The sequence below is a fragment of the Neofelis nebulosa genome, chromosome 3 (genome assembly GCF_028018385.1).
Source record: "Neofelis nebulosa isolate mNeoNeb1 chromosome 3, mNeoNeb1.pri, whole genome shotgun sequence".
NCBI lineage: Eukaryota > Metazoa > Chordata > Mammalia > Carnivora > Felidae > Neofelis > Neofelis nebulosa.
The window spans coordinates 108,088,322-108,376,679 of NC_080784.1; the positions used below are offsets into that span (position 1 = coordinate 108,088,322).

At 35.3% G+C, this 288,358-nt stretch overlaps 2 long non-coding RNA genes across 7 annotated transcripts in view; both read left to right on the forward strand.

The window, feature by feature from the left end:
- The first annotated feature begins 57,594 nt into the window (after nt 1–57,594).
- LOC131507161 (uncharacterized) lies at nt 57,595–180,265 on the forward strand. 2 transcript variants are annotated; one of them, XR_009259370.1, is made up of 5 exons: nt 57,595–57,824; nt 76,486–76,578; nt 156,358–156,577; nt 170,002–170,064; nt 171,342–180,265. It is a non-coding gene; the product is annotated as an uncharacterized LOC131507161 (long non-coding RNA). The 2 variants fall into 2 exon arrangements; XR_009259371.1 differs by having other exon boundaries at nt 171,530–180,265.
- Nucleotides 180,266–202,373: 22,108 nt separating this feature from the next.
- Nucleotides 202,374–288,358, forward strand: part of LOC131507162 (uncharacterized) — a 114,661-nt gene continuing 28,676 nt past the window's right edge. Inside the window, exons 1-6 of one of the 5 annotated variants that reach the window (XR_009259375.1) lie at nt 202,374–202,908; nt 206,018–206,120; nt 227,094–227,126; nt 227,597–227,667; nt 235,010–235,128; nt 242,418–242,784. This is a non-coding gene — a long non-coding RNA (uncharacterized LOC131507162). Of the gene's footprint in view, nt 202,909–206,017; nt 206,121–227,093; nt 227,127–227,596; nt 227,668–235,009; nt 235,129–242,417; nt 242,785–288,358 lie in introns of those variants that run through there. The other 4 variants (XR_009259376.1, XR_009259373.1, XR_009259374.1 and 1 more) reach the window with 4 other exon arrangements.

Below are 288,358 nucleotides of genomic sequence, written 5' to 3' on the forward strand. Positions count from 1 at the left end.
AAAATAACTTAGGAGATTCTAGGGAAAGTCTATAAATTCTGAAAATGCAATAGGTGAAGAAAACTTAGAATAACATAATTTAGATCTTGTAATCTGAACATACTTTTCACCATCAGTGGATGAAAATGGAGGCATACCAGTCAAGGTAGTTGGTCAGGATAATAGTGAAAATATCTATACTGCATATTTTGTACAAGGAAATATAAACACTTCACATAAAGTTTTAATTATGTCTTAGTGTTTATGTGAAATAATGTGAAGGAAAAAAACGACATATTTTTGATAGAAAGCAAAACAGTACATAATGAAATGGAAAAACCCATCCAAGAGAACCCAATTACTTAGTGATTCCTAAATTTCAAACCATTTTTCCATTATCATAAAGTATTCCCCATAACAAATAATGCATTAATAAGCTTTTCATCTTTTATGATTCTTAAAACTAAAATATGGCAAACCATATATGTGAAATAGATTTAAAATCCTTAGGTGTTATAGACATGTAAAGAATTATCATATTATTATTTATACTTAAGTTGTAAATAGTGTGCCCATTTCAAGCCTACTGATGCTAAGATTGTTTTCTTATTGATGTTTAATCTTTATTTCTTAAGACTGCAAAATATATACAAAAAGATGGCACTGTTTCCCTGATTTACTTCCACTCCAAACCCAAGCAAACTAGAGACTATTTATTGAAATGAAAGGTGTAAGCTGGTTCTTCTCTTACTACTAACCGATACTATTTCAGCAAGATAGCATACAAGGAACAATAAACTGTAAGGGTCTGTGTTTAGTACTAACTTGTGTTCCTAGGAAAGAAAATAACTCATATTTAACCCAAGTGTAATCTGACTACATTGAACAGAATATAATGGGAGTGACTTTTCACTCTGAGTCACTTTTTTTGCAGGAAATACTCATCATCCCACTATAGCACAGTTATTGACTAGTTTCAGACAATCCATGGTTTCTAAGAACCCTTCTTGGTATTGGCTTGCAGATGCAAAATTTAAATCCAAAATATTTTATTTTATTTTATTTTATTTTATTTTATTTTATTTTACTATTTTATTTTATTTTACTATTTTATTTTATTTTATTTTATTTTATTTTATTTTATTTTGAGAGAGACACAGAGAAAGCACCAGTGAGGGAGAGGGCAGAGGGAGAGAGAGGACTTAAGCAGGCTCCATGCTCAGCATGGAACCGCCCCCACCTTTCCACACTCCACACCCACAGCCCCCCATTTCTGGTTGCAGGGCTTGAGCCATGACCATGGGATCATGACAAGAGCTGAAATAAAGAGTCGTCAGACACAACTGATTGAGCCACCCGGGTGCCCCTAAATCAACCTGAAATTTTATTACCATGTAACAAATTGCTAGATTCTGTAAAAAATAAGATTTAAATTTCATTCAAAGAGAGGCTCAGTTGAATTGGCTTGTTCTAGTCAAATGTCTATTTTTATTGAACACCTAAAAATCCACGTATACTCTCTGCCATGAAAATTGCATTTTCAGTAGCAATGATATCACCTTAGTAGTTCCAAATTGCTTCAATGAAAAGTCTATTAACTTCTAGAGTCTTGTTTTGTTTTGCTTTGTCACCCTTACTAGTAACAGACTGTTTCTATCAAAAGAGAAAATTACTAACTGCTATGCATAACCCTAAACTTTGCATTTGGGTCAGAAGAAATTTAAAAGATATGCAATAGAAAATAAAAGTTAAAATTCACCCCCAATGACCGTGGCTGACACAAGTACAACTGACTGCCAGTTTAAATGATATTAGCACCTTTCTTATTGTGAGATTTAATTCTCTTTTATATGCTAGAAATGTCTTGTCCCATTTCTTATAAACTGGTCAGAACTTGGCACTGAACATGGTGAGAAACAGGCTGAAGTCGACTACAGTGAAGAAAAAGTGAGCCAACTCTCTACAGTATATCAATACCAAGAGACCTTATTCTCTGCCATCAATAGGTCAAAAAGTAAGTAGATAGTGTCATGTCTATGTAGTCATGAGAATCACACTTTCATTTCCTGAGGCAAAGGATAAAGTATTTGTTGAAATTTATGCAGTTAAGAAATACCGGACTGCAAAATATAGCAGGAGCTTTTATATTATTATGCCCATCAATTTTATGTAAATGTGACTTTAGATTAATATGAGCATTTACAAAACCTAATATGTTCCATCTTCAATAGTCCATTCCTTACCAAGTCACTTCCTTATTCTCCACCAAAGATAAATTCCACGACAGAAGGAAATTGTGTTGATTTGTTTTCACTGATGAATTCACAGTAACTAGAAGAATGGCTGACTATATGTAGTAGGCAGTAGGTAGATAACGATCAAATGAATGAGTGAATGAATGCATGAACAACATGGTGTCAGTCAAAATGCCAGTTATGAAGAAAGCCCTAGTTAAACAACAGTGAAATACTCAGAAAACTAAGCATCTTTATTTAAAAACATCATAAATTGGGGCACCTGGGTGGCTCAGTTGGTTAAGAGTCTGATTCTTGATTTCAGCTCAGGCCATGAGATCATAGTTTGTGAGATCGAGCCCCATATTGGCCTCTGTGCTGACAGCATAGAGCCTGCTTGGGATTCTCTCTCTCTCTCTCTCTCTCTCTCTCTCTCTCTCGTTCTCTCTCTCTTATTCGTCTATTTATCCACAGGAACCCATATACATAGTACACTATAGCTTCTTAAAAGCAATTGTTGAAATACATAATAAATTTATAGATTCATATAATATTTTAAAGTATTTATGCTATTACAGAAAGCTTGCTAAATGCTTTTGACATACAAATGAAAAGACACACTCCTATGCTCAAAGAATTTAGAATCTAGTTAGAAGATTCATATGTAAATAACTATTATAATACCATATTATATTTGCAGAAATACAGAAAGATATTTAGTTTGTAGAATCATCTTTTGAATCTGTCTTGGGAAAAAAAAAAGATTTATACTGATAATAGCATTAAAATTTAATCTTGAAGAAGATGCCTTGCTGGTTCAGTTGGTAGAGCATACAATTCTTGATCTTGGGGTTGTGAGTTCAAGCCCCACATTGGGCCTAGAACTTACTTTAAAAATACATACAGGGGTGCCTGAGTGGCTCAGTCAGTTGAGCATTCTGCTTCAGCTCAGGTCATGATCTCATGGTCTGTGGGTTTGAGCCCCGTGTCAGGCTCTGTGCTGACAGCTCAGAGCCTGGAGCCTGGTTTAGATTCTGTGTCTCCCTCTCTCTGCCCCTCCCCTGGTCATGCTCTATCTCTGTCTCTCAAAAAATGGATAAACATTGAAAAAAATCCATACATACATGCATACACAGATATATACATAAATTTAAAAAAATTGAGACTTGAAGAATAAAGGAGTTTACCTATCAACCAAGAAAAAAATTCCATGTAGAACATTTAATACCCAAAAGATGAAGGTAAACTAGAGTAGCTTTTAGTTAGTCAAACACTAAGTGAATTAGGTTGACCTTCCATAACTTTACTAAAAGGTGATTGGCAAAATCTAGGAAAACTACTATCTGCTATGCACAAGTTCTGGCATTAGGGCCAGGACAAATTGAAAAGAGGAATTCTCTTTGAAGGAAGATCAATGGGAGCCTCAAAAATGTCACTAACATTTTTCATAAACTATGTCCAAAATACAGTGAAAAAATTATATGAAAGATCAGGAAAAAAAGAACAAATGGCTGAAATAAGAGAAAGAAATAGCAGAAAACAGACTGTGAAAGTCCGTGTAACTGAGGTATTTAATATAGACTGTACAATAAGCATAATTTATAGGCTCAAGAATTATAACAAATTTAAGCAGAGAATTATAAATTGTAAAATATTAAACTAAAATTCTAGAGATGAGATACAAAATAATTAAAATTAGCTGCTCAGTGAATGAGTGTAAGAGCTAATTAAATAGAAAAAATATTAATTCATTAGAAGAAAAGTTAAAAAAAAAATTACCAGGTAAAATCTTAAATAGAAATACAAAGGATATGGGGCACCTGTGTGGCCTCAGTTGGTTGAGCTTCTGATTCTTGATTTCAACTAAGGTCATGATCCCAAGGTTGTGGGATCTAACCCTGTGTCAGGCTCCAGGCTGAGTGTGGAGCTTGCTTAAGATTCTCTCTCTCCCTCCCTCTGCCCCTCTCCCCCACTTGCGCTCTCTCTCTCTCTCTCTAAAATATATATACTCTAAATATACATATTTATACACACATGCACACACACACACACACACACACACACACAGGGTAACTTCAAAATCATAGAGAAACTGCTAAAACTAAAATATAGGAGAAATTCCTAAAACAAGTCATAGAAAAAAGCACATTAAATACATAGGAACAACAGTAAAATTGACAGATAATCCATCAACATAAACAATTAAAGACAGAAAACAATGAAAACTATTTTGAAAGTGAAGATTTCTTTCTCTGAAAGAACTCAAAGGAGAAAATCTTCTTACATGCAAATATTTTGTAGACAAAATACAAAAGTAAGAAAACATAGCAGAAAAAGAAATAATAAAATAAGCATCATAAAAAGTACTCTTCAAAAGACCCATCAACAAAAAATAAACAAATGATATATAAAAATAAATACACAAAGATCAGCACAGACTAAGTGCATAAATTCACGATAGATTTACCTGACCGAAAATTTGCTTTCAAATTATATCAGAACTGTTATAACTTAATAATAATAAAAAAAATAATCCAATAAAATATAGTCAAATAATTTGAACAGAAACTTCAAAAAAGACAAGGTTCACAACTATATAAAGAAGACAATGTACAAATAAAAGGATTTTCATCAATATTAACCATCAGGAAAATGATCATTATAACTACAATAGAAACCACTATACAAACTTAAAAAGATTTAAATTTAATAGTCTAAGCTCTTATTTTATGGATATGCTTGCTTCATACAGAAATGTAGCTACATGTTAACTAGTATGCTTCTGTAACTGTCATAGAAAATCTGAATTATGCTGTTTCTATTTACTGCAAATTTTAAAAGTTTCACATACTAAAAGCATTACATTATTATTTAAATGAACATACCTTACAGTTTTTCATTAACTTAATGGTTAAAAAACAAAATGGATATCATATGTTTTAATACAGTTTTTTAAAAATGTTTTCATATATTTTTAAGACAGAGAGAGACAGAGCATGAATGGGGATGGGGCAGAGAGAGAGGGAGACACAGAATCTGAAGCAGGCTCCAGGCTCTGAGCTGTTAGCACAGAGCCTGATGTGGGGCTCGAACTCACCAACTGTGAGATCATGAGCTGAGCTGAAGTTGGACGCTTAACCAACTGAGCCACCCAGGCGCCCCTGTTTTAATACAGTTTTATGTTTTTAATTATTAGTCAGTTGCTTAATAAAAATGCTATACACATACCCCCACCCAAAAAATGTAAATCCTCTATTTCTCCATAAAAGGAAAAGCCAAGAAAAATCTTGGCACAATTCCCAGAACAATTTTTTTTGTGTGTGCTTCAATTCTTATTTCAATGTAAGGGGTTAGATATTTGAGATATGTGGTTTTATACTGATATCCTTACACTCCAAATTATTTCATACTGAGCATATATCAGAGATCATCATTTACAACATAATGAGTTTCAACAATGCCACTTATGATATAAATTACTAAGCACCAGTCTCTTAAGCTTTTAGGCTCCATTAATTTGCTGTGAAATAATTAGTTTTCCTGTAAGTACTGATTAGCTTGGTTATAACTAAGAAATTTGACATATATACTTAGGAATGCTAAAGTGTAAGTGTAGTATTAATTATTTATCAGGTAGTCATACATTATGAACATATATCAACTAACAAATTTAGACTTGATATTTGAATTTTACACTAAAAAGTATCGACTCAGAAAAATTAATGGCACATTGCAGAGTAATCATGATTCAAGTGCTTGATACATTTGATATCTAAGATGAATTTCGGTTAGCTTTTTAAATGTTTATTTACTTTAAGAGGTTGGGGGAGGGATAAAGAGAGTGGAGGGGAGAGAGAATCCTAATCAGCCTCCCTGCACTGTCAGTGCAGAACCTGACACAGGGATCAAACCCATCAAGCGTGAGATCGTGACCTAAGCCGAAACCAAGAGTTGGCTGCTTAACTGACTGAGCCACCCAGGTGCTCCTACGTTAGTTTTATGTCCCCTTCCTACCAGTTTTCTCAATTTTCTGAAAAATGAAAATATTCAAAAATACATTTTATTTTTTTTAATTTTTTTAATGTTTATTTATTTTTGACAGAGAGAGACAGAGCATGAGCGGGGGAGGGGCAGAGAGAGAGGGAGACACAGAATCAGAAGCAGGCTCCAGGTTCCAAACTGTCAGCACAGAGCCCAACGAGGGGCTGGATCTCACGGACCGCGAGATCATGACCTGAGGTGAAGTTGGACGCTCAACCGACTGAGCCACCCAGGCGCCCCTCAAAAATACATTTTAAAGCAATAACCTCAAATTTTTTTCTATGACACTTTAGAAAATTTTAAAAGTTGCCTAGAAATCCGAATTCTTCATTATTCTCCAAAGCCTATTTCCAGTTATATCTCTATTCCTGTGATATTTTAATAACCTGCATTTCCCCTTGCCAGCAGAGGCATTTTGGAATTATGGTCTCCTAAAATAAAATGAGAAAGCACTCATTCTGTCCTTTTTTCATTCCCAAGTTTAGACCTTACTGAAATAGTGAATTTTCTCTATGTCAACCATACCTTCTTGTAGAAGAGAATTTCTTGGAATCAAAAGAATAAGAGGATCAGAAACAATTATAATTCAGGTTCTCTCTATATTTTATCTAGAGAAGTCCAGGCAATGATTCCTTCAGAGCAATAACTCTCTTCCCTTCCATCCCTGGGCTCCTGTGGAAGAGGAGCAAGGCCAGATCCTCACAGAACACTAGGCAAAATATATGCCCAAGTTGCCCCATTCTTGCTCTGTCAACAAAAAAGTTAAGAAGAAATGAGAGAAAAAAATGCAGTAGTGAATTGAGACTTAAAAAAAAAAAAGTGCTATCAGAAGTTTGAGGAAAACTTAGACAATAGCTTTACGGAACTCACGGGCCAAAGAATTTTTTAAAAATGTCTCTGTAGGGGTGCCTGGGTGGCTCAGTCAGTTAAGCATCTGACTCTCGGTTTCAGCTCAGGTCACCATCTCATGGTTTTGTGGGTTCAAGCACCACATTGGGCTCTGCACTGGCAGCATGGAGCCTGCTTGAGATTCTTTGTCTCTCTCCCTCTCTCTGCTACTCCCTCACTCACACTGTCTCTGTCTCTCTCAAAAATAAATAAATAAACTTAAAAAAAGACATATGTTAAAAAAAAATGTCTCTATAAAGAGAAGACTTAGCGAGTAGTATGCATGGAAGAAGAGAAAAAAATAGGATTGATATTTAGGGTTAATCATTGATAACCCCTGTGTGGGAGAGTGAAAGAGAAAGGGAGGTTTCACTGAGGGGAAAGTTAAAGAGTGGAGAATTGAACACATATTTTACTCTTCTTCCCAGGACCTGAAATCTTTCTCACCTAGGTAGCTAGGTAGCTGGTAGTAGGTATCTATTTTACCTACTTGCCCATCTATCTACACATCTATGTATCGATGCATGTATGTATGTATATATGTATGTATCTATCATTTATTATATATCTGCTTATCTATGTATCTATCTTTCTCTCCATCTATCTAATCTATCTGCCTCCCTATAGAGAGACAGGCAGAGAGAGAATACTAGAGAAGAGATGACAGCAGGGGAGAGGTGAGGTTTCAACATATTTTGGGGATGTGTGAAGCAGGTGGATAAGTAGTAAATGACCTGTAACACAGAGAAAGCTGAAAACCCGGTGTCTGCAGGGGAGGATGACAAGATGAAACAAGTTGTCTGTGCAGCAGAAAGAACTGATGAAAAAATTCCTAAAAGCAGGGCGAGGGGTGGACCTAGTTAACAGTCTGCATGAATAAAGAGTTAAAATGCCCAGATTTCTCCTCATCATACCCTTCAGACAGGTGAATATCTCTCCATAATTAGGCAAAGATGAATGATTTATTTATCTTCTGGGAAAACTGAGTGAGAGCAAACCAAGGTTCAGGAGTGACAAGGATACCCAAGGATGAGGGTGAAAAATGATCCTGACAACAAAGGAATTAAATGGGATTCTAAAAATTAACCCTGCAATTTCAGTCCCACTTCTCTAACCAGCTACAGTTGTGAGGACACTCAGATTATAGCCCTAAACAAGGGATTAGAAAATTTACCTCTGAAGAAACCAACCAGCCTGAAGGTCAAAACAAAACAAAACAAAAGCTACAGACATGGACAGTTTGCAGCCCAAATAAAAATGACAAAACAAAACAAAACAAAACAAAAGCTACAGACATGGACAGTTTGCAGCCCAAATAAAAATGACAAAACAAAACAAAACAAAACAAAACAAAAGCTACAGACATGGACAGTTTGCAGCCCAAATAAAATAAAATAAAATAAAATAAAATAAAATAAAATGACTAGAGAGTAAACCCATCTCCCAGTAAGACCCCTTCATACACAAGCACACACAGCATTTCAATAGGCTGTTTTATTGTGCTTTAACTGCCTTGTTGAGACATAATTTACATACCATAAAACTCACCCATTACAGTGTCCAATTCAATGATTTTTATGTATGTGAATCCTTGATGTATTCACAGAGTTGTGAAACAATCACCACAACCAGCTTTTAGAATATTTTCTTTACCCCAGAGGAAGCACTATCCTCATTAGCCTTCCATCTCCACTTTCTTCAATTCCTGCAACCCTACACAACTATTAATCTACTTTTGTCTCCACAGAGTTGCCTATTCTGGACATGTCACATAAATGGAAGCATACATTATGTGACTTTTTGTGGTTAGCGTCTTTGACTAGGTATAAAGTTTCCAAGGTTCACAAATAACCTTTTAAAATATACATAATAATTTTATTAAAATATGATTCATGTGTCTTACAATTCACCCATTTAAAGTATACAACTCAATGTTTTTTAGTATATTCACAGAATTTTATATCCATCATCATCATCATCATCATCATCATCATCATCATCAATTTTAGAACACTTCATTACTCTAAAAAATTATTTCTATTAGCAGTCACACTGTATTTCTGTCTAACACCTTCAGGCCTAGGAAATCACTAAACTAATTTATGTCTTTATAAAGTTACCTATTCTCAACATTTTATATTGAATCATACAATATATGGTCTTTTGTGACTATCTTCTTTTACTTAGCATAATGTTTTCAAAGTTTGTTCCTGTTGTATGTACCAACACCTGAGTTCTTTTTTTGCTCGTTTTCATCACTAAGCTTTTTAGTACATTACTCTTAGTTATCAATAACAGACAATGTTCAATAAATATTTGATGAAATCTCATAATATGATAATGTTGAAGAAAACTACCAGAAATTAGGGGAAAAAGGAAAAGAGAGAAAATAGAAAAGAAGAATAAAGTATTATATAAAACGTTCAAGGAACAGGAATGAAAGATTGAACCAACAAAAAATAGGAGGCAGTTATTGAATAGATGTTTAAAATAAATCACATCAAGATAATGTTAAAATATTACAATTGCTCCTCATCACAATTGGAAAAATGATCTTTCAAAGGATGATCATCCAGTAATTTAGAATACAGGGATATGAGGGAAAGAAATCCTACGGAGAAAAAAAGTTAAAACCAGTTATATACAATACAATAGACAAAATCATTAGACTGTTCAGTAGGAATCTGAAGACAGTGGTGCATGCCTTCAGAAGGCTGAGAAAAATGGATTTACTATCCAAACTATCCAAAACTTTATATCCAAATACTAATTAGGGTTTAGGCTGCTATAAAGCTATTTTCAGACTTTTAAGTACTTAAACTTATTTCTCATGTATCCCTTCCCCGGAAACTTGTGCTATGAGTAGCTTCCCCAAAAGAGTGGGTCAGGAAAGAGTATGGTACAGGTCCAGGAATTTGTGATTGGACACAAGAGAGAAGTCAAGGACAGGAGAGGGATTGTAGTGAAAGGACACCCTAGGACTATGGCTGTAGCTAGCAAGAGATCACACAGAACAGATAGGTAAGGAAAGAGATTAGAAAGATTCCTTGATGGGTTTTACTGTAAGGAGAAGAGTTTCAGAGTTCCTTTGGATACACTGTTAGAATGAAGGAAATAGAACCATGTTGGTGGGTGAGGGATAGGGAATCTAAGACAATTTTCATCCTGCATAATGTAAAATAAATCAATGATTTTGAAAAGTGAGAAAATAAATGTTTGTTAGTTTATCAGTATCAGTTTATTTAGCAATAAATGCTGTAATAAGGAGATAATTTACAAGAGATTGCCTTTGGGATTCAGAACTCAGTAGAGGATGGGATAAAGTGTATTCTGCAATTTTCTTTTCCTTCCTCCCTTCCTCTCTCCCTTCCTCCCTTCCTTCCTTCCTTCCTTCCTTCCTTCCTTCCTTCCTTCCTTCATCCTTGTCCACATCTTTGTTTTACTCTTTCTCTTCCTCCTTCTCCTCATCTGTTTCTTCCCTTTTTTTGTTTTGATTGTTATGTACTTTTAATTATTTGAATGAAAAACATATTATTTTGATAAAAAACACTTTGCAATTATTTCATTTTTTAAAATTTTATTCTTAAGTAATCTCTACACCTAACATGGGGTTCAAACTTACAACTCCAACCCCGAGAATAAAAGTTGCATGTTCTTCTGACTAACCAGCCAGGCACCCCTATAATTCTTTTAAAGTGGTGGGTAGAAAGAAAGTGATTTATATACAAATTTCTGTTATTATAAGTTAACTTAATAACTTTAACAGGTAAGAAAGAGCACAATAGCTTGCAGTAGGTAGCAATGTTTTTTGTTTTTATTTTTTGCTAATTGTTTATTTTAAAAATATAGACTTTTTATTTGCTTGGTTTTGTTTGCTTGCACCAGGATGAATGAAATGAGGTTATGTATGCAGTTTGAAAGTTAAATTCCAGTGGGTAAGAATAAATTGACCAAAGAAATGAAAAGAGATATAACTGATCGAGAATTGTCTGGGAAAGATGGGAGAGAATGGGCCCAAAATCTTGGGTAGGGCAGCTAGGTCTCATCACAGTAACTACTCTTTACTAAATGCTCATTTTTTGAGCAGGGAAAGGGGCAAAGATAGAGAGGGGATCCCAAGCAGACTCCAGGACGCTCCACGAGGCCCCGTGCTTCGTGCAGAGCCTGACGCGGCACTAGATCGCATGACCCCGGGATCATGACCTGAGCTGAAGTCGAGTCAGATGCTCAGCTGAATGAGCTACCCAGCACCCCTTGTATCAGTCCTGGATTACCTCATTTCAATGTCACCATAATCATATGATGTAGGCATTATTATTCCTATTTTATAATCAATAATCCTGGATTTTATTTATTTATTTATTTATTTATTTATTTATTTATTATTTTTTAATGTTTATTTATTTTTTAGACAGAGAGAGACAGAGCATGAATGGGGGAGGGTCAGAGAGAGGGAGACACAGAATCTGAAGCAGGCTCCAGGCTCTGAGCTGTCAGCACAGAGCCTGGAGCAGGGCTCAAACTCACAGACTGTGAGATCATGACCTGAGCCGAAGTCGGAAGCTCACCCGACTGAGCCACCCAGATGCCCCAATAATCCTGAATTTTAAATATGTTACTAGTTTGCTCAAGACAACACAGTTAGTAAATGGAAGAGCAAGGATTTGAACTGATGTCCTACTCTTAAGCTTATGAACCTGCACCCCAGAGCCCCAGTTTCTTTTTTTTTTTTTTAATTTTTTTTTGTCAACATTTTTTATTTATTTTTGGGACAGAGAGAGACAGAGCATGAACGGGGGAGGGGCAGAGAGAGAGGGAGACACAGAATCGGAAACAGGCTCCAGGCTCCAAGCCATCAGCCCAGAGCCTGACGCGGGGCTCGAACTCACGGACCGCGAGATCGTGACCTGGCTGAAGTCGGACGCTTAACCGACTGCGCCACCCAGGTGCCCCGAGCCCCAGTTTCTTTATGTGTAAAATATGGCAATAGTGCCTTCTTCATCTGATTAACAACTGAAATAAGGCAGATAAAGAGCATAATATCGTAACTGACGAAGAATACAGATGTCATTAAGTGCCATCATCATTACTATAACAGCTACTAAGAGGCGAATAAGAAAGATAAGATTAATGAATAAAAGGAAATAATATTTGAACCTTATTTTGTGAGGCTAAATTCTCTTCGCATGTTTGCTTTTTGATGGCTAAGCACAATTGCTAATGTAATGACTTACTCTAATATCGTGCCAGACATAAATGACCAGAAAACCTATTATTTAAAAAAAAGAAACAGGAAGAAAGAAGATAAGACACCTTTTTCAGATAAAAAAAAAAAAGTTTTATAGATTGAAGTGATAAAAAAAACATTTTCACACATTCACCAAAGAGCTCTAAGAGTTTTATGTAAATCCAATTACAGCCATAAAAATAGACTTCTAAAAATTAGCGTAACTTCCAACTTAAAATACTCTATTGGAATGAATACTTTAAATGATTATGTATATATATGCATACACCCACACATATATACTTGTGTGTATATACAAGTATATATGTGTATATAAGAATCACTGGTAAATAAGAACTCACAATATCACTGCTGCATATTAATATAGTTTTGCCTAACTGTAATTTAAAAAAGGCCACACAGCATATTACGCTGCCATGACCTCTACAAAAACAAGACTACACTTGTTGAAATTGTTCTTGATTATTGGGTTCTTTATTATTGTGCAGTATTTTCCACTTCTGTTTGTCAGTTATCAAAGACTCAAGAACACTTTTTTTTTTTTTTTTGGTAAGTTTATTTATCTATTTTGAGAGAGACAGAGACAGCGCCAGTAAGGGAGGGGCAGAGAGGGAGACAGAGAATCCCAAGCAGGTTCTTCATTGTCATTGCAGAGCCCAACATGGGGCTCAAACCCACAAAACCATGAGATCATGACCTGAGCTGAACCCAAGAATCAGACATTTAACTGACTGAGCCACCCAGGTGCCCCAAGACTCAAGAACACTTTAGTGTTCAGAGGATTCATTCCTATTTCCTCTGAATTTCAAATGGGAGAAATCAAGCATTACAGTTAAATACATCCTCCCAAACAGGAAGAAAAGTTGGAACAGAAACAAAGAAAAATTAAGCTCAACTGCTATATGACAGCATAGCTGTACACCTGTGATTGCAATCAGATGATATGTAATAAGCATGTGTTTCCCCCATGTGGCAGTCATGTGACCACATTCCTCCTTTTGTATCTCTGAAGTCATACCTCGGTGCTCTTTCTAATTCTACTAGGTGTGCTTCACTGCCATTCACATCTTAATTTCTTTCTCAGCTGTCAATGTGTCAATGTAATGAAGAATGAGTCTACGCAGCCATTACAGAACAATGTGATAAGAAGAATTACTGATAAGTGACTTGATATCTGTAACCAGCAGCTTCAACTTTAGCTTATTTAGTATGTAGATTGAATTCACCTTCTATTGATGAATTAGCAACATTTATAAATGCATGGGTAGACACAAGATGCTAAATTAAAATGACTAGGCTGCAAAAAATAAAGCTGGCAAAGCCAAAACTAAATGGATTTTTCTGTAATTGAAAAAAACACAACAAACTGAATTAGTCACATTAATGTAATTCAATCTTAATTATTGCCCTAAGAGTCCATTTAAATATTTATGAACAATTCTTTCCAAATGCCTTGTCAGCTCTATTCAATTAAAGAACATGCTGTCAGTTGTACTTTTCCAAAATGACTTTGATTTCTTCATTACACTGTGACCCTTACACTTAAAATTTTGTACCTGGGAGCCATAAGCATCTAAAGCAGTGTTCATTTAGGAGCCCAGATCCTGGCAGTTTCTGAGACAGTGGCTCTTAGTTTGGAGTAAGTACCTTGCAAAGGAAACTAGGAACATATATATAAACTATTTGGCTTGACAGTGTTTGTGCCTAGGTATTAAGAGTTGCTTTTCTCTCTGCTCAGCTGAAGGTCATTTGTCTGTCTCACAACAGAAAGTCAATAAATTCATGGAGAAGTTAGAACCAGCACATCATTGTGCTTCCTATGGAAGGGATGCTGAGCTAATACATTTGCCCTTTAAAATGTAATATTACTTCTATGCTGTCACACTTTTGGAAGAAAATGGGGGAGATGCTGGCTCTCAGGTTTTGGATTTAACCCATTCACTTATCAAGATATATAATATATACTTAATTATTTTTCCCTTCCTGAAATAACCTATATCATATGCAACTCCTTGAAACATATCAGCCATCCTTGTCCTAAAGATCATATTTCATTTTTGTTAATATTATCTGCAATCAACACTTCCCAGTGTGTCTGTACATTTTCATTTACTATCTTTATCTTAAAAGTTCACTTCCAAAATTCACAATAAAAGAGTTCCATTCATTATACAAAGCAGGAAAACAATCTTTGGTAGAGTAACAACTCAGTGTGCATTTTGTTCACTAATCATTAACCAGTGCCTTGGATTTACAGATACAAAAAAAGGTAAATGCTCCATTAAAAAGAAATTTTGGAAATATCTGCCTGTCATAAGGAAATGATGAGAGCTTTAAAAAAAAACAGTTTTTAATGAGTTATAGATTATCAGGAAATTCTAATCCTGCTCTTATCCAATGTGTTTTAGCAAGTGAGGGAGCAAGTTTTTATTTGTAGTCTAAATGAGTAATTACAAGTTTAGGTCTGAATCTGTTCCTTAGTATGTAAAATAATAGGATGCAAATGAAGGAACCATGTTCACTGCTTTTCTCCTACCCTGACTTATTTTTTCAGAGTAATTCTCCTTTATTCAACATTAGAATTAGCTAAAAATAAAAATTATTCGACGAGGAAATCAAAACATTTTTTAAATCCTACCCTGAAAAAAGGAATTCCTCCTTTGCCTACTGTTTGACTCTAAAGCAAGAGTGGAAAATCCATTTGGTCAAGTACATTTTCCTATTTTCATGCCAGGTGAGTAGTTAGAAAATCATCGTCAAACTCTTCAGTGGACTCATTCTGACATGATTCTGACACATGTCTACCAGTGATTCAGGCTTGGTCCATAAAAACCTCCATGTATAAATAGATTTATGTCAGCTTGGTTATGCCAAGAACACAAGAGTTCCAAGCAAAGCAACAGTGATACTTTTCCTCTTCTGTATATGTTGAATATTTGGAATGTAGGTAGGGGAAATATGTCTTGCTTAGCTTTCTTTAATTCATTAAAATTTTATTTCAGTTACGTAAATTATAAGTAATCCAATTATTGCAATACAGTTAAATAAGTACTTAAAGAGATATAAATACAGAACATATAGAGAAGTATGTTTTATTTATCATACACACAATGCACCACAAGAAAGCATCCAGATTATAATTGTCTGATTTCAGTCCAGGGTTGTCAAACTGTCTTTTGGAATGAAGCAATCTTAACATGTCTTCGGATTCATAAAACTTCTCATTTTGTGAAAATCTTTATCCACCTTTTTGCCCAAAAGTTATTGCCTATACACAAATGTAGCCAAACTCTATTATACCATACAATGAGATGTTAAAAATGTCGTGACATTGTTCCACATTTACTTTCATAGATTTCCTATATCAACATTTTTAAAGCTCAACTTATTTTCTATACATTCAACATTTGTTACCAACAATAAATATTATCTAACAAAGCTAATTTGGCTTGGAAATTTTTTTGGAATGACATGAGGCAGATTTGAATCAGCCTCAAATCTCAGATACATTAATTCATATGGCTGTGATTTGTGGAGATTTGTTTTATCAGTAATAAACAGAAGTGACCTAGAAAACAAAATTCATAAATATATATATTTATATATTATATTCTTAAATAGTCAATTTTCTGCCCATAAACAGTATATTTTAAACAGGTGTATAAAAGTACAGACAAAAGAAAAGGCAGTACTGATATGTGAAGTGGAATTTGAATTAAGACTTTTTAATAGTTGAACAAATTAAGTTATCACAATAGTCAATTATGAAAGAATTAAATATTTTTAAAGTGGAAAATAGTATTAATTATAAAATCTCTAGTATATACCCCTTACATGGATGTGATTGCTGTTTTAATTATATATTCTAATTTTTACCTGTATTATGTACTTCAGTTTACAAAGAAAGTTTACACACCTTAGTTAAACCAACTATTTCACACTAATTCAGGCTTTATCATGTAGACAGGGAAACTGGTTGAAATGTTAAATCCAAGACAACAAACTCAAGAATCCGTAATGTCTACATTCAGATTAATATTAGAATAAATGATAATAAAGTTTTTATTCTTACTCTTAGAAATTGATAAAAGTTTAAACATGCTAACCTGTAGAACAGATTTCCAGTGGGAACTAGAAATACAGGTTTGGAGCACAGAGCAGTGATCAGGACTGATCACATAGATTTTGTACTTATTTGAAACTTATTTTGATGTAATCATGACTCATATCAGTAAATTCCAGAAAAGATAGATATTAGTCATTTCTGCATATAACATACAGAAACAGGGTTTATGTTTAAGATTTACTTTTGGATGCTCAGATTAAACAGCTTAGAAGAAAATTTCTAAAGGCATTAGTCATATCTCCTTCCCTTAATACATATGTGAAGGAGATTTAAAACAAACTGAAAGAAAGGCTAAAGCAAGAATGCAAGAAAAAGTAAGGAAGCATGTGAATACTGTACACCTTTAAAGCATTAACAGAAACATGTAGGTTTTTTATAATTTGAATTGATATGAATTGATAGAAGAAACACCCATTTTTAATGGTGTTTTCAACCTTCAATTTCTTTTTTTTTTTTAATTTTTTTTTTTTCAACGTTTTTTATTTATTTTTGGGACAGAGAGAGACAGAGCATGAACGGGGGAGGGGCAGAGAGAGAGGGAGACACAGAATCGGAAACAGGCTCCAGGCTCCGAGCCATCAGCCCAGAGCCTGACGCGGGGCTCGAACTCACAGACCGCGAGATCGTGACCTGGCTGAAGTCGGACGCTTAACCGACTGCGCCACCCAGGCGCCCTCAACCTTCAATTTCTTTAATGTTATTTTTAGTCTGTTGGTATGTCAAAAAAGACATTGTACTTTTAAATTTTAAAAGTTCAGTTCATATTATTTATACGGTTGAACTTTTTCACATTACATATTCCTAGTACATTGAATGAGAATAAGATATTGAAAATCTACCATAGCCACGGCTCCAAAATTGAATTTCAGATATAAATTAAGTATATAACTAGCTGTTATCCCAAATGACCATGTACCTTGAAAACTCTCTGATAATTTTGCTCTTTAAATAACATAATTATATAATGAAATATATGTTTAAAATGCTTCCTTGTTGGTGGACAGTCGCTATCTGTCTCCAACCTCTAGGTATTCCTTTGAACCAGGGATACAATCTTGCAACTGGGATGATCTTGCTCATGTCCTGATTGCCAGGATCTGAAACAGCATATGGCACATGATTGCAGTTATTAATACTTTTTTTATTAAATCAAGTGGAATTAAGGGATGCAGTGAGAGGTTAGAGAAAGGGTCTTCTGAGACAATTTCTATATTAAGAACTTAAGTGGCCTAGTTTTGTGACCATTTTTTCCCCAGAAGAATAGAATTCCAAATAACTTGTGTAGACACTGCCTCTTCAAAGAGATGATATAACCTTCCATTCTTTTTTTTTAATTTTTTAATGTTTTATTTATTTTTTAAGACAGAGAGAGAGCATGAGTGGGGATGGGGCAGAGAGACAGGGAGACACAGAATCTGAAACAGGCTCCAGGCTCTGAGCTGTCAGCACAGAGCCTGACCCAGGGCTCAAACTCACGAACTATGAGATCATGACCTGAGCCGAAGTCGGACGCTTAACCAACTGAGCCACCCAGGCACCCCTTAACCTTCCACTCTTTAATTGTGGGCTGCACATGCTGACTTCTTTTCCAAGAGTACAATAACAAAACATTAAACACAGTGACTTTGCAGTAGAGAAGCTGAGTACCTCAGCCAATTGATTGACCAAAAGTATCCATAGTGATATATCATGAAGTATATTAATTGTTGCATGTATGTAAAGACAATTTTAAAATCATTTAAATAAAAATGTTTGCTGGAGAAATATAACTATGACAGAAATTTTCAACTCCTCTGTTTCTAATATTGCCTCAAAGTCAAGTAATACTAGAAATTTGTAAATTTTTCTATCTATGTTTTTTATAACACAGGTTTTTTTCCTCCTTTATGAAAAGTAGGACAGGTTTGTCCATTTTAGATGTTTTTACATATTGCCATTCTCAATAATTTTTATGGAAGATAAAAAAAGGTAGCTCTGCTATCTATCCAAAGATCAGCATTTTAATTATAGAATTGCATGAGTTTCTTTGCTCCTTAATCTCTCAGCAGCCTTTGATAATGATGATACCGCATTGTAGTGTAATGAGAACCAGCAAGAACTTTTCATTGCAGTCGTACTCACAGACATCTAAAACCTTTTTTTTTTTTTTTTGCCAACAATGAAATATAGCAGGCTTCAGTTGAAGAGAACACATTAAGCGAACTTCTGTAGTATCTTTAAGAGCATCTATTTTAAGAAAATCTATAGTAAGAGTCTCTTTAGATATAAAGCTTGTATATCTTCTGCTGTTTTCAAAAATTATTGTGCCATTTCTTAAAATATTTAAAGAAGCTAAATGAGTGAAATCTATAAAAATCAGTTCAATAGTGTAACACATTCTTCCCAGCTTAACAATCTTAGAAATTAACTTGTGATAAATGGAGCTTTATTTACAAGTCATCTTTTCAAATATAAGCAACTGTTTCTAGCCCCATCTGGCCAAGAGGTTAACTGGTAAGACAAACCCTTTTCACATAAAACTACTCAATCAGTCGTATCTTTACTGTAAAAGACATACATAGTTTATCTGCCCTAGGGATAATAGACCCATCACCGATGTGACCAGTGAGCTGAGGTTATCAAAAGAAGAGAGGTATTCCTGTCCTACTTCTTGGCCCAGTTTCTCTTTAAAAGGAGCTACAAAAATTTTGGTTTTATCATCAACTTCACAAAGCACTTTCAGTATTTATTCTATAAAGTATTATAAATATACTATTGATAACACAATAGAGCAAAAGGCATTATCTCCATTCACATAGCACAATTTCTATGAATAAATAACAAATACGATAAGGTTGAAATTGGTAATAATTGGGTCACTAAATATATGTAGCACCAGGTTTTTCTCTGCCCAGGACAAAAAGCAAAATTAGACATGTCATTAAACCATGATAGTAAATTAAAGGATAACAATCACTCTCACCAAGTACAATTTATATCTTATAGCTTTTAAAGATTTGAATACCTTGACAGAAAATAGTAAACAAATTTATAAATCTGTTCTTGATATCAAATCTGCAAAGCTTTTCCAAGAACATTTATAAACGTTTTACATAAACCAATACTACAGCTGTGTAAACATAGATAAAGGTGAACTAAATTTATTTTTCTATGGAGAATTATACACTGAAAAAAAACATCCCTTGCAAATTGAAAAGAACATAACTAGAACCTTGAAATTAAAAAGAAAATTCTCCTTTTTTCCCCCCACAAAATAAGATTTCTAAAAGCAGCATGCCCTACTAAATGTCAAGATAGTGTCACTGTGCCAATATATGGAATTACTTAGATCTGCTTTTCTAAAAAGATGAAATTTTATTAGGCAAATCACAAAGGTCTATTTTTCACTCCCCTTCCAAGTCGTAAAGAAAGCAAAATGAATGTATTGGAGACAGTATATTTTACTTACAGTCTGTTGTGTTATTTATATCAGTAGCATATGAAATTATTCTCTGATAACATCAGAAGTTTGCTAAAAGGATAGATTGACTTAACATGTTTTTTAATATCTGATATTAAATTTAATGTCCTAAATCAGATTCCTCTCTTAATTTTGGATGTGTAAGTTTCCCTTCATAAGCTCTTTTTATCCACCATCATTAGTAAAAATAAAACACATCCAAGTCTCCAATAAATCCTCTGCTGTTCCAACTACAGATTTTAAAATTGTTCTTTCTGAGCCTGATACGCATAGTAAAAGATAAATCCACTTCCATAAGAACTATTGCACTTTGAAGAATCTATATATTTACTCAGAGTTGAGTACTATTGAGATTCTTTAATTAAATTATGCCGTTTGAGAGAGTAAGTTGAGGACAGTAATAGAACTTAAAGAGAAATAAGGAAACCAAGGTATAGCATAGCTGTGCTTGTATAAATACTGCCTATTTTAGTATTGCCAGCCAGTGTTCTAGAGAATCACCAAACACAAAATCTGTATTAAATGCCAATAATGTTCCCACCTGTTTGGAAGACTTTGTGAGATAATATAAAGATCTAAAATTGTAGAACCATAAAGGGAAAAGAAGTGAGTAAAAATGAGCTCGTGATAAAGAACTTAAAAGAATAATTTTTAAAAAGCCTTTATTAGGTAATAACATTTCAAATTCAAAGGTCTAGGGGTTTTTCTTCACTTTTTGGTATTTAGTTCTAATCTCTGTTAAGTTCCAAATAATTTATTAATTTTATTACAAAATAACTTCAAACTAACAGGGAATTTACAAGAATCATACAGAGAAACTCCATAACATTTCTTATATTCTTGGTTTATAATAATTTGTCTTCTTTGCTGTATCATTTTCTCTCTTATTGTGGATTTCAACACACAGCACACTCTTTCTTATCTTCATAGTTATTTTCACTGTATCTTTTTTTTTAAATTTTTTTTAACGTTTATTTATTTTTGAGACAGAGAGAGACAGAGCATGAACGGGGGGAGGAGCAGAGAGAGAGGGAGACACAGAATCGGAAGCAGGCTCCAGGCTCTGGGCCATCAGCCCAGAGCCCGACGCGGGGCTCGAACTCACGGACCGTCAGATCGTGACCTGAGCTGAAGTCGGACACTCAACCGACTGAGCCACACAGGCGCCCCTCACTGTATCTTTTTTGTTTGAAAAGACCTCTCTTCTATTCTTCACTTGGATAACTACTACTTATGCTTCAACACTCACCTCATTTATTCAGCAAAATCTACTTACTCATTAACATCTGCTTAAGTATTATTAGCTCTGATCATTAAATGGTAGAAAAGTAGACCTTAAAATAAGTTTTCAAGAGACTTACAATTTTCTGCAAAATATAGTCAGTCAAGTTATAATTATTACTTTATTACATTGAGAAGAGTAGTTTGAAAAGGGAAGCATCAGGTCCTCAGTACATCATACGTGACCACCTCTAATTCAGATCTTGGTGTTAGGAAGCTTAATCCATAGGAATTCTATATGAACTAAGATTTGATAAGAGGAATTAACTAGAAAAATTGAGGTAAGAAGAAGAACATTCAAGGAGAGTGGACAGTATATATAAGTAATGTGATATGAGGAAAGAAGTATATTATATAAGAACACAAAATAGTTTCATCTCTCTGGAACATAGACTGTGGAAGGGAAAAATGAAAAAAAGATGATTGGGAAGCTAATGCCACAATTTCTATTTTTAGGAATTTGGATGTTATCCTTCATCTAATGGGGAGCTACTGATGGGTTTTATCAAAGTCCATTTTTAAAAAAACAACCTGCTGCCATTAGAAAAAGTCAGAAATAATATACCTTACCTATGTTATCCTCAAATGGTAATATTTTTGAAAATTGTTTAATATCTCATTGAGATATAGTTATTTATAGTAATTGCTTACTAAGTATTGACTGCTTTCATTAAATTGATGAAGTGCATTATTTATTAAATATATGAATTTGTCCAACCAATAGACTATTCTTTGTTGCTAAGTAATCCTTTTCTAATAAAATTAGAGTATTGGAGAAGCAGAAACATTGTTTAATATGGTAATGATTTTGATTTATTTGTCAATTATTAAATAAAAATTTTTAGATGAATTTGTATCAGCATTCATTTTTCTTTTGTTTTGTATCTTTGAAAATAGTTCCAAACATGGGCACCTGGGTGGCACATTTAGTTGGGAATCCGACTCATAATTTCAGTTTGGGTCATGATTACAGAATCATGGGATAGAGCCCCACAACAGGCTCTGTGCTGAGCATGTAGTCTGCTTGGGATTCTCTCTCCCCCACCCCTCCCTACCTCTCTTTCTTATAAAAAGGGATAATAGTTACAGACATACGTTGATACGCAGAGTTCAAAAGAAACCTGTACTGGTTTTCTTTGCTTCCATAATAAATTAACACAAAAAGAGCAGCTTAAAATAAGACACATTTATATCCTGGGTATAAAATCAATGAGCAGAAATTTGTTGCATTTCCATACACCAAAAACGAAGCAGCAGAAAAAGAAATCAAGGAATCAATCCCATTTACAATTGCACCCAAAACCATAAGAGACCTAGGAATAAACCTAACTAAAGAAGGAAAAGATTTGTACTCCGAAAACTATAGAACACTTATGAAAGAAAATGAAGAAGACACAAAGAAATGGAAAAACATTCCATGCTCATGGATTGGAAGAAAAAATATTATTGAAATGTCTACACTACCCAAAGAAATCTACACATTTAATGAAATCGCTATCAAAATACCACCAGTATTTTTCACAGAGCTAGATCAAGCAATCCTAAAATTTGTACGGAACCACAAAAGACCCTGAATAGCCAAAGCAATCCTGAAAGAGAAAAATGAAACTGGAGGCATCACAATTCTGGAATTAAAACTATATTACAAAGCTGCAGCCATTAAGATAGTATGATACTGGCACAAAAATAGACACATAGATCAATGGAACAGAATAGAAAACTCAGAAATGTGCCCACAACCGTATGGTCAATTCACCTTTGACAAAGCAGGAAAGAATATCCAATCAAAAAAGGCAGTCTTTTCAATAAATGATGTTGGGGAAACTGGACAGTGACATGCAGAAGAATGAAAATGGACCACTTTCTTCCACCTTACACAACAATAAATTCAAAATAGATGAAAGACCAAAATGTGTGTAGGAAACCATCAAAATCCTAGAGGAGAACATAGACAGCAACCTCTTCACCCTCAGCTGGAGCAACTTCTTACTAGACACATCACAGAAGGCAAAGGAAACAAAAACAAAAATGAACTATTGGGACTTCATCAAAATAAAAAGCTTCTACACAAAAGAAACAATCAGAAAAACTAAAAGACAGCCTACAGAATGGGTGAAGATATTTGCAAATGACATATCTGATGAAGGGTTAGCATCCAAATCTATAAAGAAGGAATCAAACTCAACACCCAAAAAACAACCCAATTAAGAAATGGGTAGAAGAGGGGCGCCTGGGTGGCTTGGTCGGTTAAGCGTCCGACTTCGGCTCAGGTCATGATCTCACGGTCCGTGAGTTTGAGCCCCGCGTCGGGCTCTGTGCTGACAGCTCAGAGCCTGGAGCCTGCTTCCGATTCTGTGTCTCCCTCTCTCTCTGACCCTCCCCCATTCATGCTCTGTCTCTCTCTGTCTCAAAAATAAATAAATGTTAAAAAAAAAAAAAATTAAAAAAAAAAAAAAAAGAAATGGGTAGAAGACACGAGTAGACACTTTTCCAAAGACATCCAGATGGCTAACAAATACATGAAAAGATGTTCAACATCACTCATCCTCAGGGAAATACAAATCAAAACCACAGTGAGATACCACCTCACACATGTCAGAATGGCTAAAATTAACACAAGAAAAAACAGGTGTTGGTGAAGGATACAGAGGAAGGGGAACCCTCTTGCACTTTTGGTGAGAATGAACACTGGTGTAGCCACTCTAAAGAACAGTATGGAGGTTCCTCAAGACACTAAAAGTAAGAACTAACCTATATTCCAGCAATTTTACCATTAAGTATTTACCCAAAGGATAAAAAAAAAACAGATTTGAAGGGATACATGCACCCCAACATTTATAACAGTATTATCAACAGTACCCAAACTATGGAGAGAGACCAACACTGACTGATGAATGGATAAAGAAGATGTGTTATAGATATACAATTAAATATTGCTCAGACATCAAGAAGAATGGAATCTTGCGATTTGCAATGACATGGATGGTGCTAGAATGTATTATGCTAAGCAAAATAAGTCAGTCAGAGAAAGACAGATACTATATGATTTTACTCATATGTGGAACTTGAGATGAACAACTGGGAAAGAGGGGAAAAAAGAGAACAGATAGAAACAAACCACAAGAGACTCTTAATGATAGAAAACAAATTGATGGGTTGAAAGAGAGTGGTGAGTGGGAGATAAGCTAGATAGATGATGGGGATTAAGGAGAGCACTTGTGATTAGCACTGGGTGTTGTATGTACGTGATGAATCACTGAATTCTACTCCTGAAACCTATATTGCACTGTATGGTAACTAACTAAAATTTGAAATTGAAAATAAACAAAAAAAATGTATTAGTTCACCATTCTATTAAATCAGAAGTCCAGGCAAACTAGATTCTTTACTTTGAGTACCACAACGCCAAAATCAAGTATTAGCAAGGTGGGGTTCTTATTTGGGGGAACAGGGGCAGAATCCTCATCTGAGCTTATTGAGATTGTTGGAATAATGCAGTTCCTTATAGTTGTAGAATGAAGGTCTCTTTTCCTTTCTGGCTGTCAGTCAAGGGTTACCCCGAGTTTTCTGAAGCTGTTTCCAGGTCCTTTCTATGTGGTTCCCTCCATGTTCAAAGGTAGGGCAGTGTACCAATCCTGATCACGTTTGGAAAACCTCTGTTTTCCTTCTTGTTGTTAATCAGAGAAAATGTTGTTTTAAAATGGCTTATAATTAGATTGCACCTAGTAAGTCACTGTTCATTTAACTTAAAGTCTACCCCCAAAAAGTATCTTTCCATGAAACAAAACATAATCACCTAATGATATTTTATAATCATAGTCCGGGGTTTAGGGCAGGATATCTCGAAGGGCCATTTTATAAATCTGACTAGCACAGAAAGCAAAAATTAAAATTAAACCAGCTGACTTCACATATTCAGTGATATCAGACAGCTTATGAGAAAGCATAAATGATGACACAAATTTATCCCTGAATTTTCATATGAGTCAAAGACCTCAGACAGGAACTGAAGTAAAAATAGTTCAGATTCTACTTTAAATAAAATCATTAATATTCTTTAATACAAGCCTCTTACTTGATTGAGCTTTCTCTTAAAATTAACATTTCCATTTACTGACTCAAGTAGGTGGATTGATGAAGGAAAGAATGCCGTAATTAATATGATAGCTTCATCAGAATATTTCCTGAAAATATAACTGCATTTGTGCAATAACCACCAGGAACTCAGAGAAATGCTCCTGTAGAAGCTTTAATCATATCCAAACCAGTGGTCTATTGACAAAGCTTTTGTTATTTTTTGCATATTGTAAGGACTTACAAAAGTTAAAATGCATTTATTTCAATACCTGGCATGTAAATGTGCTCAATGCAAAAGGGATACACAGGGGAAGGGACCAAGGACAGGGGGCCTGGGTGGCTCATTAGGGTAAGCATCAGGCTTGATTTCAGCTCAGGTCATGATCTCACAGTTCATGAGATGAAGCCACGCACGGGGCTCTGTGCTGACAGTATGGAGCCTGCTTGAGATTCTCTCTCTCCTTCCCTCTATACCCCTTCCCCACTTGTGTTCTCTCTCTCTCTCTCTCCCTCTCTCAAAATAAATAAACTTAAACAAATAGAAAGGGAAAGAAAAGAGAAGGGAAGAGTGAGAAAAGACAAAAATGGCAGGAAAGAAAAAGAAAAGGAAACAAGAGGGAAATAAAGAGGAAAGAACTATGGAAGGAAAGACGGAAGAAACAAAGGATGAAGAAATAGAGTAAGAAAGAAACATTTTTTAAGTCTTTAGAGGTTAAATAAATGCTGTTAAATGCCTTTTTCACTCCCATGGTGGGGTAACCTGAAGCCTGCTGGAGATAAACACACATGCACAGCTTAATGCCCCTCTATTTTCATGTCTTCTGACTCCTGAGTCTCCAATGTCCTCCATTCTTACATTTGCCAACTTCCATAACTACTTCTAGCTTTTGCTTTCCTTCAGCCACCTGCTTATCTCCTCTAACAACTGACTGGGCTTATAGTTGAAGTCACAAAACTATTTAGACCCCTGGGTGGGATTTTTCTTAAATTCACAAACTTTTTCCTATAAATTAACCTACTTATATCATAAGTATTTAAATGTAGGCCCGGAAATTTATGTGTTTCTCAAGCTAACCAGATTCATTTGTGCTTTAATTTTTTTTTAACTTCATGTCCTGTAAATTTCTTATAGACAGCACATCATTAGGCCTTGCTCTTGTTTTTTTTTTTTTTTTTTAATCTGAAGTTCTCTACCTTTAATTGGGGTGTTTAACACCATTTACTTTTTTTTAAAGTTTATTCATCTTTGAGAGAGAGAGAGAAAGAGAGAGCATAGGCAGGAGAAGGGCAGAGAGAGAGGGAGACACAGAATCAGAAGGAGGCTCCAGGCTCTGAGCTTTCAGCACAGAGTCTGACTCAGGGCTCAAACCCACAAACCGTGAGATCATGACCCGAGCCGAAGTCGGACACTTAACCGACTGAGCCACCCAGGTGCCCCTAACACCATTTACTTTCAATATGATATTGATTTGGTAGTGTTAAAGCTTATCATTTAGGCATTGTTTTCTATTTGTTTTATCTCTTCTTTATTTTTTGCCTTCCTTTGGACTGAGTTTTTTTCATTATTTCATTTTCTTTACCGTGTTGGTTTATGGCTAATTTTTTTGGACTTGTTTTAGGGATTACTTTAGAAAATTTATAGTATGCATTTTTAACCTATCATTGTCCTAGTTTAATTGATATACAACTTTGTGTATATTATGAGATCCTTTCAATATTATACATTTATTTCTCCCTCTCTATCTCTTGTCTGTTTCTTATGAATTTTACATATACATTAGTATAGACTGCATAATGTATCATTATTCTGTTTGAACAGTCAATTATCTTTTAAAGATATTTAAATAATAAGCAAAACACATTATGCATACCCATATAATTACCATCTCTGGTGCCCTTTATTTCCGTGTTACAATCTATATTTGTATCTAGTGTCATAATTCTTTTCTGTGACAGTTTTTCTTTATTTCTTATACTGTAGACTTAATATTGATGAATTATTTCAACTTTTGCATGCCTAAAAAGTCTTTATTAGGCATTCATTATTTTTATTTTACTGGGCATAGAAACACAGGTTGATATTTTTCTTACTCTTTTTCTATTTTAAGGATATGTTTGCACTATCTCTTCTGAAATTGTTTTCGATAAGGAACATGTTGTCATTCTAATCTTTGTTCCTCTGTGCACTGTCTTTTCTTTCTATTTTTAATATTTTCTGTTTATCACCTTTTTTGAGCTACTTAAATTATGATATTGTAAAGTGTCTTGGTATAATTTTCCTCACCTGTATATTACTTGAACATCTTGGATCTATGAGCTTATACTTTTTGACACATTTTTAAAATACTCCACCATTATTTCTTTAAATATCTACTTTTGTATTTTTTGAAGAATACAGTTACATACATGCACATTAGAGTATTGCAGTTTACCCATAGCCCACTCACATGATATTTATTATTATAATATTTTTTTCTTTCTGTGATTTGTTTTGGATAGTTTATATTGATTTGTCTTCATGGTCACTGCAATTTATTTGTCATTTATCCCAACAAGCACATTTTACATCTCACATATTGTAGGTTTCATCTTGACAAGTTTGATACTGGTCTCTTACATATCTTGCATATTTCTACCTACTTTTTTTGAGCATGTACTATAGAATCATAATTACATTTGAGATTCTTGTATGTTAATTCTAGCGTGTGTATCAGTCCTGGGTTTGTTTACATTGGTTGCTTTTTATTGCTTTTCCTTTTTACTATAGGCTTATTTTCCAGCCTCTGCTGCCTGCTAATCTTTGACTGGATTCCAGACATCATAAATTTTGCCTCATTTGGTACCAAACGTTGTCTGGCATGCAGTTATATTACCTGGAAATAATCTGATACTTTTGGTCTTGTTTTTAATACATATGAGTTAGAACCAATATGGTTAAAGATTTGTGATCCTATGTGCAGATGATTGTTACATTTTTTTGTTTGTTTGTTTTACTAAGATTGGTATAATGGGAGAGTATGGATATATGAATGCACACTTATTTTATAACATACTCTAGGAAGTTATTCTAGCTTTTTTTTTCCCCCATGTAATCTTTCCATTTGATTCATTAACCTCCCTGAATTAACTTATTTGAAAAGAACCATGTGGAATTCTGAACTGGTAACATGAAAAGATCTGCGTTCTCATTCACCAGCAAAACAACAATTGGTGAAAATTATAAACAACATCAAAAACTACAAAAGCATTTAAAGTCCCTGGAAATTCTCCTTAGAGCATATAGGAAATAAAGACACATTTGCTCAGGGAAATATACTAAATTCTGGAATGAACAGCAAGAGTCTGTGGTGCTTCAGTCAATGCTTACTCCCTGAGCTCTCAGCAGTGTGAAAGCTCTACTCTTCTCAGGACTAAACAGGAAAATGCTGTTCCCATGTCCCAGCTATCAGTCAAGGGTGATGCTATGTTCCTCTTCCAGAGGGAAAGTCCAGCAGAATTTCTCATGCTCCCCACCCCCCCCCCCCCCATTCCAGTTCTGTGGTACAGAGGTTAAATTCCAGATGAGTGCTATTAAGGAAGAGCTCCCTTCCTCCACTCAGGCCCATTCACCACGTGAAGACCTACCTCTGGCATGGCAGGCTGAGAATACTAAAGTCCTGATTGCTCTTGCTGCAGTGTGCTTTCAGAGCAGAAGTTCTATGCTAAGAGAGTTGAGCTAAGAAGACCAGAGCCAGCTGCCCCCACTCAGCTTGCTATTTATAAAGCAGGGATTCTACTTTAAGAAATATAGGCTACAGTCCCCAACCCCAGCTCAAGAGGGGTAGCTAAGATATTTTGCCAAGGGAGGATGCACGAAATAAGAATGAAGGGCTTTGTGCTCTCCTCACAGTAACTGACTATGAAACAGAAGCTGAGGAGGTTCCAGTCTGATGGTACTCTCAAAACTAATAGAGATTTTTGTGGCAAACATTTAAGAGGATGGTAGGTCCATAAGAGCAGCAAACTAAATTATAGGCTCACTAGTGTATCAGAGTGAACAGGAAAATGTACAATTAAAAAGAACCTTCCTGGTGTCAAAACATACATCAAAGGCTAGCTTCATAAATTATCTCTGAAAAGAAGCCTAAATTTAATTGAATCATTCCATGAAGGAATTTATGCCCCAGGACATTGTCCCACATAAAGCAAGAAGCCACATGTGGTAAAGTCTAACAGCTGGGTGTAACCAACCCAGGCTGAAAGTTTAACAGAAATATTAGGGGGAGAGCCCAAACAGAACCACTGTCATCTCAAGGTGACTTGTGTGCAAACCTTGTCTGCCCCCTCTGAAGAATGACATCATAGGCTTCACACTGTGTGGAAAATATACTTAAAAAATAGTCCAACTAAGTCACTACACAAATGGGCAAACAACCCAGAATAATCCCCCAAGTGGGTGACAGTATCCAGAGTTGCTACAATGTATTGATTCAGATTTCCAATGCAAAATGTTATTAGACATTCAAAGAAAGAGGAAAGTGTGACAGACAGAAAAAAAAAGGCAGATGACAGAAACTGCTTATAAGAGGGCCCAAAGGTCAGACTTATTAGACAAAGTCTTTAAAGGAGCCATTATAAATATATTACGTGGTTAAAGAAAAGTATGCTATAAAAAGTAAAGGAAGGGGGCGCCTGGGTGGCTCAGTAGGTTGAGTGTCCGACTTTGGCTCAGGTCATGATCTCGCAGTCCGTGAGTACAAGACCTGCATTGGGCTCTGTGCTGACAGCTCAGAGCCTGGAGCCTGCTTCAGATTCTGTGTCTTCCGATCTCTCTCACCCTCCCCTGTTCACGCTTTGTCTCTCTCTGTCTCAAAAATAAATAAAACGTTAGAAAAATAAAAAAAATAAAAAGTAAAGGAAGGTACAATGATGATGTCTCATCAACTAGAGAATATCAATAAGGAGGTACAAATTATATAAAAAAGCCAACTGAAAAATCAGTAGTTGGAATGTAAAATAACTGAAATGAAAAGGTCACTAGAGGTACTCTACTGTAGATTTAAATTGGCAGAAGAAATAGTGAACTTGAAGATAGGTCAAAACAGTTTATGCAGTCAGAATAGAGTGGGGGGTGGTAGGGAATGTAAAGAAAAATAGATAAAACCTCGGAGAAGTGTGGGACAACAATATATGTTTCAACATACACATGATACTACCCTGAGAGGAGAGAGAAAGGAAAAGAAAAAAGAAAAAAAATATATATATATATCTTTTAATAATTAATGGCTGAAAACTTCACCAATCTGATGAAAAACATGAGCTGCACATCAAGAACTTCAATAAATTCCAGGTAGGAGAAACACCAAGAGATCTGCACCTGGACACATCATAGTAAAAATGTTGAAAGATAAATGTAAAGGGAAGATTTTTGAATGCAGCAAGGCAAACCGATTATGTATGAGAAAACCCCAATAATATTTCTGGCAGACTTCTCATCAGAAACAATAAAGACCAGAAAATGAGGAGTTACATATTCAAAGTGCTGAAAGAAATCTTATCTACGACAGAGAAAGAATAACATTTTATCATTTTGGTTATTAAAACAAGAATGTTAGTTTAGAATTCAAAGGCATATGAAAGTTTCAGTGTTTGCAGAAATGTATTTTCTATATTTTAGCTTCCCTTTAATTAGCATGGAAACCATATTGCCATCTAAAGTATAAAGGTAAATAAATGGCTTGATTAATAAAACATGGTCTGTGAACACATTTAATTGGTAATGCCTAAGCTTATGGGGGAGTAAAGAGGTTTGTAATGAGACATAATGTGGTTGTGAGAAAAGACATCACAGACAGTTTCTTGACAGAAAGACTTAAGATTTAATCACGCAAAGCTGCTTTTGCAGCCACTGCCAAAGCATGTTAGCTTCACCATCAGGGAGCGGGATGCCTGTCAAGTCTGCAGAAAAGCAAAGGGAATCGCTGCCATCACGCTGCCTACAGACAACAGATGATCCTGGTCCGCCATTTATTTTACTTCTGCACATTCTGATCTCGTGTTGTGGTATCTATAGAACATATTGAGCCTGTACATCACTACAAAAGGACTTTTAGTGGGAAAAGAATGCTGCTAAGTTAGGAAAACAGAAAATGCTTATTCAGAGTTGATTTAAGCTATTAGAATATTGCTTCTGATATTCATAAAGCAGATATCAATTTTGATCATAATATCAAAAGGTGTTAAACTTTAAAGGAACATAAAGAAAATATTTTGATTTGAAAATGGGTAGCTGGTAAAAAAGGTTTCCATAGTCTATATCCAATCCTACCTAGTTTCCTAACTTCTAATTATTTATCATCATGGTTATTCAATAATTATTTAATTTATTTATTAACTTAATCTATGAACGATTGTGTGTTCTAATGCCTATCCATGCTGCAAGAACGCAATGCTAGAGACAGAATTGATAAACTATGAGGACAAAAGAGGGAGATTTTTCTCAATATTGGAGAAAATGGCTTAAGATTTGCTAAGGGATTCATCTTGATTCATTTTGGTACCTACAGGAGTGGAACTATGTGAAGTTTTGGGTATTAGAGTAATTGCTATAGTTATCTATTATCCATTATTAATTTATAAACTAGTAATTATAACAATAGTTACTTAATATTAGCAGTTACAATGTGTTCATTACAATAGACAATTGATACATTATTTCATTTAATTCTCATAGTGATCGTAAGAAGGAGATATCACTATTCCATTTTTTATGTTAAGGAACTCTGACTCAGAGGAAAATAACTTACTCAGCATCACATAGCTAGTAAGTGACTGAGCCAGTATTTATACACATATCTCTCCATTCTTTAAGTTTATGATTTTTTCTTTATACATCTCACATTTTTCTAGCCTTTTGGCAGAAACCATCTCTTTGACTGCTCTCTTTCCACTTTCCCACCATGTTTTAGAAAAAAAAAAATGAGTAAGTTCATGTTACCCATACAATAAATACATTAGGGCTTAATTCATTGCTTTAGGTCTCTGAAGTGGGTTGATTGGGGACAAAACATTGAAGATCTGTTTCATTAATGAATGAAGCACTATAAGGTCATTCTTATAGTTTACTTAGCATCCCAGAGTATAGAAATACTGCTGGCTGACTTTCTGTGGTAAGTACTGAACCTGAGCAGTATATTAAACCCCCTACTTGTGGTTTTTTGTTTTTGTTTTTGGAGTTGGAGTTGGAGTTGGAGTTGGAGTTGGAGTTGAGGAAGACGCTTTTGGATTCCTAGACAATAGCTCCCAAGGATCTAGGGGTTGCCAGATCATCTTTGAGACAACTCTGACTGGTTCCACTAGGAATAACTTGCTTTGTAGAAATAGTGATTGCCAGGGGATTTCCCCCAAACAAAGTCAGACCTGGAGTCAGCTCCAGCCCGGGGCATCCATGACCTCTTGAAGGCAGTCAATTGTCACAGATTATTTACAAAAATGAGTCTCCTAGGACTCTCTCTTTATCCCATTTTTTTAAGTCATTTCCTCCTTCTTACTAACTTATTTGTCTTGTGTATTTCATTGTTCTTTCTCTTCTTCCTTCTGTTGGTATCCTTAAGTCCTTCATTCTCTTTCCCATTCAACATTATCTAGAAATAAAGTAGAGAATGATCAGGAAAAGAGGAACTTTCCATGAAATTCATTATGAGGTGAAAATTTTAAAATATTAATCTCTCTGATTTCACCAGGGAAAATAAAGAGGAAAAAAAAACATAATATATGATGTAAAATATTAATGTTTTAAACTTTCAGTTAAGGTTGAATCATTATATTGATTGATAATTCTGTTCAAGGAAACCACAGATCAAAATCAAATAGGATCTCTGCTTAAATATTTACCTTAAGTGCAAATGAGTGTTTGATAAGACAGTGGCTTATCACTGAAATAACTGCCAGCAGGGAGAAAAAAAATAAATCACTGTATTACTGACCCCCATAGACCAGAATCAAATTTATTATATTTCTCTAATTTATCAAAAGTCTACCACAAACAAATTTTTTACTACCCACTGTTTCAGTGACCTCTATATATCTAATCATTTTGCAGCCTCTGCAATTTGATAACTAGCAAGTAAACCAGTTCTTAGCTGAAAAAAAAAATGGTCACTTAAGATATTTTAAAATATTAAGATGTATTTTAAGGTATTAAGGTATTTTAGGTGAATCCATTCAAATACTCATTTTGGAAATATGTTACAACATCCAGTGTTAAAAGTTACTGGACTTTGGCAAAGAATATGTATTTGATTCAGTGGTGTTTCTAGTGTTTTTGTTGTTTTGTTTTGTTTTCTTTTGTTGTGTTTTTGCCTGGAGAATTTGGATTTGGTTCCAGGCTCCAGTCCTTATGACCTATATGATTCAGGCCACATCTCTTAACTTCTCTGAGCCCTAGTAACTTCATCTGTAAAATGTAGAAAGCAACCATTAATGAAAACACTAATTACTGTTTAAATGAGATACTTGCATATGCAGGGCTTTCACATAGTATGTGTTTCACACATATTGATCTTCTTGCTGCTTTCAATCAACATCTTCCCAGCAATAATTAATTACACAATACAGTATACAAGCACCATAATTTTTACAAACTCTTTATTAAAATATTTGTGTAAAAATCAAAAAAATATTGTCATGTAACAGAAGCATACAGGCATATATTTCTTATTTCACATATATGAAATCTAAAAATTATCTAATGTGAATTAGTGAGGGAAATTTCATAGTACTATTATGTTAAACCTTACTTGAGGGGTACCTGAGTAGCTCAGGTTGAGTAGCTCAGGTAGTAGTTTGAGGATCCACCTCCGGCTCAGGTCACAATCTCACAGTTTGTGAGTTTGAGCCCCATGTCAGGCTCTGTGCTGACAACTCAGAGCCTGGAGCCTGCTTCAGATTCTGTGTCTCCCTCTCTCTCTGCTCTTCCCCTGACATGCTCTGTCTCTCCTTCAAAAATAAGTAAACATTAAAAAAATTAAAAACAAAACTTACTTGAATAATTACACACACACACACACACACACACACACACACACACACACTCACTCACACAAGATACCAATTTACCTAGCGGAAGACACAAAAAGTTAAAGAAGAATGTAAGACCATAAGTGTGGTAGCAGAATAGTAGCTCCCAAATTATATACATACTAATTCCTAGAATCTGAGAATATGTTTCCATATATGGCAAAAGGACTTTCACATTTGGTTAAATCAAGGACCTTGAGATGGAGAGATTATCCTTCACTATATGGGTGGGACCAATCTAATCACATGAGGAGTCCTTTTTAAATTGTAATATCATTTGGGACAAATTTTACCTTCCAGGTAGTATAAATAATATTATCTTACAATTTACAATGTAGATAGATGTCCCTGCTTTGGGGGAGCTGTACAATACATTGAACATCTTATTCACTAATTCTGCAAGTAAAAATTTAAAAAAGTACTTCATAATGAGTGACAGAGACAGTCAAACATGATGGGTCAGGGATAACACTTTTCATTCTTTCTTCAGAGGATCCAGGGACTCAGTGTTTGGGGTGAGTGCCGCGTGGTTATTGCAAATACAGTTGACACTGGAGGATTCAAAATGCTTGAAATACACTGTTTAGTGCTTAAACACTAAATGTCTTTAGTGTTTAAAAAAGAAAATGTCTTTTTTATCCAAGGATTCCTTAAGGAATTATATCTCTAGTGAGGAGAAAAGGAGCTAGAAGGAATAAAAACAATGGCCAGACCTGGGATTTAATAAAGCACTGTCTTTTATTAAGAAGTAAAAGAAGTATGGGGCTTCTGGGTGGCTCAGTCAGTTAAGTATCCAACTGGGTTTCAGCTCAGGTCATGATCTCATGGTTCCTGAGTCTAAGCCCTGACTAGGGCTCTGTGATGACAGCACAGAGCCTACCTGGGGTTCTCTCTTTCCTCTTCTCTCTCTCTCTCTCTCTCTCTCTCTCTCTCTCTCTGTCTCTCAAAATAAATAAACTTTAAAATAAAAAGAAGTAAAGAAAGTAAAGAAATGCTGAAATGTATAGTTGACTGTTTATTTGTTAACCTTAACTTAGAAGTTACATGCACTGAGGTAATTTGTAGAGAGACTTTTCTGTGAGGATGGCCTTTCTTACTATGTTTCTCAAGCAGTAGATTCCAGATGGTTTTTTGTGCACTTAAAAAATAAGAACCTGGCAGTTATATGAGAGCACCTTATTCTCACATGGCCTCCCAGGTTTCATTTGATGGATTTTCTTCATCCAAAGGGTCTTTTCATGGGACATTGACACTGAGCATTCAAGGTGTAACTAAGTAAAATGAAAAAGATGCCCAAGAAAGTAAGAAGAGAGATGGAAACCTACACTGGGGAATGTTTATGAACAGCCATGTGTACTTTTTACATTTTTTTATGATACATAATATCATCAATCTTTTATGCTTCACAAAAGTCTTACCAATCTTATACTCTTCAATTTTCAGTGATTTCCAGTGATAAAGTATATAGTATGCATAAAGATAATTTTATTATGTGTGTCCTAAATATCAGTTAACTTCATCTTTCACCTCATGCATCTCGTCTTAAATGCTGAAGAAATTTAAAGTCATCTGTAGTTCACTAACAATTCTTTTATCATTTGCATGTACTGTTGCCTCTGCCTAGGAATTCCCCTTCTCCTCACCGTCTGGAAATCATTTAATCTTCCTTTATAACAGGTTTCACTTCCTGTGGGAGATCCTCCCTGGCTACTCTAAGCTGAATAAAGCTTCCATTTCTCTATATGACTTTTTAACTCTGTAAATACAGCCATTAAACTTTTTGCAATATTGTATCATATTATGGTTGTCAATATGTTTCTTGGCTTCCTACTAAAAACCACTGTAGGTATAAATACTATAACTTTATGTGGTACTTATTAAATGCTTGTTGCTAGAAGCCAAGTAAATATATAATTGAAGAATGAATGAAAAAAAGTGTTTACTAATGGGAGGGGGGGAGATAAGTAGTGAGTCTTGACCAAACTAAAAGTCAAAGCAGAATCATTGATTTTTAGTCAGAATTAGATAATAGTAAACTCATTGTCCTTAGGATTCAGGCTATGGAGGCAGATAGGAGTCACTAATAATAACACAAATAACTTGCTCATGTCCCCAGTTATCTGAGGAAATTCTCCAGTTTTTTCATGGTATCATGTATTTCTCAGTAATTCCTAGGGATGGCCTACATGAGCTCTCAAAACTTATTTAAGCCATAATACCCTGAAATGTCTGCTGACCTTCCTGTCTTGCCCCAGCTTCCTCTTGGCAATATGTCCTGCTCATCAGTGTGCAAAACAATGCCTCACTGCCACCATTCCTGATGGCACCTACCATGTGAAGTCACCAGAGATGCTCGCTCCAAAGGTCCACAATCCTCAAACTTCAAAAATGCAGTAGTAAAAATGAGAATGAACTCAGTTTCAATTTGTATGCATTTTTTCAGTTTAAGCATCCTGGACAGTACTATTGTTCATATCCCTCCGCGTACCTCAAAGAGTTCTCCAGGAAACAGTGCTTTTGGGCTCTGCTCTTCTCCACATGGGCTCACAGAATCAGAAAAAAAGTAGTTCAGAAAGATGAAGGAAGTTCAGACTCTGTTGGTCTCTTTTCTTGCTCCATAAAGACCTTGTGTACTGTATTAGTTTCCTAGGACTACTGTAATAAAGTGTCACGGAGTGGGTGACTTAAAGCAGCAGCTTTTATTGTCTCATGTCTCCACCCAGAGGCCAGAAGTCCGAAATCAAGATGACAGCAGGAACTTGCTCCCTATGAAGACACTAAAGAAAGAGGTATTCCAGGCCTCTTTCTAACTTCTGATAGCCTCACACATTCCTTGATTTGTAGATGCTTCATTCCAATTCTCCTTCACAAGGTATTCTTTACGTGTGTTTTCACAATATGTTCCCTCTGTGTTTGTGCACCGAATTCCCTTTTATTAAGGACACCAGTCATAGTGGATTAAGGCCCATTCTAATGACCTCATCTTAACCTACTTAAATCTGTGAAAACCCTGTTTTCAAATAAGGTCACATTCTAAGGTGTTGGGGGTTAGATCTTCAACATACTTTTCTTGGGGGACTCAGTTTGACTCACAATGTTTTCCAAACATTCTCACCTTCCCCTGAAATCACAAAGACCTTCTCAACTGTAGATCACAGGGGGCCTACAACCAGAGTCCCCAGATAGATATAAAGGAATCTGAATCTTCCTTGGCCTCAGCCAAGTATTAGGTTGTTGGAAAATTTTGGAAATATTAAAGAGAAAAAAAGTAATCTCACTCTTTCAAACATTCTATGTGTGAGGGAAAATTAACTACTGTTATATATCACCAATATCTACATTTGATATGCACTGGAAAATCTACATAACATGGGAAAGCAGAAATCACTTAGAATGAGAATGTGAGCAGCAGGGGCCATTCAAAATGGGGGAATACTTTCCAAAGACTAAAGTTTACCATGTGTAATGAAATGCTTAGGATTCCTCCAGAGATATGTGAAAGGTATTTCACATTATTTTATTTCTGGAAGAATATTTTTATTTTTCTCAACATTTTACTATATCTAAAAACTTTGCATTAATTTTCCATTGGAAATTATACCATTTTACACTCCTTGATTTATTCTAATAATTTTATGGTTAAATATCATCAATTTAATATCTTATTCATCCGGAATTGATTTGGTAGGATTTTCGCGTGGTATAGCTACTCAATTTCCTGACAAAAAAATATCAAGTAATTCACATTTTGCCACTCATTTAAAATGCCATCCAGAAGTAGAATGAATTCTTATATATCTGGGTATCTATTTCTGAATGCTATTATATCCCTTTAACCTGTTTGCCGAGTTGCTCCACAACACTCACCCTTTTCTTATCACCGAGGATCTTCGTGCACATTTTTCTATATGAATTTTTGAATCATTTAGAGCACACACACACTTGTGTGTAATTCTATTGATATTTTTAATGAGACCTCATTAAATGTATGGTATAAAATAAATGGGATTGGCAACTTTATAATTTCATATACTCCAAAACAGGTTTCCCCCCTCTTCAAAGTAACAATAATCTTCATATATATATATATATATATATATATATATATATATGTCATTTATATATTTTTCTAACTATTTTAACTCTTTTGTTTCCTATGTAGGTAGATCATTCGTTTCAATTTCCTCACTGGTTGTTTATATGCTTTCCTTGTTTTGTGTTCCTTTTTTCACCCTATAATTCACTCCTAAAGTAAACACAAGGAAGGCATCCATGAAAAGAGGATCCAGGACCCATGCAGGACCAGGCACGGGATCATACCCGGGGCTGGCCTGACATGAGAAGTTGGAACCAAAGCAGGGCGAGTGTTCTTTGGGGCTGGATGTAGAGAGGACTTGAAAAGGCAACAATCCAAGTACAAGCTGCCTCTGGAATACATGATGATCCTGAAAGCCAGGAGGTGCTCAAAGCATGAGGAGCACTTATCAGTCAGCTTCGGCCAACTTGAATGGGTTCTGTGGGCAAACTGGGGCTTATCTGAGTCTGTTTGGAAATACCATGTATTTAATAACATGGTTTAATCTTAACTGAAGAGAACTCGACCTACACGGAAACTGAAGACAGCACTTGTCATGTGAGGGTATTTATTTTGGCAAAAATTCTTTAAATTGGTTAACATAAACTTTTATTTTGGGTCATTTCTCTAGGTATGGAAATTATTTTATTGTATTGATAACCAGAAATCTTTCATAAAGATGTATCAAAAGTTTGTGAAGAAAGCATAAAGGCAGAAAAAATGTGCATTCTGCAAGATACAGTGGCATCAATGGCAGTTCCAGTTACTGTCAGAGTTGGCCTCCTGAGCGGGGAGCATAGAGGACATGTCTTAAAATCTCTTTGTACCGGGGGGCGCCTGGTGTCTCAGTCAGTTAAGTGTCTGGCTTCGGCTCAGGTCATGATCTCATGGTCCGTGAGTTTGAGCCCTGCGTTGGGCTCGGTACTCACAGCTTGGAGCCTGGAGCCTGGAGCCTGCTTCAGATTCTGTGTCTCCTTCTCTCTCTGCCCCTCCCCTGCTCACTCTCTGTCTTCTCAAAAATAAATAAACATTTAAAAAATATCTCTTTGCACCTCAAACACCCTCATGTAGAGTGAATGTTTTGGATGCCTTAATGGGGGTTATGTAAGAGAAAAATCCTCCACTCAGGTCTTATTCTAAATGAATAGCATTTATCAAAAGTTACCAATGCAAAATCATGCAGTATTTTTCTTCCAAACCACTTTCTTTGTGTCCTGCACATTCCAGTTCTTTGCCCATAGCCATTGTTCACCAGATGTTTACAGATTAACCATGGACCCAGTTAAAAAAAAAAAAATTAATGTTTATTTATTTTTGAGAGAGAGAAAGTGACAGAGTGTGAGCAGGGGAGGGGCAGAGAGAGAGGGAGATACATAATTAGAAGCAGGCTCCAGGCTCTGAGTTGTCAGCACAGAGCCCGATGAAGGGCTCGAACTCACGAGCAGATCATGACCTGAGCCAAAGTCAGATGCTTAACCGACTGAGCCACCCAGGTGCCCTGACTCAAAATTTTTAACAGTACACAAAATACATTTCTTGTAGTTGAAGAAAAGAATAAAGAAAGGAGAAACTCTCAGGGCATAGTCAGGCAAAATATTTTTACCAGCAAATGGTTCGGGGGATCATAAAGTAAATGAAGAGACTTAGCTAATAAGATCAGTGGCTACAAGAAAACTAGAATCCCAATATCAGTCATGTAACCACCATTGCTAAAGCAACATGAAACATTTTGCTCTTTAAAAAAGTTAGTATCAAGTACATTTTAAGAAAAACATTCCCATATTTATTTTTATCTAATCTAATAGTCCTGAACTAACCTTATATATAGAGATTATGTTTTATCACCAACATCTTTGTGTTGCATGCATCAACACACCAATATACCCTATTCTTCCTATATCAAGGTTTCCACCATTTGCAAAACTGGATTAGTAGCTTTTTTTTTTGTAACAATGGTATGTACTTCGTGCTATTTTTATACTGTTTGTCTGAAGTCAATTATGAAACAGGCAAAAGAGTATAAATTTGCAAGTGGAGGTTGAGATCAGTATAATATATACTAGGACTGTTTAGATTATTTTAGAGTAAGCAAATATTTGAATGGGACTTCTAAGTGCAATGAGAGAACATCACTTAGACCTCTGTCTTTCCTTTCCTTTTCATAACCATAGGAAAAAGGTCAGCATCTAGTCTTATATTTCATAATTTTTGCAGCCCTGGAAAAGCTCACTGTTTCTGTTCAAACACAGGCCAAAGGGTGGGTAGATGTGATGCCTGTGCAAACATCCTGTAACTTTCACAAAACAGTGCAAGAACAATAGTAATTTGATATGAAAACTTATGCTCAAACTTAACTGATTTAGTAAGTTTTACATGGCCCTGAGTTCAAAGAAAATAGAACAAGAAAAAAGGAATACACTATAGATTTTAATTGTTTCTCTGTCAACCACACCATACAAAAGAACTATAAAAGTTTATTACCTGTTAAGTTTTTCCCTTTCATTGTAGTGTATAACCCAGCTCTGTATGACATCACGTTCCAAGTCATTGGCTCCAAAGTGTTTGAAGTTGAAGGAAGTGTAGCGAGGGGCACAACATTTTGCATATGGCGCAACCTGTGTGTTTCAACAGCTTTGACTTTGCCAAGAGCCATCCTCAAGTGGCTGGCAATGCTTAAATGCACACAGACTGAGAACATCTGTAACTTCCATCCTAACACTTCCTATGATAGAATCAAACAAAGTTGTATCTGTAAAAACAGAATCTAAAGAAAAGAAAGCTGGCATTTAAAAGTCAGGACATGGGTAAATCCGAAGTTTAATTAAAATATCACTCACTAGGATAAGCTGTTCTGTTTTCTTTTTCCATTGGTGATGACAGATGCACATGGATTCCTGGATGCATGGAGTACATATTTGAGAACAATTTTGTTAAACTTAAGGACTCATCCAGCCATTGACAAAAATTTAAACAGTGTGTTATGGAATAAAGCATAATGTTATGTATTGTAGGCTATCTGCTGGTGCGGTGCTCCGTGGAATGGAAGAAAAATGCCCTAGGTGGCTCCAAGGTTAAACATTGAAATAAAATACAATCAAAGCCTGGCTGAGGTAAAACTGCGGTCGTAATGGTAGTAATAGTCATAATAATAATAACTATGTTTACAACCATTCATTAACTATCATAACCCTAATATTATAATGTGTCATTTAATTTATCTCATTTAATTATTAAATGAGTATGTATGTCCACCTTCCTCAGCTTGGGGTATATATAATCAATGTCATTCCAAAGTGGTACCCCAGATGGTCGGTGTGCCCAGATAAGCATCAAGAATTTCTCATGGCTCAGTCCTCCAGTATGGCACGGACTATATCCTCGTATTTAAGCAGGCATGCAGGTAGGTGCCCTTCATTCTCCTAGCTTCCAGGGATGCAGGAAGTTGCAAAATGTCTGAGGATTTCTCACCCAGGCTCTGGAAAACACAGAAAGGGGTTGCAACACCATCACCTCCCCTAAAGAAGGAAATTATCAGGCTTATGAATATTGTGACAGAAACTTGAACTGCCCCAAAGAGGCAGTCATATCAAGTCAAGGTCAGACTTCAAGGATGAAGCCCTAGGTCTGGCCAAGAGCTACAGGCCCTGCTACATGCCATGACAATCCCTCAGAGATGGGTTCCATTGGGATCTCTCTTTCCTCTACTGATCCTGAAGTCTTATTGACACAAAGGGCCAAGGTTCAAGGTCACCCCTATTTTCTCCACTTCTTGTTTTCTCCAACTCTTGCAGCTGCCATCCTTGAAACCTGGGCACGAACTGCAGCTGTGAGGGCAGGGGATGGATATAGAAGGATTAGTTAAGTGAAATGTCCTCTATATTCTGGAAAAACACAAAAATGATCTTCAGACCTAGTTACTGCTTTCTTGCATAAACATTTGCTTCTCAGGTTAATACTGATGTCTAACACACTACAATATTGTTTTCATTTTTAGAAACTAAAACTTAATGGTATTTTCCCCAATTTTATTCACTTTAAAATAACTTATATAATAATAAAAATACAATACCTGAGCAATAGCACTACCATGTTTTGCATGCCAATAAAGAAAAAAAATAATGAAATATACCCTAATTCTTTACCAGAGTCATAAATTATCAATTCAATGTTTTTTAAATGCCCTTGAGGCTGCATAGCATATGACTTTCTTTTTCTTTTTAGACAGATATCTTTCAAATAATTTTCAGAGTTTCTCATTTTGATCTCAGTCAGGGACAGACTTATAGCAAGGTAGAGTGGATCACCTGGTTCTTGCAGTTTAAAAAGTGTCACAAACAGCACACTAATACTGGCTCCATCCAGAAATGTCTTGCCTATTAAGTAAAACTCTTTTTTTTCGGGATCAGAAATCCAACTCAAACTAGCATGCAAAAGGGAAGGCAATTTATTGTATCATTAACTGGAAAGTTCAGGGATGCATCAGGCACACCATCCAGATTCACGAACACGCCATTGATCCTTCTCTCTCTCTCCCTGGCACACATGAACAGCACACACATACATAAGGCACAGATAGAAACACACAGACAGACATATATAACTTAATCCTAGCAATGTTTTGGTGTGCTTTTCTTATTCAATTCTGCAGACAGGCTTACTTACCACAGCCAGGCAAGGTAAGACAGCTTGAGAAATCAGCTCCTTCCAAGGTTATAAATCTCTCTGGGGAAAAATAATCTCTTTAATGCCCGTTTATGTTTCTTACAAGATACTGAATTTAAACAGGCTTCCTTCTACATGATCTACAATTTGAGAAACTGTAGAGAACAAATGAGAGAAAGCTGTGAGACAACCCTTTGGGGGTAAAAGGTTGTTTGAACTGTTGTGTGTTGGGCTGTGGGTAGCTGCAGCCTGAGACAAGGGTGCATTTAAAACACAGTAAGGAAGGGGCACCTGGCTGGCTTAGTGGGCTAAGCATCTGACTTTTGATTTCAGCTCAGGGCATGATGTCACTGCTCCTGCATTTGAGATCGAGCCCCACGTTGGGCTCTGTGCTGGCAGCATGGAACCTGCTTGGGATTCTCTGTCTCCCTCACTATCTGCCCCTCCTTTTCTCATGTTCTCTCTCAAAATAAATTAAAAAAAAAAATAGAAAGTCAGTTGGAGAGTTGCTTTTAGTTCTCCTGGTAGTTGCCTTTTGATATGCAATGCCTGACTATTCTGGTGGGGTTTGGTGCCAGCACTCAAACTGATAGGACACCTAATAGAGTTGATCAGGGAAGCAGAGAAACCTTGGTTGCCAGAGGTTTGAGGTAAACTTTTTCCAGAGAGATCCACTCCAACCCCTACTCCCCATACCCCCACCTCAGAAAGAAAAAAAAGGTGGAGGATTTTAGTAAAGGGAGGACTTCCTTCTAGTATTATTTTTCCAGGACTATTCTACATACATGGCATTACATTTTGAAATTTTAAATAAAAGCTTCTTAATTTCTACCAAACTCTACTGGGGCTTTGAATGGTATTGCATTGACTCTATAAATTAATTTGGAAGAATAAAGCTCTGTCCTTGCCTGAGATCAAAATGAGAAACTTTGAAAATTATTTGAAAGATAAATGAAAAAGAAAGAAAGAAAGAAAGAAAGAAAGAAAGGAAGAAAGAAAGGATTCTCAAGGGCATCTGCAAAGGTTGAATTAATTTAATAATAGTGGGTCCTTGATCCCATGAACAAGGTAAATTTAGGTGTTTTTTGATTTTTATCTGTAATATTTTGCATTTTTTAGTGTAGAATTCTTAGACAACTTTTGCCATATTTACTATTTCAAATTGTAATGTTATACTACATGGTAAGGTTTTCAAATCTCAAGTTTCTAATTATCTATAGCTACTATACATAAAGGCAACAGAATTTTGTACATTGGTCTTCTCTTCTGAAAATTTAAAACTCATTTGTTAATTCAGGTAGCTTTTTTGTAGGTTCCATCAAGTTTTCTAGATAAAAAAACTATATTGTCTGTAAATAAAAGCATATGTAATTTTATTCCATCATCTCTAAAATTATAACTTATCCCTAAGTTAAACACACAAACAATTAAAAAAAACTTTTTTTTTTTAATTTTTTCTGATTGGTCTCTGAACACCAGACCTCTGAGTTTCATCCTTCTTTGGAACTTCCTAGTGTTTTTTTTTTTTTTTTAATGTTTATTTACTTTTGAGAGAGAGAGAGTGTGTGAGCATGGGAGGGCCAGAGACAGTGGGGGCAGAGGATCTGAAATGGGCTTTGTGCTGATAGCAGTGAGCCCGATGATGGGCATGAGCCATGAGATCATGACCTGAGCTGAAATGGGATGCTCAATTGACTGAGCCACCCAGGCGCCCCAGAACTTCCTAGTGTATTTGGCCTGAAAGGGATACTAACTCCTTTGTTACATAGGGTGCCTCACCCAGGCCAAGGATCCCTTCACTAGCGTATCCTGGCACTGGTGTTCTCTTCTTTCCCCACTTTTATAAAGAATCTCTAGGATCATATCAAGTATTCCTCAGAGTTATTCCAATAGGCTTTGGGATCACACAGGAAATATCCTGAGAAAATCCAGGTGTAAATGCCAGAAATGCCACTTTTATTTCAAATAGTTGTGATACCTGTCCTCACAAATATAGCTCTCACTACTTGTAGTTATGAGTCATTTGGAAATAATTTGCTCCTTAGGGGCTTGAGTTGTCAGTAACAAAGTGGTATTGTTTGACTCAGATTTCACTGAGGTAAGCAATAAATTTAAAATAAGCTATTCCACCCCATTACCTGTGAATAGCTCACAATCACATGTTAGAGTCTTGAAAAATGATATCCCTCTTTCAGTTATTTCAGTTTTTCTATAAATAAATAGTATCCAGTTGGTAAAATTAAAAAAAAAAAGTTTAATTTAAATTTCATTCAATAAGATCAACTTCTATGGATATACACATTAAAAAAGAAAAAAAGTCTCTTTAAAAATTGAAAGTGACATGGAGTACCTGGGTGGCTCAGTCAGTTGGGCATCTGACTTTGACTCAGGTCATGATCTCGCAGTCCGTGGGTTCGAGCCCCACATCAGGCTCTGTGCTGACGGCTCAGGGACCAGAGCCTGCTTCAGATTCTGTCTCCCTCTCTCTGTCCCTCTCCTGCTCATGCTCTGTCTCTGTCTCAAAAATAAATAAGCATTAAATTTTTTTAAATTGAAAGTGACAAAGTTACTTAAACACTAAAGGGAATTTACTGGTGTACATAACTGAAAGCCCAGAAATGGCTAATTTCAGACAAAGCTTGATACCATAACATATAATGTCATAAGAGTCCCATTTTCTTTCTTTCTTTCTTTCTTTCTTTCTTTCTTTCTTTCTTTCTTTCTTTCTTTCTTTCTGCCTTCCTTTTCCCTTTCTTCCTTCCTTCCTTCCTTCCTTCCTTCCTTCCTTCCTTCCTTCCTTCTCTCTTTTGTGTCAGGAGTAAAATTCAGCGATTCATCACTTGCATATAACCCCCAGTGCTCATCACAAGTGCCCTCCTTAATACCTATCACCCATTTAGCCCATCCCCCCCACCCAACACCCCTCCAGCAAACCCTCAGCTTCTCTATCAAGAATCTCTCTCATGGTTTGCTTCTCTCTCTCTCTCTCTCTCCTTCCTCCCCCTATGTTCATCTACTTTGTTTCTTAAATTCCACATATGAGTGAAAGAGTCATATTTTTTTTTCTCCAGGTCTCCGTGCTGTCTTCTGTAGTGTAAGTGTGACCCATAATTTTCACACAAAGTCTCCAGTTTGTATGATCATATACCAATAAAAATTTCCTTTTATCTCCTGAGATGTGGCTGGGTTATATGTTCATCCCGGAATTCATCACTACTGCCAGTATGATGGGTCATCCCTGCAGTCAGATCCTACTTATGTGAAGAACATTTTTCAGGCTGCAGATGATGTCTTAATAGTGGGTCAAAATCAATACATCAATTTCTACATCATTTTTAAAAATAAAATACTAGAATAGAATTCAAGGGTAATTATCACAATGCATCATGGTTAATAGCAGTAATTGATATTTTCTGAACTTTTTTGTTTTGTGTGTATGTGGGAGTATTTGCATGACAGTTTATTGTTCTTCCATAAGTATATGACACAGAAAGTTTGAACATTTTGGACTGAGAAAGGATGGAATCAGAGAACTGTCTGAAAGGTGAAATGAATATTATGTGAAACAATCAGATATCCAATCCACAATATATTTATTTATCACCTATTGCATTTATAATATTTACTAAAAACAGTAGTGACAGCTCAACAAATATTTACTCTTTTGAATCTAATAATTTTACTGTTATATCTGAAACCAATATTCTGAAAACAGTTTAATGCTTTTCTCTGTATTAAATAAAATACTATGTATAAAACATCCAGTGTATTGTTTGGGTAAGCAAGGAGACTAAAAGACCAGACAGAAACTACCAATGTCCTTAAGGGAATGGCTGTTTTTACCAACAAGACAAAAATCTAATTACCTGCCTTGGGCTAGAGTGAGACTGACATAAAGGAGGTCTGCGACCTGAATGGAGGGCATGATTTATCTCAGAACCGCAGGCACTGCTCAGCCTAGATGTAGAGGTTTAAAGGGCCCAGATGTATAGATTGGACATCCAAAAGCAGGGATTAAGGGAGATTGTTATATCACAGAAATCAATAGGGAATAAGGAACTTGACTTGTATTTACAATATATGAGTGAAATGGAGTTTTGCATTTTAGAAATGACTATGAACATTAATGGGATTTATTTTTTCCGTTTTGAATTATTTTCAGTTCCAATATGATCTAAAATGTATTCACCAGGGAAACAACCAAGTAGAGCAGAACATTCCCATTAGAATATTGACGGACTTCCAGAGCATTTGTTTGTTTATCAGATTGTATTGAATGCATTTCATACTTAAGCAGAAATTGTCATAAATATATATGTGTATATATATATATATATATATATATATAGTATGTATATGTATATATGTATATACGTATATATTTTTATTTATTTTATGCGTATAATTTATTGTCAAATTGGCTTATGTACAACACCCAGGGCTCATCTCAACAAGGCCCTCCTCAGTGCCCATCACCCGTTTCCCTCTCCCCCACCCCCCACCAAACCTCAGTTCATTATCTGTATTTAAGAGTCTCTTGTGGTTTGCCTCCCTCCCTCTCTCTTTGTAACTATTCTTTCCCCTTCCCTTCCCCCCATGGTCTTCTGTTCAGTTTTTCAATATCCACATATAAGTGAAAACATATACCTGTTCTTCTCTGACTGAATTATTTCACTAAGAATAATACCTTCCAGTTCCATCCACATTGCTGCAAATGGCAGGATTTCATTCTTTCTCATTGCCAAGTTGTATTCCGTTGAATATATAAACCACATCTTCTTTATCCATTCATCAGTTGATGGACCTATTTTTAATAAAATAAAATAAATTACCAATTCAAAAACTTACTAATATTGGTTATCAACATTGCTCAGGAAACAATCCTGGTTCTCCTGAGATGCCAAGAAATGTTGAAAATCAGCAATGGGTTGCTTGAGACATTAAACATTATTTTTAGGCTCAACATTCTGTTATAAAATATTTTCTTATAAGAAATTATTTTAAAATATTTTAAGTATCAATAAGTGAGGAGAATGATAATCATCAAGCTAAATCAATATACAGAAAAGGAATGAATTAAGCTAGGAATATTTCAGAAAAAAAATGGAGCGAAGGCAGAGTTTTAATTCAGCCTTGGAGAATGAATGGGATCTGTGAATGAGGATATAATATCTTATTCTCCATACTTGGATGTGAAAAAGATGTAAAGTTATTATATTCAAATTAAATGTAATTCAGTGCATTCAAGACTGTAGTCCCTTGAATGCAGCTGACTACTACTTTCATGCCACATTGAACAGAATAATCTTTGCTTGTCTGGGAAACATGGCACCATGTTTCTCCTTCCCAGATGTAGCTGGAATCAAGTCATTGTCATCTGAGATTTTTGTACCTGTCCTAAGACTGTATCCAGGAGTGTGCTAGCTAACTGCCAGTCTTTCCCCTCCAACTCATGAGCTTCCCCTCTCTTTTACTCTTTTTCTTCCATCCCAGGATAGTATTTTCCCTTCTCTCCCCTTAGCCAAATCACAAAACCCACCAGGACATTTGCCTTCTTGAAAAACAAAAACAAAAACAAACAAAACAAAACAAAACAAAAACAAAAAACACAGCCAGGAAAATAAGAAGTCTATGAACAACTTTCTACTTTCTGTCTGGGAAAAACAAATTTCCTTGTGTTAAGGAAAAATAAAGGCCTTTGCTTACAATAATGAGGGGGAAAATACCCATATTTAAAAAGAAAAATTAGTATTTGCCAATATGACCTTGTTTAATGTGAAAAAGTATTTGTCAAGAACTCTAGAGAGTGAAACAAGTATCTAAAAGATTGGACAAATAAGGTTAAGATACAATTAATAGTTTCTATTTATAGTTTCTATATTCTATAGTTTTTATATTCTAAATATAGTTTCTATAATTTTCATTTTAATAGAGAAAGCATAGAGAATATTCTGAATTAAAACTAAGGTTGAGACAATTTTAAGAAAAGTTTGTAGATAGAATTCTAGGTAATGAGGAGCGTCTTGGGTTTTAAGCAGAGGAATGACCTAATCAAAGCAGTGTTTGGGGAAGAATCATTCCAGGTAGAATGTGGAATAGACTGGAGAAAAGAAATGCAAAAATAGGACAACTCAGTGGACAGTCAAGAGGACCCATAGTCAAGGGGTTTATTTTTCTGAGTCTTTCCTTTATGATAATGTTTTAGCATATGTGGAAATTTATTATAAATAAATATGCCATTGAATTACCTGGCATGCTTAGAAGTGTTAAGATAGCAAAGGAAAGGAGGTAATAGAAAGAAAGATGACATTGAGAAGGCATTCAGAATGCAAGCAAAATCTCAGAGTTAGGCTGGAGGATATGATCAATTATACATAAAGAATTTGAAAGTAAAAATGATATTGTACATCATTTATTATTTTGACAACTGCAGGAAAACACGGATGTCAACATTCTGAAATCCACTGCTTAGAATACACATTTGATAAATAAGCTATGCAGCACACAAATCTCCATGTAAATAATTGTCCTCAAATGCCAACACCATTTGGGATGTAGAAAGGTGGATACATTTCCACTTCTTTCTGATTTCGGCTTTTGAGAGAATAATCTGTTGTAATACAAATGGAATTCTCCATACTCAGAATTATTTTGTCCTTTTTTACAAAAAGTGGAGGTTTAGGAGATTCCATTAAAAATGAGCTTTAGAATTTTCAGATATTCTAGAATTACTAAATATCCAGAGAATAAAATATTTTCTGTTTGGCAGATCCAAATGCCCAGAAATATTTATAGGCTATTATATTATACTCAGGCAATAATTAAAATATATTTTTTTAAAAAATAAGCATGTAAAGAATGTTTTCATTAGTATTAATGGGTGTATATGTGTGCTTATGTGTGTGTGTGTGTGTGCTTGCGTGTGTGTGTTTAAGGAATGATGGATGAACCCTCTTTGCTATTGCCAGCTTTGTGACAAATTAGCTGTGATTCATTTTACAAGAATTATATCTTTTCTGAGGTGCCTGGGGGGCTGAGTTGGTTAAGTGTCTGCCTTCAGCTCAGGTCATGATCTCTCAGTCTGTGAGTTCGAGCCCTGCATCAGGCTCTGTGCTGACAGCTCAGAGCCTGAAGCCTGCTTTGGCTTCTGTGTCTCCCTTTCTCTCTGCCCCTCCATTCCCCCCACATTTCAAAAAATAAACATTTATAAATTAAAAAAACAAAAACAAAAAACATTTCTTATTAAAAAAACGAATTGTATCTTTTGTAAAATAATATAACTACATCCAGAAGTCAGCAGAGGCTGACATCAGATATGATCTGCAAATTTGTTTTCCTTGGGTCATATTGTTATTTGTTTTATAATAATTTCCAACGTTAAAAAATTAAGAGACTTCACATAACCATGTTGATGTCTGGTCTCTTGAACCTTCTCTTGAAAATTGTAGTTATGCATGAGTTATTTTGTGTGTGTTCCATTTGTATCATACATGCTTGGATATAAGTACCTTGAGCAGCATTTATATCAATGATAGGAAATATTATAGCAGTTAGACAAAGAAAAGTAAGTATACTTTTGTCAAAGGTTTATACTTCACTTCTACTAATTTATTATTCAGAACAAGATTCAAATGGCTGAGTTACAAAAATGGAAAAATAATATAACAAGAAAATTTGTGTTAAAAACATTCCTAATATTAGCATACTATATGCCTGGCTAACATAATGAAACAAAATTGTTTCAATCTTTTAGTGTCTAAATTTACCACCAGTAATATTTTTATCAGGCAGTGTAACAGAACTGACACATTAAATCACTCATTTTCAGTGGCATAAAAGTTTCAATTCCTTTTCTGCATATCTTACACTATCAACAGATTGTACGTTGATTGCTTCTTGTCACTAATAATCTATTTTAGGAATGGTTTCAGTGTCTCTCATTGATTTCACTTTTATTTTCTATTACTATACTTCTCTCGATGGGTCAGGATACTCCTTGAAGTTCTGTTTTCAAAGATATTTTGACAAAATGTAGAAGAAAATTCACTGGTGAAATAACATGTAATACAGTAGTGTGTGTCTAATAAAGAAGTCACATAGATTGGCACTTAAAAAAAAGACATTCATGGCTGCATGAAGTGATACTGGACAACGTTAAGGGAATAGAAATGCAGAGTACTAGAAAAGTTTAGGAGAAACACAAAAACGAGCACACAAAGACAAACATTTCCCCTTTCAGCCTTTGTATGTTACTGCGAGAAGACATGAGGCTAAGTGCTGCCACAATTTTGTTACCATTCTAAGAAGAAACCAGAAAGAAAAACTGGGGGGTCAATGGAACTGAACACAGTGCAAACTTACTCAGTTACATTTTCATTTGCAAATAAAATAACTTGACAGTTTTACTAACTGGACAGGAGAATCTAAGAGTCATTTTATATAATTTGATAAATATAAATATTTATTTATATCTATATCCTTGGTACCACACCAAAGTCAGAAAATAGGACTAAAACGGGCAGATCAAAGTGAGAATCTACCCTTTACCAATCTAGTTCATCCTAAAATTTCACTGTAAGTGATTCACTTCCTTAAAAAAAAACTTTTTTTAGAAATTTAGAAATATTTCCACAATGCTATTGTTTTTGTTTTTTGTTTTTTGTTTTTGTTTTCAGTCTTCCTGGGTTCTGAAAAATCTTGGGCATTTTTGTATACACACTTCAGGCAGTCTTTCCTCTAAAAAAGCATCCTCCCATCATGTCTTTTCTTTTATTACCGGGACATTAGAAATTCTTTTTCTATTTGAAATATTTATTTCATACACTAATATTTCAGCACTGGATGCCAAAATGTTCTCATGTGTGTGCTATATTTGAGTTAAAAGTCACCATTGTAATAAGCATTTAGGAGACACATGAGATGATTTTTCCCAGAGATGGAAATTATGAAGTACAGCTAGGGTCTTCTATCTAAACTAAAATCATTTTTGTAACTCAGACCAGTGGAAGAGTATCATTATAGTGATAAATAAAATGTTGGACTGAACCCAATGCTTTTTAAGATGTGATCTCTTCATATAAATGACATTACTCATTTAGGCAAAAGTGAATAAAGTGTTTCTTCTCATTTCTGATAAAAAAATTCCTCTCCCATAAGTCCCTGTTTTATTTCTTTTCTTTAATCTTATATTTATAGAATCTTAAAGCTGATTATTCACCTCTATAAAAATTTGGGCAGGACGTAAGGGGAGGATTACCCATAGTACCCTCAGATGTCCCAGATCTCAAACACCATCTCACATTGTCTTATCCAGAATTCTTGATTTCTACTCTACATAAAACTTTCTTCCTTTGAATTAAAAAAATTGAGGTTCCTGGGTGGCTCAGTCAGTTCAGCTTCTGACTCTTGATCTTGGTTCAGGTCATGATCTCACAGTTTGTGGGATCAAGCCCCACATTGGGGTCTGTGCTGACAGTGTGGAGCCTGCTTGAGATTCTCTCTCTCCCTCTTTCTCTGCCCCTCTTCTCTCTCTCTCTCTCTCTCTCTCTCCACTCTTTGCCTCTTTCTTCTTTCCTTCTCTCTTGCAAAATAAATAAACATTAAAAAATTTTAAATATAGATAGATAGATAAGTTTTCAACTGTATTTTCTTCATGTGTGCAAAGAAATTAGGCATGTTTACTCTGCTGTTGAGAGTAAGCACAATGTGCTGTTATGAAGTGGTATACATTTAAAACTCAAGCTAAATTCATACTCAGGGGCATTTTGTAAGAATCTGCTGTTTTGATGAAGGATCTGGAGAATCTTCATCTCCAAATGTCTCTTTATCCAGGAAAGTCATTTGAGAAACAGGGACTTCAACAGAAGGAGACCCATCATTCCAAGCTTCAGGCTTTTTCCACTTTACCACAAAGTTCCTACAGTATAATGGGTATATGATAAGTGAATTATAGATTAGTTCAGAGTTCATAGTAATTCTTGATCATAGATTATTAACATCGTTAGCTAGAAATGTCACTCTTTATTCTTGGGAGTACTTGGCTTTACCTACCAAGCTACACAGCAGTCATTTTGGCTATTTTCATATTATTGTGGTTGTGGCTACAGAGAAGGATAATTAAGATCTGATATGTGGTTACCTTAAACCACATATCAGATCTTAATTAAGGTATAGCTGGGAATAAAAAATAAGACCTTTGGGTCATGAATTTACAGAGAGTTTTCAAGGAACATTCCTTGCAAGACATATTTGGCAGCAATTTGCCATTAATAAATGAACATTAGTATGGAAAAAAATCACTACTCCTTAATTCTGAGATGTAAATTATTCACAAAATGACAAATTATTGAAATATTTGATTTTATATAAAAACTCAGAGTATACAATACATCAAAATGCATTCTAGAGTTTCTATACCAAAAATATTAAGTGACTTGCCAATGAAAGGGAGAACAATAATAGAAATTTCCCTTTTCATCGGCTTTGTACTTCACCATGTGTAGGCAGATTCATCAACTGATTAGCTCTTGCTTAAACATGAAAGAAATTGTATCTAAAAATGTATCAATTACAAACAACATTCTATTTATACTTTTTTTTCTTTCAGGGAAAGAAAAAAAATGAGATATTGTAAAAGCTTTGTTGGACTGTTTGAAAACAATAATCTGCTTTCAGAAATTTATGTGAGAAAAAATTATTCTTTTTATCACTTTTGTTTTTCTACTTCCTCCCAGTTCAGTTTTGGAAAACTATATTTCTAGGAATTTATCCATTTGTTGACATATAACTTTTTATAGTATTCTTTTATAATCTTTTTTACTAGAAATTTTTATTCCTTAGATATCTGGGATGGTTATTATAACACCTTGCCACCACTATAGAAGTGCCCTTCCCCCGCTCCCGATTTGTGGGTTTATTTTTAGTCAGAAGAGAAATTTTGAGTCAAAAGAATAGACTTGAGGCTTCTCTCTGTAACTGACTTACAGGTTGAACAAGTTAATATATTCACTTCTAAGATTTATAATAATGCAGCAATCTCAGTGTTTAATGAGATGAAAATCATTAAATATTTAAAAAGTATGATGTCACCTCATTGATATTAGTTGTTCTTTGGTTTTCCCAGTAGAAAATCAAATCAGTTACAAACAAAATTTTATTAGGTAGAAGTTATCAAATACAAATATTTTACAGCTATGTCTTTATATACCCTAAATATGCACATCTCGATCCTTGTTCCTACAGGCTTGTAGTATCAAAAAGTTGGTATAAACTTGATAAAAATTTCCAAAAAGGGAACAGTTCAGTTTATCTTTTATTTGTTTTTATTTTAACTTTGTGGAATGCCTCTTAAATGTAACAGCTTTTGAGTACAAATAATTATTTTCACCTTGAATTGGAGAGTGATACTTTATAACAATGCACCCTCCATAAAATACTATCTTTTCTTCCTCTTTGCATGTAATGCATGCATATTTCATTCATTTTTTGTTTATTGAGGATACAGTACAATTAAATGTACAAGATTTATTCAATTCAGAACAATGTATACTAAAGACAATGATAATCAGCCAACCTGTTTAGGGCAAAAGGTATTTCTATTAAGAATTTTTTTAAGTCTATATATTTATTTTGAGAGAGACAGAGACAGCATGAGGAGGAGAGGGACACAAAGAGAGGGACAGAGAGAGAATCCCAAGCAGACTCCACACTGCCAGGGCAGAGCCCAACGCAGGGTTCAAACTCATGAAGCCACAAGATCACGGCTTGAGCTGAAACCAAGAGTCAGACACTTAACTGAGCCACCCAGACGCCCTCTGTTAAGAAGTTTTTATGTGTTAAAAGGCTGTGTTTGTCAACCAACTGTCTAGCAAATCACATAATAAATATCTATCATGCAGATCAGTAAATGAATAATAGGATGGAAAAGTTCACTCAGGGAGATTCTGTTAGGGAGTCAGGGATGTAAGGAAGTAGCAAGTGTGTAATGCCCTCTAAAATGTATATACCAGTAGTTCTTTAACCTGGTTTCTAATTGGAATCACTAGGAGAGTTAAAAAAAAAAAAAAGAAAAAAAAAAGAAAAAAAAATGATGTCTAAGTCCCTTCTGAGAAATTCTGATTGAACTGCATGGCCTCAGCAGCAGGCTGTTTACTCTCCTCAGGTGATTCTAAAGTGCCAAAAAGAGCATCACTAGCATAGACAGAATATGCTATGACATGAGAGGAGAACGGTGATCTTATTAATCCAGGAGACAATCCCTGGAGAAGTTGAGAGTTAAATAAACTGTGCAGAAAGGATAGCATTTGGATTTTATTAGCATTTTAATAAAATATCTCCCAAAGAATGACTTAGCAAATTTTCAACCTTTAAAAAGCTTATGCCAAGGAAGCGGTAAATTTGTGCTGTCATAACTTTTTTTTTTTTTTTTTTTGAGAGAGAGAGAGAGAGAGCATGTGCATGCAAGCAAGCACAGTGGGAGAGGCAGAGGGAGAGAGAGAATCTTAAGGAGGATCCATGGTCAGTGTGGAATTTGACATGGGGCTCCATCCCACAACCATGATATCATGACCTGAGCTGAAATCAAAAGTCAGACCTTTGACTGACTGAGCCACCCAGGTGCCCCAGGGATGTCATAACTTTTATTAGCACTTTACAATATTAATGAAAATGACAGTTTGTATTTATTACTGTGAAATTTAAGACTTGAATGATTATCTGAGATCCCTATGAGGAAAAAAGCTCTGAATAATTTTCGTTAAAAACGATGAACATAAAGGAAGGGAAACAAAAATAATATAAAAACAGGGAGAGAAACAAAACAGAAGAGACCCATAAATATGGAGAACAAACTGAGGGTTACTGGAGGGGTTGTAGGAGGGGGGATGGGCTAAATGGGTAAGGGGCACTAAGGAATCTACTCCTGAAATCATTGTTGCACTATATGCTAACTAATTTGGATGTAAATTTTAAAAAAGAAAAAAATAAGAAAAAAAAATCCTTGGTATCAGTATCAGCAGCTTGGGTTTGAATAACTCTAAATGGCATCTTTTCCCACTTAAACCTCTAGTTCCACAGGATTTACTAGGATTAAACACTGCACTGCAGCCCAAACTTACTACAGTATTTTCCTGCTCTTGTCCCCACACAGCTGGTGACATTTATGGTTACCTGATGTATTGGTCAAAGCAGTATTCCCAAACATGGAATATGTGGCTTCCAGAATTCAAAAAGGCATACCAGGCATTCAGCTTCCTTTTTAGCAGTGAGAGGTACAAGATGTAGTAGTTCTTCCTTTACTTTGAAGGGATATCTTAACACGTCCCAGACCTTAGGACTTCTAAAAGTTTTTTTGATATGTATCTTTGTAGGATTTATGTACCACCTTCTAGAGTCCATGTGTTTTACCAAGGCTTCCAAGATACTAGTCACTTCTTGTCCATCCAGTTTGCTTAGCAAAAGATTATTATGTGGACCACTGTTACATTCTGTCGGATGTCCAGCTGGTTTGTATTTTTTCAGATTCCATTACAAAGGGGGGCTGGAGAGTTAAAAGAGGCTGGAGAATTAACATAGATGTGGAGTGTGAATGTATACTCTTGTCCAATCCAAGTGAATGCAAAAATTCTGATAGGGATAGCTATCTTTTTTTGTCTCTGGGGAGCTTGATTTCTACCACAATCATCTCTGAAACAGTATCTACATTGTGGGGCGGGGGGTGGGGGTACAATGACATCAGTGCAAGTCTATATCATATCACCTGAGGTCAGGTCAGGAATTTGTATAGGGTGATGGAAATGGAGAAACGGCTCCTCTTTGTTTTCGGTTACCAGAAGCAAAAGGGCTGGTGGAGGTGGGGGTGCCTCAGCCCCCTAATCAAATGCTGATTCTGGAAAACAAAACAACAAAAATAGTATTAAATTGGTGGTCTTGTGTTTGCCTGCTAAAGCCTGGGCAAAATGGTCATTTAGAAAGGGAAATACCCGTTTTCCTCTCTGCATCAGTTCATTCTGTACATGCAACAAAACCATCTGTTACCATGTGCCTACTATGTTCAGGGAATTTGTGCTGGATCCTGAGCACAGAAAAGCAACATCTCAGCCTTTTCCTTGGGGCTCTCTGTCATTTTTAGCGTCAGGAACATACAATCCTAAAGACACTTGCTGAGAGTCCGACGAAACCCAACGGAGACATGTGATCTGGACTCATTCACTGTCAGGCCAAAATGACAGTCACCTGTTTTGATAATAAGTTTATATTATGAGGCGAATATATTATGAGGCCTCTTCCCACCCACCGTTTTAGGATTGGGGAGTAAACGATCCTCTGTGCCTGCGTCCTTCTTCGGGCTCTCTGAGCAATTCACTCCTTGGCACAGCCCATGGAGGGGCCTCCAGTCGGGGTGTCCCGCCGGGTTCCTATCCTCCTCTCCGGGCGGGGGCGCTCTCGGGCCGGGAGCCGGGACGCGGCGGCGCGGCCGGGCGGTTCCCGGGACGCGGTGCGCGTCGGGGTGAGCGCGCGAGTCCTCGGCGCGCCCGCCACGCTCGCCCGGCAGCGGCTCCCTTCCCCGCGCCGCCTGCGCTCGGGACCAGCCCGAGTGGCCCGCGCGCCGAGCTCCCTCCACCGCGTCGCCTCCGGACGCCGCCCGGACCGCGGGGCCACCCCGGGAAGGAGGATCCCGCAGACGGCTGCAGCCCGAGGTAATCGCCAGATGACGGACGGGGCCGGTCCTCGCGCAGACACCCGACCCGGGCGACTTGCGATGCGGACTCCGGAGGTGGCACCGTCGGTCCGAACAAGTTTCTCGCGGTTTGAAGGGGTCCTGAACTGTCACTCGTTTTATTTAACCAGTTTTTCTTTTCCTGTTAGCAAGTTTATTTAGGTAACAACAAGGTAGTGTCTTGGTGACGGTCCAGTTCCGAACCTAACCCTGGAAGTTTTGCTTGCTGTGGTAATTTACATGTGCAGACTTACCTACTTGTTATTTTCCTAGTCGGAAAATTGGCATTTTTTTGAAGACACATCTTAACTTGACATTGTGTTTGCAAGAGCTGTTATTTTCCATAACTATTAGCATCCCTCTTACTACAGTAGTACCAAAACTAGTCCTTCAGGAAAGGTTTAGCATGAAACATCTCCCCTTCAGTGACCTTCCCCAGTTTGACAAACTTCTGATGGCTAATATTAAATAAGGTGTCAGATAACAAGAAGGTGACAGGCTACGGCTGTTCCTTCTGACCCTTGTGAAGCCTTTGTCCCAAGGTGGTCGGATACTGCAGTGCTTGGTTGGTTCGCATATCTTGTTTGTTAAAACTTTCTCAAACTCTTTTGTCTTTAATCCAGGTAAGTGTTTCTATGTCTCAGTCATAAATGTGGGAACTTTTAAAGGAGAAAGATCAACTCTGTTTTCTCTTAGTCAACTCAAATTCCAGGTTGAGAGAGTGTTGAAATCTGTTCTATTAGGTACAAGAAAGGTTTTTACTTAAATTGTATTAAAAAAAAAAAAAAGAAAAAGAAAAGAAAAGACAACTTCTTTTTACTCTGATGCACTTTTAAACACTCTCTTTTGTAAGAAGAGGACCCTCCCCTTAAAATTGTTCAAGATTGCCATCAATTGGTAATTGTTAATTTTCTCTTGACTGGTGCATAGAATAACATCAAAAGTTTCCATTCCTTTCTAGTGCTTAAGTACAAATCAATACAAGTAAATATAAATATAAATATAAATACCAAGTAGATTATTGCCCTGAAATAGAAATTCCTGTTCCATTTAATAAATCAGGCCTAGACAATGTCTCAGAGTACATTTCTCCTGCCCTCTGTCTTGAAAGGTTCTAGAGGTAGTTTTCTTGATTGTACTCCATGCAACATTCATTTAATTAGCGTGTTACAATTTCACACATTTTTCCCTCTGAGAAAAACATGTTTTATACTGTATTCTAATATTACTGAATTACTTTTAGCAATTTTATATAATATAGTTTAAGGCCTCTAAATATGTATTTTTAAATCTGTATAGTTAATTTTTGAAAGATATTGTCAAGAACTAATTAATATATTTTAATTATTGGAAAGAACCTGATGTTCCTTATTTACTAATAAGTATATTCCAGGTAACATTCTTTTTTTCCCCTCCTTTCTCATTGTTTGTGTCACTAATTTCAGGATGACTTTGTTTGACTTATGAAATTTTTTACATCCAGGCATAATTTCAGATTTTGGAGGAACCAAAATACATAGGTTGAAACTCTTTGCTGATTTTACAAAATCTTGTAATCAATACTTTGCAAAACTTTGCAGAATGTACTTTTGCAGGAATTTGGTTGTATCATTGTGTAGATGATAATGGCTTGTACTTCCAAAAAGTAATTGGTAACTCTAGTTGTTTTTTTTAAAAAAATGGTGGCAGATGTTTTCTTTTTTTTTAAACATTATTATTTTTTTAAACATTATTTTTTTTAACTTTTTTTAAATTTATTTTTGAGACAGGGAGAGACAGAGCATGAACAGGGGAGGGTCAGAGAGAGGGAGACACAGAATCTGAAACAGGCTCCAGGCTCTGAGCTGTCAGCACAGAGCCCGACGTGGGGCTCGAACTCACGGACCACGAGATCATGACCTGAGCTGAAGTTGGCCGCTTAACTGATTGAGCCACCCAGGCGCCCCAGCAGATGTTTTCTTTAGCAAGTTTTGAGGGTAGTGCACACGCACACACACACAATAATAATATATTGTGGGAAAAATACAAATACATAATGATATTATATACATATATATGTGTGTGTGTGTGTGTATATACACACACACGCACAAACACACACACACACACACACACACACACACATAATTCCCACTACATTCTAGAAATCCTAAAATAGAAAAATGAGATCCTCAAGTTGGATTCAGTGAAAGGTACACTCTGCATCTAAATATGCCAGATTCATGATGGTTCAGTTACTACCATTCTGTGTTGATATTATCACCATCATAGTTTGAATATGATTTATGGAAGTGTCCATTGACTGAAAATGGCTTGACTTCAAGACTATGCTAGGGGCTGAACTCCTATTTGTGAATTTTAGTGGTGGCTCATATTTACTTAACAGGATAAATAAACAGCCCATGACATGGGCTGCTGTCATGTCAAGCTGTGTTATGTCATGCCCTGTCATACTGTTATGCTATTTACTATTTAAGAGCATAGAGAGGTGAACAAACCTTCCTGTAGAAACTTTCCACAGTACATGGGTAATCACACAGCTTCTTAGTTAAATAGAACTGAAATACATGCTGTGGATGGAAAGTAATGATTGAGGTGTATAGCAGAGAGAATTGACTGATCTGGGAAACCGGCGATTTTCTGAGGCAGGAACATTTAAATGTAGAGCCAAAGGATTGAGAAGATGAAGCCAAACAAAGTATAGGAGAAAGGGTGTAGACGAAGGAAGTGGCTGTCACAATGCAGAGTCAGAAAAGAGTGGCTCATTTGGAGAATTAATTGAGAAAGTACCCCTTTGCCTAGAACTTAAACTTAGTAGAGGGTGCATCACATATTCGGGCGGAAGCACAATGCCCTGGGACTTATGGGACGTGTTAAAGATTTCAGTTAGTAAGTACAGTAAGACAATTGTGAGAAAAAACACAAAGGAACTAGGAAATGACTGCTGGGTCTTAACCAAATTTGGAAAGCTAGAGAAGACTTCATAGAGGAACTGTGTGGAGGAACATAACTTTCCACATGCACCTGCTCTCCTAGTGATGTCCCACCAGTAAGAGGGGTCATGAGGAGGTGAGACCTTTGCCTCTGCCTGCTGCTGCAGTGCCATGACCTGCAGGAGTGACTACAGCATATCAGTCTCTTCTACAGTTTTCAGAGCTAATAAAGAGCAGAGATGAGTAGGAGCTATTGCAGGACCAGTCTCAGTGGAGACAGTATTTTCTGAGAGTCATATCAAAGATTAAATTAGACCACGGAAAAGTGCAGGTGAATAAAACAATTGTAGAAAGTCTTGATTTGGGGTGAATTTTTTTTTAATTTTTTTTGACGTTTATTTATTTTTGAGACAGAGAGAGACACAGCATGAACGGGGGAGGGTCAGAGAGAGGGAGACACAGAATCTGAAACAGGCTCCAGGCTCTGAGCTGTCAGCACAGAACCCGACGCAGGGCTCGAACTCACAGACCACGAGATCATGACCTGAGCTGCCGCTTAACCTACTGAGCCACCCAGGCGCCCCTATTTGGGGTGAATCTTAATGTATTGTTGTATACATTGGGGCAAACTGTATACTTTGTATACATTTATACATGTATACATTGGACCAAATCTCACCCTCAGTATACTAATAAATGTTTAACCACCTGCTTTCCAAAACAAACAAAATTACCTCATTTAATGTATGTGCTCATTTAATTTAAATACTCCCACCTTGGTATTCCAAGCTATCAGTGTAGAGTCACTGAATGTAGATTTGGGAAGCTGTGGGACATTCATTTTTCTTGAGCTTCAGTACCCTACTGCACTACCTTTGGCTTCAGAAGGGAACATGGAGCGTTTAATTAAAAAGAATAGGGGCGCCTGGGTGGCTCAGTCGGTTAAGCATCAGACTTCGGCTCAGGTCATGATCTCACAGTTCATGGGTTCGAGCCCTGCGTCAGGCTCTGTGCTGACAGCTCAGAGCCTGGAGCCTGCTTCACATTCTGTGTCTCCCTCTCTCTCTGCTCCTTGCCCACTCAGGTTCTGTTTCTCTGTCTCTCAAAACTAAAAAACATTAAAAAGATAAAAATTAAAAAAAAAATATGTTACTCAGTATTTTAACGTCTTCCAAAATGAAAAAAATGTCCTTGATGGTTTTGTAATATCATCCATAAATGTTGAGAGCAAATGGTTTTCTGCATAATCACAGATAATAATTGTAAAAGTGGCGTGCCTTTCACTTCTGACATTAAGAAATGCTGGCATCTGAGATGTAAAATGTTGAAATATATTTCATATCCAGCCCAAAACACTTGACAAAGACATTAAAAAACTAAAATTGTAATATAGTCATAGAAAGATGTAAGATATTTTACCCTGCAGTTATAACCCATGATATAATATAATAATCTACGTAATATTAAAGTGCAATAAAGTTAACTATCATTCATAGGAAGAAACTTCAGTTTCAATTAGGTCTTTCATTTGGCTATTTATATTTATTTTAATCACACATAGGTAAATACAGAGCTATGACATAGAACATGTCCCTCACATACATCGCTTCCCCTCACTGTTTCTTTCCTTATCTAAATCTTACTCCCCTTTTATGGCTCTACCAGCTGGAACATCACACTAATTACCCTGGTGTCCCTGGTCTTTTCTTTAACCCCATGACAGTTATTTATCTCCACCATCCTAGTCACTATCTTTGCTTTGTAGCTGAAAACTCTCTATAGAATTTATATGGACACACACACGCATCCGTACACATACACCTATACATACATTTTGTATATACAAACATACATATATACACATAAGCGTATCTGTATATATCCATGGAAATGTTCATGTATTAAATATATTTTATATATATATATATATATACATTATTCAATAAGTGAATTTAAACATATGTACTTCATAAGATTAATAAGATAATTCATTGTGATAGACATGATATTGTTTCAGTTATCTCTTGCTGTGTAACAAACTATTCTGAAACTTAGTGGTTGGGACAGTACCATTATTAATAACTCTCATGGTTCTGTTGATTATCTGGGATTAACTGGGCAGTTCTCTTTCTGGTCTCACTTGGGTCTCATGTAGTTGCAGTCAGATGGCATCTGGAGCTGGGTCAATGGCACTGCTGGACTGCTTTCCCTCTCCATGTAACCTTCAGAGCCTCCTCTCCCCACCTGAGATCTCTGTGTGTTCTCTTTAGCTAACAACTGAACTGCTGATATGGAACATAGAAGCTGCCCATAGTTCTTAAGGTTTAGTCTGAAAGTGGCCATGTTGCTTTCTCCACCTCCTGTGGTTTAAGCAGTTACAGGGACAGCTCTGATTCCAGGAGAGGGGAAATAAATACTACATCTTGACTGGGGAAATGACAAAACATTTGTGGCCATATTTAATTCACCACAGTATTCTTACTAATAATCTTGTAAGTAAAGATCACAGGATTTTAGAGCCATAAGTTTCCTAGCAATAATTTAATCAAATGCCATGCATTTACAAGAGTAGGCACAGAAGATATAAAGATAAGGGACAAATTTGGGTCAATGACCCTGACTTAAAATTTTTATATTTCATAGCACTTACCAAACTGCCTAGCATTTAGGAGTACGTTAATCTGGGTTTTTAAGCCAGGTAGCATAGATAAGCAGAAATCAATATGGGATTAAATTAATCAGATTTATCAGGGGGAACACTAGTGAGAGAAAATTGGGGAAGGGGAGGTGAGATCGGCTGAGAGAGCCATCTGACCCACCATGTAGGTCTTATCCTGAGTGAAGGAGAGAGAGAAAGAAGGAAAGGTGGTTTGTGGAAGCACCTATGGTGCAGTACTAAGGAAAGGTCAGTGAAGATTGGAAGAATTCTTGGGGAGGCCTTAAATTAAAATCGTCATCAGAAGACCTCTGCGCCTCCCAGGAATGCTCTGCCACATTTGGTCATTGGCTGGGAGCGGCCTGTGGGAAGTGTGGCCTCCGTACAAACATGGTGATGAGTTATAGAGCTCAGCAGTTGGAGCTGTCAGGCAGTTATGCTTCAAGCATTTGGAGACTGGAGAACTGTATTCTCATGGCCAACACATACAGCAAGAAATACTTGATAACAGGGATTTGTTAACATGAAGAATGCAACATTCTAAGGTCTTTTCCTTTAAGAAATACCAAATTTCGTGTTAGAAGCTTAGGGTTTAAAAGTCACCAAAATTTAAAGGAGATCTTAAAGTATAGTATACAACAGACACTTCATGAAATATTAACTATTTCTGGCAAATAAAATTTAAGTACTTTTTTATACAATATTGTACATTCCTCGGGAAAACAGAAATAGAGTATTACAGAGAATGATTGTACTAGTAAATATTTTCTTTGACATACATGCCAGCCTCGTGGTCTGTAATCAGAGTTCATTTTGTCTTAAGAAGTATTTCATTTTTTACAGCCACAAGATATCTTGGTGTAAGATAAATACACCTGTATAAATACACATTTCTAAAACAATAAATTAGATTCTGGAACCACATTTGCATTGCAAAATGACCACAAATTTGTTGTGCTACTGAATTAAAATGCAAATGTACTGACAAAAGACATTGTACATAAAACTTTGCAGAAAAATATCTATTGCATTAAATGAGGTACTTAGTTAAATATTTCAAAACTTTCCAGACTGTTCAGTATGTGTAATCAAATATCAATAGCTAAGATGTACATGCTGCCTACCTCCATGAAAAAAATGGTAGTATACTGTGCAGGTGGTATCCTTGGGGTCTTAAATCTGTATTAGGTACAGGATTTCATGCTCAGTGCAGTGAGATGAAGAAAATTCCTTACAGGTCAGTCCCAAGTATTATCTATAGTTTTTTAATGTTTGTTTTTGAGAGACAGACTGCACGCGGGGGAGGAACAGAGAGAGAGAGGGAGACACAGAATCCAAAGCAGGCTCCAGGCTCCAGGCTCTGAGCTGTCAGCACATAGCCCAATGCGGGGTTTGAACCCACAAACCATGAGATCAGGACATGAGCTGAAGTCAGACGCTTAACCGAGCTACCCAGGTGCCCCAATCCCAAGGGTTTTCTATATAGGGAACTGAGACCCCAAAAAGGGGTCAATCTCTACACTATTCATTGGAGCTATGAGTGTTCTCATCCAACTTTCCCACCAGAAACTTTTTTTCTTCTGCCCCTTCTAAGTACACATCCAGATCTGGGAGAAATAGAGTTTCCTACTTACCATAAGTAATTCATTTTTCGAATAGTCTTCCATTTATGCAAGCTAACAGGATTAGTATTTCAGACTGAATTTTGTATAATATAGTCTACTGTACAGAATGTATTTTACTTGAGGTATACCACTTTGGGTATACTGAACATTATTATATTATTTACTATTTTGGTCTTCCACTTGTACTGTCTAGTGCAAGAAAATTAACTGTCTGAGATGGATTCACAGGTAGACTGTGGTGATTTCTGACACTTGATAGGGGCTAGTGACAATGACACCTTTTGGTTCCTGGAGAACAAACCCCATTGTTTGGGTGTTTGGGGACAGCCAGAAGTCATCCTTTTTTCAAGTCAAAATTTTGGTTTTGAAATTGGACAGATTCCAGCATCAATTAAAATTGCTCTGGGAAAGGAGGATCTCCCAGCAATTAAAGGCATATTACATAAACACATACTCAGTATTTATGCGATTATCTTAATGCATGTAAATTTGGATCCTTGAGATCAAGACCTTTTAAATAATCATATTTAGAACACATTATAGATGTCATTGGATTCCACAAAACCAATACAAAATCTATAATCTTTCAACTGAAATCTTTCCCTTTTTCCATTTATGTGCACCTTGCTATAACTAAGGATTGTATTCATTCTCATTTTCTGTTGCTCCTGGTGACCAAATCTTCTGTGTTTGATGACAGTGCTTTACTTAAAATGCCTGGAAAGTTTTTATCAGCTGAATCATTAACCAATCATCAGCTAATCAATAAACAATATTTCCCAGAGTAAAGACCCCAGAAGTCCCTCATCTCCCATCTCTAAAGACATTCTGTCTGCAGGGTGCCTATGTGGCTCAGTTGGTCAAGCCTCTGACTTTGCCTTAGCTCATGATCTGATGGTTCATAGGTTCGAGCCCCACGTTGGGCTCTGTGTTGACAACTTAGAGCCTGGAGCCTGCTTCGGATTCTGTGTCTCTCTCTCTGCCCCTCTCCTGCTCACACTCTCTCTGTCTCTCCAAAAATAAATAAACGTTAAAAAATCAAAAATAAAAACATTTTGTTTGCTACCATCACACACATGGGTTTTATGTTGAAATTGAATTTTTTTTTCATCAACTTGAAATGTACTGGAAAATAACTTCTTCCTAGATGTCATTGCCTCCTCAGAGAAGTGGCTGGCACTGTCTTTGTATTAGCCATTGTTGTGAATATTGATGATCATTGAAAGGAAGGAGGAGGAAGAGAAGGAAAAAAAAAAAAAAAGAAGAAAGGAAGGAGGAATGTTATAAAACATTCTATGCGTATACATAGACCACTATGCTGTGTTTAAATTACATTACATTTCTCATTTTGGAAAACTATGACATGCTAATAAATAATTATTTGAAGATGTTTAATATTTTGAATGCATTTTTTTGCATAATGGCCCATGGTTTATCAATAAGGTATAAATAAAAGCTACCTTCAATCACTTTAGTTTTCAATTACATAATTGGATTATCTTTTCTGTTTTACATTAAATACTGATTACTCACAAATAAAAGCAGAAATATTTGATTCCTAATCTTTTTTCTGACAGGTGTGTCAATTTTAGAGGCTAGGCTCAATGTAAGGGCAAAATTATAATGCTAGCTATGGAATACATCCCAAATATTAGTGGTGTTAATTACCCTTGTGAAATAAGCAAATAATACACTAAATGTTACCAGGTGAGTGAAGACTGAAAAAAAAAAAAAACACTCTATATATTATGGCAATATTTTAGTCTTTCTCCTTTAACATAATAGAAAATAATCAATAATGAGGTAAAATTGAGTTTTTATGCATCTTTTTGAAATTCTGCATTGTATGAGCAGCCAAAATAAAGGTTCAAATGCATTCCATGCTTTAAAACCATATATTCATAATTTTTGACCAGTATATTTCAGTTCTAAGATATAATGTTGAAAGTTTTCAAAATTTTAGTCATATGCTAATATTTACTGCAGTTTTAGCATTGGCAGTGTGGCCATTAATACGTTTTTATGAAAACACAGTTGTATTCAAAGCAGACAACTCCTTTGTGCTCCCTAGATAAAGCCATTTCCTAATAGTATGCAGTGTAAGAAGCCCATCAAATACATTCTGGAGGCATTGAACAAATGTAAAATATTTTATCACCTGCTCATAATTATCACCTGCTCATCAACATTATGCAGCAATGGAAAATATATATTTTGATTATTTAATCTTCAGTATAATTCTTAATTCTGTTACTTGAAATAATTTTAATTATTCTAATTCCAAATCACACATTTGATTCTATCTTAAAGAAAAAATCCATAAACAGGGAACCTCCAGTAACATTTGAGAACTTCATGATCCTGAACTCAGTGTTCAAATTTTTAGCAACCGTTGTTGTCAATTTATGGGCCAAGAACAGGTAATTGACATGATACAATAATTAGTAGGGTTGGCTTTCACTTAATGTGCCTAATAGGGGAGATGTATCGATGGGTAGGTGAAAATAGATAAATTGAGTGATTGATTGAATGTATAGTAATAAAGATGTTCTTCAGTTTTAAGCATAGAAGGTTTTTGGAGGAGGCTACAGAAAAAAGTGTGTCTTTTGCTGTGTTCTGGAAACTATATATGTGAAGGATAGAATGTGAATACAAGACTACAGTAATATGTTGAGTGAGAAATCTATCATGGATTCAGACAAAATGGTCACTGCTTAAAATTAAAAGGGGGGCCATATGAATAGAAAGGAAAGAAATGAAAAAAAAAATGGGTGGTAACATTGGGGAAATGTTTTGGTGATTGTGTAGATGGTGTTTGTAATAAAGAATTGAACTTTTTTATTTTTATTATTACTTTTAAATGCTTAATTTGTTTTTGAGAGAGAGAGAGACAGAGGATCTGAAGTGGGCTCTGTGCTGACAGCAGGAGCCCAATGTGGGGCTCAAACTTGCAGACTGCGAGATCATGACCTGAGCTGAAGTCGGATGCTCAACTGACTGAGCCACCCAGGTGCTCCTAAACTCTCTTTTTGAAAAAAATAAAATGTTTATTTATTTTTGAGAGAGAGAGCACAAGTGGGGGAGGTGCAGCTAGAGAGCGGGGGACAGAGGATCTGAAGTGGGCCCATGCTGACAGCAGAGAGCCTGATGAGATTGAACTCCTGAACCATGAGATCAGTTCTAACAACTTTTTGGTGTTTTTTCAGGTTTTCTACATACAGTATCACATTGTCTGCAAATAGGGAAAGTTTGGCTTCTTCCTTGCCAATTTGGATGCCTTTTATTTCTTTTTGTTGTCTGAATGCTGAGGCTAGGACTTCCATTACTATGTTAAATGACAATGGTGAGAGTGGACATCCTGTCTTGTTCTTGACCATAGAGGAAAAGGTCTCAGTTTTTCCCTGCTGAGGATGATATTAGACTGGGTTTTTAGGCTCACATATATGACCTTTATGATGGTGAAGTATGTTCCCTCTATCCCTACTTTGTTGAGGTTTTTATCAAGAATCAATGCTATATTTTGTCAGACACTTTTTCTGCATTTGAGAGGATAATGTAACATTGGAAGAACGTTATCCTTTCAGGATATTAATGTGGTGCATTTCCTTTATTAATGTGGTGTATCATGTTGATTGGTTTGTGAATATTGAACCACCCTGCAACCCAGGAATAAATCCCACTTGATCGTGGTGAACAATTCTTTTAATGTACTTTTGGATTCAAGTGACTAGTATCTTGTTGTATCCATGTTCATCAGAGATATTGGCCTACAATTCTCCTATATACTTACTTATATTTATTTCTGAGAGAGAGAGACAAAGTACAAGTAGGGGAGGGGCAGAAAGAGAGAGGGAGACACAGAAACAGGATCCAGGCTCTGACCTGTCAGCACAGCTCAGGGCTTGAACTCAGGAACCATGAAATCATGACCTGAGCCAAAGTCAGACACTTAACTGACTGAGCCACCCAGGTGCCCCTATAATTCTCCTTTTTAGTGGGTACTTTATCTTTGGAGTAAAGGTAATGCTGGCCTCATAGAATGAATTTGGAAGTTTTCCTTTCATTTCTAGTTTTTGGAACAGTTTAAGAAGCATAGTTAGAAGAATAGTTATTAACACTTCTTTAAATGTCTGATAGACATTTGTTTGTTGTTGTTGTTCATAGACTTGTTTGTTCAGAGATTTTTGATTACTCATTCAATTTGTTTGCTGGGTATGGATGTGTTTAAATTTTCTGTTTCTTTCAGTTTTAGTTTCGGTAGTTTATATATTTCTAGGAATTTATCCATTGCTTCCATATTGCCCAGTTTTTTATCATATATTTTTCATAATGTTCTTTTATAATTGTATTTCTGTGGTTTTGGTTCTGATCTCTTTTTATTCATAATTTTATTTATTTGGGTCTTTTCTCCTTTCTTTTTGAATGACTAACTATTGGGTTATTGATTTTATTAATTCTTTTAAAGAACCACCTCTTGGAGCACTTGGGTGGCTCAGTCAGTTAAGCGTCTGACTTCAGCTCAGGTTATGATCTTGCGATTCATGAGTTTGAACCCCACATCAGGCTCTGTGCTGACAGCCTAGAGCCTGGAGCTGCCTTTGGATTCTGTGTCTCTGTCTCTCCCTGTCCCTTCCCTGCTCATGCTGCCTCTCTCTTTCTCTCTCAAAAAGAAATAAACATAAGAAAAAGAAAGAAAGAAAGAAAGAAAGAAAGAAAGAAAGAAAGAAAGAAAGAAAGAAAGAAAGAAAGAAAGGAAGAAAGAACCAACTGTTGGTTTTGTTATCTGTTCTGTTTTTGTTTGTTTCTATATCTTTTATTCCTGCTCTAATCTTTATTATTTCCCTTATTCTGCTGTCTTTAGGCCTTATTTGCTATTCCATTTCTAGCTACTTTAGATGTAAAGTTGGGTTGTGTATTTGAGACTTTCCTTGCTTCTTGATGTAGACCTGTAATGCTATACACTTCCCTCTTATGATCACCTTTGCTGCATTGTGAAGGTTCTGGACTTTGTGCTTTCATTTTCATTTGCTCCCATGTATTTTTTTTTTTTTTAACTCTGTCAACCCATTCATTCTTTAGTAGGATGTTCTTTAATTTCCACGTGTTTGTGGTCTGTCCAATTTTTTTCTTGTGGTTGGCTCCAAGTTTCATAGTGTTGTGGTCTGAAAATATGCATGATATGATCTCGGTGTTTTTGTACTTGTGGTACGGAAACAGGCTGGAATGCTGGCAGAAAAACCAAGCGGCACTCAGAGATCTTGGTGGATCAGAGATTTATTTAACACCAGCTGGCTCAGAGGAGACCATTTCTCCAAATATCTGAGTGCCGAATGCAAGTGGGAAGGGTAATTTATAGTTGTCAGCTTCCATATCTGTGGCAGGTTTTCGCGCGTGCGACAAGCAGGGCAAGAAGAACCTGGAAGAGGGGTCTCTAAGCTAGAGAAGAGAGCTTGTTTTAGTCCTGTCGGCCATCTTTGGCTCAGTACTTTCTTCATTTCTCCCAACATTCCCCGCTTTGATGCCTTTTAAAAAAAAACTTTTAGTACCCATCACCTTTCAGTTTTACAGGGTGGTACTCGCAGAAGGCTAAGATACGTGCTGTAGTTTGGCAAGCAACAGTGTTTTCAATAAAAGGTACCTCGGCATTCAGTATACAGGAGTCGATGGATACAAGTAAAATTATGGAGAGGAGGAGCAGGAAGCCAGAATGCCCAGTCCGTGAGATCCCATCCTTTCCATTGATTGATACTTTCCTGTTGTCTACATTGAATTCTTTCCTTGAGTTCCTTAACCTTAGTTGTAAGTATTCCTGACTGGTTTACAAAAGAGCAACATTTCTCCCCCAGAAAGATGCAAGTCCCTCCTTTTTCTGAAGTGAGGAGGTCGAGGGCTCGCCTATTTTGGAGGGTCACTGCCGCCAGAGAGTTTATTTGGCTTTGTAAGGTTACCAGAGAATCTGCCACCCGTTCCATGTCTTCATTTAGCTCTTGAAATAGTCTATGGTATAGTCCTATGGATGAACCTATGCTGCCTATTCCAGTTCTTATTCCTGTCACAATTCCTGCTCCTATCAGAATGGGTAGCAGGATTGCCAGTTTAGCCCTGGACTTGGGGCTAAAGGCTGTTAGGAACTGATCTTCAGTGTATACGGATATCTCTGGGGTTAGGAGGATGGATAACATATCTGAGTCCAGTTGGCCTCTAAGCATCACCGGTAGGCCAAATTAGAACACAGGTAGAACACCCCAGGGATTAAATGTAGGGTTGTATTCCTTTTTAAGGTTATATTTCTTCTGCATAGAGAGGTACTGTTCATACCTTCAGGGACTGTACAGATTAGATTGTCGGCATTTGTGAGACAGATCCCAGTGGCCAGGGTCACTTAAGACAGAGGTGTTGGTTTCAAGATTTTCAGAAGCCTCCTAGGTCAAAGAGATGGGAGTGGCTAAGTAAGCCCTCTGGCTGAAGGGCAAACACATCCAGCAGGTTTGGGTGTGATTATCTATTTTATGGAGGACTTGTAGAGTAGTGTTGGCCCAATGCTGGAGTGGGGAATTGGTAAGCATATGATTGAGGGCTGAAAGGTTCAAACCTTGGTAGGCTGCCAGGGGAGTGGTTGCCTTAATGGCTTGTATTACCCTATCCTGGGTATCCTTTATAGCTTTTTGAAGGGACCTGTCTTGCACCCCTCCCCTGTCTGAGATCCCTCATTGAAGAAGGTAAGTGTAGCAAGCTCACTTCCCTTTCTGGAGGCCCTTGTTGTAATATGGGTTCCTGATATTTTCGGTTTTCTCTATGGCCCAATACTTAGTCCTTGGGGCACTGGGTGACTGACAGAGAGTGGGTGTTTTTTCCTTGTAGCAATCTTTGCAGAGTGAGGTGAAGGGGCTGAATGCCCTTGAACCCCTTATTGTCATATAACAATCCTGGGGGCAAAGTGGGTAAGTGGCAGTTGTGAGGGTGAGAGAGGTTATCATAATATACAGGCAATACTTAATAATCTTCCCTTCCAGAGGAGGTATCTGAGACCCAGCATGCATCTTTTGCCCCATGTCCAGCTTGTTGGTGCAATCTTTATCAGCCCACCAGAAAGATGTAAGATCAGGGCTGTGACACCAGTTAAGGGGCAAGGGCTGGCAGAGTTGCATCCAACCCCCTGGGCTCGGTTCACATGTTGATTCCTCAAGCTTCTGCCATGCGGAGACCAGCCAGCTTCCAGGGTGTGGCTGGAGGAGGGCTGGAGGTCTCAGGGGCCAGTGTCTTTTTGAGGGTCAGTTTAAGCGGATTGACTGGATCTGGATCACTTCACCAGGTTGAGGGTTCCTCTGAGTTGGCCTTCTTAGCTCTGGAGTGAGGGACCCATGGGTTGATACCTGAAACTGAATCCTCTATTTGGTTGTATATCTGTAAAGTCCACCTCCAAGTTTTCAAAAGGGGGGGGGGGGTTTCTGGTAACTGTCAGATCAGGTTTAGGGAAGATATGGTTTGCATATTTAGAGATCCATCCTGTTTTCCAGTTGTTTAAATAATCATATGCCCATGAGGTCTTATTATTATCCCCATAGTATAACAAGCACAGAAGATTGCCTATATATGAAATACTATGACAGTTTTCTGAAGTTTATCTCAAGTTGTCCAGTTTAGGCAAACAACAAACATTTAAAGGCAATCATAACTAGAATTTAACATCCATAATGGTGCATTATTGAAACATAGTTGTTCTCTCTAAAAACCCCCCTTTCCAGAGATAGCCAAATTGAGACCAATGCATTTGTAGAAAAAGTCCAGTCTTAACAAACTTGGCCCAATTATTTACATAAGCTCAACAAGAATAGTGATTGATCATGAGGATCTTTTAAAGTTTGCTTTGGGGCGCCTGGGTGGCGCAGTCGGTTAAGCGTCCGACTTCAGCCAGGTCACGATCTCGCGGTCTGTGAGTTCGAGCCCCGCGTCAGGCTCTGGGCTGATGGCTCGGAGCCTGGAGCCTGTTTCCGATTCTGTGTCTCCCTCTCTCTCTGCCCCTCCCCCGTTCATGCTCAGTCTCTCTCTGTCCCAAAAATAAAAATAAAAAAAAACGTTGAAAAAAAAAATTTAAAAAAAAAAAAAAAAAAAAAAAGAATTGTTTAAAGTTTGCTTTGCTGGAACCTTTTATAAGGAAACTTTTAGTAGCCTGTCCAGGCCAGAAGCCAAGCCAAATACTTTCCATCAGACAGGCATGCAATACCTGTAGAACTGGACGAATTCCTCTTCATGAGGTCCCCAAGATATCCTGAGGTTCCTGCACCTGCCAGGAAGTGACCTTTACTCACTTGGTGAGGCTGCTGGGAACTCTGTAAGCAAGGTATCAGGCCAACATTTCTAAGGGACTTTATGGCTCCATGTTTCATAAAGCCAACCTTAGTTCCTTAAAGCTGTCTGGCCATATCTGAGTCTATGAATGTCACTCTCAAATATGACATTCCAGTCAAAACCTTGGTAAAATAACCAGTATTTCCAATGGTGACCTGTTACAAGATGAACAGATTCTTATTGAACTTATGCAAACAATTGTAGTTGCCATTAAAGAAAGAATACTCACTGAGAGTTTTTGAATTTCAGGGGAGTTATGTAGAGAGAAAAGATAAATGCTTTAGTTTACAAATAAATACTTTATGCCATTTCTGTATATGATAGATATCTTAAGAGAAAGTGTCCTTAATCTAGAAGAGCAAACATTAGAGAACCAACAATATTTTCAACAAGAATCACAAAACTATAATATTCCTCTGTTCATTTAATCCCATGTTCCTAATTCTTGTTCAATTCGAATAAAGCTTTTTAGTTCTGGAAATTCTTACCCATTTTAGTATTAATCTTAAAGATGTTGAATACCTGTATTTGTCCCCAAAGTCCTCTTTATAAATTTCTTTGAAGAAGAAACACATTTTGTGAAAGAATAAGAGCAATTATAAATGACAAAATCTCAGAAATAGACATTGTTAAAGATCTGATGAGAGTTCATTATGATGCAGTTGACAAAGAAATTCGGTTATTTCTGCAACACATAACACTTCGAGTAATCAGAATATTAAGTGATGACCTTATACCAAAACATTCAAACTTTAGGAATTGCATATATATTTGGGCAGTTACAGCATTTACTTATGCAGTACAACCTAAGGTTTACCGTTGTACAACAGTGGTTTTCCAAGTAACTTAGCATCCCAGATAAAAGGGCCTAATTGGTCAAAAAGACTTCATTTACCATTTAAATCCTGGGAAGTTTGTTAAAACCTTAGGAAGTTATAAGTGCATCCTAAATAGGATTACAGATTACTACAAATATTAAAACTTTATTTATTCAACCAAGGTGGCAATAAAAGATCCTAAAGATGAATGTATAGCATTATATAGTTGTTACCAAAACCTAGCTCCTTTAACATTGAGACGTTTAAAAAATTTTTTTTTAATGTTTATTTATTTTTTTTGAGAGAGAGACAGAGTATGAGCAGGGGAGAGGCAGAGAGAGAGGGGGAGACACAGAATCCAAAGCAGGCTCCAGGCTCCGAGCTGTCAGCACAGAGTCCAACACGGGGCTGAAACTCACAAGCCATGAGATCATGACCTGAGCCGAAGTCAGACGATTAACTGACTGAGCCACCCAGGGGCCCCTAACATTGAGAAGTTTTAACTAAGTAATCAAAGACCTGATAAAGATGAAACCTAAAACTTTGGTTTTCCTGGAAGACAAACCTTTGTTTGCATTGTCTTGTCAAGAGCAGATCAATAGTCCAAGAAAACTTTGTCATTTGAGCAGAGAGAAAAGCAGAATTTCAACTTTATACCAGTGTACTTTTAAAATTCCATTCATCTCAACCTTAGTCCATCCTGAACACACATAATATCCCTTTTCAGAGATTTCCTTTCATGAACCTTTTACAACATTCCTTTGCCTTCAAACTTTGTCCCAAAGCCATTTCTCTCCAAATAACCAGTCTCATTTAGGACAAAATTACCTTCTACCCTCAACAAAAATGTATTTCCATTTCTTATATCTTTTTACATACCTTCTACTTTCCTACATACAGGGTTGCTTTCCTTATTTACATCTGTTTTAAGTACACTTAGCAGAATTTTAAATCTTAGGGAACCTTAGTCTCCAATTAAGGACTTAGTAACCAACTGAGAGGTGTTTACACCAGAATTTTTTAGATGGTAAATTCATGAACCAATTAAGTACAAAGCATGTTTTCCAATAGGTCCAAATAGCCTTAATTTCTCTGCAATAAGAAGTTAAAAACACAAACCTATGTTCAGTAATCAAAGCTTTAGCAATTCATTCTATTTGGAAAAGACCTAGATGTCCAGGGGGGTGCATTTTACTCCTTGACCTTGAGGATTGAAGGAGGAGCCAATGGTGCCTGAGGCACTGAGGAGGGTATAGGAACCAATTGTGTAGACCACACCCAAGTTGGTGCAGAAAGAGCAGGGGGAGGGGAAGACAGAAGAGGCAAGGTGCCAGTAGAAGGCAGAGAAGGACAACCTAATTCAAAACCTTAACTCAGACAGAGGAGCAGACACCATGGTTTTTTTCCACCAAAGTGGAAATATGGAGTCCACATCAGGCCAGAGAAGACCCGGGTATTTCCCCAAAACAAGTGGAGTTCAAAAATAGAACATATTAGGAGCGCCTGGGTGGCTCAGTCGTTTGAGCGTCCGACTTCAGCTCAGGTCACAATCTCGTGGTCTGTGAGTTCGAGCTCCGCGTCGGGCTCTCTGCTGACAGCTCAGAGCCTGGAGCCCACTTCAGATTCTGTGTCTCCCTCTCTCTCTGCCCCTCCCCCACTCATGCTCTGTCTCTCTCTGTCTCAGAAATAAATAAACATTAAAAAAAAAAATAGAACATATTTACAGAGGGAAAACAACTGCCTAAAATAACTTGTCTAGATCACTCAAACTTACAACTATATTGTGACCTTCCACTCTGAAACATTAAAGACTGAAAGTGAGTCCCATAGTTCTTTTACATTTAGGTTTGCCTAATCAGTGTATTATTCCTGTGCTGATCTTGTGGAAATAGGAGTCAGCAAACCTGGAGGGCCCTGTAAGATCCGGTCATGACCAGAGGGGTTCCCACTCTGACTCAAGACCCTTTCCTTGGAACCAGACAATTTCATCCATCAATGGAGACAGAGGTTCTCTCCATGTTTTGGCTTTTGTAAATAATGCTGCTATGAATGTGTGGGTGCAAAAAAATATTTTCAAGTTAGTGTTTTCCCTTTCTTTGGATATATTCCCAGAGGAGGAATTGTTGGATAATATGGTAATTCTTTGAAGTTTTTGAGGATCCTCCATGTTTTTTTCCATGGTGCCTGGTGCCATCAACAGTGCAAAAAGGTTCACTTTTCTCCATATACACACTAGCATTTGTTATCTTTTGTCTTCCAGATCATGGCTCTTCTAACAGGTGTGAAGTGATATCTCTTTGCAGATTTAATTTGAATTTCCCTGATGACTAGTGATGGTGAGCATCTTTTTAAGGTACATATTGTCCTTTAATGTCTAATCTGGCCCTTTGCCTATTTTTTAGTTAGGTTATTTGTCTTTTGGCAATTGAATTGTTTGAGTTCTTTATATATTTTGGAAATGAACCTTGATCAGATAAATTTTTGCAAATATCTTTTTTCCCATTTCACTGGTACTTTTTCAGTGTGTTGATGCTTTACTTTACTGTGCAGATAGTTTTTAGTTTGATATAGTTCCAATTACTTACTTTTTTTTTTTGTTGCCTGTGGTTTTGGTGTCCTATGAAAAAAATTATCACTAAGACCCATGGCAAAGACTTTCTATTCCTTTATTTTTTTTCCAGGTGTTTCATGGTTTCAGGTCTTACATTTAAGTATTTAACTGCAGCTAATTATTGTTAGTGGTGTAAGAAATGGGTCCAGTTTCATTCTTTTACAAGTGAGAATCCAATTCTGTGGCACTATTTATTGAAAGCACCTTTTTCTCCATTGAGTAGTGTTGGCTCCCTTGTCAAATATTAGTGGACTGTATGTGTGGGTTACTTTCTGAGTTCTCAATTCTGTTGCTCTTTTGTCAGATTTTATGCAGTGCCATATTGTTTTGATGACTAAAACTTTATAATATATCTGAATCAGGCAGATCTGCACCAAACACATTCCATGGCCAGAGTGCTCCTCTGACTGTGTAGATGAACAAAACTGCTGGTTGGGATTACTACTTTGAGCACTGTAGGTATGAACTTGATCTTCTAAGATATGTGTGCTGGTTGTCGCAAGCCCCTCCCCTCTTCTCCATCACAGTCACATTCCTAGTGGTTGGGTTCTTCAAATTCCCCTGTAATTCTCATAGTATAAGATCAGAGTAAGGACTTCAGCAAAGCAACTCCCAATGCTGGGTGAGGGCTTGTTGTTCCTGTGGGCTCTGTTTTCCCACTGGAGAAATGGAAGACTCAGGGGAAACTTTTTAGTGTGGTGCTGCTCTGGCCAGTGGGAGGGATGATGTAGTTAATTCATAGCCACTGCTTTTATTCTTCTAATGCAGTTGGCCTTGTCCTTGTCTCTATGGTTCAGGGAGGTGCTTCAGCCGCACCTCCATGTTCTAGAATTCTCTCAATGATGTCTTTTTTTTTTTTTTTTTTTTTTTTTTTAAATCAGTTTCTCTTGTGAGGGAGGGTGAACTTAGGAACAATCTATGTCAATCTGTGTTACCATCTTGGTGATGTTAACAGACTAATGACTTTTATTCTATGATTCCTCTACCCTGTGCTCCTCCACTACCTGCTTCCCTCTCTTTCTGATCAGCCTTATTTCCCTCTTTGTCAGGCAGAAAGCCCAAAGTTCAATTGCTTATTTATATTAAACCTTTTCAGAAAAGGAAACATTTTTAGAGTTAATTTTAAATTGTGATCATATGAGTTAAAAGTCATTGTTTTAGACTTTCCTAAACCTAGGCAAATAGACAAACATATTCAGAGGAACTTAGAATAATTTTATAAGAAAAGACAACCTCTAGCTCTGCATCAGTTATTTCCTATGTTAGTAGAAAATTCAGATACTAATTAGGGAAGGTTAAAACAATGCAGGAAGATCCCCAGAGGTGGCTTAAGAAAGAGAAAATTTCACAGAAAACCAGAGAGAATTAGAAAAACTATAGATGTGGGGGTGCCTGGGTGGCTCAGTCGGTTAAATGTCCGACTTTGGCTCAGGTCATGATCTCGTGGTCTGGTCTGTGGGTTCGATCTTATGTCAGGCTCTGTGCTGACAGCTCAGAGCCTGGAGCCTGATTCGGATTTTGTGTCTCTCTCCATCTCTGCCCTACCCTGCTCATGCTCTGTCTCTCTCTCTCAAAAATGGATAAACGTTAAAATTTTTTTTTAAAAAGAAATAGACACTTAAATATAGAGAACAACCTGGTGGTTGGTTGACCGGAGGTAGGTGGGGGGGGATGGGTTAAATGGGTGATGAGGATTAAGGAAAGCATATGTGATGAGCCCTGAGTATTGCATGTAAGTGATGAATTGGCTAAATTCTACTACTGAAACTAATATTACACTATATGTGAGTTAACTGAATTTAAATAAAAACTTGAAAGAAAAAAAAAACTATAGATGGGTGACAAGATCTTTTAGAGACTATTTCCAAAGCCTTATCTTTTTATTATTATTTTCTAATGTGTATTTATTGTTGACAGAGAGAGGGAGACAGAGCATGAGTGGGGGAGGGGTAGAGAGAAGGAGACACAGAATCTGAAGCAGGCTACAGGCTCTGAGTTGTCAGCACAGAGCCTGGCATGGGGCTTGAACTCATGAACTATAAGATCATGACCTGAGATGAAGTCAGAGGCTTAACTGACTGAGCCACCCAGGTGCCCCAAAAGCCTTTTCTTCAAAAATAGATTTTCCCAGTCCAGAAAGGGCAGGAATGGTGGGAATGAATCCTTTGACATTATCAGGAATAGGTTCTTAATGCTTGATATAGTACACAGCTATAGATCCTAATGAAAGTGTGAGTTCAGTGCTCTCCTCACTTGTATACATGACCTTATCCACAAATGGGAACTTCAAAAATAAGAAATAAAGTGGAAAGGTGCTCCATTGTAAGCTCACCAACTCACTGGTATGCATATGCAAAATGTCTTGGAACAAAATAAGACGTATAATAAACTGATGATCTCACAGTTTAAGACCTTAGTCTGGATGGGACGTCTGGGTGGCTCAGTCGTTTAAGTGTCCGACTTTGGCTCAGGTCATGATCTCACAGTTTGTGAGTTTGAACCCCATGTTGGGCTCTGTGCCGACAGCTCAGAGCCTGGAGCTTGCTTCGGATTCTGGGTTTCCCTCTCTCTCTACACCTCCCCTGGCTCACAATCTGTCTCTCTCTCTCTCTCTCATTCAAAAAATAAACATTAAGAAAAAAAAAAAAAGACTTTAGTCTGGAGATACCTAACAAGGATTCTTATAGATAATTTAAGCAGAACAAATACTATAGAAATAATTGAGGTATGCTAGCTAAGAAACTGAAGAAAAACTAAAAAAGATATTCAAAGAAAATGCTCTAAGAAATGAGGACCCAATTTTTGATTTTACATTTATATTCACAAGGAAAAAATAAATAGCAAACATATTTTTCTAACACAAATGTATCAATCCTGTCAAATCCTACAACCTTTCACTTTTATCATGCTATATAGATAGGGAATTTTTGACAATTATGGAAATAGCCACTATCTCTTAGTCAATAAACTTTATCTTGGGATCTAAACAAACAACAAGAAATATTCTCTTCTCCTTCACTAACTTTTCTACTAGTTGAAGGGCTAGTAGAGAAAGAACTCATTATAGTGTTATCAGTTCTTAAAATTCTCGTATGCTCTCAGTCAAAAAATCCAGTGAAAAATATAGAGACATGTTCAGAAGCTCAGAGGCATGATGTGGGAGATTTCTGAGACTGCTCTTATTGTCAAACTACTATAAGCTCTTCCTGCCAATAAAGATTTCAAGGAAAACAAAGTATTAATTAAGTTATAACTCTGGTTAATTTCAAAATCAGTCTTTTCCCAATGAATTTTTTATGTCAACATAAAGCTGTTATGAATTTGCAGTGCAAGTCCAGTTTAAACAAACAAAAATACTATGAACTTATGTAATAGATGTTTTTCAACTTCTTGTTTGGATGAGTTCTTTCTGAACTATCCTGAGTCAACATCTCAAATTTAAAAATTTTAAATTTTATTAAATTTACTTTAAAAAATTAATATGAGGGGCGCCTGGGTGGCTCAGTTGGTTAAGGATCTGACTTCAGCTCAGGCCATGATCTTGCGTTTCGTGGGTTTGAGTCCCACATCAGGCTTTGTGCTGACGGCTCAGAGCCTGGAGCCTGCTTCAGATTCTGTGTCTCCCTCTCTCTCTACCCCTACCCCACTCATGCTCTGTCTCTCTCTCTCTCTCCAAAATGAATAAACATTTAAAAAATATTTAAAAATGTTTATATGATTTGACAGACCCAATTAGTTTCAACCTTCTTATAGCTTAATTGTGCATTTTTTTGGTGTGTAATTTAATGGTTCCTGAAAAACCATACTTGGATTTCTCACAAATGTCATATTGTCATAAATATTTTTGAAAGAGAGCTGAAATTCACAAGTCATAATCATATAAGCAGTGAAGTAATAAAAAAATGTTGACATAGCTTCTGCATTTGTCAATAAAGATATAGTAGTGCTCAAACCTTGATCATAGTGGACATCACTGGTAGGAAACCTAAACAACAGCCTTAATGTTCTATTCTCAGGTAAGAGAAAGCCCTGAAATGGCATTGCAAAAGCATTGTCGCCAACAGTAACAAAGGCAGAAGGCAGATTTAAATTTTTTTTTAAGTTTCTTTGTTTTTGAAAGAAAGAGAGCGAGAGCAAGAGCACAAGTGGGGGAGGGGCAGAGAGAGAGGGAGACAGAGAATCTTAAGCAGACTGCCTTGTCAGCATGGAGACCTATGTGGGCTTGAACTTACAAAACCAGTGAGATCATGACCTGAGCCAAAAGCAAGAGTCAGACGCTTAAATGACTGAGCTACCCAGGTGCCCCACAAAAGGAAGATCTTTAAAATCCTGAATGCTTAGCCAGTCTCCAAAAATAGAGTAGATTTGGAGCATAATAGCATTGAGTTATTAACTCACCATTAACATTATCGCCATCATCCTCATCATCTTTCTCTGGATTCAGATTTGAGTCAGATCCAGGTTTGATTCATGGCCATTCCAGCTATCACTTTTGTAACCTTGGGGTGAGGTACAAACTTTACTCCATGCCAAATTCTGTGCTAAGCTCTCAACCTACGTCCTTTCATTTGGTCAACTCACAACTTCCACTTTACAGATGGAAAAACAGAGGCACAAAAGCGAATATGATTTTCATGTTCTAAATAACTGAATTTTCAATTTAAAAATAAAGGGGAAATTCAGGGTATTGTGTGTACCTAGTAATATGTTAACAGTTCTTTAAGGCTGTATATTAAACAATATTCACCTGTTAGACATTCCTTAGAAAACAAGCTTTGGTAACATAAAGGAAACCGCAAATAGCCATAAATACCAAAAGACACACTTTGGGATACTATATAAAGCAATGATATAAGGACATAATGATATAGGCAATTGGTAATTATCATAACTGGCACTTATTGATGTACCATGTTGATTTTGTGATAGCAAGTGTGTGTGTGTGTGTGTGTGTGAGTGAAGAGAGGGATATACAAAGAGGAGAAAGAGAAGTAAACATATTGCTTTAAACCATGGAAAACTAATAAATAAACATAACTGTAAACAGCATTCTGAAGACAGGTGCTGAACATGATTTAGTTATTTTGCTCCTGGCTTGAAAATGAACCTCAGCATTGGATTCACAGAAGCTGTTGGATTCTCTTGGGGTTTAGCACTGCAGGAAAATGCTTTACAACTTAATTGCATGCTCAGAAAGCCAATTGGCTGGTTTGCAAATTTATGCAACATTTATGCCTGGTGAGTTGCATAAGTGCAGGTATGGAAGGGAGGAAAGAAAGTTTCATTTGCTCAGATACAACTCATGGTTAATAAATTGTAACAAGCATTTGTAAAGGAAACAGAGGCTGAACAAGGCCAGAGGCAAAGTGGCATTATGTTTTTGCATTTTAAATGTACATAATTAGCAGAGTCCATCCTCCTGGGACAGAAAACCATGAGATCATGTCAGCCTTTGCCTGAATGCCAATATAAGCAACAAATTAATACAAGTGTAAGATATCCATTCTTTACATGTCAAAAATCAAGTGATGACATAAAAGCATTCTCAGAGAAAAGACAAAATAAAAATGTATTTTTAAGGCTTTATTTTTTGAAAGAAGTTTTAGGTTCACAACAGACTTGAGAGGAAGGTACACAGACCGGCCATACAAACCCTTCCCCAACAAATGCACAGCCTCCCCCATTAATGACATACCCTACCACATTTGATACATCTGTTAGAACTGATGAACCTATATTGACAAGTCATAATCATCCAATGTCTATAGCTTACTATAGTTCTCTCTTGGTGTTGCACATTCTATGCATTTGGACACATGTATAATGTAACTTATGTCCACCACTATCATATTGTACAGAGTAGTTTTACTACCCTAAAAATACTCTATGTATCACCTACTCAACGTCCTCACAACTCCTGGAAGTCACTGATCTTTTTAACTGCCATAGATTTGCCTTTTCCAGAATGTCCCATGGTTGAAATTTTACAATGCGCAAAATATTCAGCTTAGCTTCTATCACTGAACATGTACTGAAGGTTTCTCCATGTCTTTTTATGGGTCAATGGCTCCTTTCTTTTTAGTGCTGAATAATAGCACTAATCCATTGCTTGGATGTATCACAGTTTATTTATCCATTCACTTACTGAAGGACATCTTTGTTGCTTCCAAGTTTTGACAATTGTGAATAAAGCTGATATAAACATCTGTGTGCAGGTTATTGTGTGGACGTATATTTTCAACTCCTTTGGGAGTTATCAAGGAATGCATTTGCTGGATCATATGATAAGAGTGTGTTTAGTTTTGTAAGAAACTGCCAAATTCTTGTATTCCCACCAGCAAAGAATAGTAAAATTTGTAGAGTTTCTATTGCTTCCACACTCTCCCCAATATCTGGTGTTGTCAGTCTTTCAGGATTTGGTCATTCTAATAGGTTTATAGTGAGTGATAAATTATTGTCTTAATTTGTACTTCCCTGATAACCTAGGATGTAGATCATTATTTCATATGCTTATTTGCCATCTATAATCTCTGGTGAGGTGTCTGTTAAGGTTTTGACCCATGTTCTAATTCAGGTGTGTTTTGTTTTTGTTTTTGTTTTTTTATATTTCTTCATATATTTTGGTTAATGATCCTTTATCAGAGGTGTCTCTTGCAAATATTTTCTCCCAATCTTTTCCTGGCCTGTCATTCCCTGGTTATTGACTTTTGCAGAATAAAAGTTTAAATTTTAATGAAGTCAAGCTTATCAATTATTTTATGAGTCATGCCTTTGATGTTGTATCTAAAATGTTATACCTAGATCTTCTCCTGTGTTTTATTTTAGGAATTTTATAGTTTTGTGTTTTAGGCCTATGATCAAATCCGTAGTGAGTTAATTTTTGTGAAGGTTATGAAGGTTCATTTTCTTGACATTTGGATGTCTGACGGTTCCAGTACCAATTATTGAAGAGCCTATTTTTGCTCCATTATATCGCCTTTGCTCTTTTGTCAATGATCAGTTGGCTGTATTTATGGGTGCCTATTTGGTTTATTTATTTATTTATTTATTTATTTATTTATCTATTTAACGTTTATTTATTTTTGAGACAGAGAGAGACAGAGCATGAATGGGAGAGGGTCAGAGAGAGAGGGAGACATAGAATCTGAAATAGGCTCCAGGCTCTGAGCTGTCAGCACAGAGCCCCAGGCGGGGCTCCAACCCACAGACCACGAGCTCATGACCTGAGCCGAAGTCGGACGCCCAACCGACTGAGCCACCCAGGCGCCATGGGCGCCTATTAGTGAGCTCTCTGCTCTGTTCCATGGATCTGTCTCTCTTATTTTTCTTTGATTTTGTGTAGTTAGAAAATAATATACCTTTGTATAGATTTTTTTGGATTTTATGCTGTTTGGTTTTCTGATTTTCCTAGACCTGTGGTTTGATGTCTCATGTTAAATTGGGAAAATTCTCCACCATTGTTTCAAATATTTCTTAAATTCCTTTTTCTCTTTTTCCTTCTGGTATTCTCATTATGTGTATGATGTACCATTATGTGTAGTTGTCCTACATGGTCCCATAAAACTTAGAAATCTGAAGATTTTCCCCCTCAATCTTTGTTCTCTTTGCTTTTCAGTATTGAAGATCTATACTAATACATCCTCTAGCTCAGAGATTCTTTCTTTTCTCAGCCATGTCCAGTGTACCATTAAACCCATCAAAATCATTCTTCATTATTATTGCAGTGTTTTTTTCTACTATTCCTTTTTTTATTCTTTCTTAAGATTTCTATCTCTCTGTTTACATCTCCCTTTTATTCTTATGTCAGCCACTTTTTCCATTACATCCGTTTAATCATGGAGCCTATTAATCGTAGTTTTTCTAAATTCCTGGTCTGACAGTTACTACATCACTGTCACATTTGGTTCTGATTCTTGCTGTGAGTCTTCAAATTGTGTGTGTATGTGTGTGTTTCCTTTGGTATACCTTGTAATCATTTCTTGATGACAGGATGTGATTTGGTGGGGTAAAAGGAACTGCTGTGAATTGGCGTTTAGTAACATAATGGTGAGGTATGGGAGGAAGGGAAGTGTTCTATAGTCTTGGGATTTCTTCAGTCGTTTAGTAAGCCTGAACCTCTGTTCTGTGAACTTCAGAAGTGTTTCTTGAAGTGTTTTTTATTCTTTTTCCTTATGTGGGACAGGATGGCTAGAGTGGACTGAAGCTAAATATTTCCCTTCCTAGGTTAGTTAGGCTTTGATAATACCCTAGCATGTTAGGCTCTGGTTAACTAGTGTTTACTGAGGGCAAGGCCTTGTTAAGAACAGAGTGCTCTGGTATATTTCAAAATGGTGTATTTCAAAATTTCAAAATATTTCAAAATATTTCCCCCTCTTTCTGATGGAAGCCAAAGGGTATTTTTTCTAATATTTACTGTGGGAGTCTGGTTGAGTTCCTGGGGGTAAATCTTATAATACCATGGGGTCTCCTTATGACTAGGTGCCCCTGGACTTCTAGCTCTCAGAAGTGTCAGCACAAGCTTTAAGCAATTAATCACTTAGAGTTCAGATTTACGATCATGACACTGGTTCCAGGGTGACTTCCTCTCCTGAGTCTCTGTTCCTATAAGTTGTGACTCCCTCTGTTCATTTGTCTGTCTCCCCAGTCATGGGGGCAGTCTTCTCCCCTACCATATGGATCCTGTAAGAGTTGATTTTTTTTTCACTTTATTAGGAGGTTGTTAGGTTGTTAGGAGGAAGAGGCAACTTTCAAGCTTCTTGCATGTAGAACTGGAAAATGGAACTATCCTGATAAATTTTCTTTTTAATATTCAGAAAGATGATGAGGCAATGTGGAGGTCATGTGTACCTTCACAAGTTTTTGTCTCAGAATGCAGGGCCCCATGGTGTATTGATAATTTGATAAAGTACTCATAGTTTCCTTTACCTACCATATAGATTTTCTTATCCTATACAGATAAAAAAATAAGAAAAAAAATAAAACCACTTTTGTATGACCCTTCAATATTATATTTTTTAGGTAAGAAGAACCTTTATAGATTTAGGCCTTGCAAAGGGTCAAAACAACAACAATTTGCAATTTGACTCTTTACAGTATTTCATCTTTATTTTTAAAACACCATGGGAAAAATTTAGCTGCTATAAAATCTATAAAAATGTTTACTCATGATAAATTAAGTCATTAGATTTTTTCTTTTTCCCCTCAAGGTACATGGGCAAAACAAGTAGTGATTTCTCTTTTGCATTCTTTGGCTCTTTTAATACATGACCAATTAAAGTCTCTTTACTTCTAATTTTATTAGAATGATCTAACAAGAAAATGGATTTTACATAGTATGACGTGACTTAGATTTATTTGTAGATACCATGGGCCTTTTTCTTTTTAGTATTCGTACCCTTATTATTATTGCTTTGAAAATTCAAAAAGGTTCAATTTTAAGTCCTAGTTTTGGATTTTTTTTTCTTTTTACAATCTTTTCTCCAGCTTATCTTTTAAATTGGTGGAAGATAAAACATATTTGATAATTTTTATGACAACTAATTTATTATGTTATTATGCTACCCTCTGTATTTTAAATTTGGATAATTTATTTCAAGCAATACCATTGCACTATGCAAATGAACTTAAAGTTCATGGGGAAAGATTGAGAGGATAAGTGAAAGGGAAAAAACAAATACCAGCTGTTCTGTTACATATATTGCCAGGATCCCAAAACTTGATAATGACTTTATAAGGTCACAGAGAATTGTACAGGATTAGGAAATATCAGAAAAGCTAATGATATTAAAAGGAGAACAAGAAAAGACTTCATTCCAATGTTATCTTGTTTTCTAAAATAAAATAATTTTTTAAAGACGATAAGTTTTAGGTTTATAACACAATTGAAAAGAAGATCTAGGGATATCCCCTATACCTCCTTTTGCCACCCATGAATATAGCCTCTCATATTATCATCTAGATGATTATATGTCAATTCAGGTTCATACTTTGTAAAATAATAATAATAATAATAATAATAATAATAATAATATACCATTTGATGAGTAATGCTGGTAATGTGAGAGATTATTCATGTGTGGAGAAAGAAGGTATATGGGAAATCTCCATACCTTTAACAACAAAAATTTGTTTTTCATGGTTCTGAAGGCTAGAAATCCACCATCAAAGTGGCATCCATGTTGGTGTTTGGTGAGTCCTCTCTTCCTGGCCTGAAGACAGCTGCTTTCTTACTTTTTATTTTCACCTGGACTTTACTCTGTGTGAACACACACACACACACACACACACACACACACACAGAGAGAGAGAGAGAGAGAGAGAGAGAGAGAGAGCGCTATCCCTTAGTTCCTTATCTCTTCTAAGGGCACCAGCTCTGCTCTATGACCTCATTCAACTTTAATTACCTCTCTAAAATTCCTGTTTCCAAATACAATCAAATATGAATTTTGGGAGGACACAATTCAGTTCATAACATACATCTTATGGCAGACTAGTACATGCTCATATGCAAGCCTCTTGTCCAAAATATAACATAAGGCCCATTTAATTCCTTGTACTCAGATGAAGATCCCCCATGCCATGGCATCAGCTTTCCCTACATAACCTTGTGGTGCCATCAGAGGCACTTACAATTTCATGTCCAGGTCAATTGCCACTGTGCAATTGGGACTGTCTTTTACATGGGGTCTGGTATGTGAGGTGAAGTCTGAGATTAGAGTATTAAAAAAACAAAAGCAAACAAACCTATTTCCATATGTTTTTTTTTTCCTTTTGTGAGATAAAAAGTTTGTTTCAAGTCTATATGAACTATTACCAGGGAGTCTGCCAGATATTCCTCTAAGTTCATGCAAAGTTGCCATCATGATTATATTAGAGCTTCCTTACTTTTACTTATTTTTAAATGAATGCCATCTCTGAAGATCAGATGAAATTGATAGTAAACAGACCAAACCTTTCTTCCTATAATTAATCCATGGTCCCTATAGAAAGTATTGAATTATATGAGTACTATTTGTTCTTCAAAACTATTGATTATTTTCCCGCTTGTCTCAGAAATCCCAGGAATTTTGTTCATTTCAACAAATACTTGCTGAATATCTACAGTGTTGGTGCTTTCTTCTGGGCACTTAATTTTCCTTGTACTTAGGATTCTTTTATTATAGGTGGAAGGGAAAGCAACCATAACTGGCTTTCATATATAGGGACACTTGAGCAATAAAATGTGGCCCAAGACCAGGAAAAAATTGAACAAAGTCACAAAATTCTGCCTCACATCTGCTTCTCAAGAAAACATCTTTTTTTTTTTTTTTGGTCCAATTATTCTCCAAAACTCCAGGGTTAATATATCACAGCTTAAACCTCCAGATATATACACTAACTCAATTCAGTTCGTGATTTCCCATTGTATCCTGTCTTCATCACTTCTGTCAGAGTACATCTGGACTAGTGATCTCTAAACAAGTACTGGGTCTGGTAACAGAGCTCTGATTGCCCCAAGAGAGACTATCCTCCTGAGGAGGACAAGAACACTGGACTGAAAGAGTAAGGCTATTTTATATATTAGAAATGGAGTGGAGAGAATGGTCACAGAAAAGCATGACTGAGGCTGATCAAACAACATATCCTCCGTACAGCCCAGCCTGAGGTTATAGCTAGCAGCTCATATGTTATAAGCTCTATGGTAGAGATGGTCATGGATCTGTCTTCTCAGCATTATTTTCTGGATCCTGACATCAACCAGAGCTAAGATGTAATATATTATTTAAAATTGTCATTATCTACCACCCTAGGTTCCATCTCATCCTGCTATTGACTAGGCTTTGCTATTACTTAATCTATTAACACTATGAACTTTACCATTGTCTTGATTTTCTTGCAAAAGCTTTTAAGAAATATTCTGCCTTTACCAGAAGGCTGTCGTTTTCCAGAGAGAACAAGCCACCTAGATAGCTTCTGAGCCACGACCTGAAAGTTATATATGCACTGAATTCCAGCAATGATCATTAGTTGCAGGGGCGAAATGGTATTACAGTTAAATTCCCAATACTCTGCCACCCCAGATTTATAGATGAAGAGCCATAAGAGCTTATACCTAAGCTCCTTGAGAGAAATGCCTTATGAAACAGTTTTGTATCCCCAATCCTGGCATATATATATATATATATATGCCAGACTATATATATATAGTCTGTTGAAGGAACATGTTATTTTTCAAAACAAATTGTATCAAAATATAACTCCAAAATTAGTTGTTAGAATGATTGTTAATCTTAAAAGGCTTTTGAGGAAATGGTGTTGTTTCTCAGCAGTACAATATGTATATTTCAGTCAATTTTTTATTTTTTATGTATTTCTGAATCAGACATTTAAGTTTCTATAGTTTAAGTATTTTGAAGTGAAGCATTTCTAAGTAAAAAACTTAACATTTTGGAGGAATGCTTACCAAAATAACGTAAAAATATATCTTCTGAATTTTTCACTTCAGTGTTTCCCTTATATTCACATTTCCTTCAAAAACTGAAGATATGTCCCCAATAGAATTTCTTTAAGATATTTTTATCAGATAAAAATAAGATGAGGTTTTCACAGTGGACAGACTAAATCTTTAAAAAATGGAACACTAAATGCTTAAAAGAAGATATTAACAGCATATTATGTGGTTTTCCCCCAAAACTTTTAATTTGTTTTTGTGGTAAGAGTTAAATTTTGTCATTAATTATTCATTTATCAATTACAGTTTGAAATTGTAGCCTTGAGAATTCAGGAGACATACTAGACATTTACAAGAAACATCTACTGTAAACTTCACATCTGGACCATCAAGTGTTGATTATAAGGTAGACCATATGCTAATGGGAAAAGGAGAATAAAGCCTTTAAGACTGTGTGTCAAGAGAACACCTGTCAGCATGGTATGACAAATGTTAATTATTCATCAACAATTCAAAGAAATATTACTGCTTAAGTTTTACAAAAAGGATGCAGCTTTTTTTTTTTTTTTCAACGTTTTTTATTTATTTTTGGGACAGAGAGAGACAGAGCATGAACGGGGGAGGGGCAGAGAGAGAGGGAGACACAGAATCGGAAGCAGGCTCCAGGCTCTGAGCCATCAGCCCAGAGCCCGACGCGGGGCTCGAACTCACGGACCGCGAGATCGTGACCTGGCTGAAGTCGGACGCTTAACCGACTGCGCCACCCAGGCGCCCCAAAAGGATGCAGCTTTGACATTTAAACATGAAATAAGAGCATTAGGAATATTGTGAAATTCAGAAATGTCCATACGATGAGTCCCATTTCAGCTTTGAATCAGTTAAATTTTATTTCCAGCAGCAATAAATAGTTGCTCATGACTCAGGTCAACTAAAACAGTTACACTGAAAAAAATAATGATTAGCTAAAGGGGTCATTCAAAAATTAACTCCTGGAGGACTTGGGTGGCTCAGTCGGTTAAGCATCCGACTTCAGCTCAGGTTATGATCCCACAGTTTGTGCGTTTGAGTCCCACATTGGGCTCTGTGCTGACATCTGGGAGCCTAGAGCCTACTTCAGATTCTGTGTCTCCTTCTCTCTAGCCCTCCTGCGCTCGTGCTCTGTCTCTGTCTCTCAAAAATAAATAAACATTAAAAAAAAGCACAAGAAAACAAAAATTAACTCCCCAGGAATGTTGATTATTATAAACTGTTTACTCTTATTTTGTTTAAGTTTAATTGAAAAACTACAATTTTAAGAAATATTTGATAATATAAATCCAAATTAAATATAAATATCACATAAACAAATACAAAAACATTCAACCCCAAACTCTGGTCTTGTAGTTCCTGAGTTTCAACTCTCCAGTGATGTTTTTCTCTAACCTACCCTGGTCTGCAACGACTATTGTGATTCCCAAAACTTGATCAGTAGCAATAACCACATCACCTTTACAATATTGATTTTGAAGCTTCGTGTTCTGTTCCTACCACTTTCTATCTTTCCAGCTCACTTATTTAGGCATTATTCATCTCAAAGTCTATAAACCTATAAGATTTTTAATCCAACTTTCACCTTGCTCTTTATCACCCTTTCCCATTTTACCTAATTTAGATTCCACAATGGCTGGAATCTATCTGCTTGACATTCTTTCCACCTTCTTGCCTTTCTGGGAAAAGCAAACAACCCAATTAGTCCTCACTCTCCATATTGTTGTAGTTATTGTGGTTTTCAGCCACACAATGAAGGTGACTGGAGAAAAGTTTAGAATTTTGCTAACTGCAACTTATTCTCAGTTTAGGATATTGCATCTTAGATTGTCCCTAAGCATTGTCTCCTGCATTTCCCTGCTCACTGCCCTGCTGACACAAAGCTATAACACACTTTCACACCCTGTCAAATCTTCAAAACCCTTTCCCCACCTCCCATTCTAAGCAGATGCCTCGCTCCTTATTTCACAAGAAAAGAAAAGTAATCAGGATAAAACTACCCAGTTGGCTTGTTACAAAAACTTTTAACCTATCTGCATCTATATATAGATTCTTTGCCTTCTCTCTGTTACACCGGAGTAAATGTCTCTGTTCCATATTATCCTTCACCAACACTTTTTATTTCAGTTGTCAAAGTGCCCAGTCATCTCTATAGCAAATAACCATCTTAACCAACATCTCCACAGCACAAGCCCAGTGGATTATTTCTTTGAAATGATTTCCTCTAAGAGGATTCCATCCTGTTCTACTTTTACTAATCTACTGAAGTTCACCCCACTTATATCTTCTTTTTTACATTCAATGTGTGCTTTTTAGAATGATTGGAACTCAGTCGCCATCTTCATCTATGACTTAACTTCATTCCATAGTTTTACTTAACCAGTCCTTCAATACCAACAGTATTTTATTGACATAAGTTTATACATAAGATTCATAACCGATTGCCTAAATCTCCAATTGGACATATAACAAATTATTAAAAACATGTTTAAGAACATCACAGTTCAGTCCAATCTGAAAATATGAACTGAATTCAAAATCCTTGTTCATGCAGAGAAACCAACATGAGAATGTAGCCTTAGCTAGTAAAAGAGAGAGACTATGTTGGATTTTGGGGGAAAGGACTGAGTTTCAGCTAGATTTAAATGAAATTGAATGTTTTTGTTTGTTTTGGAACACAGTATAGGGAAGCTAATTACTGACTGAGTAGATTTCTCAGAAGAATCTCTGGGTAAGGACTTTGCTGATTCTGAGGCAGCAATAAGCCTGTGTGCCTGTAGACATAATCCTTCTTAATAGAATAATGAAATATTTAGCTTCCTAACTTATTGCCACCATGGTCTTTTAAGAGAGAGAGCAGGATTTAAGATTCTCCAGTTTTATACTTTTAAAGCTAAGCTTTTGAAATCGACCACACTTCAAATTCATCCCTTTTCAGTAATTAATCCTGACTCATCTTGTTATATTCGTTCTGACAAGTTTAGGATCATGCATTAACCCTTTTTCTTCAATACACACACACACACACACACACACACACACACACACACACACACACACAAATGGTACCCATTTTAAATGGTTCAACTTACAATTTTTTGACTTTGTAATGAAGCAAAAAGGATGTATTCAGTAGAAACTGTACTTTGCTATTTGATATTTTCCCAGGCTAGCAATATGTGGTAGGAAACTCTGTCCCTCTGTACAGCTCTCCCTTCTTCTGTACCTCAAAATGTGGACTTAATTGCGCAGATGTAATTAGTTAAGATAAAGTCATAGTGGACTATGGTGGGCCCCTAATCTACTATGAATGACGCCTTGATAAAAAGGGAGAAATTTGGACACATGCACACACAAAGATAGAATTCCATATGCAGATGAAGGCAGATATAGGGATGGTCCAGAAGCCTAGGGACACTGAAGACCATTAGTCAACCCCTAGAAGGTAGGAGAGAGATCTAGAACAGATTATCCCTCACAGCTCTGAGACAAAAGCAATCATTGATCATTGACTTCTGGTTCCAAATTGCAAGAATATATTTCTGTTGTTTAAGCCATCCAGTTTATGATACTTTGTTATAGCATCCCTAGCAAAGTAATAGAGCAGAGATTGGTAAAAATAAGATTGCCAAGCAAATTAGGTCTCCTGATGAGGCAGGTGGTGGCGATATGAAAGTTCAGTATAAATTGTCCATGGCAGTAGTCTCTATCTTCCCAAAAGGACTCTTGCCTCCATGAGAATATGAGAATGTGCATAGAAAGATTCTGGAGATTAGATTTATTTCTTTCTTTGTTGACCCTACACTTTAAAATTACATCACAATTTGTCTAATATTAAATAATATGGTAGTAGAGATATGCTTGTTTTATTTCTGGTTTTGAAAGAAGTGTTTCTAAGTTTTTGCCATTGCACACTTCTTTGTTTTTAAGTTTGTTTATTTATTTTGTGTGTGAGAGACAGTGTGCATGGGAGAGGCAGAGAGAGAAGGGAAAACAGAGAATCCCAAGCACATTCCGCACTGTCAGCACAGAACCCCATGTGGAGCTCAGATTTAAGAACCATGAGATGATATGTCCTGAGCCAAAATCAAGAATCAGATGCTTAACTGACTGAGCCACCCAGGTGCCCCTGCATGCAACTTTTGATTAAACTTAAATAATATCCATTAAGCCCACAAAGTGTTAGGTAAATATGAGGAATGCACTGTCAGCTTACCTCTATACAGAGTTAGTTGAAAATGAGTTCTTAACTATAAGTTTGGAAAATGTATAACAGAAAAGAAAGGTGATATCTAAGTCAAAATAACAGGGGGCAAAACCAAGAGCCTTTGTAAAACTGGATTAAATTCTCAGTACCAGAAGTCAGAATACAGCTCTACTAAAGGAAAATTCTCTGTTCCCAGGCTTGCGGAACTGGCAACATGAGCCTGGCTGCATTTCAGAACTGCCATCAACTAATGATCCTATGAGCTTCTCTTTCTTTTCTCTTTAAAATGAGATTGTGATAAATATTCATGATAATCAGTTAATCATTGTATATAGGGCGGGTGGAAGGTAGACAGTTAACTTAGTCTTACTTGATACGTCTCCAGATCAAGAGGAATAGTTCCTAGGAGACTTATACATACCTGTATCTGATTTAGATGATTAGATCCTGATACCATGATTAAATGATACTTTGGGGGCATTGGAAGAAAGTAGGTATGCTTTGAATGTGGGATATATGTAAGTTATGGTAGGCAAACAATGGTGGTAGGTTTTCTCCAAAGTTGGCTACCTGCAGTTTTTCCTATTACCATCCTTCTGTGGATCATATTGTCTTAGTGAGTCAATAGAGTACATTGTATAGCACACCAGCTGTTAAATATTTTAGAGTCCCATAATTCAGTAAAAATATGCATATATGTTATACTTCAGATAGGCAAGCTATATTAAAGCATGGATTGAGCCATTTTCCCTTTCCTTATCCAAAAGAAAATGTATTTCAGTTAGAATCAAAAATATTGTATCACTTAAACAACCCTAGACAAAACTATAAAACTTGATTTATTAGGAATGTGATCTTTGTTTTCATCGTCTAATTCACAGTATCTATTCTATCTTCCTCATTGTATGCATTTATTTTATCAATTAACATTCCATTCCTGACTGAGAAAGTTACTAACGTCTGAGAACTGCCAGATCAGCCCCATTTACTTTCCATAAAAATACACTTTTTAAAAATAGCCTTAGACTTTAGAATTTGAAAATAAAAATTAGCGAGTTTACTTATACCCTAAATGCAGTTTCCCCATTATTAACATCTTATAAGATACATTTGTTATAATTAATAAACTAGTGTTGATCACTATTTTCAACTAAAGTCCATATATCACTCAAATTTCTGTTCCAAGATACCACATTACATTTAAGTTCTCATGTCTCCTTAGGGTCCTCTTGAGTGTAACGCTTTCCTAGATTTTCCTTGTTCCTATAGACCTTGACCATTTTGAGTATTGGCTAGGTATATCATAGGATGCCCTCTGTTAGAATTAGTATGATGTTTTTCCCATAATTAGATGGTAAGAGCTTTGAGGAGGAAGATCATGGGGATAAAGCATCTTATGATATTATACAATATCAAGGGGGCTAATACTACCAACATGACTTATTTTTTTAAATTTCTTTTTAATGTTTATTTTTGAGAGAGACAAGAGTGTGTGTGTGTGTGGGGGGGGGAGGTTGGGGAGGGCAGAGAGAGAGGGAGACACAGAATCTGAAGCAGGCTCCAGGCTCTGAGCTGTCAGCACAGAGCAGGAGGCCAGGCTTGAACCCTTGGAATCATGAGATCTTGACCTGAGCCATAGTCAGATGCTTAACCGGCTGAGCCACTCAGATGCCCCTACCAACATGACTTATTAAAGTTCATGTTGACCTATATTACCTGGGTGGAATGCTTATCAGGCATCTTTCTTATAGAGTTACTTGTCTTTTCCTTTTTCCATACTGCATTGTTTGGTGGAAAGACACTAAGTGTAGCTAACTTTTAGGGAGTTAGTAGGAGTTCTGCTTCCACTTATTGAGTGTAGAATATTCCATTATTTGAAATTTTTTAGCATAGATTTATATTTTCTCCACTTACATAATGGCTTATCTATATAAGTAAACACTGATGAGTCCTTCTGGGAGGATTAAAGCCTATCCATTCTATGGAGTTCCATCAAAATGAATGGTTCTTGGGATTACTCTGGATAACATGTCATGTATCTGATGAAATCTGTGCAAAGGAAAAGGATAGGGGAAAAATAAATATAAGCAAAATGGTTTAAGCAATATATTCCAAACACATTATAGATAAAATCCCAAAGCTTAATTACACTTTCATATCTCACACTTTTCAGTTTATTTGAAGTCTCCAGAAATTCTTAGTGTGTACCTACCAGAATTTCTTTCCCAACATGTTGATATACCAAAAAATTGAACATTAGAATTAAGTTCTCCTAGCTGGTTGCTTTTCAAGCCATGCTCTTTTACATTTCAGACCTTCAAAATAGATTTTTGCTTGCCTTATGTAAACCTAAACAAAGATGAAATTGACATATAACATACCACATTAATAAAAATGGTTTTGTGGCTTTTTTAAAGGAAATTTAAACCTGTGATTAACATGATCCTATCTTATGGAAAACTGAGAGCTATAAAAAGCATATGTCTAGCAAAGACTTTAAAGAAGTTTATATAAGTTTACATATGGTGAACATGTGTCTTCAGTGAACATCTGCTGAAACCTGAGAAGTGAGCAGATTTGAGAGGGAAATATGGAGGTAAAGACCAAGAGGGATGAGGGAAGTAGGAAAGCACCCTACATAGATGTAGTTATTTCAAACCACTACTTGTGCTCCAAGCCATGTATCACAACACATTCTACACATGCTTATTTTTTCAGGGATTTAATTGAAGAAGAAACAATATAAAGGGAAGAATGAAAATGAAAATATGTAACGTATTAATGATAGTCAACCTAGAGAAGCACAGTATTCCATGATAGAAAATTAGAAAATATTACCCAAAGATATTTAGGAAAATATTACCTAAGGACATTTAACTTACTAAATGTGAAACATAGGCAAAATTTATTATCAATAATAATAATCCATTTAAAATGGATTGCATTTCTCTTTAGAATATTTAAAGTAGCACATAAAATGTTTGAAATATAGTATATGCTTTACATAGAACATAGGTTTTATATTGATAGTACAGATTTGTATTTTATAGATGTACATATGTATATATATACATATGTATAGTACAATATATTATAGTACGATGTATTATAAACAAATAGATAGTATTGCTTTTTTCTTGCCATAGGAACTGTTGCTTAGATAAATATTGAAGCTGATACATCTATTCTTACTGTCTGGTATTTTCAGAGATTAATTGTCCCATGTTAATTGCTGAGACATATGCTAAGAATATAAACACTGAATAAGATTTTATATTGAATACAAAATGAGGACTGCATTTAGAAAATAAAACATTGAATGTGTTTTTAAAATTGGCATTGTATAATGCTACTTTTTTTTTTCCTCTGAGGAAGTCATTAGTCATGCTGTTTCCTTCTAGTAAAGTTACATTAACATTGACCCTTCTGTTGTAGGCACATGTTCTGCAGATGCAGAGGAAGATTTAGGATGTGTACTAGTTAAGCAGCCCAGAAATTACTCTCTCACAGATGAATGAGCACCAATGCACATATCATTGTGACCAGCCTCATATTTCCGTAGTAATAATTTGCCAAGGAGACAACCCAGCATTCTGTTGTCTCTGTATCTAGAAAAAAAAAAAAAAGTATTAGTTTTTCTTAATAGGATTCATTCATTCTTTTTGCCATGACTGAAATCTTTTTAAAATCTGTAAACATCTACTCAAAAGTAGGTTATTACAATTATAAACATATCGGTTCATGGGGGAAAGTAGGATTCCATTTCAACCCAAATAAAAACAAGGCATATTTTGATTCAAATTTGTTGAACTTAGATTTAGCTTATTTCTAGCGTATGTGTGTGTGTATTTATGTATGTGTAAGTGTAACACAACACACATATACATCCATTTATTAATGTGCTATTTTTTATTCACTATTCTCATTATCAGGATATATAGAAGAATCATATAAGTAATCTCATTGAAGGATATTTTCATTTTATAAGAGAGATACTACTACAGCTGCAACTAGAAAATGTGTATACGCAGAAATCAGGAAATTTACATTTGTAGGCATGACAGTAAAACGTTTCCGGATAGTAGAGTGACTGAGTAGAAATTGGAGAGAAAACTACTGAAGCACAATATATTACTAGAAGAAAAATGATAAATAACATAAGAAAGATGAATGGATGGAAAGTTTGAGGAAATCCCTGTGAGCCAAAGAATAGGGAAGAATGGAAGAATGGCATACCTTACCATGTAGTATATGTTGAGAAATCATATATATATATACATATATATATATGTATATATGTATATGTATATAGTTATGTAGTTTAATAATTCATCCAAAAATTATATATGGAGAAATTTGTACCAACAGTATACCTAATCTAACAAGATTAGTGTGTAGTTATGTAATAGAGTATTTACAGCAAGATCAGTAGAACCATATTTAACAAATAAATTACTGTAAAGATAGTAAAGATTGTAATCATGAGAGTTTACATAAATTATTTTATATTAATTTATATTTATTTGCATATAATTTAGACATCATGCCTCACTTTTAAGTTTTTTTTAAATGGATTTGACCGTTTTGCATTTATAACAACACACTTTTGAATTACAGGTTATTACTATGCTTATTTGAAAGTCAATAAGCTGAGGTATTAACTGAACTTGAACTGAGGTATTAACTGACCTAGTAGCATGTTAACAAATTGCCAAAATCTTTGTTTCAGAATTTGGCTTAGAGCTATGTTTGAGCTTAGAGAAGCGTCTGGAAAGAATATGTTTCCCATCTTTGCAGTTTATCTGTATTGTTTTTCTTTATTGTAAATTAATGGCAACACTTGGAAATAATTTTCCAGTTTTTCTTTTAGAGTTATATTTAGGATTTTCAGTGTGTGTGTGTGTGTGTGTGTGTGTGTGTGTGTGTGTGTCCTTTTCCAAGTTCTATGATTGAAGATGCCTTTTGAGATCATATTTAATGTAATAACTTTGCGTATATGGTTGATTTTGTAAAGTATATTAAAACATTTGTGCATCCATTAGAAATGAATTTTCTTTCATGCTTTTCATAATCCTGGTTATGTAGTTATGAAGTGCATGCATATTAAATAACAGTAGATCATATTTGTGAGGTCCTCCTTGTGTGCTATATTCAAAGTGTTTTGAATGTATTATTTTATTCTCAAAGCCATCTGTGAAGGTAGGAATTATCATATCCTTCATTTATAGATGAAGAAAGAGAGACATAGGGGATAAACTGCCAAATATCACCTATTTAGGTGGAGATAAGGTTTGACCTCAGATGGCCGCAGAATTCAAAGCCCTTGAAGTATTACACCACACATAAGCCAAATCCAGTTAGAAAAAAGGCCTTTGTTCATAATATATAACTGTACATAGATTTCCGTAATTATAGCAAAAGTCACATATGATGAAAACCCCTATTCTTGAATACATCAAACACTGTTAGTCTGCATGTGATATCTACATGTTTCCTGATTATTTAATATATCAATTTTCTTCCAGGTGTTATGTTTTTTAACTGTAACTAACACTGAATATTCAAGTAATACTGAGGACACTGGGTAAAATATTTTTTAAAATATTTTTCAGGGGGCCAAAAAAAGGGAAAAGTGTCATTTCCCATTCTCATTTCATTGGGGGGCTTATCTGGTGGGTTTATTTTACAAATCCTTATTAATGTGGACCACAGTTTTACTAATTATAATAACTTCATTTTTAGAATAAATTTTGCTAAATACATCATAAGATCTATGTTCCATTACTTTACTTATGTTATCTTCAATGTCTCACCATTTAGTATTCTTTTACTTAAGTACTATAAAAATTTTACTTTGTTTATTCTTAAGATTGTCTATTATTAATTGCAATATAGTTCACATACAGTGTTATATTAGTTTTAAGTGTACAATAGTGATTGAACAGTTCCATACGCACCTAGCGCTCATCACAAGTGCCCTCCTAATCCCCATCACCTATTTTGCCCAACCCCCTACACACCTCCATTCTGATAACCTCAGTTTGTTCTCCATAGTTAAGAGTCCATTTCTTGCTTTCTCTGTGTCTTTTTTTTCTTTACTGTTCTTATTTTGTTTCATATATTTCACATATGAATGAAATAATATATTTTTCTTTATCTGATTGACATTTCACTTAGTATTATATACCCTGTAGCTCCATCCATGTGCTTGAAAATGGCGAGATCTCATTCTTTGTTGTGGTTGAATAATATGCTAGTGTGTGTGTGTGTGTGTGTGTGTGTGTGTGTGTGTGTGTGTGTACACATGCCATATCTTCTTTATCCATTCATCTGTTGAACTCTTGGGCTGCTTCCATAATCAGGCTATTGCAAATAATGCTGCTATAAACATCAGGGTTCATGTATTCTTTTGAAGTAGTGTTTTTGTATTTTGGGAGTAAATACTCAGTGGTGTGATCACTGGATCATAGAGTCGCTCTATTTTTAACTTTTTGAGGAACCTCCATACTATTTTCCAGAGTGGCTGTACCAGTATGATGCATTCTCATCAATAATACAAAAGGGTTCCTTTTTCTCCACATCTACAGCAACACTTGTTTCTTATGTTTTTTTATTTTTTTTATTTTTTTTATTTTTTATTTTAGCCATTCTGAAAGGTGGGGGGTGATCTCTCATTGTAATTTTGATTTGCGTTTCCCTGATGAGGAGTGATACTGAGCATCTTTACATGCATCTATTGGCCATCTGTCTGTCCTTTTTAGAGAAATGTCTATTCATGACTTTTGCTCATATTTAGATTATTTGGTTTTGGGGCATTGAGTTTTATAAGTTCCTTATATATTTTGGATACTAACCCTTTATCTGATATGTCATTTGCAAATATCTTCTCCCAGTCCATAGGTTGCCTTTTAATTTTGTTGATTGTTTCCTTCACTGTGTGAAAGCTTTTTATTTTGATGAAGTTCTAATAGTTTATTTTTGCTTTTGTTTCCCTTGCCTCAGGAGACATATCTTATATCTCATTATATCTCTTGAAATTGCTAGGGTTGATGTCAGAGAAGTTATTGCCTGTGTTCTCTTCTAGGAATTTTAGTGTTTCAGATCTCACATTTAGGTATTTAATCCATTCTGAATTTACTTTTGTGTATGGTGCACTTTTAATTAGGTGGCACTGGTGGGACATACAACTGCAGCAGAGACTGAAGCTGTGGGGGTGGGGTGGTACCTCAAATTGTGCGTACTGGTCCTCCTCCACAGGGGATGGGTAGCCGCTTAGGGGACTGGGACCAGCTGGGGCTGCTCTTCAAACCACATGTGTGTTGGGGGGTACATGTTTAGGTTGGGAGAGGCTCTGCTGGTAAGATTTGTAAGGGTCTTCTGGGGAAGGAGATCTGTAGCACCTGGACTGAGGCAGGCTTAGCGGGAGGGGGTGGGGTAGAGTGTAAGCAAGTTTAGATAGTGAGTGCTGGTGCGGGGCTGGTTCCCACGGGTGGCTGCCAGTTTATGATGAGGAGCTAGGGAGGGAAATGGCACCTGGCAGCTTCATTCCTGGAAAAGTCCCTCCATGAACTGACATTAGTAATTAACTCTCCTTCCCTTAAGTCCCAGACACCTTTGTAAACTGCTGCTTCCAAGGTGTATCTTCATGGGCTGCTTGCTGTGCTGTCTCTTTAAGGCCAGGGGCTGAGCTTCCTCTGCCCCCAGAGGCAAACCCAGTGATTTTTAAAGCTGCAGGCTTTAAGTCCCACTGGTTGTAAACATTCACAAAATTTGGCCCCTCTGATCTTCAAAGCCAAATTCTATAGGGATTCCTCTTCTCCTTGTAGGCTCCCCTATAGACTCTCTCTGTGCCTGAGGCTCCCTCCCTCTTTCAGACCCCCTGGGTCACACAACATCCTGACCCTCCCTATCTTCTTCAGTGCTTCCTCTTCTCTACATGTAGTTATAGAGTTTGTTTGGCCAATCTTTGGGTCATGTTCTGGGTTGTTTGCACTGATGAGAGTGTTATCTAGTTGTACCTGTGGGGTGAGGTAAGTTTAGGATCCTCCTACTCTGCCATCTTGCCCAGAGTTAATGAGCATTCTTATGTAGGTGCTTACAGTTAAAATTCTATAACCATCTCAGGCATTTGACTTACATAATGAACTTTATCCATACTATTGTCACAATTTATTAAGGAAACTAATGATTATTTTTGTTCAGATCCATTTTTGGTAATGGTATTTATTTTATAACATAGTTCACGTAGCCATTGAATATATGTTTATCCAAACCATTATTTTCTTCATGAAATATTTATTCAATATGGTTCAAATGATAATATATTTTACTTGCTATGTTTAAGGTGTATTTCCATAAAATATAGTGCAAAACAATATTTGGAAAACAAAATCACTTTATATTTTCTTTAAGTAAAACTTGCAACAAATATAAGCAAACACTTGGAAAAGTTCATGAAATCATGTCATTATTTCAGAAGATTTTTCATAAAATTAGTATAACTTTGTTTCAAGCACACATATCTAAAAGTCAGTGTTGCCAGAACGACAGTTCCCCCTTTTAAGCACCTTCCTCCTTACCAAACCAATACTCTTTCTATAGAAACTGCTTTCCTGAAATTTAGATCATAGATTAGCTTCTTATTTTTAGGATTTACAGATATAAAATCATACATTCATATATGCTCTTAAGTATATACATGCTTATGTAAGATTACCTGTAAACATGATTGTGTGTGCATCTGCACATTCTTGTTTGGCTCCACTCAGTATTCACGAATTCTCCCATACTGTGGTATGTGGCACTAATCCTGCATAACAGAAAGTTCAATAACTCTATGATATCACAATTACTGATCCATTGAACTACTGGTGTTTCCATCTGGGGCTTTTATTTATACTGCTATTATAAATATTCTTGGGTTTTTTTGGAGGAAACAGACATATGAACAAATTTGTTTGATTAGATGTCTATGCAGGCGATGACTGAGTCATAGGGTTTGCTATGTCTAGTTTTAGTAGGTAGTATCAATTTCCTCATCAGCTATGAAGTAAACTCCTATTGTTCCACATTCTTGCTAATGCTTGGTATTATGTAACTTTTTATTGTAAACAATCTGGTAGTTGGTAGCAACATTTGATGGTGATGCTTAACCTACCTTTGCTTGATGACTAATAAATTTAGCATATATTTATGTATCATGATCATTTTAATACCTTCATTTTTGAAAGTAGATCCCAACTATGGCAAATTATTACTTCTGCCTTTAGTTGTTGACTTATAGTCAGATCCATCAAAGGACCCATGTGCAGATCTATCAGTTTGATAACTAATGGTAGGTATCATATATACATATTAATGTATATTCTAGTATGGGTTACGTTTTCTATCTGTCTTTTGTAAAGCACTTTCTTACTGTTAATACAGTTCACTATATCACAGTTTTACATTTGTGCTTTTTTGTGTGTCATATAAGACTCTGTTGCTTCCTTCATTAAGTCAGAGAGATTTCTCCCAATTTCCATTGAAATTTGCATTATTTTATCCCTTAACTTTAGATCAACTACAATCCATCTATAATTTATTATGTATATGTGTGTATCTGTGTGTGGGTTATGGATACACAGTAAAGATTCTTTTTTTTCCCTCATAGAGATATTAAATTGACTTACCAGGATCTTTAAAAAATAGTGTTTATCTAGTATACTGAAGAATCATAGAAATCAGGACACATAAGTATTTATCTGAGTACCTTTGTGAGTATCTTACTTGTAAACCATTGGGCCAACATCTCACTGCTTCATTAGTAATACTCCATTAGTAATAGGATAAGGTAATAGATGTTTTGTTTCAATTTTTGGTATAAACCTGCTTTGGTTATTTTTAGTGTTTCATATTTTCTTATGTATTTTAGAATTAACTTACCCCAAATAATTCCCCATTTTTTATTCAAGTTGTATTGCATCAACAGATCATTTTGGGAATTACTGACATGTCTGTGCTAATAAGTATTTCAATCCATGATAGCATATTAATTCAAACAGTCTTGCTTAATTTCTCTCACTAGTGTTTTATAGTTTTTAGTGGAGAGATCTCACAAATATTTTGCCAAATTTATTTTCAGACATTTGAGTTTTGAAGCAATTAATTTCATTTCCTAGTTGTATGTTTTTGATAAGTAGAAATACAACTTATTTTTTATATTGACTTTATATGAAACAACTTTGTGAAATTCACCTATTCTAAATAATTGAAATTCTCTTGGATTTTCATAGGAAATACCTTGGTCTTCTGTTAATTATAATTTTTATACATTTAAATTTTTATAAATTTCTTTGTCCGTTATATCTTATTTCAAAGGCTATATAGCACATCAAGTGAAGATTAAGTAGAACTGAAAATGGTCATTCTTGTATTTTTTTCATTATAAGTGAAGAAATTCAACAATTTCCCATTAATTAGCATTAATGATACTGGTAGCTATAGGTCTTGAAGATATTTTCAGCCAATAGAGGATTATCTTTTCTTTCTTTGCTAAGTGTATTTTTTTTTAATCTACAAATAAATAATAGAACTTGATCAAAGGCTCTATCTGCATGCCCTAAGAAAATGTTTTCTTTCTCATTTTTTTCCTGCTAATTTTGTGAATAATATAGATTTTTACATGCTAAAACTATCATTCTCCCATTTCTTTTTTGGTTTTATTTCTGTATTAACTGACAGTGCAGAGGCTGCTTGGGATTCTTTCTCTGCCTCTCTCTCCGCCTCTCCCCTGCTCGCTCTCTGTCTCTCTCAAAATAAAAATAAGCTTTAAAAAAGTCCAATATTGTAATTTTTGTTTTGTTTTGGGATGAACAATTATGCAGCAACTATAACTGGAATACGCTTTGGTGTCTTTTCAACAAATGACTTCTGCAAATCAGGAGTCAACAAACTATTGCCCAATCTAGCCTGCCGTCAGTTCGTTGTTGTTTTTCTTTAAATAGACTTTAAGAAAAGTTTTAGCTTTACAGCAAAGCTAAGTGGAAGTAAAAACATTTCCTTTTCCCTGTATCCAAAGTGGTACATCTGTTGTAATCAATTAACCTGCATTTACATATCATTAACAACCAAAGTCCATAGATGACAATTGAATTCACTCTTGGTGGTGTACATTCTCTGTTTTTGACAAATGTGTAACGCCACATTGTCTACTACTATAGTATCATACAGAGTATTTTCACTATCCTAGAAATCACTGTATTACACGTATTCATTCTTATCTTCCTGCTACGCCCTGACAACCACTGATCCTTTAACTGTCCATAGTTGTACTTTCTCCAGAATGTTATATATGTGGAATCCTATTTAAGGATTTAAGGAGTCTCCGTGTCTTTTCATGGTTTTACAGTCCATTTCTCTTTAGTGCTGAATAACATTCCATTGTCTGAATGCACCGAAGTTTATTTATCCATGTACCTACTGAAGAGCATCTTTGTTTCTGCCAAGATTTGACAACTATGAATAAAGCTGCCATAAACACACATGTGTAGGTTTTGTGTGGACATAAGTTTTCAACTCCTTTGAGTAAAGACTAAGATGTGAAATTTCTGAGTTATATGGTAAGCGTATGTTTAGTTTTCTCAGAAACTGCTAAACCGTAAGTGGCTGTACTATTTTCCATTTCTATCAGCAATGTATAAGAGTTTCTGTTGCTTCTTACTCTTGTCAGCATTTCATGTTATCAGTGTTCCAGCTTTTGGCCATTCTAATAGGTGAGTAGTAGTATCTCAATATTGTGTTAAATATTATATGTAATTTTGAGCATCGTTTCATGTGCTTATGTGACATTTTCTGTCTTCTTTGGTGAGATACTGTTCAGGTTCTTTGACTACTTTTAAATCAGGTTAGTGTTTTTCTTATTGTTGAGCTATAAATGTTTCTTGTATATTTGGATAACAGTTTTTCAGATAAGCCTTTTGAAAATATTTTTATTGCCGTCTGTAACTTGTCTTTTTTTCTCAAGTGTATTTCATAAATCAGAAGTTTTTAATTTTAATGAACTCAAGCTTATCGACTCTTTTGTTTTTTATGGGTCATGCCTTTGGTATTATATCTGAGTCATTGTCATATCCAAAGTCATCTAGGGCATTTCATATGTTCTAGGAGTTTTACACATTATATACAATTTAATTATAATTTTAATTTAATATATTATTGTAATATATATTATAATTTTGCAAGTGGGAATCTAGTTTTTCAGCACTGTGTGTTGAAAAGACTACCTTTGTTTCATTTATTGCCTTAACACCTCTTTGTCAAAAATTCGTTGATATATTTATGTGGACTCAGTTCTGGGCTCTATTCTGTTTCATTGTTCTGTATGTCTGTTATTTCACTAATACCACTTTCTTGATTACTGTACCTGTATAGTAAGTCTTCAAATCAAGTAGTGTTAGTCCTTTGATTTTACTCCTCTTAAATGTTATGTTGTCAATTTTTTTTAATGTTTATTTGTTTTTGAGAGAGACAGAGAGAGAGAGACCAAGCATGAGCCCAGGAGGAACAGAGACAGAGAGGGAGACACAGAATCCTAAGCATGCTCCAGGCTCTGAGCTGTCAGCACAGAGCCTGACATGGGGCTTGAACTCATGTATGTGAATACAATGAGACCATGACCTGAGTAGAAGTTGGACACTCAACCAACTGAGCCACCTCGGTGCCCCTTGTGTTGACAATTCTTAGTCTTTTCCTTCTTCATATAAACTTTAGAATCAGCATGTCAATATCCACAAAATAACTTGCTTGAATTTCGTTTAGCATTGCATTGAATCTGTACACCAATTTGGAAAATACTGATGTCTCGACAATATTGAATCTTCCTGTCCATGATCATGGACTTACTTAGTTTTCTTTGACTATTTTTATCAGAGTTTTTTAGTTTTTCTAAAGTAGATATTGTACATACTTTGTCATATTTATATTTAAACTTTCTGGGTGCTAATATAAATGATACTGTGTTTTTTGACATAAGAAAGTGATTGACTTTATATGTTAACCTTATATCCTAAAAACTTCTCATAATCACTCATGAGTTCCTGGACGTTTTTGTTTTTGTTTTGTTTTTCCTCTTGATTCTTTGGATTTTCTACTTACACAATCATGCCATCTGCAAACAAAGTCAGTTTTATTTTTTTTTTCTTTGCAATCTGTATATTTTTTTATTTCTTAGGGCATTAGCTATGACTTCAGGTATGATGTTGAAAAGGAAGAGTGAGAGTAGGCATCTTTGTCTTCTACCTAATCTTACTCGGGAAGCTTCAAATTGCTTACCATTAAGTATGATCTTAGATGTAGGTTTTTGTAATACTCAAGTTGAAGAAGTTCTTCCCATTCCTAGTTTACTGAGAGTTGTTCTTTGTTTTTTCTTTTTCCCCATGATGAGTAGTGGATTTTGTCAATTTTTTTATGTATCTTTTGATAGTAGTATTATGTGATCTTTCCTGAATCTGTTGATATAATGGATTGCCTTATTTGATTTTCAAATGTTGAACCAGACTTTCATACCTGGGATAAGTTCTCACATGAGTATAATTCCTTTTGTACATTGTTAGGTTCAGTACTGTTGCAAATTTTGTCCAGGAAAATTCTGCTCTATCATTGCAGACTATATCTTGAAATATAGTCATTTCTTCATTCTTTTTATTTATAAACATGTTTCCACTTTTGTTTCTTTATAACACATTAATGTCATTCTACTTCATACATTTTACACCCTTTCCTTTAGTAGCTTCCTTACTTCTATCTGAATTACATCAATAGATCCTAAATTTCTGTAATTTTAAATATAGGTTTTTCTTATCTAATCAATTCTGAAAATTATGAAATCCCACACTGCTTAAAATAAGAATATAACACAAATTCATTTACGGAAGAAAAAAAAAAACTTCAGAGAAAACACACAGTGTATGAATTTTTAAGTTAGGTAGTAAAACATATAGGAATAAACTATAAATATGGTTCTGATTTAACCCAATTGAAGAGTAAATAAGAAATAGGAAATTACAACATGGATATTGGTAGTATTAAAAAGTTTTATTTGTTTTTAAATAACATTTTTGTTGTAACTCTCACAGCCTAAATATTCTTCACTGCTCCAACTCTTACTGTTTCTCACTATACCACTGAAAACATAAATATTCTATAGAGCATATTTTTATTGAAGGAATGGGGTCCTAATGGAAGGAAAGTACAACAGAACACAAAAGAAATAACAGCTTTATGATATAAAACCTATTACTGTTCTTAAAGGCTTTTCTTCCATGTATCTTTTTTTTAATTTTTGATTTTTTTGAGAGACAGCATGTGAGTGGGGGAGAAGAGCAGAGAGAGAGAGAGAGAGAAAGAGAGAGAGAGACAGAGAGAGAAAATCCCAAGCAGGCTCCATGCTCTGCACAGACACCCATGCAGGGCTTGGTCGCACCACCCTGGGATCATGACCTGAGCTGAAATCAAGAGTAGGACGCTCCACTGACTGAGCCACAGAGGCATCCCATCTTCCATGTATCTTGACTCCACACAGCTACTCCAAGAACCTTCACCCACCTATCCTGTTTTCAGGTTGTGATCTCAAAATGCTTATTGCTCTTTTGTGCATTGATACTTAGTTATCCCCCTCTGCCTTAAAATGCGATCTTGACCTGCTTTTGTATTTAGAATGTGCATTAAGTCAAACTGCTGAAACAAGGCAATAGGCATATACTTTATATCAATAATCCTAGGAACATAAGGAAATTTGCAACAGTTTTTAAATTTGTACTTTGTATCTATCATATCCTAATTCGAAGTATTGATAAACTCCATGGAATGGGATTTCTTCCTATTATATATGTGGATACATATTTCTTAGATTTTAAAACTCAAAAACAGAAGGTTCTTTAAAACTCTTTACATTAAAAAAATGCAGAGTTAAAATTTTCTCAACGTTTTCAAAGGCAAATAACTACTACTTTAGAGGAATTTGTTCATTATAATTTGCTGCACACTAAGATTGTATAATGCATATAAATTTGGGGGTAAAGAATTGGACAGTTGGTTACATTTTCAATTCAGACGAAATGGGTCATAAAAATAAAGTGGAATTTCACATTGCATTACTTCTCCAGTATAGGCTTCAGATGTTCCACAATATCGTAAAAAATATAAAACCATTAGAATGTTTGTTTTGGCTCGTATCTGCTGTAAGCATCAGCCATTCATATAAAAATAAAGTCCTTTTTCTTATTTATATCTGATTTCAAGAAATTGAAATTAATGCATATATGCTTTTTCAGTGGGAGTAGAAATCACAAGGAAAAAAATTTTAAAAATCAGTTCCCTAGTAGGTTAAAAACAAAAAACAAATACAATTAAACAAGAAAATCATTTGTATTATTAAAACTAATATGTTGGGAAAAAATAAGCATCGTGGTTTTACAAAAGTATTCAAATGCAATTAACTTATAAATAACAACTATATTCTGTGTGAGTTTTCATCTCAAATCTTAAAAGAAAAGTCAGTAATAATATTAACTTGGTACATTGACTTAACCTGTTTGCCTCACCTCATCCTAAATGAAAGCAAAGTTTCATATTTTAAATGTCTTAGTTTACATTGAATTAACATTTTCATACAAAAACTGTATAGGACAGATATAGTTCTATATTGAGCTGTACTTAAAATCACTTGCTTGTGTTTGATCTTCAGGGATACTGATGATATAATTTTCCCACAATACAACAGGCTAAAGCCTATGGAGCCAATGTGTGAGGTTTACTTTGCAGTTTGACAAAAATATATTAAGTTTGGTGATCAGGTAGCACACCTTTGTAAGTTAAACACGTTATTACAGACATACACGTATATCCAATACAGTATAGAGATACTGAACTGATATGTGCACATTTTCAAACATGGATAAAATTATAAACTTCATAAAAATAAACAAATATTTCTAAAGATTTTCTTTTATTAATGCATAGAAACCTTTGTTCTATGTTTCTATGTTCTATGTTTCTAAAATAAGAGAAACAAGATTGAATATGTTCATCATTAACGAGACTCTTCATGTGGTGGTTTGAATATCTGGTACTAAGTTTATCTCTATTATTACAGAATTTTAATGGTTGCCCTTGAGAAAAAAATAGCACGCCATTGGCGTGTTTCTTGGTATACTTCTTGGTATAACCAAGAAGTGGTGATTATTTGTAAATCCTATGAAATTGTGTTATACATTTTCAATAATCTCTATAAGTTAAAATTATGTTGTTGCATTTGTTGAAATTCAGCTAGTAAATATCCATCTTTCTGAACATCAGCTAATATAAAAAATTACATTTTAAAAATTATAACATTTTACTTCTAAAATTGTATATACATGCATTATACAAAAAAATTAATATACTAATTGAGAATTTCTGAATTTTCATTTGAAAAATTTTTTATTTAGCCTGATTCTATTTTGAATAGCAGTGACTTTTTCACATATTGTTAAAGGTTAGCCTTATTGTGAAAGGGAGTTAAGTAGTTTTGTTTGTGTTGTTTTGTTTTTAAGCTGTCTGCAGAGTAGGGAGCTTGTAAGCAATAGCAATTTTTTGACACAGGAAAGATTGATAAATTCACAAGTCATCTAAAAATATTTCCAAAATAGTGATCCATGGACCTTTGGTTTACAAAAGATTTCCCTGGTTACTTCCCAATGTGACTACATTTTAGAGTCTCAGTTTTAGAAAAGTAGCCACGTAAATGGCATCCTGTAACATAATTTACACTTCTGTTTTTGTTTATTTATTTATTTTGAGAGAGAGACAGAGACAGTGAGCAGAGGAGAGTCAGAGAAAGAGGGAGGGAGACAATCCCAAACAGGCTTCCTGCTGTCAGTATGGAGCCTGATGCAGGGCTAGAGCCCACAAACAGTGAGATCATGATCTGAGCTGAAAGGCCTAATGGACTGAGCCACCCAGGTGTTCCCATAATTTATACTTCTGACTTTAACTTCTTTGCTTCAATAACTGGCATAGTAACATAGTAAAGAAACTTCCTGGGCTCTGATGTCTTCCAGCTTTATTCTAGAATCCTTCTTTGCAAAAATTCCAATCTGAACTGTTGTTCTACTGGTGATGAATGTTTATACATTTGCCATAGGCAAATTATTTCTATTTGGAGGAAGAAAATTGCTTCTCAAAATGTAAATTCCCTAGAAAATTTTCAGTGGCTTACCAAACTACACATCTTTATTTCAGGGTCTGTAAAACATTGTCTTTAAAGGAAAAGATAGTATATTTTTTAGAGTTTATTGAGCCAAGAGGTACCATGTGATGTATTATGTATATACTTACATAACAAGAGAAATAAAACTTGCATAAATTCTTAAAATTTAAAATATATAAATGACTGTATTTTTATAAAATAAGTCTATTAAATGAAAATAATTACATTTTTCTATTAATCAAAATAATGGAGTAGCACTTTGCTTAATTGAAAACACCCTTTTAAAATTATGCAGGTATTAAGATGACATAATGGCTTAAGTAAAATTAATGATCTAAGCAAAGTGGGTCACCGAAAATCAGATAATGTATCAGTGATGAATAGTTATTTTGAGGAAAAAATACCACCATGGTTTTATATAGAAACATAAATTCTAAAAATATATGCATGTATTGATATAATTTGTTCCATAAATGCATAAAATTAGTGATACACATGTATATCCTCCCCCAGACATTAATGCCAGTATCTATAATAAAGGTTTAATTCTTAAGAAAGAAGGGTAGTAATTTTCAATGGCAAATGCAACAATCCATCCATCTATGACCCAAACTAAATTCCAGAACTGTTTTCTTTTTATAAAAAGTATTGTCCCTAAAGATGCTAAAATTACTTTATATTATATACCTTATAGTTTTCAGACATTCGGATAACCTAAATAATGTGAGGAATTAAAATATATGGTAACTACTATATTAGGGTTTCTCAACTTCTGTACTTTAACATTTTGGGCTGGAAAATCTTTTGTGTGTTGGTGTTTCTAATACATTGTGGTGACATGTTTAGCAGCTTTCCTGGTTTCTGTCCACTAGATGCCAGTAGTGACATCCTGCTGTGACAAACAAACCGTCTCTCTACATAGATATTGCCAAAAGTTCTCTGGGGACCAAATCTCTCGGGGTGAGAACTATAGAATTATGGCTAAGCAAAATCTACAAATCAGGATTGGTGGACATATAAAAAACAATAGACTGACAGTTATTTTTTCAATAAACCGAAGCTGGAAGCCAGGAGAAAATAGTGACATATTTGAAATTCAGGAAAAACAGTTTTTATCCTAGAATGCTGTATCTTGTCAATATATCCCTCAAAAATGAAGAGAAATGAAAACATTGAAAATTTAAAATTTAAAATTGACACAATATATCACTAATAAATGTTCTTATATAATAAAGATAATCTTTAGGCAGAATGTAAATGATCCCAGGGGAAAAAGTGAATTCCAATGTGGAATAAAGGTCAAAAATGCGGACAAATATTTGGGTAGTTTTTTTTTTTTTTTTTTTTTTTTTTTTTTTTTTTTTTAAATTTTTTTTTCAACGTTTTTTATTTATTTTTGGGACAGAGAGAGACAGAGCATGAACGGGGGAGGGGCAGAGAGAGAGGGAGACACAGAATCGGAAACAGGCTCCAGGCTCCGAGCCATCAGCCCAGAGCCTGACGCGGGGCTCGAACTCACGGACCGCGAGATCGTGACCTGGCTGAAGTCGGACGCTTAACCGACTGCGCCACCCAGGCGCCCCATATTTGGGTAGTTTTTAATGAATATTGGGGGAATATTAACCATACAAAACAACAATAGCATGTCTTCAATAATCAAAATCCATAAACTGACATACATCAAATTATACTCAGTAAATGAATACTCAAGATGAGAGATTGTCCCATATGAGTGTTTTAACTATATATTGTATAAAGGATACATTAAATAAAGGAACATAAATATATTAAAAGTAAGATGATAGTAAAATTATCTCCCCAAACACTAAAAGACAGCTAGTGTATCTATGCTAATACCAGGCAGAGAGTTCTGCAAAGCAAGAAATATTACTACGCAAAGATAAATCTATTTTATAGTGATAACAGATATATACTACAGGATTTTTCAGACCTTAATTTGTGTGCACCAAAAGCATAGTTCTAAAACATGAAAAGTTCTAAAACATTAAAAAGCAGATAAAAAATTAGAATCATAATTATAGACTTTAATATACTCTAAATAGCTGATACAACAGACCAAAAAAATGCCAAGGATAAAGATCTGAACAATGCAGTTAAAGAAATTTTCTTCCAGCATCCTTATAAGTCAACTTGTTAAATACACAAAAAGCTTCTATCAGGTGAAAAAGTAACATACCCCTTTTCTTCTCATCCCTTTACCAAGCAAACAAACAAACAAACAAACAAACAAACAAGAAATCCCTCAACATAAAGAGAAAATACAGATAAGAACCAATCTATAAAATGTTTCATATCATAGGCATAAAATAGAGCAAGAAGTATTTTTCCCAAATCTTTTGAAGTAGATTGTCTTATCAGGTCTCTAGAAAAAGAATTGATTTTTAATTTGAGTACATAGGGGAAAAAAAAAAAAAACTAAAGAGAAAAGAAAATTGTTGTGAGTATTAGAAAAGCTGAATTCAAACTTTACCATCAAAAGCATAACTAAAATATTACATGTCAATGCTATAAAATCTCCATGTGTTAAAAAGAATCTAAATATCAATTACTATAGTCAAATAAGGTAAATAAACCTGCAACTTGACTATTGATAAACTACAATATGGGGGATAGAAAAGTATTTTGTCTCTCACTGTCCCATTAAAAATTTACTAAGGGATGCTTTTTCTATGCCACCGGTAGAGCACTGAATCATTCCTATACATTATTTAACCCTTAAAGCACAGCTTCTAATAGAAATTGAAATGGTCTAATAATCCAAGACATAACTTAACTCCCATTATTTTATTCAACCAACTTTCCCATCTGTAGTTGGGGTCACTTAACTGTAGATGGCAGCTGCCTAGCTCCTAAGGAAGATGATGCAGAGGGTTCCTGCTTCCTACACTCCTCATCCTTCATTAAAGAGATGACTTTTCATCTGACTAGGGTCCAAAAGGGGAAATGAGAAGAACCCAAAGAGTAGTCTTGAGAAATTCTGACTGGGCTGGTGATACAGGATTGTAAGAAAGTTTAGTGCTTTGGCAGGCTTATTAGGGACCCCTACCAGAACATCTCATAATAAAGTTTTCAGGTGCCTTCTCTACATGTCCAGAGCATGCAATCTTTCTCACCGTTGGAGTTCCCAAGCTCTCCTTCTGGCATAAATGGTTCTAGACTGACACTCTCCCCCATGTGACCCACACATTCCCTGGAGAATACTTGTGTCCTATGATCTGACACTGGTAGGCATGTAATTGTTTTCTAACCATAGGGACTATTCTGTATGGTGTATTCTGTATGGTGTCTCTGCAGTTGTGACAACCCTCTTTATATACATATACTAAATATAATGCATGTATTCAGCCATTCTCACATGTGCTATTTACTATAACTGAATGATAAGAAGATGACTGAATGGGTCAATGGATGGATGAATGCTATTTAAAAAGCTTTCCAGGGGCACCTGGGTGGCTTAGTCGGTTAAACATCTGACTTCAGCTCAGGTCATGATTTCATGGCTCGTGAGTTCTAGCCCCACGACGGTCTCTGTGATGATAGCTCAGAGCTTGGAGCCTGCTTCAGATTCTGTGTCTCCCTCTTTCTGCTCCTGCCCTGCTCATGCTCTCTCTCCTTCTCTCTTAAAGAATAAATAAACATTAAAAAAAATAAAAAGCCTTTCCAATAGTTGTAAAGAAAAGCTTGCCAGAGGGTGCCCAAATAAAGTGAAAAGGAGCCAATGATGTATGTGCAAAGAGAAAATGCAAGGCAATTGGTGGAGAGAAAGTGAGAAGTAGACATTGTACCTTTGTTACTTGATCACTATTGGCCTCAGTTTCCTCCTTCTTAAAATGAGGATTACAATAATATCTGCTTTACAGAGGTGACTGAATCAATCACTAAGACATCAAGTTGTGCTCTGTATGTAATTTAACCCAGGTTTGTTGCTTATTTTCCTTTCTACCTTTAAGGAATTTGTTTCCAGCTCATTTAATAACAGTTTTGCTTGGGGGAACAGAATCTAAAAGTAGAATGATGTAAAATATTTCCAGATACTGGATTTAATGGAAGCTCTATTAAACAGCATTGCTGTTTTAAAAGTTTTAAACCTGATAACTGTGTAGGAGCACCTGGGTGGCTCAGTCTCTTAAGCTTCTAACTCGTGGTTTCACCTCAGGTCGTGATCTTACAATTTGTGAGTTCGAGACCCACATCGGGCTCTGAGCTACCAGTGCTGAGCCTGCTTCGGATTTCTCTCTCCCTCTCTCTCTGCCCCTCCCTGGCTTGCTCTCTCATTCTCTCTCAAAAAATAAATAAACATTAAAAAAAATTATTTATGTAAAACTACTGACAGTGCTAAACCAGAGATATATGTGCTGGGTTTTTTTTTATACACAGATTTTTTTGTATGCAGAGGAGAAAACCCATGAAGCCATCATACTTTGTTACTTGAGTATGGTTCCTTCACTCTGTCAGTTCACTGAGGAGAGCTCTGGGTTACTCAGCTGCTCTAGGAGGCTCATAACAGAGTGGGCTTATCTTTGTCATTCAGGACGTTGAGAGTACCAAGGAATCAGCAAGCCAGGAAGCACACAGTTTCACTGATTTTACCACTGATCTTTTTTTTCAATAATTGCCTAAATAATTCCCTTCATTTATGCTGTTCTGAGTACTTAGGAACCCAATGCTTCTTCAGCCTACACACTATAAACAGACAAAAAATGCCTGAAACTTCAGAAAAAAAAAATGGAACTGCTGCCTCAGATTTGCTTTTATGTACCTTAAACTCATTTTCCTTACCATATTTGAACTATGTTATATAGGTGATAAAGTAGCAAACATTATATATAAAATTCTTAAGAAGGGCAATATCTTTTAAAAATAATTTATAAGTGGGGATGAAAACATAAATGTGTTGTGGCTGAGGTCGAGCTGACCTTGACTACAGATGTATACGAGCTAGACAAGGAGTTCATATGAAAGAATGGAATTTTGTGCACACCATTTTAATTTTATCCATTATCGGAAAAAAAACCCCAAAAACCTCCCTCTAAAAGAAAAGAAGTATAAAAAACCTGAAAAGAGAAGATTCAAATACTACAAGATCAGAGGGTTTCTCTTTGCATAAATCATAAGATACCTATAAAATTTTTGAAAATCTCAGGGGTGCCTGGGTGGCTCAGTTGGTTAAGTGTCCAACTTTGGCTCAGGTCATGATCTTACCATTCCCGAGTTTGAGCCCCACATCAGGCTCTGTGCTGACAGCTTAGAGCCTGGAGCCTGCTTCGGATTCTGTGTCTCTCTCCCTCCTCTCTCTTTCTTTCTCTCTCTGTCCCTCCCCAACTCATGCTCTGTCTCTCTCTATCTCAAAAGCAAACATTAAAAAAAAATTTTAAAAAAAGAAATCTAGATTTTAATCATAAAGGCTAAACAGAAACAGATGTTAATTTGCTGATTAGTCATAATAAAATGAAAATATCTATTTAGCATGAAAATGCTGTAGCAGAGCATTATTTTCTCTAAAAATACTATAGCTTAAAGGTTTAGATATATAACATTAGATTGTTAATTTGGAAAAAATATTTTTACATAATGAAAATGAAAAGTGATAGTGGGGGATTTTTGGGTTAGCTGTTTTGTCTTGACTCCTGAAAAGCTTTGTTTTACTTGATTATTCCTGTCTTGTATGCTCAATGTGGATGGGTTTTAACTTCAATGAATTATCTTGTCTTTAGTAAAACTAACTGAATGTTGGTTATCTACTACAGCAGGGAAAATATCACTAATGCAAAGAATCACCACAATTTATTTTATTCATTAGTTTTTCAGGTGTTTCAGAGCACCTATTATGTGCTGGAAATGTATTAACTATTAGGGATACTACAGTAAATAATATAGTCTGGGTACCTGATCTCACAAAACATACTATACCTCATATCTAGATATTCTATCTATCTATCTAATCTATCTATCCAGAAAGATGTTTGATAAGTATACACACACACACACACATTTTTGATGCTATTGTTGTGGCCTCAAAGATAACATGCTTATTATAAACATTAATGATTTCTGGTTGCACTATTTCTTTTTTTTTTTATAATTTTCTTTAATGTTTATTTTTGAGACAGAGAGAGACAGAGCATGAATGGGGGAGGGGTAGAGAGAGAGAGAGGGAGAGGGAGACACAGAATCCAAAGCAGGCTCCAGGCTCTGAGCTGTCAGCACAGAGTCCCATGCTGGGCTCAAACCCAGGAGCAGTGAAATCATCACCTGAGCCTAAGCCAACGCTTAAGCCACTGAGCCACCCAGGCACCCTGTCAATTTACTTTTTAAATGCAATCTTTTTAAAGCTGCTTATATCCACAATTATTCTTATGATGTTTTATGGATATAAGCTTCAATAATTAGAACATATCTTCCACCATTTTTTTTATTTAAAACTTAGAGAAAATAGGATAATTAACCCCACAGCCATTTATTGATTCCTAGACATTCTTGTTATACCTCCACATAATTCCCCTGCTTCCAGAAGACTTAGTAATTTGCTTTCTTTAATGATAATATGTTCCAGGTCCTTCTTGTGTTTTCTTGCCTGTGCCCTGGATTTAACAATTTCTCCAAGAACATCTAATATATTTTATGGTAAAAGGTATTTAGAGACCATAATCTAGGTGTTGGTGAACATCTCCTTTTTTGCTGGGTCATTGTTCATAGGCCTTTTAAGTGTACAGATAAAGGTTTTAGTGGAAATAAAACATGAATTCCAACTGATATTTCTAAAATAAGAAATACAAGATTTTATTCCTTTTCATGTTGAAATTTTCACTTCTATGTTGAAAATACTGGTTCCCAATAACATTAGAAAAATCGTCCTGCATTCTGCATATAATTTTTGAATAGCAATATTAAGAATAGTCACTGAAACCGTTTTATAACTTAGATTATGTGTTATATTAAAATATTCTAGTTTATATATATTTACATATATGTGATATATTTTATTGTTCTTATGTACATTTAGGATTGTAGAAGCTAATTACTGTAATTTAAAATCATTTGAAAAGTGTTGCTGCTAATTCAATAGAAAATTTCTTTGCATTAAAAAAATCTTGAGGTGCCTGGCTGGCTCAGTGGGTAGAGCATATGACTCTTGATCACGAGGTTGTGAGTTTGAGCCTCATGTGAGAGGTAGAGTTTACTTTAAAAAAATCTAATGCTTATTTAATTTTATAATTTAGTTAAGCCATTTATAAGTTCTGTAGTAAAACTTAAAAAGAGTTGCCTTACAGAGGTTCTGTTTCTATCATGTCTTCTGGACAGTGTTTCTATATTGTACCTGTTAGGTTTTAGAAACACTGCAATATATTATACACGCAGATTTACACATTACTCTTTGCCTGATACATTCTTAAAATAATTCTGTAGAAATATAAAGAAATACTATGCATTGCTCTATAAAGCTGTGCTGTAATGTAATATAATATAAATATGACCTTTGCAGAAAAGTCTTCAACTAGAAATCTAAAAAAAACTAGCATGCATTTCTTTTTGGCATTCAAGTGGTAATTCATGCAAAATCATGTAATTATTATGAGCACTCAGATGATTCACAAAATCGTGCATAATGTGGAAAGAAAAATAGAATTAGCATAATCTTTTTAATGAGAGTTTTAAAAGAAATAAAAAGTGTAAGAAATGTAAAATCCCCAAACCATACATGATCATCTTTGAGCTTACTTTTCTTTGTATACTGGGGAAGGAGAATACTGGAGAGTTTGGGGAGCTAACAAGTGCACTCCTGGGAATAGAAATCAATGATTCTGTAATAATAGTCTTTTTTATCGTGGAAAAATTCAGTATTTTCTGGATATAATGGTGTGGTTCTTATATTTCCTCTTAGCTATGAATAAAGTGTAGTCACATTGATTAGAGATAACTCTTTGCCATTAGTTCCAAGTATACTTGATTGATTATATTTCATTGAATTTTGATACCTGTCTAATTTAAGTTTCATTTTCAGATATAAATAATCACCCTTGGCATATTTATTTTGGGCACGTGGGTTGGAACTAGTCTTTCTGTAGCTCTGGGGAGAAGTCCAGCACTTCTTATCAAGTTTATTATTAGACTATATGTAACCACCTTCTTACCTACATAAGTATACTTATTTATTTCCTAGTGATTGTAGTGGCAATCACTAAATATACACCCTTTATCTCAATCACACTAAGGCTAAATCAAAGGCAACAACAATGCTTCTCTCCTTCAAGGAATCTCAATTTTCCTTGAAAGGATAATTAATACACATGCAAAGAATGGGGAAGAAAGAATCATGAAATAGATACAAATATAACAAATACATTAAAATAAAAACAAGATAAATATCTTGGAATTACAAACCAAGCAATAATTAAAAATAGAATGACATTAAGAGGCATTGGAAAAAAAACTATGCATCAAAATTTAAGTGAGCCAGTTTTTCAAAACAGGTATACTATGGTCAAACAAAAGGGGAAATTTAATTCATGGTCAAAATTTGCTTTTTTTTTAAATCACAAATTAAGGTGTTTTTTTTTTAACTTCTGAAAATCTAGCTATTAATGCATTGCTTCATCTGATTTGACATATTTCAAATAAAAAGTAATCCTATAGATGAATTTTAAGATCTTAATCAGTTTTGCCAAGGCTCTTAGTTCCCTAATATAGCCTGTTGCTGATCAAGAGCAATAAATTGCACCTTCATGTTGTAGCAATTTAAACCTGGATCCAGAAAGATATAACTGATTCTGACTATAACATCCAAGTTAATTAGAGCTTGTTTAGTAGTTGCAAAATGTTAGGCAGTTAACCAAACTAGAGAAGACAAGGGTACTTAAAGCTGTAAGAAATGTAACTCTTCCTGACTGATCTTATTACCCGTTAAGAACATGTTATCCAAACTAGCACCCAAAGTAATCAAATGCAAGGTTATACACTAATGAAGTACATGTTCTGATTTGAGAAAGGACAGATAGTTTTATGTCCAGAAGTTATGCCTGACAACAGGTCAACAGATTTGCAGTGTTCAAGGAGTATGCGTGTGGTGGGGGTGAGGAGAGGGACACGGAGGGATTGAGTCAGATTTGTAGTAACGGAGAAAACCCCATAACTATTTGCACCATGGCAATCAGTGTAAGTTGTCAGCTTGTTTTCTGGCTACCAGTTTATCTAATAAAAATATGCAGGTACCACTTCTTATTTGCAGCATATCAAATCATTTTACCATTTTGCTATTATTGTATGAAACATGGATACACGCACACGCGCACACACACACTTACATACACTTAAACTTTAGCATTGTTTATTTCTCACAATATTCAAATTCATGACAGAAATTAAGCTGGTTATCATAAAAATGTTTTGTCACATACTTCTCAGTTTTCAAAAGTCCAGTATAAAACAAGATAATTACTTGTAATAAATTTAGGGTCAACCCTCCCCCCCCAATCCAGGCTCACTGTCACCGAAACACTTAAGGGTTCTGGGTGTCTGATTTCCTTCCAACTATGCCTATCCTCAAAAGAATGTGTTAAGAGGCACTTGGGTGGCTCAGTCCATTAAGCGTCCTACTCCTGATTTGGGCTCAGGTAATGATCTCATGGTTCATGAGTTCAAGTCCCATATTGGGCTCTATGCCCACAGCACAGAGTCTGCTTGATATTCTGTCTCCCTGTCTCTCTGCCCCTCCCTGCTGTCTGTTTCTCTTTCTCTCTCAAAATAAATCAGTAAATTTAAAAAAAAGAATGTGTTAAATATTTTTGACAGACTTAAGTTAACATTTATGCTTGTGATTTATATATTTGTTTAGTAATCTAGTAACATTTCTTATGAAACAAAGTATTTTTAAATAAAGACAAAGATCTGAAATAAAATCAGACATGAATATAGAATGAAAGGAAAATCTTTTTATAAAAGAATCAATCTTGAAAGTCTTTAAGACTTCTGTGTCAAGCCACATAACCTTGGGTAATTTCTCTAATCTATGCAGACCTGGTGTTCCTATATGTAAAATGAAAACAATAGTAGCCCATGTCTTATAGAATTATTCCAAGGAACAAAAATAATTCATGTAAATCTCTTAGCATTGTGTCTGATATATAGAAGTATGTAAAAGGTAGCCAGTTACGCTGTACAGAAGAGTGAGGAACTTCTTTAGATAAGATGAATACATTCAATAAGACTTAATTATTGTTGGATGCATCAAGTGAGAAGTGGTAGTTAATTCTTTTTCTTTAATCTTTGTAGAAATTTTTGCATTCTCCTAAATTTCACACTTTACCCTCTTTTTCTGAGAGTTTCAAATAAATGAGAGTGGTTACAAAAGAAGTAGAACAAGAGATGGGATTATGTGTTTGATTATAATGATACAATTAATTTCTGGAAGTTAAATTGGGAAAATAGCGGTGCCTGGGTGGCTCAGTCCGCGTTCAGCTCAGGTCATGATCTCACAGTTCCTGGCTTCGAGCCCCACATGTGGCTCTGTGCTGACAGCTCAGAGCCTGAAGCCTGCTTTGGATTCTGTGTCTCCCTCTCTCTCTGCCCATCTCCCTCTTGTGCTCTGCGCTCTCTCTCTCTCTCTCAAAAATAAATAAACATTAATTTTTTTAATGTTTTAAAAATTTTTTAAAATGGGAAAATAATTTTTATCAGAAACCCTTAATCAGTTACAGCTTAGAGAAAATACAGAATCTATTTAGGGACATTTGGTTCTGGGGAAGACAGAAAATATAGTTCTTTCTGCTCCTCTTTCCTCCTCCTCTGTTTCAGTATTTTGTCATTGAGGTTTTGTAGTGGTGTTTATTTCACTACACCTCATTAGTATCTCTGTTTCATCACTCCAGGAGATGGGGTTCAAACCAAGTAAGCTATCCTCTCAGGAATTCTTGGGAAATTCATGATCTTGCTACATACTAACGGACCACATTTTTTTCTTGAGCATTGTATGTGACTGCTAGCACTGATTCCTTTTTTGTTACTATCCTTACCTTTTCTAGATTTGATGAGATTACTCTAAGTATCATTTCTGAAAAGCTGGAAAAAAGAAAAAAAATCCACTTTATATAATTTATAGACATTTACCAGTTTAATGGAAAAACAGAGTCCCCCTGCATACTTACAAACAAACAAACAAACAAACAAACAAACAAACAAATGGCTGCCTTTTTAGGCAGATATGATACCCAACAGAGGAACATCAATCTCCATACATGTCAGCAGAGAGCATCTGAAAATTAGAAATATGAAAAGAATGGGTAGCACAGGTGAGTTATTGATATTACTTGTTCAGAATGTATCTCAGACTCTAAGGAAAACAAAGCAGATTTAGGACAACATCTATCAACTCATTATTCTTGCTTATTGAGAGATTGGGTACTATATTTAGAAATCTGTCCAAGTTTTATACACCTTATATAGTCCTTCAAAGTAGAACAATTAATATTGTTCTATTAAGTTTAGTTATGCTTAGAAGCCTGGAAAACCTGGAGCAATTTTAAAAAGTCAGCTTGCTTCCTAAGTGGATTTTCTCAGCTTCTCACAAATCTTAGTTACCTCAAAAGCATCAGTGCAGACGATTTTCAAAAAGAAAATAAGAAAGCCACAAAAATGTTTAAGGTGCTTTAGTTTATGTTACAATAAACTATTTTAGGGAGTAAGAGAAATATAAAATCAGTTCTATCTTCTATTCTCAATATAGAATTACATTCAATCATGAACTACAAGGATTTTATCAATAAAATCAATACCTTGTAAAGTGACAACAGAATTGTTCAATGATAGTGGTGACAAAACTGTTACTTTAAAAAAATATGTAACTTTAACTACTGGAAAATAAATTTCTCTTGAGAAACACATTTTACTCCCTGGGTGAAGTTGATTGTGATTTTTTATTTTACTTGCATATTATGGATGCATATATAAATTTCTTCCTGATCCTCCATTTTTTCCTAATGACTTTACGTTAAATTAAAAAATTATAAAACAGTATAGATATGCTCTTTTTATAATTAGCACCTTTGTTTCTCCTAGAAATCACATCTTTTTTGCATGTGTGTTATGAATAATCATATATTGTATGATTTGGGAACTAATTAAAGGATAGGCTATATGTGGTAAGAAATATTTTACTTTCTACCAATTAACTGAGGTTTTCATATTTAGCTAGCTTCACTCTGCATTGTTTGCAGTGTTTGAAGTACTTATGGGGTGACTTAGTTCACTAAATAAGAAAATCTCTGGCATTTGGTAGAAATGAAATCTCTTGTCTTTCTTTATATATGTTATCCCTTACTTAGTTTCCAAATTATTTTATGACCTTTACTAAGTACTTAATCTGAAGTTTATAATTAACTCCAGAGTCATTTCTAGATATTCACACGTTTTTTTTTTTTTTTTTTTTTTTTTTTTTTTTTTTTTCAACGTTTTTTATTTATTTTTGGGACAGAGAGAGACAGAGCATGAACGGGGGAGGGGCAGAGAGAGAGGGAGACACAGAATCAGAAACAGGCTCCAGGCTCCGAGCCATCAGCCCAGAGCCTGACGCGGGGCTCGAACTCACGGACCGCGAGATCGTGACCTGGCTGAAGTCGGACGCTTAACCGACTGCGCCACCCAGGCGCCCCATCACACGTTTTATATATAAATATATCAGGAGAGTATAGTGATTTAGAACATGAGTTCTTTTTAATTTTTTTAACGTTTATTTTATTTTTGGGAGAGAAAGACAAAGTGTGAGCTGGGGAGGGGCAGAGAGAGAGAAGGAGACACAGAATCTGAAGCAGGCTCCAGGCCCTGAGCTGTCAGCACAGAGCCTGATGCAAGGCTCGAACTCGTGAACCCCGATACCATGACCTGAGCTGAAGTCAGACGCTTAATCAACTGAGCTACCCAGGCACCCCAGAACATGAGTTCTAATAAATACTACAATATATTAAGTATGGTTACTTCATATAGGCGAATCATTCTTTTAAAAAAATCATTCAATGTGGGAAAATAATAGTTTTTTTCCAACCAATAGTGTCAGGAAAATTATTTTTATGTGTCAAATAAGAGAACTGGACTCTTACCATGAACAAAAATTAACTTGAAATGGATCATAGAAGGCCTAATTTTATGTGCTAAAATTATAAAAATTCTATAAGAAAATAAGACTAAATCTTCATGATCATAGATTAAGCTATCGTTTCTTAGATATCACACTAAAATCATAAGCAGCATTCAAATAGCCAAAAAGTAGAAATAATCCAAATTTCTGTCAGCTGATGAATGAACAAATGTGTCAATACCCATACAATACAATATTATTCATTCATAAAAATGATGCACTTATGTGCTACAAAATGGATGAACCTTAAAAATATGCTAAGTGAAAGATGCCAGGCACAAAATGCCATATAATGGTGCCATTCTACTTCCACAAAATTCTCAGAAGAGCCAAATCTATAGATACCAAAAGTAAATTAGTGGCTACCAGGAGCTGGATAGAGAAAGAATGAAAAATGATTGTTCTTGGGCATGAGGTTTCTTTTTGGGGTAATGAAAATATTCTGGAACTAGATAATGGTGATATTTGCAAAATTTGGTAAATATATTTTATGTGAATTAAATCTTAAAAATTGTATGAAAAATAAATGAGGGCAAAATTTTCATTAAAAAACAGCACATCAGAGTATATTACTGAAGAAGAAATTTAATAACAAACTATATTTTATTTGTTTTTGTTTATATTTCAATTTTAAAGAAATTCCAGTTTTCCTATGTATGATTTATTATCATATTTACAATGAGTAAATATTATAAAAATATAATGCTAATAACTATTCAAGATAAATATCAGATATGTAATTCCCTGGGAAGTTAAATCTGAAAATAGATTTTTTTGGTAGACAAAATTAAATGCAGTTACAGCCCTTTTTTATAATATAGTACTTGTTATGCATTTTTTTCAAATAAACGTACTATATCATAATTGATAAAATTGGCCATTTTAAAATGGGTTTGCATGTATTAACACAAGATAGGAATCTAAAATCTCAGGTTTCTGTTCTTATCTCATATTTTTGCACAATCCCTACCAATTTGCTATTTCATATGATAATATATACATGATTTATGCATTTGTCAAAGCCTAAAGAACCATTTAGCGGAGTGATCCTTAATGTAAATCATTGGCTTTAGTCAATAATGCATCTATATTGGTTGATTAATTTTAACTGCTGTACCACATAAGGTAAGTCAGTAATAGAGGATATCGTGTTACATGTGTGTGTGAATTCTGTACTGTGCGCTCAAAATTTCTATAAATCTATACCTCTTAAAAAATGAAGTCTATTAATAGAAAAATACTGTGCTCATTGCTTAGGCATAACTTATAAATATTAATGATAAGTTTCAACACTAATTTTTTTCCTAAGACAAAATAAACTTCTTTATAAGCCGTTATAAGTACTTAAAAAACATGCTGTATAAAATAAATATATTAAGAAATCAGAAAAAAATGGCCTTGGAGTTTTTCAATGCCAAAATGTTTTTTTATATTATTAAATGCAATTTTATTTAATATATTTTGGTAAACATCTCCATTTCATTTAATACTCCTATATGCTACATGCAATTGATATTATGAAGCTTAGATTGCTTTCTTTTCCAAAACCAAACTGGTATCAAATGTAGTCACAGTGATTCTATATACAGAAATAAGAATATGATGATTGTTAGTGATACTGTTAAGAACCTATAACCCTATAGTGTTTTACCTCCTAATCCAATTTTTATTGAGTGTTGATAGAACAGAATTAAGTATTAAAGACATCTACTTTCCACTGTAATGGGATTGCAGTATAACATTATGGTATATGGGCTTTAAATTAAAATGCTACACTTTTTTTCTTTAATTCCATCCCTTTTAGATTTAGTTGGCCAAATCTTTGTGTGCATGATTGCTTCTAGTTAAGATTTAAAAGTTTGCAAAAGGTCACTGGGAGCCTGGGTGGCTCAGTCAGTTGGGCATCAGCCTCTTGATTTCCACTCAGATCATGATCTCAGGTTCGTGGGATCCAGCACTGCATCTAGCTTTGTGCTGACAGCGTGGAGCCTGATTGGGATACTCTCTCTCTCTCTCTCTCTCTCTCTCTCTCTCTCTCTCTCTCTCATTTTGATTTTGATTTTGATTTTGATTTACATTTTCATTGTCATTAGTGATGTTCAGCACCTTTGCTTGTACTTGTTGGTCATTTGGATGTTGTCTTTGCAAAAATATCTATTCAAGTCTTTTGCCCATTTTTTAAATTGGATTAGTTGTGTTGTTTTTGTTGTTGTTGTTGTTGTTGTTTTTATTTGATATTGAGTTGTATGAGTTCTTTATATACTTTGGATGTTAACTTCTTATCTAATACATGATTTTCAAAAATTTTCTCCCTTTTTTTTTTTAATTTTTTTTTCAACGTTTTTTTTAATTTATTTTTGGGACAGAGAGAGACAGAGCATGAACGGGGAGGGGCAAAGAGAGAGGGAGGCACAGAATCGGAAACAGGCTCCAGGCTCCGAGCCATCAGCCCAGAGCCTGACGCGGGGCTTGAACTCACGGAGTGCGAGATCGTGACCTGGCTGAAGTCGGGCGCTTAACCGACTACGCCACCCAGGCGCCCCTATTTTCTCCCATTTTTAAGTCACCATTTCATTTTGTTAATTGTTTCTTTTGCTGTGCAGAGGACTTTATGTTTGATGTAATCACAATTGCTGTTTTTGCTTTTGTTGTTTGTACTTTTGTTATTATATCCAAAAAAGGAAAAAAAAAATCATTGCCAAAGACCAATATCAAGGAGCTTCTTCCCTATTTTCATCTAGGAGCTTTAGAGTAACAGGTCTTGTTTTTAAGTCTTTGATGCATTTAAATCTAATTTTTATGAGGAGTATACGATTGGGGTCTAATTTCTTTGTTCTGAATGTGTTTATCCAATTTTCTTAACACCATTGTGTGTTTTAAGCATCTTTGTCAAATATTAGTTGGCCATAGATGCATGGATTTATTTCTGCCCTCTCTATCCTGTTTAATTGGTCTATGTGCCTATTCTTGTGCTGGTACTATACTATTTTTATTACCATAGTTTTGTAATGTAGTTTGAAAACAGGAAGTGTGAAACCTCCAACTTTGTCATTTTTCCTTAAGATTGCTTCAGTGACTTGGTGTCTTTTTTGGTTCCATATAAATTTAAGATTGTGGTTTTTTTCTCTCTATTGTGAAGAATGTCATTTTGACAGGGATTGTATTTTGAATTTAAAGATGGCTTTGATGGTACAGACATTTTAACAATATTAATTATTCTGATCCAAGAACACAGGATGCCTTTTCATTTTTTTGTCATCCTGTGTTTGAACAAAGTCCTTGTAGATTTTGTTTTCTAGATTTTTAACTCCCTTGGATAAATGTATTCCTAGGTTTGGTCGGGGGGAGGGTGTTTGATGCTATTGTAAAGGGAATAATTGTGTTTATTTTTCAGATGTATCATCATTAGTGTATAGAAATGCAACTAATTTTTGTATGTTGATTTTCCCTCCAGCTTTACTGAAATTGATTAGTTTCAACAGTTTTTTGGTTGAATCTTTGTGATTTTTTATGTACAAAAACTATCATCAAATGGTCTGCATGTGGTGACATATGCTGCATATGGTGACATTTTTACTTCTTTCTTTCTGACTTGGATGCCTTTTATTTCGTTGTCTTGCCTAACTGCTCTAGCTAGAAATTCCAGTACTGTATTGAATAAGAGTGATGAGAGTGGGTATCCTTGCCTTGTTCCTGATCTTAGAGGAAGAGCTTTTAATTTTTCTGTATTGTGTATAAGGTTTTGGGTTTGTCATGTTTGGTCTTTATTATGTTAAGGTATGTTTCTTCTATACCCAGTCTGTTGAGGGATTTTACCATGAAAGAGTGTTGTATTTTGTCAAAAAGTTTTTTTCTGCATGTATTGAGATATAATCATGTGGTTTTATCTTTTATTAATGTATATTACTTTTTTTGATTTGTGTATGTTGAACCATTCTTGCATGCCAGGGATAAGTCCCATTTGGTATACAATCCTTTTAATGTATTCTTGAATTTGGTTTGCTAATATTTTGTTGAGAATTTTGATCTACATTCATTAGGGATATTGGTCTATAGTTATCTTTTTTGCTGATGTCCTTCTCTGACTTTGGTACCAGGGTAATGCTGTTCTTGTAGAGTAAGTTTGAAAGTGTTCCCGCCTCAATTTCTGTAAGCATTTGAGAAGGATTGATGTTAATTCTTTTTTAAATGTTTGATAGAATTTACCAATAAAATCATCTTGTCCTAGAGTTCTCTGTGTTGAGGTGTTTTGTTTTGTTTTGTTTTGTTTTGTTTTTTGTTTTTTGTGGGGTTTTTTTGTATTACTGATTCAATTGCTTTCCTAATTATTGGTCTATTCACATTTTCCATTTCTTTCCAATACAATCTTAGTAGGTTGTGTGTTTCTAGAAATTTATCCATTTCTTCTATGTTATCTATTTTGTTGACATGTAATTGTTCAGAGTAGTCTCTTATGATTCTATGCTTATCTGTAGTATTAGTTGCAATCTCTTCTTCACCTCTAGTTTTTTTATTTTATTTATTTATTTTTTTTAATTTTTTTTTTCAACGTTTTTTATTTATTTTTGGGACAGAGAGAGACATAGCATGAACGGGGGAGGGGCAGAGAGAGAGGGAGACACAGAATCGGAAACAGGCTCCAGGCTCTGAGCCATCAGCCCAGAGCCTGACGCGGGGCTCGAACTCACGGACCGCGAGATCGTGACCTGGCTGAAGTCGGACGCTTAACCGACTGCGCCACCCAGGCGCCCCCTTCACCTCTAGTTTTATTTATTAAATAGCCTTTTCTCTTTTTTCTTAGGTAGTGTAACTAAAAGTTTGTACATTTTGTTCATCTTTTTGAAGAACGAGCTCTTAGTTTTGTTGATCCTTTCTAGTTCTTTGTCTTTATTTTATTTATTTCTACTTTGATCTTTATTATCTTTTCCTTCCACTAACTTTGGGCTTAATTTGTTCTTCTTTTTCTGGTTCCTTGAGGTATAAATTTAGGTTGTTAGAGATATTTCTAATTTCCTGGTATATGTATTTATCACTATATACTTGCTTGTCAGAACTGCTTTTACTATGTCCCATAAGTTTGATACATTGTATTTTGATTTTCATTTGTTTTAAGGATTATTTGCTTTTTGCTTTCTTTTTTGATCCATTGTTTCATAAGGGTGCTGTTTTCCATATATTTGTAGCTTTCTACTTGTTGATTTCTAGTTTTATACCATTGTGGTGAGAAAATATATTTGATATGTTTCCAGTCTTCTTAAATATTTTAAGATTTGTTTTGTGTCTTATCATATGATCTGTCTTGGAGAATGTGCTGTGTGCACTTGAGAAGAATGTGTATTGTGTTGCTATTGCATGGAACGTTCTATGTACATTTATTAAGTCTATTTGTTGTGAACTGTGGCTCAATTACAACATTTTCTTATTGATACTCTGTCCAGATGATCTATCCATTGCTGATGACGGGGTACCTAATTCTCCTTCTACTATTGTGTTGTCTATTTCTCCCTTTAGATCTGTTGGTGTTTCTTCAATATAGCTTAATATTTTGATATTGGGTGCATATTTATTGACAATTGTTAAATTTCCTTGATATATCAATCCCTTTATTATATAAAGACCTTCCTTGTCTTTTGTTACCAATTTTAACTTGAAATCTATTTTGTCTGATACAGGGATGGCTACCCCCACTTTGTTTTGTTTTTCATTTGCCTGGAATATCTCCTTCATCCCTTCATCTTGTGCCTATGTATCTTTAGAGGTAAAATGAGTTTCCTGTAGGCAGCATATAATTGGGTCTTGTTTTTTTAATCCATTCACTCACTCTGTGCCTTTTGATTGGTGAACTCAAGCAATTTACATTTAGAGTGACTATTGACATGCAAGGACTTATGACTACAATCTCATCATTTGCCTTCTGATTGTTTTGTATCTCCACTGATTCCTTTTCCCTCTGCTTCAGTCTACATTTGTAAATTGGTGGTTTTCCATGGTGATATTCTCAGTCTCCCCTTTTTTATGTTTCATGACTCTGCATTTTTGCTTTGCAGTTACTGTAAGGCTTACATAAAACATCTCATAGATAAAATAGTCCATTTTATGCTAATAGTCACTTATCTTTGTTTGCCTATAAAGTTACCATCTTTCTTTTCCTCTCCTTTTACATTTTTAATGTCACAATTTGCCTCTTTTTATGCTAATCCATTAACAAATTATAGTAGCTATAGTTATTGTTTTAAAAAAAATTTTAAGGTTTCTTTATTTTTGAAGGAGAGAGAGAGAGAGAGACAGAGCATGTGTGTGTGTGGGGGGGGAGGGGCAGAGAGAGAAGGAGACACAGAATCCAAAGCAGGCTCCAGGCTCTGAGCTGTCTTCAGCACGTGGCCCAACATGGGACTTGAAATCACGATCTGCAAGATCATGACCTGAGCCTGTCAGATGCTTAACCGACTAAGCCACCCAGGTGCCCCATATAGTTATTATAAAAGTTTACTTATTTTGAGGGGTGGGGGCAGAGAGAGAGGGAGAAAGAGAATTCCAAGTAGGTTCCACCTGTTAGCCCAGAGCTGGACTCCACTAGGGGCTCAATCTCATGAACCTTGAGATCATGACCTGAGGGGAAATCAAGAGTCAGACAACCAACTGAGTCACCCAGGTGCCCTCTGGTCAAGAACTCAAGTTTATGATTCATTGCTGAGTTCATTGAATTGCCTTTCTGTGTTTTCTTGTAGCTCTTGAATTTATTCATAACAGTTATTTTGAATTATTTACCAGATGGCAATATTCCATGCCTTTGAGTATCATTGTTAAAGAATTATCATTTTCTCTTTGTGATACCATATTTCTTTAATTTTATAGTGTTTGACGATTCGTGCTTCTGCTTTCACATTTGACTAGCAGACCTCTTCCTAGTCAAGGCTTTGTTTACTTGAGTTCTTTCAGTTCAGGAAGCTGGAAATTAGAAAGCCTTCTTTCACGTTCCAGAAGGTGGTGCTATAGCTCAAGTTTTTAGTTTCTTTCACTGGAGCTGTCTGTGGCGGCTGCACTTGTGAGTGGGCACAAGAAGCTGGCAGCAGGGTGGGGGAGGTGTGGGTTTAGCACCTGGGGTTTGAGGGTACCCACAGGCCACATAGGGGGATCCTTGACTGGGGGGACTCCCAGAAGTCCATGGGTGCACCTCCTGCTGAAATCTCAATGAAGATAGTAGGAAATGTGTTCTTTAATGTCTTTTGATATTTTTGACTGCCTCCTTCCATTCTCTCTCCTCCCAGTCATAGAGGTCCCTCCTCAGAAACTGGGATACAGCTGGAGAAAAACACATTCCTCCAGCTGCAGCCCAATATGCTCCTCACTCCATAGCACCTTTTTTTTTTTTTTTTTTTTTTTTTTTAATCACTGGTCCACATGAGGCTACTCCATTTATTATGGTGTTACATTAAAAATTCAAATTGTTACTTTATGCATTTTTCTCATTGATGATTAGTTTGAGTATATTTTAATTTACTACCTCTTAGATGTAAAATTCCTAATCATAACCATAGCTTATTTTAAAATTGATTTGGGGTCAGTTTTTTGGTTCACATTTCTTGCATTTTCAAAACCTATGAAATGAACATTGTGCATGATATGTTATAGATATTTTGAATTCTGTCGACTTACTCTGGACAGAGTGATTTTTGTAAAGTAGGCATTTAGAGTATTTGCTGTTCTACATTACCTTGTGCAATAATGATTTTAGACCTTTATTAAGGGACATTTGTTTTTGTTTTGTCTTTAGTATAGGCATAAATTAAGTCCACCTAAAATGAATATAATAATAAATGAACAATATATGAGCATATATGGAAGCTAGTGAAGTTTCTCATTTGAGGAACTAAGGGAGGCTTAACAATAAATAGTAGTTTTCAGATCAGCATATCTATGACAAGGTACTAAAATGGAGCAAATATAGTTTTCAATAAATAATGCTGAATAATGTGTAAAATGCACAACTATGAAATTCCTAGAAGATAACATTGAAGAAAACCTAAATCATGTTGTGTATGGTGATGACTTTTTAGATACACACTGAAGTCATGATCCATGAAAGAAAAAAATTGACATGCCGGACTTCATTACAGTTAATTTTCTTTATTTGCCATGCCATAGCCTCCACTTCTAGGGCACTGCTTTTTCTGTGACAAGGATTTTGTGCACTTTCTTTCTGCGATAGATCACCTTACAAAGTTTATCTGGGCTTTTCACAGCTTATCCAGCTGTTCTATTTATGTAAACAGACAACTGTTTTGGAGATTACTTAACCTCCTTCATGTACTTATTAGCAAAATTAGGGATCCTTTTTCAAGGAAGATCTGTGGACTGATCCTCAATATTATTACAAAAGTTTCATTTTTTGTTTGTTTTGCTTTTAATTTTTTTAACTTTATTTATTTTGTGAGAGAGGAGGGGGAGAGCACGAATGAGTTGGGGCAAAGGGAGAGGAAGAGACAACTCCAAGCAGACTCCACACTGTCAGTGCAGAGCAGGACACGGGGCTTGAACTTACCAACTGTGAGATCATAACCTGAGCCTAGATCAAGAGTCAGACGCTTAACCCACTGAGCCATCCAGGCACCCTAAAAGTTTCATTTTTGAACATTGTGGGCTTCAGATGCCATAATCTCTTAAATACTGGGGCCTCATGGTACCTCGACGCCTCAGTCCAGCCCTGGTGCTGATGAGCTGCGCCCCATGACTTGGAAGATCCCTCAGCTCTCTTGGGCTGAGCCCAACTCTGAGCCACTCAAATGTGGTGGCCGTGCGCACTGCCTACTGGGATAGCCTGGTTTATGGTTTTCTGCATTTAGGTGTATAATCTATTTTAAGCTCATTTTTGTGAGTAGTGTAAGATAGGGTATAGTTTTATTAATTTACATGAGAATATCCAATTTTCTAGCACTATTTATTGAAAAAACTGTCTTTCTCCATTCGGTATTCTTGGCTCCCTTGTCAAATACAAGTTGATTTGATCGATTATGGATGGATTATTTTCTGAGCTCTCAGTTCTGTTTCATTGGTCTTTGTGTCTGATTTTTATGCCTGTACTATACTGCTTCGATTACCATTGCTTTATAAAATAGTTTGAAATCAGGAATGTGATGTGTTCTGCTTTGTTCTTTCTTAGAATTACTTTATCTGTTCAGGGTTTTTTGTGGTTCCATAAAATTTTAGCAGTGTTTTTTCTACTGTAAAAAATTCCATTGAAATCTTGATAGGGGTTGCATCGATGATTTTGGGTAGTATGAACATCTTAACAATACTAATTCTTCCAATCCCAATGAATATGAAATATCTCATATTTGTGTCTTTTATTCCTTTCGTCAGTGTCTTATACTTTTTAGTGTAGAGATTTTCAGTTTCTTGGTTAAATTTATCCCTAAGTATTTTATTGCTTTTGATGATATTGTAAATGGGATTGTTTTCTTTAACTATTTATTTTGAGAGAGAGAGAGAGAGAGAGCGAGCAGGGGAGGGACAGAGCGAGAGGGAGACAGAAAATCCCAAGCAGGCTCTGCACTGCCAGCACGGAGACACCAGGCTCAAACCACAAACTGTGAGGTCATGACTTGACCCATCACCAATAGTCTGAGCCACCCAGGTGCCCCTGTTTTCTTTAACTTTTAAGTTAATTTATTGTTAGTGACAACATTAATATTACTATAGAAATGCTACTGATTTTTGTATGTTAATTTTGCATTCTGGAAATTAACACATTCGTTGATTAGATCTAACAATTTTTAGAGTCTTTAGGATTTTCTAGGTATAAAGTCATGTGATCTGCAAATAGAATACAATATGAAGTATTGTATTGGTTTATATTATAGTGAACTAAACAAAGGGGGATAATGAATGAGGTAAAGTCTAGGAAGTATGTGGCACAAGCTTCAAGGTGTCCCTTCCCAGTGGATTTGCATGGAGTTATTCTTACTGATCCCAGCAATGATATATAACAACACATGTGAACATTCTCAAGCAGGGAAGCTTGCCTGTGGCTTGGTGTCCAGGGTTTTGATTTGGAGTCAGTCACGTAGGCATATAGTACCCACATGACTCAGCTACTCACATTCCAGCCCACCCTACAGAAAGAAGACATTTGTTCACTGTGAATCACATTTTAGGATAAACTTGTCAATTGGTACAATATGGTCAGACATATTAAAAAAAAGAAAAAGTCTCATCAGTCAAAATGCTACAATCCATCAGTTCCAAATGTTCCAAATGTTCCAAGCTCCAGTCTGTTGAGCTCAAAGTTTATCTCCTAGAACTGAAGGAGCCATCTTTGGAATGAGCTGGGTTTGAGTAATTGCCTGCTGAGTTAAACCTTTTCATCCAGAAACCCTAGCAAATTATATTATTTCTATATACCACTGTCTCTAATTTTTATTTTTATTTTTTTTAGTTTATTTATTTTGAGAGAGTGCACAGGAGAAGTTTATGGGTTTAGCGGTTTAGAGAGAGAGTGAGAGCGAGAATCCCAAGCAGAGTCCATGCCATCAGCACAGAACCTGACACAGCGCTCCATCACACAATGGACCTCAGCCAAAAGCAAGAGTCAGACACTTAGCTGACTGAGACACCCAGGTGCTCCCTGTTTCTCATTTTTACAAATGGGAGCAGTGCACCTGGGTGGCTCAGTCTGTTCAGCATCCGACTTGGGCTCAGGTCATGATCTCGCGGTTCCTGAGTTTGAGCCCCGCGTTAGGCTCTGTGTTGACAGTGCAGAGCCTGGAGCCTGCTTTGGATTCTGTGTTTACCTCTCTCTCTTTCTCTGCCCCACCCTTGCTCATGCTCTGTCTCTCTCTCTAAAAAATGAATAAACAATTTTTTTTAAATGGGAGCATTAACTATATTATACACATAAAATTATGTGTCAGTGAGGTGGTTCATGTAATACAGTTTGTAAAATACCCTGACACAGTTTAAACCACAACAGCCATTACATAGTATTATTAGTATTATTATAGCTATTATTATTGCCACTATTTTTTTTATTAAATTATGGAATTTTTATGAATTATGGAATCACGTAAAATCCTAATGGAGTCTTCTTTATTCAAAATCATTTGTGGGAAATATAGCAGTACTTAACTATGAGTATTTATGAGAATATTGTGCTTGTATATCAGAACAACTCTAGTATACACATTACTATGAATGTCTCAACTCATGTGAGTGAAATTAAATCCAAACTATTTAGGAATACATTTAGTGCATACATTTAGGCATTAAAATACCTACAGTGTTTAACAAAAATAATCCTAAAATGGATTTGTTTCTAAAAGCAAGTTAATTTTGTATAGTAAATTTCAAATTGTAAAAATGGGGCTTCTTTAACACAAGGTGCCATGTTTTAAAAAATATTACACAAAGAAGTGTAATTTTATGAACAGAAGAAAGGAATACATTACGTGCAGCATTTTTGTGGTATTTAGCTTATTAATGCACTCAAGTCCAGAAACATTTGGCAATACAGACATATGTAAATTAATATGAGGTCATCTCACTTGATCATTGTAATACATTTCCTAGAATATCTCAAGATTCACTTTTTAAGATTCCCTTTTTATTATAATCAAATCAACTGATGAGAGCTCACAAGGTGCCCTCGCTTCCCCTTTTCTAATATGAAAAATAATCTGTGGTAGGAATTAGGTTCTGAGAGCCCAATCTAGTTTGTAAGGCAATTGAGCTATGATTTCTCAATTGGTGAGCTGACATTTCTCATTAATTCGAACATATTTTCTGAATCTGATTTTAGGATGTTGGCAAGTATATCAAATATATTTTAACTCATTTGCTACTTCTAGCTGAATGTTACATCCTATCATTTTTGTGCTGAGAAAAATTTTAGAGCTGCTCACAATGAGATTATTTAAATGCTTTATTATAAGCACTTAGGAATATTTTTAATTCAGACACAATATTCTAACACCATATGATGCCCTAAATAGCTTCATCTTCATATTTAAAAAAAAAGATAGTAAGGTTTTGGGGGTTTTTATGCTATCGAAATCAAACTTATAACATCATCTATATTCCAGAGTGTCAAAAAGTATCAAACCAAATGTCACATGCTGGGCTATCTTTTTGAGATACAGGTAACACACAATTGCATTAAAAATGAAGCAATTGATACAAATTCATTCACGTTTACATTGCACAGCAATACATTCCCCAACATTCCTTTCATATTGAGTTCTATTTCAGCATCATTATAACTGACAGATAGTGTTAAACAAGGCAGTACCAGCTTTCAGGAACACATTATACATTACTAATCCATTATTTACAACTCCAGAGAAGGCAAAATGACTCTTCTAAAGGCATACAGAGTTCATCAAAGTTTTAGCTATGGAGGTTGCTTTAAAAGAAGTCAAGCAGAACATAATTTTAATGCTATTATAAACCTAAATTATAGGTTTGCCTTTCTAAATTGGAAGAATCTTGACTTCTTTTTAACATGTTTTTAAAATTAAACTAAATGTTATCCTTTAAAATTTAATTAATCAATTTAGGGAGCAATGGCCAGTAGTAAAGAAAATTAAAAATATTTATATCTAGCTCTGAGGTATTCTCACTCAAGATTTTTTTTTGACTTGTTACCCAAACCAATTATCTAAGAAGATAATTAATTTTTCCATATATAATATGTAGGCTGTTATTCTAATATTCCCCCTCATTAAGAAATTTTTCCAAGTAATTAAAGAAGGCTAACAAATTTCCTTTTTCCCTTTTTCATTGTTGAGGTAGTATCTTCTCTTATGTGGAAAAAAAAATTCCAGTAACTCAGGCCTTGCTGAGAAAGAAAAAAAAAATTGGGTATAGTGGATACACAATGTTATATCAGTTTCAGGTGTACAACTTAGTGATTTGACAAGTTCATACATTGAGCTATCTTTACCACAAGTGTAGCTACCATCTGTCCTGTTTCATTGCTATTATAATATCATTACCTATATTCCTTATGGTGTGTCTTTTATTCCCATGAGTTATTCATTCCATTTGAAGCCTATATCTCCCACGCCCCTTCACTCATTTTGCTCAACCCCCCACTCACTTCCCTCCTCTCTGGCAACCATCAGTTCTCTGTACTTTTAGCTCTGATTTTCTTTTTTTTTTCTTTCTTTTTTTCTTTCTTTTTTTCTTTCTTTTTTCTTTCTTTCTTTCTTTCTTTTCCTTCCTTCCTTCCTTCCTTCTTTCTTTTCTTTCTTTTCTTTCCTTTCTTTCTTTCTTTCTTTCTTTCTTTCTTTCTTTTCTTTCTTTTCCTTCCTTCCTTCCTTCCTTCCTTCCTTCCTTCCTTCCTTCCTTCCTTCTTTCTTTCTTTCTTTTCTTTCTTTCTTTCTCTTTCTTTCTTTCTTTCTTTCTTTCTTTCCCTCTTTCTTTATTTCTTTCTTTCCTTTCTCTTTCTTTCTTTCTTTCCTTTCTCTTCTTTCTTTCTTTCTTTCTTTCTTTCTTTCTTTCTTTCTTTCTTTTGTAGATTCCACTTATGAATGGAATTATACGGAATCTGTCATTCTCTGTCTGACTTATTTTACTTAGCATAATACATTCTAGATCCATCAGTGTTCTCTCAAATGGCACAATCTCATCCTTTTTATTGTGTAATACCCGTGTGTGTGTGTGTGTGTGTGTGTTTATTTGCCTTATCCATTCATCTATTGATGGACACCTAGGTTACTTCCACATCTTGGCTATTACAAATAATGCTGCAATAGACATAGGAATGTATATATTTTCTCAAATTACTGCTTTTGTTTTCTTTAGTTAAATAGTGGAATTATTGGAGTATATGGTATTTCTATTTTTAATTTTTTCAGTAACCTTTATACTGTTTACCACAGTGGCTGTACTAATGTACATTCCCACCAATAATGAACAAGAGTTCCCTTTTCTTCACGTCACCAAAAATTGTTATTTCTTGTCATTTTTGTTTTAGCCATTCTAATTGGTATTGTGATACCTCATTGTGGTTTTAATTTGCATTTCCCTGATGATGAGTGATGTTGAGCATCTTCTCACATGTGTGTTTGCCATCTATTATGTCTTCTTTGGAAACATATCTATTTGTGTCCTGTGCCCAATTTTTGGTTGTTTTCTTTGGTGTTGAGTTGTAGGAGTTATTTATATATTTTGGATATTAACCCCTTATTGGACATATCATTGGCAAATATCTGCTCCCATTTAGTAGGTTGCCTTTTTGTTTCACTGTGGAAAATCTTTTTATTTTGATGTAGTCCCAATAGTTAATTTTTGCTTTTATTTCCATTGTCTCAGAAGACATATATAGTAAAATGTTACTACAGCTGACACCAGAGGAGTTACTGTTGTGCTCTCTTCTAGTTTTTTTGTTTTGTTTTGTTTTGTTTTTTATGATTTCAGGTCTTATACTTAGATCTTTAATCCATTTCGAGTTTATTTTTGTGTATTGTGTTAGTATGTGATCCAGTTTCATTCTTTCACATGTAGCTAGTCCTGTTTTCCCAGCACCATTTATTGAATGGCTGTTTTTCCCCAATCTATACTATTGCCTCATTTGTCATAGATTAATTAACCCTATTATCTTGGGTTTAATTTTAGGGTCTCTTTTCTGTTTCTTGAAGATGACACAAATAAATGGAAAAAATGTGCTCATGCATTGGAATAATTAATATTGTTGAATGTCTATATTACCCAAGGCAACGTCTAGATTCAATGCAATACTTATCGAAATATCAACAGCAATTTTCACAAAACTCTAACAAATAATATTAAAATTTATGTGGAACTACAGAAGACCAGAATAGCCAAAGCAATCCTGAGAAAGAAGAACAAAGCTGGAGGTACAATAATACTGGATTTTAAGATATACTACAAATCTTTAGTAATCAAATTAGTATGGTACTGGCACAAAAATAGACAGATAGACCAATGAAATGGAATAGACACGTCAGAAATAAAAAGAATAAAATGCATAAGCAAAAACAGGCCAAAGTAGCCTAAATTGTGTCCAGGAATAGGAAGGTGTATTAAAGTATATACCATCAGATAAGTGACTTTATCAGTTTTAATCAATAAAGTCCCGGATTAAGATACCAAATACAGGGGCGCCTGGGTGGCTCAGTCGGTTAAGCGGCCGACTTCGGCTCAGGTCAGGATCTCACAGTTCATGAGTTCGAGCCCCGTGTCGGGCTCTGGGCTGACAGCTCAGAGCCTGGAGCCTGCTTCACATTCTGTGTCTCCCTCTCTCTCTGCCCCTTCCTGCTCATGCGCTGTCTCTCTCTGTCTCAAAAATAAATAAACATTAAAAAAAAAAGATACCAAATACAAATGAGTTTATATAGTATTTGTCTTTCACTGACTTACTTCACTTAGTATAATGTCCTCACACTCCATCCATGTTGTAACAAGTGGCAAGACTTCCTTCTTTTATATGGCATAATAACAGATATTCTTTAAGAAAATATGCAACAAACACTATGAATAAATCAAGTTTCCCAAACTAGCACTTACATTTTACTATTTGTAAGAATACTAAACAGTTATTTACTGGGTTTTAGAAAGTATAATTATGATTCAGTTTTCATCAAAATAATAACTCACTCAAGAAAGTATGATGTTGGCCTAAGTTCAAAAGCCACCAAGCTTCCTACCCTTTTGCAGAAGATGTCAATGTAATTATGATTTATTAACCACCGTGGCACACTATAAGAATTTGATATCTCAAGGGCTCTTGCTGACACTGAGTATTATCCCCAAGTGGAGAAGTGAAAAAGATGAAGATGAGCGAAGAATAAAACAAAGTTCAAGAAATAATCAGGAGAGGGTTAAATTTCAATCTTGAAATATATGAATGCCTTTCCCCTTTCTTTCTGTTAACCCATTTCTTCATTTGAAAATAAAAATAGAAGACATCCTCAAGTCTGCTCATGTGTGAGTTGTAAGTGTCCTGTAAAAAAGAAAAAAAAAAGTGTGTTCTAAACCTCTTTCAGTTAGAAGAGTCAGCCCTTTCACACATTCCATTCCATTTTAAAACTTAAAATCTATAAAATGAACATTTAATTTTAAATAGGGTTTTTAAGATAATAGTTGAACCCTTGATAATATTTATTACTAGATAAGATAGTTTTAGAGTATATTGTGAAGTTATCTAAATTCAATTGCAATTCATTAGAAATTATTATGTATGAACAATGCTACATTATGTACATATGACTGGTTAAATTTGTTACTATAATTTGTATATAGAAAAGAAACAAGATTCATTACATTCAAAGTATTACTGATTCTTTATATTTTAGGGATTCTATACCATGTTTTGGGAATACACTAGAATTGAAAGGTAAAGAGAAATTATACCAGTAGTATTATCATACCATTCAAAGTATTAACATTAAATGCGTCTTCTCAACAGTAACAGATAAATCAAGCTTTTCTACATAATTTTCAAGAAGTCAAAACACTGAAAGGTGTTTTATATCTGTTACTGCATGTTGGTTAATTGACCACATCCCAACAGGCAGTGTTTTAAGCAGTGAAACAAATTATTTTACTTATTTAATGCTGGGTATTTTTAAATTTTCTCAAAGGAGCAGTGTATCCAGGTTCAGCATTTTCAATAAGACACATCTAGTGACGTTATCTCATGTGATGGGTATGGTTCTCCATTGACTTTCTTAAAGATAATGAATGTGTGCCCAAGGTTTCTCCCAGGATGGGTAAAATCAAAGGTGTGTTATGTAGACTTTCAATTCCACTGAACTTAAATTCTGTTTTATTTGATATAGTAGGACTATAGCGTGTATTTTTTTTTAATTCACAAAGGCATAAGATGGCTTTTCAAAAAAGTATTCTCAAAAACATAATGCATAATTAGCTAGGTGAGCATTTCAAGTTTTTAGTACTTCATAATTGAAACACTAAAATAAGTTTCAAAGAGGTAATAGGGCAATTTCCAAATTCTCCCTTGCTTTATACTTTATCTTAGGAAGCTTGCTTCAGAAACTATCAGAAAAAGTGCAAAAAAGAATGTCAATAACAAGCCAAAGATGTTTATTTGGTATTATTAGAATGAAATACTGCGAATTCTGAGGATTTTCATATTTTCAGAAGAAATATCTTCTTCTAGCATCAGCAGACTATTGTTCTATGTTTTCTATGTAGGGGAATAGTTTAAAAGCAAGATTTAATGCACAGTGAAGAATACAAAACCACAAAGTGTGCATTGGCTTTAATAACCTATAAATCATTGAGGATGCTTTTAAGAGCCATTTCAGTAGAAACATCTCAGATTTAAGCTTATGCTGTGTTTTCTGTAATGTCAGCTTTTGTCTTAAGCGTTAATGCTTAAGTCTGAAAGCACTACTTTGCTATCCGGTAGGGTAAACTATGAATGCTAATTTTTTTGTTGTTTACAGCAAAGGAAATGAGTTTTTTTGGTTTAAAAATATTACTTTTAGGGAAAGTATTAATAAAATAATCGCTTTACTATAAATTTGATAATTTAGTTCTTAAGCTAGACTATATATACATACATATATATACATACATAAAAGTGTGTGTGTGTGTGTGTATATACATACATATATATACATACATATATGTATGTATATATATGTATGTATGTATACACACACACACACACACACACTTTTTTGAGAGAGAGTAAGCATCAATGGAAGATTAGCTCAGCTACTTTAAGATGTGCAAAATTTATTATGTTTAAGTATACACTCGGGGCATGTGGGTGACTCAGTTAAGCGTCCAACTCTTGATTTTGGCTCTGGTCATGAACTCATGGTTCATGAGATTGAGTCCTCTATCAGACTCTGTGCTGACAACATGGAGCCTTCTTGAAATTCTCTCTCTCTCTCTCTCTCTCTCTCTCTCTCTCTCTCTCTCTCTCCCCCAACCCCTGTCTCTCTCTCTTGTCTCTCTCCCAAAATAAATAAACATTTATATATATATATAGGCTTAATAAAATGCATATATATCTATATCTATATATAGGCTTAATTTCATTAGTATCCTAATGTTCCAAGACAGACTGTAGATAATGGAATCTCAATTGTGTCTTGAAAGATCAAAAACAAAACAAAATTCAGTACGTTTTCCAACACTGATATCTTTACAGAAAAGAGTTGTTCTTTTTTTATCTTTTTTTAAATTTATTTTTGAGACAGAGAGAGACAGAGCATGAAAAGGGGAGGGCAGAGAGAGAGGGAGACACAGAATCCGAAGCAGGCCCCAGGCTCTGAGCTGTCAGCACAGAGCTCAACGTGGGGCTCGAACTCACAGACCATGAGATCATGGCCTGAGCTGAAGTCAGATGCTTAACTGACTGAGCTACCCAGGTGCCCCTATAGAAAAGAGTTTTGTATTAACTAAACATCTCCCTTTTACCCATTCTACCTCTCAGCTATTAACAAATTTTATATTCAATATAAGATGATAGCCAAATTATCCAACATTAACTTTTTCCAAAGAAAGTTGTTTAAATAATAAGAGATACCATATTGCAAGAGATTTAGAAATGTAACATTACACAAATTATTTATTGAACACTAATGATAGATCTGCTATTACTAAAAACTACTGGGAATTTTTTTAAGTTTGTTTGTTGTTTGTTTATTTATTTGTTTATTTATTTATTTATTTGAGAGTGGGGAGGGCAGAGAGAGAGACAGGGAGGGAGAGAGAGACAGACTCCCAAACAGATTCCACACTGTCAGCGCAAAGCCCACTGCAGGGCTCGAACTCACAAACTGCAAAATCATAACCAGAGCTGAAATCAAGAATCAGATGCTTAACCTACTAAGCCACCCACCCACCCCCATTTTTTTAATCCTTGCCTTTCTGCAGTGTTTTTGCTTTTCAAAGACTCCTCAGAAGTACCATCTTATTGGAATTATCACTATACATCAAGGTGGTATGGATATGATTATCTCTAATAAATTAAAACCCAAGATATGTTACATTTAGAATTATAAGAGAAAAAATAATCATGAAATGCTTCCAATGAAAGTATTTAATTGTCAAATCAGATTTGTTGCTTTTAATTATCATTCTTCTCTCCTTGATGGGAGACCAGGATAGAAACCATTTCCTGTCTTCCCAGTGAGTATTCTTTTTGAAGGATATAGGATTCATGGGGTCTAAAAAAAAAAAATGCATCTTTACAGTATTGATATTTAGAATAGAGCTCTTTAATGCCCAGAAAGATTGAGTCCATTTTAGGGTTAAAAAATAGGACTGTATTATCAATATCATTGATACTACATAGAGTTGAGCTACTGTCTCTCCACCAGGCAGAACTGACATAGAAAATGACCCTGGAGCTTAAAAGGAATCTTTCACAGTGTCATCTGATCACTGTCTTCTGCAGTCATGGGCATAAAGCAGTAGATGGCCACTGGGTCTTCCTCCAGTATGTAAAGATGCTCCTCAATAAAGTAGGTATCAGCTGCTTGGATGCACACATGAGATGCACTTTGCAAAACTCCAATTAGAGGGCCTGAAATGAAACCATATCTAGTTGCTGCCACTTATTTCTGATGTAGAAATACTTTCTGGTAATGATGATAACCAAAAAGTTAGCAGCACCACAACCAAAATACTGATTCCAGCATAGAGTCCCTTAGTGCAGATCATTCATGAATTTTGTGCCAGACACTTGAGTTTGATCGTTTTGCCAAAGGCTATTTGAAAAACTCAGTCACCCTGCCATTCCCATTTGTTGGACTGCAATCCTGAGCTGATGGAGTTCTTCTTGTTTCCCCCAGTGTCTTCGGCAGGGTTTCTGGCGTCTCTGTTGAGGAAGGTGGTGTAGCTGCTGGTTTGTAATTTTCTAAGGGAGCTGGCATTACAGGAGCAGAGATAGATACCCTAGGTGACACTGGAGCACTGATGTTCCTAGCTGGCCTAAGTTTGTGTTTCATATCATAAACCACCAATGATAGGATGTGCTTCATATCATAAACCACCTCTTGTTGTTCAATATGGCAACGATGCAGGCCACTGTCTACTTTGGCCTTATTCTCCCATGTGTCACAGGCACACTCCCTCTGCCTTATAATGCCTATGCTTCTGAAAGTGACATGGGATCATGATATCAGCAGGTTAAGAGAGAGATTCTCAGCTTTTTGTTTACCATCTGTCCTCGTGGTCTTTGTTAAAAAAATGATTTTTAAAAATCACTATGTGTGATTCTTTGTGTTTCACAATTAAAATTGATAGCCTGCGGTGACTGTCAAGTTGCACACAAATCCTGGTCTCATTTTATATTAGTTGTGTGGCTTGTGTTGTTTTCCTTCTGAAACTTCATATATTAACAGCAGATAATAATGGCATTTTCTTGGTAAAGTTGTGAGAAAAACATGTTACTGTATATAGAAGAGTGAAAAAATGTTTGAAGCATATAAGTGGAAATTATAAATTATAATTTACATTTAAAACAAAAATATTACCATAATTAGTAGTAATCGTGTCATTGTCTTCTAGACTTGCAAGTTTATCCCACATCCTCATTTATGTTGTATGCCATGCTGTTTGTTACATGACAAAATGTGTCATTACTTTATTATCTCTATCATTGTTTTATGATAGATTCTTACAATGCTGCTAGTGTCATTTAATTTCTATCAAACTTCATTCGTTTCTATTTTGGAGCACTTTGAGAAGCATTAAACTCTTTTACACAAATGCTTAAGTGAGTCATTAAATAATATTGTTATTGTTGCAATTTATAGACAACATAATGCTGTAACGTGTTTATAAAATTTTGCCAAACTTCAATATAGAATTCTTTAGGCAAACACTAATATTTGACCTGGAAGTCAAGAGTTATATATTTAGGGTGAAGGTTATATCATTTTATATCTTGTGACTCAGGAATAAATAAAAATACATACATATCAAATTGTCATCCCTACTTTGGAATATGTGATTTAAAAGTGGTATATGAAGGGGGCGCCTGGGTGGCTCAGTCTGTTGAGTGTCCGACTTCAGCTCACATCATGATCTCGCAGTCTGTGAGTTCGAGCCCTGCATCGGGCTCTGTGCTGACAGCTCAGAGCCTGGAGCCTGCTTCAGATTCTGTGTCTCCCTCTCTCTCTGCCCCTCCCCCGCTCATGCTCTGTGTGTCTCTTTCTCTCTCTCTAAAATAAATAAACATTACATTTTTTTAAATGGTATATGAAGTAACCTATTTGAAAAAGTTAAAGTCTTCCACAGTCATATAATTTCCCAGAATCTGTATTCTGTTCTCTAAAGGATACTGTTTTCATATACCTCTTACTTATAGATAATTTCTTGTGACATGTGTTAATCATAAAAATCTTTAATATTTTCATTTTCCTATGTAAAAATACTTTCAGCTACCAAAAATATAGGAAAATAAATGACCAGTTCCAAGGCTCTGAGAATGTTTATAATTTTCAGTTTTGTATATTTGGAAATCATATCCAATTCTTATGTAAAATCAAACTTCCTAAATTTTGCTAAAAATATTATTTTAAAATCAATTTAAAAATATCAAGCAAAGATTGAGGCAGCTGCTGCTGGAGAAGCTGTCTCCCCATCAACAGAACATTAACAATTCCATCTTCTGTTCAAAAATAAAATTGGCTGTATAGAAGTGATTGCATTTGAAATTATTGGTATGTTTGAATGCAACTACCAAACCATGAAAAATGAGGCTTTCATTTGCTGTAAAAATAAATTAGGAAGGGATGCTTTGCTAACAAAGCCATTTGAGCACCACAGTTCATATGTATTCATGGTACTATTAACAGATGTCTTTGCTTATACTGTAAGCTGTTTTATGATGTTATGGAATTCAGCATTACTTTATATCTACAGTAAGCACAGGCAACATGTTCTAGGATATAATAAAAATGTATCAAATTAGAGATCATATGGAAAAGTATACAATAATCTTATAAAACTAATTTCTTCTTATGAAGTCATGTTTCCCACTGCACTTGTAGAGTATTGTTTAACAGCACTCTTTCCCTGTTAATATTTCAGTACATCACAGAAATATAAAACAGTATAGAATGTAAGACCTTCTGTTGGGAAAATGTTTTTGCTTCTATAATAAACATAATATAAAGTAAGTATTAAACGTGCTCTATGTTACTTGTTGACCCTAAAAATGATTTTCTTTTTTAAAGTTTTTTTGTTTGTATTCCAGTTAGTTAACATACAGTATATCAGTTGCAAGCATGCAGTATAGTAATTCAATTTGTATACAACACCCAAACTCATCACAGCAAGCACACTCCTTAATCCCCATCACCTGTTCCTCCATCCCTCCCCTGGGGTAACCATCAGTTTGCTCTCTGTAGTTAAGGGTCTTTTCTAAAAGGATTAATTTATCTATGATAATGACATGATGCTAGTCACCAGAACACTGTAAGATTTGCTAATAATCATCTATTGGTATCAACTTTCTAAGAAACATTTAAGAATTCATATGTAGTACCTTCAGTGAAGCAGTCCTGAATTTGAATATATACCCATACTTGTGAACATGCCCATTGGAAATAGAGTATATAGCTGAAAAAATTTCTACAACTGTTTGAGCTTAGGCAATTCCTTTCATCCTGAAAGGCAATTCCTTTCAACCCATTGTGAAATGGGACTGATAGCTACCTTGCATTGTTGTGAGAATTTAACTTTAAGAGAATTTAGATAAGGACTAAAACATGTCTAGTTCAATTTCCCATATGTACCACATTCTAAACATTGGTGATATATTCTATTCATTGTTTCGACATGTGTTCCTCTAAGGGGTGAAAAAAGACCTATAAATGATACTAGAAACCTTTAAAAATATGCAGCCTTGTGAAAATTAAAACCAAAATGATTGATTAAATATCCCTTTCTGTGCTTGCCTCAATATCTTATTATAAAAGCAGTAGTTGGTAATAATTATTCATTATTTAGAGTTCCTAGCCCATATTTCTCAAACTGTGAGCAAACCAAAAACACCCCAAAATTATGTAAACTTTAGGCATAGAAATCCAATTCTTGCCTCTTTCCCATTATTTTGCCTAAGATATGAATTTACTTTATATAAACTCAGACTACTTTCATTAAATGCTATCAGTAATATGTCACATTTTATTCACTAAATACTGTTGGAATCTTTTTCTCTTGTAGATATTTCACATAATACTATTCTTCATCTTGGAATTTGACATTCCTGTCTGTTGATAAAGTTTTAGGAAATGTATCTATGTGAATTCTGTCTCCATATATACAATAAGCCCTTTCTTATGTGCTTACACAGAAGTGTCATGGTTGGTGTTGTTAAGGACAGCTGGCAATACAGTATATGAGATACAGGAAATTCACATGATGTAATTATGCCGTGAGACAAAACATACAACCTGTAAGAGAAAGATCCTGAGTAATTAAGAACTGTAAATACGGGACTCCAAACCAGAAGAATATGTTATAAAATAACTTCAAAGAAAATGCAGAGGAATCTGACTTTAGGTGAAATATCCCAAGAGTACTTCTAAAATTTGATAAAATTGAACCTAAAATCTTACTATCATGAAAATTAAATTAAAATCTTTTTTTTTCAAAAAATACTTTTTATTCTTTTCAACAAAGCTTATTTTAATATAAAAATATGATTCAAAAATTTATAGATCAAAAGAAACTCCTGAATTGTTATAAGCCTGTTGTGATTTTAATTATAAAATTTATGCTTTTCTTTTTTTCTCACCCATTGACTATTGGATCTAAAAGTTTAAGCAGAAACATCTGGGTAACTATTATAAAAAAAGTACATATCACTTGGACATCTCATAGAATAAAGCTTGCAACTCTAAAAGCATTTTAAAATACTTAAAATTACTTTTTTATCTGACAAAGTCATATATTTTCAGAGCTGGAAAGAAACTTAGCCCTCTAACTGAACTTTCAAATTATACATATGAAAAATCTCAAGTGCAGGAAACAAATATTTTGCCCCATTCTGTGTTTGTAAGGTAGTGGTGGAATTATAATTAGAACTCACACCATCTCGGTCAGTCTAGAATATTTACATTGCATTTTATTCATCAATCAATAAGATTTTAATTTTTAGTAATAAAAGTATTAATAAGACACACATAATAAATTTGGAATGTAGTTAGTGTATTTCTTGCACTACGTTAAATATCTAATAGTCTAGTGCAACTCATTTTACTTTATATCATACTTCTTAATATTTCTTAATGATACATTTATTTTATCATTCAAAACCCCAAAACAATTATATATAAGTAAACCAAGCTCAGTTTAATTTGGCACTGCATATTAAAATATTTAAAATTAAAAAGTAGAAATTTTAATCTATTTTCCTTTCTTTATAAATATTACCTCAACAATAACAACAATACCCACAAGCATTCACAACAGCCCATTGTGTTTTATGATGAAGTTAAGGTGTCTAATGCAGGTATTTATTTTTTAATCTTATTCTTTTTATATACATGTTTGTATATGCCTTATGATGTAGCAGGTGAATACATTTCCATATTATGTAAGTTCAGTTATTTACTTATTCATACATCCAGTAATTATTTATGAATGTGTAAGCACTCTTCTGTGCACTTAGAATCTACTAGTGAAAAGAACTTCAAACGATCTCTGCATTCAACATTCTGGAAAGGCAGGAATGAAAATAGTATTATAAATAATACAGTATATTATAAATACGAAATCATTTGTTATATAACAAAGTATAAGGTTATAAATGTCATGGAAAAATTAGGGTAAATAGCATCAAATGAGTTGGGGAGATTAAAATCCAAAGTAGCTGGTATTTGAGTGGTATTTGAGTAGAAATATCAAGGAGGTGAAATTGGAGAAAGTTATATGGAGGAAGAACATTCCAGATGGAGGCAACAGACAGAACAAAGATTATATGGCAGGTTAATGCCTGGTGTGTTCTAGAATCAGCAAAACCCAACATTGCTATAGCAGAGGGAATCTGTAAGAGAGGAAGGAGATAAGGTTAGAGATGGGTTAGAGGTAGGTAGTATTCAACCATGTGGATTTGGCCTTTGTCCTAAAGAAAATGGGAAACCATGGGGGAATTTGGAACAGATGTGGAATGATTCGCATGTTATAAGAATAATTCTTGTTAGGAGTATGAAGAATAAGATGGAATCTGAAACATCAGTTAAAAGGCTACTGATGTAAATCCATATGGCATAGAGTGAGGTATCACAGTTAAGGTGATTGAACTGTGACCTTGAAAACAATTCATATAGGGGTGCCTGGCTGGCTCAGGCCATGGAGCATGAGACTCTTCATGTTGGGGTTGTGAGTTCAAGTCTCACATTGGGTGTACAGATTACTTAAAAATATTTTTTAAAAAAGAAAACAATTTATGTGTTGGGGGTAGCAAATGATTTCAAGCTTTCAACTGAACAACTGGAAGGAAGGGTGAAGTTAGCATTGATTATGAAGGGGTAAACTGAAGACTGGGTGAGGATGAGGTCAGGATGGAATAACATAAGAAATTCAGCTTTATACATGTTAATTTTGAGATGTTAATTGTACCCCCATGTTTCTATGCTAAGTATGTTTTGTGATATAAAATTTCAGAAGTCAGGACATAGGCTAGGGCTTAAAGATACAAGTTTGGGGAACTCAATATATAGATGATATTTAAATACAAGAGGCAGGATGAAATCCCCAGAGGAGAGGGTAAAGAAAGAGATAAAGAAAGGAACGAATACTAAATCTTGGAATTTTCCAATCATAACAGGTTGGAGAGAAATTGAAAAGATGAGATGGGAGAACAGTGTGGGGTGCTGGAATAAAATGGGAAAAGTGTAGGGGCTCCTGGGTGGCTCACTCGGTTGGGCGTCCGACTTCGGCTCAGGTCATGATCTCGCGGTCTGTGAGTTCGAGCCCCGCATCGGGCTCTGGGCTGACAGCTCAGAGCCTGGAGCCTGTTTCGGATTCTGTGTCTCTCTCTCTCTCTGACCCTCCCCTGCTCATGCTCTGTCTCTCTCTGTCTCAAAAATAAATAAAAAATGTTAAAAAAAATTTAAAAAAAATAAAATGGGAAAAGTGTGTAAAATGAGTGGGGTGAATTTATGTGACATATAATGGTCTTTAATGACCGTGACAATAACAGTTTGGGTGAAGCCATGTGGATAAAGGTGGATTAGACCAGAGAATGTAAAAAGAAGTATTGGAAACAGAAGGTAGAGCCAGTTCTTTCAAGGATTTTTAATGGAGTGGGGAGCAGAGTGGTATCTAGAAGATAAATGAAATCAGGTAAATGATTATTATTAAAATGGTGGAACCAACATGTATTTATGTGCTAATAATGGAAATGATTCAGTTGAGGAAAATAAATGATGTAGAACAGTAATGGGATATTTGTGAGACTGATGACCCTCAGTAAAATAAAAATAATGAATTGATATATATCTTTGAAAGGACCTGACTGAGATAGTAACATAAACAGTTAACATATTGTAGCAGATCTGGAAGCAGAAAATAAAGTTCTGGAAACTAGTAGGTGAGTCATTGAGTGCTTAGAACATGTGGAGTTCCCTTGTAATTACTCCATTTCCTCAGTGAAGTAGGAGCAACAGGGTAACTTAAGAAGGTGCACAGAGAGAGGTGCCTGGGTGGCCTAGTCAGTTATGCATCTGACTTCTGATGTCAGCTCAAGTCTAGATATCAGGGTCTTGTTCAAGCCCCACAATGGGCTCCGCACTAGGTATGGAGTCTACTTAAGGTTTAAAAAAAGAGGGGTGGTGACCCTAGTGGCTCAGTCGGTTAAGCATTCGACTTCGCTTAGGTCATGACGTCATGGTTGCTGGGTTTGAGCCACATGTCAGGCTGTGTGTTGACAGCTCAGAGCCTAGACCCTGCTTCGGATTCTGTGTCTCCCTCTCTCTCTCTGCCCCTCCACCACTCATGCTCTGTCTCTCAAATATAAATAAACGTTAAAAAAAAATTAAAAACAAAAAGAAAGCAGGTGCACAGAGAAAAGAGTACAAGTTTGAAGAGACAGAATGGGTGAAGTAGTTGTCAAGAAGGGTAGAGTAAAAAGCAAAGGAATCAGTTAAATTGGTCAATAGCAGTACAAAATTAATAGTGATTAATTTAAAATATAACTTGTATGCTTAATCCTCTTTATTTAGGGTTTTCCTTCAAAAGTGTTAAACAGTACCACATATTTGGCAATTACCAACCTAAATCATCTAGCATTTGCTTTCTCTTATGTTAAGTGTCTTTCATAGCATCTGTCATTTCAGTTGATTTTTTTTTTTTTTAATTTTTTTTTCAACGTTTTTTATTTATTTTTGGGACAGAGAGAGAGACAGAGCATGAACGGGGGAGGGGCAGAGAGAGAGGGAGACACAGAATCGGAAACAGGCTCCAGGCTCCGAGCCATCAGCCCAGAGCCTGACGCGGGGCTCGAACTCACGGACCGCGAGATCGTGACCTGGCTGAAGTCGGACGCTTAACCGACTGCGCCACCCAGGCGCCCCAACAGTTGATTTTTAATATACAGTAAAGATCCCCCTTCCTTTCTTGAGAAAGGAAAAATCTCCAAATGTAACTAATTAATTCCTGTCAATATTTAAGACACAAGTGCAGGCTAATAGAAAGCTCACACAAATGCTACAACTTAACTGATGGAAACATTTCAACCAATGCCTAGTGACAGTAATTTTATATTTCATAAAAATTAAATTATTTCTAGATTTGAAAATAAAGATTAAAAAAATATAAAATAATTCTAGAAGTAACATGTAGTATAATATTATTTTGAAATAGCCTAAATTTATGTTAGTGTTTAACTTTTGTTATTTTAATTATTGCTGAATAAATTTCCATCACCCAAGCTATCAAAAGTGTTTATCAGGATCATATCTACCATGATTTTGTGTTTCCTCCATACAACTCTACCTCACCCTATACATACATATTTTCTTTACTAATTGAATATGATTAATTTCATCAGAGGAAAATATTTATCATTTAAGTATAAAAATTCTAAATCTTTAGATCTTGCTAGTGCTATGAGAAGCTATATTTGAAGAACATTGTCATTTACTCTTTATTAAGCAATATATTTGACAATCTGTGTTTCAGTCACTACAGTAATTAGAGAAAAAGAGGCTGTTCAATTATTAATGATTTTTAGAAGGAACAGCAACATTTTTTATTATTTGAAATACTAATAATATCAATTACTGGTAGGAAAAAAATCCAATGTGTTTCTAATGAGTTTTAATCAATAAACGTACATTTTAGTCAACAAAGTAAAATACTTTTCTTACAAGATACTTTTTCTTATAAAGTAAATTTAATAAGATACCCAAAGTTGCTAAATAATTACTTAATAAGACTAATTTATGAACTATATTTTTAAATGCTATTAGAAAATATAGACATATTGGGGCACCTGGGTAGCTCAGTTGGGTAAGCATCTTACTTCAGCTCAGATCATGATCTCATGGCTTGTGAGTTCTAGCCCATGTCAGTCTCTGTGCTGATAGCTCAGAGCCTGGAGCCTGCTTCAGATTCTGTGTCTCCCTCTTTCTCTGTCCCTCCCTTGCTCGCACTCTGTGTCTGCCTCTCTCTCAAAATAAATAAACATTAAAAATTTTTTTAAAATATATAGACTTATTAAAAAGGAAAATATTAAATGCAAGCTATTTTGCTTCATGCTAATGGATGCTATGGCCTTTTAAAATTTATATAGAATACACGAAGTCTATTATATGAATGTATACAGTTAAGAGAATTAAATATCTGATCATATAATAAAATCTGTATTACTAATATAGTACCTAGGAAATTGATCTTTCTATTCCTACCAATCAACTTTCAATTTGTCTGACTTTTCAATTTTTACATATTCCTTGCCTATATATAGTCTAAGAACATCTCTCTTCTTACTATTTGCACCAAAAATAAATGTAGCAAATTTTATTTGGAATTTTTCTAGAGAATGAAATGACGTAACATTTTTAACATCCTTAGGGTCAATTTGCAGTTATAAAGTCCTTAAAAATCACGTTAGTTAACACACTTTCATGCTAAAAACACTCAACAAACCAGGAATCGAAGGAATATACCATGACATAATAGCCCATAGAAGAAAAACCCTTAGCTGATAGTTTAGTTTACTCATTGGTGAGATTGAAAGCTTTTCCTTTAAGATCAGGCACAAGACAAGGAACACCACTTTTACCACTTCTATTCAAGATGATACTAGAAGTTCTCCACAGACCAATTAAGTAAGAAAAAGAAATAAAAGTCAGCTAAATTGGAAAAGAAGAAATAATTTTTTCTCTATTTGCACATGACATAATCTTATATGTAGAAAATCTTAAAGATCCTACAAAAAAATGTTAGAAGTAATAAATGAATTTAGCAGTCAAAGGATATAAAACACACCATACTTCCATTTTATATACTAGTGAAAAATCCCAAAAGGAAATTACAAAAAAAAAATATTTACAACAACATTGAAAAGAATAACTGCTTAGAAATCAACCTAACCAAGGAGATGAAAAGGATTTTATGTTAAAACCTACATTATATAGCTGGAAGAGGCTAAAGATGACACAAATAAATTGAAAGACACCCTGTTTTCATGGATTAAAAATAATACTGTTAAGATGTCAATATTATACAAAGGAACCTGCAGAGTCAATGCAATTCATTTTTTTTATTAATATAATTTAGTGTCAAATTGGCTAACATACAGTGTATACAGTGTGCTCTTCATTTTGGGGGTAGATTCCTGTGATTCATCACTTACATACAACACCCAGTGCTCATCACAACAAGTGCCCTGCTCAATGCCCATCACCCATTTTCCCCTTTCCCTCATTCCCCATCAACCCTCAGTTTGCTCTCTGTATTTAAGAGTCCCTTATGGTTTGCCTCCCTCCCTCAGTTTGTAACTATTTTTCCCCCTTCTCTTCCTCCATGGTCTTCTGTTAAGTTTCTCAAGTTCTGCATATGAGTGAAAACATATGACATCTGTCTTTCTCTGACTGTCTTATTTCACTTAGCATAATACCCTCCAGTTCCATCCATCCATGTTGCTGCAAATGGCCAATAAATGAAGCAACAGAAAGAGAAATAAAGAAATCGATCCCATTTACAATTGCACCAAGAAGCATAAAATACCTAGGAGTAAACCTAACCAAAGATGTAACATATCTGTTTGCTGAAAACTAGAGTCAATGAAATTCCTATCAAAATACTGTTGAGAGTTTAAACTACTCCATGATTTTTCTTCCTCAGAATTCATTTTATGGGCTAACTGGCTGGTTGAATGAACACTAGCCCGTCTCCCAAGTGCATGCCCTCGATAACATCCTGGAGAGTCACAAGAAAGTTTAAGTTCCTGGTATGTCTCCCCCAATACCCCTGATTATAATCTCTTCTGCCTTAGCTCCTTTCTACCTATGTGTCTTTTAAATAAGACCCCTGCTTATTTTACCAACCCCCCATTATTTTGGGTTTGAATTGACCAATCCAGCCTTAGCCCAGGAAACCCTAAAAACACTGCCCCCTGTGAACACTAATAAAAACACATTCCCCAGGTCCTACCCCTCACACTCTGCCTTTACTTCCCCATGCAGTGGACTCAAGACATGCTGTGTACCTATGCATAATAAACTTCTCTATTTCACCTTCCCTTGAGGTCTTTGTTGAGCTTTGTTGATCTTTCACCTAGGGCTCTATTTAACACGTTAATTTAACAAAATCATTACAAATCATAATAATGTTTCAAGTAGAAAAAAAATCCATTCAAAAATTCATATGGAATCTTAAGGGACCTCAAATAACCAAAACAAGTCTTGACAAAGAACAAAGTTGGAAGTCTTAACACTTTCTAACTTCAAAATTTACACTGTTTTGATTTCTACATTGTTGTGGTATTACTGACATAAACACAGACATATACACCATTAGAGTAGAATAGACAGGTGAGAAATAAACCCTCATACATATGGGTGAATGGTTTTGACAAGGGTGCAAAGACCATCCAACAATGAAAAGACAATGTTTTCAAAAATGATTGTAGGAAAACTGCATGTCTACAGGCCAAGAAATAAACTTGGACTCTTCAACACATTAAAAAATATAGCTGAAATTCATTGATTACAATGCAAGAACTAAAATTATAAAACTCTTTTTTTTTTTTTTTAATTTTTTTTCAACGTTTTTTATTTATTTTTGGGACAGAGAGAGACAGAGCATGAACGGGGGAGGGGCAGAAAGAGAGGGAGACACAGAATCGGAAGCAGGCTCCAGGCTCCGAGCCATCAGCCCAGAGCCTGATGCGGGGCTCGAACTCACGGACCGTGAGATCGTGACCTGGCTGAAGTCGGACGCTTAACCGACTGCGCCACCCAGGCGCCCCTAAAATTATAAAACTCTTAGAAAATAGGAAAAGCTTCATAGCATTTGGTTTTGGAAATGACAGCATTGGTAATGCTAAAGTATGAGCAACCAAACAAACAAATAAATTGCACCACATTAAAATTAAAAACTCATGAATCAAAGAACACAATCAATAGAATAAAAGGACAGCCCACAGAGTAGACGGAAATATTTGCAAATTATACATCTGATAAAAGATTATCAAAATGAGATAAAAAAAAAAAAACAACTTCCTATAACTCAATAGCAACAACCCAATTAAAAAGTGAGCAAGGGACTTTATTTTTGGTTTGAATTGACGAATCTAGTCTTAGCCTGGGAACCCAGGAAACACTCCCTCTGGGATCACTAATAAATTTGGTATATAGATAAAATATTTTATGCTTTGTTTCTTTTCTATAGTATTTAAATAGAAACATTTGTGTTTCATAATGGAAAGATACAATCAAAGTTGTATAGTTAAAATTGGAGTCTTCCATGGAAATAGTAGAATTATCATGTATCACTAAACTAAGATTCATTTCTAGTATTCAATATAATTACAAAAGTTAAGAGTTACCACCCTCATGTACTCCCTCTATTGTAATATTAAAAAAATCTTGATTCCATTAAAAATAATGGCAATAACATTAACTAACAATGAAGTTTTTACCATATGTCAGGCACTGTATGTACTCATTTAATCTTCACAACAACCACAGGAGGTAGGTATTATTACTATCCTCATTTGCAGATAAGAAAATTGAATCTCATATATAACTTGTCCTAGGAATGAATGGAGCTGAAATTTGAATTCAATAATGTACTTCCTGATTTATCATTACTGTCTTACCTTTATCCTAGGACTATCCTCTGATATGACCTCTTCTAGTTACATGCAAGAGTTTGTTCAGTAAGAGGTTATATTAGATGTTTAATAGAACATATGTATCTTGCAAATGTCATTTTTATGTAGCTATGTTTTGTACTAGTGATAAAATCAATGTTTGTAGATATCAACTGCTTATCAGAATTCACTTGCTTTCTTTCAGAAACTACTGATATTGAGTCTTTTGGCTTTCAATTCAGAGGAGACCCAGGTGCAGCTCTCTTTAGTCCTCCAGAATCATGCAACACCATCCGCCTCTACCATGTCACCTAAGTTTGACCCCAGTGAGATCAAAGTCCTGTACCTGAGGTTCCCCGTTGGGGAAGTTGGTGCGTGTCTGCCCTGGCCCAGAAGATCAACCCCTGAGTCTGTTTCCAAAAAAGGTTGGTGATGACTTTACCAAGGCAAACGGTGATTAGAAGGTCTGAGAATTACAGTGAAACTAACCATTCAGAGCAGACAGGTCCAGATTGAAGTGGGACCTTCTGCTTCTGCCCTGATCAAAGCCTTTAAGGAACCACCAAGAGACAGAAAGAAGCAGAAAAACATTAAGCACAGTGGAAGTATCACTTTTGATGATATTGTCAACATTGCCCAATCAAATGTGGCACCAATCTTTAGCCAGAGGAGGGAACCATTAAAGAGATCCTGGGGACTTCCCAGTCTGTGGGCTCCAATGTTGATGGCTGCCACCCACATGACATCATAGATGACATCAGTAGTGGTGCAGTAGAATGCCCAGCTAGTTAAGAACTACAAAGGAAGGGGCGCCTGGGTGGCGCAGTCGGTTAAGCGTCCGACTTCAGCCAGGTCACGATCTCGCGGTCTGTGAGTTCGAGCCCCGCGTCAGGCTCTGGGCTGATGGCTCGGAGCCTGGAGCCTGTTTCCGATTCTGTGTCTCCCTCTCTCTCTGCCCCTCCCCCGTTCATGCTCTGTCTCTCTCTGTCCCAAAAATAAATAAAAAACGTTGAAAAAAAAATTTTAAAAAAAAGAACTACAAAGGAAAATATTTCAATAAAGGATCATTTGACAAACTCCCCATTGATATTATATCATATTAAAAAAATAATTCTCCAAAGATTAAAATGTTTCTAAAAGACCAAATTAGTAACATATGTTGCAATCCTGAATCACAGTTGCCCAATGGCATTTTATTTGCAAATACCAACTTTAACCAACTTGTCAGTGTTATTATTTTAATAGAGAGTGAATTTTATTGATGAACGTAGAATTCTTTAATCCCACACATAATTAGGTCATTCTGGTACATTCTACAGATCGTCAAAAATTATAAAATAACAGGTCTTCAGATATTCCCTTGTCTGTTATTTTGAAAGTAACTAAAATATATTTAAATAAAGTAACTAGGATCTCAAACACTTTCTCTTAGAAATAATGCATATACCAATTTATTTCCTAATTTGGAAAAATAATTCCTATCTTTATTTTTCTAGTTTATAGATATTCTGCTCTAGAAGTCTGGAATTCTAGTTGAAAACAAAATATACAGGAAGGACATGTAATCTGTAGAATCTTTTATTCACTCATTTATCATGACAGATTGGATAAGATACATGGGATACAATATTTATAAAAATTAATATTGAAATTTAATTTTGCTTTTATCTTTCTGACAATTAAAGACAAACATGGCTAGCAACATAATTTGTACTACCCATAAGTAAAAGAGCACACTGCTTTGTATATCATACTTTGAGTTTACATTTTTACCATGAGTCTTCCATCATAGTACAGAAAAAGGTAAGTGATTAATGGTATAAGCCATCAGACTTCCAGCTGAGATAAGCTTATCTGTAGGAGTAACACGAACACATTAAAGGTAACTGAGCAAAGAATTTTAAGGAGATAAATTTTTAGATATTCAACTTTCATATACATTGCATTCTGCTACAATGCATGCTTCTAAAACAACTTAGTGATTGGAAAACAGGAAAATTATGTACAATATAATTGACATGTTGGAGTATGAACTATTTTCTGCAGTAAAGGCAGCCAGAATATCATTAATAGAATTATAATCTTCAGCAAGAAAGGAACAAGCATGGATATTGCCCAGGGAAAAATGCTACTGGCTTTACATTTTTGTTGTTGTTTTAATGATAAAGGAAATACTTGCAGATTGTTCTTTCATGAAGATGTAAATCCTGAGCCTTATACAGTTCTAGGTTCCTGGCATGTTTTACCTCCCCCTAATGCTTAGAGGTCCAGTTCCATCTGCCTTATCATAGGGTCAACAAGCCAGTATTTTCACTTTATTTTCATTTTTGGGGGTGTAATCTTATTAGCACTACAGGAAAGTCTAGAGCCATAATAAGCTGCCTGCCTTCACTAATGAAGTTACTTCTCAATGTCCCAAGGATTTTGTTGTCGCATGTGTGCATTCCTGTTATAGAATTACACTAGTTTCGAGTGCACTAGCTCAACCTTATTTCTCTAATTAGCCCTGAGGATTTTAAGATTTTTCAAAATTCAAGGTCTACATGGAATGCATATATTCTGTCATAGCAAAAATCCCTGTGCTTATGGTACCCAAATTGGTCTGCATCTCAGCATCAAGGTGGTCTGGAAGATTTGATGCTTCCCTTTTCCCAATCCTGATGTCATCACTTAAGGGAAAGGCATACCTCCCATCCATCTTGTATTCATTATTGTTTTTCAATGACATTAAAACACATTTAGAAAAAAATAAACAAACACATATTTGAAACAGACTTGCAATTGTCTGAAATATTGGTGACAGGGATAGTACTTACCAATCCTTAGTAAATGACATTACAGAAGACATTACTGAGCAGGTTGTGGCAATGATAGAAGGTATTCCTTATAGATTGTTAAATCCACAGGTTCTTCTTATAAGGCCAGGTAATAATTTTTGCTGTTAGAGCCAATGAATGGATCTCACTGATAAAATTGTTGTTTAAACACTTGACTAGAAATGAAAGCAGGGGAGAAATCTTCATTTTTGAGTAATTGTATTCCATTTTGTTGTTTGTTGTTGTTTTTTTATTTTTTTTTAATGTTTATTTTTAAGAGAGAGAGAGAGAGAGAGAGAGAGAGAGAGACAGAGTGTGAGCCAGGGATGCGCAGAGAGAGAGAGGGAGACACAGAACCTGAAGCAGGCTCCAGGCTCTGAGCTGTCAGCACAGAGCCCAATGTGAGGCTCAAACCCACTAACCGTGAGATCATGACCTGAGCAGAAGTCAGTTGCTTAACCGACTGAGCCACCAAGGCGCCCCAACTGTATTCTATTTTGTATTAGTGTCCAGGCAGGGGTCAGAAAACACAACAAAATGAAAAACAACAAAAGCTTAAGGTGAAAATTAACTAGTAAAAGGGAATTGCGATGCAAAGAAGTAAAGAAAATTTTAAGGAATAAGAAAACAATAAATGTCATCAACAGCCACTACCCAGGGCAGATGGAGAGTAAAGAAAAAAAAAAAAAATAGGTTAAACACAGAAGGAACCCCACCAAGCCTAACAATCAGACCCCACTGAAGAGTGAGGGGGTGGGGTCACTGGATGGTGATGAAGTTTTACAGTGGGGTGCTGGCAGGGATGTCTGGAGTGTGGGCAGCACTGGACCACCTGCACGCTTTTGGCCAGGCATCTGCCTACAGCCAGTGATCTTGCTGTGAAACCTCCTGCTTGGTTACTGCCAAATGTATTTGTATTAAGCAAGGACAGTCTGAGAAAACCTGAGGGGAGGGGAATATGCTGAAAATTACTCTGAAAACCTGGCAGGAAAATTTAGGCTGAATGAGGAAATACTCAACTGTCCTGGTACGTGAGAGCACTGAGTACAAAAAAGGGCTAGGAAGCACATAGGATTTATATGAAATATATTTAATGGGAACTTTTTTTTCCCTTTATGATATGAAAGTAGTTTACTTAATGGTTTGATTACACTTTTCGTCTCTGAAAAACCAGTACAGGTATAATTTTATAAAACCCATTTATAATTTTTAGGATCCATGAATACACTATCTATTCATACTACAAGGAATGGTGCTGTTCTTTCTAGAGCAATGTTTCTTCAACTGTCCCTCTATATTTTTATATGTGAATATGTTTGTGTGTAGGTATACACATATTTTAAAGGTTCTGAGATGATCTTTAAAAAATAAAAATATATATTCACCAAATTCTTAAATAATTATGATTGTAAATAATTAATTATGCAAGATTAAACTTTACAGTTCCCATCCTGTTGCTCCCATCAGTTACCAGTATGAAAACAGCCAGGTGTGTAGCACCAGGCGAGAGATTTGAAAATTCATCTCTGAAGAAATTAGCCTAAAAAGATTCAAACAAGCAAGCAAACAAACATTAATCACAACAAAACTACAGACATAAGCAATTTGAGATTCCATGGTAGAACTTTATTCTGAAGTCCTTCATTCAAAAGCACCCTCATCAAACACATATGTAGAGTCTCAATAAGCTTTTTAGTATCTCACTTTAAATCATGATTCGATAGCCAAAGATCACTAGACATTTCATGAAAGCTTATAATAATGTTGAGATTATCTCCCAGAAAATAGGAAAAAAGGCAGAGATAGAAAATAGAAAAGCAAAATGGGATATTATAGTACGGTGTCCAGTTTTCAAGTGATGTGTATTTTAGTAAAAGTGAACAGGAAAAAACAAGTGGAAGAAGATTATAAAAAAGAAAAAGAAATATTTCCAAATAATGAAGATGTGTGTCCGGACAAAAAGATCCCAACAACTGCTTATCATCACAAATGAAGATAAAATGATTCTATCACAAGCTGTTCTAAAATTTGAGAACAAAGAGAACTTTTTTTATCCTAAAAGTAGCAAAGAAGAAAAACAAAACAAAGGAAAAAAACAAAACAAAGCAAAAACAACCAAAAAAAAAAAAACAAAACCCGAAAGAAACAAAAAACAAAGGAGTCCACATATCACAGAGGAGAAATAAGATTGTTACTATACTATTCAAGAGTATCACTGAGACACAGTATATGGTTGTTCATGCCTTCAGAGACTGAGAAGTATTGATTGCTGATCTGAAACTTTATATCCAAGTGTGCACCAGGGTCAAGACGACAATTAAAATCTATTTCTTGCATGCAACACCTCACAGATATCTTATTTTGCAGGAGAGTTCTTCACAAAACTACTGCAGGGTAAGTAGCCTGCAAAAGAAAGAATAAGTTATAAATGGTCAAAACATAAGACTCTGGAAACTGGGAATGCAACACCGGAGAGGGGTGGAGGACAGAAGGCAGATGGGGTAAAGCGATATTCTAGATCTATAGCTACGCAGTTGGCTAGCAGTCATCCAGTACAGATTGGAGTTACTTCAGAAGAAGGATTAGGAAACAAATAGATTATTTGATTTCTTTAACTGTAGTGAGAAGGATTTTGCAGTTCCTTCTAATATATTGAGACAATAATGGAAGGTGAACCGCTGGTGGGTTGGGCAGGATTAGATAACTATATCCTCAGAACACAATAGTAAATAAATAGGTCATTTATGAGAGACGTATCAATAATGACGATATATACATATTATTGAGCAACTTGCTGGTGAATACCAGAATAAGCCAGTCAATAATTTAAATGAGTTCACATCTGTGGCAGTTTGCCTCAGTAAGCTGGGACTTGAAGTAGTCTGGCTAGTGGATTTTGTTATTATAATAATAATTATTATTATTACTACCTTAGTATCATTTGATTTTAAGACATGCATCACTTAGATAAAATCATCATTTATTTTTTAGTGTTAAGTGGGTAGTGAGAAAGTAATATATCTCTTATGATATGTTACTTTCATAAGACACTTTTGTAAGTTAGCAGTTTAGAAGGAGCAGAGTAACTAGGGGTAATGGGTTCAGGATTGCCTTGCCAATGCAGATGTTTTCATGATACATTTGTATCACGAGAGTAAAATTCAGTGAATGAATTTGAATTGATGATTTGAGTGAAAGAAGACATAAATGATGGAGCTACATTCTGGAAGAAATGGAAGAAAGTGGGCTCAAAAGTCATGGGTAGAGGAGTTCTACCCTATAATAGTAACCACAAATGAAAAAATAAAAATTATATTGAAAAACCCCCCAAAATGTGTGACAGCTTAATTCTGCATCAGTGATAATAATCAGGTGATACATGCATGTATCTCAACCTCCTGACATGAAGTTGACATACCTGTTTCAATGCCTCTGAAATCATAATATTGTTATTCTTTCTAATTCTATCATATATGTTTAATTTCCTTTCACTTCTTAATTTTTCTGAAGTGTCAATGTAGTAAATAATGAACCCACACGATTTACCAAGTTATAGCAAGTTAAACATAACTACATAGGTTAAACATAGCTACTAATAAGGTACATGATGTGTTCAATCAGCTACTGCTTTGTCTCCAATTCATTTGTTATGTAAATTGTGTCCACCTTCTTTTGATGAATGGACACCTTCATAAGTGTACAGGTGGAAAAGACATGCTAAATCAGAACTACTTGACAGAAATAAGGCCAAAATTATTTTGTACAGTAAGTAAAATTTGCTTTCATTGCAAATAAACTAAATGTTACCTTACTGTGATACAATATTTGTTATTGGCTTGCCAGTCCACTTCAGTATTTAAGAAGGACTCTTTCCAAATCCTCTCTCTCTCGCACAATATGCTGCATTAGCTATTCAATTAAAGAATGAATGTGCTGTCGGTTTCACTTTTAATAAGTGGTTTTAGTTTCTTGGATACTCATTAACCTGTGCCACTGTTACAAATATTAATAACAGAGAGTCACATTTGGAATCCAAATTCTGGCATTTGCCAGGCAATGACTCTTGGCTTAAGATTTACATCCTCAAAAGAAAACTAAAACCATATGTATAAGCCACTTGGTTCAAGAGTAGTTGGACCTGGAAATCAGGAGTCTCCGTTCTATCTATGCAGGAAGAGCCTGCCTTACGAAGCTGAACTATTTGTCTGGCAAAGTCAAGTCAGTATCCTCATGGGGAAGTTAGAACCAACTCAACATTGTGCTTCCTGTGGAAAAGAGGCTGAGTTGGAACATCTGATAGCTAGCTATATGTCAATTTGCTGCATTGGAAACAGATGTTATTATTTCTTCTCCCTTCTCATTCTGAAGGAAATGAGAGATAAAGAACTGCCAGACATTTAAGACAGCCATCATTAGGCAAGAAGTGTTCTATCAGTTAGGTGATTTTGTTCTCCCAAAGTGACCTGCCGCCTGAGCAATCACCAAGGAAGGTGCCATCTATTCCTTTCCCACCTTGTTTAACACGAAGGCCAGGTTTCATTATTATGACTCATATGTGCACTCAGGACGTACCTCTCTGAGTGTGCATGCTTGTCTGCATGTGTGGGTACCGTTTTAGAAACTGTAAATGTTAGTAGAGATGTTCCAGTGGTAACTGAAAAATTAATTTTGGAGCACAGATAAGTGATCAGGTTCTTTTCATTTGAATTGTATGAATTCTCTGAACACTAGAAATACCCATTCATGACATAAACAGTTATATTGCACTTTTAATGCCCTTAGTTTTCGTTTATAACACTCTTAACTCTCTATTGCTATACATAAACACAGAAACTGATTATATTTTTTAAACAAGAAAAAATTTTAATTATCATTATTTATGTATATATATATATATAAATGTTTTTTTAAATTATTACTAAAAACAGTCTATCAAAAATGATACATTTAATACCATTCTCTAGACAAGGCCCCAGAACTGAATCACAAGAAGAAGAAACCTACTACTTTCAGTGAAACTGTTGCTTGAGAAGATAGCACTGTACTAACCATGAAGACATGGGAGTTGGACGTGATAAGTGTTCTTTACCACACCTCTCCCAAAGAAAAAGCCATGAGGAAAGTTCAGAAAGAAAAAAAAAAAAGTAAAATATCTGAATGTAGTATATTCAGTGTATTGAAAACAAAGAATTTAGCCAGGAAGTTAACTATGACAAAATCATAAAATATGGAAGCTAAATAGACATTTAATGCATAAATCAAATGTGCTTATATGGAAAAATGCTAGAATTGTCAAAATCTAACTGTTACTCCTTGGAGAAATCAAGAAAGTAAGTCACTACAATTACACGTGTCCTCATGACTTATTTCTGTAGCATAGCAAAGTCTATGTATCTTTAAACCATGAGTGGTGTATATAAAAGGAATATTTATCCCTAAGTTGTTATAATAATTAATACTTCAAGGGAAGGAAAAATATACTTTTAGTCATATGGTTAATAGTAATATGAGTTTAACAGAAAAGATGTAATGATGCTTTATATGAAGTTCATAAATGAATATAAATAATCAAATATGTTTTCAATTTAATCAGATATATGAGATTATTCAGGAAAGGAAAGGATAGAAAAGTTTAAAAACACTCTCATCCCCATAGTAGCAAAATAAGGGAAAATTAAATTAATTGTTGATCTTCATGACATTTTTAAAATTTAAAATAACAGCAAACTTCCTAAGTTTTTATCGCTTCCAAGTCTAAACTTATTTTCCTTTTGGTAAAGTAGATGAGTAGAAATCCTTCTAGGAGTGTTGACAGTTTCTATTACCATAGTTGTCAAATTTTCTCTATAAACACTTGGATAGTTTTTCAAAATTGGTATTCTAGAATACCAAGGAGGCAATGTTCTTGAGATTGTCTTAGGAGTAATGTAAGATGGCATTTAAAATAGAAAATTCAATGGACATCAATTTATGACTTAGAGCTGAAATTAAGATTTATTATCTTTGTGTGGGTAATATGAAAATAACTAAGTTCCAACCTGAGGAGCACATCATGTTTAAATAAAATAACAGTGTATAGATGGAACTTGTCATTCCAATGGATGGACTCTGTGAAAACTGTTCATAAAGTAAATTGAAATCTAAATATGTAGTCTAAACACAGATCATTTATTATTGAGAAAATGACTGTCAATTACTATGCAAGGCAGACAGAGGCTTCACCCATTTGCAGTGATATTGTACTGAAAGCAAGATTAAGAGTTGCACTTGTTCCCTTAGTTATAAAGTACCACAGAGAAATTACAGCAGAGATGTGGGCTGGATGTGAATTAAAGAGACACTATTCAGAAAGTCTCCATCATTCCTCAGAAGTCTTCTGTTGCCAAGCAAAATGAACAAGGACATCTGTACTTAGAGGAAAGCTCTTGTAATCCCACCCAGCCATTTGTCTCTTCCTTAAAGCTTCATGTGACTACACGAGACAATGAGGTTTTTCTCCTTTGCACGCTATATTCCACTTAAATGTGTTTGTCTCTTTCACCATCAGGGATAGTTTTGGGAAGAAAGTGCAGAAGAAAGACACATTGATGAAATTACTTTGGCACATATAACATCATCTAAAAGGCAACAGTTCCCATTCTTTCAAGAGCCCTTATCCTTTAAAATAGATAAACAACAATGTAACATCCCAAACATCAGATGAAAAATTTAGTAGAGCTTAGACTATTTTAATTTAAAAAAAAACATGTTATTTCTTTTGAAAGCCTATGTTAAAAGTTATTCTCAAAGTGCATCCTACTGCCTCACTGTAATTTAGAACACGTCTTCTGAATCACTCATTTTCACATAAGTAAAATAGAGAACTTTATTTAAACAAAGATGTTAAAAATCTTTTTATACAGAATGATGCTTGTTGAGGTAATAACTTGCTGAAATAATGTAAAATTTTTAAAAAAATTTTAATCTTTATTTATTTTTGAGAGAGAGAGAGAGAGAGACTGGGGGAGGGGCAGAGAGAGAGGGGTTCACAGAATTTGAAGCAGGCTCCAGGCTCTGAGCTGTCAGCACAGAGCCCCAGGTGGGGCTCCAACTCAGGAACCGCAAGTTCATGACCTGGGCCAAAGTCTGATGCTTAGCCAACAGAACCACCCAGGCACCCCAAAATCATATATATTTTTAAAAGACCTCTGTAAGTTGTAGAGAGCACTGAGATCTTCAAGAGAATTATAGAATGTTTAAAATTTTAAGGTATGGTGACTATGTTTAAGACAGTAGTCCTTGGGACACGTGGGTGGCTCGGTTGAGCGTCTGATTTCGTTCAGCTCAGGTCATGATCTCACAGTTTGTAAGTTCAAGCCCTGCACAGGCTCCTCACAGAGCCTGCTTAAGATCCTCTGTCTCTCTCTCTCTCTCTGTCCCTCCCCCTCTTGCACAGGTTTTGTCTCTCTCTCTCTCTCTCTCTCTCTCTCTCTCTCTCTCTCAAAAATAAGTAAACATTAAAAAAAAAAACAGTATTCCTTTAGCTGTAAGTTGACAGAAAAATACTAACTTGAATAAACCTCATATTATAAAAGTGGGTAAAAATCATCCCCAGTTGTTAGAGAAATACAGGTCCATCTCCTTGTATGTCCTATGATTAAGTGAGAGAAACAAGAATGAAGTAAAAATTAGAAAGTACATTTAACATAGTGCTAAAATATAGAATATAATGCTCATTGCTGGGCTATTTGTTCTCTCTCCTTCACCTTCTCTATCTCCCTCGCTTTTGTGTGGATTTAGCATTCTTTCTGAACTTAGCACCTCACTCACCTGCAGGAATCCTTCCCTTCATCATGAGACACCTGAATATCTCAGACATTTATGAAGTTCATAGCATATTATCACATCATTTTGTACTCTGTAGTATATTGAAATCTATATATCTCCACATATATACATGTGTATATGTCCATTGCTATATAGATTTATTCACTCTCCAAAAAGACTTATAAGGCCATGTTTTATCTCATTTAACCCCACTGTAGAATGTCACAAATGAATAATACATTTGCGCATACAAACAAAACAATCCATGAATTGACTATGTGATTATTTAACTCTCTAACAGAGTGACATGGCTGATATCAAAAAGAAGTGATAGAAATAATCTGTTTTTAGTAGAATTATTTTTGTTTTTATTGTATATAAATGCATCATCAGAGTGAGAATCAAATAAGAGAAATTGGCTTAAGCCCATTCTACAGCAAAGAATATTTTGTTTGCTATTAATAACAAAATTTTCCTTAGAATAAAACCATATTTATGGAAAACCTATAGCATGATTAGACTTATAATCCCCTCCATCTGTGTAGTTAACTTACTATACATTTATACACACTGAAAAATGGAAATAACTGTTAAAAACTGAGATACAGCAACAAATAAATAGTAACAAGTATGGCAGATATTAATGTAACTGTATCAGTAATCTCATCGGTGCATTTAGACCACTGATGTTGAAATCCAACAATGAAAAAAGAATTCTACATCACAACCATAGATTCAATGAAATACCAATCAAAATCACAGTAAGTTGTTTTACAGGTTTTTAAAACTGATTCTAAAATGTACATGTGCAGAGGCAAAAACCCCAGAACACCCATCACAATATTGACAGAGAAGAGCAATGTTGGGGCACTAACACTCAAACTTCAGACTTACTAACTGATCTTTGATAAAAGAGCAAAAGCAATACAGTGAAGGAAAGATAGTATTTTCAACACAACTGGTGCTGGAAAAAAAGGACATCTACATTAAAACAAAACAAAACAAACAAAAAAGCAAAACAAAAAACCTAGGGGCACTTGGGTGGCTTTAGCTGGTTAGGCATCGGACTGCAGCTCAGGTTATGATCTCACAATTTGTGAGATCGAGCCCTGCGTCGGGCTCTGTGCTGACAGCTCAGAGCCTGGAGCCTGCTTCTGATTCTTTGTCTCCTTCTCTCTCTTTGCCCCTCCTCCTTGTCTCTGTCTCTTTAAAAAATAAACATTAAAAAATTAAAAAAACAAGCAAACATCTAGACACAGACCTTACTTACACTCTTCACACACACACACACACACACACACACACACACACACACACACACACAATAACTCAAAATGGATCATAGACCTAAATGTAAAACTCAGAACTGCAAAACTCTTAGGAAAGACCATCATTAAATAATCCCAGATAACCTTGGATATGATGATAAATTCTAGACACTACACCAAAGAAACAATCCATGAAAGAAAGAATGAGCAAATTGGACTTCACTAAAATTATTACTGTTATTGGTTTTGCTCTGCAAATGAAGTGTCAAGAGAAAGAAAAGATAAGCCACAAACTGAAAGAAAATACTTGCAAAGATACATCTGATAAAGTAGATTCATGCAAAATACACAAATGCTTAAAACTAGATGGTAAGAAAACAACCTGATTAAAAATAGGTCAAAGATCTTAACAGAGTCTTCACTAAAGAAGGTAGACAGATGCAATGATCATATAAAAGATGCCCCACATATTATATTATCAGTGAAACAAAAATTAAAACTGCAATGTCATAGTACACCTTTTAAATGGCCTTTTAAATGGCCAAAATGTAGAACACTGACCACACTAAATGCTAGTGAGGATGTGGAACAACAGAACTTTTGTTCATTGCTGGTCAAAGTGCAAAATGGTACAGCTACTATAGTTTTGGATTCCTTACCAAACTAACCTCATACTTTTACAATACTGTCCAGCTACCATGCTTCTTGACACGTACCTCAAAGAGGGGAATATTTATGTTCACACAAAAACCTTCACATGCAGGTTTATAGCAGTCTTATTCATAACTGACAATGAATTTAGAAGCAAGGAATAAATTTTTGTAGGTGAATGGATAAACTGTGATACATCCAAGAAATGGAATAATATTGACCACGAAAAATAAATAAGTTCTCAAGCCATGAAAAGACATGGAGGAATCTTGGGTGAATTTTATTAAGTGAAAGATACCAAATGAAAAAGCTGCATACTTCATGATTCCAACTATATAACATTCTTGAAAAGGCAAAACGATGGAGGTAATAAAAAGATCTGTGGTTGCCTGGAGTTGGTGGAGGTGTAGTGAATAGACAGAGCACAGAGGATCTTTAGGGTGGTGAGAACTAGTCTGGATGCTATTGTAATGTTGGATGTATGTCATCATACAATTTTCCAAATTGTAGGATGGATAACCCAAGAGTGATCCCTAGTGTAAGCTCTCAACTTTAGGTGATAATGATGTATACACACTGATACATAAATTTTAACAAACTTACAACTGTGGTGTGAGATGTTGATAATCAAGGAATCTATATGCATGTATAGAAGCATGGAATAGATAGGAAATTGCTGTCCCTACCTTTTTTGTTTTGTTTTGTGAACCTAAAACTTTTCTTAAAAAATAGTCTACAAAATGATTGATATACTTCTGGATTTTTTTTTCTTGAGACTCTCAGTATTTCAGTAGGGAATCTTTAAACTGTTGATTCTTATTGATAGAATACATTTTCACTGGAATATACTGACAGATATTACCAGGTAAGTATCAAGGATAGGAAAATAAAATGTCTTAAAAATTACATCCTCACTTTTACTATATAAATATATGCTTCTGAGTACCCAATTTGTTGTTCACATAAAAATCAAGTACTAGGGGGCGCGTGAATGGCTCACTCAGTTGAACATAGCAGTTCTTGATTTTGGCTCAGGTTATGATCCCAGGGTGGTGGAATCCTGTCCCACTCTACACTGAAAATAGAGCTTGCTTGAGATTCTCTCCCTTTCTCTTCCGTCTCCCTCACTCACACTGTCTCTCTGAAATAAGAAAAATAATAATAATAAATAATAATAATAAAACATTAGATGAAGAAACACTAATATGTAGCAATTTTCCAAAATGTTTTTAAAATAATAGAGGTTGAATAAGAAACAATACAACTGAAGTAAATTAACATGTTTTCCTTGTTTAATACTCTTTACAGGTGGTCATTTGCCTTCCTAATATCAAAGAATCAATCTATGATCAAGAAAGATTGATTGATAAGGTATGATTTTTAGTACTTGCATTTTTAAAAAGAAAAACTTCTAAAAATTTATTTATTTTCAATTTATTTTGGGAGAGATAGAGAGTGAGTGAGCGGGAGAGAGGTAGAGAGAAAGAGAGACAGAATCTGATGTGGGGCTCAAACTCATGAGCCCATGAGTTAATGACCTGAGCCGAAATTAAGAGTCAGACACTTAACCAACTGAGCCACTCAGATGCCCCTGATTTTTAGTACTTGCACTTTTAAGGATTTCAGTCAACTGAACATTTCCATTCATTCTGATGTGATCATTTGATGGCTGCACACATCAGTGCCTAAATACATATTGGAAATTACTAAGGGAGGAATGATACCATTGATGGTTTTATTTTCCTGCCATTTCTTCCCCTGTAAACTTCCACTTTTCTTCGTTGTTAGAGATAAGATGCTTTGTGTCTCAAATGAGAATAAAGTGATTTTTTTGGAAAGATACAGTTGTAGTTCACAGAAAACAAGAAACCATTAAACCAGGAACCTTAGTCCTAAGGGTTTGCCTCCTATCTCTAGTATGTTGCCATTTACCTACCTTGATGCAAATTATAAGAGAGCAAAGCTGATTGACCTGATATGGCTCAGGCAAACCACTTATATGGACAGCATGTCTTTGAATAAATGTCGCCTCTGGGTACTCATACCTACATATTGATTGATTATAATCATTATAAGATCCTTATAAAATAATTACCGTCAATCAAGTAATGAAACGAATCCATGTATAAATTGAATGACACCTTTTGCACACTTACTTTATTATAATTAGTCTAACTGGATAAATGGTAAGAAATAAAAATAATTTAAACCAGCAGAAAATTTCAACCTTGCATCCCGTCTAAAGCATTTACAGCTCTAGAATGAGCATATTGACATTCTTTGTTTAAACAATGATGAAGATAAGTTAATACTATGTTGCCAAACAGAAACAAAAACTGATAAAACAGGGACACCTGGGAGGCTCAGTCGGTTAAGCCTCTGACCTCAGCTCAGGTCATGATCAAACAGATGGTGGGTTTGAGCCCCACGTCAGGCTCTGTGCTAACAGCTCAGAGCCTGGAGCCTGCTTCGGATTATGTCTTCCTCTCTCTCTGCCACTCCCCCACTAATTGTCTGTCTTTCTCTCTCTCTCTCTCTCTCTCTCAAAAATGAATAAAACTTATATTAAAAAAAACTGACAAAACAAAAAATCCAATATATTTTATGTATAAATATGTACATATGGGGGCTTTATTCCTTGCCTAAAGAGTATCCATCCTTTCTCCTTCCTAACTGGGCATCTATTTTGTTCTGTGTTCATACTTTCCTTTATTTAACTCATATGCACCATGAGAAGATGACATGATCCCCCAACACTATCAGGTGACAAGACTTAGGACATCTTCATTTTTTGCTACCAGTGATGAGGTTAGAATGGGCATATGTTAAAATTCAGGTCAATGGGAAGGCTTCAGGGAAGGTTTCCTGGGAGTGACATGAGGGAGTGACATAACCTGAATTATCACTGCCATCTTGCTACATGGAAAGGAAAGACAAGAAGACAATGGGAAATGTATCATGGCTCGCACCCTTTGGAAGTCTGTCATACCTCAGATGATCATTTATGTAAGCCATCATATTTCCTTGTTACTTAATTCTGTTTGACTTGAGTATGTGATTACTTGCTGATGACAGAATTCTGATATGTTGTTGCACTTTATCTTTTTTTTTTTTTTTTAGATAATGTATCTGTATAAGGACATGGAGATAATGCAAGGTTATTACCTTAGTAACAAATATAAATATTCCTTTTTAGGGAAAGATCCATTTTTGTTGAGACCAGCTTTTGGCTTCATGTAGAAAATGAAGTTACTCTAAATACCAAGGGGTAAAAGGAAGGAGTAAGACGCAGTGTGTCATGGGAAACAAGTAGGAATGTAGTCTAGCAGTTTGGGGGCTGAAGAAGCAGCTTGGTCAGAGATATTCCAGTGAGAATTTCCCCAGTGTACTGTGTGCAGTAAATGATGTGACACTTCTTTATAATTCCACAAACCTATGACAATAAAAGAAAGAAAAGAAAAGAACAGAAAGAAAAGATAAATACAATAGGTTTGGTTATATTAAAAACCTGTGGAAGACAGGAGTGCTTGGCTGGTTCAGTCAGTAGAGCATGTGATTCTTGATCTCGGGATTATGAGTTTGAGCCCCACATTGGGTGTAGAGATTACTTAAATAAATAAAACTTAAACAAACAAACAAACAAAAAACTTGTGGAAAACAGTCAGTGAAATAAAGTCCTGTGAGGATTCTCACTGAGATTTGAAATGATTGAGACAGGGGTGCCTGGCTGGTTTAGTCAGTAGAGCAAGTGACTCTTACTCACTGGCATGAGTTCAAGCTTCACATTGGGCATGGAGCCGCTTAAAAAAAAAAAAAAAAAGATTGAGAGAGTTAGCCCTTATTGACAGGAAACAGTAATGACATCTGTGCTATTAGTAGATATTGGGATGACATACCCCAAGATGTTAATGATGGTCATCACTTTGTTGAATTTCCCTTGTATTTTTTTTTCTCTCTGCTATCCAAGTTTGTGTTCTTTTCACTCTAGAGGAAGTAACTTGTCATACGAGAAAATAATCTCAATGTTGTAATAATATCTGTTAAGAAAGCTGTTTCCCAAAAGAGGGCCACTAGTAAATCTTAGAGAAAGTGGGGAATTTCAGTGATGTTTATCAAAATGCAGATGATGGAGTCAGACACCAAGTAGTGTTTTACAAAGTGATAAGTCAAATGTATCGGATCTGTGAAAAGAGTAGGAGCAAACCTCAGAGGCACCCAGATGATGAGGGAGAGTAGTAAAAGGATTTGATGATTGGATAACAGTAAAAAAGCACATGACTGAAATTGGGAATAAGATAGAGCTAATGGCATGTTGAAGTAAAAGCCATTTACCTACCCCTCCACAGTGTGAATCACCCTTCAGTGGAAAAGATAGATCAACTCTCATAACTCTTCATGGTATCCTGTAATCCCACTAGGAGAGAAAAAATATATATACTCATTATTTTCCTACCAGCATATGTAAATCTACTCCTCTAATAACTGTTTTTTAATGAATAAACAACTTTTATTTTTTAAATGGCAGGGAATTACTTTTTTAAAGACATTTTTAGAACAGTTTTAGATTTAAAACAACATTCAGAGGAAGGTACAGAGATTTTCCATATACTTCCTACAACACACATACACAGCCTACCCAACATCAACATAATTTACTAGAATGGTACATTTTTTTATCAAGGATGAACCTATCTATGCAGGAGCATTGTAATCGCCCAAAGCTCAGAGTTCGCACCACAACTATGGGTCTTGGTGTTGTATAATCTGTGGGTTTGGAAAAATGTATAAGGACATGTATCCTTGATGTTTTTCATATTTTTCTCCCTTTTACACAAATAATAAAAAGAATTTTGGGGGGCACCTGGGTGGCTCAGTTGGTTAAGCATCTGACTCTTGATCTCGGCTCAGGTCAAGATCTCATAGTTTGTGAGTTCGAGCCCCACAATATATAAAATATATAAATATACATAAAAATATATAATGACCTACTAAGCATAAACCCAATGCTTTTTTGCAAGGCCACTGAATTAATTAAATCTGCTTTGTTAGGGGTTTTACTAAATAAGTTACAGAGTTTTATTTTTCATTTTCTCACCACGTTGTGTATCCTATTTACACCTATAATGTAATAAGTAATTAGTGGTCAGAATACATGAAATTATCCTAATTGAGTGAGAAGTTGGATGGGAAGAAAAAAGATAATTGATTAATATCTTTCTTGAGTATCTGATATTTAGTGTAATGTTCTAGATATGAATAAAACCAGTCGTATATATTTGCAAGTTACAAGACTTAAAGCATTTTATTTTAAATACTACCATTACTAAAAGAAAAAAAAAAAACTACAGTCAAGGCACCATTAAATATTTTGCTCATCCAATTACACACTTTGTAATTGTTCTTTGTGAACTTGATGCATCACAGAAGAAAAATAAAAATAAATCCTTCTTGATAATGTATTTGTATTTAGGAGGAAGTTTTAATTTGCTGACCATTTAGCACTGCTATGATTATTTCACTAAGTCTTTCTTTGTTCTTGGAAAACTAGGAAAGTAATAAAGTTTTAGTTTTTAATTGGAAAACTGAGATGTAGCTCAACTGTAGTTTTCTAAATATTATCTGAGTTTCTGATCAGTGTTGTTAGCTACTAATCAATCACAAAATACTTATTAAACACCCCTCATAAAAGGTGTAGATGTGAAAAAAATGAAACCTACTTCAAAGTATTTCGATAGTTAACAATTCTGAGATGTCAGAGACTAGAAGACAGCTGGCAGATACAGATGAGTTTTAGGTAAGTACCTGAAAAGCAGAAACAGGTCTTATTACCTTAAAAGTAACTGATGAACTTTTACACAAAGATATAAGTCCATAGGCTTTTCTTTACTTTTTGTCATTTAGATCCAACTTTATGTTTCAAATTTTCAAAGACCTTATTAATGCATTCTTATAGACATTATAATTATAGACATAAATATGGTACTATAAAGAAATTAAAATATTGTACCAGAAGTTAATGATATTACCGTGATAGGCAGAAAAATTACCCCATACATGTAACCCGGAACTTTTGAATATGTCATTTTACATGACAAAGGGGGTTAAGATTATAGATGAAATTAAGTTTGCTAATCAAATAATGTTAAAAAGGGGAGATTATTTTAGATTCTCTGGCTTGTATTTATTATAAGACTACTTAAAAAAGCAGAAGAGGGAGGTAGGAAAAGGCCAGAATGATGTACGATGACAAAGACTTCACCTGCTTTTGCTGGTTTTGAAGATGGAGTAAGTGGACCACAAACCAAGGAATGGGTGCAGCCTCAAGAGGCTCAAAAAGGTAAAGAAATGGCTATGACTCTTGAGCCTTCAGAAGGGGACACTGTTCCTTGATTTTAGCCCAATCAGACCTATGCTACAGAACTGTAGGATAATACATTTGCATCATTGTAAGCTGTTAAGTTTGTGGTAATATTACAATGACAAAAGAAAAGCAATAGACTTTAATGCTGAAGGTGGGGATCTGCAATAATAAACACTTAAAAATGTGGAACTATCTTTTTGGAATTGGGCAGTGGAGAGAGGCAGAAAGAATTTTGAGATGCATGATAGAAAAAGGCTAGATTGCTTTGAACAGATTGCTAAAATAAATATGGATATTAACATTTCTGCAATCAAGGATTCAAATGAAAGTGAAGATCATGGTAGAAAAACCTAAAAGATCTCAGAAAATACCTATATTATTGTGAACAATCTGCTAGTAGAAAGATCGGTGTTCATGGTGATGCTACTAATACTAAGGGCTCAGAAAGAAATGAGAGGTATGTTGTTGGAAATCAGAGAAAGGCAATCCTCGTAATATCAGCAGAAAGCTTGGCGGCTTGTTCTCTTATAGTTACGTGGAAAGCCAAATTTGTAAGAGAAGGTGGATGACATTGAGGTTGCTAATCAACTGGCCTTGACACAGAAAGATTATCCTGGATTATTCAGGTGAACACAAGGTAATCACAAGAGCCTCTGTTAGAGGAAAAGAGAATCTGTTAGAGGTCAAAATGATTTGATGTGAGAAGGATGCAACTCACTATTGCTGGCTTTGAACATGGAAGAAGGAGGTCATGAGCCAAAAAATGTAGGTAATGTCTAAAAGCAGTAAAACCCAAAGGAATTTTCCCAGATCTTCCAGAAAACAACATAGCCTTGCTGACACCTTGATTTTGGCTCAGACTATTGCACTACGGACCCACAGAATTATAATATAATAAATGTGTGTTGTTTTAAGCCACTAAACTTGTGGCATTTTGTTGCAGCAGTGATAGAACATAAATACAATTATTAGTGTAGGTCTCAAGGTTTCTCTCCTCCTTTGTTTTTTTGTGCAACTAATATATCTGAAATAACTTCAAACTTAGAGAAAATGTGTAAGAATTGCACACAGAAATCTGTTTACTCAAATTCACAAATTTTTACATTTACACAATTTCTTTTTGTTTCATGATTCATCTCATCTCTTGTCTCTCCCTCTGCAAACTGCCCCCCACACACACCTCAAATTTGAGTATACGTTGCATACACCTTATATCATTATTGCTTTGCTTGGGGTATGTATTCCCAAAGAAATAACATATTTTTCCTTATATAACCACAGTAAAATTACAAAATGTAAAAAAGAAATGTTACATTGAGCAGGGGAGAAACTTTGCCTCATAAATTGACCAAGATCAGCCACAGAAATGCCAGAATTTTCGCTATAGTTGAAATTAATTTGCGAGAGAAAGTAGGAGCCCTGATTGGTGGTTTTTGAAGTGTGGTGCCTGAAACAACAGTATCAACATCACTTAGGTACTTACTAGTAAAGTGAATTCTCATCTTATCTTACTACCAAACATGTTACTCAGTCAGAAACTATATTACTTGGGCCCAGAAATCTGTTTTATTAACAAACCCTCAAAGTTAGTCTGACACATTTTAAAATTTGAGTATCATAGGTCTACAGGCTACAGGCTACTAAATTCTTTGTGTAAGGAAATGTGTGCATTGGACACAAAAAAAGTTATTGACCTGTCTGTACATCCTGTCAACTTAAAAAACACAGCTGGGAGACCCAAAAGTTAACCTATATTTCCATTGTGCTAAATCATAACTAAATCTTCAATTGCAGGCAATAAGCCTACGTTGCTGCCTTGGCTGGGAAGAATGCTTAAAAGTAACAGCACTTTTAGTGCTGAATGGGGGACCTTGTTTCATGCCATAATTCATTATGTGTGAAATACATTAGGTGTGGAATACATGGTACAGTAGGGTCTCAGTTTTTCCCAACCTCTGAGGTCCTTAGTAAATAGTGTATATGCTCGTGTGATGCTTTCAAAAACCCTTCCAACAGTTTATGTCCCAAAGAGAAACAAAAAAGAAGACATATGCTATGTCAAAAGCCCCATGACTCTGGATTATAGGACTTGTAAATTGCCTCATGTTTTCACCGTGTAAGGTGCAGAGCGAATTAACCATCCCAGAGGTGACGAGAAAACTGAAGTGTGAGGTGACTATATCTCAAAATACTATTGTGCTTTTAAATGTATGTTTTGCTCATTTAGTTCTCATATAGACATCCTGATGGCAACTCTGGTTTATAACAAAAGAAAAATAAGAATACCAAAAAACATTTGCATTTGCTGTAAGATCCATATAATCTGATGCTGCTAAAAGAACTGCTGTTCATCCTCCCAAAGAAGAGCTAATGCTGGGTGTGGAGGAGGACTGGAGGACGTGAAGGAGCTTCTGAAATAAAAGTGGAAGATGTGCAGGGAGTAGAGTCTTCGAAGTGGGGAAAAGCAGGCAATATAAATAACAAGACATCCTTAATGATGGAAATACCTTTCAGCCTATCACTGGATAGTACTCTTCTAGATGACTTGTAAACCCCTACAATGAGAGGAGTTGGATTCCTTATTTGGGATTGGAGTCAAAAAAGGAAAACCTCAGCTTCTGAGCATGGTGGCTTGTAACGGGATAAAGAGACAAGTTTCTTTTCAGCCAAGGATCTATAATCAAATATCCTTTGTCAAATAAGCAAATGTTCCAAATTAGCATTAGCTAGCATTGTTTAAGATCTCTGAAAATAGACTTCTGTGTGTTTAACATTTATATCTAAGGCAATGTTTAAAATACAGTTACTTTGTAATGAAGTATAATTTGTAAACATTTTTTAATTTTTATTGATTTTGTATTTATGTGCATTACAATGTATGATCCTGTAACAACACTTTAATAAATGTTCTATGTATGCACCTGTGTAATAGCCACACCTATAAAGATATAAAACATTTTAACCATGTCAGAGAGTTTCTTCACTCACTTATGCCTGTCAGTGTCCTTTGTTCTGACTTCTATCACCATAGATATTAGTGACTTGTTCTTGAAATTTATATAAATTTGAATAATACAAGATAGACTCATTTTATATGATTTCTTTGCTCAGCATATTGTCTCTGAGATTCAGGCAGGTTATTGTGCATATAAGTCCATATAAATTTTTTGGGGGGGTATAAGATAGCATTCTATGCATATGCCAGAAATTATTCATCCATTCGTCTCACATTTGTATTGGTTTCAGTTTACATTTTCCTTTTGGAAGCAATTAGTTGCTTTCACTTTGGTGCTATTAGGACAAGAGCTGCAGTGAACAATATTTTATGTATCTTTGCTAGCCAAATGCAAGAATTTCTCTTTGGACAGCGAAATTACTGGTTCATGAAATAGAAAAATGCTTAGTTTTAGTAAGTATCATCTAAGAGGTTTCCAAAGATTTTTTTTTTAAGCTTATTGAATTTTGAGAGAGAGAGAGAGCATGAACAGGGGAAGGGCATAGAGAGAGGGAGACACAGAACTCAAAGCAGGCTCCAGGCTCTGTGTTGTCGTCACAGAGTCCAAAGCGGGGCTCAAATCTAGGAACCATGAGATCATGACCTGAGGCAAAGTTGGAAGCTTAACCAACTGAGTGACCCAGGCACCCCATCCAGAGTTTTTTTTTTTTTCTTTTTAAGTCAATTTGCACTTCCTCCCACAAATTAGAATATTGAAAGTGGCTCTACATCCTTCCTAATACTTGAAACTGTCAACTTTTAAAATTTTATCCATTCTGACATTTGTAGTGCTATTTTACTGTGGTTTTCATTTTCATTTCCCCCAAATTCATGGTACCAAGCATGAGTTTTTAGGTGTATTGGCTATTTTGAGGTTCTCTTTAGTTAAGTGTATTTTTAAATCTTGTGCCCAATATATAAAGTAGATGCTTTCTTCCTTGTTTGTGGTGGTAATTTATAATTTCTGGATATTAATCTTTTTTCATATATAAATTTGAAATAACTTCTTTCAGTCTGTGACTTGCTTATTTGCTTCTGAGAACTATATTTTGATGAATTGAAGTTCATAATATCAGTGAAGTCCTGCTTATCAATTTTTGTCTAGTACTCTTTATGATTTGCATAACATGTTTTGGACTATACAATATCGTAAAGATATGTCCTATGTTTACTTCTATAATCTTTATAATCTTTAACTTCTATATCTATAATTTATATTGTTTTAGCTTTCATGTTTCTGTCAATGATCGATTTATTGAACGGATACTTTCCCCAAATGAATTGCAATGTCTCTTTTGCCATATATTAAGTGAACACACTTGAGTGTCTCTTTATTTGTTCCATTGGTCGATTTTGGTTCTTGTCGTGTGCTAAAAATGCACTGTCTTACAAAAGATTTAAAGGAAACCTTGAAATATCATAATATAATTTCTCCAATATTATTCTTATTTTTCAAATTTGCATTACCTATTCTAGGTCTGTTGCTTTCTGTATAAATTCTAGGTTTTTGCATTCTTTAAGTTTTTTATTAAAATACCAGTGAGGTTATCAGACCTTAAAGATTTTACTTTTAGTGAGGGAGGGTAATTACATGATTAACATTCTTAATATGTAGAGGACCCTCCAATTTTCTATGTTTTCTCAAATTAGAGTAGTAATCTTATGTGTTAATTTCCATTTAAATAGTGCTTAAAACATTACTTGGATTATTTTCAATCTATATATTAATTTGAGAATAATAGCAACATAGTAAATGGATCTTAATAATATGGAATAAATCAATTAACAAGGTAAAGGTTTCCAATTTTAGGCTTACATTTTCTGAGAAATATAGTGCAATTTAAATTTTAGCAATCTCTGACTCTTCTTGAGATATGTGTCTTTGTATTTAATAGTTTTGAATTATTATGTTATGTGCAATTGTATATGTATGGAATTTTTATATTTAATTTTATATTTTTTATTTGTTTTATCTTATGATATAACTTTATATTTTTTGCTGGTTTTGATGTCATTGAGTTTGAGAAACTTAACAAAAATTTACACTTAAATTCTGATTTTTTTTGTAGAAACAAATAATTTATGGATAAAGACAGGTCCCACCATTCCTTTCCAATGTTTATGCCATTTTTTCCTCGTGTTATTTTATTAGCAGTGGTTTTGGTACAACATTTCCTTCTGCCATCAAAAGACATGCATTAAAATTTTGCTATTGACTTTAGTGTTGTCTGTACTTTTTTTTTTTTTAATGTGTATTTATTTATTTTGAGAGAGGGAATGAGTGGGGAAGAGGCAGAGAGAGAATCCCAAGCGGGCTCTGTGCTGTCAACACAGAGCCTGACGCAAGGCTCCAACTCAGGAACCGTGAAATCATGACCTGACCCAAAATCAGGAGTCAGTAGCTTAACTCACTGAGCCACCCAGGTGCCTTGATAATGCTGTGTATAGTTTTTAAAAGATTCATGGGTAGCAAAATGTAGAGATGGATATTAAGTAAATGTAGATATACATATACCCTTTATCTGACTGAACTAGTCTCTCTACTATAAGTTAATCAAGAATAAGTATCATATATAGGTGCTGAATTAATAAACTATATTTCCAGCATCTATAAGACAATTATGTTTCTTTCCCTTTATCCTGTAAATGTGGTGCATTATAATGATTGATCCTCCTATGGTGAAGTCCACTAACACTCCTGTAATTATCTGCTCTTGGACATAATTAATCATCCTTTGTATATATTGTTAGATCCTGTTTGTTACTACTTAGGGTTTTTACATCTATGTCTGTGGGAGTTAGCTTGTACTTAATCATATCATTTCTTATAACGTGTTTTTTGAATTTTAGTATCCAGTTTTGTTGGTCTCATGAACTAAGTTTCTAAACTAACTTTTTCTATTTACAGAAAGAATTTGTGTAAGATTAGCATTATTTCTTCTTTGAATATTTGTAAGGACTTATGAGAGAAGTGGGCCATCTTGCCTTTGATGTGTTTGTTTTGTTTTATTTGATTTTGGGGTGACAGGGTAATTTTCTAGTACCGATTAAATGTCCCAAAGAGATATAGGGATATTATACATTTTTATTTCTCATGGTAGTTTTGGCAAATTTCATAGAAAATTATCCATTTCTTGTACTATATATTTATTGTCATAAACATATGTCCATAATATCATCCTATTAATTTTAATATTTTATGTTACCTCCCTGCACAGTCCTTCCTGCTCTTCAGGAAAGAATAGCGATGTAATAGGAGCATGTCCTGAAACATTCATATAATTCATCATTCAAATCTAAGTAAACAAAATGCCTCTTGGAACTTACAGGACACTCTAATAAGAAGTGGCACTTATTGGTTTAGAGAAATTGTATATGTTTATATCTTTGATGTTGAAAGAATCTCAGGTAACATCTCATATTCTGCCCTGCTTTCAGCCAGAATATTTCAGAAAAAAATCTGTCATATTTTATGTAAATGAGTTTAGAGTTACTTGTATCACAATATACTCATGTATCTTTTAAAAATATGTTTAGGGGTCCTGCATAGCTCAGTTGGTTAAGCATCCAACTTTGGCTCTGGTCATGATCTCGTGGTTCCTGAGTTCAAGCCCCACTTTGGGCTCTGTGCTGACAGCTCAGAGCCTGGAGTCTGCTTTGGATTCTGTGTCTCCATCTGTCTCTGCATCTCCCTTGCTCACTCTCTGTCTCTCTCTCTCAAAACTAAATAAAACATTAAAAAATTAAAAATATATTTAAATATCTACAATTTTGAATATACACTTTTAAACTAATAGTAAAAATTCATACTGTAGAAAAATTCCAGGGCAGATATTCAAGTCCAGAAAATTATTACATCATAGTTTTTTTTAATTTAATACTTTAAACTGAAAATATTTTTATTAAATTCAGAATGTATCCTAAGGGTTTTTTGGGAAGGGGAAACTTTGGAACTTGAGATAATAATAATAACAAAGTAGTAGTTAACAATAACAAAGGAACAGGATTTTCTAACATTTATTTAACACTTTCAATGTGCCAAGTATTGGTTAAACATTTTACGTAAATCATCACATTTAAAAATTTCAGACTAGTTAGGAGTAAATGATGTTAATACTTAATGTCTACACATGAGAAAACCTAGCTAGTCAAGTTCTTTAGCTTATTGAAAGTCTCAAAGCTAGTAAGTGCTGGAGTGTTTGCAATACAAACATCATTCCCTAGTATCTCTGTACTGTGGTCATAACTCTTACAAACAAGCAACAGCAGAACTGGACAGGCATGCTTTCTAGACTGATGTACTCTTTAGTCAATTAATTCCTCACAGTGGAAAAATTTATGATCTTCCTGGATCAGTTCCTCAGGAAACAGAGAGACTAAGTGAGGAATCAGTTAGCTATAAAAGAACAGTAACATTCTATAACTGATGAGAGTGAAAAGGACCATTAATTTAAAGATATCAGTTAAACAGAATTTAGCAAAAGCATTATTTTAGGAATAAGAGAGTCTTAAATTTGTTATTTGAGTTATATGGGTATGTTTCCCAATAGAAAAGACATCCAACTGATGGTATGGAAGAAAGGGAAATGAATTCAGAGCCTCAAATGATTTTTTTTAATTTTTATTTATTTTTGAGAGAGAGAGACAGAGACAGAGAGAGAGACAGAGCGTGAGTGGGGAGTGGGTAGAGAGAGAGGGAGACATAGAATCCGAAGCAGGCTTCAGGCTCTGAGCTGTCAGCACAGAGCCTGATGAGGGGCTCAAACGTACAAACAGCGAGTTCATGACCTGAGTTGATGTTGGCCACTTAACTAACGAGCCACACAGGCACCCCATGATTTTTTTTTTAATCCTAGAATGTTCAAGTTAATGCTAGTGTCAAAGCCTGTCTGTAATAAGATTTTAGAAATAACCAATTTGGGGTTTTGTTTTTGTTTTTGTTGTGTGTGTTTAGAATTGAACCTGATAAGGCAAGGATCAGAGAGAGTGAGACCATTTTCACTCATAAAGGGAAGATGGAGCCTCTAATCTTTATTTATTTTATTTTTTTTTTTTAAAAAAAAACTTAAAATAAATAAAGATTAAAAAATTAAAAAAAAAAAAAATAAAAAAAAAAAAATAAAGGGAAGATGGAATTAAGGTCAGCAGAATTAAGGCCATTCAATAGGATTTTAGTAGGTGACTCCACTTTAAGCTGTATCTGTAGTATTCCAACTTACCTATGTTGAAATGCAAAACCCACTCTTCAATATATACTTTTTTATGTTATTAATAAAATCAGTTCTATGTGATTATTGTACTATCTAAATTTTCATGTATTCTACTCCTATTCTGTGACTATTTTTGCAAATGTTACTTTCCACACACAAATCTCCAAAAGCTCAAAAGAAATCAATAATATCAATGGTTGCACTGTATTAGTTACAAAAAAAGCCTGCTCTCTTACAGGCCACAGTTTGCAGGGCATGTCGCTCAGATAAGTGACAATGCCAAAATTACTGTGATACCAAATCATCCTGTCCTTTACAAGACTGTACCTGGAAAATTTCAGCTCTGCGAAGAGATGTCAGGTGGGTTGGAGTACTAACAAAGATGAAGGAAAAAAAATCATTGACATTTTCATACAGAAAACTGCCAGATGCCTATCTCCCAATCATAGTGGAGATTCCAGGCAAGTACAAAGAAATCTAGGATCTGCCTCTTCTCTGTTTTTTCCATTTCTCTCGTCAACAGAAATAACAGCATAAGCTTGCAAAATACTGGAAAGGAGAAGAATGTTAGAAACACAACTGTTTAATTTTTTTTTTTTTTGTATTCTGCTTTAACTCAATCTGTCAAAGGAGGGATATTGTGCTTAATATGAGATCCAATACAAAATTATAGAAGGAGAATTTGGTTTTGAATTTAAATAGGACTGAGTTTGAATTCCAACTTACCAAATTTTGAATTATAAGACCTGGGACCAGTTACATGCTTTCAACAATGTGATTTTTATCCCCTGCAGAACTGATGGGTGGGGGGATGGGCTAAATAGATGATGGGCATTAAGGAGGGCAAGTGTTGGGAGGAGCTCTGGGTGTGATATGTAAATGATGAATCACTAGGTTCTACTCCTGAAACCAATACTACACTGTATGTTAACTAACTTGAATTTAAATAAATAAATTAAAAAATAAACATTACTACAGATGTACTTTGTAAGATTAAGAAGTAAACTATGTTAAGTAACTGCAGATATCATTATTATGTTTGAAATTTATTTTATTGATTTTTAAAAATAATTGATCATTTTAAAATAATTCTCCCAAATTAGGATAGTTGGAATCAGTAAGGTTATTTCTTAGACTGTAAGCCTTTCTGGAGATGTTTTCCAAAATATAAAAAAAGACAATCTTCTTTCCTATTTTAGGCTAAAACACCAATAAATTGGTGTTCCTGAAATTCAAAAATCATAAAAAACTTTTAAAAAGGCAAAACCATAAGCTCCAAATATAACAAAGTCTTCCTAGGTCTCTTCTTTAAAAAAATTTTAAAAAGTTTTTAGAAAATACTTAATGGACAATAACAAACACTGTATTTCTGCAACCACTTGTTGGCACCCTATAAAGCTTGGAATCACAGGATGTCTGCTTTGAAATTCAACAAAATCACATCCCATTCTTGTGAGAAAAACTTTTAAGTAATGAGTTTCAACTTCAAAATAACATTTGAATGAGAACGTGAACTTTTAATGGAACTTTTATAACTTGCTTGCATATATTGTGTTTATCTGTATTTTGTGTGAAAATTTAATCAGAGATGTCTGAATAAAAGAACAGATGGAAGCTTTATTTAAATTCCCGAGAATGAATACCACATGCTGAGCTCAATAAAGCAATTTAAATAAGTTTTCCATCTTATATAAATTTTATTTAATGATGTATTCAACTGAGGAATTCTAAAATAGCAAAAACACTAACTATAAAACAACTAACCCTACCAATGTTTCTCACATGTAGCAAGCATAAAAATACGTTCTGAGAACATAGAAAATTTCACAGTGTTGCCTAAAGAATATTAAACTTCCATTATTGATTGATTAGGTCTACCTTTTCTTTTTTTTAAGTCCAACCTATCCCACAAAAGAAAAAAAACAAATCACTAATGATTTCACTAGTGAAGGTTTATGGTTGAATACAAAGATGAGAATGTATTTTAAATAGGTTCCCAGTGGAGTTGACATGGGATCTAGCAGGCTTAGAGGATTAAATGTCAGATTTTCTTCAACTACTACCTTCTGACATTTTTTGGTTTCATGATTTAAACAAAAATCATTTTTTTGCTTTCCCTGTCCTTTTTAATACTATAAAGATAAAGAATATAATATTTTTCTCTTTTATTTGTCTTTATTACAATATATATCCCCATATGGCATAACAGAGGTAAAAGAATATAAAATATTTACAGAACTAAATAAATATAAAATACATTAGTGTTAGTCATCACTATCATTAATGTTAATTGTTTGAAGGTTAATAAATAGAATTTATCCACATCAGGAAATATTAGGTAAGGAGAAGGATTTTGATAATACCAGAGGGTTGGTATTAGACCAACCTTTGCAGAAGAAACAATTATATACTCTACACAATAAATAAAAAGAAACATTTGAGAGCACTAGGAAATGACAAAACACAGGCAGAAACTTGAGAGCATTTGACCCTTGACAAACGGAACTACACTGAGTGAGCTTAATAATATATGATCTTTCTGAGAGCATTCCACAATCCAAGTTGCTCAGTACACCTAGAACCCAAGCAAAAAAAGCCTCAGAATTTGGCTTAAGGTGTCAGAAGATGGAGCTCAGAGATGAGCAGAGTGGCAAGGAGTTGAGCAGGGAATCCACAAAGGAATGAGTTGTAACAGAAGGAGCCCCCAAATGTCCATATGAACCCTGCCCAAATTGTTAGGTTACATCGAAACTCTGCATGCATGTGGAAACTTCAAGGTTCTCAGTAGGAAGCCACAGCAAAAGGCTGAAAGGACTGTACAGGTATAGCTTATGTGCACAATACTCTTTGGGGTTTTAAGTTCAATAAGTTCTTTGACTATTATATATACCAAAGGAAAATATCACAATAATCCACTTAAGGTGGAATCTATAGAAGTAGCAAAACGAAACAAAAATGGAAACTCTAGAACCAAAATGTATAATAATTAAAATGAAAAATTACCTAACAGGTGTATCACAAATCAGAGATAGCAAAATAAATTTGAAATTAGAGATCTATTGAAAGGATTCAATCTGAAGAATAAAAAGAAAACAGTTTATGGAAAAAGCAGAACACTGACTTTTGCGTAATACCAAGCAGTAAGTTAAATATAATTGGCTTCTTCATAAATGAAGAGAGAAAGAATAGTGCAGGAAATTAGATTGAAGAATTAATGGCAACATTTTTTTCCCAATTGGAGTGCTGTTTTCAGGTGTTTTTTACAGCCGTACGCTGGACAGCCTGACTCGGAGAAGTAAGCATACACAATTTTGCTACTTGTCCTTTCACAGGTATCCACCACGTACCCAGGATTCTCATACTGCTTTGGGGCTAGCCGAAGCTTCTCCGTATGGTTTATTTCAGTCTCTATTTATCAAGCACAATTAAATTTTTGTTTTTAATATTCCACTAACGCACATTTTCCTCAACTGAAATCACCTGCTTAAGGAAATAGCAATCTGTTACTCAGTGCTAAGGTGAGAAGCTGACGTGTAACCCACCAGCACGGTATCAGCATTATAAAGGATAAATGGATTTGCTCAGAAGAATTAATATAGAACAGGAAAATTTTACATATTTGAGGACACATAGTCCTTCTTAATCAAATTATCACTTAATAGCCACAATTCCCCCTAGGTTCTGGGTGTGTAGGTGTGAGCACACAAATTATTTTCTTTCATAGCCTCTAGTTAGGTGGACGAGCTTCTTTTTTCCAGAGTCGTTTCACACGTGTTTCTATTAATATCCCAGAGGCAATTCATTTGAGAAGAAGCACAGATTCATTTATCAATGGAAAGAGGGCAGAGTAGGGACACTGAAAAAAATGAGGGGGAGATGCATGTTAAAATTTATGTGACCTAGTGTTTCTTTAAATTAATGCACCCCGTCCTACTCTATCTCTGTTTCCTTATCTAGAATCATGATGCTTCAGGCCTGGAAAAGCTTCCCCCTAGAACTAACATATCTGAATATTATCCAGTCTTCACATCTTTTTAACACTCCATCTTCATCCAGACAACCTGTACTTATGACCCAAATAAATGCACTCAGATTTTTACACTTTTTTTTGTCTATGCTTATGTAAATTAGATTTCAAGTTTAAGAAATTCTACGCGGTTTGATCTACATTGCACAACCCACAGCAATACACATGCTAAGAAGCTACTTGAAATAAATTATTTGTTTAGAAAATATCAGTGAAAACAGAGCAATGCAATTTAGAAATGCTCAAGAATATATATTCGGATTCCAAGGCATGTGCAATCGTCAACGTTTTCAGAAATATATTTGCTCTCTTTCCTCCTTCTTTGTTAATGAGTTTATCAACATTTTTAAATCCAAATATAAAGGTAAGGAACTTGAACAGCAGAACGTGCCATGTGAGCATTTTTTTTTTCCTTTGCAATGCCAGATTTGAATCTACAGAGAAGAAAGAAGGCTTTTAATGAGACATAAGTAGTTGTGAGAAAAGACATCACAGGCAGTTTCCTGACTGAAAGACTGAGATTTAATCGCTGGAAGCTGCTTTTGCAGCCACTACCAAAGCTCACTAGCTGCACCATCAGGGAGCGGGACGCCTGTCAAGTCTGCAGTAAAGCAAAGGAAGTGCTGCCATCACGCTGCCTACAGACAACAGATGATCCTCGTCCGCCATTTATTTTACTTCTGCACATTCTGATCTCGTGTTTGTTATCTATAAAAGAAATACCACGCCTGTACATCACTAGAAAAGGACATCAAGGGAGAAAAGACTGCTATTAAATCTATGAAAAGGAAGAAAATGCTCCTTCAGGGTTTAAGCTACTGGTCAGAATCTTTCTGCTGAGTAAAGCAAAGACCTGTGTTGATCATACCTCCAAAATCTTTACACTTTAGAGGAACACAATTAAAACATATTTATTTGTAAAGAGAGAGGCGGTAATAAGAATTACATAGTCTATATACTATTGTAATACTTCCAAATATAAACAAGCCTCGTAAGCTGGTTAAGTCACACGGCTTGTATGACCTTGAATGGGTAACTTAACCTCTTAACTGGTTGCCTTATCTAGAAAGTGAGAAAACTACTCTCACTGCTTAATAGAGAAGTAAATGAGATAATCTTTGTAAAAGTCCTAGCATATGATAGATATTTAAGAGAAATGATCTTCCATCTATTCTACAGAATTAGAGTGAAATTCTAACAGATCCATTCTTATGCAAGGCATCAACATCAGTTTGTTATAATCTTCATAGTTGTTCAATAAATATTTGCAGGATTAAGTGAACATACGAACAATTTTGTGTTCTAATGCTCATTTCTGCTAGGGAAACGTGACATCTGAGTCATGACAAAAGAGGACAGCAGCAGGAGACTGTACACAGCAAAGGAAAGAAGGCCAAATAAATTTAGGATTTCACTAATATCTCAGTTTATCTTCAAAGATACATTATAAGCCTTTAGAAGTGAAATTTTGTGGAATTGCCAGTTTCTAGAATCACCCAAACTGTTATATTTTAGCCTTTATAAATTCATAAAATTATATAATGCTCATAATATTACCTAACAGGTATAAGAATTACAATGTGCTCACTAAAAAGGGTACTTGAATATACTTTAATATATTATCTCGCTTATTTTTCATAACTAATAGATACAGGTCTCTCTGAGCATACGTGTGTGTGTGTGTGTGTGTGTGTGTGTGTGTGTGTGTATGCCGTCTGACTTACTTGTGAGCCGTGTTACGGAGCCAAGAATTAAACTCAATTATGTTCATCTTAAAAGCCCATGCTATTTCTTTTACACTGTACTGCAAACATTGTAAATGTGAATGGGGCTGGTGATTAAAACAGAATAAGTGCATTAAGGCTGTCTGTGCAGAATTTGATATAATTACTGAAATTAATTGATCCCCTTTCCTAATTTAGTGTGAAAAACTGTCACTATTTAATCATCTGTCCTAGCATATTTGCAAGCACAAGAAAAAATCATTTATGTATTTCTAAACACTCACTGCCATAAAAATGATCTCCATTTCCATTCAAACATATAAAACAGGACTATGAAAAACACCTGCCCAAGATAGGTAGACATGGTACCTTTAGAAATATTCTATAACTCTCCCAAGAAAGTGAAAAGATAATTATAATGATTCTATAATTATAATAATATATGCTATAATTATAATAATTGTATAATTATAATAACATACAATATTATAATTATAAAAATATTAAAATTAAATTTTTGTACCCATCTCTGACTGATTTAGACTTTATGTGGCCTGGAAAAAAAGAAAGTAGAATGACAGAAAGGGATTTTCCATAGATTTTTAATTGTTTCTCTACTAAACATACCATGAACAGGAACTGTAAATGTTTATCATCTGTTGAATTTTCTCATTTCACTGAAATGTATTTCCAGTTTTACAACGCATTGTGTTCTAATCTGCTGGCTGAAGTCTGTCACGATGGTATGAAAGTGTACTCGGAGGCACAACATTTTGCGTATGGTGAAACTTATGTGGTACTGTAGCTCTGTAATGATCAAAAGCCACCCTCAAGCAACCAGCAATGCTAAATTAAGCACTGACCAAAAACATCTGTAATTCTCCTCCTAATGCTTCCTATGACAGAATCAAAGCCCTACCTTCAAGTAGAGGGTCTATGAAAATGAGAGCTAGCATTCATAAGTCAAGGACTGGCAAATAAGTTTAATTAAAATGACACTAGTTAGGAATGCTTCTGCTTCTATCCATGAAGAGTTAACTGGAGAGAATTACCTTCTGATGGATAAAAAGAAAAAAAAAGAACTAGAAAAACTGACAAATATATGAAAACAAGATTTCATATTTTGTCAACATGCAAGGGAGGACTATGACAAAGGAAAGGAGAAAAGCAAAGAATTGAGGCTGCATTTGCCCCACCTTAGAGCCTGGAGACAGTTTCTGAACCACAGGGTAGGAAGTAGAAACTAAACCCAGTGTGCAGTGGTCTCACTCTCTTGAGGAGACAGGGACTGGAGTTTAAGAAGGCCTTTTCTTCATGTTTATGCCCCTATAAAACATAACTGCTCTCCTGGCTCTGAACAGGATGGAGTATACACATTTGACCTCAGTCTTCCTACTACTTACACCAAAAACCCTGGGTACAATGAATAAAGCAACTGACAGAAGACTCCGAAAGGTAGAGAAAAGGCAACTAGCTGGAGAACTTGGCACTTGAGACACAACACAGTGATGAGACCCTGTTTCACTTTGTTTTGTCTCTGTTTGGCTCTAATAAAAGTAAAATTTCAATAATCCATAATGGCAGCTATTATATTTATCAATCAATCATATGATTTCTCTGTGATTTTTCCACAAAGAATAATTCCTCCCTAAATAAGGGAGAGAGAAGAAAGCTGTGGGGCAGGGTATCTAACCTAGAAACATATTTAAAAGAATCCAAGTCAGTGAACATAAAAATGCCCTCCCGGCATCAACTGACGAACTGGATAAAAAGATGTGCTTTATATATACAATGGAATGCTACTCGGCAATGAGAAAGAATGAAATCTGGCCATTTGCAGCAACATGGATGGAACTGGAGGGTATTATGCTAAGTGAAATAAGTCAGAGAAAGACAGATACCATGTTTTCAATCATATGTGGATCCTGAGAAACTTAACAGAAGACCATGGGAGAGGGGAAGGGGAAAAAATAGTTGCAAACAGAGAGGGAGGGAGGCGAACCATAAGAGACTCTTAAGTACAGAGAACGAACTGAGGGTTGATGAGGGGTGGGGAGAGGGGAAAGTGGGTGATGAGCATTAAGGAGGGCACTTGTTGGGATGAGCACTGGGTGTAATACGGAAAGCAATTTGACAATAAATTATAATAAAATAAAATGCCCTCTAGGACTCAACGTGCCTCACTTCCATTTATACCAAACATGCTTTCCAATTCAACAAAACAAAATAGTCTTCCCCACCACCCCCACTCCCAAACTTTTACTCTAATACCATCCACCCTTCAAATAACAATTTACTGTAGAAAATACCATTGTATCCTACACTTGTTAATTAGCTCAAAACCAAGATTCATGACCAAGGAATGTGCAAATCTTTTTAAATCCCATGACCCAGCTGGGTAGATAACTTAATAGTTCACCACAGATGGCAAAACCTAGGCCTGGGGATCCAACTCCCCCACTGAGGAAATAGTAATGCGTACTACGCTGACTTGGAATCTTGGGGGTAGCACACTATCCAAAGAAGATGGCTGACTATGGTGGCAGCCTGAATAAAACATGCGGGCATTTTGCACACAATAGATACTTCCTGGAGCTTTTACTCTGGCTTTCTGAACTGATTCCAAATATGTCCAACTCTCTGTTGTATACTTCAGCCTTACACTGTTTCCTTTTGAACTACTTTCTGATGAAGTTCCAAAGACAGCAGAAACACTTGGGTCATAAACACCAGAGAGAAAGCACTCAAACATAAGGATTCTGAAACCACCAAAAGATTCTTGACTTTTCATGCCAGGTTGGCAAGCTCATAGGTCATAGTGGCACTGATGGAAAAACTACCTACAGAAGAAAACACATTTATGAGACCTTCAAGGGAGGATCACAGCAGTTGTGGCATCTTGTTTTTGACAGACGTTGGACCCCCACATATGATTTCATTTCTTCATCTGTTATGAGGGGGCTCTGTGGGTCTCACGCAGTCTCTGGCCAAGTAAAAGGACAAATGAACATTGTAAAAGCTGGTGGAGTTTTGGTGCCTAGAATGCAAGCACCCCCTGGAAGATCACCATTGCTTCAGTGTGGGATGGTGCTGTGCCCACCCATGACTTTTGTATCTGGGAATAGCTCTTGCTGCCCCTGGTGTCTTCTCGTATCCTGTTACCTCTGTGCTTTTCCTCTCCTTTCTTTAGTTTACCTTTCCCTTAACTTCTTAAATTCAGCTGGACTGCGGGGTAAAGTTTGCAACTAAAAATAAGTGATAACAGTTGTTTTTTTTTTTTTTTTTTAATTTGCTACATAAGAAACAGAGAACCATGGGTAAGTGGCCTGAGATTCAAGTATTGAGGGGACAGAGATCTAGGAAGAAGGTAACTTCAGTGTACATGAAAAACGGTTAGGGGTCAGTGTGGCATTGTGGGGGAATCAAAAAAAGGAAGCTAAAGGCCAGGCAAGTGATGGAGGCAGAAGGCACTTACTAAAACCATGGCACTCAGAGACAAAACTGTTCTTTATATATATATTCTAAGCTGATGTATTTATTTTGAGAGAGAAAGAGAAATCAGGGGAGGGGCAGAGAGAGGGAGAGAGAGAGAATCCCAAGAAGGCTCTGCACTATCAATGCGGAGCCTGATGTGGGGCTCAAATCTGCAAAGCGTGAGATCACGACCTGAGCCAAAATCAAGAGTCAGACGATCAACCAACTGAGCCACACAGGCACCCCAAAGCTGTTCTTATCAACAAGACAAACACCTTCCTACCTGCTGTGAGACACCTGAATACTGAGCTAAGTACCTGGAAGAACACCTAAGTACTAAATTAAGTACTAATTTATTGCAGAGCCTGGGGAGATTAGTACTCTAACAATAGAGGCTTGAAGGACCCAGCAATAAAACTGGACATCCAGAGGGGCGCCTGGGTGGCGCAGTCGGTTAAGCGTCCGACTTCAGCCAGGTCACGATCTCGCGGTCCGTGAGTTCGAGCCCCGCGTCAGGCTCTGGGCTGATGGCTCGGAGCCTGGAGCCTGTTTCCGATTCTGTGTCTCCCTCTCTCTCTGCCCCTCCCCCGTTCATGCTCTGTCTCTCTCTGTCCCAAAAATAAATAAATAAAAAAAAAGTTGAAAAAAAAAAAAAACTGGACATCCAGAGGAAGGAATTAAAGGAAGGTATCACATTGTAAAAATCAACTAAACTTGCAAAAATTGATTTGTATTTGTAATCAGGTTGTACATTAGGATTTTGAAAATATGCTTAAAAAAAAAAAAGAAAATATGCTTGCTTCTTTTGGTAATATTAAATGTATGTGGTAAGAATATATGGTGTTTTTTCTTTAGGACTTAAGACATTTTCAAAGTGACTATTTTATATCAGAATAGTTAAAAAAGAATTTAGTATTCACTTCTACCTCTTTACTTTCACTGATTTAAACAAGATATATCCACCTCAAGTCTAAGATCCTGTCAGATCTGAATTCTGATAAACTTCCCAAAGAACAGAGTTAGTCAACATTATGGGATGATGCAGAACTGAGGAAAACTTTCATTGACATAGGAGTTTCATTTTTGCTGAAGTCTGTCATTTTTTCTGCTCAGACAGAAGAAAATGACACGCTCCTCAGTCCCCAAATGAAAAAAAAAATGCATTTTCTTTGAAAAATGATAGCGAAATTTCATTTGAGTTTTCCCTAAGTTTGTACTTTTACTTCCAGTTCCAACATAACAAAAATTTGGTACACCAAGGAAACTAAACCAAATGGAACACAACATCCCTGTAAGAATATCAGCTGAGTCACAGAGGATTTATTTGTATATAAGATTGTGACATATCGCATACTTAGAGGTCACTTCTGGTAAAACATACTAAATTATGAAAGCCGGAAACTGCCAAGGTTAGCTAGTGACATTGCTCAACATAATTGCAAGCAATCTTGGTGCACTTGAGACTCTGAGGGATTAGAGAACAAAACCTACACCTCTCACTTGTCATTTATCTCAGAAGAAGATTGAAATACTATTGGGGTTGTTGAAATCATAATTACTATTTGAGAGCTGAACACTCTCTTTTAAAACTCAAGTAATCTGATTGCATTGGAAAGGTACTACAGAATCTTTTGTAAAATATATACATGTTCTAAATGTCAAAGAGGAAATGGGGGAAAATATGACCACCAGGAACAAAAATTAAATATGAATAAATTATTAAATTCAATATTGCGTGTTTTCTAGATGCAAAGCATCTATAGATGTAGAAGAGAAGGAATCTCATCAATATAGAAGAGAAGGAATGATTCAAACTGTGAGGATTTCAGGAAAAACTTATAACAATGTGAATTTAAATTAAGTCTTGGAAGATGGATGATTTGGGGGTATATCTTACTTTATATGTTAGATATACAAAAATTTATAATCATTTTATTCAAATCAGATGTGGTACATTGACTGCAGATAAATACTTCTATCTCAAGTTCGCACACAAGAATCTTTGCTTCTGGTGGAACTCTGTACGTCAGCTCTCTCTTCTGAGGGTACCAGAATTCAAATTCAAGTCAGTGCCCTCTGCTGTGTGGCCACCTGTTCTGGGTACTAGGGAGTAAGCAGAGTTCTGCCATACTCTTGTTACCTGCTAATCTGCTTCCTGTCACATATAAGAACTTCTTCTTCTTTCCCCCCTACCCCTCTCCCCACCTGCTCTATTCTTGTTTGGCCTTCTGAAAAAAAAATACAAACTAGGAAAACATTTCTATGACAAGTTCCCCTTTCTCTTTGGAAAAATAAATTTCCTTTTAGTCAAGAATGTGTATGTTTGGGAACGAGTTTGGAATAGTGAAGTGAAAATAAACACATAGCAAAATGTAAATTCATGTGTCAACAAATTATCCTGCCCCATGACAAAGGACATGCTGGGAAGTCCAGGTTGGGGAATAAATACCTAAAGGAGCACCTTGGACAATGAGATTTAAAAGATAATAAATAAAATGGTCTAATATATGGAAATAATTGATTCTAATTCTCTAAAAGAGACTCCAAAATAGGAAAATGGTTCTCTAGATATTCTAAATTAGCATTTAAGTGAAGTGTGGGCAAAATTTAAAGAACATTGACTGTAAGAATAAAGGACTTACAGATGTCACTCTAACTAATGAGGATTATTGCTTTCTTTTTAAGCAGAGAATGAGTTAATCAAACGATATTTCAAAAATCCTTGAAAGATTATAAAACAGGCTGCAAAAGGGAAAGCCTAAAAGAAGGAAAAGGGAGTAGACAATCAGGCGGACACAAATAAAGGATCTATCTTTTTAGCATATTTTGCTTATGATAGCGGTGTCATTAGTGAAAATCTTGACAAATTAAAGTACCACTGAGTTGATTGGCAAAATTCAGGGCAATAAGTTAATAAAAGGGAGTTAGGAATTAAAAAAAAAAGATGATGTTGAAAAGAATTCAGAATGCAAGTGCTGTTTTAGGGTTGGCATGGAGAATGTGACCAATTATTCATAAGAAAATTTTAAATATAGATGATATTGCAAATCATTTATTATTCTGAGAACTCCAAGAGACACCGAGGTCGACATTTTGAAATCCCACTGCTTGGAGGCGACATTTGAAAAATGAGCAAAGCAGAACAAAAAGCTTTATTTAAATAAATTGTTTCAAATACCAACGCTATCAGGGTGTTAAAGGATGGCAAAGTTTCCACATTTGCATGCAAAATGCAAATCAACTGGGCAAAATTAATTTCCATTTTAATTAATTGTAATTAAAAAAAAGTCTTCGCTTTAATACTGGCAGAATGCCTCACACTTTTTTTTGTTGTTGAATCCTTAAAAGAAATTGGGGTTTAAGAGATTGCATTTAGAAAGTTTTAGATGCCTAGTAGGAGAATCTGCAATATTTCCAAGAGACCAATAATCTGTATATTCTGTACACCTGAATGTTAAGGCATCCTAAAAGTTTTTTTTTTTTAATTCTAATATTCACATAGAAATTAAAACTTCATTTGCTTTTTTCAACTTGGCATGATAAAGAATTTTTAATTAGTAGACAAATATATTGTATGGAATTGACAATCCAGGATCTTTGGGTACCTACCATCGCTGCTCTGTGAGACCAGTTAACTCTGTGGTCTCAGCTCTTAGGTTTTAGCTTCTTGGAGCTTAACTTATTTCATAAGCTTTATATCTAAATTTCTGAAGTAAAGGAATGTGAACTAGAATCAGAGATCACAGACTAGATATGGTGGTATCTTAGTCCACTCAAGCTGCTATAACAAAATACCACAGTGGGGAGGGGGCACTTGTGTGGCTCAGTGGTTGAGCATCTGACTTTGGCTGAGGTCATGATCTCATGGTTCACAGGATCGAGCTCTACATCAGGCTCTGTGCTGACAGCCTGGAGTCTGCTTCAGATTTTGTGTGTCCCTCTTTCTCTGCCTCTTCCCTGCTCACACTCTGTTTCTGTCTCTGTCTCTCTCTCAAAATAAATAAATAAATACACTAAAAAACAAATTTAAAAGCAAAGCAAAAAACCAAAAAAACACAGACTGGATACCTTGTAAACAACAGAAATTTGTTCCTCACAGTTCTAGAGGCTAAAGGTTCTAGGTTAAGGTACCAGCATGGTTGCATGAATAACCTCTTCTGGATTGCAGACTTCTTGTATCAGCAATACAAACACAAGGGCTGAGAGATATCGGTGGGGTCTCTTTTACAGAAACATTAATCCCATTCATGAGGGCTTCATCTTCATGACCTAAACACCTTCCAAATCTAAACCTCCTAATGCCCTTTGGAGGGTTAAGATTCAACATATGGAATGGGGTGACTGAGCCACCCAGAATCCCACGGTGTTCATTTTTTTAAACTTTCCAATGTCAGATAAAGAAAATTTTATATCAAAACCTGGCTTCTTTTGTGCCCTGGGTCTCACTCAGTTGCTATTATCCTTGTTAAACTGGTTGCAGACTATATGTGAAAACTCATCAGCTTTATTTATGTTATTGGCCTGGTCCTTGTACATATTGAAGTTAAAAATCCCTTATCTAATTTTTAAGTTAGTTTTATAAATAATTAATTTATTATTTTCATTGTGTATTTCCCTTTTTCAAACATTACAAAATTACAAATAATTTTTTAAAGATTTTAACTAACTTTATTATTGTGTATATTATTCCTTGCCGGGAGCCACAGATACTATTGGAAATATGAATGAATTATGTCTCTATTACTACCTATACATATACCTACATATATACACTCCACACACATATAATATAAATATTCATATACATTACATGTGTGGGGGAGGGTATGGAGAGAGTCAGAGAGAGACAGAGACAGATAGAAAGTATATATTTGTTTATGTTTGTGTGTGCATGGGCAGCAAGAGAGAGAGAAAACAAGAGAGAATGTATCTGATCATCTGATTTTAAGTGATATGCTGTATTTTTACATATGTATAGTTTAGATTCACAAAAACTATCCCATCTTTCAACTACTAGACATAACACTGAATGGTGCTAAGGCATTCAAACAGCAAATATGAAGTCAGCAAGACATAAAACTATGAACAACACAAAGAAATTATTTTTTCTCTAACATATTTTAATAATCAGTAAATAAAACATTAACTATTTCAACACTAAATATAATGTAAGCATGAAAACATTAACATTTTAAAAGAGAAAAAATATTTTTTCATCGAGATATGTTCATATTACACTTGGTCTTGCAAATATTTGAGAACATAGTCTGCACCAAGTTTTACTTTTCATGTTTTTACAATCTAGCATTATATAAGATATACTTTTTAATGTTGAAATCATATTTAGGATTATTTTAATGGAAACATAATATTCCTTCAAATGGTAGTATTTTAGTTTGCTTAATTATTTCAATATATTATATATTAATTGTATCTATATGTTTCTTTGTTATACTTATTGCTGCCATATGCTTCTCTGCACTTCGTTTCTCTCTTTTTCTGTCTTTTCTCTTTCTCCTCTTCTTCCTCTTCTCCCTACTTTATCTAATTTTTTTTCTTCTTCTTTTAAAGTGTTTCCATAAAGTACTTTCCCAAGAGTGGAATTATTGAGTTAGATCAAAAAGATTTTTCCATAATTTAAAATATGCATTGTCACCTTCTTTTTTTAAGTAGGCTGCACACCCAGCACGGGGCCCAATGTGGTCATATGTCAAGACCTACACTGAGATCAAGAGTTGTATGCTTAACCTACTGAGCCACCCAGGCACCCCGTCTTGTTATTTTCTTTTTTTTCTCTTCTCTTCTTTTTTCTTTTCTTTTCTTTTCTTTTCTTTTCTTTTCTTTTCTTTTCTTTTCTTTTCTTTTCTTTTCTTTTCTTTTCTTTTTTCTTTTCTCTTCTCTTCTCTTCTCTTCTCTTCTCTTCTCTTCTCTTCTCTTCTCTTCTCTTCTCTTCTCTTCTCTTCTAGAGAGGGAGACAGAGAGAGAGAGAGCAAGCTCATGACTGGGAAGGGCAGAGGGAGAGGGAGAGAGAGATCCCAAGCAGGCTCCACACCCAGGACAGAGCAGGATGCAGGGATCAATCCCACAACTGTGATTTCATGACCTGAGCTGAAATCAAGAATCAGAAACTTAACTGACTGAGCCACCCAGGGGGGTTCTTGTCATGTTCTTTTCTAAATGGAAGTATGAATTTGTACTGCCACATGGGCCAGTTTTGCTTGGAAATTTACAACACTTGGCTATTATTTTTTTTTAATTTCATGCTAATTAAAACACCTCATACTTAAAATTTGTTAATACTAATAATGAATATTTTATTATGAAACTTATGATTATACAAAAAAACAGTGAACTTGTAGGATGCTATACATTCAAGACAGGCATCTATTTTTGAAGAGATTTTTCTTTCTACCTTTATTCTACTTTTATTTTTTCCACAATTTTGAGATAGCATATTGCAAGAAGTTGAGTTTCTATTTGAAGTGTAGTTATATGCTGTTAAGAAATGAGACTACAGATACAAAATGGTATGAATTTCTTCTCAAGAAAATTTGTGTATTTTATCACAAGTTAAATCTCAAAACCATAATACATTGTTTATTTTTTTAAGTTTTTTAATGTTTACTTATTTTTGACAGAGAGAGAGACATAGAGCATGAGTGGGGGAGGGGAAAAGAGAGAGGGAGAGAGAGAGGGAGACACAGAATCCGAAGCAGGCTCCAGGCTCTGAGCTATCAGTACGACAGCGTGAGTACGACACGGACCTTGAATTCACAGACCACAAGATCATGGCCTGAGCCAAAGTAGGATGCTCAACCGACTGAGCCACCCAGGTGCCCCCATAATATATTTTTTAAAGTTTATTTGTTAATTTTGAGAGAGAGGGAGAGAGAGACAGAGAGAGAGAGAGAGAGAGAGAATCCCAAGCAAGCTCCTTGTTGTCAGTGAGTACCGAGCCCAATGTGGGACTTGACCCCACATACCAGAAGATCAGGACCTGAGCTGAAATCAAGTCGGACACTTAATTGAGTGAGCCACCCAGGCACCCCCAGAATACATTGTTTTTATAGTTTTGACAAAATTGGGAATTCTTCCCACTTTTGAAATTGTGATAGTCATGGATGATTTTCAAGGGACGTAATTTCTATAGATATATTTTTTACTAATAGTTTCATTCAACCAAAGTCAAAGAGTTTGCAGTATAAGAAGTCTAGCTGAGTGATGATGATAATCTTTTCATGCATGAGGTAATTAAATAAGACGAACTACAGGGAGCTGTTTAGTTAATGGTATTTCTATGTATCTAATTGATGCAGAGGGCATGCTGGCTACAATGGTTTAGAAGAATACCATGTTCTTCATACCCCATGATATATCCCCCGTCATCAAGTTCATACTCCCAAGTCTGTTGGGAATTCAAGTACATGGATCCCAGTGCCAGAAGAAAAGTTGTAACAGCATTTCTTTTTTTTTTTTTTTTTTTTTAAATTTTTTTTTCAACGTTTTTTATTTATTTTTGGGACAGAGAGAGACAGAGCATGAATGGGGGAGGGGCAGAGAGAGAGGGAGACACAGAATCGGAAACAGGCTCCAGGCTCCGAGCCATCAGCCCAGAGCCTGACGCAGGGCTCGAACTCACGGACCGCGAGATCGTGACCTGGCTGAAGTCGGACGCTTAACCGACTGCGCCACCCAGGCGCCCCATGTAACAGCATTTCTGAATTGCCAGCTTCCTGGGAAATAAATTGCACACTTGAATCATGCCTTTTTATTTCAGTGACTTCCTTTCCATCTCCTGCTTTCCCATTATTCACAACCCCAAGGTTCACAACCTTTTTCTGGTTGTGGCTATTACCTAGAACCCATAATGGCTGTTGATCTCTTCTCTTCTTAACACCATGGTCTATTTACAATCTCAACTCCCTGTGTGTCAAACCTTTTTGACTGCCCTCTGACCTTGGGGGTCTTTATGATGATTGCAGCTTCCTGCCTCTTGGTGATTAAATGTTACCTCCTTGGCCTCATGGCTGAATCATTATCTTCATGGATATCATTGAGCCCAGCTTTGTGAACATCTCTCCTGCTATTAATTCATGTCCCCAGAGGAGAATCTCCACTACACATCTTAGTGATGTCCCTGGTATTGGTGTCCCTCTCACCAGTACATTCCTGATGACCTTCATTGAACAGTGTTTCCTCTGGCCTTCCAGTGACATATAATCCACTGACTGGCATTTTGCCCTCAAATAGTATATTCACCACAGCAATCTCACCTCCTTCAGCTCCTTTAGTGCCTTTTCTGCTGTCTTCCAGAGCAGCTAACACATATCCATTTGATTTAGGCTTAGCTATCTCTTTTGGAGAGCCATGCTAGCAGTGAGTTCACCTATTCCCTTGGGGTCCTTCCTAGGGTATTGCATCTCATGTCCAAAGAAAGTTGCCCCAAGTCAATGAATTCATGCTTATTCAGTCTGAAAGGTTTTGGTTACTTTGATCAAGCACTTGCCAAACTTCATCGCAGGAGTACTGGCCTGGCTCCTGTCTGTAGATCCTGAATCTTTCAACCCCTCTTTCCACTCATGTCAAGTTTAGCATGTCCCCAGTCAAATCATGCTGGGATTTATCCCTAGATAAGGGACTTAACAACCAAAAGAGTAGATGGGTGAAATTTCTGACGGGGGTACGTGTTCACTTGTGGAGGAGAAATCTCTATAGCATTTTTCAGCACAGGAGACGTACTATCTCTTACTTGGAAGTGCAGGGGGAGCACCTCTGCAAGGTATGAGGAACCAGGTGCCTTATAAAGTCAGTATCTTCAGAAGCATCCCTCTACATATCAGCATCCATTTTTCAGCATCCCATATTTCTTTCCTCACAGGGGCTCTAAGCTTAGCATAAACAGACCTGCAGTGGCTGAGCATTACACAATCTCTAGAGCTAGGTGACTCTAATTTGCAAGAGTCACAAAGTTCCAGAACTATGTCTTTTTGTCTCTGAGAGGCCTGCTTTGGAGCACAGGACATATTTCTGAAATAAACCCTGTTACCAGAGGAATAAATAACTACCATAGAGCAGGTTAGGGTTATGCACTGAATCAGGTCAAGAGTTGCCATCACCTGAGGCAAATGGACTAAGAGTGGATGATTCATCATTTACAAGCAAAATTCGGATAGTGTTCCCACAAAAGGGAGGGGCTGCTAGGCAGCAAACCTGCAAATATCTGTTTAAAAAAAATACTAAAAATTGCTTCCTATATAATATATAAATTATATAAGTTATTTATACGTTCTGAGCTGCTTGGAACCAAAATGGGAATTTATTAAAGTGTAAGGACGTCTAATAAAACAGATTTTTAGACAGCAAAACGTCACATCTGAGATGTGAAAACGTTCATCAGTCATCGGTTCGCGTATTCATTCATTGAAGGAACTCATCGACTTTTAGCCTACTTTGCAATAGGCACGTGGAGCTGTATCTGCAGATCGAGACTCAAAATCTCAGTTCTATTCTTAGCAGAACGGTAGGTCTGTCCAGTAGGATGTGGATTAGAGAAGTAAAAGAAACCCCAGAAAGGCAGTGACAGCACGCGGGGAACAGCAGTTATGGCAGGTACATTATGTGGAAGCCAAATGGCAGAGTAGCTATACTCTACTAATAATTAGTATTATTATATGAAGCATACAAGTAACTGGGCCTCTTCCCACAAACCGTCCTGGGAGTGGGAAGCGAACTCCCTTAAGTAGGACTTTACTTGACTTTGAGTTTTCCCAACAGTCGCCCAGCTCGCGTCCCTCACACACTCTGCCAGGTTGGCGCTACCACGCTCCTCCTTGGCAGCCTCCACCCTCGGCCAGCAGGGGCCGTCAGAACGGGCCGCCCGGGGTCACCTCGAGGAGGCCAAGGCAGGCGGATCCGCAGGGCCGACCTGGACGCAAGGCGGGCGGACGGAGTTGCCTCCAACCCCAGCTCACGCCCCCACCCCCAACTTTCCCCGGGCGAGCGCGCGCTCGGGTCGGGAGCGGGGACGCGGTGCGCGTCGGAGCGAGCGCGCTAGTCCCCGGCGCGCCCGCCACTCTCGCCCGGCAGCGGCTCCCTTCCCCGCGCCGCCTGCGCTCGGGACCAGCCCGAGTGGCCCGCGCGCCGAACTCCCTCCACCGCGTCGCCTCCGGACGCCGCCCGGACCGCGGGGCCACCCCGGGAAGGAGGATCCCGCGGACGGCTGCAGCCCGAGGTAATCGCCAGATGACGGACGGGGCCGGTCCTCGCGCAGACACCCGACCCGGGCGACTTGCGATGCGGACTCCGGAGGTGGCACCGTCGGTCCGAACAAGTTTCTCGAGGCTTTGAAATGATATGGTTGAAAATGACATTTTATTTAGCCATCTTTTGTCTTCTGTTTTAATTAAGTTTATTTAGACCAAGAGGTGAGACTTCCGTGGTGTACTTTGGGTTGAAAACATTATTCTGAAAGTTTATTTATGTTGTGGTTATTTGCATATGTATGTTGGCTTTAGCTAATTTGAAACCATTAAGTTAAAATATTCAAGAAACCTTACTGGATCGCTGTGGCACTTAGGCATCATCTTATCAGCTTAGTTAGCATCTGTCTTGTGCGAATGGTACTTAAAGCCAGTCCCTTGGGTGAAGGGTTTTGCTTTTTACACTCTGTTGCACTGAGTCTCACCAGGTTCACAGACCTTGTATGGCTAATTGTAGTAACATATTAGATAATCACAAAGTTATGGGGCCACTACCAATTTGGCCTTTTCTTGTGAAGCCTCTTTCCAAAGGGCCTAAACAGATGGGAGTGGATACTGCGGTTTTCTGTTTCTTTCACACCTGTCTTAAAATTTTCTGAAGTGCTGACTTCAGCTTTTTGAAATTTAACTTTAGTTAATTGTGTCCTAGGATTTGGTGAATCCAATAAAAATAACCCACTTGTGGGGCGCCTGGGTGGCGCAGTCGGTTAAGCGTCCGACTTCAGCCAGGTCACGATCTCGCGGTCCGTGAGTTCGAGCCCCGCGTCAGGCTCTGGGCCGATGGCTCGGAGCCTGGAGCCTGTTTCCGATTCTGTGTCTCCCTCTCTCTCTGCCCCTCCCCCGTTCATGCTCTGTCTCTCTCTGTCCCAAAAAAATAAAAAAAAAAAAAAAAAAAAACGTTGAAAAAAAAAATAACCCACTTGTGTAGTATAGTAACTTCTAAAATAAATTAAGCAACTTTGTTTCTCTTAAATTTAATTACTGAGATACAGAATTGACCAAGGACTGATTTTGTTCTGTTAGTTGAAATCATATCAATTAAATTAAATCAAGTAAAACAAAACTTAAAGAAAAAACCCCACAGTTTTCCTTCTAAGTTATTTGTAATTTTCTCTTTCGAGACATTCCAGCATTGAAAGAGTCACTGTCCTCCCCCTTGTAATTGCTTAAGATCTCTGTCAAAATTTGTAATTGTCTCTTTGATAAGTTTGTTGAGCTAGTACCCTCTGTTGGGTGAGCCACTAGACTAGAATCCTGTAACAGATAGTAGGGATTCCTGTTTGACACAGTGCATTTCAACTTCAATTAGTTACTCTGAGAACCATTTGGATTTTAAATTTAGTTAGGACTGAAGTTTTTCTTCCCTTTTTATAAACAGATTTAATATAGCAACAATGTTATGTGGAAGGATTTCGAGAACAACACTCTTTAACAGTGGAAATGTCTTTATTAAAACACTAATACGTAAGTACTGAGACACAAGTGAAACCAATCTTAAACACTCAGGCATCCATACTTTGTCCTTAAAAAGAAATATTAGAACAGAATGTTGCTTAATTTCTCCATTGTATATATAAACCACATCTCCTGTATCCGTTCATCAGTTGATGGACATTTAAGCTCTTTTTGTAATTGGGCTATTGTTGAAAGCACTGCTATAAACATTGGGGTACAAGTGCCCCTATGAATCAGCACTCCTGTATCCTTTGGATACATTCCTAGTAGTGCTATTGCAGGGTCATAGAGTAGTTCTATTTTTAATTTTTTGAGGAACCTCCACACTGTTTTCCAGTGTGGCTGCACCAGTTTGCATTCCTACCAACAGTGCAAGAGCATTCCCGTTTCTCCACATTCTCACCAACACCTGTTGTTTCCTGATTTGTTCATTTTAGCCACTCTGACTGGTGTGAGGTGGTATCTCATCGTGGCTTTGATTTGTGTTTCCCTGATGATGAGTGACATTGAGCATCGTTTTATGTGTCTGTTGGCCATTGGGATGGAATACTAGTTGGCAATGAGAAAGAATGAAATTTTGCCATTTGCAGCAATGTGGATGGAACTGGAGGGTATCATGCTAAGTGAAATAAGTCAGAGAAAGACAGATATATGTTTTTACTCCTATGTGGATCTTGAGAAACTTAACAGAAGACCATGGGGGAAGAAAGGAGGGAAAAAGTTACAAACAGGGAGGGAGGCAAACCATAAGAGACTCCTAAATACAGAGAACAAACAGGGTTGGTAGCGGGGTGGGAGAGAGGGAAAAGTAGGTCATGGGCACTGAGGAGGTTACTTGTTGGGATGAACACTGGGTGTTGTATGTAAGCCAATTTGACAATGAATTATATTAAAAAAAAAATTCTCAAAAGTTTACATAGAACATACATTTTTTTTTTTTCCTTTCCAGGACTACACTAATAGAAACTCTTAAAAACAGGACTATAGGGGCGCCTGGGTGGCGCAGTCGGTTAAGCGTCCGACTTCAGCCAGGTCACGATCTCGCGGTCCGTGAGTTCGAGCCCCGCGTCAGGCTCTGGGCTGATGGCTCGGAGCCTGGAGCCTGTTTCCGATTCTGTGTCTCCCTCTCTCTCTGCCCCTCCCCCGTTCATGCTCTGTCTCTCTCTGTCCCAAAAATTAAAAAAAAAAAAAAAAAAAAAAAGTTTAAAAAAAAAAAAAACAGGACTATAAATGTCAAGAGGCTTACTCTAATAGAATTTACCTCTTTTTTGTTCTCACCCTCTCCCAGTTACCACAGTATCTACCATCCCTGTGATATGCTAATTATTTTTATGCTAATTATTTTTCAATTTAAATTAGTTTAATGGGAAAAATGGGAGACTGTCTCCTCAAATATGTAAAGTCTTGATTCTAAATGGTTCTCATCATTTAAACATTTTCTTTAGCATCTTTAAAATGAAAGAATTTCAAAATATTAAAATATCTTAGAAGAACACTTGCATTTTTGTGAAGAGATTTATTAATTTGTTGATGTATAATATGACATTTTCTTTTAGCTGTTTTTTTAGAAAGTAGTATTTTTGAAAATTATAGCCAATATCTGAGTAATTTTGGTGAAATTAAAAGTTAGTTTTAATGATAGTAGGGATGCTGTCTTAATTTTTTTTACCTGGACTATATCTCATGCATGTAAAGTATATTATGACCTAAAGCTGAAATATGCAATGGTTAATATGGGTTTGGGGAAATTGCAAATTTAGTATATGTATATTTTTAATTAAGGGAATGTTTAATGTTTGACTATCTAACTTCCTTCCAGTCAAGCTGTGCCTTAGCTGCCCTTCGGTGCTGAAGACCAATTCACAATAACTCACAACTCTCCTGACACCCACTCCTCGAGTGACCTTCGGGCCTTTTCGGAGGTAAAGTACCATATTCATTGTAATATTTATGTATTTGTTGATCATTTAATATGTGCAAAACTGTGCTGCCATGTTAGTAGGTTCCTAGATTTATTTTTTAGTTTCTGAGTTATATGTGCTCAACACCATTTTACATAGGCTTTGTGGTTTATATTCCGAGATTTTGCACAATTTGGTGATTTTTTTTAGCACTGCTTAGGTCAGATTATAATAGAATTGACTTTATATGTATGCATATATAGGTACTTTATTATGTATAGTCTGAAATATATACCTTAGAGGATAAGTAATGTAATTATGTTTACTGTAATGCTGAGATATATAATCTATTTCAGTTATATATTGCTATAGAACAAATCATCCTGGAACTTAGTATCTTAAATTAAAATTAAAAAATTAAAAGCTAGTAGCTTTTAGGGGTGCCTGGGTGGCTCAGTTGGTTATGCGTCCGACTTCAGCGCAGGTCATAATCTCGTGGTTTGTGGGTTTAAGCCCCATGTGAGGCTCTGTGCTGAAAGCTCAGAGCCTAGAGCCTGCTTCAGACTCTGTGTCTCCCTCTCTCTCTGCCCCTCCTCTCTCTCTCTCTCTCTCTCTCTCTCTCTGTCTCTGTCTCTCTCAAAAATAAGTAAACATTAAAAAATTTTAAAAAAGCTAGTAGCTTTTGATATCTCTCATGGTTCTGTGACTTGAATGGGCTCAGCTGGGCAGTTCTCCTGATCTCATTTGGATTCTTATAGTGTGACAATAAGGTGGCAGCTGGGACTGGGAGCATCTGAGGTCAATTGGCAGGCTATGATGGCCACGCTTCCCTCTCTCTCCAAGTAGCCCGAAGCCTCTTCTCTCCACTTGGAAGCCTCTTCTCTCCACACCTAAACACAGGGAAATGGAATAATATGAGACAGTGAATCTAAGGTAAATCCTAAGGAATCATGACACCATCATGGTCTAATACCAAATTGTGCCATAGGAAATGCTTGACTCCTCACATTCATCTTAAGAGAAATCTGTGTAAATATGCAGTTCTCAAACAATAAATCAGGATGGGGAACCTTATTTTTATTACTAAAAGGTTGCCTTCTAATAAAAAAATTAAAAATGATTTTGTTTTGAGGCTAAATTAAAAAATACAGGTATTAACAAAATTCATTGTAAATACAACAACATAATGAGGGGGGAAAGTTCATTCTTTCTTTTTTTTGAAATGTAATTGAGGTAAAATATCCCATTAGTTTCAGGTATGTGTCATAGTGATTTGATATTTTTATGAATTATGAACTGATCCACATGATAAGTCTATTTACCATCCGTCCCATACAAAGTTATTCAAATGTTATTGACTCTATTTCTTGTGCTGTACATTACATCCCCATGATTCATTTATTTTATCACTGGAAGTTTGTACCTCTAAATGCCCTTCATCTATTTCACCAACCTCTCAACGTCCTCCCTCCTCTTGTTTATTTCCTGTATCTATGAGTCTGTTTTTTCCTTTTCTGTATTTTTGAGATCTCACATATAAGTGAAATCATACAATATTTATCTTTGATTTATTTCACTTAGCAAAATATGCTCTAGGTTCATCCACATTATAAGATTTCATTTTTTATGGCTGAATAATATTCCATTATGTCTGTCTCTCTGTATATGTATATTATATACTACTCTTCTTTATTCATTCATCTGTTAACAGACACTTATGTTGCTTCCATATCTCACTATTGTAAGTGATGCTGTTATAAGAAAATGGTATATATATGTTTTGAATTAGTGCTTTTGTTTTCTTTGGATCAATACTCAAGAAGTGGAATTGCTGGATCATATGGAAGTAGTACTTTCAATTTTTTTTTTAACGTTTATTTATTTTTGAGACAGAGAGAGACACAGCATGAATGGGGGAGGGGCAGAGAGAGAGGGAGACACAGAATCAGAAGCAGGCTCCAGGCTCTGAGCCATCAGCCCAGAGCCCGACGCGGGGCTCGAACTCGCGGACCGCTAGATCGTGACCTGAGCCGAAGTCAGACGCTCAACCGACTGAGCCACCCAGGCGCCCCATGAGGAACCTCTATATTGTTTTCCATAATGGCAGCAGCAATTTATATTCCTACCAACAATGCATAAGAGTTCCTTTTTTTCTGCATTCTCTCCAACACTTGTTATTTTTGGTCTTTTGATATCTAATCTGACCAGGGTGAGTTACTGTTTCATTAGGTTTTGATTGCATTTTGCTGATTAGTGAAGCTGAGCATCTTTCATGGGTCCATTGGCCATCTGTATGTCTTTGGAAAAAAGTCTATTCAAGTCCTATGCCTTGTTTTTAATTGGGTTGTATGTTTTTTGGTGTTGAGTTGTATGAGTTCTTTATATAGTTTGGATATTAACCCCTTATTGGATATATCATTTGCAAGTACCTTCTCTCATTCAGTAGGTTGCCTTTTAATTTTGTTGATGGTTTCCTCTGCTGTGCAAATGCTTTTTAGTTTCATGTAATCTCATTTGTTTATTTTAACTGTTGTTGCCCTTGATTAAGGGACTAGTTCAAAAAAATATTGCTAAGACCAGTGTCACAGAGCATACTGCCCATGTTTGTTTTCATGAATTTTGTGGTTTCAGGTCTTACATTCAGGTCTTTCAATCCTTTTGAATTTATTTTTGTTTATAGTATAAGATAGAGGTCCAGTTTCATTCTTTTGCATGTAGCTATCCAGGTTCCCCAATGCCATTTAAGAGACTCTCTTTTCCCCATTGTATATTCTTGCCTCCTTTGTCATAGTTTATTTTTTATTTTATTTTTTTAAATGTAACTTATTGTCAAATTGGTTTCCATACAACAGCTAGTGCTCATCCCAACATCCTTTGTCATAGTTTCATTGCCCATATATGCATGGGTTTTTTTTCTGAGTTCTCTATTTTGTTTCATTGATTTATGTCTGTTTTTGTGCAAGTGCGATGCTGTTTTGATTATCATAGCTCTGTAGTATAGTTCAAAATCAGGGAGTGTGATACCTCCAGCTTTATTCTTCTTTCTCAGAATTTCTTTGACTATTTGGGGTCTTATGTGGATCCATACACATTTTAGAATTCTTTGTCTAGTTCTGTGAAAAATTCCACTGCTATTTTGATAAGGATTGGATTGAATCTGTAGATTACTTTAGGTTGTATGGACATTTTAACAATATTAACCCATACAATACATTACCATGATATATCTTTCCACTTATTTGTGTAATTTTCAATTTCTTTCATCAGTGTCTTACTGAATTCAGAATACAGGTCTGTCACCTTCTTGGTTAAATTTATTCTTAGATATTTTAATATTTTTGAGAAAAATGTAAATGTGATTGTTGTCTTAATTTCTCTTCCTGGTAGTTTGTTATTACTGTACAGAAACACAACTAATTTCTGTATATTAATTTGTATGCTGTGACTTTACTAAATATATTTACCAATTCTAATAGCTCTTTGGTAGAGTCTTAAGGGTTTTCTATGTATAATATGTCAGCAGCAATCAGTGACAGTTTTACTTATTGCTTTTTAATTTGAATGCTTTTTATTTCTCTTTCTTGTCTGATTGTTATGGCTAGGATTTCCAATACTATGTTAAATAATAATGGCAAGAGTGGGCATCCTTGTCTTGTTCTTGATATTAGAGGACAAAATTTCAGCATTTCATCATTGACCATGATGTTAGCTGTGGGTTTATTGTATATGGCCTTTATTATATTGAGATTTTATCTTTTATATCCACTTTGTAGAGAGGGTTTTTTTTAATCAGAAATAGATGTTGATTTTATCAAATGCTTTTTCAGCATCTATTGAGATGATCTTATGATTTTTACCTTTGTTTATTATATGGTGTATGATACTGATGAATTTGCTGATGTTGACTATGCTTGCATCCCTGGAATAATTCCCCCTTGATCATAGTAGGATACTTTTTAATGTATTGTTGAATTCCATTTGCTAATATTTTGTTGACAATTTTTGCATCTATGTTCATTATGGATAATAGCCTGTATTTTTTTTTTTTTTTTGGTGTCTTTATCTGGTTTTTGTATCAGGATAATGCCAGACTTCTAAAATGAGTTTGGAAGCATTCCTTCCTCTTCAGTTTTTGAAATAATTTGGGAAGAATTGGTACTAACTCTTTTAGTGTTCAGTAGAATTTACCAGTGAAGCTGTCAAGTCCTGTACTTTGGTATGTTGGGAGTTTTTAAATTACTGATTTAATTTCTTTTCGTGTAATTGGTCTATTACGTTTTCTATTCCTTCGTGTTTCAGTCTTGGATAATGTATCTTTCTAAGAATTTATCCATTACCTCTTTGTTTTCCAATTTATTGGTGTATAATTGCTTGTAGTACTATCTTATGATCCTTTGTATTTCTGTGATGTCAGTTGTAACTTCTCTGTCATTTCTGATTTTATTTATTTGGGCTCTCATCTTTGTTTAATGGGACTGGCTAAAGGTAAATAAGTTTTGTGTATCTTTCCTAAGAACCAGCTCTTAGTGCCCTTGATATGTATATATGTAGATATATATGTATATGTATATATGTAGATATGTATATACATACGTATATATGGATATGTAGATATGTATAGATATATTTGTATATATATGTATGTATATACATATGTATATATATATATATATATATTTGATTTCATTTATTTCCTTTCTAGTCTTATTTCCTTTCTTCTACTAACTTTGGTCTTTGTTCTCTTTTTTGAGAGGTGGTACCTGTAGGTATAAACTTACAATATTTAATTGTGATTTTTCTTATTTCTTGAAATAAGCCTATATTGCTGTGAATTTCCCTCTTGGGACTGCTTTTGCAGTGTCCCATTGATTTTGGAAGGTTGTGTTTCTATTTTCCTGTGTCTCAAAGTATTTTTTTTTTAATTTCCCCTTTGATTTCTTTGTTGACCCATTTATTGTTTAGTAGCATGTTGTTTAGCATCTGCATGTTTTGTTTCTCTTTTTTCTCAGTTTTGTTCTTGTAATTGATTTCTAGTTTCATATTGTTGGTTGGCAAAGACGCTTGATAGGTTTTCAGTTTCTTTAAATTATTGAGTCATGTTTTGTGACCTAACATGTGATCCATTCTGAAGAATGTTTCACGTGCACTTGAAAAGAATATGTATTCACTACAATGAGATATCACCTTACACCTATGAGGATGTGGAGGAGAAGGAACCCTGTTGCACTGTTGGTGGGAATGCAAAATGGTACAACCACTGTGGGAACGATGTCGAGATTGTTCAAAAAGTTGAAAAAAGAAGTACCCTAAGACCCAGTAATCACACTACTGGGTATTTTCCCAAAGAATACAAAAAAACAAAAAACAAAAACAAAAACAAAAACAAAAAAAAACTAATTCAAAGGGATATATGCACCCTTATGTTTATTTCAGCATTATTTTTAATAGCCAAAATATGGAAGCAGCCCAAATGTCCATTGATTGATGAATGGATAAAGAAGTGTGTGTGTGTGTGTGTGTGTGTGTGTGTGTGTGTGTGATGGAATATTATTCAGTCATAAAAAAGAATGAAATATTGCCATTTACAATTACATGGATGGATCTAGTGAGTATAATCCTAAGCGAAATAAGTCAGAGAAAGACAAATAGCATATGATTTCACTCATATGTGGAATTTTAAAATCTAAACAAATGAGCAAAACAGACAAGAGAGGTGGGGAGTGAGAAACAAAGAAATATACTCTTAACTACAGAGAACAAACTGATGGTTGGAGTGGATAGGAGGATGCATTAATTAGGTGATGGAGATAAAGGAGTACAATTGTCATGATGATCACTGGGTGATGTATGGAATTGTTGAATCATTATACTGTACACCTGAAACTAATATAACACTGTTTATTAATTATACTGGAGTTAAAATAAAAACTAAGGAAGGAAGGGAGGAGTGAGGGAGGGAAGGAAGGTCCCTATTCTGAATCAAAAAGGAAAGAATGTGTATTCAGAATTTGGATAAAATGTTCCATATATATGAAGTCCATATGGTTTAATATACCACTTAAGGCCAGTATTCACTTACTGATTTTCTGTTTGGATGATCCACCCATTGATTTAAGTGGTATGTTATAGTTCCTTAATATTATTGTATTACTATCAATTTCTCCCTTCATGTCTGTTAGTGTTTGCTTTATACATTTAGATTCTCCTATTTTGTTCATAAATATTTGTGAATATTGAATCTTCTTGTTGGATTGAACCTGTCATCATTATGTAATGCCTCCAGCAATTTGTCAATGACAGTTCAGGTTTTTCTGCCCTTTCACTGGTTGCTGAAGTGGTTTTAGCTTGAATCCCCACTTTGGAGAGGTCCAAGTTGTTGGTGTAGGAAGACCCTGAATCCACCTCCTTCCATGGATACAGTGAATCCACAGTTACATATACAGCAGTTTGTCATGAAGGGTAACTGAAGACCGATTGAGTAACTCCTACACAACAAACAGCAGAGTGCCACATAGAGAAGGGTAGGTGAAATGGAGACATGGTAGTGATGAGAAAGTGACCTTCAGTAGGAAGCGATATCACTGAGGGGGCCTGTGTTCAGGCTCACCTGCTGTTGGGCACAGCAAAAATCAGGGGCTTAAAGGACAAGTATATTATAAGTGCAGAAATCCGTTTATAAACCCTAGAACATCTGCCACGTCTATGGGAAACTTTTGGGACTCTCTCCAAAGTTGGAGTTGACAGCAAGCACTGATTTTTTTTTGTTCTCCCTCCACCTTAATAGTACCCCCAGGCATTCTTGCCTCCTTGTTAGGGCTACCCAAGCACAATTAGGCCCCTTACCCATACCAACTCCAACCATCCTCCCAAGGTGGCTCCAGCATGAAGCATCTCAGGACCCCTCAGCACTTACCCACTCCAGCTCCAGTTGTCCCAACTCTTGGGACCCCTGGCCCATGTTGCTCCAGCTCCAGATGTCTGACCAGAGTGGTTGTGTGAGGCACACCTCAGGACCCCCCATTCTACACCCACTCCAGCTCTGGCCATCCTGACACATGGGTCCTGACACAGCGTGCCCCAGAAATGCCCCAGCCTCTGCCCACTCCAGATATGGCTAGCCTGCCACCAACCACACACAATCTGCACAGGAGACGCTTTTACACAAGGCCACCTCTTCAAGACTCTCTCATTTTGAGATAGGTGGCTCTTTTGCTTAATTCCTAGAAGCAAACACAGAAATCTAACAAAATGAAGAGACAGAGGATTATGTTCCAAATGAACAAGATATAATAAAAAAAAACCCAGAAGAAAGTCACAATGAAATGGAGATAAATAATTTACCTGATAAAGGATTCAAAGTAATGGTCATAAAGGTGCTTACCAAACTTGGGATTAGAATGGAGGAACATGGTAAGAACTTCAACAAAGAGTTAGAAAATATAAGAAAAAACTACTCAGAGCTGAAGAATACAATAAATGAAATGAAAAAATAAACTATAGAGAATCATCAGCAGATTAGATGATACAGAAAAATGCATAAATGATCTGGAAAATGGAATAGTGGCAATCACCCAATAGAAAAAGAAAAAGGGGGAAAATAATTTTAAAAAATAGTTTAAGGGAACTCTGGGACAATTTCAAGCATGATAGCATTTGTATCACAGGGGTTGCAGAAAACAAGGAGAGGGAAAGGGACAGAGAACTTATTTGAAGAAATAATAGCTGAAAACTTCCCTAACCTGGGGAAAGAAACAGACATCCAGGTGCAGGAAGCACAGGGAGTCACAAAAAGAGAGGAGTCCAAAGAAATGTACACTGAGACGTGTTATAATTAACATAGCAAAAGTTAAAAACAAAGAGAGAATCTTAAAGGCAGCAAGAGAAAAGCAAATAGATGCATATAAAGGAAACCGCGTAAAACTATTTGCTGATATTTCTGCGGAAACTTTGCAGGCCAGACAGGAGTGGCAGGATATATTTAAAGTGCTGGAGGGAAAAACCTTACAACCAAGAACACTCTGCCCCATGAGATTATCATTCACAATTGAAGGAGCGATATGGAGTTTTCTAGACAACCAAAAACTAAAGGAGTTCATCACCACTGAACTGGCCTTAGAAAAAATATTAAAGGGTCTTTAAGTGGAATAGAAAAGGCCATAACTAGAAATAAGAAAATAACAGGAAAAAAATCTCACAGAAAGACAAATATATGGTAAAGTCAGTGATCATACAGTTAAAAACTAGTATAACAGTTAAAAGACAAAAGTAATAAAGTCAGCTATAGCCACCATAAGTAGGTAAAGGGTATACACACAAAAGATGTAAAATGTAATGTCAAAAATAAAATATGTGGTGAGTTGTAAAAATATATTGCTTTTAGAATGTGTTCAAAAAGTGACTATCAGCTTAAAACAGACTGCTGTAAAAATAGGCTGATATGTATGAACCTCTTGGTGAGTGTAAATCAAAAACCTACAATAGTTACACAACAAAAGGAAGATAAAGGAACTGAAGCATAAAACTAAAAACAATCAAACCACAAGGGAAGAGAGCAAGTGAAGAAAGGAACAGAGAAGAGCTACAAAACCAACAAGAAAACAATAAAAGAGCAATGAGTACATACCTATTACTAATAATTACTTTAAATGTAATGGACCGCTTCAATCAAAAGACCTAATAGGATGTCCGAATGCATTAAAAAAGAACCCACAATACCTACCTATATACTGTCTACAAGACACTCACTTCAGATTTGAGACTGAAAGTGAAGAAATTGAAAAGTGTCCCTACAAATATAAACAAAATTAAAGCTGGGATAGCAATACTCAATGTCAGACAAAATAGACTTTAAAACAAAGATTGTAGGGGTGTCTGGGTGGCTCAGTCGGTTAAGCATCCACTTTGGCTCAGGGCATGATGTTGCGATCCCTGAGTGAGTTTGAGCCCCACATCAGGCTCTGTGCTGACAGTTCGGAGCCTGGAGGCTGCTTCAGATTCTGTGTCTCTCTCTCTGCACCTCCCCTGCTCGCTCTCTCTCTCTCTCTCTCGCTCTCTCTCTCTCTCTCAAAAATAAATAAATGTTAATTAAAAAAAAATTAAAAACCCACAGATTGTAGCAAAAGACATAGAAGCACTGTTGGTTTAAGTGAGGCACATAATGAAATGTTTCTGTCAAAAGTTCAGAATAGTGAAATTCAAATAGTGAATCAGTGAAGTAGCAGTTAGCAAACATTTATTATGCACACACCAAAAAACAAACAAACAAACAAACAAAAAAACACGGTTTGCAAACTGACAACATTCAAACCAAAACACTGAATGAGGCTCAGAGATATATTGTAAGGCCACTTACATTAGTGAGAAAGCATGACTGTTCATTCTTCACAGTGATTGGTCATAATATTAGAATTTTTTTCAGTGGTAGGCAATTCTTCAGTGGTTATGTCATATCAGCCTAGGGAAGCGGTTCATGTTTTGCTTATGATTTGCAGAGGCAAAAAAAGAAATGACCCAGGTTAAATTAGTCTTACAAAATACGCTAAATTAAGCTTTGTTCAGATAATTTTTAATGGTCTCTGTTTTTGATGAACATTTTCAAGCTTTTCTAACCTTTCAGTATGTCTATCCATTTCAGTTTAGCTCTTTCTTTCTCTCTCTTTTTTTAATTGGTGTTTTCATCTTAAAATATCTACTGCCAGTTACCCCAATTTGAAAACCCCTGTGCAATTCTACTGCTCATTAGCAATCGTTTTTCGCTCCTTTTTTAACAGAAAATTTTTACAGAGTTTTTTAATTTTTATTAAAATATTTTAATTTTTTAATTTTAATTTTTTAACAGAAATTGTTCTTTCCTCTCTGCATAGGCTTAATTTCCTTATTAATAAATCTAGTTCTGTATCCCATTTTTATCTGAACTAAACTATATATTGTCTTCTTTTAGTTTTAGAATTTCTAATTGTCTATTTTCTATTGGGGTCTTTCTTTTTCTTATTTATTTATTAGCATTCCTTAACAAGGAAGAAATATGTATTAACCGGGAAAAATAGTATTTGCTTGCTAGAAAATTTTAAAAAATAGTACTTGCTTGCTTTTCCTAGTATTTTTCTTCATTCTTATAACTAAAGGAAGGGATTAATTTTCTTTATTTTTTTAATATTTATTTATTTTTGAGAGAGAGGGAGAGAGACAGAGTGCAAGCTGAGGGGCAGAGAGAGAGGGAGACACAGAACCTAAAGCAGGCTCTAGGCTCCGAGCTGTCAGCACAGAGCCCGACGTGGGGCTTGAACTCATGGACTGTGAGATCATGACCTGAATTGAAGTTAGACGCTTAACTTACTGAGCCACCCAGGTGCACCAAGGAATTACTTTTCTTATAAATTTAAGTCTCTCTAGTCAATATTGTCAATATTTTCAGTATTGGCATATACCAATATTGGTATGTTTCCTAGTTAGTAAATGAATCTCTTAATGTCTCTGTTTCCAGAGAAATACATAAAGCTTCCAGTACATTAGACTTAAAAAAAAAATCTCACTCATATTATAGACAAAAGGCTTATGCATCCTCTTTAAGAAATACCAACTCTCTGTTTCTTTTCTGTTTTTATTCCTGTACTGCAGGAGCCCTGTTGACGTCAGGTTAGTGTCCATGTCACTTTTCCCTTCCAGTCCCAACACTGGGCCTAAATCATCTGTAAAACTGGGAATGAAAATAGCCATACCTTTTAGTTCAAATGGCTATTAATAAAATGTAATACACGTGTGGATATGAAAACCCTTTACAAATTATAATTTTTTATTTATCTCCATTTCAGTTTAAGTGTTTATAAGAGTTGAAAATTAGATTTGATCATTTCTAAAGTCTGCTGGTTCGAACTATGTGAGATACTCTAAAACTTACTAGGGCAAATCCAGCGGCCACTGATGTGAACATAATAATTATATGGTAAAATTGAGTAGGCAGAACACCCTTGTTGAGAATTAAAATCCCTGTCATCTATCCACATGGTAAACTTTCTCCAACATCTCTGCAAAGGGCTTGAAAGAGAAAGGTATGGTTGGCCTCCCTGACTTCAGCCTCTTTGGGTGAGGGATATAATTTTAAGACACCCTGGTTCCCCTGAATAGCTTAGTATCCATCTGTAATATAACTTATTTAAAATATTTGAAGATATTTATATAATTACACTCTAACATCTGTTACTGTAAGATTTCCAAGAGCTTACTTATTGTATTAAATTAATTTACTGGGCACTCACCTTAACCAAATAAGTCATTATTCTGTTTGTACACTTAAAGAACTGAACTATTTTCCTCTTGATTTCTTATATTTGTGTTTTTATTTTTTCCTCAGTTTCTCTTTTTTTTTTTTATCATTTATTTACCTGAATCAGATGCATAACTGGATAAGCTTAAAGAGCTTGACATTTACAATATACATTTGAGGGAGAGAGAGAGAGCACAAGCTGGGGAGAGGGGCAGAGGGAGAGAAAGAAAATCTTAAGCAAGCTCTATGCTCAGCAAGTAGCCTGATGTGGGGCTCAATCGCATGACCCTGGGATGGTGACTTGAGCTGAAATCAAGAGTTGGACATTCAGCTAACTCAGCTACCCAGGCACCCCCAAAGATTTTGACATTTAGAATGAGATAAACCTTCATTTAAAGCCCAGCCTTGATAGTTTATGTCTGTGGTCCTTAGCAAGTTCTTTAACTTTTGTTGGTATCAGTTTTATTTCTGTGAAATGAGAACACAGACCTCATTGGTTATATAGATTATCCATGAGAATTAAAACTAATATAAAATGCTTAGCACAGTAAATCCTTAATAAATTTATACTGTTTAATTAGACAAGTAAGGATAGTATAATTGAAAAACATGTAAGTGAAATTCTAAAATGAGTAAAATGAGTTTCCTTAAAAAATACCAGAAGTATAAGAGATATAAACTCAGAGAGTAGGATAATTCTTGGCATTCATTTATTCAAAAAATATTTGAATGCTTGCTGTGAGCCATGCACACTTCCGGGCGCTGACCGTAAAGTGATGGACAACAGGCAGTCCCTGCCCTCCTGTAGCCTTCCTTCTAGTTAGCAAAAACTGAAAATTAACATACAAATAAATGTATGTGGTGATTTCAGATACAAACTATGCAGAAAACAAAACAGGTTATGACCTCAAGCGTGACAAGTGTGCTCAGGAGGGAGGGCTGCTTCGGTGTTGGTGACATTTGAGCTAGGACCTGTAAGATCGGCAGAGCCTGCACTCTGGATATCCAGGCTAAGAAACTCTAAAATGGAGTGCACTTTGTGTCATCCAGGGAGAGAAGGAAGACCAGTGTGACTGGAGCAAGTACAGTGGATGCAAGGGTACCCAGAGTAACATTCTGTGGGATATGTTCAGCCCTGGTGAGGAGTTTGGATTTTATTCTAATTTCAGGAGCCATGGTCCTTAGAAATGTAGGGACATGGCCTCATTTGGTTTTAAAATGACCACTCATCATAAGGATATAAGGCTGATATAAGGGGAATGGACTTTAGGATATGTGGAATGTGCTATTGATGTACATCAGGAGCTTAAAAATGGTGGAATGTAAGAGGATAATGACAGTGAAGATGGAGAGAAGTAATCAGGTTTGAGTTATATGGTGAAGGTAGTGCTGAAATGACATGCTTAACAACTGCATGTTGGGAATAACTGAACTGGCCAAAGGGTAAAAATCAGAGATAAGTCCTAGGGACTTGGCTTGCCTATCACTTGGCTAGAAGTGCATTCCTGGGGCAGGGAAGAGCAGGAGAAGACGAGGTGTATAGTGTAGCGATTGAGACAATGTGGTTGCTGGAGACAGAAAAGGTTGCTTCCACCTACCTCACTTACTGTCCATTGGAAAGTTTTTAAAATTCTCTGTGCCTTAGTTTCTCCATTTATAAAATGAGAAATTTAATACCTGTCTTGTTACTTGCTCTAAGGATAGAAGGAGATGTGAACGAGATTATGCATTAAAATTGTTTATAACGGTGCTTGACATATGGCACATTTTATCACTGAAGGAAGAGCAAAAGAAAAAAAAAAATTAACCTGTACAGTTTGAATACCTGTTGGACATCTGAACAGAGATACATGTGTATGCTACAGGGTGATGGTAGGCAAGACCCAGAACAGCGATCCCATTTGAATGGATGTTGGAGGTAGATCTGAAGAGATGTGGCGATAGTGTCATGGTTGATTGGATGGACTCTGGAGGAAGACAAGTTTGCAAATTATCTTCACCACTTACCAGCTATGGGCGTGTTGTACCCTGGCTGCCTCGGTTTCCTCAGTTTGAAATGAGAAGCCTAATGGAAACTATCTCATAGTTTTAAGGATTAAACATCTAATATACGGTATGTGCCAGTTATTAAGGGAGAATGATCACAAGTCATATTTCGACAAGGTAAGTTTGAAATGGGTTTCCAACACACAAGTGGAGTTGAATAAGCAAGTCTAGAGTTCAGAAAGGCTCAAAGCTCAAGGTATAAATTGGGCATTCATCAGCACAGTGGTGGTAATTAAATCTTCAGGACTAGGTGAAACCTCATGGGTTTACTCTAAGGATTCAAAAGCTAATACATGTTACCTCCTAATTATTGTTAGGGGGGAAATGAACAAGCAAAGTAGAAAAGAGAACAAGGTTGGGACGATTTCACCATGATTTCATATGATTTCAGGTATACGCACAGCAGAAGTAGCGGGGAGTGGGAAATAATTCTGTGCCTCACTAACTTTTAGGGAAAGTCTTATTCCTAAATTAACCCACGAGACAGTCTCATTTGAAGTTTTAGATCACAAATATTCTCCATTTAACATTTCACTTAATGCCTTCGAATTGCATTGTTGGCTTCCGGTGAATCACATAATGTAGTTTATTTCTTTTGGTTTGTCACTGCCCCTAACATAGTATAATGTAAACAGAAAGTGCTCTTTAATTTATCATTGAGTGTGGTGATTAAAACATTTTTTTTCCTTAGGACCACATTGTAGACTAGCTACAGGGGCCCTGAATCATTTTGTTCTGTTTTAAAAAATGTTTATTTATTTTGAGAGAGAGTGAGAGGGGGTGGCAGGGAGAGGCAGAGAGAGGGGTAGCGGGAGAGAGAGAATCCCAAATAGGCTCTGTTCTGTCAGCACAGAGCTTGACATGGGGCTCAGTCTCATGAACCGCGAGATCATGACCTGAGCCAAAATCAGACTGAGCCACCCAGGCACCCCTGAATCATTCTCTTCTAAGGAGGAAATTCATGTTGGTAGCTCACTTTATTGCCACATCCCACCTCCCCACCTGCAATGACTTATTTTGGAAAACTAATGAAACTTAGTGGTCAGGGCTCAAAATACTTTAATTTATGCAAGTGGGATCCAGAAATTATCTTTCTCCAACTCTAAAAGCCTATACGGAAAGTCAGAAGACAATGTGTTTTGGGCCTGAGCAAGCCAATGCAGAAATTTCAGATACACACTACAGCAAGACTGTGACGATTTCTTAACCTCCTGAACCATAGTCGGCTGATATATAAAATGGAAATAATGTTAACCTCATAATGTTTAAATGGGCTGAACAAAAGTGCATCCTCAAGTCATTATCTTTCCTATGAAATATACTTCATCTCAGAAAGTGTTTTGGGTGTTCAGAAATTCCCATTTTACTGTGCACACCAGCTACAAATACACTCTTTTGTATGCTTAAAAAATTCAACCTATTTTGAAAAGGATGTATATAGCCTAAGTAGTAAGTATATGTGTGCATATAAATTAGTGGCTATAAAATTACACAGAGTTGTGGAAATGTCCTTTTTACTTTTACAGATGTAAATTACTTATCATTTCTAAATGATTCTTCACATGTAATAGGAGGGACTTTTTACAGTTGTAGTAGTTTTATTTATGTTTGTTTGTTCGTTTGTTTTTAAATAGATTTGGCAGCATTCACAGTCAAGGGCTGTCATGGTCTCATTATTTCTTGGCCCTTGGAGAACTGTGCTAATGAAGTACATTTAGTGGGGAAGATTACTGCTTCTTTGCCTATGTTCTCCTTAAGCAACTATTTCTTTACTTACTAGTGCTTGTTACAATTTATTAACCATGATGTATATACATCCAAGTAAATGAAACCTTCCTTCTTCTCTGCTCCCTGCCTCATACTGAATTTACTAGGTAGAAAATTTGCGTAAAGTTACAAACCAGTCAGCTTCTTGAGAAAAAAGTTGTTACTGACAATTTCCTGTAGTGCTAAACCTCAGAAAAATACAACAGCTTTTGTGGATCCAATGCTGATTTTAATTTTCAAGCCAGGAGTTAAATATATAAATCATGTTGAACACAGTGTACCTGTCGTTAGAATGCTGTTTATAGTCATGTATATATATTAGTTTTCTTGGTAGAGAGCTACATTTCCCTGCCCTCCTGTTCTTTGTATCAAGCAAACAACACACACACACACACACACACACACGCACGCACGCACGCACACGCACATACACATACTCTTCCCTATTAAAAATGTGGTGCATTTATGACATTTTATTGTGTGATTAGTTTCTTCACCTATATCCTCATACCACTGCTTCACTGGTACTTTAAATAAATAAGTGGATTTTTTGCTTTCGATGGCTGTTTTACAAGTTTTCATTTTGCCACTAAAGTTTTTACTTTCATTTCTTTTTAACTTTTTTCATGTTTATTTTATTTTTGAGAGAGAGAGACAAAGTGTGAGTGGGGGGTGGGGGCAGAGAGTGAGGAAGACAGGGGATCCGAAGCACGCTCCAGGCTCTGAGCTGTCAGCACAGAGCCTGATGTGGGTTTCGAACACATGAACAGTTAGAGCATGACCTGAGCTGAAGTCAGCGCCACCCAGGCTCCCCAAGAGTTTTTACTTTTAATATATTGTGTTACAGATTAATACTCTTATCTATACATGTATTTTGAAATTTGCATTGATTTATATGTGGAATCTTTAAATCATGTTTCTCTTTCAAAGAGATACTGCTAAACTCCTTGTGTTTTTTGGTTGTGTTTTTAATGAGTTATTTTTTTTTGAGGCTTGCCCAATTTACTTAACCTCTATCTGTGTGTACCTTGATTTTTTTTATCTATGAAATGCATTGTTTGGGTGAATTAAAGGAGATAATCTGTGTATAGTATTTGGCCCATGGCTTAGTTTACCTCTTGTTACTGGTAGTGTCAGTTACCTCATGAAAATATGAGATTATTGTCCTGTCTCTTTGTGTCTTGATGAGCTCTATAATGGCTTTTGCTAATAAAAATGATTCTCTATCATTTTCCTTGCTCAGGCAATTTTCACCTGTTGTCTCTTGATATACTATTTTTGGGAGTTCTGAGTTGGCATGCAAATTTTCTGATTGCTCTTTAGACTGTCATTTTGGAAAGGCCATGTGTAGGCTGTGTATTCCACAGCCTTAGCTGAGCCCAGGGTTATAGCCATTTCCATCAAGACTTCAGACATGTGGATAAATTGGTCTTGAATGTTCCAGATTAGTCCATCTACCAGCAGAACACCACAGAAACTGTTGTTGATGTTCTGCACAACAGATTAATTTCCTAGCCAAGTTCTACCTGAATTCCTGACCCACAAAACCTTGGGATTTAAGAAAATGGTTGTTTCTATATGAGCCAGTAAGTTTGGGGCAGCACTAAACAACTGGAACACTGATATATGGAAATAAAATGGCTTTTGTAACCTGTGATATAACTGAAATCACTTATTAACTTCTAATATTTTTCTGTATATACCTCTTATATATATTCCAATATACATATATATACATATATAACTTATATATATTCCATTCCTTATATATATATTTTAATGTTTTTATTTATTTTTGAGAGGGAGAGAGAGAGAGAGAGAGAGAGAGCGAGCATGAGTGGGGGAGGGGCAGAGAGAGGGAGTCGCAGAATTAGAAGCAAGCTCCAGGCTCTGAGCTGTCAGCACAAGCCCAACTTGGGGCTTGAACTCATGGGCTGTGAGATCATGACCTGAGCTTAAGTCAGATGCTTAACTGACTGAGCCACCCAGGTGCCCACATATGATTTTTAAAATATGTAATCATTTGCTTGAGAATAATGAGTTTTATTCCTAAGTATCCAATGTTCATTCATTGCTATACCTTTTTTCAATGACTAGGGCCTTTGTTACATTATTGAATAAAAGAGATAACAGCACAAGAGTCATACTCTTTTTTACTTCAAGGGGAAAGCTATTAAGAATACACTGTTCCAGGATGGCTCAGTTGGTTAAGCAGCCGACTTTGGCTCAGGTCATGATCTCATGGACTGTGAGTTCAAGCCCCGTGTCAGGCTCTGTGGTGACAGCTCAGAGCCTGAAGCCTGCTTCAGATTCTGTGTTTCCCTCTCTCTCTGTCCCTTCCCCACTTTTTGATACTATTGTGCACTGACAGATTGTTTTACTGCTCAGTGCTAGTACAGTTGACTCTTGAACAAGAATTTGAACTGTGAGGGTTCACACACACACACACACACACACACTCTCTCTCTCTCAAATATAAATAAGCATTAAAAAAAACCAGAATACTCCATTCAGTATGATGTTTTCTTTAGGTTTTTTGTAGATACTTCTATCAGATTAAGAAAGTTCCTGACCATTTCTGTTTTCCTGAGAGTTATTATTTTTTAAGCAACAATGATTCTTGAAGCTATTTAATTATTTGTATATTACTTTTCTCCTGTCTCTTAACAGAAAACATATTTGAGCATATGAAAGTTAAAACTTTATTTACTAGTATTAGTATGTCTACAGAAAAATGAATCAATTAAATTTGAAGATGTGAAAAATAATGGAGGGAAAGCTACTGTAAATATTAAGATGGGTAAAATCTCTTACATTTTAAAGGCAGTTAACACCATCAAACTTTATAAGTCTGAGGGTGATACAGTTTCATAATTGAGTCGATCAACATGTATTATTTTCCACCAGCTTTGTTGAGATATAATTGACATACAATACTGTATAAGGAAGAAAAACAAAACAAGGTACAATATAGTGATTAGGACATAATGTAATTTATATATAAAGAGAATATTTACCTAGTTTAAGATTCTCCCACCATTTTATAGCTTAGGAAACTGAGTTGTGGACTTATAATGTAACTTGTCCATGGTCACATAGCTAGATAATTTTGTTCTCTGAAAATATTCATAACTTAGTGAGACTAGGCATCTCTGGAGAAGGAAGTTGGGAAGTGGAAGGTGAAGGACAGGAATGAAAAGGACTTTATTTTATTGTTTTTCATACATTTGAATTTGTGTCATATACACATGTATTATCTACACATGTATATTGCATTACCTATTCTATTAAATAAATACATAAATAATTTTTGACACTGCTGCTATATTTACATAGGTTTATTGTGACAATTTTCTGCAATTCCACATGTTTTAAGATTTTTCAGTTCAGGGATGCCTGGGTGGCTAAATGTCTGACTCTTGATTTCAGCTCAGGTCACGATCTCCCAGTTTAGTAGTTTCGAGCCCTATGTTGGACTCTGTGTGCTGACAGCATGGAGCCTGCCTGGGATTCTCTGTCTCCCTCTCTTTCTGTCCCTCTCTGCTCATGCTGCCTCTGTCATCTCAAAATAAATAAATAAACTCAAAAAATGTTTGTTTAGTTCTAATATTATCAAGTTTTTCTATTTGTATTTTTTGAGACTCTTCAAGGGTTTAATAAGCATAAAGATTAATAAAGTTTTGTTTATATACTAATAACATTGTTAAAACCTCCATGTGCATATGAAACATGCAAATATATAGTTTTAGAAAAGTAAGGTCACATTTGTTTCCATGAAATTTAATGAAACATGGGCTTTGATTCTACTACAGTTATATTACGTTTTAATGAAAGGTTGTGTTCTCAATTTAAGATTTTGAAGGTTATAATATGTAATTTTAAGAGGTCCTGAGGCTTTATTCCTGTAAGTGCCTTAATCGAAGTGAATGCAATAGTATCCAGAAGCATCACAAAAATGCTATCCCTATAGTTCAGGTTTTATAATTATGTGATAATTCACTATCCTTTACCTCCTAATAATGAAAAATGCAATGAATATACAACCCACAGAATGATGAGTGATTTGTTTTTTAAGAATACCTCATGCCGGGGCACATGGGTGGCTTAATTAAGGTCTGACTCTTGATTTCAGCTTGGGTCATGATCTCACAGTTCGTGAGTTTGAGCCCTGCATCGGGCTCTGTGCTGAGAGCACAGAATCCTGAATCCTGCTTGGGATTCTCTCTCCCTCTCTCTCTCTCTCTCTCTGTTTCTCCCCCTCTTGTGCGTCTCTCAAAATAAATAAGCTTAAAAAAAAGAATACCTCATACTGGATTTTAATGGGCGTAAAAATTTGTTTGCTATTCTTGAATATGCTTTCCCAGCAACAAATGTTCCTTTGCTTGCAAAAGTGTTTTCCTTGAAAGTAGTTAAATTTGGAAACATATTTACCTCCTTTAGCCTACACACATGGCTACCTTGCCCAGAAGAGATAAACACCTGCTGTATTCCAAAATTATGAGCACATGTTGAAAAGTATGAAAAGTTCTTGAATACATTGATAAGGAAAAGAATTACTTGTAAATAAGTTATAATCAATTATGTAAGGTTTTATATTACTTTGGATGTAATTTATGTTCAAAAAGAATATTGTTCTGACACTAGTTAAAATGATAAGGAAGACTTTATTCAGGAGTGTTGTGATAGGTGTCAAGACTATGACAAGAGTGGAGAGAGATATCAGGCTCGACTCTGAATATAGTCAGCAGTTGGGAGGGTATAGCCTAAGAGCAGAGTGGGTGGTGAGTTGGGAGTTGGTGGGTGGAAATTTACTAAGAGAAGACATCAGGGGTAGAGGGATTCTTTGCTAACCCAACTTAATGAGATTCTTAGTGAAGGCATATCAGGATAATCAGCTGTTGAGACAAGAAAAAGGAATTTCATAAGATATTGAGGGTAGTAAGGTATCAAGGGTGAGGGGAGTGTCATTTAACTTACCAAGTAGAATTCTCGCTACAACTGACCGAGGCCAGTGGATGAGGCCTAGACAAAGATTAAAAAAACAAAACAAACAAACAAACAAAAAAAACTCAGAGGAACCTGTTTGAATTTTGGTCATTGAGAGAGTCTTTGTCACTGGTCAGAATATGGCATATGCAACTACAAATCCATAGAATATGAGGCATATCCAGAACATCCAGGCTCCCATTAGCAAATAGAGCTGTGTGGCCTTCCTGACATGGTGAGCATTAACATTGACTTCCTGTATCTTTCTTTTTTTTTTTTTTTTTTTTTTTTGATTTTGGATTTTTCAGAAAGAGAGAATACATGCACAAGCGGGGGAGGGGGAGAGACAGAGGGAGACACAGAGTCCAAAGCAGGCTCCAGGCTCTGAGCTGTCAGAGCCCCAACGCAGGGCTCGAACCCATGAACCATGAGATCATGACCTGAGCAGAAGTTGGACGCTTAACCGACAGAGCCACCCAGATGCCCCAACCGTCATCTTTCTTGAGTAGGCTGAGCTGGTTTTGGTATGCCATGTGCTGACCAGGAGGGGACACCTGACCTTCAGAAAATAGGAAAGAGATCTACAAGAAGAGATCACTAGACATGGCAGCCGAGAGTAAGCAGTGGCCAAGGCAATTAGAGAGACTGGTCTGCATAGTTAGTGCACATCATCCACCCCATCACCTCCTCCTTGCTCTCAGTTGGTACTTAGTTGATTGAAGCAAATAAAGAAGTGGAGGTCTTTAAACCAAATCATGTTGTTATGAAATTTCTCTTGAATATAGTAGATATTCTAAATATTAGAATAATCTAAATATTAGAATCCTCTAATCTTCTTCACCGTGGTCCTTGTTTTGACTTTGAAGTATAGTTATTCAGAATAAAAGAGATATGTGCCCTCAATGAACTTCCTTCGGATTCCTTTCTTATAGGGTTGCTTTGCCATCTTTGCAGATATTCATGAGGTGAGAGCTTTTCATTTGTGCATAATAGTTCTGTAAACGGCCCTAACAAAATTATAACCATAGCACTACTGAAGTCACTGTATAGGGAACACCATGACATTAAAGAGTATAAAATCTTTAATATTTTAACCCTGGACTAATCACAAGATGATTATCTCGGATGCCTTGGCATTCTTTGTGTGTGTGGAGTGAGGGAGGAGGTGATGGATGAATTACTAATAGAGGAATGACCTGAACATGCATTCTGGACACTTGGACCATGTCGGATCTGTGCATCAGTGGGAGAGAGCGAGAGGAAATTATGGGAAGAACAATACAAACAAACCCTTGAATATCTAAATTTATTCAGGAAACATTACATGCAACTGAATTTTTCTGTTCAGTTCTAAGTCTTAAGAAATGAAGCCATCTTCATTTCTTGTTTTGTCATCACAAACATCAATCTCTCTGCTTTTTTTCTCATCTTCCAGGATATCTGGGAGACTCCAAGAGTTCACATGATAATGTTCTTGATCTGGACAGGAGAACAAGGAACACTGAGGTGTGCCAAGGGCGGTGGAGGCGGGGGGGCTGTCTTTCTTTGATATCTGTGTAAGTTATGTGGCTGCCTCAATTCCATAGTTGGTATTTTCTGAGAACAGAAAAAAAATATTGCAGTGAAAATTGTTAATAAATTGTAATAGCAACTCTGAAATATTTGAAACTGGGAGATTTCCAGCTTTGAAAGTAAAAGAAATACTTTTTTTTTTACCTATTGAAAATGTCATCCATTTAAACAGCTTAGAATGGAGGGAGAAAGATAGCTTTGTCAAAATAGTGTTTTTGAAGAGTTTTCAGTGTGCTACATTTTAATTTTTTCTATTAAATTATCAAAGTTGGCCTAATTTGTGAGAAATATAAAAATGAGATGATAATAAAAAATGCTGGGGCGCCTGGGTGACTCAGTCGGTTGAGCGTCCGACTTCGGCTCAGGTCATGGTCTCACGGTTTGTGGGTTAGAGCCCCATGTCGGGCTCTGGGCTGCCAGCTCAGAGCCTGGAGTCTGCTTCGGATTCTATGCTCCCCTCTCTCTCTGCTCCTCCCCTGCTCATGCTCTGTCACTCTCTCTCTCAAAAATAAATAAACATGAAAAAAAATTTAAAACAAAATAATGCTTTCCCTCTGTTAAACACTCACCATATTCCAGGCACTATACTAAGTGATTTTCTTGCACTGTCTCATCAAATTCTAGGAGGCAGAGACCATGTCTAGATAACTAGCTTAAAGTTGCTCAAGATTATACCATTGAAGAATAGTCTTAACTCTCATTTCATTTTGAGCCCATCTGGTCATGTAGGAAATTGATTTTTTAAAAACTTTTGCTATCATTTGGAAGGCAATCTGTGGCTAAAGAAGCTGAAATACAAGAAGTTGATACCCTTTGTTTATGTGTTTGTCTGTCTAAGGCTGGGAATGCCTGGGATCCTTACTTAGGTCCCTGCTATTTGAGGTGAGCTCCCATGAGTATTTCCCCCTTTCAGAGCTATTCTTGTGTCTAGACTGGCTTTTGTGGTTCTTTTTATGATTTAAAGATGCACCTCAGCAACAACCATCAGGAATTTTGAGAAAACACGGTTTGTTACTAACAAGTCTTATAGGGTACGCCTGGCACCTCAGAGACCACATAGAGAGGCTGCTGTAGAGAGAGAGGAAGACTGAGGAGAAGGAGGAGAGGGGGAGGGAGCCTGGGCTTCAGTCTTTATTGGGGTTAAGGGTGGGGTGCCTACGGTCTTTTGAGTTTCTCTTTACTGGTGTATTTAAAACGTAAAAACAAGAATTAGGGCACAGGAAGGGAAAAGCAGGATCACTCAGTGGTCAATTATCTAGGTCACAGAGGGCTTTCTAAAAAGGGCCACTTTGTGGGTGGAGTGGCATGGTTCTTATCTAGTTGTTTTACTAGTAGCTTTGTTATACAGCCGGCAATATGTTTATTCGAGATGGATGTCTGTGAAGCGGGTGCCTCAGGGATGTCAGGCACTCACACTATAGCCTTACCTATGTATTTTTTAGATTTACCAGTTTTTATAAGTCAGTAAGTTACAATAGCATTTGCAAATTCCAGATTCATAGAATTAATTGCAGATTTAAGTAAAATCACATTAATTTTTAAAAGCAAACATATTTCTAAACTCTGTCATATAAAGTGTACAATTTTAGAGTTGTTCAAGCTTGATTTTAATTCAGATTCTTCCCCATAAATTCTGTTGACTTGGGGCAAATTATCTCTGCTTTGTGAGTCTCATCAGTCTCATCTGTAAAATGGGGCTAATAGTGAATAACCACCTGGGTTATTTATGAGAATTAAATTAGATAATCTTACCAAGCACTTAGCATGATATTTGTAAGTTCACAATCAGTGATAGTTTTCATATAAGAATAGAAAATTCTATGGATTAAATACTAGAGAATTCTAAGTCATAAAAATAGTTCCGTAATGTTAATAAGTGATAATTTACATTAATACAAGTAACATAGTCTTTTGATAACTGAGATGAAATTGCTTAATTGAGGACTTCCAAGTTCTAGCCCTTCTTTCTGTACTTCTGATAAACATGGGCAAAATGGGAAGCTATAGGGACCACAAGGGACCAGGATAATTCACCCATGACCAACTAAATTCCAACTTTTTTTTTTTTTAATTAATGGATGAAGTAACAAGCAACAGACACTTATAGATAATCAAATCAATTCTTATGTAAATAAAAACAGCCCTAACTTGAGATTTCAGGAAATCAAATAAGATAAAGCCATGGAGAATAAAGGAGGGCAGACATCATTTGTTTAACTCCTGTATGATTCAAAGAAATAGATATTTTATCTCAGCTTTAAGTGTGATATTCAGGGAAGGGCAGCAGGTCCCTGGGTCATCCCCCCCCCCCCCCCGAAATCAAATACGTTAAGATCTGTTTCTCTGCCTTGATAAATAAAGTCTGTGCAGAGGACAACTAGAAAAATGAGTGAAGGAGAGAAGGAGGAAGTATGCAGGAACAGGTGTGAGCTGAGTTGATGGGACCCAGAACATTAGGGGGCAGGTAACCGTTCGTTAATCTCAGCTCTCATTAATCACACTCACATAGCTAGGAGCTGCAGAATCACAAAGAAGTGATTAGACTATCTGGTTACTGCTGGAACTCCAGCCAGAGATTCCTGCCAGTTCTTAGTTTTGGAAGGAAAAACAACAGGAAGTGGCTGATTTTCACACTGGCTGCTGTGTTTGGAGGGAAAGAAAAAAAAATTCAGCAGCTGGAGAATAGCCTGATAAAAGTAGAGATACTCAATTACGAGGAAACTAAACACCCCCCTCATGTCACTCTGTCTCTACCACCAACCACGTCTACAAAACACATATTTACCAGGCCCTTCTTCTTTTACCCTGCAAAGGTAGCAAAGCCCAAAACCTTGCCTGGATTGAGCTTTGCAAAGATACTGCAAACTTTCTTTTGCATCTTCCTTTTCCTTGGCATTCCACACTGGGTGGCTTCCCTGAGCTGCAAAGTAAACATTCCAAAGTCCCAGGAATGTGAGAATGGGTTACACATTCATCCATTGTGGCATTTGGAGTCATCGTGATGATTTTGGTCAGTGAACCATTGTCTCCTCTGCCACATAACACTCAGATGGTATCTTCTCACCCCAGTGGTGTGGGTGAAGTGACAAGAACACAGGGAGATTTGGAACATGAGGAAAATGAGTGGTGGAACCCACATGGCATTAGGAATACCTTATTTCTTTTTGAATACGTGTGATTTCTAATCAATCAGTATTATTCTTCATTAAACAAAAAGTGGCAGAACTACATATGAGCTGAAATGTTCCAATTCCAATTGCTGTACATTTCCACTATACTGTGGCACCAAATGTATTTGGTGACAAGGGAAAAACAAGGGGGAAAACACATTAGATTTGAGAATGCCCCTTATAACGTTTCTTATTTATAGTTTTTTTTGTTTGTTCTATTGAGGTATAAGCGACATATAACATTATATTAGTTTCAGGTGTACACCATGATGATTAAATATTTTTTATATTTATACATTTTATACATTTTATTTTATACATATACAATTTTATACATTGTGAAATGATCACCTTATTAAGTTTACTTAATATCCATTGCCACGCATAGTTACAAATTTATTTTCTTGTGATGAGAACTTTTAAGAGCTAATCTCTTAGCAACTTTCAAATATACAATATAGTGCTGTATTATTAACGATAATCACTATGTTGTACATTGTAAATTACATCCCTATGGCTTATTTATTTTATATAACGTTTCCTTAAGGAACTTGTTCCAAAACGGACAAGTCACATCTTCCAGTCAAATCCTACAGACTTAGTCCAGAACTCAATAAACTGAAGTATTTTCTGCTGATTGATTGGGACACAATTTGGAGACAACAAACATTAATGTTTCCTTGATAGATAGAAAGTGATTTACTTGAGATTTAAGTTCTCCCCTATAGCCTGTTGCCATTTCCTCAGAGATGACTGATTTGAAGTCTGCTCTGTTTGAGTACGTGGAGATAACGTTCATGATATATATGCTTTTCCCCTGATAGAGTCAAATTTTCAAATGCACCCTTTCTTCACAAATTTGTTCTTAATCCATTTTACTCTGAACAAGACAGGACTTTTGCTTTGTTAACCTGTGGAAATATCAGCCATACTTCAGATAGCCCATGGCTGCCTGGCTGTATAAACTATGTTTTGGGTTGTGTTTCTTTGTTGCTTTTAGCTAATCGGAGTTTTACAGAACAGTGATCCTCACTTAAGTGTGGTGGCATTCTGCCTGAAACTGCAGGACCTGGCCTGTTTGGGCAGCTGACATACATGGTCCCTTACTCAAAATGATAATAAATATAGTTAGAATTTACAAAGTTTATTTTTTTTCTCGTAGAAACAGAAAACTATTACTTTATGGTAATATCAAGAGCCCTAGCTTCACTCTAGCCTCAAATACAGAGATACAGTTTCAAGTGCACCTTTGACAAACATTGCCAAACCCTCTGACACTAAGAGCAAGGGTTTTTTTTTTTCCTTAATAATAAGTGTAATCCACAAGTATCAGTTCTCTAAATTGTAAACTTGGTTAGCATTGACAGGGATTGTAACATGGAGCATTAAAATTCCCACCTAGATCCGGAAAGCTTTCATATTCCTCCTTCTGAGGTCTCAGATGGATGCTATTGGTCATGATGACAATCCGAGGGTGTAGAGAAAATGATTTTGTGTTTAATTCTCAAATCTGTGGAGGAAAGAAAGAATTTGGGGAGAAAAATCTATATAAATAAATACACTAGGGATCAAAATGAAAAGTGAGAGTAAAGAATGCTTTTGGGCTTTTTAGCCACTAACAGTGTATCGTATAAAGGCTGGTAGGATGAAATAAATGGTATTCCCTGCTGTGTTCCCACAGGGGGAAGAGGGCCTGCAAGAGTGGGCTTTCAGTGTACTGTTTACTTGTCAAATGAATTAATAATGAGTGAATAAAGGAATAAAAAGCCCTTTTTATATTTAGAAAATTACAGGAATTTCAAAACACACTGAAAAATTTTATGTTGAGCTATACCAATTTAAAAAAAAAACTAACCTCTTTTGTGACTTTAAATTTTCTTTTTAATGTTTATTCATTTTTGAGAGAGAGTGCAGGCTGGGTAGGGGGGCAGAGAGAGACGGAGACAGAGGATCTGAAGTGGGCTCTGTGCTGACAGACCAGGGCTCGAACTCAAGAAACATGAGATCATGACCTGTGTAGAAGTCTGATGCTCAACCAACTGAGCCACCCAGGCACCGCCCCCTATTTTGTGAGTTTATTTTATTTTTACTTTTTTTATGTTTTTTTTTTCTTTTATTTTTTATATTTGAGACAGAGACAGAGACAGAGAGTAAGCAGGGGAGGGGCGAGAGATGGAGACAGAATCTGAAACAGGCTCCAGGCTCAAGCTGTCAGCACAGAGCTTGGCACAGGGCTCAAACTCACAAGCAGAGAGATCATGACCTGAGCTGAAGTAGGACACTTAACGGACTGAGCCACCCAGGCCCCCCCATATTCTGAGACTTTAAATGAGGGAGACTGTTGGGGCGCCTGGGTGGCTCAGTCCATTAAGCGTCCGACTTTGGCTCAGTTCATGATCTTACAGACTGAGTTCAAGCCCTGTGTCAGGCTCTGAGCTGACAGCTCAGAGCCTGGAGCCTGCTTCAGATTCTGTGTCTCCCTCTCTCTCTGCCCCTCCCCTGCTCATGCTCTGTCTCTCTCTGCCTCGAAAATAAATAAAAACATTAAAAAAAGTTTAAAATAAAAAATAAAAAAAATGAGGGAGACTATCACTAGGAAAACAAAATAACGTTAGATTTAAATATCAATCAGTATCATCTGTAAAATGTATTCAATTGAAAAATTATGCCTATATTTTGGCAAATAAATTTGAGTTTTTTATCATAAAACAACTGCAGATATCAAGGGATAAACTTTAGTAACAACACTATTACATTACTAGTAGCAATAAAACAATGTTTGTCAAAATATAAAATTTTACTGAAGGTTCCACTCTTTGATTTAAATACTATAATGTCTTTTCTTGTTCTTTCCCATGTGTGGCAAAACATGGTAATATGCACTAGCTGGAATATCTATTGTCCGTTTGCAATTTTTTTCGATACTGAGCACATTTACTTTTCTAATATAGGGGAAAAACAGGGGTACCTTGGTGGCTGATGTAAGGAATGTATGATAATATTTGAGTTGGTTTGCTTGCCAGCTAGAGATTTTTAGGTAAATGAATCCTGTCATTTTTAATTTAGTAAAGCGCTTTTGATAAAGCATGCTAGATATACTTGAAATTAATGACCAACTATTCAGGATTCAATGAAAATTGGACATGGCATTAAAAAAAATAATTTTTCCTTGGAGGTTACAAGTTAAAACTACGACTAAAAAATAGTAGCATCAGAAAGTAGGTACCGCATCAGAGGTTTAATCACCAAGTCTGTGCACTGTTCTTTATGCCTTCCCTGGCTTTGTCCTAAGATATACTCCAGTTCTTCCTGGTGCCCTGGTACATCCTGGAAGAATTATATAATATGTCCTCTTTCAGCATTAGAATGTTTTCATATTTCTGAGTATCATCCATGGAAAAAGATTATAGAGAGAAATTTAGTTTAAGATGATCGATATAAGATCATTTATTTAAAAAATTTTAATGAGACACATTTCATCCATTTTGTAAGCAAGTAAAATCTATTCCTCCTTAAAATTTTCAGAGACCCTGGATACCTGGGTGGCTTAGTTGGTTGAACGGCCGACACTTGTTTTCAGCTCAAGTCATGCTCTCATGGCTCGTGGGACTGAGCCCCATGTAGGGCTGCACTGATAGTGTGGAGCCTACCTGGTTTTCTCTCTCTCCCTCCCTCTCTCTCTGCCCCTCCCCGCCCATGCTCTTTCTCTCTTAAAATAAATAAATAAACTTAAAAAAAAAAAAAACTTTTGGAGACCTTTTACAATTTAATATATAATTTGATTTTTGATACATACAGTGCCTTCATCTTACATATAAGTTATTTAAATGTTATATTAAGATAATTTTAAATAAAATTTTAATCTGTACTTCCCTAACATCTGTTTCAACACCAGTGTCACATTTTAAACTAATATTACAATTTTTGCATTTCTGAAGAATTTGTGCTGCATAGGATTTCTGACATTTTATTTAGATAATTCAGCTGTTAATGTATTTTGTGTTCTGAAGTAACAATTTGCATGTATGTAATAAAAATGACAGTTTCACTCATCAAATTTCTATTACCCTTGTAGTTTATAAACTCATCTTTCTGTTTTGTTGCAGATGAAGATCAGTCTCTGTTGTCTAATGACATGTATATCTGGTGACCTTGCCAGGCAGTCACTACAATTTCTTATATACCCCCAAACACAGCAGCTGCTCTCGTACTCTTCCTTCACCAGGTATCAGAGTTTCCACATTCTCCTATAAAATGAAATATGTGTGTAATCAATCGGAATTTCACCTTAGGAAACACTCTGAAGAAACGCAGTGTCTTAAAATATGCTTTCATGAATTGATTTTTTCCTCAAAAATAGTTCTCTAGATTGTGTGTTTGCACTTGCGTGTGCACGTGCACACACACATACACACACACACACACACACACACACACACACGGTCATCTTCTGGAGAAATGTATTTTCTTACATATGTAGTTCTTAAATAAGAAATAATGATTCAAATGTCATTGCTATTGGAGAAGACCCATTGAAAATCAAAGCAAAATTACTTTTATCTAGGTATAACCCCACATGTATCACAATATGCACACATTTAGACAATTTATTTTGCATTCATGTAATTGTAAAGGTAAATTCTCCGTATTATGAGATTGTTAACCAAAGCATGAATTTCACTTTCTCCTATTTTTAAGAACTGGAGCATTCTAACCAAAGTGATTTGTTTCCCTTTTATAGTTCAGTGAATCTGCTTAACTTCCTATCGCTTGCAGACTTTCTTATATACAAAATAATGAAACATTTAATAGGTGTTCTTTTCATCAGTAGAAATTTAAAAGGCTTTTTCTTCTTCAAAAAGTATGTAATGAAAAAATCTGTTAAAGTAAAATAATATTCTTAATTACTAGGATGAATTTAAATCAGCCCTCCCGCCCCCTAAATGATTAAGGATAGTGACTAAAATGACTTATTTAGTAATGAGGCTCAATGTGTTGCTCTTAACAGATGAACATCACTTTTTTTTCTGTTGTGGAATATTAATAAAATACATTTTAGAAAAAACAGCTCTGTCTTTTGCTTCTTAAAATTGTATTGGCCGTACATTATCTCTTCAGAAAATATTTGATGTATCATCTAGAAAAAATGTGGTGTTTAATTTTGTAAAGTAGTTTAAATATGTAAATGCTTAAAATTAATTATCATTTATGTGGTAAAAATAAATGAAAAAATCAACTATAGGGTCAAATTCATTATCTACATATTCATTATACAAGTATTAAAATTTCTCTGTAAGTTACCCAGTATCTATTCTGCATACAAATTGATAGTTTAATTTTACTGACAATTGAATAAAGGAAGAATAGAACAGAGGATGGAGGCTATGAAATCAGTTTTGTTCAGAAGTATTTAGTGCTTGCTATTAACTAAGAACTGAGGTTATAACAACAAACAAAACAAATGCACTCTGAAGTTTCATGGATCCTACCGTTTAGTGAGAAAATCAAATAATTATGCAAAGAAATATCAATTTACAGATTATACTGCATACTTGAAAGACAAGAATGACATAAGTTGAATGACAGGGGGCGGGTCCTAGAATGGGGTTGTGTTTTTTAAATGTTTACTTATTTATTTTGAGAGCAAGAGCGCAAGCAGGGGAGGGGCAGAGAGGGAGGGAGAAAGAGAATCCCAAGCTGGCTCCACACTCAGCATGGAGCCTGATGCAGGGCTAGATTCCACGACTGTCAGATCAAGACCTGAGCCTATATCAAGGTCAGATGCTTAACCGACTGAGCCACCCAGGCACCCTAGAATGGGGTTGGGTTTTATGTAGAGATGCAGAAAGATTAAAAACTCTTTCAGGACAACTACTTTCATAGAAACCTTTTAGGATTAACTCTTTGATAATGCATATTTCCTACTATTTTGTATTTTTCCTCTTACAGAATAAGCATTTATTGTTAAACTCAAAACAGAAATAAACTAAATATATATGAATACACACACACACACACACACACACACACACACCACACATCCCTTATAAAACATAATAATCAGGGCACCTGGGTGGCTCAGTTGGTTGAGGGTCTGACTTCAGCTTAGGTCATGATCTCATGGTTTGTGAGTTTGAACCCTGTATGGTCTCATTGCTGTCAGTGTAGAGCCCACTTCACATCTTATGTCTCCCTCTCTCTGTGCCTTGCCCCTGCTCACACACTCTGTCTCTCAAAAATAAAAAAAAAATTAAAAAAAAAACATTAAAAAAAAACCACGACAATCTTGTAGAATAAACTTCAATTTAGTTTAACTTCTTCTGATGAGGTGGGATTTCAGGTAATTATCTTTGGTACTGGATGCAAATCTTGAACTAATTTGTGCATTCATTAACTAAAACTCATGTTAAAAATGGCTTCCTGTTGGGGACGCCTGGTTGGCTCAGTCCCTTAAGTGTCAGATGGCTCAGGTCATGATCTCATAGTTGGTGAGTTGGAGCCAGACATCAGGCTCTGTGCTGTCAGTGCAGAGCCCGCTTGGGATAGTCCACCCTCCTCTCTCTTTGCCCCTCCTCCACCTGCATTCTCTCTCAAAAATAAATAAATATTAAAAATAAAAAAAAAAGTAGCTTCCTATTAACATTCTATTTTGACAGCCTGAGACCTGATGTTACCAATGGAAGCAGTGGGGTCTGAGCGGAGTGTAGCAAACCAAGGGAATGGCCAGAGAAATAGGGGAAGACTCATGTCTTGTCAAGAAAATGGACTAGGAATAATGGAATATCCTCCCCATAGTGGAGAGCTAACACATTTTTAAGATATTAATGAAAAAAAAGCAATGAAACATAGAAATAATGACAATAATAGGCAACATTTATTGATATTTATCGTGTCAAGAATTGCACTTATTGGGGCGCCTGGGTGGCTCAGTCGGTTAAGCCTCCGACTTCGGCTCAGGTCATGATCTCGCCGTTCGTGAGTTCAAGCCCCGCGTCGGGCTCTGTGCTGACAGCTCAGAGCCTGGAGCCTGTTTCCGATTCTGTGTCTCCCTCTCTCTCTCTGACCCTCCCCCGTTCATGCTCTGTCTCTCTCTGTCTCAAAAATAAATAAACGTTAAAAAAAAAATTTAAAAAAAAAGAATTGCACTTATTGCTTTATATTATTTTATTAGTCATCAATATAAATACTTTTATTTTTGTCACTCTACAGAGAAAGACACCAAGATTTAGAGAGTTTGAGTAGCTAACCAAAGGTGACTAAGGTGGCTAGTGGATGTGGTGGGCTGAAAAGCACCCCTGCAAAAGATACCCACCTCTCAATCCCTGGAATCTGTGGATGCTACTTTAAATGGCAAAAAAGAAGGGTCTTTGGAGATGTAATTAAGTTAAGGATGTTGACATGGAGATTATCCTTGATTATACAAGTACAATCACATGTATCCTTATAAGAGGAAGGCAGATTGATAGTTTACACACACACACAGACACACACACACACACACAGAAGCAGAGATTAAAGCTATGTGGCCACAGGTCAAGGAATGCTAGCAGCCCCTGGAAACTGGAAGATGCAAGGAACAGAGTCTCCCTTAGAATGTCCCCAGGGAGCGTAGCCCTGTCAACACATTGATTTCAGCCCAGTGATAGTCATTTTGTACTTACATTCTTCAGAACTGTGTGTGTGTGTGGGAAACGTTGTTTTCTGGTAAGAATGTTGTAGTAATTTGTTGCCATAGCTATAGGAAACTGGTAAGATACAGTAGTGAAATAAACCAGATTTGTCTCCAGAAAGAGAGCTTTTAACTACTTGCCAGATCATGCATGTACCATATAAGCATAAACATCAGTTTTTCCTTAGCACTGAAAGCCAGAAGGCAAATAATTAAGTAGAAGAGGTGTGTATGTGTGTGTGTGTGTGAACTGTATATATGTATATGTACATATATGAGATGATATTGTATTATATACATGATAATTTATAAAATTTTAAGGTCTTAAAGGTAACATCTTAGTTTTATAATTTATACATACACATCTGTTCACAAATCCAAAGTAAGGGAAATGTCTATACAATACAATATTATGCTATATTCCTGAAGATACAGTTAACTTTTATAAATAATTAAAACTAGCTTGAATATTAATAATTCCTTAAAGATACTTTCCTCCAAAATTGGATTTGTATTTGCAAGAATTTTAAAATTTATCTTTAGTCTTCTCACTTTAAATCTTCCATAGTCCTTTAAAAGATTAATTAACCTGATAATTAGATTTTTTTTCATTCGTCTTCCATGGCTTAAGTCTACTTCCTTTCATCCATTTTATCATTGCACCACATAGTGTAACCTTGGTAGACAAATCCTGCACTGAACTTTTCCTAAACGCATTGTGTGTTTGTGCAACTAAGTTTGGTTCTTGGATAAATACAATTAACCCTGCTTTTTATCTCTCACTCCGCAGAAACAGTTGTGGTGTTCTCCCCTCTAATACTACGCAGCTCTTTTCTCCTAGCAGCATTGGTTGTGGTTGGTTTTTCCAGGATTATCAGCTATGACTAACTAAATGAATAGAGTTACCTAAACATGAGGGAAATAACATTTCAAATAAAGGGAATAATAGGTGCAGTAGCTGAAGCATAGACAGGAAAACATTTCTTAGAAACTGAGGGTGTGGTAGTTGCTGATGAGAGTGACACATAGGTTGAGATCATATTTTGAGAGACCTTACTGTTATGTGAAAATGTCTGGATTGTAAGTATCATCCGTTTTCCTGTATGTCCAAGTGCTCATACACTTTCCTCTATTCCTGGTATCGGTTAGCTTCGAAAATAAAGCCAGCCATATTCTTCCAATATTCTGCATCAGTTTGTACAGTTTCTGCAATCCAGTGATTTTAACAGCAAGACACCTCAGTGGTCTGTATATAAAATGACTCTCTTGATGCACTAAAACCAATATGAGTTGGGCTTTTCATGTCAATAAAACAATATAAAAGTAAAGGCTGAAAAATAAGAGACATCATTCTGAAGAAAAAAAAAGTATTCGTAGAATGCTGATAACCATGGGAGTACTTCTTATGAAAAACTTGTTCTTTCTCTTTTGCCTGTGTGTTTTGTTGTTGCACCGAAGAGGATATATGATGGAGCATCTTGAGGAAAGAATCAATCAAAAATTATATGAAACTGTTTCACCACTACCATAACAACAACAACTACAACAGCAACTCATTTTTAAAACTTTTAGGTAGCACCCAGATTTGTTATCTGGAGTGATAGGACCTGATAGAGGTCATATGAATAGAAGAAGCGTCATGACATCTGATAATTTATGAGCTTAGTGTGTGTGTAGTTTGGAATTCTTATCAACTGTAATAGTTTTATGGCCACTTTTTTTTCCAAACTAACTAAATTCACAGGTTATTTGGCACTTCCAGAAACTGCTACTTTCATTGTGAGAAGGACATATCATTCAAAGAAAATTACTCTACCAAATCTGACCACACTACTAGTTTAAAATTTGTGCTTCTCGTGAGCGAGGCAGCATTATTACTGGTCCATATGCTAAATGACTAACAGAAATGTGACAAATTTGATGGCAATGGGGAGATGGGCAAAATAAAATTCCATCAGAAAGCCTAGCGTACTTGAGGTGTATTCTGATTCTCTGATAGCCACTTGTTTAATTTTGTGAGGGATGCTGAGGTTGCTTGCAGCAGGTGTTTGCCATTTATTCCACTAAGATTATGAGTGGTAGAAAGGATGTGGACACTAAGACAAGGATGTGCTGAATGGGAGATACATAATTCTCTGAAATTACTGGTCTTGTCTCTAGCTCTCAAATTTTCCAACATCAAGCATGTTGGAATAGCTAAGGTATTTCGTGAAGTCTACAAGTCTTAAAAGTAACACCTTAAATTTACCATGTAATTATAGTAATAATAAATTTAACTAGGTGTAACAATGCATTTAGATGTATTTACAGTACATTTGAAAATCGTGGGGTAAAGCTAGGATTACCCTTTGGCTCATGCTGTTCTGTGTTCTGTGTGGCCTCACTTACCTGTGGCCCTGAAATGTAGTACCACATATGTGGTAACAGGGTCCTGCGTGCGCAGGGCGGGGGAAGGGATTTTGCTGGTGTCATAACCTGGGTAAGGTGTGTCTGATGGGAAATTGCCCAGAGGAGCCTAAAGGGTAGGTACTTGGTGCAACCTGTTGCAAGCCTTTCGGATGTTTTAAAAAATAAACTGAGGCTAAATAGAACATTTCAGTAGTTTATCTGAACATGCATCAGTTGAAATTGAGTAGTGTCAAACTGAAAGTGGTTAGTAGTGCTGCATAGACAGCGAGGGGAGAGGATTTTATAGAGAAAGTAAAGAAGCAAAACAAGGGCATTGTTTCATTGGTTATAGCTTTAGTGGTTGTCTTATTTGGAAAAGCTTAGTTGGCTGTGGTGGGTTGTTCCTTAGTTTCACTTTCTTGATTCGAGTGCACTGACTCTGACTTAGGGTTTGGTTTGCTTAGGAAAGGTACCAAGGCATTAGAGCCACCCAGTCTAATGGCCTCCCTGTTTAATTACTTTAGCAGTAATTTCCTATCCTGGATGGAAGCCCTCCTGGTGACCATATTTGCACCTGAGTACATTTGCTGCTGATGGTTCAGTCTTACGTCTCAGCAGAATTACAGTGCTTCCTGAAGGTCCCATGATAACTGCCTTCAGGGGTGGTGGAGAGACAGATAAATGGATAATTATGCTTTCCAGTTTCTAGAGTTGGCCACATCTTCCCCTTCAAACCAGTGAACCCTGTGTTAGGGAGGGCTTGTTGGTAATTTTCTGTGTGTTAGGAGCTCATAGCCAGATTTGGGGTCAACAGTGTACATTCCAGGGAGGGGGTGGGCAGAAGAAGGACATGCTCACTTTGACTCTCCTGCCGCATGATAATGCAGGACCTCTTGTTAGGAATTAGATCATTAACAGAATTCAAGGTTTCACAGAGTATTATCAGTATGAGAATTGTACCATACTTTTGCAAGATGTTACCCCTGGGGAAAACTAGCTTAAGCGTATAGGAAATCTCTCTGTACTATTTCTTTCAACTGCGTGTCCACTGACAATAATCTCAATAAAATTAAAAACGTATTATCAGACCACCTGAATGCCTCTTGATGGCATCGATAAAATAAACAGACTCCACTCTATCTGTAGTGAATCTGAAAAGCAAGCAGGACAGCCAAAACCCAGGGAGGATTTGCTGGATGTCTTTTGTAGTAAAATCATAGTTCTGAGATTGCCTTTTTCCAACTTGGCAAAGCCTTAAAAATGTTTATGTCCTATAATACCACAATTCAATTAAATAATTTATCTCAAGGAAAAAGAAGACAGAATATGGGGAATGGGGAACCTATAAAACATAAATACTAAGTGTTAATTATAACAATACCTTGTAACTAAAATGGAAAAAGAAAACGGAACATTCACCTGTAGGTAACTCCTTAACTATGTTGTGTTTGTGAAAGGTGGAATCAAATAGAGCTGGGAGGCCATTAAGGAGATGGACATTATGTATGTCTTCACCAGTTGGAACCAGGAACTTCTGAACTGGGCCAAGTCACAAAAATTCCAAGGATCCTATAAGAACACGTGCAGCTTGCTCTGGTAAGAGACTTTTGCTTAATGTTAGCCTTAGGAACCGATTATGTTCAGCCAAGATTAGCTCTGAGACACCATTACCAATCAAAAGTCTTTGTAAGCAACGTCTATAAAAGGTTCCTTATTTGTTTTAAAACTTCTGACTTCTGTTCCCTGGTGGCATACTGATCATTTTGCTGCCCAAATCTTCCCAAAATTGCAATTCTTTGATCTTGAATAAACATTTTTGCTCAATTATTGCCTCTTTACAATTTTTGATTGACACTTGATACATTTGGTGGAATATTATGCAGAATTTAAAATTTTATGGCTAATAATGATTTCGTAATAACATGAGGTAATTGTATATATTAAATGAAAAAAATCTAAAATTGTACATAGAGCAGTATCAAAGTTTTCTCTAAAAATATACATACACTGAATGCTAGAAAGAAAATCACTAAAAAAAAAAAAATGCCAGGGATTATCTGTGGAAGATGGCAGTTGGGCAAATTCTTCTTCTGCTTTTATGTATGTTACAATGCTTTTAAATGAGTTTTAATCACATGTATTATAGGAAAGATACAAACTCAAAATCATTACACCAAATATCGTGATTAGCAAAGTATGACCAACCCATGACAATTATGAATTACTATTTTTCATATAATACAGTATAATATTTCCATACAGCATAATAAAGGCTTTAGTTCAACAATAATTTTAATACTTAGAATATACTCTCAAAATATTTACTCATTCTAAAATTCAACTTAAAAAATAAATTAGTAATATTACCTCCTCTATATAAAATTCTATTTTTCAATTATCATTAATATTACCTCATCTATCTTTAATTCTTATTTTTGTTGTTTTGTTTAATTATATTTAAATTCAAGTTAGTTAACATATAGTGTAATAATGGTTTCATAGAATTTAGTGATTCACCATTTACATATAACACACAGTGTTCATAGCAACAAGTGCCCTCCTTCTCCTTAATGCCCATCACCCATTTAGCCCATCCCCCCACCCACTTCCCTCCAGCAACCCTGTTTGTTCTCTGTTTTGTTTTTGTTTTTTTTTTAATTATTTTTTTTAACGTTTATTTATTTCTGGGACAGAGAGAGACAGAGCATGAACGGGGGAGGGGCAGAGAGAGAGGGAGACACAGAATCGGAAGCAGGCTCCAGGCTCCGAGCCATCAGCCCAGAGCCTGACGCGGGGCTCGAACCCACGGGCCGCGAGATCGTGACCTGAGCCGAAGTCGGACGCTCAACCGACTGAGCCACCCAGGCGCCCCTGTTCTCTGTTTTTTTTTGTTTTTTTTTGTTTTTTTTTATTATTTTATTTTTGGGACAGAGAGAGACAGAGCATGAACGGGGGAGGGGCAGAGAGAGAGGGAGACACAGAATCGGAAACAGGCTCCAGGCTCTGAGCCATCGGCCCAGAGCCTGACGCGGGGCTCGAACTCACGGACCGCGAGATCGTGACCTGGCTGAAGTCGGACGCTTAACCGACTGCGCCACCCAGGCGCCCCTCTGTTCTCTGTTTTTAAGAGTCACTTATGGTTTGTCTTCCTCTGTGTTTTTATCTTATTTTTCCTTCCCTTCCCCTATGTTAATCTGTTTCGTTTCTTAATTTCCACATGTGAGTGAAATCATATGATATTTGTCTTTCTCTGACTGACTTATTTTGCTTAGCATAATACTTTCTAGCTCCATCCATGTTACTGCAGATGGCAAGTCTTCATTCTTTTTGATCATCGAGTAAAATTCCATTGTATATAAATACCACATCTTCTTTATCCATTTGTCAGTCGATGGACATTTGGGTTCTTTCCATAATTTGGCTATTGTTGATAGTGCTGCTGTAAACTCTGGGGTGCATGTGCCCCTTCAAATCAGCATTTTTGTGTTCTTTGGAATACCTAGTAATGAAATTACTGGATTGTAGGGTAGCTGTATTTGTAATTTTTTGAGGAGACTCCATACCGTTTTCCAGAGTGATTGCACCAGTTTGCATTCCCACCAACAGTGCAAAAGTGTTCCCCTTTCTCTGCATCCTCGCCAACATCTGTCATTGCCTGAGTTATTAATGCTAGCCATTCTGAAGAGGTGAGGTGGTATCTTGTGGTTTTGATCTGTATTTCCCTGATGATGAGTGATGTTGAGCATCTTTTGTGTGTCTGTTAGCCATGTCGATGTCTTCTTTGGAAAAGTGTCTGCTCATGTCTTTTGCCCATTTCTTCACTGGATTGTTTTTGGTTTTGTTTTGTTTTGTTTTTTTGGGGTTTTTTTTTTTTGGAGGGCGGGTGTTGAGTTTTGTAAGTTCTTTATAGATTTTGGATATCTATAATTCTATTTTTTAGTTACCATTAGCAACTGTATGAGATGCAACCTAACCTGATAAATAAACAAGAAATACCTCTTAGAGAAAGGAGGGAAGGAGGAAGGAAAAAGAGAACCTATCATGTATCTTGCAGTGTGCTAGTCACTTTATACTTATTTTTTACTCTAATTGAAACAACTCTACCAGCTGATATAACCTGGCTCTCATCCAGAATCTGTGAAATTTTCCTCTTTGAAAGAACTCAATCCCACTTAGTTTTTGGTTTCTACCAGAAAATATATTAAAAGGAGAAAATTAAAAAGTAGATGTTTAAGGAAGAGGGAAATGGAAACTCACATAAAAAATAATAAAGATGGTCTCAAAAATTCAAAAATTATTTCAGTTTAGAATTAATGAGAGATGCAACTCTGAGGTTGTCTTTATATCTAGTAAATATAATGATATTCATTTAAATAGTAATTTCTTTTCTTTTTACTTTGTAAGAGTAAAGTTTATAATAGATAAGTTTAATGTTAAATGGAGATTTTTTACCCACATGAACATATTCCTGGCTTTCTCCTCTCAAGGTTTGGAAGGAGATTTTAGTTGCTGTTCTTTAGCCTCCAAGAGATACTAAAAATTCAGGCGTGTTTCTTAACTGAAGCCTTCGCTGGAGGCAGGCTGCAAGTCATTGTACTTGCTTTTTGTCTGCCTTCCTGTCTAGGAGCCAAAGATATATGGCTTTACAGGTATATGGATTTTAAAATTCCTTTTAGGTGTATGTTAAAAAAAACTTAACAAGTTGCAGCATTAACTGGAATTTTTCTTGTGACTAAGGTTTAAATGACTAAGATCCCTATAAGATGCACTTTTTGTGATTTATTACAAGATGATTTTTGTGGTTCTCTCATGCAGTGGGAAGACAGCATGGCCTTGGTTGTTTTTGTTTTTGTTTTTGTTTTTTGTCTTTTGTTTTTTGTTGTTTTTTAGTTTTGCTTTAACTGCAAAGTTAAAATATTAACTGTAATGTTTGGAGACATTCCTTGAAGGATATCTATCTAGTTCAGTTTTCTGGAGAAGAGGAATGGAAATTCTTCAGATTTTATTTATTAAGAACACATATCTACTTAGAAAAACTTACACTGCTACTTTGTAAATCCTTTATGCTACATTTACAAGGATAATTGTGTTTTCTACATTATATACACTATTTTTGTTAGTCTCTGAATGAATGAAATTGATGTACCTGATTCTATCTCTGTCTGGTTTCTAAACTTTCTTTAAGTGATCTCAAAAGTGCTGTCAACTTGTTCATAAATAATTTATATTTTCAATTAAAATGAGGCAGACTATTTTGATAGCATTACACTAACCTAAACATTTATAGTAAATGCATTTTGTGTGTGTGTTGAAATGTACCTCATTTCTTATTGAGACAATATTGTGAGAATTTGTATCTTTTAGCTTCTATTTTATTCTAATTTCTGACTTCTCATTGACCTTCAAAAAGAGTAAAGTGTAGATTTGGAAAGAAAATGGATGAGAAATTTCAAAATCTGATAAAAGCCACAGCTAAAAGAAGAGCAATGATTCCCTCGAGCAGAGAATCTCTCATTGTCTCTGTTTTTGTCTCTGTCTCTGTCTCTCTGTCTCTATCTCTGTCTCTCTGTCTCTTTCTCTCTCTCTCTCTGTCTCTCTCTCTCTCACACACACACATACACACACACACAGCCTCACCTGAGCATGCATGTTATACAGAGGTATTGAATCACTATATTGTACATCTGAAACAAATATTATACTGTATGTTAACTGAATTGAATTTAAATAAAAACCTAAAAATATTATTATAAAAAGAAACAATCTAAGTAAGGAAATTCAAAAGACAATGAAATTATATATAAATAGCACTGAAGAAAATACGAACCAACCTAGAATTCTCCTACAGGAAAATAAATGTTTCTAAAATGAAGAAGAAATAAAGGCATTCCCACAAATACATAAACCTAACAGGATTTGTCACCGTGAGATTCATCTTATAAAAAAAAAGCATTCTTTTGTAGAAGGAAAATGATTTTTATTCAGAAATGTTGATATGAAAACATTTAAAGCAACCAACAGGGTAATTGTTGTATAAATATAGATAATATAACCTGTCCAAAAACAAAACATAGCAATAAGGTTTTCTGGGATCAAAGGAATTCATAAAGAGATCATTACATTTAATAACAGTTCAGCAAGGTAGCTGGATACAAAATTGATATGTACAAAACAACTATATTATATTTTACCAGGAACATACAGTTTGAAATGAAATAAAATAAGCCACCATATACATTAATATAAAATATGAGGTCATTTGAATCAATCTAGCAAAGGTTGTGTAATGTCCTACATGAGAAAAGTTGTAAAAGTTTTATCAAGATTCACTTTAAAAAGACCTAACTTAGTAGAAAGATATAACACATTGATGATTTTGAAAACATTCTATAAAAATATAAATTCTTCCCAAATTCAGGTGTAGATTCAGTGTAATTCTGAGTGTTTTTGTGTGTATGAACAGGTGTGTAACATATGACAAGCTGACTCCAAAACTTACATGGAAATGTAAAGGTTAAAAATGGCCAAGAGACACTTAAATAACAAGCTCTCAAAACTTGGTTTGTCAGTATAGATGAATAGAAGGATAGATAAGTCAACATGGAAAGACATATGATAAGACAAAGACACAGGGATAACTGTGCTGAATATGGAAAACATATTCATGGAGCATAATGCAAAGCCCAGAAACAGTCTCACATACTTATATACATTTGATTTATGATCATCTCTTTGATTGTTGGTTTTTTCATGTGAATAAATAATTTGTGCTGAGTAAAAATTTATGAGGGCATATGAATCCAGATTTTAGATTATTCTCATTTTATTGCTCAATTCAAGGTATATTTTGGTGTTTTTTGGTGAATCCATTAATATACAACATCAATAAAATAATTTCAGGGGTGCTTGGTGGCTCAATAGGGTAAGTGTCCAACTCTTGGTTCGGCTTAGGCCATGATCTCGTCGTTTGTGATTTGGAGTCCCCCCATTGGCCTCTGCGCTGACTGCACAGAGCTTGCTTGGGATTCACTCTCTCTCCCTCTCTTCACTCTCTTCTCTCTCTCTTTCTTTCTGTCTCTCAAAATAAATACATATACTTAAAAAAAAAAGACGTGTATAAATAAAATAAAAAATAAAATAATTTCAGCTGCTGTGGGAAAGAAACTGTAAAATTGATATTTATTTAATTGTTACCTGTCAAAGAGGGCTAGGATTCTTTACAGTTACAAAATTAAATTTTATTTATAAAAGTTTTATTACTTTATTAATAATGCCTTTGTGTTTGAAAATGGTTTAAGTGAGAACTATGAGGACACAGTTATGCTCCTTCAAAATAAAGAAATTCAAATAAATTAATTTAGACTTTTCAACTAAAACACCTTATTAGGCACATGGTGGCCAGATACAAGAATCTAGACTGTAAAGAAGAGAATAAATTAAAAGCCACTAGGACACTTATCCACATGAATTATAAGTGAGGGAGGCTGAGAATATGTGCTGTGAGGTGTAATAGGTAAACTAGTAAGACACTTGTTTCCTATTTCCAGCTCATAAAAGTTGATGGAAAATGCACACACATTAACAGTTAAAGTAAAAATTTCTAAGCATTGCATAAAGCCAAATAAAAAGTACTTTTTACTGTATATTGTTAATTTACTTAGTATCCAGAAGCACAGAATTGACTTGATTGAATTCATGGCTTCATGGTACTATACATATTATTTACTCATGATTTTCGTTGTTAATTTATTGTGTTTTTATCTTTACCCTTCATCGTTCAACCCCAGTACCATTTCCTCCTCCACATAAACATCCTTTCTTATTTAACTGTTTTTTTCAATGCACTGCCATGTTTTTTTCTTATATGTGTATTTATAAGACCATATGGACTATTAATTTATGTTTTTGATAAGTTTACAAACACATCTTGCTATAAATCTGTTTCTTTTTAAATTCAAAATTATGTTATTTTTTTCACATGTTTACATTCAATATCTACATATAGTTCATTTCTTCTCATCACTGTGTAGTATCCTATTACACATATAGCAACCACTATTTTAATATTGTCCCCATGATAAACATCTAGGTAGCCTTCTTCTATTTGCTTAAAAAGAAGAAGAAGAAGAAGAAGAAGAAGAAGAAGAAGAAGAAGAAGAATATTGCAGTAGACATCCTTACGCATGTCTCCTATTCCCCTCTGAGTTTTCTAGCCACTTTGCTTAATTTTATCTTTTTGAAAGCATGCCAACATTTACACAGCTGAATACCTCTTCACTGAAAGTTAAGATGTATTCAAACAAAGGTAGAATTAGTGAAAAGTAAGAACAAATGAGAAAAAAAAAGATCATGTAGACACACATAATGAGAAAATAGTAAGATAAAACAAGTTGCTAATACACTATTTGGAGTTATCTAGAAAGAAGGACAAGAGTAAGTGAGTAAACAGTAAGTATATAAACAGAAAACATATACACACACATATAAAAGAAAAATGAGGGAGAGATGTTAAAGGATATCTATATATGCAAAATAGTGAATATGATGAGAGAGTGAAACAATTAGAATACAACAAAAATTCAAATCATAAAATAACTCTAAGGGAATGTATTTTTTCTTTCTAAAGTATTTGACATCAAAACAATAAAAATCCCATAGGTTAAATCTAATAATACCCGAGAACCAGAGTGGCAGGTTCTCTTGGGAAAAAAAATGCTGGTGGGGAAGAAAAAGACCTCATAATCAAATAAGCTGTTATAGAAGATTTTATTGCTACTTACATTCAGATATAGTGTTTAAAAGTCAAAGTGGTCAAAGTTTGTTTAATTTTGCTGAAAGAATACAATTTTTAAAAACTCATACTCAAGGACAGAATTTTAAAATGAAATGTTAAAATGAACATTGGCAAAAAAAGATTCCATTAAACTAAAATGAAATAATTAAATAATAAAAATGAATTCAATTGTAGTTATGTGTGTATATATATATACATATATATGTATATATATATATATATGATTTTGGGCAGTCAAATTAATAGTATGCTCAATGTATAATATATCTACTATAATACAATTATATATTCTATAATGTGTTATTATTAAATTATGGGGTTAAATTAGCATTATAAATATGTGTAATATATACTATATATTATGATTGATGAAAAAAAATGATTTCTTACAAAATGAAAACATAAATTGAAAATTAAAATAGGAAATGCACCACTTGTTTATATGTATGTTTTCTAAACTATGGTACATGGTCTACTTAAAGCCTACCAAAATAGTGAAATTAGAAAATTTATCATAGCTAAGAATTATTGGGGACATACAGTGTTTTAAAAAATCTCCTTCCAACCCAGAATACCTCTTGACAAATGTACAGAAAGAAGAAAGAAGGTAATTTAAAAATTGCAAAAGCAGTGTACCAGAATGTCAAGCACATCACTGGCAATCTCTAAGGTATTGCAAGGACAGAAAGAAATCTCACTCCTGAATGTAGCCAAGCATACCAACCCATTACATATATATTCTCAAGATAACCAATAATTACTTATCAACTAAGAGGATTTGACAGCACCATTTGTCACACACAGTTCATCCTAAATTCACTTGGTAATTGGGGTGAACCTCTATGTTAGCTGGTCGGCTTTATCTAAAAGAACAAAAAACTCTCATATCTTTATGACAGGAGGTAATTTTGCAGTCTAGAATGAGTGCCCACTGAAGTTAGGTTCCTACCCTTCCAGAGAAACTTGGAGAGAGGGACATTATTTTCTTTGATGTTTACACTTCAAAGAGACAGTTGCTAGTGTTAGAGAAAGTTATTCTGAAGTCTGAAAGCTGATAAGAGAGAGACTTATTTAACTTTTAAAACAGGCTTGCATACATATGAAACAGAAAAAAGAACTTTCAATTACAAGTTTTCTAAAGTAAATAAGAAAAGGAAGGGAAGAAAAGTCTCTTTCCTTATTTTCAACAGAAGTAATTAAGCTTCTTATTTTTAATTTTTATTTGCTTTTATAGAATCTATATCAAATAGAAAATTCAGGGTTTTTTGAAGATTACACATTTAAGCTTTATATGGAAGAAATCTTACTAGGTCTTCCTATATATATGTAAATTTTCTGATCAAAACCTGGTAAAATCAAATAGTATCACAGGAAAGCCATTAAAAATAATTATTTAAAAATTTAGCAAAATGTATTAATTAAAACAGCCTTATATTTATATAAGACAATACATATTTATTATTCACATTATATATGTGTGACTAAAAATATATGGGAAACAAAATATTAAAGTCACATTCTGTTTTCCTGAAAGAAAACTATCATAATTCAAATTTACTTGGAAATTCATATGCTTCAGGAAATCAGTGTGCTTCAAGAAACCAGAACTAGTGTTTCTAATTCAAAATATGAATTAAGATTAACATAGACTTACTATAATAGAATTAAGACTAAAATAGACTTATAATCTTCATTCCTTTTTATTCAGAGAAAATTTTCAAGTTAAAAAATTACAAATTTACTAGGTTATACTACTGGTTGCCTAAAATTTTCAACTCATTGTGTATTCTAGCACCTTACCAGTAATGGTACTGTTAAAAATAGTCTTGGATTTTGATGTCTATAGAGTTTTATGACAAGCACAGACTGTGCAACTTCTGTTGATGATTTATGTTAATAGGGAGGGACAGTTATTGTATGCAGGCCTGAATTTTTTTAAGTTGTACAATTGGAAATACTCTGAATTTTCACTGAAACCATTTAATAAGTGGTTGTTTCTCTGGGATTGGGAAGAATAAGGTCAAAATTGTGACATAGACTTATCTTTTTCTTTTTTTTTTAAATGAAACTTACTTTTATTAAGGTATTATTCACATACAATAAAATTGACCCATTGTAAATGTACAGTTTGACGGATTTGGGAAACTCTCTATAAACATGTAGCCACCAACATCACAACTAAGATGTAGACAAGTTCCATTTCCCTAAAAAGCTTTCTCCTTCTCCTTTGCAGTGGATACCAACTTGTGCCCATCATACCAGAGAAGATGAATCTGCTCTCTATCACTATAGTTTTCCCTTTATATAAATTGACTTACATAATATTTTATATTTTACTACTCAGCGTAATGTCTAAGATTTATCCAGGTTGTTGTACGTATCATTTTTTTCTTTCTTTCCTTTTGATCACCGTGTAATATTCTACAGTATGCTTAGCCACAATTTGCTTTCCATTCACTAGTAGATGGACATATGGGTTGCTTTGAGCTTTAAGTTGTTATGAATAAAGCAGCTGGGAGTATTCACATACACATCTGTGTAAACATATATTTTATCTGCCTTTGATAAGTACCAAAGAGTAGAATTACTGGTTTGTAAGGGTAAGTGTATGTTTTACTCTATATAATACAGCTATATTGTTTTTTAAAGTGCCTAACATTTTGGACACCGACCAGTGTGTGAAAGTTTCACTTACTCCCCATACTCACCAAACCTGAGTATTTTCACTTTAGCTATTTTAGTATATGTATGTGTAGTTGTTTTTCATTGTCATTCTGATTTGTATTTTTCTGACGGCTAGCGATGTTTAGCATCTTTTCACATGAAAATTTTCCAGTGTTTGTCTTCCTTTGTGAAGTGTCTGTATATATCTTTGATTTTTTAATTAGGCCATCTTATTATTTTTGAGTTGTAAGAGCTCTCTACATATTTTATACAGAAACCCATTGTTGGATTTGAAAAGAAAACTTCCCACAGTCTGTAATTTGCTTTGTTTTTTCCTTAGTTTTGTCTTTCAAAAAGCAAAACTTTTTAAAGATGAAATTTATTCTATCAATTTTTGTACATTTTGTTTTTTCTGTTTTTTAAAAAAAATCTCAGCCTAATCTAATTCTCAGATATTTTCTCCTATTTTTTTACCTTGTACATTGATGTCTGTATATGAGAGTAAAGATACACATGCCTTTTTATGTTAACAGTTTTCTATTTCAGAATTTTTAGGTAAATCCAAAGAAATTTTAGTCGAATTATTTTAGGAAAAGGCAGTGTATTGAATTATACATATTGCCAGTAAGTCTAATCAAAAGTGCCATTTTTGCCTGTTTATTTTCTTAAAGTAGGTTTTGGCCATTTATGTTCTCATAATTACAAGAAATATATATTCTAATATAGTTCCCTTTGGGGATTGTGTTAGCCAAAGTAAATTGATGAGAACTACAATAATGTAGAAAGATTGATAATAACATAAAATCACATAGAATTAATTCATGTGGAAAAATAGACAATAAAACGGTAGGGATCGTTGAGTACTACCTCTAGATTACCTCTTCTAAGTTTTTCAATAAATTTTCTGTAGTGCTAGCATATGTTCCTAAAGGTGTCTTTATAAATAAGCTCTAATTTAAAGAAGTATCTAGGGGTGCCTGCATTGCTCAGTCAGTTAAACATCTGACTCTTGATTTCAGCTCAGGTCATGATCTTACGGTTTGTGAGATCAAGCCTCAAGCTGGGCTTTGTGCTGACAGTGCAGAGCCTGATTGGGGTTCTTTTTCTCCCTCTCTCTCAAAATAAATAAACATTAAAAAAAACATAAAGAAATATCCTTACCACTGTGTCACAACTATGATATTATGTAAGGCCATTATCACTGAGAAGTTATTTGGTAGTTTCTTTTTCCTACATTTATTGTGATTTAGATCTTTCAAGAAATGGTGGCTTAATTTTCTTCCAAATGCATTTATGATCCCTAAGTAGAGATGACAGTACATCTCATAACAAGATAGCTTACAGACTTGTTAAATAATATGATTTAAACATCAACGCAAATTGAGTTTTTTTTTAAATTAGGTATTTATTCATAAAATGTAGAGATTTTATTATTGTCAAGTTTTATAATACCTACCTATTCCTTATAATTAGAAAAGTGATTTAGTATATAGGAAATTTCTTAATTAATTGTTTGTGAATATCTAATGATAAAGGATGAAGAAAAGAGAAGTAAATGAAGAAGTTTCTCCTCTTTGGTGAATTGTAAATTCATAACCTTGTTTGTAGCATATTGTAATTTCCAGAGATGGCCACATATCCCTTTCACATGTTGTTCTTGCCATGTGACTGGCATTCTTGAATCCATGATCTATGTTCCCTCCTCTTGAATCTGGGTTTGAATAGTATTTGTCTCCATAGAAAATGGTGAAAATAAATTCTATGTGATTTAAATGCTAGAGCTTAATGTTACAGGTTCCATCTGGCTTTTTCTCTGCTAGGACACATGGAGATGGAATCCAGTTACTGTGCTGAGAGGAAGCCTGAACCAACCTATCTGAAGAGACCACATGGACAGGCACAATGGATAGAAACTGAGGTTCTTAGATGACTGTCACTATCAACCATTAGATTTGTGAATAAATTATCCTTCAACAGATTTTAGGTTCCAGTCTTTGGGTTTCATGCATGAGGCTACAGACATTGTAGAGGAAAGACAAACTATGCTGTGCTGATGTGAAATTCCAGCCACAGAATCAATGGTTGCTTTTTGCCATTGAATTTTATAGTAATTTTCATTTATTTATTTTTATTTTTAAAAATTTTTAAAAAATGTTTGTTTATTTTTGAGAGAGAGACAGTGTGTGAGTGGGGTAGGAGCAGAGGGAGAGGGAGACGCAGAATCAGAAACAGGCTCCAGGCTCTGAGCTGTCAGCACATAGCCCGATGCAGGGCTTGAACTCAAGAACCATGAGATCATGACCTGAGCTGAAGTCAGACTCCCACTGACAGAGCCACCCAGGCACCCCAATAATTTTTATATAGCATTAAGTAACTGGATAATGTTTAATATTTTTAAAGAAGTGAGTATATTTTAGAATAATAGAGTACATAATATATCAGAGATTGCTTTTTATCATTTATGAGGCTTGGCCATAAAAGTAATTTATATCTATATATTAGTAGGCTTCGCCTCACTAATAATCCATGTAAGCTAATTTTATTAGGTTTCGATTTTTTCTAAATTGGTCTTAGTAGTAAAGTTAACAATATGAAAGCACCCCCTATACCTTATAGAAGAGAATTGGACATTAGAACCACCAAGGGTTTACCCATCTCTATCTATATGAGCTGATAAATGGGACCAGTTAAAGATCTTAGCCCTTGTTGTAGATTATAGTTGTTCTGGTTGGCACATGTTTCCCATTTCAGTGTTTTGCTAATATCACCAATTCCCTCTGATTCTGATTAGTAGAAATTAATTGCAGTACAGTCATAGTCCAGGATCTTGAAATCATAACTTTCCTGGGAGGGAATGGCTGCTTATGAAAGCAAATTTCCTGTAACCAAAAAGGGGAAAGGAAAGAATGGGTGGTTGATACTGCTTTTGTCTTTCAACGGGTAGACTTCTTTTGTTTTTAATGTACCTTGTGTGGGAAAGTGAAGACATACAACCTAGTTCACAAATTTTCCTGTACAGATTATAGTGGAAAAGTGTGAATCTTTGAAGCCACAGAGAAACAATCTTTCATGTTATAGTTGTGTTATTTAGGGCTATTTAACATATCTGATAGTTTGCATATTTGTTCAATGTGGTAATAAACCTATTGTAGAGAGATGTTGCTGACTAATAAATGGCATTGTAACTATAAAATTCTTGCATTGTACAGAAAGAGACACCCCTCCCCATATGTGTGTGTATATAATTTATATAATATAGAATAATTACAAATTATAACCCAAAATGCACTCCTTTTCTCTTCTTTTTGCATTTTTCCCTTTCCTTAGGAGACCTCATCTAGTCCTTTGTATTCAGCTTTAATTTATATGGTAAATTTATATCTGCATCTCAGAATTACCAGCCAAAAATAAGAGTGTTTTGGGAACAAGGATTATATATCCAAGTTAAAGAGGTAAAAGAATGAAGAGAAAGAGAAACTTGGATATAAAAATGAATCTATTGTTTCAGTGAGCCTTTGGAAAGGCAAAAAACTGAAGAAGAAAAAGAGTCTTTTAAATTATGGAACAGGAGTTCCAAAGGGCATGGGCAATGGGTTTGTGTTGGAAAAGAGAAGCATGGTATTAGGGTAGGGAAAAGAAACAGAACACTGTAAATATGAGAATGCAAGAGGGAAAATTCTTGGCAAGGGGAAATGATGCTGAAGTAAACAGGGATGTGACACTTGGTGGATTTACAACTGGTCATCACCTGGAGACTGGGGAGCATTCCTGGTTCACAATGCTCAGCTAGTGCTCAGCTATGGAGGATATTGGATGATTCGCTAGTGTGGCCTTGGTGTTCCTTTCCACTTGGCTTACAGTGGTGGGTACTCATGACAGTAGGCAGAAACCAGAGTATGGCCATAAGAACCTTGTGAATTGGCACAGAGTTTAGGTGCTAGCGTGCGGAAGCTGTGTTGTGTGCCACATGCAGACGAGTGGGAGTAGAGTGGTCTTACTTGAAGAGAAGCCAGAGGTAGGACAATTTAGCACAGTATTTAACTTGAATGTATAGTTGGTTTTGCAGAAAGAATAAACACAGTTGTTCTGTGTGGCTTGATTTCTAGGTAGCACAGGTATGATTGCTGACGGCCGTGCAAGATGGCAGAATTTGACAGTGCATAGTCATTAACATAAATGGCCTCAGAATCCTATTATAGAGAGTTAATATAGAAAAGGGAACAAATGACAGCTGTAATGAGTAGATTATATAGTTGGTCATACCTGATAACTGTTGGTGGTGAGGGAAGGGGGAAAAAAAAGGACACAAGGGAGACATTGCATGAGACACTTTTAGACCTTGCATGAGACAGTGAAGCAAGAACTTTAAAAATACCACCATTCTTTGTTGTCGTTGTTGTTAATCTTAGGCTTGTGTGGAGTCAGAATTATGGGGCACATCAGTAACTATTTGAGTCTCCAGTTTATTCTTAACAAGATTTACAATCCATTTTATAGTTTCTGTTTATGTATTTTTTTCATTCTTGTTTCTTCCCTTTGTGTAATCATTCTTTTCCTATTAAGCTTTGTCTACAATACAAGATGACACATTTTCCTTTTGCAGTGAAGAACTAAATGCAGTTGGTTTTCTTTTTATTCAAAGCTTTATTGAAATTCTCCCATTCTAACTATGTACCCAATTTGTATTTTAATTAATTTCCTTTAATTTTTCATAGCTAATATTTTGGGTTGTTTTAACTTATTTTCAAAATAATTCCTAGACTGGGTTTTGTTTGTTTGTTTTTTCTATAAAGCAGTAATTTCTCAACTCTGGCTGTATATTGGAAGTCCTAGGGAGAGTACCTCTGAGTGATACCCAACCTCACCCTCATATATATAATTTATTTAGTAGATTTCATTTCTAAAAGTTTTCAAAGCTCCACTAAGTGGTTTTAATGTATAGACAAGGATGAGAATCATTGATTTTCATATTTTTATATCAGAGTTTTTATAGTCCCCCTAAGTGATTTTAATATGGCTTTAACGTACAAATATGAATAAGGATCATAGAATTAGAATATTTAAAGGGGAATATTCAGTGAGAAATTTAAAATTATCATGATTTATTCTTCTCTCCTTTACTACACAGTTTTTATACAAATGAAAAATCCTACATTGGAATTTGGTCAGCACTACTGCAGGTTTCATTGAAGGAGGTATCCTGAGCATGCCAGCATAGACAGTAATACTTGTCTTTAACACAGCATTTCATATATAAAGCCACTTCACAGCAGTCAGAGCTGTATATGGTCTCTAACATTTTGAAAATTCTTTTCTACCTTAGTCAACATGGGCATATTTTGAGTGATGAATTACCAGCAACTTCTTCATGATCTTTTCCTTTCCAAATGCAGGTTCTCTTTTCCAAACAAACAAAAATGAATCTCTTACAGTAAGGCACTGATAGACCTGATGAAAATCTTGGTTATTTTTGTTTATATTTAGCTATTAAAGTAGATTTTGTATATAAAGAGTCACAGTGGCCACATTTATTCTGTTTTTAAACACTTGGAAAAGTTGCTAGGAAAATCTCATGTATAACTTGATTTATTTCTGGATTTCTTTTATATGCCATCTGCTAATTGATAACATTAATAGAGTTTTTACTTACAATGTTTTGTTTCAGAATAATCAGTTTACTATGCCCAGCAAAAGCAATTCTAAAAAAATATGAATTTACTGCTTTTGAGTGCTTGCTTAAAAATGTTACAAATCTGTTCATTCATTCAGGGTTATAATTCCTGTTTTGTTTGTTTTGTTTTGTTCAGATTATCTTTGTAATGATTCATTGCCTAAATTACTTAGTTTATACTCACTGTACAGACAAAGCCTTGCAGGGAACTCTGAAACATTCCTCTGATAACTCAAAAACGTGAGATCTTTTCTGCCAGAATAGTATTTGCAGATTTTACCCCTACTGTCCCAGACTGGCAAACTGCAACCTAAGAAAGTTACTATAGAAAGATACTAGTTGTGTTCATGACAGCCTGATATTCCTTGAGTTGATGTCCAGACACTAAATTATTGGTTAGTTACTGAGATGTTGTGCATACCCAAGGAAAGTTGTACAAAGGAAAGAGAACAAAAAGGAATGTTTTTTGACTCTTAATGATAGAGAATAAACAGGGTTGATGGAGGAAGGTGGGTGGGGGATGGGCTAGATGGGTGATTGGGTATTAAGGAATGCACTTGTCACTGGGTGTTGTATGTAAGTGATGAGTCACTGAATTCTACTCCTGAAACCAATATTGCACTGTATGTTAGCTGACTAGAATTTAAATAAAAATTTGAAAAAAAAAAAAAAAAACAAAGTTTGTAGTCAGGTAAATCGGAAGCAAGAATCAGTTGTTATGTTTAATATGGTAAATGGCAATTGATGTTGAATTAATTCTTCCTCAACCTAATAGTAGAGTCGTTTTGAGGATTAGGTCTGACAAACTATTGAAATTTTCCAGCACAGTGCTTAAAAGCATCAAATAGTTAGTGATAACTCCTGGTGGGGTTATTTGTATTAAATATCAAAAGATAATCTAGGTACTTTTTCTCCTTTAAATGTTTCTCCTCACAATAAATTTCTTGTCCTCTACCTTGCTGAACTAAATGGGGCATCTGTCTTGTTTTCTTTCTCACCCTAGACTTAAAGTACAGTAGTGCAAGTCTGCACTCCAATCTCCATCTTCTTTACTCTGGGTTCAGCATTATATCTGCTTGATTTTCAGACTTTGACTCTAGATTTGGGAGAAGGAAGGAAAGGAGAATCTCATACTCCTATTGAACATTTTTAATTTCAACTATATTTAGACCTTCCATGAAAATCATGTTCCTCTGTAGATTCAAAAACCTGTCCTTCTATTTGCTTTTATATTTTATTTTATTTTATTTTATTTTATTCTATTTTATTTTATATTTGCTATTTGCAAAATATAAATATGACTTATGCCTCACTACCACCTTCTGAGTAAATTAAGGTGCCATGTTAAGACGAGAACTGTTTTCACAGCACATGAATCTCATACTATAAAAGCAGTGGTCTACCAAACTTACGCAGGTTAATTTAATGTGACCATAAATATGAACATATAATCCAGTTTTCAAAAAAAAGAAAAAGAAAGGAAAAGGAGAACTATTGTCAGTTTAGGGTGTGGGCATGATCTCTGCCCACAGGGGTGAGACATACTGTTTGGCAGAAGTGTAAGGGAAATTGTATTTTTGAGAAAATCAAATTTGGAGAGAAAAATAGAACAGTTTCCATTAGTTGGCTCATCACCTACTCAATATTGAACTCCTCTTACAGGTTTCCATGGTAACTCTACAGTCAAGCTTTGGAATCTGTAAGATCCTTAGTGATGTCTTATCTCATAGTACTCTACCTTTAGTGTGGTGGTCTTGAAGTAAGTTTTCTAGTATACGGTCTAACTTCTAACCAAAAACCCTCCACAATAAATGGAAATCGTAAGGAAAGAGAAGCTGGGAGATCCTTGCTTTAGGTTTGAGTTTTGACCAATCCTTGAATAACCAAGATTCCAGGGATGATGTTAGGTGTCTAAAGATAAAATTAAAAATTCATGAGTCTTGTTCTCATGGCCTTTATAAACTAATAGGAATAGTTGGACACTAAATACAAATGTAAATCAAAGTGCAAGTATAAATATTTTCAAGTCATGTGAAAATAATATTTAAAAAACCAAGATGTTGAATAATTACAAAGGCTATCCTACTTAAGCTAGGAATCTATTTATAGAATGCTTTTCATAGGAAATTTCATTTTTGACAATTCTTGAAAGATCTTTAAGTTTAGTAGCTACAAGCATATGGGGCACATTTAAACAAATCTTGACAATCTCTGTGATGAACTTTTTTTACTATGAAAAATCATGTCGTAGAATAATACTTAATATTTTATTCAGCTTTGTTGATAAGTAGCTTAAATTAAGAAATACATCAGTTTAAAGAATAAATTTTGATGAAATTTGGTAATTGAATACAGTCATATAAATACCACCATAGTAAAATGTACAACAATATCATCATCCTAGAAGGATTTCTCATGTCTATTTTCAATTGATCCCATCTCTTAACAACTGGATCCAGACAATACCTATCTTACTGTCACTATAGAAATTTCATTTCCTAGGCTTTCATATAAAGATAGCTAAAAATAACATAGCTTTTCATGTCCCCCATTTTTTTAACTTAGCGTAGGTTTTAAGATTCTTATATGTTATGTTAGTTATTTTATTCATGTTATTGCTTATTAGTATTTCTTAGTAGAAGAAAATAATATCTACTTACAACATCTGATATTTGTGAAATATTATCTACATTCACAACACTTGTTAATATCATGTCAAATTTTTTCTCAAATTTTAGTATTGAGAAGCCATCAAGCTCACTTACTATGCTTTCTCAGATAGAAATTGGGAAGCGCCATATAAGATGTAGATTTTATCTTTTTTGCAAACTAATAGGCTACTGTAGTACATGGATGATAGAAGACACAAGACTCTTGGGTCAGAGACAGGAGGTATAGCATTTTACTGACAATGATAAGAGTTTCAGCATATGTGTCATCTCCCCAGATTCCAGTTCCCACAGAGCAAAGAGGTACAGATGATACCAGCACATGCAGTCAGGGATGTTACAGGAAAAGAATTCCAAGTATTAGAAACTTGAATCTTATAAGAGAGCTAAATCTCCTTGACCTTGCTTCAGTGAAAGACATTTTCTTTATTAGTGCAGTGAAAGAAACTTTTCCACTGACTCAGAAAAAGACACAATCTTTATCTTCTAAGGCTATTTCTAAGAAAAGGGAAATTGAAATGTTTTATGATAAGATATCCAGAAATATGAGATATCTATGGAAAATTGTCTATCAGTGGGGCTCCAAGAAGTAGCATAAGACCAATTTGTATAATTGAACCCAACTTTACCACCAAAATCCCAGACCCAACCAGTTTAACAAATCTCATAAATCATTGTTGTGTGCCTTAGAAATCTAGGCATCTTTCTCTATAATTTTGGTTGGCTTTTTTACTTGGAATAAGGCATTAATACAGAGGCAGAAATATATATTAGACATTATAGAGACTTTTTCTTGGCTTTTAGGGAGGGCATTTAGGGCAATTCCATTATTCATAACAACGCTGGCTAGTTAATTGAGGCTCATGTGAATGTCTTAAGGGCTGAAGTGGTGTCATGATCAGATAAAGTCAGGAGAAATTTTACACCAGTTCTAATTATATGGCTCTCAACATAGGGATCACTATACACATAATGTTATTCCTCTGGAAAGCTTCTCAGTTAACCAAGGGAAGCCTCTATTTGGAGACATTTCTGCAGTCATCAAGATGTTACACATAACACCTTGTCATCAACTGGTGATATCTCATTAAAATTATTAGGGTGTTTTATGGAAGCTCCTAAAATGCAAGTCATAATGTTTCTTCAGTGGAGGTCCATTGAAACTTTGCTTTCACATAAGAAATACAATGCTTTGGAGGTCATTAGTGATCCTGAAAGTAAAATCTTGTTTACAATTTTTGGGAGTCCCAAATATGATCTATATCAATTGGGGGTATAGGTTGACAGCACTTCCAACTTGCGTCCTGACTAGTTGGTAGATCTTAGGGTTACCAGATAGTTCAAATAATTGAGCACAGTTCGTATTTTGGGAGGGAGTTGTTTGGGGAGGGGATAATGGTAAACCTGAGAGTCAATTAAATTTGAGGTGTTTGCAATACCTTGGAGAGATCACCAGGGCTTTTTTTCTTCTTGAAGAAGGCACTAGCGGTGGTAGTGAAAGAGATAATTAATGTTCATTTCCCCTTGTACTTTCCGGTGTGTTAAGTTCTTCCCCATCAAGTGCTTGGGTTATTTCTACTCCTACTGACAGAAATCAGAGTGTCCCCTTTCAATAACTACAATTCTACCATTTTTGCATTTTTCTTTACTTGCACCCAGACTTAATCATAGAAAGAAGGGTCAGGTGCAAGAGGAACAAGGATACTGTTATAAAACTTATGGAGAACCACATATCCCTTACTTTAGCCGCCTTAGCCAGTGTAGGTGTAATATCTGGGGTATAATCAACCAAGTGGTCATTTGCTAATTTTTTTTTTTTTTTGGTTATTGGTTTTTGTTTTCTTGGGTTTTTGTTGTTGTTGTTTTGTGTTTTTTTGTTTTGTTTTTGAGAGAGAGAGAGAGAGAGAGAGAGAGAGAGAGAATGAGTCTGCACGCATGCATACACACGTGAGGAGGGTAGGGACAGAGGGAATAAGAATCTTAATCTTAATCAGGCTCCATGCCTAGTTTAGAGCCCGACGACTGTGGGGCTCTGTCTCACAATCATGAGATCATGACCAGAGCCCAAAGCAAGAGTTGGATACTTAACCAACTGAGCCACCCAGGTGCCCCTCGTTTTTTTAAATTATTATCCAGGAACGTGTCAACCCAAGACAATAATCCAAGTAGACAACCAAGATTTTTTGAATCCCCCAAGCCCCTGCTTGGAAAGATAGCTATTCAGAAAGGGGGAGGAAAAAAATGCCAAGGAGTGTCCAGGGAAGAATCCAGACTTTTCTAAAAAGGTTTGTATATAAAAAAAAAAAAAAAAAAAAAAAAAAAAAAGGCTTGTATAACTCTTTACCACTGTGACCCTGATCATTATTGAGGAAGTGGCACAGAGGAGATAATTCCTTTCTGGGAACAACTGCATTCAGTGACTAACTAAATTTCATTGCTGAGGAGTATGAAGCAGGAAAAAAAAATATGTCAATAATGCGTTGAGTTAATTTTTGAGCTATTCCGGTGCTCAACAATATTAGATGACTGGATTGTAGATAGCATGAAATATACATTGAACACACTGATTAGGAGTTCATTTTTGAGTGATTTTTACAACAAACAGTATATTGTCATCAGACTACAAATGTTCTGGAAAGCCAAACATATAACACAGGTTAGCTTTAAGGGCTATGAGAGTGGGTCCACAGTCAGTTGCCTGTGCTAGAACAACAGCATAATTGGAAATGTGTTGACAACAGTGAAGAACCATCAATGGGGACAAATGTCTGCAGTAGTCAAACCATTGGGAACAGGCAGAGAGAGGACAAGGAGGGCATGTAATAGGTCTCTTTCACTTAGACAAATGAGTTAAATTTTGACAGGAATAACAAGTCTGGCATGCAATGGTACCTCTGAATCATAAATAAAGTCTTTACATTGTGCCTAGTATTTTTATTGGTGGATGTGTTATATATGGTATGATAATGGATCTAGGCAGCAATGGTGGCAATCCATATCTCTCATCAGAGAATTGTCCTTATTCTTGGCATCTGTATAGTGACACAAACAGTTGAATCAGCAGCCATAATTTGTTTCCACAGTCCAGATAGATTTACTTTTTATCTGCCAGTCTATAGATTTCCAAATGGCAGTCCAAACAGCTAGGCCATTGGCAACAGTCCAAGAGTCAATAAAACTATAACAAGGTTTATCAAGGGGAATATTGGTCAAAGTTATGAGAACAGCCCTGATTTCTGCCTACATACTTTAACAATTGTGTCTACTTTCATTTCTGGATTGCTGCTGATAAGCCACAATGGCCCAGTGACACCATTTGTTTCCAGATTAGCTGAGACTTCAGTAAACTAACAAGGCCCAGCTAATCAGGGAAACCTCTATGAATCAGAGTCCCCAGTGAGTGGTCAGTGTTGTTGCAAACAGCAGAATGTGAATAAATTTATTTCAGAAATACCTATTCAGTGTTCTTATTTAAAACTGAGGTGCTATAGGATACGTGTCAGCTCTTAAATATACCATTTCCATTTGATAAGTGAGGCTTTTGAGGCACTTTCAGTCTTGTTATAGTTACTGACTCTGAGTTGACTCACACAAAATGAGAATATCAGATGGGTGAATTACATAGGTTTCATGAATAAGACATTAAATTTCAGAAAGAGTCCAGTAGCAATGTGCTCTTCAAATGGGTTTTTCCTGGTAGCTGTGTCAGAGAGGTGATGCATACCATCCCCCAAAGGATTCTTCTGAGTAGGGCTGCATCCCTTCCCCAGAGGCTCCAAATATGAAAGCATCAGTCACAGAGGAATTTGACTCAAAAGAATCTTAAAGTTGTGTGGACTGAAAAGTAGTAGTACTTTACCTATACCTCTTTCCAACCTATAGATTCCCCCCTAGCATGGAGGGGACAGAGGTGTACAAGGATATAACAAATGTATTCCAGTTACACTTTCAGATGTAGATTCAACAACAGCACACCATTTGGCCCGAAAGAAGTTACCCACTAGGTCATGTCAGTGTCCCTTTCCCAATGTAAACTTTGTCCAACTCAGTCAGTTTATGGTCATTAGGAAAGAAAAGAAAAAGACTCTCAATAGGTTAGTAATAATGGTATTTAGAATTTGAAATAATTGATAATTGTTTATATTTTAGTAAATTATATTAGAGAATTACTTTTTAAAATAAAAAGTAATCAAATTTCAGGATGCCTGGGTGGCTCAGTCGGTTAAGCATCCGACTTCGGGTCAGGTCATGATCTCACGGTTCATGAGTTTGAGCCCCACATTGGGCTCTGTGCTGACAGCTCAGAGCCTGGAGCCTGCTTTGGATTCTGTCTCTCTCTCTCCCTCTCTCTCTCTCTCTCTGCCCCTCCCATTCTCTCTCTCTCTCTCAAAAATAAAATAAACATTAAAAATTTTTTAAATAAAATCAAGTTGCATATAAAATATATGAATAGACTAAACAGCAAATTTTAAAAAGAGAATGAATTCTACAATAAGTGTTTTACAAACTGCTATTTTTAGAGACAGCACTGTTTTTCAATTCTAAGGAGGGAAATATTAAAAGAGCATGTAAATGTACTTGTAATAATCTACTTGTATAAAGTACATGTAATGTACTTTATAATGATAGGTATAATATATCAAATCTACAGATAACTTGGTGGAATTTTAGTTGTTTCTTCTGGTCCTTATCTTCTAACCATATTAGTTTTCTTTATTATTTTCTTTCTTTTTTTTAAATTTTTTTTAACGTTTATTTATTTTTGAGACAGGGAGAGACACAGCATGAACGGGGAAGGTCAGAGAGAGGGAGACACAGAATCTGAAGCAGGCTCCAGGCTCCGAGCTGTCAGCACAGAGCCCGACGCGGGGCTAAAACTCACGGACCGCGAGATCATGACCTGAGCCAAAGTCGGCCACTTAACCGACTGAGCCACCCAGGCGCCCCTCTTTATTATTTTCATACTAAAAATAGTGTACCAAAGGAGAACTTTGATATTGTCAATATTGGGAATATTGTCAAAAAAATTAGAGAAAAAGGTAAAAGCAATTAATTATTCTCTAGAATTTGAGAGAGAATAGTCATGGCTTTAATAATCACAGAGATAATTTGTCATAAATATTTCCTATTCTTTGAGTATTCACTTGGTATGTTTCATAAACCATTTTCAAATGTTACTCAATTATTTGTTCTTTCCCTTAATACTCATTTTACTCTCCAATATGAGGTGTAGAAATAATCTTTAAGTTCTCAAATTTAATATTCAAGACTCTAAATAGAGGGTTTTGAAGCAAACATTAAATAAGGATTGATAATTCGTGACAAGTATAAAATTATTTTTCTTTCAAATTAAGCAGTTTGTAATCTGTGCAAATATTAATTTAATAAGACCTAACTTTACAATGTGGTAATGTTTTGCTTTTTTTTTTTTCCACAATAAAAAATCTGTAAGACTTAGTTTAGTGTTTAGTGGTTTGGTTAAAAATTTCATTTAGGAATTTGAGTACATAGTTAAAATTAGCCAGCAGTGTAAATGCATAAATTAGTACAAGGAGCTTACATTAAATAAATGCAAATTCTATTCAGAACAAGGGACTATTTCTTTGTCCCTATTATTTCTTACTGAAGAATACAAAAAATAAAAAGCATTCCAAACCTGGGGTGTCTGTCTGGCTCAGTCAGTGGAACATGTGACTCTTGATCTCAGGGTTGTGAGTTCAATCCCCGTGTGGGGTGTGGAGATTTCTTAGTTAGAAAAATAAAAATTTTCTTAAAAAGCACTCCAAACTTAATGGCTTAAAACAATTTTATCTTACTTTGTATGATTCTGGGGACTTACAGTTTCAGCAAAGGATTCTTGCTCCAAATTCTTCATCTAACTGTATCAGGTGGTGTTGAGGCTGCAGTCATTAATGACCCAGGCAGGGTAGATTTCCAAGTAGTTTCATGCTCACAGATATAGCTGACAGTTGATACCAGATATTACTGGGAGTTTAGCTGGAGTTTTCAAAAAGAACACCTACACGTGGTTGTTTCTTCATGTGGCTTGGGTTTCTTCAGCATAGCAGTGAAGTTTTGAGAGGGAACATTCCACTAAGGAGCATCCTAAGGAACATCCTAAGAAGAGCATTCTGAGGGGCTTGAGTAGAAACTATCACGTTTCTTAGGATCTGTTATCAGAAGTTCCAGAATATCACTTCTGTACAGTATGTAAGTAAAGAAAATCAGTAAGGATGGCCAAAATTCAATGGGAATTAACCTCCACATCCTGCTGGGAGGAATAGTAAGGGATGTGTAGACATCTTGATCTCTTACAATCTCCAGTGATTTTTCAGAAAATGTTTTCAGTACTGATTCTGCTAAACTAATTTTCAAAAAGTTCAATATGAAAATGAGAAAGGAATACCTTACAGTTCTTGGGATTATATTATATATTAGTTCTTTCACTTGGGGGAAATATGAATACAATATTTTCATTATATTCATCATATAAGGTTCTTCTGTGGAGGAAGATTAACATATTTGTTTTGTTTTATTCTGGAATTCAGGGAGGAGCTAAAATTTAAATTTACAGTAATTATACCTCATTTAGCTAAGAAGAAATGATAATAATTAGAGCTTTCCAAACTGTTTCAGGATTTGTCTTTTATTAATACTTGCAAGTATCCAAATAAAATTTGAGTTTTCATCTGTTAATAAGATAATGGAAGTTTATTAGATAACTTTACAAATGTATATTATTCATATGTACTCATAACTACAGTAAAATGGTGAACTGCAGATATATATATATATATATATATATATGTATACCACTTTTTTTCACTTAAGATTTGTTTTTTTATAAAGTTAGACATTTTAAAAACATTAAAAATGTTTCCCCAAGTTTCTTTGATACATTTTGGGAAACAAGTTGTAATAATCTCTCTGGGTAATTTTAGATTTGAATTAGTGAACAGTAGATAATCTAATTTTAAGTTGATATAACAGAGGAGTACTAATGTTTATCATTGGAACAATTACTTCTTACAGCTAGATGATTTTGCCTTGGGACTTTTAAAAACCCATTTTATTATTAAAGAAGATTTTAACACGTGAATTTGATAGCTAATATGACAGAAAACGTGCCCTTAAAAATTGGAACAGATAAATTAATCACTTGTGTAGATTCACTTTTATGCCTTATTAAAAATTAATAGTCATTAAGATAGTTCTAGATGGTTTATAGGGATGACCTCCACAAAGACCTTCAAAAATTCTAACTTCTATAAAAGAAATGAGAAAAATAGCCAAACCTTTTTAAAAAGCCAAAATCAGTTTTTTTAGACCTCTATAAATTAGCCAAAGGCATGCAAGAATCTGGTGAGCATTTATTCAAGAAAAACAAAAATAAATTGAAAAAGGTACACTAAAAGTATCTGTTTAATGCAAAAGAAAGCAGTAATATAAAAACAGAGGACCCAAAAAAAGTAATACAAATACAAAACAAACTGTAAATTCAGAGACATAACTCCTACCATATCAGCTATTATGCTTAATGAAAGTGGATTCGAAATTTCACTCAACAGGGAAAGATTGATATAAATGTCTAAAAAATTGTAATTCAGCTATGTGCTGTCTATAAGAGACACCCTTTAGATTCAAAGACACAAGTTGGTTGGAGTAAATGTAAAATGAATAGGAAGAAAATGGATCGATTCTTTTGGAATGGATTGGAAAGATATACATGCAAACAGTAATCAAAAGAGAGCGGGACTGGATATACTAATGTCAGATAAAGAAGACTTTAGTACAAAATTATAACTGGAAACAAAAGGACATTTTCTAAAGTTATGAAGGTATTAATGTATCAGGAAGACATAAAATTTTAAATATACATGCACCTAACAGCAATACAAAAGCAGGAATTAATAGAATAGAAAAATAAATACTATAGTAATAATAGTTGGAGAACTCAATGCCCCACTTTCCATACTGACTGGAACAAACTAATCAAAAGATCAATAAAGAAACAGAGGATTTAAATAATACCATAAGCCAATGGCCTACAACTGTAAAACACTCAACCTTTAACAGCAAAATGTACATTCTTCTCAAGTGCACATGTATTTCCAGGCTAGACCATATGCTAGACTATAAAACATATTTTAATATTTTAGAAGTGTTTGAATCATACAAAATATCTTCTCCAACTATAATATAATGAAATCAGTAAACAATAATGAAAAATAATTTGGGAAATTAAAAACAGGGTGAAATATATATATATATATATATATATATATATACTCCTAAATAACCAATGAATCAAAAAAGAAATCACAAGAGAATTTAAATAATACTTAGAGATAAGTGAAAAATGAAAGACAACATACCACAATTTATGGAGTACAGCATTAAAGGTTTATATTACTTGTAAAACTCTATATTTACAAAGGGAAAAATATCAAATACCAACCAAAGTTTCTATTTTGAGAAACTAGGGGGAAAAAAATTGAAATCAAAACAAGCAGAAAGAAGGAAATAATAAAGAGTAGGACAGAAATAAATGAAATAGAGGGTAGACACAATAGACACAATATTGTTCTCTAAACAATAGAGAAAAACCAATGAAACCAAAAGCATGCTCCTTGAAAAGATCAACACAATTGACAAATATTAGTTGACAATCCAAAAGAAAAATTAGAGAACAAATTACTAAGAACAAGGTTGAAAGAACATTATTACAGATCTTACAGAAATATAAAGATGATGACAAGGGAATGAATGCCATGAAAAATTTAATACAAAATTAGATAACCTTAATGAGATGAACAGATGCCTATTAAGACTACCAACACTTAAGAAGAAATTGAAAATATGAATAGACCTGTAAATTAAAAGAGATTGAATTAGTAACACAGAAGGAAATCTTTAAAAACAGAGTAGCCTAGGACAAGATATCTTCACGGTGAATTTTAAAAATGTTTAATGAAGAATTAATACCAACCTTTCACAAACCTTTCCAAAAAGTTTCCAAACAGGAAACATTTTCCAACTAAGTCTATGAAGACTATATTATGCTGATACCAAAACCAGACAAAGATATCCAAAGAAAAAAAATACAGAAATCAATAATGTAATGAATACTGTATAAATGTTTTGTTCATGTAAGAATCTTAACCCATTCAAGTCTATCAGCACTTATTTCACCTAAAAGGTTATAAGGATAGCCTTTTAATACCATATATGTGTTATTTATGTGTATGTGTATATGTATATATAGTACTACATACATATAGTATTATATATATATATATAGTATTTATACAAATATATATATAAAATAAATAGTAATATATTATTATATTTATTTTATAAATATATTAAATATGTTACAATTTATTAAATTTAATAAATGATAAATACATTAGTGTATATACATATATAAATACAGTATTTTATGCTATTTTCCACAGTTTTCTTGACCTTGAAATATAGGTTAATAGTTTAAAAATGACTTTAAAAACAAGAGACCTATTTAAATTCAGATATCACTAAGTTTCTCCAGTGATTCCTTCTATATTTAATGTCTGTTCATCAGACAATCTCTTTCTGAATATATACACATAATGGCAATATTTATAGTAGCCTTAATTTACTATTTGGTTATTTTAACACTCTTAAGACCTGAAGAATCAAAGTAAAATATTAGGGCATTTAGATAAGAAATGATCATTACCTTTGAAGTCAGACATACCAGGATTACTTCCTGGTTTTATTCCTTGATATCTGTGTGATTGAGTTAATTATTTAAATTTTTTCACTGCAGTTTCTACACCTGTAACATGGGTATAAGAATATTTACTTCATATGATTGTTTTGAGCAGTAAAATAAATGAGATTGAGAGGTACTTGCATGCCTGTCAAAGGTGAAGACTTAATAAGCAATAGTGTACCAACATAAAAATGTTTTGTTGGTAAATGGTTTATTTTACAGAATTACTTTGAGAACCACTTATTTAGGCAGTTTCTTGGCTTGCTAAAAATCCTCATTCTTATCCCAACCTATGGAAATTCTGATTCAAATAGAAAAGGAGTAAAATAGGGGTGCCTGGGTGGCTCAGTTGGGTATGCCTCCAACTCTTGATTTCAGCTCAGGTCATGATCTCACAGTTGCTGCGTTCAAGCCCTGTATTGGACTTTGTGCTGACAGTGAGGGGCCTGCTTGGGATTCTCTTTCTCTCTGCCTCTTTCTGCCCCTCCCCTGCTCACGCTGTGTCTGTCTCTCTCAAAATAAACAAACCTAAAAAAAAAGAAAAGGAATAGAAAAGAAACCTATATATTTTGAAGAAGTATCTCTGAAATTATTTGTATGTTAATGGTAACACAATTCTTATTTTTTTGTGGACTAAAAATTATCTTTCTAGAGAGCCATAAAATAACTTTGGTTCAAGTCATGATCTTGTGGTTCATTTAGTTCTAGCCCTGTGTCAGGCTCTCTGCTGACAGCTCAGAGCCTGGAGCCTGCTAGAATTCTGTGTTTCCCTCTCTTCTGCCCCTCTCCCACTCGTGCTCTGTCTCTCTGTCTCAAAAATAAATAAACATTTAAAAAATTAAAAAAAAGAAAATGTTATATCACAGTGCTTCATTCAGCTGTTATATGGAAAAGGACCACTATTTTATAGTATTGAATATATTCATTTACATGACTTGATCATCAGTGAATTCCTTTAGAATGGTAGTTCAGAAATCCTGGAGCACCTAGCTTTTACTTAGCAGTACAAAGTTATCAACATGATTCTTTGGGCATCTGAATTTTTAATAAACTGTCCACTGAATTTTTTTGAACACACCAATATTTACAAACCACAAACTTAGATATGACACCATCTCAACAATATTTATAAAATAAGGTCATGTTTACCTTGCATATATGTGAAACTATACTAAATCTTGCTCTTCACAAATTAAAGAGAACTAGCAAATCTTTAAATCAAGAATAATCAGATTGAAATTTATTTTGTTGCCAAGAAATTGACTGACACAGAACTTTGCATTGGTATTTTAAGATCATAAGACAGTTGTCATCTTTTTAAAATTAGCATAAGAAGCTCAGCAATATACTGTAGTTCTTTATAAGCAATTTCAAGGGGATTACTATCAAAATTCAATTTTAAAATGACTCTGTTAACATATTAATGAAAGGATTTCAATTTATTCCACCTAACTAGGTCAGAAACAGTAGTAGGATATTAAATTCAGGAATTGTAATAATATTTTATAATGCTTTATTTTTCAAAGCACTGTGTGCCAAATTAAACCTTGGAAGAAAGTTGATGAACCATTTGATTCTATAATTATTGACTTGGCCATGGGCAAGCTGCTTACTGTAGATAGTTATGACAGAAAGTTGATTGCCCAGCTGTTGCTGGCACATAAAGGGACTATTTAACTGAGCAATAGTTTTAACCCTCACCCCAGGTTCTTTATTCTCAACATTTATGATAGTTTGATGATTTTTTTTTTTGCTTTTTTTTTCAAGATGTCCATCAGGAAATCCTTAAATAGTGAATGCAACTACTTCAAAATGAGAAGTACAGATTATGTAAGACCTGTTATTATAATAATTTATATTTTTAAAGTATCAAATTATCAAAAATGATTGACTCGTATGTCCAGGAGCTGATAAGCAATCATGATATAAGTAATTGAAGTAAATAAGTGTTACTTGAATTTTATTTATTTTCATGAGTAAACTATCAATGTGATATAATAGTAATCATACTAATATGCTTATATTCTCAAGTAACATTAAATTTTGATGAAATAGGAATTAAATCTGAAATATTATATCTAATAGAGGAGGCTGACAATTGTGTAGCATTATTGAATGTAAAAGTCTACTTTATGTTATATTATGACTTATTTATCATGAAATTATTAATTTAGGATACCTTTTATATTTGATTGTTTTAGTTAACTTTCTGTGTAACTAAATTATCCCAAATCTACTAGTTTTAAACAGTGTATTTGACTTTACATTTTGTGAGTTGGTAATTTGCTTTGGAACAGCTGGATAGTTCTACACATCTCAGCTGGATCACCTCTGTCAGCTGAGGAAGAAGGCACTGGTTGTTCTAGGAAAACCTCAGCATATTCAGAATCATTTTTGTTCCATGATGTTTCCCATTGGCCAGCTGGCTAGCTTCTTCATATGGTGCCATATTTCCCAAGATCAACAAGTGAACCTTCCCTAAAGCACAAGCATTTTTAAGCCTCTACTTATGTTACATTTGCTTATTACCCTATTGGTAAAGCGTGCAACATGGCCAGTCTTAAAGTCATTATTACTGAAGGGCATGAACAAGGGAGAGGAAACTTTTGTAGCCATCTTTACAAACTTCTAAACAGTCTACCTTCTGGCCATCAGTTATTCACAATATTTACACATAAAATATCCTCAGTGCCATTCTAGAATCTCCACAGATTGAATATAATCATTGTATCAGCCTCGAAGTCCAGGATTTCATGAGCTTTAATTATATATTGAGGAAGTTTCTTTTTTTTTAATTTTTTTAAATGTTTATTTATTTTTGACAGAGAGATAGACAGAGCATGAGCAGGGGAGGAGCAGAGAGAGAGGGAGACACAGAATCCAAAGCAGGCTCCAGGCTCTGAGCTGTCAGCCCAGAGCCCGACACGGGGCTCGAACTCACAGACCACAAGATCATGACCTGAGCCAAAGTCAGACGCTCAACCGACTGAGCCACCCAGGTGCCCCTATATTGAGGAAGTTTCTTGAATTCAGAAACTGCTGAACTAAAAAGATGTTTTCTGCCTCTGACTTGCCCAACATACAATGTTGAGACAGAAGATTACCTGCTGTGGCCATTTCTATTCCCATAACTGTTGCTGAGCCTTAGCATTCTGAAATCGAGCTGGACACAAATCTGAAAGGCTACCTTCTCTGGTAGTAAATGATAAATCTTCATTAGGCCCAGATTTTGCTACCTGGAAGTAGCTCGTCTATCAGGTTTTCTCCAGTTTTCTCTAGGGATATTCCCCCATTCAACATTCTTTGAGTCTCTTGGCTTTGCCCTCAGATTTATTGCCTCTTTCTTCTAAGGCTCCCTTTATGTTCTCTAAATGCTCCATATTTGTAGCTAGATAGGTCTGTGCAGCTAGATAGCTCTGCCACTGTGCTTTCTGCTTATACACAGTTGGGGGCCTGATAGCCTCTTCATAGCTTAACTCATACCCTTTTAGCTCAAGCTGTTGGTCCTTTTGCTAATTCAACTTATATTTAAATCAATAAATTAACATTGCATGGCTTAAAATTTTGTTCAGCAGCCCTTCAATTTTAAGTGTCACTTTTTTAGGTTATCTCTTCTGTGTAATAAAATGCCACAAAATGACGTTTTTTTTGTTTGTTTTTAAATAACAACTACTAATTACATCATAAATCACAGGTTAGCAGTTTGGGGTGGGCTCAGCTGGGTGATTCTTCTGTTCATCTCAGCTGGGATCACTCATACGTCTTTAATCAGTTAACCAGTTGGCTAGTGTGCTGGTTGATCCAATGGAGACCTCAGCTGATGTAGCTCATATATTCTCCAGATGTTATCTTCCCTTCCAGCACACTAACCCAGGCTTGTTTACAAGGTAATGGAATTTTCTGTCTCAAATTTAGTTTTTCAGATCAAATCTGGAGATGAACTGTGAGGTACAAGATATTTATTTGTGACCACCACCTGTAAAAAGAAGCCAAAATAAACATATTTGGAAAAAGAAGTCAAACTGTGAAACAACTCTAGTGAATCCTTGTTCCCATCCATCTTGGAATTCTAGAGTGAATATCAGAAAGGCTTTACCTCCAGCAATATGAATCTTTGAGGCAGACTCTGAGGGAGGTGATAACTGTAGGTTTTCCGCTAACTGCACTTCCTGAAGTTGGGCAGTGAGTTCTTTCTCGAAGGAGGGTCTGGGAGATATTTCTCTAACTAAAGAAACCAGGAAACCAGTCCCAGCATTTCACTTTTGCTAATGTCTCATTGATCAAAGAAAATAATATAACCAAGTGATGCACTAACAAAGGATATGGCCACAAAGAAAGGATGGATTTGCGGCAGTTTTTGCATCTACCATATTATGATTCTAGTATAGTGATGCTCTTGTAGTAGCAGCATAAAAAAAGCAACAAACATATTTCTGCCTCTTCCTGTTGAAAATTAACTAATTCTCCCTTAAACATCACTTTAAAATAAACCTGGAAGTAAGAAATACAGTTGAAAAAGTGGAAGAGTAAATTATAAAGAACAAAAAAACAGGTTACTCATAACAGTATTTTCGTGTAGCAGGAGAATAATACGATACTTTCTCACAGAATTTAAAGAGCTTAGGAGAATATGCCTCACTAACATATGTTTTAGATGTTCAAATATTTTGGATTAGCAATTACAATGTTTTTTTTTTCTTATGATGTGAAGATCATTTAGAGTTGAATATGACCTAAATGTATTTTCCTTCTCAGGATTGACATTTTCAATTTGGCTTCTATTTATTTTTCTCTTTCCAAACAAGAGAGCTTCTAAATTCTTGACAGAAGGCTCTGAAGGCAGAAGCAGCTTATCTTCCCTTCTGTTTATGAAACTTTTTGAGAAATGTATTCATGAGTTGGCAGAGACAGAGCCCACACAACCTGGCATAGCTGATTATCATGTCTTAGCAAATGAAGAGGGCCCTAAGGCATTAAGAACCTTCAACCATTAATAGTGGTTTTCCCACAGGGTAGTTACATAAAATGACAGTCTGGCAAAGGTGGCACATCTTGCTTATCCCTCCACTGATTGCTTCTGAAATTTCATTAAATGTACAAAGTATTCTCATTTACTCACCGTTACATTGAAAGTTCCAGGATTTCATTTTATATATAAAAATTATAGTTTGGGCTGATGATAACATGTTTTTCATTCTAACACAAGTAATAAAATTATATCCTTTGGTTTCTAGCTTGTGAAAATATTGTGAAATGGGTGACATTGTTCCCTGAAAGTATCAGCCATTCGGATGACTGTAATTTTTCTTACAATAATGTCCTATAACTAATATAAATGTTATCATTCATCAATAACATAGGGCATTGATTGCAAATTGTTTGCAGCCTCATTGTGTAGAGACTGCAGATATTTCTGATTTTTGTATATGATTCTCATGGAAAATGAAACTATTGCATGAGAAGCAACATAATGACTCTGATATAGAAACTGGTGTTTGAGTGTTAGCCAATTTAGGAAAACTGTTACAGGGTTTGCGTGACATATCATCTTTAAATGTTTTGATTCAGTAGCATTTTTGGACAGACCTAATATTCTTATGAGTTGCCTCAGACATATGAACATATCCTAATGCATTCATCCATCATATCTTTATAAGTACAAACTCTTTTGGAATGGCTTTAGGCATAGAAACCAAAGAGAACTAATGAAATCATTACCAGAGTTGGTTGGGTAGGTTGGATAACAGAATCTGGTTTCAAGTTGTCTTTTGCTTAGATAAATTAAAGACAGGCCCCAAACATAAAATACTTATGTACAAAGTGGGAGAAGTACAGCATTTTGTAGCAGATATAAAATAGATGCATTTGATATATTAAAATACTCCGTGTATTAACTGAAATGTAAAATAAAACTGTAAGGTAGAAATAAGAACACGATCTGAATATCTATGAGCTGAACATCTGTTGTATGAGCTCTTTATATATTTTTGATTTTAACCCCTGATCAGATACGTGACTTGCCAATATTGTCTCCCATTCAGTAGGTTGCATTTTCTTGTGCTATGCAGAAACTTTAGTATTACATAGTCCCACCTGTTTATTTTTGCTTTTGTTCCCTTTGCTTTTGGAGTCAGATCCAAAAATCTGCCAAGACTTTTACCAAGGAGATTATAGCCTATGTTTTCATCTATCTAGGTTTTCAGCAGGTCTTACATTCAAGTTTTTAATCCAATGTGAGTTAGTTTTTGTGTCTTGTGTAAGATAGTGGTTTAGCTTCATTTTTTTTGCATGTGACTGTCCATTTTTCTTCGCATCTTTATTGAAGAGACCATCGTTTCCCAATTGGCTATATATTTGGCTCCTGTGCATAAATAAATAAATTATTTACACATGGATTTATTTCCAGGCTTTCTGTAGTGTTCCATTGATCTATGTCTCTGTTTTTATGTCAATCCCATACTGTTTTGATTATTAGGCCTTTGTAATACCGTTTGAAGTCAGAGAGAGTCATGCCTTCACCTTTTTTTTTTTTTTTCCAAGGTTGCTTTGGATATTCAGGGTAATTTGTGGTCCATACAAATGTTAGGGCTGTGTGTTCTATTTCTTTGAAAAGTGCCATTGTCATTTTGATAGAGAGTCCATCAAATCTGTAGATTGCTCTGGGTAGGATGTGCAGTTTAACAATATAAATTCTTCCATTCCTTGAGCATGAAATATCTTATCATTTATTTTGTCATCTTCAAATTCTTTCATCAGTGAGCTACAGCTTTTAGAGTACAGGTTGTTCACCTCTTTGTAAATGTATTTCCAGATATTTTATTCCTTTTTATGCAATTGTAAATGAGATTGTTTACGTAATTTCTGTTTCTGGTAGTTAATTGTTAGCATATAGAAATACAACCAATTTTTGTATATTTTGGGCCCTGAAAATTTACTGTATTTATCAATTCTAAGAGCTTTTTGGTGGAGCTGTTAGGGTTTTCTATATATAAAATTATGTTATGAGCAAATAGTGAGAATTTTACCTCTTCCTTTCCAGTTTGGGTATTTTGTTTGTTTGTTTTGTTTGTTTTCTAATTGCTTTGACTAGGACTTCAAACACTATGTTGAATAAAAGTGGCCATAGTGGCCATTCTTGTCTTATTTCTAACCTTAGAGGAAAAAGTATTCAGTTTTTTTCACTATTGAGTATGGTGTTAGGTGTGGGCTTGTTATATATGGTATTCATCATGTTGAGATATACACCCTCTAAGAACTGGCTTTGTTGAGAGTTTTAACATGAATGGGTATTGTATTTTGTCAAATGCATTTTCAGTGTTTTCTGAGAGGATTATATGATTTTTATTCTTCTTTGTTATTTTAATTTGTTACATTGATTTGCAAATATGGAATCATCCTTGCATCTCTGAAATAGATCCACTTGATTGTGGTGACTGATGTTTTAATGTATTGGTGAATTCAGTTTGCTAATATTTTGTTGATATTTTTATACATCTAAATTTATCAGGACTATTGGACTGTAATTTTCCTTCTTTGTAATGTCTTTATCTGGTTTGGTATCAGGGTAATGATGATCTCACAGAATGAATCTGGAAGTTTTCCTTCCTCTTCCCCTCCTCCCCATCCTCTGTCATCATTGTCATTGTCACCATCCTCATCATCTTCTTCTTTCCTCCTTCTCTTCCCCCTCCTCCTCCCCATTCCCTTCTGCCCCCCTCCCCCTCCTCCTTTTCCTCCTCCTCCTCTTTCTTCTACTTCTTCAGAATAGGTTGAAAAAATAGGAATCAGCTATTCATATGTTGAGTAGAATTTACCTCTGAAGCAATCTGGTCCTGGACTTTTGTTTGTTGGGATTACTGATTTAATTTCATTACTGATAATCAGGCTGTTCAAATTTTCTATTTCTTCTTGATTCAGTTTTGAAATATGGTATGTTTCTAGGGATTTACCTGTTTCTTCTAGGTTCTCCAATTTGTTGGTATATAATTTTTTATTATGTTACGATCCTTTGTATTTCTGTGGACTCAGATGTGATTTCTCTTCTTTCATTTCTGATTTTATTTATTTAGTTCTTCTCTTTTTTTCGTGATGAGCTTTCATAAATTTTGTTTATTGTTTCAAAGAACCAGCTCTTGGTTTCATTGATCTTTACTATTGTTTTTTTAAGTCTGTATTTTATTTATTTCTACTCTAGTCTTTCTTATTTTCTTCCCTCCACTAATTTTGAGCTTTGTTTGTTCCTCTTTTTGTATTTCCTTTGGGTATAAGATTAAACTGTTTAAGATTTTTATAGTATTCTGAGGTAGGCCTACATTTCTATATACTTCCCTATCAGAACTGCTTTTGCTTGGTTCCTCACTCCTCAGGGGGAAGCTCCATATTTGTGAGTTCCCTCTATATCATAGATTACCATACCAGGGGTGAGATTTTTTACAAGACTGTATCTCTGTCTCTCCTACCATTTTCATGTGACTCTTTTGCCCTTTGTTTTGGAGGAGCTGTTCAGCTAATTTTCAGGTCTTATTTAGGAGGAAGTGTTCTGTATGTGTGCCCATGAGAAGAAATAAGTTCAATATTTTCCCACGCTGGCATCTCGAATCCCAGCCTGTCATCCAGAGTTCTTAAAATGTGTTTGGTATTTGCAGTGTGTATGTGTGTGTGTGTGTGTGTGTGTGTATTTATACAATTTCCGAACATGTTTTAAGAACTTTAGAAGAGAATAGTTAATATATGCATACACACATACAGTAAATGTATATACACACACATATATAATGCAATGATAGGGTTTTCAATGTATGTAGATGTAATATATAATTTAAATATAGCTTAAAGTGACGGAGGGTAAAGGGAACTGTAAAATTCATAAAATTTCACTTGAAGTACAAAATTGTTGATTTTAAATGGCTTATGAAAAATTAAGTATGAATTTTAAATCCTGGGGTGACAACTAAAACATTATTCAAAGAGGTATCGTCAAAATCACAAAAGCTAAATTAAACTTCAACATAAAAATATTCAAATAACCCAAAATAAAAGGGAAAAATAGAAACAAAGGAACTACCAAGAAGGAAAAATAAGAAAAAACATACAACAAGAAAAAAATAGTACTTATCAATACTAATCAATAATTACATTAGTGTAAATGATCTAAAAGCACCAATTTTAAACGACATGAATTGTCAAAGCATGTTAAGAAAATATGACTCAACTATATGCTATCTTCAAGAAACTTCAAAAATAATGATAGAGGTACATTAAGATTAAAAACAACGGAAACAGTTACGTCATACAGAATCTAATCAAAGCTTGAGTAGCTATATTAATATCTGAAGTAGATCTCAAAAGAAGGAAAATTTCTGACAATGAAAAGATGAGGATATTGATAAAAGGGTCAGTTCACCAAAGCAAAATAACAAGCTTTAATATTTATATGTCTAAAGATAGAACTTCAAAATACACAAAGCATAAACTGAAAGAAATATAAGAAGAAATATATGAATCCACACTTATAGTTGAAGTCCTTAACATTTTCCTGTTATTAATAGAATTAGTAAATGAACAATCAAAAAGGATAGAGAGGATTGAATAAAACACCATCAAGCAGCTGGATCCAGTTGACATTTATAAAACACTCCATCTAATAATAGACAACACATATTCTTTTCTTTTCAAGTGTACTTGGAACACTTATATTAGTCCATGAAATAAAATTTAAACACATTTAAAACGTTTGTAGTAATACAAACTATTTTCTTTTACCCCAATGAAATTAAAATAGGAACCAATAATAAAATATAACAGGAAACTCAAGGAATACTTCAAAATATACAAAGCAAAACTGAAAGAACTGGAAGGAGAAATGTATGTGTCCACAATTACATTGGGTCTTCAACATTTCTCTATAAATAATAGAGCTAGTAAAGAGAAAATCAGATTGTTCTGCTTGATGTAAGCATTGGAGCACAGGAAGCCTACACATCCATGCCTGTATCTGCCACCTCTCATTATGTCACATCATTTTTTTAAAGACTTTAAATTCTATAAGAAAGAAAGAAAGAAAGAATAAAATAAATAAAAACATTTATTTCCATCATTATCCAGATATGCCGTATTATTCCCATCTCAGTTAAAAAAAAATACTTGCTTGTCCTCACCTCACTCTAGAAACTACTACATTTTCCCCTTTTCCAGTAAAACCCCAGAAAGAGTTGTCTGTGTTCTCCGTCTTCAGTAGTACTCCTGATGTTACATATTGAACACACTTTAATCAGACTTAAATCCCCATAATTCCACAAAAATTGCAGTTCTCAAGGTCAACATAGACCTCCAATCACTTAATCCAACTGTGATTCTTACTTGCTGCTCATCTCCCTTTCCTGTTGGCAGCATTTGACAATGCTGACCATTCTCTCCTGAAGTGTTTTCTAATTCTGCATTTTATATCCCATCTCACTGGCTGCTTCTTCTTTTCCCCCATTTCTAGTCCATGTCAGATGACTAACCTGTGAACAAGGAAAGACTCTCCTCCCCCAATATCTGATGTTTTTAAATTTTCTCCATTTGCACATATTCTAATTGCTCTGGCCAGCAAACCAACAACAAGAAACATGGTTCTATCTTGAATGTCTCTGGCTCAGCTTTCAAGTGAAATTCGTTAACAAATCCAGTTTGAAATTCATTCCGATTCAGATAACATTTGAATAACTACTGTTCAGCCTGTGTTCATGGCACTATCATCTTCACTTAGATTTTTGCATTAGCCTCCTTTGAGTTCCTTCCTTTTATCTTTGTTTTTGCATCCACCCACTACATTTTCCTCATTTTACCCTGAGAGTGAGCTTTCTTTTTTTTTTAACTTTTATTTTTGAGAGAGACAGAGACAGAGTGTAAGCAGGGGTGGGGCAGAGAGAAAGGGAGACAGAATCCAGAACAGGCTTCAGGCTCTGAGCTGTCAGCACAGGGCCCAACGCGGGGCTCGAACTCACAGACCGTGAATTCATGACCTGAGCTGAAGTCAGACGCTTAGCCGACTGAGCCACCCAGGTGCCCCATATCCTGAGAGTGATCTTTCAAAAATTGAAGCTAGATTGTATCATGTCACTGTGGTTCTCTTCTAACAATAAAAGCTAAAGAACTTCCATGTCCAGTCAAGGCTCTACATGATCTTCCCCATCCTGATAAGCTATCCACAGTTCCTTCTCCTAGCTCACTCACCAGTACCGTTTCAGCTACACTGGTCATACTCTTCTTTCAATGCATCAAGAATGTTCCTGCCTCACATCCTTTGTAACTGCTTATCTTTCATCCCACTGAGCTTTATTTCACTTGCAGTCCTATTAAAAACACTATCTGTCATCACTCTATGACCCTTAACCTTAACCTGTTTTTCCCCCTCATTCTTAGTACTTTATACCACTTACCATTCTATTTATTTATTTATTTATTTATTTATTTATTTATTTATCTGTTTTCTTCCAGTAGAACTGAAGCATTATAAAAATAAGAACTTTTTCGTTTTTTCTGTTTTATTTATTTTTTTGAGATAGAATTGACATACAACATTATATTAAATTCAGGTGTACAACATAATTCCATATTTGTATATATTACAAAATGATCTCAATAAATCTGGTTAACATTCATCACCATACATAGTTACATTTTTTTTCCTTGTGATAACTTAGCATCTTTCAAATATACAATTCAGTACTATATTATCAACTGCAATCACTATGCTGCACATTATATTTCTGGGGCTTATTTATTTTATAACTAGAAGTTTATACTTTGACCATATCTCTTTTTTGTTGTTGTTGTTATCTATAGTATCCCTATTATTGAAAGTATAGACTGGCATGTAATAGGTATTCAGTGGATATTTGACAAGTGAATAGCAGTGTATAAAGGTAACCAAAGTGCCTGAAACTTAGCGAATGATCAGAAGCAATAGCAGATGATATACAGAAGAAGAACAAAGGCAATAAGAAGCCACTCATGATTTGAAGAAGACACATGACATTAACTGTGTTAAAGTGGTAAGTGATCATTTTGTATGCTGTGGGAAGAATGGATTTTAGGAGAAACAGGTTGGAAAAAAGTGAAGAGCCTAGTGAAGGGTCTAACTAGGTCTAACTAGCAAGAGAATATTGGCCTAGATACGCATAATAATAGATTCCACCATTGACAACACAGTGGATAGCAGTGCAATTCACTGAAAACAGAGATGTCCTCAAGCATCTGAGAAGGCAGTTTAACAAGGGCATAAAGATCAATGCTGGAGATATCCATGTGGGAAGCTACAGTGTGGTGTCTAAAAGAATCAGATGAGATTATTTAAAGAGTATAGATAAGTACATGAAACAATACAACAAATAAATTTAGGTATTTGAAAAGGGCCCAAAAAACCACAACAGCAAGAACAAAAGGACTAGCCAACAGTATAAAAATGTAAGCCAGTGGTATGACGGCATTAGCTAGAGGTATTGAAGAGGAGAGTGAGGAGAGTGACAAGTCAGTAGAAGCCAGTAGAATAGAAAGTGTTTCAAGATGGAGAAGAGTAGTTCCAGAGACAAAATATGTTGGTTAAGAACATTGAAGCAGCTATTAGATAAGCAATGTGAAATTTCATAAAGTTTGTAGAATTCATTCCATAATAGCAGCAATGACATGGTCCAAACCAGTGTATTATACTTTGGAATGCATTCACTTTTATGAAAGAAAATAAAGTAACCAAGCTAATATATTCTGGTGGTCAACACAGATATTAAGTAATTGATTGCAAATAAATCATTTTATAATTTCTATTTTTCAAAGATGTCATTATACAATCATTTGACCTGGCAATCTTCATTCAAGGAATGGATTCTACAGATACATTTGTACATAGAAAATATATACAAGGTTATTTCTTGCACCCTCATTGATTGTATCACTATGTCTGATAGCAAAATAATATTGAAACAAGATGTTCATCCACTGGAGACTGGGTGAATAAGTTATGTTATGTCAGTAAAGCTTCTATGTATAAAATATGAATGAGGAGTATGTTTATGCACAGATGTTAACTGGCCAATATGATACACAGATATAACTTTATTAAATATATATGATATAGAAAAGCAGAGTACTGAATATTGTTAATAATAAAACATCATTAGTGTAAAAAGCAGAAAAAAGAGTACATGTTTTGATTTGAATATGTGTAACATTTTTTAGAATTTTCATCAAAACGCTGTTCTTTTTTCTTTTTTTGATTACATCTGGTTACAAGACTAATTATTCGAGGGCACAAAGATGGAGACTAGCCTTTTACAGTATATTGTTTTATAAATTTTAATTTTGAAAACATAAGACATATCACAATATATATTATACAAAATAAACTTTTTAAAATTATAATTTTGAGAAGGAGGTGCAGAGTACTTTGTATTCATTTCCTTTTGTTGTTGTTTATTTTGTTTTTATTTCTTCCATCAGCGATCTAAAATATTGGAGACAATACGAGGCAGTACACCCTTGTGGAAGGTAGACAGAAACCCCCTGTCATGAATCCTTCTAATTATATCCTCTTCCCCTACCTCATCATTACAGATTGTTTGTAGTGAATCTCTGGTCACTGATACTGATGGAAGTGTATCATACCCTTAAGGGGGAAAAATACAATAGATAGGGTCAGAAACATGTTTAGAATAAAATACAAATCGCTTCCTAGAGAGAAGTCAGTATTAGTTACTGTTAAATAAATTATATATTCTGAAGATTATTATTTTGCTTTGTATTGAACTCTGTCCTTAGGCAGTGTTAAGTCTTAGAATTCATTTTGCCTGTGGATAATTTAAGTACCTCACATTGCTTAGTTTGTTGTTATGTAAATATGTAGATAAATAAATTCAGAAGCATTAAGTGCAACATAAACCTAGTAGCTCTACACATTTAGCAAATTTTAAATGTTGTCTGAAGGATTCAGAAAACTATATCTTACATTTAAAGTATGTATTTTCTAAATGAGTATAGATTTTCTACTTGATATATGAGCAATCAATAGTTGATAGCTCTCTTCACAGAGTGGTTGGAAGAAACGTAAGATTGAGTTTTGAGCTTCTGGGTGTGGAAGTGGTCCGTTAGGACAAAGACCCCCAAATGAAAGTATCAATCAAATCTTCATTCATTTACCGTAGTCGTGTAAGCAAGAACAACAATGTTTTATTTTTCCCCATGGACCACTATTAGGAGAGTGTCAATCATATGACATGTAGTACAAATGGGAGTAATCTCACTGCTGAAGAGCCTTGAATGAGAAGCTCCTGCCATTTCATAGACATAGGGTCTCTCAAGGAAGGAAAGAGAAAAGGGCTAGTAGTAGAAAAGCACTGAGTCAGAGTGGAGAAATATCTTAGTGAAAACCCTGCCCAAAAGGTCTAAGGAGGAGCTCCTAAAAAGGGTTTCAGCCTGACTTCCATCCCCTCCACCAGGAAGCCTCTGAGTGGAGAAGCTTGGGCTAGGGATAGAGACATGTTTGTGAACATGGGAGGCCATGGAGGAGGAGGGGATTGGGGCTGGGTCCTAGTCTGCACTTCCTTCTAAAAAACTGTAATGCCCTGGATGGGCACTAAGTCTTGTGTGGGGAAGGCTGCTTTCTGCTTTAAGACTTGCTAGGCAAAACCTTGTGATCTTCTATAGTTGGGCTTGAAAGATTTGTACGTAGGACTTGGGCCTGGAACTGGACTCTTTAATAAGCTATATAACCATATTTCTGAAACTATAAAACATTATTTTTATTTCAGTCATACATATTAGTAATGCAATTAAAAACATAATACCCAACTAATATTTCCTTATACAGAGAAAATAACCCTACAAAATATTTAAACCTAAGAAAAATGTTATTTTACCCTTGCTTTAACCTCCTTTTATAAGTGACTACTAGAAAGATTTTAATAGTACCCAGCAAATAAATTGTCAATACGATAATAATGTTAAAGAGTTAGACATGATAATTTTATACTGATTAAAATGCAGAGGAAACTTTTCTCAGTTGGGAACAATGAGGTTTGGTTGGTGATTTGACATCCAAATTTTCTGGGAAATTTGAAGTGACTCTATGAGCAGGTGTATATTATGGCATTTAAGATTTTAAGTACTTTTAATATAATTTTGTTTTGATTGACTTAATCTTCACTGTATTATGGAGGTCTGATTCTAGTTGGAAATAGTGTTTGGCCTCCTCAAACAGCAGCAGATGCACTATTTGCATAAGTAGGATGCTTTATGTGGGCTTGTATTTTTTGATGCCTCTAGATTTATGACACCAAATAATGTATGCAGATGGCGGAAAATCTGATGATGTAATGGATGTCAGTTAAAAAAAGAAAAGATTTAGTTTCCTTTAAAAATAGTAAATGTTTTTACAGTTGTTCTGGTATACTTTTGGATATATGAATTGATCGTTTCATTCATGGATATATAAATCTCAAGTAGAAAAAATTTTAAATAAATAAGTGTCTTTAATATTTGGAAATAGTTTGCTTCCTTATTCCTAATTTTATTCCATTTCAATAATATGTTTGAACTCTTTAGTAAATATGTATTACTTTTTACTAAGGTTATGAATATTATCTGTCAACCCTATAATTATATATCAATTTAAATAATTTAAAGTAAGCATAATGACATACTTAAAAATTTTAGAATGTATAATAATTATATACTTTTTGGTATGAAAATGCTTTCAGTGTAAAAAAAAGTTGGGGAGTGAGCTCCCATTTTAAATATGATAGCCATTTATTTTATGAATGTTCAACTCATTTAATTCTAATATTTCAGTTGGAAACATGAAACATAGTGCAATGAGCATTAGTGTTCACTCAGGTATTATTGGGTTCAAATCTGTGTCCTATACATATATTGCTAGACAGACACAAATTAATAAGCTCATTTTCCTCAGTGACATTTAAGTGAGTAATAAAACCACCACAAAGCAATGATGAACTATTTTAATTATATATTTATTTATATATGTGTATGCATTTATATGCAGTAATATATGTATATTATATTCACATATTAAACACACACACACACACACACACACACACACACGTGTATGTATCCCTGGTACTGAATGTGCAAATAAAACTGACAACCCTTCTTCAAGAAGGTAATGGAGACAAAGACAAAGTAGGTGGACATGTAGGGTATTATGGAGAACAGATGAGAGGCAATCTGAGCTGAGTGAAGTATTTGGGGGAAACATGAGGATTGGATATAGCTAAAATCCAGTAGAATTTATACAAATTTCTGGAACAAGTAGAATTTCTGGAAACAGGTAACAAGTTAGGAATAAAATTTAAAATATTTTTTCTTCCTATTCAGGAGCATGGAATATTTTTCTTTTTTTGTGTCTTCTTCAATTTCTTTTGTAAACTTTCTATAAACTTTCATAAACTTTCTATAGTTTTCAGTGTATAGATTGAAAAAGCCAAAGAGGTATCTTTGGTTAGATTTATTCTTAAGTATTTTATGGGTTTTGGTGCAATTGTAAATGGTATCGATTCCTTGATTTCTCTTTCTGCTGCTTCATTATTGGTGTATAGGAATGCAACCGATTTCTGTGCATTGATTTTGTATCCTGCCACTTTGCTAAATTCATGGATCAGTTCTAGCAGTTTTCTGGTGGAATCTTTGGGTTTTCCATATAGAGTATCACTACATCTGTGAAGAGTGAAAGTTTGACCTCCTCCTGGCCAGTTTGGATACCTTTTATTTCTTTGTCTTGTCTGATTGCTGAGGCTAAGACTTCCAATACTATGTTGAATAACAGTGGTGAGTGTGGGCATCCCTGTCTTGTTCCTGATCTTAGGGGAAAAGCTCTCAGTATATACTGGATACCAGTATATTCTTTTCAGTATATTCACACACACACACACGATGGAGTGTTACTCAGCAATCAAAAAGAATGAAATCTTGCCATTTGCAACTACGTGGATGGAATTAGAGGGTATTATGCTAAGTGAAATTAGTCAGAGAAAGACAAATATCATATGACTTCACTCATATTGAGCACTCTCGTATACAAAACAGATGAACAAAAGGGAAGGGAAGCAAAAATAATATAAAAACAGGGAGGGGGACAAAACATAAGAGACTCTTAAACAAACAGAGGGTTACTGGAGGGGTTGTGGGAGTGGAGATGGGCTCAATGGGTAAGGGGCATTAAGGAATCTACTCCTGAAATCATTGTTGCACTATATGCTAACTAACTTGAATGTAAGTTAAAAAAAGAAAAGAAACAGAAAAAAACATGCTCTTGCAATTTAACAACAACAAAAAGAATAAATTAAAAATAAAGACTATGGCAAAAGGGAATATAGCCCACTTATACAGGAAGCATAAAGACACAGAAGAATGAAACAAGATTGTATAATGGGAAAGCAGTTTCTCTTTATTGTTGATGATGATTAAGCAAGCAATAAAGAGGTAAGATGAAGGTATAGATGAGGGACTGATTTAGAGTGTCATGCAAGGGACTTTGGACTTTGTTTGGCAGGACAATTACTATATTACTCAAATGATTATTTTTTCTTAAAAAGTTACTTCCAGAAGCTAGGTGGGTAATGGATTTGATGGGTTAAGTTTGGAAGCAGGAAAATGGATTTGTTGATTATTATCATTTTTAGCAAAGGGGTGATAGAATTCTGAACAAAATATAATGCAGAAGGAAGGTAGATAGAAAAAGAAAAGCATAAAAATATAAATTATCTTAAAGTTGTTTTTTAAATGTATCTCAGTACATTTTAAAATCTCACATTCTATATATTTTTATACTCTAAACAGCAAATGCA